General features: G+C 38.6%; 5 protein-coding genes, 1 non-coding gene and 2 pseudogenes across 12 annotated transcripts in view; 5 read left to right on the top strand and 3 right to left on the bottom strand.

Moving 5' to 3' along the window:
- The window catches only part of MICU2 (mitochondrial calcium uptake 2), a 105,029-nt gene extending 25,606 nt beyond the window's left edge, over window positions 1-79,423 (top strand). The window contains exons 2-12 of one of the 2 annotated variants that reach the window (XM_045844869.1): window positions 12,823-12,967; window positions 31,228-31,259; window positions 31,359-31,434; window positions 47,322-47,369; window positions 48,211-48,293; window positions 62,264-62,326; window positions 63,198-63,295; window positions 73,335-73,506; window positions 76,216-76,324; window positions 76,931-77,085; window positions 78,769-79,423. In XM_045844869.1, the coding sequence (XP_045700825.1) occupies window positions 12,823-12,967; window positions 31,228-31,259; window positions 31,359-31,434; window positions 47,322-47,369; window positions 48,211-48,293; window positions 62,264-62,326; window positions 63,198-63,295; window positions 73,335-73,506; window positions 76,216-76,324; window positions 76,931-77,085; window positions 78,769-78,873 (1,086 nt within the window). In that variant the 3' untranslated portion in view covers window positions 78,874-79,423. Of the gene's footprint in view, window positions 1-12,822; window positions 12,968-31,227; window positions 31,260-31,358; window positions 31,435-47,321; window positions 47,370-48,210; window positions 48,294-62,263; window positions 62,327-63,197; window positions 63,296-73,334; window positions 73,507-76,215; window positions 76,325-76,927; window positions 77,086-78,768 lie in introns of both variants that reach the window. The other variant, XM_045844868.1, reaches the window with a different exon arrangement.
- A 31,022-nt stretch (window positions 79,424-110,445) lies between these two features.
- On the top strand, window positions 110,446-183,022 carry ZDHHC20 (zinc finger DHHC-type palmitoyltransferase 20). 5 transcript variants are annotated; one of them, XM_045844941.1, is made up of 13 exons: window positions 110,446-110,639; window positions 127,027-127,053; window positions 132,307-132,410; window positions 144,608-144,728; window positions 147,668-147,737; window positions 148,876-148,908; window positions 149,527-149,647; window positions 160,500-160,632; window positions 165,697-165,823; window positions 173,249-173,338; window positions 174,771-174,886; window positions 180,148-180,222; window positions 181,681-183,022. In XM_045844941.1, the coding sequence occupies exons 1-12, from the start codon at window positions 110,522-110,524 to the stop codon at window positions 180,183-180,185; spliced, it is 1,098 nt and encodes a 365-aa protein (XP_045700897.1). In that variant the 5' UTR covers window positions 110,446-110,521; the 3' UTR covers window positions 180,186-180,222; window positions 181,681-183,022. The 5 variants fall into 5 exon arrangements, with proteins under 5 accessions (XP_045700897.1, XP_045700898.1, XP_045700899.1 ...); XM_045844942.1 differs by having other exon boundaries at window positions 110,503-110,639; window positions 132,276-132,410; XM_045844943.1 differs by having other exon boundaries at window positions 110,508-110,616; window positions 132,276-132,410.
- An 18,519-nt stretch (window positions 183,023-201,541) lies between these two features.
- Window positions 201,542-202,368, bottom strand: MRPL57 (mitochondrial ribosomal protein L57). Its single transcript, XM_045844882.1, has 2 exons — window positions 202,279-202,368; window positions 201,542-202,161 (listed from the first exon to the last, which is right to left on the bottom strand). Exon 2 carries the CDS (start codon window positions 202,151-202,153, stop codon window positions 201,845-201,847), a length of 309 nt encoding a protein of 102 aa, XP_045700838.1. The 5' UTR covers window positions 202,154-202,161; window positions 202,279-202,368; the 3' UTR covers window positions 201,542-201,844.
- On the top strand, window positions 202,350-218,510 carry SKA3 (spindle and kinetochore associated complex subunit 3). 2 transcript variants are annotated; one of them, XM_045844881.1, is made up of 9 exons: window positions 202,350-202,587; window positions 206,258-206,319; window positions 206,431-206,596; window positions 209,031-209,109; window positions 210,759-210,838; window positions 212,753-212,838; window positions 214,443-214,646; window positions 215,858-215,989; window positions 216,462-218,510. In XM_045844881.1, exons 1-8 carry the CDS (start codon window positions 202,485-202,487, stop codon window positions 215,960-215,962), a joined length of 885 nt encoding a protein of 294 aa, XP_045700837.1. In that variant the 5' UTR covers window positions 202,350-202,484; the 3' UTR covers window positions 215,963-215,989; window positions 216,462-218,510. The 2 variants fall into 2 exon arrangements, with proteins under 2 accessions (XP_045700837.1, XP_045700835.1); XM_045844879.1 differs by having other exon boundaries at window positions 208,686-209,109.
- Window positions 218,511-224,518: 6,008 nt separating this feature from the next.
- SAP18 (Sin3A associated protein 18) lies at window positions 224,519-230,837 on the bottom strand. The gene is made up of 4 exons (XM_045844806.1): window positions 230,683-230,837; window positions 230,457-230,566; window positions 225,285-225,407; window positions 224,519-224,919 (listed from the first exon to the last, which is right to left on the bottom strand). The coding sequence occupies exons 1-4, from the start codon at window positions 230,752-230,754 to the stop codon at window positions 224,763-224,765; spliced, it is 462 nt and encodes a 153-aa protein (XP_045700762.1). The 5' UTR covers window positions 230,755-230,837; the 3' UTR covers window positions 224,519-224,762.
- Window positions 230,838-240,237: 9,400 nt separating this feature from the next.
- Window positions 240,238-241,047, top strand: LOC123822697 (annotated as a pseudogene).
- A 497-nt stretch (window positions 241,048-241,544) lies between these two features.
- Window positions 241,545-241,647, top strand: LOC123822798. The gene has a single exon (XR_006786421.1). It is a non-coding gene; the product is annotated as a U6 spliceosomal RNA (small nuclear RNA).
- Window positions 241,648-255,477: 13,830 nt separating this feature from the next.
- On the bottom strand, window positions 255,478-256,370 carry LOC123822726 (annotated as a pseudogene).
- Between the last annotated feature and the right edge of the window lie 31,988 nt (window positions 256,371-288,358).

Here is a 288,358-nt window from a genome sequence, read left to right as displayed (position 1 = left end):
CTTGGCTGCACTTCTCTTACTGTTATTGCCAGAAGAAGAGAGACCACAATATAGACAAACTTGTGCCAGACCTGTTACCAGGGTTCTAGTTAAATTTAATTAATATAAACTTAAAAAATATATTCATCTTGAAAAAATAAGTCAAAATGTCACAGCTGATAAATAACATTTAAAAATAATTAGTTTGGCCCTGGTTGGCGTAGCTCAGTGGATTGAGTGCCTGCGGAACCAAAGGGTCATCAGTTTGATTCCCAGTCGGGCACATGCCTGGGTTGCCGGCCAGGCCCCCAGTAGTGGGCGTGTAAGAGGCAACCATACATTGATGTTTCTCCCTGTCTCTCTCTTTCCTTTCTCCTCTATCTAAAAATAAATAAAATCTTTCTAAAAATAAAATAAATCACTTTGAAATTTATTATAGTGGGACACATGTTTGCTGAATGCTGGGTGCTCCTTTCATACTTTTATCTAGCACTGACCACCTTCTGTTGTGTTTACCCAACTGGAAAGAGAGGATCTATCCATTTGTCATTTTATCTCTATGCAGTGCTTGGTCATAGTAGACATGTAATATTTATTCAATAGGTTGATGTTGAATAGCAGTAAGAATGAGTGCACAAAGTAGTATTTACCTTCTCCTATGTAGAAAAATAAAGTAACTCAGTCATTTCTTAAGAAAAACATTATTTAGTTATGATTGCAAAAAATGATTTTGATCAAACTTTAAGAGGGTATTGAGATTTTTTTTCAAAGATTTTATTTATTTATTTTTAGAGAGGGAAGGGAGGGAGATAGATAGATAGATAGATAGATAGATAGATAGATAGATAGAGAAACATCAATGTGTGGTTGCTGGGTGTTATGGCCTGCAACCCAGGCATGTACCCTGGCTGGGAATCGAACCTGGGACACTTTGGTTCTCAGCCCGCGCTCAATCCACTGAGCTACGCCAGCCAGGGCTGGTATTGAGATTTTAAGTTAAGGCTCTAGTCTCTTTTTAATCACTTGAAACTTAATTTAAACTTTCTATTTATAGCATAAACAAAAAGTTATGTAATTATGATGTAACCCCTAAAGGGTAATTTTGGAAGGATCAATGAGTGTTCTGCCCAGTGACCTCAGCAGGAAAGAGAAAGCAGTTACTAGAGAAGATGTTGTTGCTTTACTCATCCACTTTTGACAGTGGCCACCCTTCCTCAGACAGAATACAAGAGTATTTTTTAAGAATTATTATATATAAGCCCTGGCTGGCGTAGCTCAGTGGATTGAGGGTGGACTGCGAACCAAAACATCGCAGGTTCGGTTCCCAGTCAGGGCTCATGCCTGGGTTGCAGGCCACGGCCCCCAGCAACTGCGCATTGATGTTTCTCTCTCTCTTTCTCCCTCCCTTCCCTCTCTAAAAATAAATAAATAAAAAATTTTTTAAAAAAAGATGAACCATCTTAAAAAATTTCTCAGTTAAAAAAAGAATTAGTATATATAACCAGATACCATTTCTTTCTGCCCATGTAAGGGGAGCCATACCACTTTCCTTCTACTCTCTGGAAAGCAGTCCAGATGGTGTCATTACTAGATGACGTCATCTTTAGAAGCTGGAGAGCATATCCCAGGGTTTCCCACATTCTCAGGAATTACTTGTGGCCTTGGCTAATATGCTGTCTTTTTGTAGAATTTATCAGGAACATAGCTTATGCAGTAAATATTTCTAACTTAGTCTGGCAGTATTTTGTTTCATGCACAGTCATATCTCCATGACCCAGAACAAAATGGAAAAGTTCTGTATAATGACTGAAAATTTTCAGTTGTAAAGTTTTCTTTAAGAAGAAAAGATACTCTTTGAGTTATACCACAGAAAGTTCAAAGGCAGCAAAGCAATTACATTTTACCCAGAGTTTTACAAATTCCAAAATAAAGACCCCAAATGAATAAGGTTTTACACATTTTTGTCTAATGCAATGTATATAGGACATATTGGAAGAATTGTAAGAAAGGCCCTTTCTTTTTCCACTTTCTTCCTGAGAACTGTAGAGACAAAGAATGTTCAAGAAAAAACAGTGAACTAACTTTTTCCAATTTGTTATTTCATGGATAAAAAGTAGAGACAGAATGGTGAAGCACCTGTTGCTGTAATGGCAATAAACTAGTGAAATGTTTTAACAGAAGTCATCAGCTTTCAAAGATCTCTTTTATCCAGTTCACATCACTCATTGCTCTTAATTCCTTTGTCACAAATTCCACTGCATTACATGTAATCCTGGAAATCCACTGAGCATTTTACATATAAGCAGAGCCATGTGAATGATTGTCACATGCTCAGTATAGCACAATCCCAGCAGTTCTCCTGCCCCTCCTTTCCCATGTATTTAACTGTAGATGCAGGGTTGAGAAGCACATAGTTGTAGTAATAGGAATTTGTGCACTCCCATCACTTTCCATCTATAGGACCTCCCATTCAGTGTGTCTGGTTATTCAGGATAAAGCTACCAGCAGGCCCCAAGCAGGCCTTTGATCTCCACCACTGAATTCTTATCCTTTATCCTTAGGAGCTGGTTTGCAGGCAGCTGTTCTCTCCTGCCAGCCCATCCATTATTTATATGTGACAATGTATGTTGGTCCACAGAGTAGCTTTTTGGAATCTCATCATTCAGGTAAAGGTGGACTATTATTCAGTCCACTTCCACATGAATAGTTCTCTTAAACTGCAGTGAGCAAGTTGGGTATTGGGGTGAGGAGGGACAAAAAATTACTCTTCAGCCTTTCCAGTTGAGTAGCTCAGATGTCCTGTCCCCTATACTGCTTTCATCTCCACATACTGTAGAAGGGTGGCGCGTGTCCTGAGAATAGTCTTAGAAATCAGTCATATTTCATCCTTTCCTGTGTCATTTTTTTGTATTAACTCCTTAGAGAACAGCTTTTAGGTTGAATCCAGCAATAAGGGCATCATGATTCTAACCTTATTTAGGTTTTCTGAAAGAGACTAAAATTGATATCTTTCCTGGGGTTTTCTAGAATTAGTAAAACCTAGAGTACACACAAACATAGGGCAGTGGCAAATGGAGTAAGCAAACACAAATTTTTGTGCATTTCAGTAAATGTTTTTCCCACTATATTTTTGAAATGGATGTTGATTTGCTCTTTCTCTTCCTGAAGCACGTCAGTTATTCCTGTGTTGACTCCTTGATGTCTGTCATATGCATGGACATTCTTTTTCCAAATTGGTTTTTCTGATGCTTTTCTTCTGCCTTCTATATGTTTTTTCCTTATAACACTGTCCATATTTTCATCCTCTTGTACCTTATCTTTATTGTCTAATATTATAAAGGCCATTGCCTCTTTAGATTTTTTCTGTCGTCTTTCATAATGTGATTTTTATTTTTACTTGTTCCCTATTGCTCTTGCATTCATTATTCCTACAGAATTGGCATAGACTCAACATTAGTTTTTAAACAGATTTTCTAGCCAGATGTGTTATTTACCAAAAATAGTGTGAATATATATCTTTATCTCCTTTCCATCTTGATCTAAGCACTCTTTATGGTATTAGTTTTGAGGGGTTGGAGAAAGAGCTACACCAAAATCTTCTGCAGTTGGGAAAGTGTCCATGTCCCAGTTCTACTCCAGAAGACCTGCCTGTTCTGTGATATCGGATTTATCCCATTCTACGGGATGACCTTTGGGTTTCACTTTTCCCCCCATTTTGGGGTACCTGCCATTTTGGGGAAATGCCCTCCTACTTAGTTGATAGGTTTTAGGGTAGTATGATCATGAATACAGTATATTTCTCTGCCCAGCTAAGCTGTAATTTGCCAATGCTGGTACCACCTACCTCTGAAAGGACACAGGTGGGAAAAATGGTTGGTGTTGGGCCTGTAGTGAATGTAGCATGTGATGGGAGCTTCCAGTGAACATTCTGTACTCTTCTCTCCTTGCACTATATGTGCAGATTGGGAGATATCAGTGACAGCATTACCAAAACATATGAGACCTTTGTGGAAATTAGGAAAAAGGTACCCCCTCCTCAGTGCACTGGACTGCCATTTGTTAGACAGTTGTGTGGTGACCACAGTGTGAAAGATGCTCCTTATAGAGTTCTGATCAGTGAGATAGTTCATAGTTTCATCCTTTTATTCCAGTATATGACAGAAGAAACTGGTTTTCAATCATAGTGTTGTCTTAGTTTGAGCCAACTTACCAGTATCCAGAAGGTCCTTCTAGAACGAGTTCAAAGTGGTAGGTTAGGAGCCAGCATCAGGATGGATATGTGGGCTTCTTTTTGGTTTTGTGTTTTGTCAGGTGGTAAGAAGGTTTGAAGAACTTTTCTGTACTACTTTCTCATCAGTTTAGGGTTTTCTTATGACCCTATGATTTTATTAAGAGTTAACTGTCTCAGGAAGGTACATTTATACCTTTGGGTGGGGAGAGGAGTTAACATTGAGAAAAGAAGTTCCCAGATTTCTTTTAAATGGGTTATGATATAGATTGAGACTAAAAATCAAAAATGCAAAAGAAAAAAAGAAAATTCGGTTTATGCAACAGATCCTATAATACCTGGAGATTCCAACTTTCTCCAGTACTGATATCTTTTCCATTGCCTTGAAACAGTCGTTGGTACTTACAAGGGTTTTAGACATTAACACTAACATTTATAGTGAAATATATGATGTTAATAAATGGCTTAAAATTATGGTTTGCCTTAATGGTACTTTTTATTTTTCAAAGGAATTGATTTAGCCTTGGGAGATAATAGTCATATTTCTCCTTATATACCGAATCCTCCAACCTATGTGTCAGCATACCAAATTATTATTTGTATAGATGTTTTCCCTGTAATTGATACCTCATTATGACTAAGAGTATACACTAGAGGTGGGTTCTCTTAAAAGTGTATGTTAACAGATTCCAAGGTGGCTGCAGAGTAGGTGGAAGGTACGCCGATTTGTTCCTAGCCCCAAACCAGATTTGCAGCTAAATTGCAAAGCAATCAACCTAAAAAAATCAATGGAAGGCTAGCTCTTACAGAAGCAGCTATATAGAGACTGGTAAGAATGGCAGAGTGGTGGAAAGGGATAGCCCATGCACACAGGTACTGTGGTGGCTGAGAAGCTGGACAGATATGGCTGTAGAACTCCCTCACCCTAGGAGTGTGGGGTCTTAACACCAAGCAGGGATTCCCAACCCAGAGCAAGAGAGATGGAAAGTAGGGCCCGATAGCATCTGGCAGTGAAAATCAGTAACAATTCAAGCCACCTAGGAGACTTAGACCGAACTCTCCAAGGATTGAGCACTCTTTATTGTTACACACTAGCCTGGGCAGTTCAGAGTCCAGACTCCCAACTTCTGGTGAGGCCATGCTACTGTACTTGGGTCTTATGGAGGGATCTGCTAGTTGCACTCAGCAATAACTTTGAGAGGCTCTCTATTTTCTGGAGTGGCTTTGAACACAGACCCAGACAGTGACTAAACTATATAATTTAGGAAAGAGGACCAGTCTCCCCCACCTCAAGTACACAGTGATACCCCTCCCTCCACCTGTTGAGCCACTCAGCCAGCCATGTTTTGTAGAGTTCTGCCCCACAGAGGAGCTTCACAGGGCTGGAACTTTTGGCCCCATCCTGCTAGGAACAACTCCACCTCAGTGGGCAGCCCCTGTACAGTGTCTCATACATGGTGATCAAGGTTTACCCTTATAGTCACCCACCTTAAAGGGTTAACTCTTCCCATTAAAGGGCCAACAGCATTCAAGCCTTGACTACAGCAGGGGGTGCACGTAACCTACAGGAAACATTCCTGGAGCACGGAGCTCAAGTGATCTGAAAGATTGTGCAGCTGAACCCAGCAAGACACCTACATCATAAAACCATCATAACAACTTTGGGTGTTGTACTAGATCTACTTAATATGCAAATAGGGAGACAAAGAAAAATGCTCCCCCCCCCCAAAAAAAAGAATTAAGTAAAATTGATTAAATGGAAGCAACCAAAAGAACAGGTGCAGAGTTTAAAATAACAAGGATGCTCAAGAACCTTAAGGGAAGAATGGATGATCTGAGTGAGAATTTAAAGAGATAGTAAACATTGAAAAGGACATAGAAACCATAAAAAAAGAATCAGTCTGAAATAAAGAACACAATATCTGAAATGAAAAATACACTAGAAGGAATCAACAGCAGGTCAAATGAAGCAGAGGATCAAATCAGCAACTTGAGGACAAGATAAAAACATGCAAGCAGAGCAACAAAAAGAAAAGAATTTTAAGAAATAAAAAAGTCTGAGGTACCTCTGGGACTACATTAAGCATAACAACATCTGTATCATAGGGATATCAGAAGGAGAAGAGAGTGAACAATGGAAAGAGAACCTGTTTGAAGAAATAATGGCAGAAAATTTCCCTCACCTGGTGAAGGAAAAAGTCACCCCCCAAGTTCAGGAAACAAAGAGAGTTCCAATCAATATGAGCCCAGAAACCCACATGAAGACACATTATAATTAAAATGGCAAAGGTTAAAGACAAACAGACAATCTTGGAGGCAGCAAGGAAGAGATAGTTAATTACCTGCAAGGGAGCTTTCAGAAGGCTGCCAAGTGATTTGTCAACAGAAAACACTTAAGACCAAAAAGGATTGGCATGAAGTATTCAAAGTGATGAAAAACAGGGACATGTAACCAAGACTATCTACCCAGCAAAGCTATCATTTAAAATTGAAGGTCAAATAAAGATCTTCCCAGACAAAGGCTAAAGAGTCCATTACCACCAACCCAGTACTGCAAGAAATGTTAAAGAAATTGCTTTAAAAATAAAGAAAAGAGTAACATAGTATAAAGAAAAAACTGGCAATAAATAAGTGCCTCTCAATAATAACCTTAAATGTAAATGGAGTAAATACTGCAATCAAAGGACATAATTATCAATGAAATCAAGGAATAAATCAAAAAGTACCTGGAAACAAGTGAAAATTAATACACAGCAACCCAAAATGGATGGGACATAGTGAAAGCAGCCCACAGGGGTAAGTTTATAACATTACAGACTTACCTAAGAAGCAATAAAAATCTCAAATTAACAACCTAACCTAAAAGGAGTAGAAAAAAGAACAACAAATAAAACCCAGAGTAAGTAGAAAGAAGGAAATAATCAAGATCAGAGCAGAAATAAGTGATACAGAGACTAAAAGAACAACACAAAAGATCAGTAGAACCAAGAGCTTGTTCTTTGAAAAGATAAACACGATTGATGAACCTTTAACCAGACTCATCAAGAAAAATAGAGGACCCAAATACATAAAATCAGAAATGAAAGAAGCAACTGACATCACAAAAAGACAAAGGATTGTAAGAAAATACTATGAACAACTATATACCCAAATAAAACTGAAAACCTGGGAAAAATGGATAAATTTCTACAAATATATACTCTTCTAAAAACTGAATCAGGAAGAATCAGAAAACCTGAATAGATTGGTTACAATTAATGAAATTGAAGCAGTAAGCAAAAAAACAACAACAAAAATAAAACAACTCCCAGCACAGAAAAGTCCTGCACTAGGTGGTGTCATAGTCAAATTTTACCAAACATTAAAAGAACTAACATCTAGCTTTCTCAAACTGTTTCAGAAAACTGAAGAGGAGGGAAGACTTCCAAACTCATTTTATGAGGCCAGCATTATCTGAATTCCAAAACCAGATAAAGACACTACAGAGAAAGAAAATTATCCAATATAGTCCAATATCCTTGAACATAGATGCTAAAATCCTCAAAAAATATTAACAAACCAGGTCCAGCAGTACATTAAACGGAGCATACACCATGATCAAGTGGGATTTATCCCAGGGATGCAAGGTTGGTACATTATTTGCAAATCAACAAATGTGATACATCACATAAACAAAATGAAACACAAAAGTCAATTATCGTATCAGTAGATGCAGAAAAAGCATTTGATAAAATCCAGCACCCATTTATGATTTAAAAAATAACTATCAGCAAAATGGGACTAGAAGGATCATACCTCAACATAATAAAGGCCATGAAAAACCTATAGCCAACATCATAGTCAATGAGCAAAAACTAAAAGTATTTCTCTTAAGCACAGAAATAAGACAGCAGTGTCCATTTTTACCACTCTTTTCAACATAGACTGGGAAGTCCTAGCCACAGCAATCAGACAAGAAGAAGAAATAAAAGGCATCCAAATTGGAAAGGAGGGAGTAGATTATCATTACTCCCAGATGACATGGGATTGTACATGGAAAACCCTAAAGACTCCACCAAAAAGCTACATCTAATAAATGAATTTGGCAAGTAGCAGGGTATATAATTGATATTTAGAAATTGGTGGTATTTTCATACACCAATAATGAATTATCAGAAACTAAGAAAACAATTTCATTTACTATGAACAACAAAAAAAGTAAGGTACCTAGGAATAAATTTAACCAAGGAGGTAAAAGATCTGTCTCAGAAAACTATAGGGCATTGAAAACAGAAATTGAGGAGGATACAAATAAGTGGAAGCATATGCCATGTTCATTGATTGGAAGAATTAACATCATTAAAATATCCATACTACCCAAAACAATATATAGATTCAGTGCAACTCCTATTACTAACGTATTTCACAGATCTCAAACAGGTATTCCAAAAAGGTATATGGAATCAAAAACAATGCCAAATAGCTTCAGCAATCTTGAGAAAGAACAAAGTTTGAGATATCACAACATCTGATATCATACTATACTACAAGGCCATTGTAATCAAAACAGCATGGTACTGGCATAAGAACAGGCATATAGATCAATGGAACAAAATAGAGATCCCAGAAATAAATCCATGCCTTTGTGGTCAATTAATATTTAACAAAGGAAGAAAGACCATACAATAGAGTAAATGCAGTCTTTTCAATAAATGGTGTTGGGAAAATTAAACAGGCACATGCAAAAACACTGCAAATGAACCATTAGCAATATGAAAACAGAACCAGCTGTGTGGGAGAACATATATTTGCTATTGATATATCTGATAAGAGGTTAATATCCAACAACAGGAAGAAAAACTATCCAATTTAAAAAATGGGCAAAAGACCTGAATAGACACTCTTAAAGAAGACATACAAATGGCCAATACACATGTAAAAAATGCTCAAGGCCCCTCATCATCAGATAGATGCAAATTAAAACCACAATTAAATACCACCTCAGGCCTTTCAGATGGCTGTTATCATCAATAAATCAACAAACATCAAGTGCTGGTGAGGATATGGAGAAAAGGGAATCCTAGTACATTGAAGGTGGGAATGCATAGTGGTGCAGCCATTGTGGAAAACATATAGTTTCCTCAAAAAAATTAAAAATGGAAATACCTTTTGACTCAGTATTCCCACTTTTGGGACTATATCCTAAGAATCCCAAAACGCCAATTCAAAAGAATATATGCACCCCACATTCATAGCAGTTTTTTCAATAGCCAAGATCTGGAAACAGCTCAAAAATATTCATCAGTAAATCAATGATTTAAAAAGTTGTGATACATTCACACAATGCACTATTTTTTTTTAAGGTGGGGGAAAACCTTACCTTTTGCAACAGCATTGATGGACCTCGTCTAGGGTTATATGCTATGTGAAATAAGCCAGTCAGTGAAAGATAAATAGCATATGATCTCACTTATATGTGGAATTTAATGAACAAAATAACTGAGGAGCAAAATAGAAACAGACATAAATACATAGAACAGACTAACAGCTGTCAGAGGGGAAGGGACTGTGGGGGCTGGATGAAAGAATGTGAAAGGGTTAGCCAAAGAACATATATGCATAATCTGTAAGCACAGACAACCATGTGGTGATGGACAAAGAGAAGGGGTTTGAGGGCAGAAGGGAGGTGGGCAAATGGGTGCAACTGGGGACATCTATAATTATATAAACAATAAAAATAAGTATGTTAACCATATTGGAATGAATAAAAGATTTGTATCTTATGGTCTAACTTTATTTGACATGTAATAGTATTTATGAAAAGCCCAATCTATGTCTATAGTTGACCCATGAATAACACAGGTTTGAACTGCATGAGTCTACTTATATGCAATTTTTTTCTATAAATAAATTGGAAAACTTTTTGGAGATTTGCAACAATTTGAAAAAACTTACATACAAACCTTATGTTCTAGCTTACTTTATTATAAGATTACAGTGTATAATATAACACACAAAATGCATGTTAATCAACTTGTTATGACACCAGTTGAGAATGACAAATGAGTAATGGACCCCTTTTAGTTAAACTTTGAAAAGAAAAGTTTATTTATTTATACAAAAAGGATTAAAATGTTGGTAAAGGCATTTTTTAATCAGTCATGAAAAACTTAGACATTAGGAAATATAAAAGCATTTGGAAATATACTGTATTTCTGTGTAGATTATTTACTTATTAACAAATCTCAATAAATTATATATTAACAATTATATAGTAAATAAAAATATTCTCTGAGCTAATATATTGTCCATGTTCACCTTCTTTCAGTCCTTCAAATGTACTGTGCTGTCCTTCATATCTAGGACTTTGCCAGGGCTATGACATTTTCTGAGAAGATTCTTAGTCACCCTCCTTCCCTGTCCCATATTATACTTTCTGCAAATTAATTGCCAAAGTACTTAGGACATTCAGGTATGAATTAATGTTCATCTTATTACTGTTTTCCTATAGTCACTTGTATTGTTTTGTTTAAAAGTGATACTATATCTTCCTCATGTATAAAATGTTCAGAAATTATTACTAAAATTCAGTTTTCTGATGACTAGGATGGGTATGGACTCGTGTAATTAAAATACACCCCTCAAGTAATTTTTGTTAGTAATTTAAGGGGAAAGAAAATGAAAGACATAAATAGACAAGTTCTAGAGAAGACAGGGGTACAGATCATTGTAGTATTAGTGAGTGTCCCATGTATATCCAGTATTCTGGTAGGCGCAGCACAAAACACAAAAGAGTTATAAAGCTAGCTGCTCAAGAAACTCACTGTCAAATCAGGAGAGAGAACTGAGATTAGCCAAAAAGGAGCTTTGAATCTAGAGAGGTTTAAGCCACTATAATTTATTTTTCTCCATTTCAGTTCCAGTGTGCACTCACTGAGCATCATTTGTGTGAATAACACATCAATAGTGAGTGTGAAAGGGGAGTGGTGTGTCCAAGGAAGGATTTTACCCAAGTCAGAGCAGTACCTTAAGGAAAGCTACAAGGTCTGTCTGAAAAAAGTCCAACCATTATTAATATAACAACAGTTTGCATGATATCATTGTAACCTGGCAGCCAAGGAGAGTGGACTGGAATTCCCATGCGTGAACAATGATGACTTCACTGTACTAGTCAGTGGGGACAGTAGACGCTGTTCAGTGAGCATGTTTACTGTGTGGCCATTGCATTCAAAATGATTGAGCAAGTAGAGGGACGAATCTGCATCCAATTTTGTATTAAGCTTGAACATTCCTCTGCTGAAGCTATTCAGATGATTCAGAACGTCACAGCTATGGGCAACTGGTGATTGGCAACTTCATCACTACAGTGTGCCTGTTTGTGCATTGCATCTCGTGCAGAGATTTTTGGTGAAACGTCAAATTACCCAGGTGACTCAGCACTCCCTACAGCTCAGATCTGGCACCCTGTGACTTCTGGCTTTTTCCAAAACTAAAATCACCTTTGAAAGGGAAGAGATTTCAGATCATTGGTGAGATTCAAGAACATATGACCAGACAGCTGATAGCAATTGAGAGAACTGTGTGAAGTCCCAAGATACCTACTCTGAAGGAGACTGAGGCATCATTGTCTTATGTACAATGTTTCTTGTTTCCTGTATCTTCTTCAATAAATATCTGTAATTTTCATATTACATGGCTAGATACCTTCTGGATGGATCTCATATCTAAGATGAGAGTGTGGTTTTGCATTTCACAGCTGACACATTCTGTGTCAAGGTTACTATATTGACCTTGGTATCTGTGTTAACTAGTATGTCATCTTCATCCATTCTGCTTGGGACACAATGCCAGCCATGAGTAGGAGAATATATGCTAGTTAAGAGATCTATCCTGATTCTGCCATTTACTTTAGAGCTTTCATATCTAATGTAGTGTCTATTCTTCAGTTATTGTGAGTAATAACTAAATAATCCATGTAAAATGATTAATTAGTACAGTGCCTTGCAAATAATAACTTTTCAGTGAAAGGTTAGCAATAAGTATTTCAACATTGTCTTTATCAGCATTTGGGTTAAGATCTAGATCCTTTTGGTTGGGCTGCAGACTCCTACACATAGCAATATTTTATCCATTTTTGTTCTTTTTGCACTTTCACCCATAATATAAATATATTTCTCAAAGCAGAACTATTTACTAGATATGCTATATTTTGTCTTTATGAAAGCACAGCTTTACATGATCTTTTGCCCACCTGTCTCTGATCTTAGCTTCTGCCATAATGCTCCTTGAACACACAAAGCTTATTCTCATCTTTACCACTTGCTTAGCATACTCTTTCTCCTGAGAGCTCCATGGCTTGGTAGCTGTACTTCATTTAGTTTCCTTAATGTCACCTCTTTATAAAGGCCTTTCCTGACTGTCCTGTCTAAAACATTACTCTGTCTCAGTTTCTTGTCCTACTTTGTCTGGAGTCAGATGTGCTACCATTATGCCACAAGATCTGTTATCCTACTTTGTATTTCTTCTTGTCACTTCTCACTCTCTTACATTATTTTACACATTTATTCATTAATTACAAAATTATTCTAGAGGAGCTAAGTTGGGGCATAATACATTGCTGTTGTTTTTTCTGTTAGGAAAATGCTCCCGGTGGAAAGATGATGGAGAAATTATCTCTTCGTAAACAACGCTTCATGCAGTTTTCTTCACTGGAACATGAAGGAGAATATTACATGACACCACGAGACTTCCTCTTTTCAATAATGTTTGAGCACATAGAACGTGAGTTTTTCTTTTTAATTTAAAAAAACAAATATTGGGGCTGAAAAAACTCTGTTTTTCATAATTGGTACACAGGTTTCCTTCATTTTAATTATCATTCCTCATGCCGTGCATTTTCTTATTTAGATGTTTCAATCATTGTGACACAAGTACAGTTAAACTTTTACACATGTATTTATCTAAGAAATAGTTGTTTTGTATATGGGTTTTTCTAAAGAGAAAAAGGAAAAATAGTTAAGTTTTTAATGTCACCAGATAATTTATTAATAGAATGATTATTTTATCTGGCATATTAGTGTTTGGTGGTATTAATGTTTTAAATTGGGCAAAAAAAAAATGAAACGAGCAATTAAGAGGTTCACATAATGGAGTCATGAGGCCATCAGTTAAAAAAAGAAACAAGAAAAAATAAATAGAATAAGAAGGAAAAATCCAAAAGCTGTAATAATATAAACTTCCAACTCTCTGTTACTTCAAATGATATCAGAAATTCTTCATTTTATTATCTAAACTAGTCTCTTTTACTTTTCAGAGAGTCGATACAACCCCATCCTCTGGGTCTTATATTGCAGGAATGTTCTATGACAATTTCTTGGCTTCCTGACACTTTTTGAAGTGTGGTATAAGTACTGCCCTATGAGTAGCTATGTATGGGACAGGGGAAATGGGCTAAATCAAGGTACTCAGATCCCAAGAGCAATTTATGCCCCAGGGCATTCTTGACAATAACAAACAGCCAACTGGCAGTTAATGGAGCTTAACACCTTGATGTGGGCAAGGAAGGAGACCAAGAGAACACCAATCTAGTCTCAACCCCATGATTGGGCGTTTCCAAAGCTTTGCTTCCCTGAGAAACATCAGAAGAAATGATTATAGCCAAACACTAAACAAGTGATCAAGCAAATAGAAAGTCCTGTGGTAAGGGGGAAGCTAGTTCCCAAAGTTGCTACTATATATTATCTCAAATGTCCAGTTTCCAAAAACAATGAGACATGAAAAGAAACAGCAAAGTATTGCTCCACTAGACAAAACAGTCAACAGAAACTGCCTGTGAGTACATCCAGAACTCAGACTAAGCAGAAAAAAAAATTTTAAATACCATTATATATATATCCTCAGAGAACTAAATAATTATTGATGTAAAATAAATTATAATGATAATGTCATATCAAATAAATAATATCAAATAAAAGATAGAAATTATTTTAAAAGAACCAAATAGAAATTCTAGAATAACTGAAATGAAAATTTCACTAAAGGAGCTCAACAGTAGATTAGAAATGTCAGAAAAGAGTGCCAGTGAATGTAAAGACATATTGATAAAGATTATGCAATCTGAAGAACAGAGAAGAAAAAGACTGAAGAAAAATGAAGTCTCAGAAAATGTGGGACACCATTAAATACGATATACCAACATATGCTTAATAGGAGTACTAGGAGAGGAGAGAGAGAAGAGAGCAGGAAAAAAAACATTAAAAGAAATAACAGCTGAAAACTTCGAAAATTCGTTAACAAACACTGATTTATATATATATCAATAAGGTCACCAGTTTCCAAGTATGACAAACATAAAGAGATCTACTAATAGACACATCCTAGTAAAACTACTGAAATCAAAGACAAGGAGAAATCTTGACAGCAGCCAAAAGAAAAGAAATGACTTGCCACTTACTAGGGACCCACTTAACAAAATGGCTGACTCAGCAGAAACAATGGAGGACAGAAGGTAGTGGAATAGCATACTTCAATGGCTCAAAGAGAAGACTTCTGGCCAAGATGGAGGTGTCTGGCCAAGATGGAGGTGTAGATAGATATACTTGCCTCCTCACACAACCAAAAGAAGGACCACAACAAATTTAAAAACAAAAAACAATAACTGCCAGAAAATCAAACTGGATGGAAGTCTGACAGCCAAGGAGTTAAAGAAGAAACACTGATCCAGACTGGTAGAAAAGACAGAGATGGGCAGCCGGGCAGGGAGGAGGCGTGCCAAGACAGCAGCTAGAGGACCAGGCAGGTGAGATGGCAGATGGCAGACCAGGCAGTGCCACATTCACATGCAGATAAACTGGGAGGGATAACTGGGGAGCAAGACAGACCATGCAACCCAGGGTTCCAGCATGGGAAAAGAAAGCTTGAAAAACTCTTACTATAAAAACCTGTGGGGGTTGTGGCAGCAGGAGAAACTGCCAAATTCACAGGAGAGTTCAATGGAGAGACCCACAGGGTCCTAGAATGTTCACAAACCCACCCATCCAGAAATGAGCACCAGAAGGGCCCAATTTGCTTGTTGGTAGCAGGGGCAGGGACTGACAGCCAGCAAAGAGACGAGAAAGCAGCATTGTTTCCTCCTGACCTCTCCTCCACATACAGCACCACAACAAAGTGAAGTTGGTTACCTCACCCTAATACCTAAGACTCCACCTCTTACAACATAACAGATGCGCCAAGGCAAAGAAATATGGCCCAAATTAACAGATCAGCCCTGGCTTGTGTAGCTCAGTGGATTGAGCGCAGGTCTGCTAAACAGAGGGTCACTAATTCAATTCCCAGTGGGGGCACTTGCCTGGGTTGCCAGCCATATTCCCAGTAGAGGAAGCACGAGGGGCAACCACACATCAATGTTACTCACCCTCTCTTTCTCTCTCCCTTCCCCTTTCTAAAAATAAATAAGTAAAATAGAAAGGGGGGAGGGAAGGAGGGAGGGAGGAAGGGAGGGAGAGAGAAAGGGAGGGAGGGAGGGAGGAAGGAAGGAAAAGAGAGAAGGAAGGAAGGAAGGAAGGAGGGAAGGAGAAAAGATAAGATCAAAACTCCAGAAGAACTAAGCAATGAAGAGAGAGCCACCTGTCTGATGCAGAGTTCAAAACACTGGTAATCACGATATTCCCAGACATGGTTGAGCATGGTCAGAAAATAGAGGAAAGAGTGAAGGCTATTAAAAGTAAAATAAAGAAAACTTTACAGGGAATAAACAGTGAAGGGAAGGAAACCAAGATTCAAATCAATAATTTGAGGCAGAAGGAAGAAATAAACATTCAACCAGAACAGAATGAAGAAACAAGAATTCAAAAAAATGAGAAGAGGCTTAGGACCCTCCAGGACATCTTTAAATGTTCCAACATCTGAATTATAGGGGTACCAGAAGGGGGAAGAGGAAGAGCAACAAGTGGAAAAGTTATTTGAACAAATAATAAAGGAGAACTTCCGCAGTCTGCCAAAGGAAATAGACTTCCAGGAAGTCCAGGAATCTCAGAGAGTCCCAAAGGAGTTGGGCCCAAAAAGGAACACACCAAGGCACATCATAATTACATTAGCCAAGGTAAAAATGAAGGAGAGGATCCTAGAAGCAGCAAGAGATAAGGGGACAGTAACCTACAAAGGAGTTCCCATCAGACTGTCAGCTGATTTCTCAAAGAGACCTTGCAGGCAAGAAGGGGCTGGAAAGAAGTACTCAAAGTCATGAAAGGCAAGGACCTACATCCAAGATTACTCTATCCAGCAAAGCTTTCATTTAGAATGGAAGGGCAGATAAGGGGTGCTTCTCAGATAAGGTCAAGTTAAAGGAGTTCATCATCACCAAGCCCTTATTATATGAAATGTTAAAGGGACTTATCTAAGAAAAAGATGAAAAACATGTATAGTAAAATGTCAGCAAACTCACAATTATTAACAACCACACCTAAAACAAAAACAAACTAAGCAATCAACTAGAACAGGAACAGAACCACAGAAATGGAGATCACATGGAGGGTTAGCAATAGGGGAGTGGAAGGAGGAGAGAGGTGGAGAAGGAACAGAAAATAAATAACATAGATGGTAGATAGAAAATAGACAGGGGGAGGGCAAGAATAGTATGGGAAATGTAGAAGCTAAAGAACTTATGACACATGGACATGAACTAAAGCGGGGAATGTGGGTGGGAGAAGGTGTACAGGGTGGAGAGGAATAAAGGGAAATTGGACAACTGTAATAGCATAATCAATAAAATATATTTTTAAAAAATATGAATGAATCAATCTAGTCAAAAGGCAGAAAATGTCACACTAGATTAAAAAAACAGGATCAAACTTACACTCTACTAACAGGAGATACAGTTTAGATGCAAAGATACAAATAGAAGATAAAAAGATGGTAAAATATATATTGTACAAACAGCAACCACAAGAAAACTGAAGTGGCTATACTGGCACTTTAAAACACAAAAAAATTTACTAGAGATAAGTAGACACATTTTGTCATGAGAAAAAGATCTGTTCATTAGCAAGATACATATTTATATTCATCTCATAATAGAGTCCTAAAATACAAGAAGCAAAAACTGATAGAAATGAAGGGGAAAATAAGTAATTTTGTAATTATAGTGGGAGACTTCAGTTCCACTTTAATAAATAGAAAAACTAAGTAGGTGACCAAAAAATAAATAAAAGACTTAAGCAGCACTGTAAATGAACTAGACCTTACAGGCAGCTTTAGAACACACATCGCTGATGCATAGAAATAAAATTCGTTTTTGTATGTCAATGCTGTGTCCTGTAACTTTGATTGATTTATTAACTATAAGGTTGTGAATTTCTTAAGATTTTCTACTTATAAAATTATGTCTTCTATGAATGGAAATAAGTTTACTTTTATGCCCTGGCTGGGTGGCTCACTTGGTTGGAGAGTCAACCCATATACCAGAAAAGATTGTGGGTTCAATCCCTGGGCAGGGATCATACGTTCCCTTGTGGCAACCAATTTAGTTTTCTTTCACATCAGTTTCTCTCTCTGTCCCTGCATCTCTGCCTCTGCTTGCTCTCTCTCAAATCAATAAACATATCCTTAGATGATGATTTTAAAGAAAGAAATAATTCTACTTTTCTATTTAGATGCCTTTTAGATTTTTTAACCTTTTACATCTTTTGTGTGTTGATTTCATATTCTTTAACTTCAATTAATTTTTTTAATTCTAACAGTTTTTTTTTTAATTTCTTAAGATCTACATATTAGATCTTATCTTTTACAAATAGAAATAATTGTTCCTTTTCTATATGGATGCATTTTATATCTTTTTCTCACCTAATTGCTATAGCTAGAATTTCTGGTCACTTGTTGAACAGAAGTAGCAGATACAGTCACCCTTTTCTTGTTCTTAATCTCACAGTAGAAGCTTTCAGTCTTTACCATTGAGCATGATGTTAGGTTCTTCTTTTACATACAACCCTTAATAATGGAAAGGAAGGTCTCTTCTATTCTGAGTTTGTTTTTATCATGAAAGGGTATAGAATTTTGTCATATGCTTCCTTCTCCATTGAGATGACTATGTGGGTTTTTTCCTTCATTCTAGTAATGTGCTGTATTGCATTGATTGATTTTCACATCTTACCCACCCTTGCATTCCAGGTCTGAATCCCATCTGGTCATGATATATAATCCTTTTATTGGACTTTCAACTTCTGCTTACTAGAAATTTGTTGAGATTTTTACACCAAAATTGGTAGGGAATATTAGCTTGTGGTTTTCTTCTCCTTTAATGTCTTTGTCTAGTTTTGGTGTCAGGGTAATGCTGGTGTCTTAGTATGAGTTGAGACATGTTTCCTCCTCCACTTCAGTTTTTGGAAGACTTTGAGGAAAATGAGTAAAATTTACTAGTAAGTCCACCTGGTCCTGGAATTTTCTTTGTTGGAAAGTTTTTGATTTACAGATTCATTCTCATACTTATTCGTGTCTATTCATATTTTCTATTTCTTACTAAATTTGATTCCCTACTGTGTTTGTATCTATTTATTTATTTGGATTTTTTTCTGTCTTCTTTTTTTAGTATTTTTTTCTTTTCTCTTTTTTCTATTGTTCAAGTATAGTTGTCTACATTTTCCCATCACCACTTGCCTCCCCCAGCCTTCCCCACATTTTCTTCTTTTTTTTAAATTGTTGTTCAAGTACACTTCTCTACATTTCCCCCCCACCACTTGCCCCCACGACAGACATCCCCACCTTCCACCCTTGATCCTACCCCTATTTGGCTTTCTCCATGTGTCCTTTATACATGTTCCTTGATGACACTAACCCACTTTCCCTCCATTATCCCCTCCCACCTCCCCTTTGGTTACTGTCACTTCATTCTTTATTTCAGTGTTTCTGGTTATATTTTGCTTGCTTGCTTCTTTTGTTGATTACGTTCCACCTGTAGGTGAGATCATATGGTATTTGTCTTCATCGCCTGGCTTCACTACTCATAATGCTCTCCAAATCCATCCATACTATCACAAAGGGTAGGAGCTCCTTCTTTCTGCTATATAGTATTCTATTGTGTAAATGTACCATAGCTGGGTTTTTTTAAAGATTTTATTTATTCGTTTTTAGACAACTGGGTAGAGGAGGAGAGAAATATCAGTGTATGGTTGCCTCCCATGCGCCCTGTAATGGGGACTAGGCCCGCAACCCAGACATGTGCCCTGACTGGGAATCGAATTGGAAACCCTTTGGTTCACAGCCCACACTCAATCTACTGAACTACACCAGCTGGGAAATGTACCATAGTTGTTTGATCCACTCATTTACTGCTGGTCACTTAGCTTGCTTCAAAAATTTGGCTATTATAAATTGTGCTGCTCTGCACACTGGTGTGCATAGGTTCATTTGATTTGGTGTTTCAGAATTCTGAGGGTATAATACCAGCAGTGGAATTGTCTGGTCAAAAGGCAGTTCCATTTTTAGTTTTCTGAGGAAATTCCATACTGTTAATCCATAGTAGTTGCACCAGTCTGCAGTCCCACCAACAGTGCACTAGGGTTCCCTTTTCTCCACATCCGTTCCAACACTTGTTTGTTGATTTGCTTATGATGGCCATTCTAACTAGTGTGAGGTGGTATCTCATTGTGGTTTTCATTTGCCTCTCTCTGATGGTTAGTGATGCTGAGCATCTTTTCATGTGTCTCTGGGCCCTCTGTATGTCCTCGTTGGAGAAGTGTCTGTTAGGTCTTTGGCCCAATTTTTAGTTGGGTTGTTTGTCTTCCCAGAGTGGACTCGTGTGAGTTCTTTATATATTTTGGAGATCAAACCGTTTTCTGAGGTATCATTTGCAAATATATTTTCCCATACAGTCGGTTCCGTTTCCATTTTGCTGATGTTTTCTTTAGCCATGCAGAATCTTTTTAATCTTCTGATGAAGTCTCATTTCTTTATTCTTTCCTTTATCTCTCTTGCTCTAGGGGACACACCAGTGAAAATATTGCTGCTTGGAATATCTGAGATTTTTCCAACCTATGTTCTCCTCTAGGACTTTTATGTTATCGTGACTTATATTTAAGTCTTTTATCCATCTTGACTTTATTTTTGTGTATGGTGTAAGTTGGTGGTCGAGTTTCATTTTTTTTGCATGTAGCTGTCTAGATCTCCCAACACCATTTGTTGGACAGGCATTTTGCCTCCATTTATGTTTTTGTCCCCTTTGTCAAACACTAATCAGCCATAGAGACATGGGCTTATTTCTGGGCTCTCTATTCTGTTCCACTGATTTATGGCTCTGATTTTCTTTTAATATATTTTATTGATTATGCTATTACATTTGTCCCACTTTTTCTCCCCTTTATTTCCCTCCACCCTGTACCCCACATCCCACCATCATTGCCTCACCTTAGCTCATGTCCACAGGTCATACATATAAGTTCTTTGGCTTCTCCATTTCCCATACTACTCTTAACCTACCCCTGTTTGGTTTATACCTACCATTTATGCTTCTTATTTCCTGTACCTTTTCCCCCATTCTCTCCCCTCCATGTGATGTCCATTTCTCTGATTCTGTTCCTGTTCTAGTTGTTTGCTTAGTTTGCTTTTGTTTTTGTTTTATTCTAAGGTTCAGTTGTTGATAGTTGTGAGTTTGTTCTCATTTTACTGTTCCTATTTTTGATCATCTTCTTTTTCTTAAGTAAGTCTCTTTAACATTTCACATAATAAGGGCTTGGTGATGATGAACTCCTTTAACTTGACCTTATCTGAGAAGCACCCCTTATCTGCCCTTCCATTCTAAATGAAAGCTTTGCTGGATAGAGTAATCTTGGATGTAGGTCCTTGCCTTTCATGACTTTGAGTACTTCTTTCCAGCCCCTTCTTGCCTGCAAGGTCTCTTTGAGAAATCAGCTGACAGTCTGATGGGAACTCCTTTGTAGGTTACTGTCCCCTTATCTCTTGCTGCTTCTAGGATCCTCTCCTTCATTTTTACCTTGGCTAATGTAATTATGATGTGCCTTGGTGTGTTCCTTTTTGGGGCCCAACTCCTTTGGGACTCTCTGAGATTCCTGGACTTCCTGGAAGTCTATTTCCTTTGGCAGACTGCGGAAGTTCTCCTTTATTATTTGTTCAAATAACTTTTCCACTTGTTGCTCTTCCTCTTCCCCTTCTGGTACCCCTATAATTCAGATGTTGGAACATTTAAAGATGTCCTGGAGGGTCCTAAGCCTCTTCTCATTTTTTTGAATTCTTGTTTCTTCATTCTGTTCTGGTTGAATGTTTATTTCTTCCTTCTGGTCCACTCCATTGATTTGAGTCCCAGTTTTCTTCCCATCATTATTGGTTCCCTGTGCATTTTCCTTCATTTCCCTAAGCATAGCCTTCATTTTTTCATCTAATTTGTGACCAAATTCAACCAATTCTGTGAGCATCCTGATCACCAGTGCTTTGAACTGTGGATCTGATAGGTTGGCTATCTCTTCATCACTTAGTTGTATTTTCTGTGGAGCTTTGATCTGTTCTTCCATTTGGGCCATTTTTTTTTTTTGGTCTTGTCGTGCCTGTTATGTATGGGGGGCAAAGCCTTGGTTGTTCACCAGGGTGGGGCAACCCACTTGCTGGATTGTGAGGCTGTATGTGAGGGAGGGCCCCAAGAGGGAACAATGGTGCTTGCTCTGCTCTCTGTTGGACTTCAGTCCCTTCCATCACTTCCCCTAAAGAAACTGGGTCTTACTGGTGCTAATTCCCAAGTGGGTGGGCTTATGCATGTTCTAGGACCCTATGGGTCTCTCCAGTGAACTCTCCTGGGAGCCTGGGAGTCTCTCCCTGGGCCTCAGCCCCCATGGGTGTTTTCAATCGGTGTTTTGAGGCTCCCTGTCCAGGTGCTGGGACCCTGTGTTGCGTGCAGTGCCTTGCTTAACAATCGATACCTTGCTGGGTCTGCCAGTTGCCACCCTGCGCCCAGGGTCTGTCAGCTGCCACCTGCGCCCCCAGGGTCTGCCCACTGCTGTTTTGTGTGCCCGGGATGCCTTACGCGCCTGGTTTCACCCCTCTTTTTGTGGTGACCCCTCTCCACCCAGCTGCCTAACTCCACCCATCCTACTGGTCTGGATGAATGTGTCTATTTTAACTCCCTGGTTGTCCAACTTCCATACAGTTCAGTTTTCTGTAAGTTCTGGTTGTTATTCTGTTTCTGAATTATTGTTTTCCCTATCTCAGTTGTGCAAGGAGGCACAGAGTATCTATCTACCCTTCCATCTTGGCCGGAAGTCCAAATGATTTTCATTCATAATTTTTTTTAAAGAAACCTTTTTTAGGACCCATGGACAAATCCAAAGTGGGTAGGATTGAGGGTAGAAGCTGGTGCGGGGGGGGGGAGGTGTGGGGGAAAATGGAGACAACTATACTTGAACAACAATAAAAAACAAAGAAACCTGTTTTAAAAATTTTTATTTGCTGATTTTAGAGAGAGAGGGAGAGGGGTGTGGGGGGGAAGAGAGACATCAATTTGTTGTTCCACTTATTTATGCATTCATTGGTTGATTCTTATATATGCCCTGACCAGGGATTGAACCTGCAACCTTGGCATATAGGGACAATGCTCTGACTAACTGAGCTATCTGTCAAAAATTTTAACAAAAGATTAGCCTAAAAAACTTGTTCACAGTTGAAGAATTCTCTTCCAAGATTCATTCCATCACTTGTTTATGAAGCAAAGGCTGCTGCAAGAGTGACAAGCTCTAATTCCTGGTTATGAGACCCAGTTTTAATGGGGATTTGTAATCCTGGATACATAAAGCAACTCAGATCAGTCTGATATTTAATGCTAAATAAGTGTTTCATACTATAACAAATATCCTGGAGGACATAGGCAATTAGTAAGATATGGACCCTCAAAAAGTCTTCAATCTCCTGGTAGGGACTAAATAAGGCCTATCTTAAAAAGTTATTTTGTAAGGTTCTATCTTCTTCAAGCTGTCTCCTCTCCTCATTTTTACCTTCTTGCTTAATGATGTTATTCAATTGGTGATTTAGCTGTTTCCTAAACACTGATTTCCATATGTGTTTCTCCAGACTAGACGTCTCACCTGAATACCAGACCCATGAATACCAGACCTGTCTTTGGACATCTCCACTAAGAAATACCAGATATAATACCTAAATGTGTATGTGTGGCAGATGCTCTGCTCTCCCACCCCCACTCCCACACATACCCCCAAGCCTACCTTATCTTCTAGTCCCTCTGCTAATCAATAACAGCATCAAGGTCCCTATTCTTTGAAACTATTCCTTACCTAGCACAGTGCCTGGCACAAATATTTTATTGACTAGATTAATAAATAAGTAATACCAATCCAAACAAATTACTATATAACAAAATGATGACTCATAATTCATTTATTAAAATTTTTGTTGGATTCACCTCCTGTAACAGGCACTGTGTTAGGCCTTGAGGGTATAGGTGAATGAAAAGAGATAATGTTACTGTATTCGTGGAATTCACAATCTAGTATGAGTCTGGATAATAAACTGTCTTCAGAGCTGTGGATGAGGACTGGAGTAATCAGGATTTCATAAAGGGTAGAGAAGAACTGATAAAATTTCGTAAGTGAAAAGGTAGAATGCTCCATTGAGAAGATAAATTGGTTAAGGTGCTGACTCAGATTGTACTTCCAAAAATGTCTGCAATAATGTTTCTGATACCATAAACTCTTCTAGACTTTACCATCAAGAGGTGAAGTCTGTGTCCCCTCCCCTTCAACCTTTGTGGCTGCCTCAATTCATGCAGCATCCATTATGGCATTTTTGAAGTTAGGTCCTAAAAGGCCATAGGACTATGAAGCCACTTATTGATCTCATTCTCAATGGTGGAAGATTGAAAACTTTGCTTCTGAGATCAAGAACTAGCAAGGCTGTCCATTCTCAGCACTTGCTTTCAACATTGTACTGGAAATCCTAGCCAGTGAAAAAAGCAAGAAAACTAAATCAACCTGTAGATTTAAAAAGATCCGTCCTTTTCAGAGCCATGATTACCTATGTAGAAAACCCTAAAGCATCTAAAAATAATAAAACTACTAGAATTAACAATGAGTCGTCAGGGTCACACAGGATAAAGGATCTCTATGCAAAAATCCATTGTATTTCTTTATACTAGCAACCTCCAATGCAGCCTACTAAGTGTCTCCAAGCCCCAGCCTCCCACTTTGACCTACATGCCCTAGCAAATTACCTGATCATCAACTCAGAAAATACAAGTCATTAGATAGTAATTAACTCAGCTTCCTGCCACCAAAACTTGCACAGATGCTCAACTTCTCCTTCCTTCTCACCACAAGAGAAGAGGCTGACAGGGCCTCCTCTCTTCCCATCCCAGAATTGATGTATATGCTATTCCCAGAATGCCATTAACCCCACTTCTCTGAGCTCATATTAGAGCCTTGCCCTTATCTACATGTGGATGCATTTCAAGATCCCCAGTGGTTGCCTGAAACTGGAGATAGCACCAAATCCTGTATATACTGTTTTTTCCTATACATGCATAAACCCATGATGAAGTTTAAACTGCTCTTGTGCTTTGGGGCCCTTGTTAAGGAAACCAAAGGACTTGAACACAAGCCCTGTAATCCCATGACAGTTAGTATAACAGAGATGGCTGCTGTGTGACCAACAAGCTGGTAGAGTCTACAGCATGGAGACACTGGATAAAGGGATGTTGCATGTCCCCGACAGGACAGAGTGGGACAGTGTTAGATTTCAACACACTGCTCTGAACGACATACAATGTGAAATGTAGGAATTGTTTACCTCTGAAATTTTTTACTTAATAATTTCAGGGCATGATGGATGGCAGATAACAAACTGCAGAAAGAGAAATTGCAGGGGATGGGGAGGGATACTCTTAGTTCTTCAGATCTTAAGTATTTCTTATTTAGAGATGCTTTTCCTTATCTTCCCCTCTCCCCATTATTTAGTTCTTTGCTGATGTATTTACTCCTTTATATCAGTTTTCAAACTAATTAAATAATTTATTGTTTATAGCATTCTTACTATTTCACAGTGCTTAATGTTGGAAAAAAAAAAGACATTTCTTTTTTTTGTCTCCCTTTCAAAAACAATTGAAATGTGTCTCAAGCAAAGTTGACAAGAAGCCAGTTTCAGGCATTTTAGGGGATCACCATTTGTCTTCCTCTAGAACAAGTACCAACAAGATATTTCTTAATATTCAGATATTCCAGCACAAGTAAACAAGCCAAGCCATATGCTTTGTTGAAGAAAATAACACCATTATATTTGTACCTTTTTCCTCTGGTTATCACTTTTATTAGTAATATTAGTTCAGTGTCATTTTCTGCTTTGGTTTTCATAATAGTGAAAACTAAGCAGAAAATGCTTAGTTTTGAATTCAACTAAGTATTAGAGTAATCACCTTTGTCTTACACTAATTCTAATATTGATGCCAAGTTTTATATTTTTATGCAAAAGCTACGGCATGATGGAAATGTCTCTGTTGTCTAATTTTTTTGTGTCATAAGTCCACTTGTCTCCAGTAAAATGGAATAGAATTAGATACCATAAATAATGGTTTTATAGTTAGGATTATCAAATAATTTGGCTAAAGGCAAATATTTATTTGACCCATAATAATACTTAATATGTATTAATGCAGTTTTGCTTATTTTACATATTGAAATGGCTGTTTGCCTATAACAAAATATGCTTGTTCCTGGTTTTACTTACAAAGTCTCTGTAAACAGTAAAGAAAAAAAATCGCATGGTAGAATCTTTAGATAGAGACCTTTAAAAATGCCCTCAGCCAAGGACTTCCAGCCATGATGGAGGCATAGGTAGACACACTGCTCCTCCTCAAACAACCAAAAGAACGACAACAACAATTTAAAAAGAAAAAACAACCAGAACTGACAGAAAATTGAACTGGATGGAAGTCCGACAACCACAGAGTTAAAGAAGAAACATTCATCCAGACCCATAGGAGGGGGCAGAGACGGGCAGCTGGGTGGACAGGACTCTCAGCAAAGCAGCGGTAGAGTACCAGGGCAGGCGAAGCAGCTGCTGGCAGAGGAAGTGGTCCCACATTCGTGTCTGGATAAACCAAGAAGAACAACTGGGAAGCGAGACAGACCTTGCAACCCGGAGTGCCAGGGCAGGGAGACAAAGCCTCAAACCACTGATTAAAAACACCTGTGGTGGTTGAGGTGGCAATGGGAGAAACTCATTGGAGAGACCCACAGGGTCCTACAGTGTACACAAGCTAACATAACACACCCGGGAATCAGCACCAGAAGGGCCCACTTTGCTTGTGGGTAGCGGGGAAAGTGACTGAAATCCAGCAGAGAGTGGAGCAAGTACCACTGTTCCCTCCCAGACCCTTTCCCCACATACAGCATCACAAAGCAGCAATGTGGGTTGTCCCGCCCTGGTGAACACCTAAGGCTCCACCCCTTGTATATAGCAGGCACGCCAAGACAAAATAAAATGGCCCAAATGAAAGAACAGATTCAGAGCTCCAGAAAAAATACAATTAAGTGACAGAGATAGCCAACCTATCAGATGAAGAGTTCAAAACACTGATAATCAGGGTGCTCACAGAATTGGTGAATTTGGTCACAAATTAGATGGGAAAAATGAAGGCTACGCTAAGTGAAATGAAGGAAAATGCACAGGGAGCCAATAGTGATGGAATGAAAGCCGGGTCTCACATCAATGGAGTGGACCAGAAGGAAGAAAGAAATATTCGATCAGAACAGAATGAAAAAACAAGAATTCAAAAAAAATGAGAGGTTTAGGAACCTCTGGGACAACTTTAAACATTCCAACATCTGAATTATAAGGGTACCAGAAGGACAAGAGGAAGAGCAAGAAACTGAAAACTTAGTTGAACAAATAATAAAAGAGAACTTCCCCAATCTGGCAAAGGAAATAGACTTCCAGGAAGTCCAGGAATCTCAGAGAGTCCCAAAGGAGTTGGGCCCAAAAGGAACACACCAAGGCACATAATTACATTACACAAGATGAAAAATAAAGCGAGAATCTTAGAAGCAGCAAGAGAAAAGGAGATAGTTACCTACAAAGGATGCCCCATCAGACTTTCAGCTAATTTCTCAAAAGAGACCTTACAGGCAAGAAGGGGCTGGAAAGAAGTATTCCAAGTCATGAAAGGCAAGGACCTACATCCAAGATTACACTATCCAGCAAAGCTATCATTTAGAATGGAAGGGCAGATCAAGTGCTTCTCAGATAAGGTCAAGTTAAAGGAGTTCATCATCACCAAGCCCTTATTACATGAAATGTTAAAGGGGTTTACCTAAGAAAAAGTAGAAGATCAAAAATATGAACAGTAAAGTGACAGCAAACTCACAGTTATTAACAACCACACCTAAAACTAAAACAAAAGCAAACGAAGCAAACAACTAGAACAGGAACAGAATCACAGAAATGGAGATCACATGGAGGTTTATCAACAGGGGAGTGGGAGGGGGCGAGAGGGAGAAAAGGTACAGAGAATAAGTAGCATAAATGGTAGATAGAAGATAGGGGGAGGTTAAGAATAGTATAGGAGATGTAGAAACCGAAGAACTTACATGTATGACCCATGAACATGAACTAAAGTGGGGGGGAATGTGGGTGGGAAAGGGTGTACAGGGTGGAGGGGAATAAAGAGGGGGAAATGGGACAACTGTAATAGCATAATCAATAAAATACATTTTTTTAAAAAAAGAACATAAAAAAAATCTCAGCCAAAATTCTACCCTGGTGCTGGGAGATCTGTACTTACCCTACCAAGAAAAGCCTCAGTGTGTGAAAACCATGCTTTCATATTGTAGAGTGAAACCTTACAGCCTCAACTGTAAATGTACTGTTTTTGCTAAGTTTTTCCCCTTTTTGTTATTTCCATGTATGAGTGTGTGATATATGAAATAGCTATGAAAATAATAAGACTGAACTTTCTATGCATGTGTAACTAGAAATAGCCAAAAAAAAAAAAAGAGAGAGAGCGAGAGAGAAAAGAGTCCACTTTCCCCCACAGAAAAGAGAAAAAAAAAAAACAAAACAAAACAGTACAGGAAAAGAAAAGGGAAAACCTGAAGGGAAAACTAGCTTACTTACGAATGGGTTTTACCCCTAAATAGAAAAATGTGAACAAAAATATTTAGGTCTGTTTACTATGTCCTATGTTGTTACTGCTCCTCATGTAGCAGATGTGACCATGGGCCTCTGATTTGGTGCTGTGGCCTCTCTCCTGGTACAGCCCAAGAACAAGTGGTATAAGACTGAGCACACCTGGGTGAGACAACTACCTGCTGGAAAATCCTGCTAACCCCTTTTCTTACTCAGGGTAAAGTTTATTAACTTAGAAGAGAGAGGAAGTACAAGAGAATAGGTGTTCACTTCTGGTAGCTCTGCCTTATTATTTTTTAATCTAAAAATGAATTTTATATAAGACAATACCCCCACATTTTTATCAGCATAGATAACTTCTTTATCCATTTTCCAAGTATTGATTTTATTTTGAAAATGTGTTTTTACAAGAGAAGCTTATTTTAAGTACATGGTTTTTCTATTTTGAGAATCAAATATATAGAGAAGTACCAAGTTATAATCAAAAGAAAAAAGAAAAAAACGCTATGATCATACATGCTTAGCAGTCAGTTCTGTGAAGCTTTCTTAAGTGTTGAAACTAGTCCACAGGTTCCCGCTTTAATGGAACTCAAGAAATCCAACACCTGTTTTTGAAGATCTGTGTGACAAAGAAAACCCTGCAATGCTTGTGTCATGACCTAATTCCTCTTGCCCTTTGCTGGGCCCTGGGCCCTGTCTGTTTTATTTGTAAAATGGGGATAAAAATTTATTAGCCATGTAAAGGCAGGGATCTCACTAAGGAGACATTCTGAAATCTTTTCTAATTTTTAATCAAGTATTCACTCAACAAATATTTAAATGCTAAGCCCTGAGCTACATCAAGGTACAAGAGATACGGAGTATCTGCCTCAGTACGGTTTTACAAATTAGTTCTTAGCTGTGACTCTGGTATTATGTTATTTGATTAGCTCATACCTTTACGTTTTATTTCATTCACATATTATTGAATTGTATTGGCTCAGTCATTTGGCATCAAGGCTACCAACTACAGGGAATCAAAATTTACCTTCCTTCCTCAGTTTCAAGTAGAAGGGCTTTTTTTAAGCACAAAGATTCCTAAAAGGCCAGAAAGGAATCTAGCTATGAAGTAGATATAAGATCCCTTAGAAATTATCTCATTTCTCAGAAATCATCCAAACTGTCATCTCAAGATGTCACCTTCTAGGTGTCAGTTTTACTTCCTAGAACACTTCTTCCATTAGGAACAAGGATCCAGTTTTTCTTTAAAAAAACTGATAAGACTAACCTTAAATGTCTAAAAATGAAAGTGCATATGGTAATGAATAATTTGTTACACAACTTTAAGAAAAATGGTATAAAGCATGTGAATCATTGTTCCTTTTTTTAAGTTAGAAGAATATGCAAAGATAGAAAAACATGTACTACACAGTTTTCTGGGGTTTGTATCAACATCATTTAACTACAATTCTACATACACATTCACATGGACTCTTAGATTTGTAAAATAATTGGTAAGGTTTTTCTATGTGACGATCTCATAGGATGGTACTTAACAGTATAGTCTAGGGTTCTTTGTCATTTGGTGACGTGGAATAATGTATCAAGGAATAAAAGTTAGCCCAAACTGGAATACCTAAGTTTACAAACATGTTCATAAATGTTTTTAAAAGTTATTATATTCACAATATTATGATTAATAATACAAAAATAAAATCTTGACAGTTTATAGCATCAAATAATAGAATTTATCCCCACTAGGTTTATAGTCCTAATTAAGCATCCAAACTACAAAAAGGCTTAATATGAAAATATTCATTTTTTTAACTTGTCACATGAATTTCAGTGTACTGAAGGAACTTCACAGATGTTTTGAGAGCAATTGGAAGTCTGTGATGCACGTGGCTTATATAAAAAACAAAACAAGACCTTCTCCAGCATTGTTCTAGCTGTGTAAAATGGCAGACACTATCAGAATAAGTTCCAACAAAAGAAACAATGTGATAGCTTTAGAATTACAGTGGGTAAGAGGAAAGTAATGTAATCAGTAGAGAAAATGGCTAAAACCTGAAAGAATTTAAATCCAGTAGAAAAGTATTAAAAGTGACATCATCTTAGAGTGCACAGTCATGTTAGCTAGCCTTTTAAATCTAACAAGAGTTCTAAGCTTAAGAGAACTTTTCAGGGTTCAAAAAGATAGCTTTCTAAAACATGAAGCTGTATTTTTTAATCAGTAAAGCACAAAGACACAGACTTTTAATAATTAATGTAAACACAACCGTATTTGGCAAGAATTTATGATGCAGACAACTAAGGTAAAGATACTTACAAGATTTCATGTCAATGGATGGACCTGAAAGATGTTATGCTGTGTGAAACAAGACAAAGACAAATGTATGATTTCACTTATATGTATAATCTAAAACAAAACAAAACAGAAACAAATTCATAGATACAGGAAACAAACTGGTGGTTTCCAGAGGGGGGAGGTTAAGGGGCAACCAAAATAAGTGAAGGGGATTAGGAGGCAAAAGTCATGTAAAATAGAGCATAAGGAATGTGGTCAATAATATTATAAAAACTTTGTATGGTGACAGAAAATAACTAATTGTGGTGATCACTTGTATATAAGTGTCAAATCACTATGAGGCACACTTGAAATTAATAGGATATTGTATGCAAACTGTACTTCATGTGTCTGAGATGGGGTGAATGAAATTGAAAACAGGTATTAGGAAGAGCCTGCAGTGTCTTTTTGTTCAGATATAGAATTCTCTGGCTCATAATTTTCATTTAAAAATTTTAGCTAAAATTGCCAAACTTTTTTTAAATAAGTATTTGATTGTTTGTTGTGTCTTTTAAATGATTTCTTTCTTAATGGAAGTCAAGTTTGACCAAGGAATATAGGTAGTAAGTAATGTTTTTCTTTACTTTAGGTAAAACTTCAGTCAAGAAGCTGACAAAAAAGGTAAGCAATGTGTGGGGTTCTTTTTCTAAATTTTTCTTATGATAGAAAATGAACTTTTATAAATTAAATTAAAATATTTTAATATGTGTATATTCGAAGGATATCGAGGATGTACTGGCAGCAATCCAAAGAACTCATTGTGGATCAACCTTTTTTAGAGACCTTGGTGATAAAGGTAATTGTGATTTGTTAAGTTTCTTCTTAAGTGTTTTAATTAACCAAAGTATTATTAATAAATTATGGTATGAGGTTTGCAGCCGTGTGTTAGAAAATATACAGTAGGGACTATACATAGAGAATGTTACAACACCACGTTATTTAATATATGTTTTAAGTCATAATAAAATACTCATTAAATAAGAAATAATTTTGTCAAACTCTTAGCAATTACAGATAAATTATTCAAGCATCAATTTTCATTAAGGCCAGGATAGAGGAATAAGGCAGACAGACTATCTAATATAACAAGAAGGCCTCACAGAATCCACATAAAAGAATTATCAACATTTCCACGATCTCATATAACTAGCTAATGGTACTATATTATATACTTTTTTTTTTTAAGATTTTATTTATTTATTTTTTAGAGAGGGAAGGGATGGGGAGAGAGAGAGAGAGAAACATCAATGTGTGGTTGCTGGGGGTCATGGCCTGCAACCCAGGTGTGTACCCTGACTGGGAATGGAACCTGCGACACTTTGGTTCACAGCCCTCACTCAATCCACTGAGCTATGTCAGCCAGGTATATTATATTCTTGAAATAAAAAAAATTTACCCACCATGCATTATAAAAAAGGAAATTGTAAGTCATAATTATTTTGTGTTTTTTAAACCCAAGCAGAATTCTCAGTGTAATACCACCCTTAAAAATATACTAAATATAGTCCTGACTGGTATGGCTCAATAGGTTGGGTGGTGTCCCACAAAGCAAGAGGTCGCATGTTCAGTACCTGGACAGTGCACATGCCTAGGTTCTGGGTTCAGTCCCAGGTGAGGGTGCATGTGAGAGGCAGACAACTAAGGATTCAATCAATGTTGCTCTCTCACATCGATGTTTCTCTCCCTTTCTTTCTCCCTCCCTTCCCCTCTCTCTAAATAAATAAGTAAATATTTTGTTTAAATGTACTGAATATAAGTTATAAGACATGTTTTAAGATATAAATATATTTTTATGACAGATGTGGTAATTTCTCTTTAGGGAATGGGGTTCTCGAAATTGTATTCAGTGGCAAGTCATATTTTACAATGACTCCAGTTTTTAAATATTTCCAGGGAAGCATAGTAAGAGAATTTAATCATCTCTTCAGGTGGCTCCTAAAGATTTTTTAACAAATTTTTAAATATAATTATTTGAAATATTTCTCTATTTCACCTGCAGTTTTTAAACATTGCCATTTAGTAGCATTTGTTTTATAATTAGATGTAACAAGTATGTATTAAATTATTTCTCCTCTAAATATTCTGAAGTGTCGTGGTTTTTTGGAAAGTATTTTCAGAGGGCAGATGCCTAGAATGCTCTTGTACAAATATCTTGTCTGTGATCTATCTTGAGAGTGTAGGATGCTATTTTCATACTGCCTCAACTGTGTTTATTCAAGCTTGTTGGGGAACACTCTATGTGGTTTCAGAGAATGCAGCCCCATGAGACCAGGCTCTGAAAGGGGCTATAGTAAGTCTCCCTGGTAAACCAGGTAACACAGGTGGCAGACGTGACCCAACTCTTAACACCAAGGGTTCCCGTGGGAATCAGGCCTGATAAATACATTGCATCCTTTGAAGTTTGCTCTGCTTTGCTTTGTATGGCTATGTTGATATAAACCGGATGTTTTAAGTTCAAGGCATAAGGAGTAAACTCCTTATCTCATAAAACACATCTCAAAGACCATCTGGCGTCAGTATGATTAACAGACCCTGACCTATGACAAATTTCTGTGTTCCTTCGATTGTTATCTATAGATAATACCTGTTTTTGTGTGACTATAGCTTTTTGACATTGATTGATGAGCTATGCATGTATACTGTATATATCTACACGTACCATTACTAATAAAAGCCATTTGGGAGAAGGGCTTAAGGAATTCTCCACTAGAGGGAATCACCACCCCCTTTCCCACCAGAACAGCAAGATTGTGTACAGGACGACTTATTTCTCATCCAAGGTAGATGGGAGGAATTCTGTGGGATGGAGTTCCTCCCACACAAGTTTTTTATTTACATCAGTATTTCAAAGAAGGATAAGAATTTTCTTTTATAAACAGCTTCCCTGTGTAAAAGACATGGACTTATGTCTAGAGAAAGGAAACATGAGGTCTTTTTTTGGCACCAAGCCCAGTTCAATCTAACACATTGGCCATTTCTTCACATTGCCATATTCCTTTGAAAATTAGAAAAAAACTATTGACTTTTTTTGTGATAGTCAAGGGATGAAATACTTTGTTCCCTCAACTATTAATATTGGAGTGCCTTCACATGAACACTGGATGTTTTAAAGAAAAAAAATCTGAAGACTTACTATAGGCTTTTTTATGAAAGAGAAGTACTCCTGCCCCCAAAATATAAAAACAACAGAAAAGTTGGTGATGCAAAAAAAAAAAGTAAGTCATTAAGAACATTTAAAATATACCTGAAGTTAGTTACAGCTAAAACACAGAAAGCCTGGATGTAAAATCCTTACCTGCCTTGCTCTGAATGACTGTGGTCCCACATCTCTGCCTTACGGGATTGGGAGCCGTTTGGGTGTGGTCTTACTCCTCTGCCATCACTTCTCCATCACTTCTTTCTGTACTACCACATTAGCTTTACTTCCCATTGTTCTTCCAACAATCTCTTTTTAATTTTTAACTTTTTTAATTTTAATTATCATGCAAGGACACTTTATTCATTGCTCTGAAAGAGTTTCAGAGAAACATTGACATGAGAGAGAAATATCGATTGTCCACCTCCTGTACATGCCTGACCAGGGGCCAAATTTGCAACCCAGCCATGTGCCCTAACCAGAATCAAAGCCACAACCGTTTAGTCCATGGGACAAAACTCCAAGCAACTGAGCCACAGAGGCCAGGACTCTCTTTTTAATTTTTATATTAATCTTTATTTATCTTACATGGCTTTCCCACTTATACCTGCTTACTTAAAATTTTCACCCATCTAAAGGATGGGTAAAAATTATGCCTCTGATCATCCAAATTTGGGAAATAATTTCACATTTTTCTGAAGTCCTGTAACTCTTACTATCAATATCTCTCAGTGATATGTAGCATTCCCTATAAACATTTGCATTTCAGCCTCCTGGTATACACAGCAACATCTATTAATTTTTGTCGTAGCCCTGGCTGGGTGGCTCAGTTGGTTGGAGCCTTGTCCCATACACCAAAAGGTTGCAGGTTCGATCCCCAGTCAGGATACATACCTAGTTTGTGGGTTCGATCCCCACATCTGAGCACAGCTCTGGATCTAAGTACCTACATCTAATGTAGTCTAAGTACTACATTAGAAAATGTAGAAGTTAGAGGAACATAAAATGACACCAAGAAGATGCAATCATCAAAATTTTCTAGGCTATAATAACCTTTACAGGACAAATAACCAGGTTTCTTCAACAAATTAATTGAAAGGAGGAAAAAAGAGAAGGGAGAACCTATATATCAAAAGAGATTTAAGACATAAGGAATGAAAAAGTCATGAATCGAGTACACTATCAGTAGTGAAAAGGCAACCCACTGGATGGGAGAAAATATTTGCAGATTATATATAGGGGGCTAATATCAAGGATATGTAAAGAACTACAACTCAACGATAAAAATTAATTTAGAAGTGGGGAAGCTGGAATAGATATTTCTCCAAAGATACACAAATAGCTAATTCTCACATGAAAAGATCCTCAGCATGACTATTAGGGAAATGCAAATCAAAACCACAGTGAGATGCCACTTCACACCCATTACTGTCAGGGGGATAAAAAGAAATTAATTATTGGCAAGGATGTAGACAAATTGTAATACTTTCACATTGCTAGTAGGGATGTAAAATGGTATGGCCACTGTGGGAAATAGTATGGATGTTCCTCAAAACATTAAACATAATATTACCATTTGATCCAGCAATTCCACTTTGGATATATACCCAAAAAAAATTAAAAGCAGAGACTCAGGCTCTGGCCAGTGTGTCTCAGTTGGTTGGATTGTCATCTTATAAACCAAAAGGTTGTAAGTTCAATTCCTGATCAGGGCCCTCACCCAGGTTGTGGGTTTGATCTCCAGTCAGGGTACATATGAGAATGCAACTAATTGATGTGTCTCTTCCTCAACCTCTTCCTTCCTCTCCAGAAGCAATGAAAGAATGTCTTTGGGTAAGGATTAAAAAAAAAGAGATTCAAACAGCTGTTATATTATTACACCATTATAAGCAGCATTAGTCACAGTAGCTAAAAGGTGGAAACAGATGATAGATAAATGAACTGTGGTCTATCCATAAAATGGAATATTATTCCAACTTAAAAAGGAATAAAATTCCAATAAATGATACAATATGGAAAAGTCTTAGAGACATTATGCTAAGTGCATAAAGCCAGTCAGGAAGGGACACACTGTATGATTCCATGTATATGTGGTCCCTAAAACAGAGACAGAATGTAGACTAGACCAGCAATTTTCAACTGGTATGCTGCAGCAAACACACAGGTGTGCTCCTCGAATTTTTAAAACATGCAATACCTGACTATTTAGTCAGGGGCACTGACCTCTTTTCCCTTCCATTATCAGGTAAAAAAATGACAACAGCCAACCCAATAGTCATCCAGTGTGAGTGAATCAAAATTATATGTATGTTTTTGTCAGGTCGTTAAAAAATATATTTTTTGGTGTGTCACAAAATTTTAGTAATTAGTTCATATGTGTCATGACATGAAAAAGATTGGAAATCACTGGATTAGAGGTTACAGGGGTTGGGAGCAGAAAAGAATGGGGAATTCATGTTTATGGGGTTTCTGTTTATGATGATGAAAACATCCTGATGATAATGGTTACAAAACAGTGTGAACTTACTTAATGCCTGGACTATACATTTAAAAATGACAGACCTGGCTGGTGTAGCCACGTGGATTGAGCATGGGCCTGCAAACCAAAGGTTGTTGGTTCCATTCCCAGTCAGGGCACATGCCTGGGTTGTAGGCCAGCATGGTATGCAAGCCACCCCAGTAGGTGGTATGCAAGAGGTAACCACACATTGATGTTTCTCTCATCTTTCTCCCTAACCCTCTTTCTAAAAATAAATCAATAAAATCTTTTTTTAAAAAGTCCAAAATGGTAAATGTTGTGTATATTTTACCACAAAAAAGTGACAAGACCTGTCAACCAAATGCAATGCAAGAACTTCCTTTGAATTCTGATTTGAGCACACTTAAAAACATTTTCTCTGGGCTTCTGATCAAGAAGGCGGCATAGGCAGACATGATTCGCCTCTTTGCACAACCACATCAAAATTACAACTAAAATATAGAACAACCATCACTCAGGAACATCAGAAATCAAGTTGAATGAAAGGTCTGACAACTATGAAATTGTGTTGAATAGACGTCTGACAATTAATGTAATTGAAGAAACCACATCCATCTGGACTGGTAGAAGGGGTGTGGATGGAGAATGCACTGGCCCTACACCCACTTAGATAAAAGTTCGGGAGGGCTATCTAGGGAGTGAGGAGTCCCAGATCCACACCAGGTCTCCCACCTAGCTCAGGATTCTAGTGCTAGGAAGATAAGTCCTCACAATGTCTAGCTACGAAGGCCAATGGAGACTGAGTCAGTGGAAGAGGCTGCTGGAGCCCTAAGCAGTTCCTTTCAGGGAACCCACACACAGACTCATCTACTCGGACTAGCTCCTTCTGAGCTCCAGCACCAGGGTGGCAACTTGAAGGGTACCAGTAGTATACAGGGAGAGACTGAAGTATCTCGCATCAGGGCAAGCAGAGGCCATTGCCCCTCGACTGAGCCTTCCCCCAAGAGAGCCAGTAGGCTGGTGCCATACCTGAGACTCTATCAACCTGGCTAACTGTGTGAACCACCTTGGAGATCCACAGAGGCTCTAACCCACCTAACTTACACTCCCACCCAAGCTGCTTTTCCAAAACAATGGCTGGTCTTGGTTCCTAAATCCTATCAAACAAGCAACAATGGCCTTCACTGAGCCCTTACAGCAGCCAGATTAGAGTCACAGTTTGGCTTCACCTGGGAATCTCCAAGCCCAGCAGAAGTAGTACCCATCTCAGATTGTTTTACAGCTCAAGCCAGGTGCCCCTGGCAAAACACAGGTGGGGGCCTACCTTGGCCTGCACTACTTGGGGGAGCCCCAGGGCCAACACACCCAGTGGACAGCTATAGACTACATGGGAACACTACCGCCCTGCACCTGCAGAGCTGATCCTCCATGGAGAGTGGAGGTTGGTGGTCAGTGGTCACAACCAGTCCTTGCAGCTGACTGGCCTGGGGAAATCCATCCCAATGGTCTGCCAACAGCTACAAAAAGTCCTCTACAACAGGAGGGTGTACTCAGCCCATACACAGGGCACATCTCAAGTACCCAGCTTGGGTGATAGGGGAGGCTATGTCACTGGACCCTATAGGACACCTACTACATTAGGCCACACTACCAAGACACAGTCAAAGCAGCTCTACCTTAATACAGAGAGACAAACACAGGGAGGCTGCCAAAATAAGACAAAGATGGCCCAAATGAAAGAACAGATAGATTAACACTCCAGAAAGAGGTGAACGTAACGGAGATAAGCAATCTATCAGATGCAGAGTTCGAAACACTGCTTGTAAGGATGGTCAAGGAAATTAGTGAGGACTCACCAGCATAAAAAGACCCAGTGAGAAATAAAGGATACAATAATTTAATAAAGAACAATTTATAGGGAAACAACAGTAAAGTGGATGAAGTAAAGAATCAAATCTATGATTTGGAACATAAGGAAGCAAAAAATAACCATGCAGAAACACAAGAAGAAAAAAGAATACCAAAAAAAAAAAAGTAAGGATAGTATAAACAGCCTCTGGGGAAACTTTAAGAGGTCCAACATTTGCCTCATAGGGGTGCCAGAAGGAGAAGAGAAAGAGCAAGAAATTGGAAATCTATCTGAAAAAAAATAGTGAAAGCACAATTCTCTAATTTGGTAAAAGAAATAGACATGCAATTCCAGGAAGCACCGAGGCCCAATTATGATGGGTGCAAAGAGGCCCAATCCAAGACACATCATTATTAAAAGGCCAAAATTAAAGACAGAGCCTTTGAAAAGCAAGAGCAAAGAAGTTACCAGAAGGTTGCCAGATAGGAGGTAGATGGGGGAGAATGGATGAAGCAGTGAGGGAATTAAGAAGTACAAATGGATGGTTACAGAATAGCCATGAGGATGGGAAGTACAGTATAGGAAATAGAGTAGCAAAAAAACTTACATGAATAAACCATAGACATGAATAATGGTGGGGTGATTGTCCGAGGGAGTGGGGTGTGCTGGGTGGAGCGGGGCAAAGGGAGAAAAATCAGGACAACTGTAATAGCGTAATCAATAAAATAGAATTTTTTTTCTGAAACAGATGTTTGTAACATTGATTTTTAATTTGATGATATTAAGGAATTATTAATATTTTAGATGTGGTAGATATATTTGTGAAAAGGGGGTAGTCTTTTTAAAGATACAGCCTCCCCTGGCTGGTGTAGCTCAGTGGATTGAATGTGGGCTGTGAATCAGTGTCGCAGGTTTGATTCCCAGTCAGGGTACATGCCTGGGTTGCAGGCCGTGACCCCCAGCAACCGCACATTGATGTTTTTCTCTCTCTCTCTTTCTCCCTCCCTTCCCTCTCTAAAAAAAAAAAATAATAATAAAATCTAAAAAAAAAAAAAGATACAGCCTGAATTTCCCACTATGAAATAATATCATCTGTGGGCTTTGTTCGAAATTAATCCAGTAGGAGGTGAGGAAAAGGGGGTGAAGACATACAGGTAAAACAAGATCCTCCATGAATTGATCATTGATATAATCAGGTAACTGAATCTGATATATATAATTACTCATTATTAGCTATGTTTGTATATAGTTGACGTTTTCCATGATAAAGTGTTTTGTGTAGCTTATGATCCAGAGGGAAATTCTTTTTAGCTTATCAAGAAGCTGTGATTTATAAGATATGTTTTCTGTGTATAGTAATTCTTTTCATGGCAAGCACATAACATCTGACACCATTTACTTGAGCAGGAAAGGATGCTGATTCTGTGACCAAACAGCTAGCTTCAGTGATGCACAGCTTAATTCAGGGCTCAGGCATCACCAGTGTCCTTCCTTCACACCTGCCAGTTAAAGAATGTCTTGGTTCTTAAACTCTGAACACTGATCTCTAGCAGTTCCCAGACTCTGTCCATGATCTCACATCCTAAGTGAAACATTCTCACATCATCAAAGCCCAGGGGGAAAGATGAATTGTATGGCCCGGTCTTCTCTGTAGGAATCCCACTCTGCTTGACCTAGAGCAGGTCACAGCTCATCCCTGAACAAGCCCCAGCAGTAAGACGAACACAAACTGTTAATTAGCATGGTCAGCCCTGTGCCATCCTAGCACCAACTCTGCAGAGCACCATGACTGCCTACACCAGTAAACCTATGATTCGAAAGGGAGACATCATGGACCATCCCACCCAAACCACTTGTTGGAGAGTGGGGAAGGAGTGTTTGCCCAAAGAAAACTCAGTATGCGACAGGGATTTAATTATTTCACTTTAAATAATACAGTTTGACCCTTGTGTGTCCAAATCTGTTATTCTACTAAATTTGTAATTTTGCTTTACTTGAGATGTTATGAGTAGTAAAATTTAAACAGAAATTACATAGAGTGCCATGCATATAAAACATCTAGTGGATACAAGTTGTTGCCTAAACAGCATCCGTTATCCCCTTTTTACTAGTAATAATAATCTGATAAAACCTAGTACCTTTTTTTAAGTGATAGTACTGTACTTAGCTCTATTAAAGAAGTTTCCACAGTACCAAACAGATGTAACTTAAAGTGAAAATCTGGGGTGTGGGGTTTTGTTTTTGTGGTTTTTTTTTTTTTCATTTTTTTAAATTTTATTATTCAAGTATACTTCTCTGCCTTTTCTCCCCACCTCTGCCCCCTGCCCCAGCCATCCCCACCTACCTCCCCTGATTCTACCCCCCTTGGTTTTGTCCATGTGTTCTTTATACTTGTTCCTGAAAACCCTTCACCCTTTTCACCCCATTATCCCCTTCCATCTCCCCTCTGATTACTGTCAGATTGTTCTTAATTTCAATGTCTCTGGTTAGATTTTGCTTGCTCGTTTGTTGTGTTGATTAGGTTACGCTTAAAGGTGACATCGTATGGTATTGGTCTTTCACTGCCTGGCTTATTTCACTTAGCATAATGCTCTCCAGTTCCATCCATGCTGTTGAAAGGGGTAGGTCTCCTTCTTTCTTTCTGCTGCATAGTAGTCCATCATGTAGATGTACAATAGTGTTTTAATCCATTCATTTACTGATGGGCACTAATGTTGCTTCCAGCACTTGACTGTTGGTAAATTGTGCTGCTATGCACATTGGGGTACATAGCTTCTTATGAATAGGTGTTTCAGGGTTCTTAGGATATAATACCAGCAGTGGAATTGCCTGGTCAAAAGGCAGTTCCATTTTTAGATTTCTGAGGAAATTCCTTACTATTTTCTATAGTGGCTGCACCAGTCTATAATCCCACCAAGAGTGCACTAGAGTTTCCTTTTCTTCACATCCTCTCCAACACTTGTTTGTTGCTTTCTTTATGATTGTCATTCTCACATGTGTGAAGTGGTATCACATTGTGGTTTTAACTTGCATCTCTCTGATGGCTAGCAATGCTGAGCATCTTTTCATGTCTCTGGGCCCTCTGTATGTCCTCCTTGGAGAAGTGTCTATTCAGTTCTTTTGCACATTTTTTTGTTGGGTTTTTTGTCTTCCTGGAGTGGACTCGTGTGAGTTCTTTATATATTTTGGAAATCAAACCCTTGTCCAGGGCATCATTGGCAAATATGTTTTCCCATACTGTTGATTCTCTTTTCATTTTAATGCTGTTTTCTTTAGCCATGCAGGAGCTTTTCATTTTGATGAGATCCCATTTATTTATTGTTTCCTTTAGGTCCCTTGCTCTAGAGGACATATTGGTGAAAATATTGCTGCATGGAATATCTGAGATTTTCCTGCCTATGTTCTCCTTCAGGACTTATATGGTGTCATGGTTTATATTTAATTCTTTTATCCACCTTGAATTTACTTTCGTATATGGTGTAAGTTGGTGATCAAGTTCTATTTTTTGGCTTGTAGCTGTTCAGATCTCCCAACACCATTTGTTGAAGAGGCTGTTTTTACTCCATTTTATGCTTCTGCCCTCTTTGTCGAATATTGATTGGCCATAGAGACTTGGGTTTATTTCTGGGCTCTCTATTCTGTTCCATTGGTCTCTGTGTCTATTCTTATGCCAGTACCAGGCTGCTTTGATTACAGCAGCCTTGTAATACAGTTGATATCAGCTATTGTGATCCTTCCTACTTTGTTCTTCTTTCTCAAAATTGCTTCAGCTATTTGGGGTCATTTATGGTTCCATTTAATTTTTGAAATGTTTTTTTCTATATCTGTGAAATACATCATTGGTACTTTAATAGGGATTGTGTTGAATGTATACATTTCTTTGGGTACTATGGGCATTTTGATTATGTTAATTCTTCCAATCCATGAATATGGTACAGGCTTCCATTTGTTTGTGTCTTCCTTAATTTCTTTCTTTAGTGTTTGTAGTTTTCTGCATACAGGCCTTTTACCTCCTTGGTTTAGTTTATTCAGGTACTTTATTTTTCTTGTGCTATGTCAAATAAAATTTTTCCTGATATCTGTTTCTGATATTTCAATGTTGGTGTACACAAATGCCTTTGATTTCTGAATATTGACTTTGTATCTTGTTGCTTTGCGAAATTCACTTATTAGGTCAAGCAGTTTTTGGTGGAATTTACAGGATTTTTCTATGTACAATATTATGTTGTCTGCAAAAAATGACAGTTTTGCTTCCTCCTTTCCAATTTGGATGCATGTATTTCATTTTCTTGTCTGATTGCTGTGTCTAGGACTTCCAATATTATGTTGAATAGGAGTAGTGAAAGCAGACCTCCTTGTCTTCTTCCTGATCTTAGTGGGAAAGCTTTTAGTTTTTGCCCATTGAGTACAATGTTGGCTGTAGGTCTCTCTTATATGGCCTTTATTATGTTGAGGAATGCTCCCTCTGTTCCCACTTTGCTGAGTGTTTTAATCATAAGTGGGTGCCATACCTTATCAAATACTTTTTCCGCATCTATTAATATGATCATGTGATTTTTGTCTTTTGTTTATGTGATGTATTATGTTTACTGATTTGCGAATATTTTACCATCCTTACATCCGTGGGATGAATCACACTTGATTTTGCTGTATGATCCTTTTAATGTATTGCTGGGTACAGTTTGCCAACATTTTGTTGAGGTACTTAGCATCTATGTTCATCAGCAATATTGGCCTGAAGTTTTCTTTCTTTGTTGTGTCTTTATCTGGGTTTGGGATCAGGATGATGCTGGCTTCATAAAAAGAGTTTGGGAGTCTTCAGTCTTCTTGGATTTTTTTGGCATACTCTGAAGAAAAGGGGTTAGCTCTCCCTTAAATGCTTTGTAGAATTGTCCTGGGAAACCATCTAGTTCATACCCTTTGTGTGTCGGGAGTTTTTTGATTACTGCTTTATTTTCATCAGTAGTTACTAGTCTGTCCAGGCTTTCTGCTTCTCCTTCATTCAATTTTGGAAGATTATGTTTTTCTAGAAATTTGTCCACTTCACCTAGGTTTTCAAATTTATTGGCATATAGTTCTTCGTTGTAATTTCTTACAATCCTTTGTATTTCTGTGGTATGAGTTGTAGTCTCTCCTCTTTCACTTCTGATTGTGTTTATTTGTGTGGTCTTTTTTTCCTGATGAGTCTGCTTTAAGGCTTGTCGATTTTCTCATCTTTTCAAGGAACCAGCTCCTGGATTTATTGATCATTAGGATTCTACTTTTAGTCCCTATGTCGTTTAATTCTGCTCTGATCTTGGTTATTTCCTTCCTTCTACTTACTCTCGGCTGTCTTTGTTGTTCCTCCAGTTCTTATAGGTATAGGGCTAGGTCGTTTATTTGAAATGTTTCTATCTTTTTTAAGTAGGTCTCTATTGCTATGAAATTCCCTCTCAGGACTGGCTTTGCTGTATCCCATAAGTTCTGGATTGTTGTGAGTTCATTTTCTTTGTCTCCAGAAACTTTTTTATTTCTTCCTTGATCTCATTCTTGACCCATTCATTGTTTAATAGCATGCTATTCAATCTCCATGAGTTTGAGTGTTTTTGAGTTTTTTCCTTGAGGTTGGTTTCTAGTTTTAATCCCTTGTGGTCAGAGAAAATTCTTGATATGATTTCAATTTTCTTGAATTTGTTGAGGCTTGTTTTGTGTCCTATCATATGGTCTATCTTTGAAAATGTTCCATGTACATTTGAAAAGAATGTATTTTTTTCCTTTGGGATGAAAGGTTCTATATATCTATTAAGTCCATTTGATCTAGGACATTGTTCAGTGCTGCAATATCTTTGTTGATATTTTGTTTGGAAGATCTATCCATTTTTGACAGTGAGATGTTAAAATCCCTCACTATAATTGTGTTGCTGTCAATATCTTTCTTGAAGTCCTCCAAGATTTTCCTAATGTGTTTGGTTGCTCCTATGTTGGGTGCATATATATTTACAATGTTTATGTCTTCTTTGATGGATTCTTCCCTTGAGTATTATGAAGTGACCTTCTCTTTTTATGACCCTTGTTTTGACGTCTATTTTGTCATGATACAAGTATTGTTACCCCGGCTTTTTTTTCCTGTGCATTTGCCTGGAATATTTTTTTCCAGCCCTTCACCTTCAGTCTGTGTAGGTCTTTTGTTCTGAGATGGGTCTCTTGTAGGCAGCATATGTGTGGGTCATGTTTTCTTATCCATTCAGCTATTCTGTGTGTTTTGATTGGAATATTTAATCCATTTATGTTTAAGGTTATTGATAGGTACTTATTTGTTGCCATTTTACTTCCTTTGTACCTGTGTTCCTCTGCCTCTCACTCTTTTTCTTCCTTTTCTTAAAGCAGACCCTTTAGTAACTCTTGCAGAGCTGGTTTGGAGGAGTATTCTTTGAGGCTTCTTTTGTCTGGGAGGCCCCTTATTTTGCCTTCCATTTCAATTGAGAGCCTTGCTGTACAGAATAATCTTGGTTGCAGGCCTTTGTTTTTCATTACTTGGAATACTTCTTGCTGTTGTTTTCTGGCTTGTAGTGTTTCTGTTGAGAAAACAGCTGCTAGCCTTATCAGGGCCCTTTGTGTGTTACTTCTTGTTTCTCCCATTCTGCTTTTAAGATTCTCTCTTTGTCTTTAATACTTGGCATTTTAATACGATATGTCTTGGAGTTGGTCTCTTTGGGTTCAACTTGATGGGACTCTCTGCACTTCCTGAACTTGCATGGTTTTCCCCTCTCCCAGTTCAAAAAGTTTTCTGTCATTATTTTTTCCAACAGGGTTTCTATCCTTTGTTCCTTTTGTTCTCCTTTTGGTACTCCTGTGATCTGCATGTTTTTGCATTTCATGTTATCTTGGGGTTCCCTTAAGCCATCTTCATATTTTTTAGTCTTTTTTCATGCAGCTGCTCTACCTGGTGTTTCTTTCCACCTTGTCTTTCAGCTCACTAATTTAGTCCTCGGCTTCATCCCGCCTGCTTGTAATTCCTTCTAGTGTTTTTTTTATTTCAGAAATTGTATTCTTCATTTCTTCTTTTGAAATGAAATTTTGTTCCCTTCTTCATACGGTTGTAGTTCTCACTCATTTCCTTATAGTTGTCTGTGTGTTCCTTGAGCATCTTTATAACCATTATTTTGAATTCTGTACCTGATATTTTGCTTACCTCCATTTCATTTAGCTCTTTTAGTTGGGAGTCTTCCATTCCTTTTGATTGCAGGTTCTTTTTTTGTCTCCCCATTTTAGGTGACTCTTTTTGTTTGTTTCTGCCCTTCCTGATGTTTCACTTTGCTAGCTCTCTTTGTACAGTGAACTTCTGTGGTAGGAATTCTGTGGGGTTCAGTGGTGTGGTCTCTTTGATCTCCTTGTCTGGATGCTCCAGGTTTGCCCTTTCTTCTGTTTGTGTGGACTCTCTTGTTGTGCTTGGGTTTTTACTCTTTGGTGGTTCCTTTGTTGGTGCATTCTCTCCCCCAGCGGGTATACTGATATTCACAGCTCCCACTTATTCTTTTATGGGATCAGTGGCAAGGGGTAGGTATAATGGATTAAGACAGCAGGAGAGTATTCTATGGGATTTAAAGTACCAGCAAGTAGAGAAGAGATAGGAGATTCTTTAGATAAGTATAGCATTAACTGTGATATTTCACCCAACTAGCCACTTTTTATAAAGGTAAAAGAGAGATAAGGGCTCTTGTTAGAGGGAAGGAGGATTGTGAGCAAAAGTAGAAATAATGAAAAAATACTAATAATACAAATAAAGAAAATGCTGATTCTATGGAGTAGCAAAATGAAACATGTCACAGTTTCTCAGTTTGTGGGGTTAGCCTTGTGTTCCCCCTTTGGATCTGTCTCTGGACCTTTCACAACTCCAGATCTTATTGTCTTGCTTGGGGGAAGAAAATAAGAGAGGAAGATTAAAAAAATAAATAATAAGCCTCCTGCTAACTTTAAACCCATTGAGCGAGTTCTGCTGGTCTTCCTGGATGCCACAGGAAGAGGGGCGTGGGCTTTGCTTCTCTCCCTTCCTATGATTTTGCTAGGATGGGGACCAGGTTTGGGCAGCAATATTCACAGTTGCCGAGCCTCCAACCCAGGTCTTCCATGAGCTGCCGGCCCCCACAGTCCATCTGCACAAGGCTTGCACCATTAATCCACCAATTGCACCAAGGTCCATGGGGTGTGCCTCCTTGATCTTTATGAGCCCTCCACGGCCAGAACCCACCGCCAGGCAAGCAGCTCCAGGCATGTGGCGCCACTCAGTCTCTGGGCGAGTAGCACGAATCAAGCTCTGGCCAGTGGGTCAAATCAGCTGTAAGGCAAGTGGTGCTGGGATCATCCAGTATCAGCAGTAGGGTGAGCAGGAAAAATCAGCTGCCTGGCAAACTGCCCAAGTCCCTGAGGACCCTCAGCCGGATTCCACTGTCCTGTGATGGCCCAAGCCAAGTGCTGACACACAGCTCAAATCACCAGCTATGAGCCTTTTTATTTTATGTTTATTTATTTGTTTGTTTGTTTATTTGTTTTTAGTAAAAGCCTCTAGTTTAAGCCTGCCTTTCTTAACAAGTGCCCAGCTTTACACACAGCCCAGCTTTCTAACCAGACTAGAGACTATCTGGGTCAGAGTCCAAAATAGCCCAACTCTTCTGCTTCTCTAGGTGTCGCCCAGCTCCCCAATTTCTCTGGCAATGACCTACCCGGTGTCTACAGCCCCAGCGGGTGTACACCGCCTCTGTGTGTCTCCCACTCATCTCTATTTCCCTCAGTGACTTCAAGCAACCAGGTCCCTCCTGGTGCCTGGCTGCCCTCCCTGATCTGTTAAAGGAGGGAGCTGGTGATCTAACTCTTCTTCAAGTATCCCATGGCAGGTGCCCAGCTGAGGGCCACAGCAGCTTAGGTCCCTGCTCAGATAACAGGGACCTTACTGTCCCAACTAAATCTCCTTACAGTCTGTTTTTCAATGTCCTCTACAATTTTTGGCCTCCAAACTTCATATAAGCTGGGGTTCCATTAACTGTTCACTCTGTTCCTCAGAAGATCGGCTAGATGTTCCAGCTGGGCACAGGGAGAACTGGGCTCTGCTCCCACCTACCTCACCACCATCTTCTATCTCTGAGAAAATGTATTTTTGATGAATTTTCCATTTATTGTATGTATATGATTACTTCTGAACCATCTCAACCTTATTTTCCAATGTTTTTATTTTATGTCTTCCAGGGTTAATTTCATATACTGAGTATCTCTTCTTGCTTACAATCCTCACTAGTAAGTATCCACTTTTTTCCCTCAACTATCATGTGGAATTCTCTATTTCTTAAGAAACAGTGTTTTGGAGGTTTAGTATTTTATGTCTCTATCATTGTAAATATTATTGGTACCTTAGTTTCTATATTTAAAAACTTTTCATTGACAATCTACAGAATTCCTGACCAGTACTCTTCACATTGTCAATGTCATGAAAATCAAGGAGAAATAGAGAAACTTCTACAGCTTGGAAGAGACAGGGAGACAACTAAATACAACATGGTTTTTTATATTTGATCCTAGAATAGGAAAAAGAGCATTGGTGAAAAAACTTGAAACCAAAATAAAGTCTGTAATTAAGTTAAAAATGCCATACCAGTATTAATTTCTTAGCTTTGAAAAAGGTACTGTGGTTATTAAGATGTTGGCAGGGGAAGTATTAGAGGAAGCTGTATTAGAGGAAGTTGGATGAAGAATATATGGAAACCCACTATACTATCTTTACAACATTTCTGTAAGTCTAAAATTATTTCAAAATAAGTTTTTTAAAAACTCTGAGAAAGGAAAATAAAGAGAAAGGGAAATCAATATGATAATAGCCATGGTCTTATAAGAGTATAAGAAAGCCAAAAAAAATAAAGTTCTCAAATTACAGTTTCTTTGAAGGGCAGCACACTTAATAGCAGAATAGCACATCCATGGAAATGTGTCAGCCTTTGAAAATCATTAACATAAGAGATCATTTTTTTCTGTGTTTAGGCACTTAGTCATGTAGGTTCTGATGGCTGATTTCAAATTTGAAAATCTATTAAATATGCACTTAATTTGCATTTCAAAATATTCATTTTTGTCTTGATTATAGAACCCCATACTGGCTTTCATGTTGCTTTTAAAATGCTGGATGCAGATGGTGATGAGATGGTTGAAAAAAAAGAATTTTTTAAGGTAAGTAGATTCTAGTTATTTTTGGTTTATCAACACCTAGAAATTTGTGTAATAATTTTACATTTTCATACAATTCAAACCTATATCCACTGCTTATAAGTCAAATATCAAGAAATCAATTATATACATTAAAAATACTAAATTTTTTGTATTACAACCTTGAAGAAACAGTTAAGGAACAGAGCATAAGACTTTAAAATGAAATTAGCTGAATCATCTACATTTTTTAGGGTTTAATTTTAATTTTTTTTAAATATGTTTATTGATTATGCTATTACAGTTGTCCCATTTCCCCCCCTTTATTCCCCTCCACCCTGCATACCCCTTCCCACCCACATTCCCCCCCACATTCCCCCCCACTTTAGTTCATGTTCATGGGTCATACATGTAAGTTCTTTGGCTTCTACATCTCCTATACTATTCTTAACCTCCCCCTATCTTCTGTCTACCATTTATGCTACTTATTCTCTGTACCTTTTCTCCCTCTCTCCCCCTCCCACTCCCCTGTTGATAAACCTCCATGTGATCTCCATTTCTGTGATTCTGTTCCTGTTCTAGTTGCTTGCTTCGTTTGCTTTTGTTTTAGTTTTAGGTGTGGTTGTTAATAACTGTGAGTTTGCTGTCACTTTACTGTTCATATTTTTGATCTTCTACTTTTTCTTAGGTAAATCCCTTTAACATTTCATGTAATAAAGGCTTGGTGATGATGAACTCCTTTAACTTGACGCTATCTGGGAAGCACCCTTTATCTGCCCTTCCATTCTAAATGATGGCTCTGCTGGATAGAGTAATCTTGGGTATAAGTCCTTGATTTTCATGACTTCAGACACTTCTTTCCAGCCCCTTCTTGTCTGAGGTTTCTTTTGAGAAATCAGCTGACAGTCTGATGGGAACTCCTTTGTAGGTAACTATCTACTTGTCTCTTTTTGCTTTTAAGATTCTCTCCTTATCTTTAATCTTGGGTAATATAATGATGATGTGCCTTGGTGTGTTCCTCTTTAAGTCCAACTTCTTTGGGACCCTCTGAGCTTCCTGGACTTCCTGGAAGTCTATTTCCTTTGCCAGATAGGGGAAGTTCTCCTTTGTTATTTGTTCAAATAAATTTTCAATTTCTTTCCCTTCCTCTTCTCCTTCTGGCATCCTTATGATTCAGATGTTGGAACGTTTAAAGATGTCTGAGAGATTACTAAGCCTCTCTTTTTTTTTTTTTTTTTGAATTCTTGTTTCTTCATTCTGTTCTAGTTGAATGTTTCTTTCTTCCTTCTGGTCCACACTGTTGATTAGAGTCCTGTTTCCTTCCTGTCCCTGTTGGTTCCCTGTACATTTTCCTTTATTTCATTTAGCATTGCCTTCATTTTTTCATCTAATTTGTGAACATATTCAACCAATTCTGTGAGCATCCTGATTACCAGTGTTTTGAACTATGCATCTGATAGGTTGGCTATCTCTTTGTCACTTATTTGTATTTTTCCTGAGGCTCTGATCTGTTCTTTCATTTGGGTCATTTTTTTTGTCTGGGCACACCTGTTACATAGTAAGGGGCAGAGCCTTAGGTGTTCACTAGGGCGGGGCAACCCATGTCGTGGTGTTGTCACACAGTTCATGTGGGAGGGGTTTGAGAGGGAACAATGCCACTTGCTCCACTCTCTGCTGGTTTTCAGTCACTTCCCTCACTACCCACAGTCAAATCGGGCCCTTCTGGTGCTGATTCCCAGGTGGGTGGGTTTGTGTACTATGTAGAACCCTGTGGGTCTCTCCAACGAACTCTCCTGAGAGGCTGGGAATTTCTCCTGCTGCATCCTCAACCCCCACAGGTGTTTTCAGTCAGTGATTTGAGGCTTTATTTCCCCTTGCTGGAACCCTAGGTTGCATGGTCTGTGTCACCCCCCAGTTGTTCGTCTGGGTTTATCTGCACGCAAATGTGGAACTGCCTGGTATGCAATATGCCACCTCACCGGGTCCGTCAGCCGCCACCTTGCCCGGAGCCCTCTCCACCTAGCTGCCCATCTTCGCCCCTCCTACAGGCCTGGATGAATGTTTCTTCTTTAACTCCTTGGTTGTCAGACTTCCATAGAGTTCAATTTTCTGTTGATTCTTGTTTTTTCCTTTTAAATATGTTGTTGTCCTTCTTTTGGTTGTGTGAGGAGGTACAGTGTGTCTACCTACACTTCTATCTTGGCTGGAGGTCTGGGTTTTATTTTTATGATTTCAGCTAATGATAATACAGTAGAAAGGGCTTCATAGGCAATTTAAAAATTATTATTACACCCCCTCCCAAAGAAAGGGATAAGAAAAACAAAAACTTAGATTTTGATGAAAAATAGTGGAAAATGGAAAAGCCACAGTAGGTATAAATTTGGTGCATATTTTCCAGGAATTTGCTAAGGCTAATATTTGAGAGGCTGAAAATATGTTTAAATGAATTTTCCCCAAGACATAACTCCAGGATACCCAACCAGTAAATTTCAGTTCATTCCAGGAAAGTTGATGGCAATATTAAAAATACCTCTGCATATAAACCGTTGGTTAGGGGTCAGTTTTTTAATCTGCTAGAGTGTTTCATAGAAAAAAAGTATGTCAGTTCTAGTCACCTATTTTTTTCTTCCAGTCTCCAGTGTACTGGGAAGACAGACAGTAAATCTTGTTAAAATTATGTATAAGATAGAGTCTCTCCTTTGCTGTTCAGTAAAGTAGCCAACAGCCATATCTGGCTATAGAGCTCTTGAATTACAGCTGTGATTAAGAAACTAGAATTTTATTTTAATTAATTTAAATTTAGAAATTGACATTGACTTCAGGTGTTGGGAAATTTTTTAAATAATTTTTTATTTTTCAGTTACAGTTAACATACAATATATTAGTTTCAGGTGTACAACACAGTGATTAGATATTTTGATAACTTAAAAACTGATAACCCCAATAAATCTAGTACCCATCCAACAATACACAGTTATTTCAATATCATTGACCATATTCCCTATGCTGTACTTCTACATCCCATGACTTTCTGTAATTACCAATTTGTAGTTTTAATCCCTCCACCTTTTTCACCCAACACCCCTCCCATCTAGCAACCTCAAAATGTTCTCTGTATCTATGAGTGTGTTTCTCTTCCACTTGTTCATTCATTTTGTTTTTTAGATTCCACATATAGGTGAAGTATGGCATTTTTCTTTTTTTGTCTGACTTATTTCACCCAGCATAATACCCTCTAGGTTCATCCATATTGTTGCAGATGGCAAGATTTTCATTTTTTTAATAACTGAGTCATATTTCATTGTATATACTCGCTACTTCTTCATTTCATCTATTGATGGACACTTAGGTGCATCCATAACTTGTGTATTGTAAATAATGTTGTGAACACATAGATGTATATATCTTTTTGATTTAGTGTTTTGAGTTTCTTCAGATTAATACCCAGAAGTGGAATTACTGGGTCCTTCTTTGTCTTTTGTTATAGCTTTTATTTTAAAGTCTGTTTTGTCTGGTATAAGTATTGCTAGCACACATTTCTTTTTGTTTCCATTTTCACAAAATATCTTTTTCCATTTCTTTACTTTCATTCTGTATGTCTTTTGATCTGAAGTGAGTCTGTTATAGACAGCATATGTAAGGGTCTTGTTCTGTTATCCATTCAGCCACCATATGTCTTTTGATTGGAGCATTTAATTCATTTGCAATTAAAGTAATGGGTAGATAAGTATTTATTGCCATTTTATTATTAATATTTTTATCTTCTTTTCTTCTTCTTAAAGAAAAACTGTTAACAGTGCTTATAATCCTGATTTGTTGGTGATGAACTCCTTTAGCTTTTTCTTGTCTGGGAAACTTTTCTGTCTTTGATTCTAAATGATATCCTTGCTGGGTCAAGTAATATTGGTTATAGGTCCTTGCTTTTCATCACTTTGAATATTTCATGCCAGTCACTTCTGGCCTACAAAGTTTCTCTTGAGAAATGAGCTGACAGTCTATGGGAGCTCTCTTGTAGGTAACTAACTGCTTTTCTCTTGCTGCTTTTAAGATTCTCTCTTTGTTATTAACCTTTAGCATTTTAATTATGATATGTCTTGGTGTGGGCCTCTTTGGGTTCATGTTTTTGGGGGGACTCTCTGTGCTTCCTGGACTTGAGTGCCTATTTTCTTCATCAGGTTTGGGAAGTAGTCCATCATTATTTTTTCAAATAGGTTTTCAATTCCTTGCTCTTCTTTTCCTTCCCACACCCCTATGATGAGAACATTGGTATGTTTGAAATTGAACCAGAGGCTCCTTATATTAGCCTCATTTTTTTCATTCTTTTTTCTTTTTGCTGTTCTGATTGGGTGTTTTCTGCTTCCTTATCTTCCAAATCTCTGACTTAACCCTATATTTCATCTCCTCCATTGTTGATTCCCTGTAATGTATTCTTTATTTTAGTTATTATATTCTTCATTTCTGACTAGTTCTTTTTTATATTTTCTATCTCTATTTTTTTTTTGAGTTTTCTCTTTGTTGAAGTTCTAAGTTCCTCTGCTCTACCTCTTGAGATCACTGAGTGTCCTTATAAACAGTGTATTGAACTCTGCATTCAATAGATTCATTTGCATCCAGTAGATTGCTTCTCTCCATTTTGTTTAGTTCTTTTTATGGAGTTTTCTTCTGTTTTCATTTGGGGCATTTTTCTTGTCTCCTCATTTTGACAGCCTCCCTTTGCTTGTTTCTATGTACTAGGTAAAGCTGCTATGTCTCCTGGTGTTGGTAGGGTGGCCTTATATAGTAAGTGTTCTGTGGGGCACAGCCTTCTGTGTCACCATAGCTGGGCACTCAGGTGAGCCTCCATGTGGGCTCACCTTCCTGTTGTAGCTGAGCCTTGTTTACCACATCAATGAGAGGGATTTACCCCCTAGCCCATCCTCTACTAGGTCTGGCTGCAACCATTATGGAGGACCTGCTGTACAGAAACCAGCCCACAGAGCAAGACTCACTTCACCAGTGCTCTGGTGTCCACTGAGTCCTCCTTTGAATATGTACTTCTTGAAAATGGTTAAGTGGTACTTCTGCATGTTCCAAAGTTGTCCAGTAGGTACACTAGCTCTGGGGCCTCCCAGGAAGTTCAGGCCAAGGTTAACCACTATCTGTATCCTGCCTGGGGCCTCCCAGCATGAGCTACAAAGCATTCTGTAGATGGCTGCTACTTGTATTGGGCTTGGAAATGCCTGGGAGAGGCCAGGCTGTGAACCATTGCTAACTGCCACTAGTGCCAGTTCTGGGGCCACTTAGCAAGAGGTATAAGACATGCTGAAGCCAGATGCTGCTCATTTGAGAGATTTTAGAGAAGTCTGCAATATCATCCAGGATAAGCTGTTTGAATGGAAAAGCCACTGGAAACGGTTTGAGTGGGCTCACAATTTTGGTGGTACAGTGTCTCAGGAAATTACCAGGACAGTGAACAATGTTAGCAGGTTGATGGAAACTCAGATATGGTGCCCACTTGCTGGCTGTGTGGGGAGAGGGCTCAGAAAAGGACCAGTGGTCTCTGCCAGAACTTTTGTCTGGGAGAAAGCTCCCCTTCCAGTCCTTACTCTGATACCAGGCACTTCATTTCCTTCCCATATGTCCCTGGTACTTTTCAAACTGTTGCCCCAGCATTGGAGCTCAGAGAGAATGAGTCTAAGTCCGTTGGGCCCTTCAAGTGGAACACCTGGGACTCCAGAAGCCCTCCATCTCACTCAGCCATAATTACTTCTGGTTTTCACAGCCAGAAGTTATGGGGACTTCATGGCACTGGAACCCTGGGGTGGGGGCTGGGTGGGGAGCTGGGACCCCTCGCTCTTCAGGGGTACCTTCACAGCTGAGATAACCCTCCCAGTTTTTAACTGCCACACATGGGCAGTTAAAAGACCAGACCTTTCTGCTTCTCTGCCACTCCTACCAGTCTCAAAGTGGCTTCTTCTGTGTATCCATAGTTATAGGACTTCTGTTAGCTAGATTCAGGCCATTCCCAATGATGGTTCTGTAATTTAGTTGTAACTTTTATGTGGTTGTGAGAGGATGTGAGTGCTGTGTTTATCTACTCTACCATCTTGACTGGAAACCCAGGTATCAGGAAATTAAGTATGTTTGAAACAACTTATGTGAGTTTACTTTTATAATTGTAAATTTTATGAAATCTAAATAGAGATCAAGTATTTCCAGTGAAATCTGAGTTCAGATGTCCTATAAGTTTAAAATATACACAGGATTTTGAAGAAAAAAGAAAAGACTGTGAAATACCTCAATTTTTATGTGGCATACATGATGAAGTAATAATTTGGGGATATGAATTAATTTCACCTTTTTCATACACTTTGCTGCACTTTAAAGAAAATGAAACTGGAAACCACAAGTGATGAATTATGTAGGCGACAAGGACAATAACAAATTATTTCAGTCTAATGGGCAGTTGTTATGGAGATAATTGCACTTCACTGTTCCAAAAATCCATCTCTGGCCACAGTATGATAGGTGAATTAAAGAGGAAAGGCTGGGCTCTTTACTACTTCTACTTCAAGGATAAAGACCACTCTCAGCAGTTATACTGTCAACATCTTTCTGAAGGGGCACACAGTTATTGTAAAGGGCCCCGGAGCCACTCTGCAGAGGGACTTCAACCACATCAATGAGAACTCAGTCTCCTTGGAAAGAAAAAGAAGAGGCACCGGGTTGACAAATGGTGGGAAAATAGAAAGGAACTGGCCACCATTTGCATTATCTGCAGTCACGTACAGAACATGATCAAAGGCGTTACACTGGGCTTCCAAGATGAGGTCTGTGTACACTCACTTCCCCATCAACATTGTTATTCAGGAGAATGGTTCCCTTTTTGAAATCAGAAATATCCTGGGCAAAAAATATATTCACAGGGTTCGGATGAGATCAGGTGTTGCTTGTTCAGTATCTCAGGCCCAGAAAGATGAGTTGATTCTGGAAGGAAATGACATTGAACTTGAATCAAATTTAGCTGCTTTGATTCAGCAAGCCACAAGTTAATAAAAGGATATCAGAAAATTTTTGGATGGTATCTGTGTTTCTGCAAAAGGAACAGTTCAGCAGGCTGATGAATAAGATCTAAGTTGTCCAGCTATAGAAGCAGCAAGATGCCAAATGATTCCTCACATTTACTTGCAATATTCCTTACATGTATTTGTATAATTTTAAAGATGCAATAAAAGTTGTGCATTGATTTGGGACTTTTTTCTTAAAGTGATCATTCTTTCCAGCTACTTGGCAAACAGTTAAAAAAATAAAAATAAAAAAATAAAGAGGAGAAGCTGGAGGCAAGGAGGCTCCTTAGGCTACACCTGAGACCTAGTTTCCAAGGGCTTAAGGAAGTGAGGGAGAGAAGTCAGCCTGACTAGGAATGTTGACAGTACTAATTAACAAGGCTAGTTCCTACTGAGGATTGGCACATCCAACATAGGTTACATTATTGAATCTTTACAGCAACCTACAAAATAAGTAGGGGTGTCCCCAGTTTAAAGATGATGGCCTGATTTGTTTCCAAATCAACCCATTTCTGCAGCCTACTCTTGCTTCAATATCAGCCTGCCCATTTGAAGGAGAATTCAAAGGAATGGGCTGAAAATGATCGTAACTCTAACCTTGGAGTCACTGACCTGACAAACTGATAGGCCATTCCTGTAGGGATGACAAATGTAGCAAGAAGCTGTCTAGAAAATAATAGTGTAGCCAGGAACAGGGAGCATTCTGATCATTAATCAAATAAAGTGATTTAAGGCATGAGGGTATGTGACCTCACAGGGGAGAATGTCAAGTGACCAGGGATAAGACCAGCTTCTTGAAATAGTTTCATTTAAGAGGCCAAGCTGAGCCTGAGAAGCCCAAAGATGAAGTTGGGGAAAGGAAAGTAGTAAGCCAAGTACCAAAGAAGGGAGAGGACTGCCCAGAGGGTGTGGATAGTGGAATCTCAGAAAAAGAGCACAGTGAGGTGATGTTTCACGTCACCCTTTTAAAGAACAGTCATTAGGATAGAGACTGAGTAGAGAGCCCCTTAAGCTTTGTGGGTCATTGGGAGCCATTACAGAAGCTATTTCAAAAGAGTGGTAGGGATCAAGTCAAAAAGGCTGAAGAGGAGTGAGCAGGAAGTACAAAATTAATGGCAGTGGATAAGAATTATTCTTCTGAGGTGTTTGGTGATTAAGGGAGGCAATTACTTAGATTAGTTTCAGGAAGGAAACATGACTGCATAAGTAGAACCTGAGATTCCAGTGTCATAAATCACAAGGTACCAGTACGCTCCATCTTAGTCCACCTCAGCTACAAGAACAGGAGATATTTAAGGTTGCTGTTATTAAGGTTGACTAGGGCTCTAACCCCAGTAGAGGTTAATAAGTATGAAAAGGCTGTGAATTCTCTTTGGGTTAATTAGCTGCTAGAATTGGTTCACTCACTCAAACCTGGATAAATGTCCTGCTTTTTTTTCTGGAAGTCACAGGGCATCAGAGCCTGCTATCCACACATCCCTGGAATCGGAAAGTTGGAGGTCGTGTCATGAAGCAGACACAGTAACATCACAGGGGCCTTGGTAACATCACAGGGGCCTTGTTCTCCAGGACCAGAGTTGTAGTGCACTGTCCTAATGTATGATGGTAGCCCAGGGCCAAGTGACAGCCTGCAGAGAAAGACCATACCAAATGTGAAACTGAAAAAGGCAAGAGGTCTCCTATTGTGGTGGACACAGAGCTTCCTCCTGCCTTCCATAGCCTCTGCTCCTGAAACTGTGAGGCACACCTACTTTAAAAGTTTCTCAGATACTTTTTTTAACAGAATAGTTTAAAATGCTGTATTTATGGAATGCATTCTGAAATCTACAATTTTTTCCTTAAATGTCTGAAAAAATCTTGGATGATCAAACCCCATGAATCAAGAAAACAAGAAAAAGAATATGTTGGCATACATCACTGATTTTTTTTTAAGTTTAAGGTTCTAAAGGTCAACCATCTAAGCCTATAAGAGGTTCTCTGTGCTGCCCTTTGTGGTTCAATTGGTTGGATATTGTCCTGCAAAGCAAAGGGTCACCAGTTCAATTCCCAATCAGGACACATGCCTAGGTTGCAGGTTCAGTGCCCCAGCAGGACACATATGAGAGGCAACTGATGGATGTTTCTGTCACATTAATGTTTCTCTCCCTCTCTTTCTCCCTTCCTTCCCCCTCTCTAAAATAAATAAATCTTAAAAAAAAAACAAAAGGTATCTGTGCTGATCTTAGAAACAACCCTAAAAATGATAACCCATGGACCCTGTCAATTTAAAATAGCAGCATAGAGGAGAAAAAAACAATATTCGAATTAGTTATTTAAATCATTATTTCACACTCATGGTCTTATATTAGAAAACCCAAGTATGTAGCATGTTGTATTTGAAATTTTATTGGAGGAACCAAACAGTTTTTTTCAGATCAGAAAGAAAAACATATTTAAAAGGCAGTGGGGTGGGGGGTTGTAGGGGCTTATCTGAATGTTTCTCCAGTAAATTTTATTCATTGTTCTTCCTGCCATAATTGCTAGAAAAGCAATAAGAATTACTTTAATACTGAAAACATAGAACAAAGTGATTTGAACAGCAAACACAAAAGTCATGATAAAATATATTAAAATAAATTCCTATGAAACTGTCCTAAAACCTAAATTGCTTGAGTTTGTTGCTTTGGTGTTTTGTGATACATTTGTGTTTTATTCATATCCAGATCTAGAAACTGTGTTGGTAAGTGTATTGCTTACTTCTTTACCACAAGAATAAGTGAATTAGCAACTATCTGTATATGCTGTTCCCTGCCAGATAATAATAACCAACACCAGCAGTGATCAGAGTCTATAACAGTTGACCGATTTATATTTACTTTTATATATGGCACACCTGCTTCTTTGGCATAAGTGCCAGGGTTTTAGTATAATTTCTTTAAACAATAGACTGATGAAAGGTCTGTCTACCAGTGCAGATTTCTTGGCAGTCCTTTATTTCACATTGTTCCATACTGGTGGTAAGGACTGTACTTTTCATACAGCAGTGTTAAATTCTGCCATTCGAATACACTTCCTGGAGCTATTATTAAATAAATAGAACAGCCTTCCAGTAGAATTTTTTCTTCTTGATTTTGAAGTACTGTTTTTTTGTCAGAATTTAAACTTCATGATCTGCAAACAAAAATAAGTTGAATCAACCCTACATACTTTTCTCCATTTTCAACCTGAAATTGAAAACATGGATCCATGTAAACATAGGCAGTACTTTTTTAGATATTCAGAATTTGTATTTGGTGAATGTGTCCTCCTGCTTCTTTTACCATTTGTGTCTAACCAGTTTACCTTCTTGCTGTTTGTCTAACAGAGCACCCCTGTTTCTACCAGAAACTTAGCTTTCCTCTCTACCTAAAATATTTTCCCATTTGGTAGCTTTCAGTCATTCAGATCTCAGCCCAAATGCATGTCCACAAAGAGAACTACCCAGAATAAGCCTGGTGGGGTTTTTTTTTTAAGATTTTATTTCTTTATTTTTAGAGAGAGGGGAAGGGAGTAAGAAAGGAAGAGAAACATGAATGTGCAAGAGAAACCAATTGGTTGCTTCCCACACACCTCCAGCTGGGCACCTGGCCCACAACCCAGGCCTGTGCCCTGACCGGGACTCAAACAGGTGATTTCCTTCCTATTTGTGGGACAATGCTCAACCCACTGAGCCACACCACCCAGGGCCAGAACAAGCCTATCTTAACAGCAACCTTTCCCCAGCAATCCTGAACCCTGTTACTCTTGCTTTCTTTTATTGTAGTTACAGCACTTAATACTACCTAAAATTTCTAATTTGTTCACTTGTTTGTTATCTGTAGTCCATTAGAAAATATAAGTGCAATGAAAGCAAGGCCATTGTCTGTCCTTAACCACTGTATTCCCAACACTTAAAACAGAACTTTGGTCACAAAATGGGTACCTAGTATGTTGCTATCATGAATCCATATCATATACAGCTACTTTAGAAAGCGTCTTAGTAGACCAGAAAGACCTTTTGACATGAATGCATACCTGGTCACAAAGTGTTTATGATCTTTCAGATTTATCTGTTACTGCAGAACTAACTATACAGTACTGTAATCTTCATAGTACACTAGAACCTGCTATAACCAACTCCCTGAATCCAAACTGAAATGTTTTAGGAAAGACTCTGACATGACAAGCTTTATCTGGCACTAAACCCACTGGATAGATTCAGGGCCAGCCCTTGTTCTAAATTCCACACCATGTTAGAATAAGCCTCCTAAAAAATTCTTATTTCAGTAGACTCATCCTATTTGCTATCTTTGTTTTACTTATTTGTAACTATTTGACAATGACCATGTAAAAATGATAACTATGTTAAATATAACTTAAAAGAAAAGAAAAATGAGTTTTGAATTTTCTATAAAAATTTATAATCATTTTATGGATAACATCTATTAATTTTATTTCTTTAATTGTTATACACATGATAAATTGAACCCCTGTGAACTGTTGATGGGATTGTAAATTGGTGTAGCAATTTTGGAAAACAGTATGGAGGTACTTCCAAAAATTAAAAATAGAATAAAAAACATGTTACAACCCAACAACTTTTGGGTACTTATCTGAAGAAATCCAAAACACTAATTGAAAAAAGACATATGCATCATCCCTGTGTTCACTGCAGCATTATTTTTTTAATGATTTTATTTTTCAATTACAGTTGTAATTGTATTTTCTCCCCGCCACTGCAGCATTATTTACAGTAGTTAAAATATGGAAGCAACCTAAGTGTCCATCAATAGATGATTGTTTCAAAAACATATGGGTCCTGACTTAGTGGGTTGAGCATCATCCTGCAAACCAAAAGGTCACTGGTTTGATTCCATCTCGGCATATGCCTGGGTTTGCAGGCCAGGTCCCTGGTTGGGAACGTGTGAGAGGCAACCCAATCAGTTGTTTCTCTCGCACATCAATGCCTCTCTCCCTGTTTCTCCCTCCCTTCCCCTCTTTCTAAAAATACATTAAAAAATAAAATTTAAAAAAAGATATGTATACTCTGGCTTCTCTTCAGATTATATAAATCTTTTGCCCTAAAAAGATATATAGATATATATAGATAGATAGATAGATAGATAGATAGATATACACACACACATACACACACAGTGGGTTATTTTTAAATATTCAGCCATAAAAAAGAATGAAATCTTGCCATTTTCAACAACATGGATAGACCTGAAGGGTATTTTGCTAAATGAAATAAATCTGACAGAGAAAGACAAATATTGTATGATTTCACTTATAAATAGAATCTAAAATAATAAAACAAATGAGCAGATAAACAAAACAGAGCCAACTCATCGATGCAGAGAACAAATGTGGTTACCAGAAGGACAAGAGTAGGGAGATGGGCAAAATATATAAAGGGAATCAAGGAATACAAACTTCCTGTTACAAAATAAGTAAGTTATGAGTAAGTAACAAACAGCATAGAGAATGTAGTCAGCAATGTTGTAATAACTTTCTATGGTGACAGAAGGTACTTAGACTTATCACAGTGGTCACTTTGTCATATGTATAACTATTAAGTCACAGTGTCATACACTTGAAACTAATACAAACAATATTGTAACTCAATTGTACTTCAGTTTAAAAAAAAAGGATCCATATTACCAATATGAGGAATGAAAAAGATATAGCACCATTAAGGAGAAATGTTTGATTTCCATTAGGGAGAAACTTGGCATTATATAATTTGATTGTCACCTTGAAAAATAAAAGATAAAACAAATATAAAGCTTTTCAACTTTTTTCCCTAAAGTAAGAAGGGTTATATTGAAAAGTTTGAGGGATTTAGAGAAATAAATAATTTCCTAAATAAACATAGTAGAAGCAACTAAGTTTGAGGTAATTATTTTGGTATTTAGCTACAGCAATTTTTAAATTTTTAACAAAGAAATAACCCAGAAAAAATGGGTGAAGCTTTATTTCCTAATTGATTTAAATTTATAGTTTGAGATTTTCTCTACATTTAATTTTTTAAAAACTTTCTTTTAATTTGCTTTCCACCTGAGGACTGGTACAGATGACTCCAAAAGGTAGGTTTTTTTAATGTACTCAGTCTCAATTTTCTATTACTAATATATAATTGGTAGAAATGTAGGTCTTTAAATTACTTTAATGCTTTATAAATGCATAAAGGGAAAAGGAACAACACTTATATAAGTAGCTTTTTAAGAATTATTCACTTGAAAATGTGGCCATAAAGTCTCAGTGATAGAGAAAATTATGAATAAAATCTCTTTTTTTAAAAAAGATTGTATTTATTTTTAGAGAGGGATGGGAGGGAGAAAGAGAGAGAGAGAAACATCAATGTGTGGTTGCTGGGGGTCATGGCCTGCCACCCAGGCATGTACCCTGACTGGGAATCTCACCTGTGACACTTCGGTTCGCAGCCCGCGCTCAATCCACTGAGCTATGCCAGCCAGGGCCTGAATAAAATTTCTCTTGAAGAATGAGAGTACTCATGAAGTTTCTATAGAATGATGCCCTTAGAATATGTATATACTGAGGGGGGCAAAGATGGGTTTACAGTTGTTACTATGCAAAACACAGAGTTTATTCTTGTATTATTATTTATCAATTATTGTATTATGTATCTGTCACAACTGTAAACCTACTTTTGCCCTATATTAAGTAAGCTGGCTTTCTTTATGAGAAAAAAGTGATCGATTGTAATAATAATAATAATAATAATGTTAATACTACTTGCGTATCTATTTTGATTCTTACATGACCTGGGGAAAAAAACATAACATTAGGAGTTACAGTATAAGAATTTCAGTTAATATTTTTAAAATATCTATTATATATTTTATAACAAAAACATAGCATCTTTTTTTTAGGTTGTTTTGAAAAATCCAGTAGACATACATCTAAATCATGTTTGCCATCTTTTAGCTGCAGAAAATCATAAGCAAACAGGATGACTTGAAGACAATAACTAATGAAACAGAATGTCAGGTATGTGCAAAGTAAACATTTCCAAACAGATGATACTATATTAGTTTCTCAGTTGTGTTTGTTCAAATAAATATTCCCAAACAATTGGGAAAATTATCAGTAGCTTATTTTTTCTGAATATTTTAAGTAAATGTGCTCCATTCATATGGTATAGACTTCAAAATGTTAACAAGAGTATGTATATAGGGTAGAATTTTCCTCCCAGTTAGCACTTTTCCCTGAGCGATGTGTGCTTGTCAGTTTCCTATGTAATCTTCCAGAGCTATTTTATCCATATACAAGCATATATATAAATAACTAGATATATCTATATATCTTTTCCCACTTTTATACAAGCACTAGCATACATACTACACATTGTTCCACACTCCTGTTTTTTCTTAATATTAGTATCTTATTCTTTTTTAATGGCTCCATAGTACTTTGTTGTATGGGTGTAACAATTTATGTAACTATTCCCCTTTTGAAAGATGTTTAAAAATATCTAGTGTTTGAATATTACAAATAAAGCTACAGTTAGTAATTCTGTGATTATATCATTTTATTTATATATATATATGTGAATATATATGAGGGGTAACTTCTCAGAAATTCAGTTGCTGGATCAAAAGGTATGAACATTTCTAAAATTTTGTTTACTGCTTAGGTCCACCTTAAGTATTTTGAGTATTGCAGCCCTCCTTTTTTTCTCCTGCTTAAGCAAAGATGATTATAGAATATTGTTATGCAAACTGATAGGCAGAATGACTGCCTCTCTCTTTTCCACCTTTGTTGTTGTTACAAGAGTCTTTTGTGGATATTGTCCTGGGCTACAGGATCTATTTTTGTTCTTGGTTATAATTACTTGAAATTACTGTAACATTTTTTATAGGAACCAGAAGTGAAAGAACCTGAAATTAACACAACCCTTCAGATACGTTTCTTTGGAAAAAGAGGAGAAAGAAAACTTCATTATAGAGAATTTCGAAGGTAAATGCAAGTATTTATATTCATGTCAGGAAATTTTATAGGTAAGAACTGAAGAAAACACCTGAGTATGGTTGACCCTTAAACAATGCAAGTTTGAACTGCATGGACTCAAACATTGTTCAAGGGTCAACTGTACCTTCTTTTAGTCTTTAAAAATTTACATGGTGATACTTGTCCTGTTCTGCCTACTTTATAGAATTGAGTAAATGTAAAAGTAAACTATAAAACTAGAAATCCTGATGATCAACTTTATAATAACCTACTAACAGAAAAGAGACAATCTCTAATTCATGCAAATATTTTCCTTTCTAATCTGTTCTTTCCCCTTTGATTCACATTACTATTCTTTCCCCCAAATGAAGAAGCTGAGGTGGACTTGGGCTCGGCTACTCAAATTCCAGAGGTTGTTGACTGTCCCCCTAGTGGAAGAAATAGCCCAACCAAGTTTAGGGAAAAATAGCACACGACAAACCCATTGGGCACCTTCCTTCCTTGGCCCTCAGACTCACTGCTACATTTTCAAGCTCTTGCTGTAGGCCAGACCTGGCTTGGTGGAGGCTTCAGAGACTACAGATGATTGACATGGGTCCTGGAAGTCTTCAGTTCCAACTGCAGTGCTGGGCACAAGGGCACAACCTGCCCATGTCAGCCTCTGGGCTCCTCCTTTCTACCTATGATGAGGTAGAAGGCCCTCTGCTAAATTCCAGGCCACAGTTGGGATTGGTTGGGTTTCTAGCTCCAGGAATCTAAGTGATTAGCTGTAGCTGGTCTGCTCACAAGCCAGTGCTTGAAAGCTTCTAGCAGCCCAACACACAGCCATGCTTCCCAGCTTGCTGACCTGGTATCAAAGCTTGACAGGGTTTGCAGACAGGAAGATAACAGCCCATTCACTCTGCCATCCTGTCCCACCCCCTAGCCAGTGAACCTTCATACTTATCCTGTCACAAGGGCCAAAGGCCTAAGTTTCCACCCCGTTCCCAGCATCAGACTGGCTAAGACAGGGTTCAGATCCTGGCACCCTTACTTGATCTCTGACCTAAGGCAGTATACTTTACCTTTTGGGGGCTCAGTTTCTTCATAATATGTGTATATCACCCTAATAGTTTAATAACAGTGTGTCCAAGGACAGTACTGGCTTAGATAAATAAACCCTCACTCCTGGAGATTCCAAGCCACTTAAGAAGTCTACATCCTGAGCAAGAAAAAGGAGTCTGGTTCACTGATCCTATTGACACCAGCTCTACCAATTGTTCATGCAAGTTTTTATTTGACTGTATATACAATTGAAGCTATTAAAATTTGTACAATATAGCCCTGGCTGGTGTGGTCAGTGGACTGAGTGCTAGCCTTTGAACCAAAGGGTCACTGGTTCGATTCCCAGTCAGGGCACATGCCTGGGTTGCAGGCCAGGTCCCCAGTGCGGGGCATATGAGAGGCAACCACACATTGATGTTTCTCTCCCTCTCTTTCTCTCTCCCTTCCCCTCTCTCTAAAAATAAATTAATAAAATCTTTTTAAAAATTGTACAATATATACAATTTTTTTTTTAAAAATCTGAGGTGTACCTGAGAGTTGGATGAGAGTGTATCTGAAACACAAAGAACATAACATGTGGTCAGCACTCAGAATGCATACTGAGCTCATGTCAATTTGATATCTGTCAAAGACCTCTCACAGCTTGTTGCCCAGATGCCAGAAGCTTCCTGAAGGCTTCTTTCAGTTTGCATTTCCTCAGCTCTCTCTCTCAGGTAGCTTCTTCAACATGGAGTATCCACAGTCTCTTTCCCAAAGAAAACTAATCAAAACTAAATTTAAAGTATAACTTTCTCGGTGTCTTTTTCTCCTTGAAATGACTACTTAAAATTCAAAGAAAAGGGTTTTGGAGTTTGTTTTAAGTTAGAACAGGACACAACTTTTATTTTTTTTATCACAGATGGCCAATTTTTTTTATTTTGTTAACCAGTTTTTTAATTTGAAAATTCAGTAGTTTTTAATCATCATTTAAGACAAAATTTTGAGGCCCTGGCCAGGTATCTTAGTTGGCTTAGAGCATCATCCCCATACACCAAGGTTGTGGATTCAGTCCCTGGTCAGGGCACATAGAAGAATCAACTAATGAATGTGTGAATGGGTAGAACAACAAATCAATGTTTCTCTCTCCCTTCCTCTTTGAAATCAATAAAACATTAAAAAATTAAAATATTGAGAATGTATATGAATTGTATGCAGGATCCCTAGTCTTTATGAAGCCTTCTGAAAATAATGCTAGCAATGGGATTAAATTTGTCAAAAAAACTGCAGTTACAGAACAATAATAGTATACAGAGCAAAAGATACTGATGTCAAGCTTAACAAACAGTATGCCAAATTTCTTGTCATGCCTTATTATTGTAGAAACTTAAATTTAAATTCTTTGTTCATACAAAAGAATGTAGAAATTGCTTGGGCAAAACATTTCTTAGTTAAGTGTAGACTTTTCACTTAGAAAAAAGCAATTATTTTAAAAGTCTGGCCCTCATCGGGTGGCTTGGGTGGTTGGAGTATATCATCCCGTACACCGAAAGGTTGCAGGTTCAATCCCCAGGCAGGGCACATGTAGGAGGCAGTTGATTGACATTTTTCTCACACATTAATGTTTCTCTCTCTCTCTATCTCTCCTCCCCCCCCTTCCCTGCCCCCACTTCCTCTCTCTGGGATCAATAAACATATCATCAGGTGAGGATTTAAAAAAAAATTTTTAGTCTGTTTTACATTCCAATAAATCAATAATTTTATTTAAATCTGCAAGTCAAATTTTACTTTACAAAATATTGATGTTTTTATCTAATCTTTGGCCCTGGCAAAAATTATCCCCCATCAAAGGACATGAGAAGAAACACCATCTCACCATCTACTTTTCCACCCTAAATTTTGATATATACTAACTGATAATTTATAGAATATTCAGTACTAAATGAGCTTATTCTGTGGTGCTGCTAATACACAATGAATTTAATCTAAGAAAAAAATTCTCAGGAATATTTTGTTTGCTGTCATTCTTCAGAATAGTTTAATCAATGTAATGATACACTGTTGCTCTCTATAGGTAGTTAGTTTTCTCAATTTTCCAGTCAAGAAAAGCATTCATATTTGCAAAATTGGTAAGAATTATCAACCCAATGTTGTCTGAACTCAATGATTACTAAATAGATAAAATAATATGTGTTACAAGAAAAAAACATGGCAATGGGAAAATTAGCAAGAAAAGAGGGTAAAAAGGTAAACAGGCAAAATTGTGAAGGTTTTTTAATCCATGGTGAGAAGGGCAGAGAACCACAAGAGTGCAGTGATGTCAGATTGAATAGGTAGCTAAGGAAATCAAAGGAAAGCAGGGAGGTCAGTTAACAGCTGACTGGCTGATAGAGGAAATGGGAGTGGTGATTAGACTGAGGTGGTGGGAGTGGGAATAGAAACGAGTGGAGGAATCTAAGAGGTTATTTCAGGGAAAGAATTAATAGTAGTTGGAGACAGGAGAGCGTGAGTGGGGCAGAAGTCAGGTAATGCTGGTTTCTGAGAGGAACCAATGAATGAATGGGAGGAGGCCTATTCACTGAGCTGGAGAACACAAGAAGCATGTGAGGAAAAAATATGAGTGTAGCTCAGATATTGTCAAGGGGAGTAGATACTAGATTGCAGGGGGTAAGGAAAGAAATAAATAGTCTTCTAAGAAGGTTGACTACAAAAAAAAAGAAGAGAAAGCAGGCACTAACAGATTGGAAGTATATGAAAGTTTTTCCCCACCTGTTAGATGATCATGTAAAGAGGAAACAATATAGGAATGAATCAGAATGACCAGAAGAAAAAGTTCCCTGCAGAAGAGGAAACATGGGAATAAAGGTGGAGTTTAGTGACCAGTAGATAAGTTAGCCATCCTTTTTTTCTGAGTGCTATCATATTTCTGTAGTGATAGCAAGAAAATGAGAGAATTTCCTAAATAATGATTTCTAACTCCTCAAGGAAGTTGGGGCAGGGTCATCTACCAAAGACAAACAAAGTCAATGGTATAGATTTGTAGAGGATATGGAGGGCTTGAAATAGCCACTGTGTAAACTAAAAAAGACCTTTCCATGTTGGCAGAGGCTGTTTGAAGGGTTGAGGGCCCAGTAAAGGTATAGGCAGTGAATTTTTGTTGGTACCACTGTGTGCAGCTATGGTATAGTTTTCAAGTTACACTTAAAGAAGGCCATCAAAGCCCAAGGGGCTATGAACTTCCCTCTCAGGACTGCTTTCATTGTGTCCCATAGAACTCTTACCTTTTGCAACAGCATGGATGGACCTGGAGAAAAAGAAATACCAGTCAGAGAAAAATAAGTAAAATAAGCCAGTCAGAGAAAAAGAAATACCACATGATCTCACTTATATGTAGAATGTACTGAACAAAATAAATTAACAAGCAAAATAGAAACAGAGGCATGGATACATGGAACAGACTAGCATCTGTCAAAGGTGAGAGGGGAGATGGGGATTGGTTGAAAGAAGGTAAAGGGATTAGTCAAAGAACATATATGCATAACCCATGGACGTGAACAGTGAGAGGTGTGGGGATTGCCTGAGGGAGTACGGGCCTGGGTGGAGGAGGGCAAAGAAGGCAAATATGGGACAACTGTAGTAGCATAAAAATAAAATATAATTTAAATTTTTAAAAAACACTAGACATGCTTGGAAAGTAGTAGATCATCATGTTTGAGGTTAGACACACTTGCATCTAAATTCTGTTTTCATCTACATGACCTTGAAAATACTATCTAAACCACTCTAGTCAAGTATCCTACTATACAACACTAGTACAAAATCTATATAGTATATGACTCTGAAAATTATGATTTACATTAAAAAAAAAAAAGCCCAAGGAACAAGAGAGCAGCCAAAGCAGTGAAAATCTGAGTCTGGACTTGAGTAGAATGAAAAGAGAAAGATAGTTGCAAACATGCTCAGTGCCTTACCAAGCTACTGTCTGTCAAGTACTTACTTACTATGTGCCTGGCAAGTGTTTAAGTGTTTCACATGTATTGTTTTACCTATCCTGAAAACTTGGCACAGGTAGTCTTCCCTTTGATGACTGGACTTGATGAAGTTAAGGGCACTTGGTCCAGGGTCATAGACTTCAGAAACTGAAAAGGAGATATTTATACCCATGTTTGTCTTAAAAGGTGTAAGAGGTCATAAAGTTTCTAATATACTCCCACAGGTCCTTGGTGGGTGAGTAGGTGCACCACAGAGACAGGCACATTAAGTAGATACTAGCACATCAAGAGAAATTTAGCAGTTAATGAGGGAGCATTTGGATAAATTTGTGATTTGGGAGTTGTTTTTAGCTTTGTTTTTTGTTTTGTTGTTGTTTTACTTTTACAACTAGTCATGGGATTTCCCAATGGAAATACCACTTAGCCATTTAAATAAAAACTAAAGTATAAGTTAAGTTCTGTCTCCTGGGATTTTGTTGTTTATTTATTGTTATGAAATCAACATAACTTAAATGTGAAAATTTGGTTCTTATCAGGATATGTATTGTTCAGGGATGCTCAGTCTACATAGGCAGCTATTGATGATGTTTACCCCTCTGTAACAGTGCCTCTGTTTTGTTTTTCCTGATTCCTTTTCCCTTTTCTCTCCTACTTTATTTAGGGCCTTTTCTTGTTGTTCTGCTTTTCATTCTTTTAAACTCTAATGATGGTTAGCCTTAGAAATAATGACCAGAAGTAATCCCTGAGTTTATTTCTGGTATGGTACATTTGACCTCTTTTTTTTTCCAATAAATTTTTAAAGCTGAAAATAATTCTATGACTTACCAGATATATTAGGGAAGTAGTTACAAAGGAAAGAAAAATGGTCTCAAGTTTTGATACCGGTGTACTTTTTAGGACTGGGATTATTTTAGCTTCTGAAATACAACTTATTAATAGAGGGTGTTCCAAACTCATGAAGTTTTTTCATAAATGCCAAGGTAGTAGTGTGCTGGTAAGTACATCTTATGCTCAGCTCTTAGGGAGAACCACCTAGACTGGTAACACTTAAGATTAGTGGTGTGAATATTCCAGCAAACTCATCTCAAGCTGCCTCACACTAAGCAGAGGTGGACAACACATGCACAGTACACACCCACAGCTCTAGTACACAGGGCCTAAAACACTATCCAAGGAGAGGCAAAGTTTCCCAGGGCTTCCAGTTAGTCCACTAACTTATAAATTATTTAAATGTATTCAGAGTGCATCTGGTGGCCTTATGTATTACAGATTATTCAATTCATATATTATGTTCAGTATCATATTCCAGATTTTCATGTCATAACAATATATATTAGACTTAGATAGATTATCATATAATATACTTATGTTCTTCAAAAGTAGTATAATTAGTTAAAATGAAAGTAGCTTAAACCAGACACTGTATAGTTTAACAGCAATTATGTTTATAACATTTCAGCCTTAGAACCTAAAGAAAAAGGGAAGGAACCAGTTATTCATGTTCCTTTTTTATAAATATATTTTATTGATTATGCTATTATACTTGTCCCATTTTTTTCTCCCTTTTATTCTGCTCTGCCCTATACCCCATCTCACACCATTATTCCCCAACCTTAGTTCATATCCATGGGTCATACATATAAGTTCTTTGGTGTATGACCACCCCCTGTCTATTTTGTACCTACCATTTATGCTTCTTATTCCAGGTACCTTTTCCCCTATTCTCCCTCCTCCCACTCCCCACTGATAACCCTCCATGTGATCTCTATTTCTGTGAATCTGTTCCTGTTCTAGTTGTTTCCTTAGTTCATTTTTTATTTTGTTTTCTAAGGTTTTGTTGTTGATAGTTGTGAGTTAGTTGTCATTTTACTGTTCATAGTTTTGATCTTCTTTTTCTTAGGTAAGTCTCTTTAACATTTCACATAATAAGGTCTTGGTGATGATGGACTCCTTTAACTTGACCTTATCTGGGAAGTACTTTATCTGCCCTTCTACTATAAATGATAGCTTTGCTGGGTAGAGCAATCTTGGATGTAGGTCCTTGCCTTTCATGACTTGGAATACTTCTTTCCAGCCCCTTCTTGCCTGTAAGGTTTCTTTTGAAAAATCAACTGATAGACTAATGGGAACTCCTTTGTAGGTAACTCCCTTTCTCTTTGCTTTTAAGATTTTCTCCTCTTTCATCTTGGTTAATGTAATGATGATGTGCCTTGGTGTGTGCTTCCTTGAGTCCAACTTCTTTGGGATTCTCTAAGCTTGTTGGACTTCCTGGAAGTCTATTTCCTTTGCCAGACTGGGGAAGTTCTCCGTCATTATTTTTTCAAATAAGTTTTCAGTTTCTTGCTCTTCCTCTTCTTCTGGCACCCCTGTGATTCAGGTGTTGGAACATTTAAAGTTGTCCCAGAGGTTCTGAAGCCTCTCCTCATTTGTTTGTTTGTTTTTGTTTGTTTGTTTGTTTATTTAATTCTTGTTTCTTCATTCTGTTCTGATTGAATGTTTATTTCTTCCTTCTGCTCCAAACTGTTGATTTGAGTCCTGGTTTCCTTCCCTTCACTTTGATTCCCTATACATTTTCCTGTATTTCACTTTTCATAGCCTTCACTTTTTCCTCCATTTTGTGACCATACTCAACCATGTCTGTGAGCATCCTGATTACCAGTGCTTTGAATTCTTCATCCAATAGGTTGTCTGTCTATTTGTTGCCTAGTTGTATTTTTTCTGGAACATTGACCTGTTCTTTACTTCGGGACATATTTTTTTGTCTTGAGACACAGGTTACTTTGTAAGGGGTAGAGCTTTAGGAATTCACCAGGGCAGGGCAACCCTGGTTACTGCTTTGTGGCGCTGTATGTTGGGGAAGGGTCTAAGAGGGAATAATGCCATTTGCTCAGCTCTCAGCTGGCTTTCAGTCACTTCCTCCACTACCCACAAGCAAATTGGGCACTTCTGGTACTGATTCCCAGGTGAGTGGGTTTGTATATGTTCTAGGACCCTCTGGGTCTCTCCAATGAACTTACCTGTGAGGCTGGACATTTCTCCTGCCACCTCATCCCCCACAGGTTTTTTTCAGTTAGAGGTTTTGAGGCTTTATTTCCCCTTGCTGGAACCCTGGGTTGTGTGGTCTGTCCCACTCCCCAGTTGTTCCCCCTGATTTATCTGCTCACAAATGTTGGACCGCCTGCTCTGCCAGCTGCTGCCTCACCCACCCAGGTCCTCCAGCCACTGCCTTGTCATGAGTCCCCTCTGCCCCTGGCTGCCTGTTGCCACCCCTCTTACCAGTCTGGATGAATATTTCTTATTTAGCTCCTTGGTTGTCGGACTTCCATACAGTTTGATTTTCTGGCAGTTCTGGTTATTTTTTTTGTTTTTAAATTTGTAGTTGTCCTTTTGGTTGTGCACAGAGGCGAAGTGTATCTACCTACGCCTCCATCTGGGTCAGAAGTCTATTCCTGTTCTTATACCATATTTTCTACTTTCCTGTTTCATTATACATTTATTTGCAAATAAAGCATTTTTTAAACAATCCTAATAAGAAGAAAATGAATGTCACCACAGTACACAGTACAACAAAGGATGAAGTGTGTCACTAGATTTTGTTCAGTCCAAATTTGAAATGCTTCAAGTTTTAGATAAAACTCTAAACCCTAACGGACACATAACACTGATAAATATGTACTGAATACATTCAGACTCTGACCTACCACAGATAGAAGCCTAAAATTAAACTCCCTTCATGCTTCTAAGGTGTGGGGGACAAGTGGCAGCTCTCCTCCCACTGAACTGGACTGGACCTCTTTTCACCCCATGTGTATTCCCACTAAATTGTGACATGACACAGAGTACAGATCATTGACCATGTGGAAAGGTGAGTAAGGAATCTGCAGTGTGTTAAAACTCATGGAGACAGTCATGCTTTTCACATGATTTAGGTTATAAGTAAATCAGCATTTCTGTGTTCTTGTTCAAAGTAGGTATATCTTTAACCTGATAATCTTTCAGCTTGTACATTTCTCAGGAAACTGTTGATGACAGTTTGATCCAAGTACTATGTGTTTCCTTTTTTTTTTTTTATTGTTGACAGTGTTACATATGTCCCCATCCCCCCTCCACCTGCCTCCACCCAGGCCCCTCCCCGCTTCCCTCCAACCATCACCACACAGTTATCTGCGTCTGCGAGTCCTGCATGTACTTCTTTGGCTAATCCCTTTACCGTCTTTCATCCAGTCCCCCCACCCCCTCCCTTCTGAGAGCTGTCAGCATGTTCCATGTGTCCATGCAATAAGTGGATAACAAAGCTGTGGTACATTTACAAAATGGAACACTACATAGATGTAAAAAGGAAAGAAATCTTAACTTTTGTGACAACATGGATGGACTGGAGATTATTATGCTAAGTGAAATAAGTCAGAGAAAGACATATACCATATGATCTCACTTATATGTATAATCTAATGAACAAAATAAACTGACAAAACAGAAACAGAGTCATGGACCATTTGTTTTGTGTTTTTTTTTTTAAAGGACTTTTAAATCACATAGACGTATGTTATTATCCAAAAGATTATAAATACTTTCTGGTAAATCTGTGCTTTTGATGCAAAGCCGTTAATTATATTGATCAAATTTGGTATCTGAAAAATATGAGGAACTATCAGTTATAATTAACGTTCTAAAAACAGTATCCCAACTGAATTTTAAGTTTCTCTGATTATAGACAACTTATCTATATTGGAAAAATACTGTTTTCTGTGTATTTTCATTTTCTATGGTTGTATCAGACCAATATTTTACTAATTTGTTAAGTCTAAGTTTGTCAGAATGTAGGTTGCCAAGTGGAATTTGCACAAACTAGGTATAAGGAGTCAGATTGAAGCAGGTATTGGACTTACCCAGCTGCTGGACACTCCGGTTCTTGCAGGCTTTGCCATGACATTTATGCTTTGTGCAGCTCACAGAGGTGCTCACACAGCTCCATTGATGATGTGACAGGTGGAAGCCACTGGCCACTTCTGTCAGCTCTATACTTTAACATTTAGGTTTATGGAGAATCTACAGACGGAGGTCCAAGAAATGGAGTTCCTTCAATTCTCTAAAGGTTTGAGTTTCATGAGAAAAGAAGACTTTGCAGAGTGGCTCCTTTTTTTCACTAACACTGAAAATAAAGACATTTATTGGAAAAATGTGAGAGAGAAGTTGTCAGCTGGAGAGGTTGGTATGTCTTTTTGTTATGTTTATGATGAACATGAACTAATATGTTAGGCATATTTACATAATTAAATAAAGTGACTTCCAAACTAACCAAGACTGAGCTGCTCTCTATTGTTTAAGTATAAAAATAAGTACAAAAAAGTGCGAGTTCTGTATATACTATTTTCTTACTAATAAACTGTTAACTAAGTATAGCAGCCATGAGTTTGGCATTTCCAGTGAAGTCAAGATAAGACAGGAATGTCCATTGTCAATGCCATCACTTCCTGTTGTTCTGGAAATCTTAGCTAGGGCAAATCAACAAGATTAAAAAGTATGAAAATGTGAAAGGAGGTGACAGTTATCTTTGCATATGATGTGATTATATGCCTAGAGAACCCAAGAGAATCAGATGGAAAAAAAATTAGAAACAATAAAAACTAAATTAAATGCCCGTTACAATGCTAGTGCTGTATCAGAAGTAGCTGCCCTGTATAAAAATTCCAGATCAGAAAGTGTAGTACCATATGTGTGTGTTTATGTATGTGAAATGCATGAAATGATCATTGCCAAACAGTTAATGTACAGTAGTGAGCTTTCAAGGGATTTTTACTTTATGTATTGTTTTTACTACATTATTCCAAAAAAATTTTTTTTGAAATGGGCATGTATTTTCATATAATTTTAAAGCTATTTGTATAGTGAGCAAAAAGATAATAAAACATTATGAAGATCGCATCTATAATTGCAATAGAAGTATATAACAATTATAAATTAACTACAGATATGTGGAAACACACTAAAGTTTTGATGGATATGAAATAAAATTTATCTGATTGTAGAGACATTCTCTGTGATTGAATAGAAAGTCATAGCATTATAAATACAGTAGTTCTCCTTTAAATTAATCTGTAAATGGGATAATCATACCAATCAGAACAGCCTGTTTACTGCAGTTACAAACAACCCTGAAATCACTGTGGTTGACACAAGGATGGCTTCTTTCTTGACCATGACACATCTCCTGAATGGCAGGTAGGAGACCACCCATGTGGTGCTCAGAGACCTAGACTTTTTGAGGCTCTGCCATCTTGGAGCTCCATCACCTGAAAAAAACACCACTTTCAGAGGTTGGTGTAGGAAAAGAAAGGAGTGAATCATGTTCTGGCAATTAAATGTTTTGTTCTGGAAACATGACCACCCTTGGTTACTGCCTAGACTGATCACATGGCTCAACCTAACTTCAACAAGGCACCAAAGTGTGATCCTTCTTCTGTGCAGGAATTACAAGAGAATGAGCTACTGCTGAATACTACGGGTTTCAATAAAAAAATGCCATGAAGTTTTATATGAAAAGAAAGTCTGAGGAGGCAGGGAAGTATGATTTCCTCAGTTTTACTGTCAACCTAAAACTACTCTAAAAAAGTGGTCTTTAAGAGAAAATGCAAAGATACTAAAATATATCATCAACTATTTGTAATTAAATCAGTTACAATGATTTTGATAGACATTATCAGTTGACTAGAATATAAAGTCCAGAGATAGACCCAAATACACATACAAAATTTAGTATATGTAAGCTATTATTACAAATTAGTTGGGTAAAGAAGAATTATTAAATGGCATTAGTACAATTCACTGGCCATCTGAGAAAGAAAATAAAGGTTAAGCCTCTACTTCACTCATTACTTTAAAGTAAATTCCAGATGGATCAAAGAATTAAATGTTAAAGAGAAAAAGGAAACTGAGTAAGAATAGAAGAAAACTTGGAAACAGTCATCTTAGAGCGGGGTATACCTGTCTTTCTAAGCAAACCCAGAAGCTTTAAAGAAAAAAATTTATGAAATTACTACCTAAAATTAAAAGTGTATGGACTACCCTCATCCTCCCCAAAATTATAATCAAAGTCAAAATTAAAAATTAACAAAATGGGGGGAAACATTGGGATCACATGTAACGTGATTTAAGACCCCCTAATTTATAATGGGGTCTTAAAAAATCAAGAACTATGAAGTGTCTGACATTTTACCCTATTAAATATATAATGCCATAATACATGGCACAACAGGAATTTCAACATAGGTCCATCTAACTCCAAAACTCAGTGCTATGTCCACTGATAAAATTAAGAAAAGCTAGGAGGTAGGCCACTTAACAGTATATATTAGTATTCTCAAGCTGCCATTAATACCACAGACTGGGTGGCTTAAACCACAAACTAATTTTCTCACAATTTTGGCAAGTGGGAGTCAAAGATCAGGGTGCTGGCAAGTTTGGTGTCCACTGAAGCCTCTCCTCCCCACATACAGAATGAGAGCAGTCTGGTGTCTTTTATCAGGACAGCAGCCCTATCGAATTAGACCTCCCTTCTCAAAATCAAGTCACATTGGGGGTTATTCAACACATGAATATTGAAAAGACAGAATCAGTCCATAACACAGGACAATCCCAAGTCTTGCATTGCACAACTCCGTTCACACACTATACAGTCTGCAATCACACCCAGTGCCCTGGTAATAAAAAAAAACAAAAAACATTTATCTCTTAGGGTTCATTCTAATCTCTAAAATCTATAATTTTGTTATTCTGCATCTCAAACTTTTTAATAGACTTACTTGGAAAGGTAGTAATTCATAAGCTTTATGATAGAAAAGAGGACTCACACTTATTTCATAACATTATTTAAAGTAACTACAAAATTGTAATAAAAACTCCCTTTTGTTTTATTAGAGTATTAGTCTGGATGAGTTCAAGTCATTTTGTTATTTTACAACCCACTTGGAAGACTTTGCTATTGCCATGCAGATGTTTAATTTAGCTCATCGCCCTGTCAAACTAGGTAAGTTCAGTGCATCATTTAATTTTTATTATCTCTTAAACTAGATACCAACCAAGGTGCCAGTTAGCAGTAAAAACAGTGGACTGGCCTTTACTTAATTAATCAAGGTTATTCCAGATTTACAGCACAATACTTACATTTACTCACAATTACTCTGCTTGCTTTTACTTTCTTACTTTTCCCTGAGAGGGAAAAGGAAATGTTTAAATACTTGTGTTTGAAACATTGGTTAAATTAAAATAGCCACTTGCAGTTAACCATATTTTGCCATGTGTAATGTGCACTTTTTTGCCCAAACTTTTGAGGGAATAATGAAGATACACATTATACATGGGTATAATGAGCCTATGAATAATGAGCACAAAAATGTGGGTTTGCATTATTCATAGGAGCGCATTATGCACGGCAAATACAGTACTTTCGTACCACTTGTCAGCTACATTTATATATGAATATATTTTTATATATGTTTTTGTTTCTGTTTTACTGCCCATATAGTTAATAGTTAGATTTATTTTTAATTCTCAAATTATGAAAAATTAGATTAATTTTACTTAGACTGTTTCACATGGTGGGTGAGTTGGTTTGTGTTTTCTTTTTTAGCAGAGTTTAAGAGAGCTGTGAAAGTAGCTACAGGACAGGAGCTCTCAAACAACATTTTGGACACTGTCTTCAAGATCTTTGATTTAGATGGCGATGAATGTCTTAGTCATGGAGAGTTCCTTGGAGTGTTAAAAAACAGGATGCATCGAGGTTTATGGGTAACAGACTTTGAGTTTTTAAATAACATGTTTACATGTAATTAAATGGTGTTAAACCTAGAATTGGAGGAAATGTGTCATCTTAAGTAGAGTTTTCATAATGTATAAAGAGATACCCCTGCAGATGTGATCTAACATTTTTCTTTGCATTTTTTTAATACGAATCTAATCAGAAACCATTACTCAGAAATCATAGCATAGAATTTACTTTGGGCTTTGCAGTTAGGCACACCTAGTTTCTTTTTTTAAGATGTTATTTCTTTATTTTTAGAGGAAAGGGAAGGGATGGCGAAAGAGAGGGAGAGAAAAATCAGTGTGAGAAACATTAATGGTTGTTTCTCGTATGTGCCTTAACTGGGGACCAAACCAGTGACTTTTTGCTCTGCAGGACGTCGCCCAACCAAGCCACACCAGTCAGGGCAAACACACCTAGTTTGAAATCCCAGCTCTATCACCTGTTAACTACCAAATCTTACAAAGCCACTTAATTTTTCTGAGTCTCAGATTTCTCTTCTATACAATGAGGAAACTAATAGGATCTACCAGAAAGAATTATTATGAGAATTAAGTGTAAAATAGTATAGTGGTTGAGACACTTGCAATTGGTGTTAGCTATTACCATTATTCACTCAAATTCATATATTGGCCTATAACTGGGACAGATCAAACCCAAAATTTATTTTAGATGAGAATCTGCTAGAAGCCCTGTCAGGAAGGTAGTGTGCAGGTTGGAAACCTGGGTCTGGACAGGACCACGTAGTAAGTAGGCAGTTGAGTTAGAACGGAGGATGAGAGAGAGAAAATACGGTGAGTTTACAAAAATAAATCTATTTATAACTTAGAGAAGCACATTCACGTCCTGCTACAAATATTACTTACAGAAAATGAACAAATATGATTTCCACTAACAAACATGTCTTACAAGCTTTGTAGTCATCCAACACCCCATAGTTAATAATCATATTACTGGAAATTAAACCAGCCTTTGCAGTTAACAGTTTAATATACCTAGAGCCTCTACCATTTCTCAGAAAGCGTTAAAGAGAAGACCTGAAAATCAACAGTAGGAAACGGACATACACACAACCTGAAGTAGACTCTGCTTCAGTGTGGCAGGTTTCCAGCAATGCTGTGCCTCTGTGCTCACCAGAGTCGCAGTTTTGTCGAACTTCCACTTTCTTGATTAGTTGAGAGAAATAATAACCACACAATACTTTCTAACTCAGCACTTAAATTAATTATATTCTTAAGGTTTCCCTTCATATATATTGTGACTTGTAGTTTCTTTTTAATTTTATCTAAGGTTAAATCAAACTGTTAGGCTTATTTTTATTCCACATATATTATAAAAGGAAAAATTATCAAATAATTATATTTTAAAGCCAATATGTAAAAGAAGATCAACCAAAGTCTTCCTATTCTTATGAGGAAGGAATCTCCAATCACGTATCCATTCCTTGGTTACCCTGTGGATATTCTTACATCACATTCACTTTTATCTTACATCACATTCACTTTTATCTTTTACCCTTATTGTACAGTTCTGTTGTAATCACCTTTACAACATAATCCACCTCAAATATGTTTTGGAGGAGTGTGGGAAATAAACAGTAACAATGCACACATGAAATCATGTTTAGCCTTCAATAAAATAGCCCCTTAAGTTTTACTTTTGGTTAACAGGTAACACAACAACAAAGTATTCAAGAATACTGGAAATGTGTGAAAAAAGAAAGCATCAGAGGAGTAAAAGAAGTCTGGAAAAAAGCTGGAAAAGGTCTTTTTTAGGAAAACATCATGTGGGAATATTGCTCCAAATGTCAGAATTTGAGATTTTTTTAAACTACCAGATGTTTATCTTCTTAAGTCTTCACTGATTTCCTTTGTAATACAAAGATGCCTTGTATTACTTTCTGCTTCAGTAATTTCTTAACAAGATTTCATGAACAAACTTAGTAAAAAGAAAGTGCACTTTTATGAAAACAGATCCTGGATCCTGTGAGAAGGCCTAGGAATAAAGTAATGCTTTGTACTATGATCCAGTGAAAAACCTAACTAATTTCTTAGATACAATAGCACAATATGCTCTCTGGAAGGATCCATAATAACTTATAGAAACAAGTAATTGATATAAAGGCCAGTATCAATTCTATAAATCCTGATGTTCCTAGAAGAGCAAATTAAGTTAACATTTAAGGTTTTCTCATGTGTATCTTATATCACCTAAACTTCTTGTACATTTCATTTCAGTGAGCAGTATATTAGTTGTCTTTAAAATAACATGTAAATTTCAAAATTGGCCTACAAACAGAATAAAGTATTTACAAAAATGCAAAAATTACTGAGGTGTGTTTCATTTTATTTTGTTATTTGAAAACCACATTGTTTTTAAATGTGAATAATACTCTCATCCCTTGCCAGCCTAATTAGTTCATATTCTTAAAAACTATTGTAATTGGAAGAATCGTGATCACAAGATCAGGATCTCTTGGGATTTATTGGGTTTAAATATGTTTTTATATATATTTGTATATATTATATATATTTATATAAATATATGTATTTGTATATCTATAACAATTTTTGTACCCTTTATATGGGCAAACTATATGGTGTATGAAATACATCTTAATGAAGCTATTTTTTAAAAGTGTGTAAGACTTCCCGCCAAGATGGAGGCATAGGTAGACACAGTGTGCCTCCTCAAACAACCAAGAGAAGGACAACAACAAATTTAAAAACAAAAAAATAACCAGAACTGCCAGAAAATCAAACTGCATGGAAGTCCAACAACCAAGAAGTTAAAGATGAAACATTCATCCAGACTGGTAGGAGGGGTGGAGATGGGCAGCAGGAGCAGAGAGGACTCATGGCAGTGGCTGGAGGACCAGGGCAGGCGAGGCAGCTGCTGGCAGAGTGGTCCCACATTTGTGAGCAGATAAATCAGGAGGAACAACTGGGGAACAAGACAGACCATGCAACCCAGGGTTCCAGCAAGGGGAAATAAAGCCTCAAAACCTCTGACTGAAAAAAACCTATGGGGGATGAGGCAGCAAGAGAAATTCCCAGCCTCACAGGAAGGTTCATTGGAGAGACCCACAGAGCCCTAGAACATACACAAACCCAGTCACCCAGGAATCGGCATCAGAAGGGCCCAATTTGCTTGTGGGTAGTGGAGGAAGTGACTAAAAGCCAGCTGAGAGCAGAGGGAAATAAAGGGGAGAAAAAAATGGGACAACTGTAATAGCATAATAAAAATGTACTTAAAAATAAATAAAAATTTTAAATGTATAATATAGGTGAGGTTAACCAGTGGGTGATAGGTTAAGAAAAAAGTATTTTAGAAATGTCAAAAGCCAACCATGTGAAATTCAATATTCTCCCCTCCACCTACAGTATTTTTAAAGAAATATTTTACATTGTCATTTTTACTTTTGAAATGAAATTCATAGCTTTACACACATTTTTAAAAATAACCTAAAGCATTAACTTATAAATTAAATATGTTATAATAAAGTAGCATGTAATCAGTATGTGTATGTTTGGTCCTATACTAGAAGATCAAAAAAAGTCCCTATATATTTCTAAAATACTTCCTAAAGTCAGTGCCATCTAGGATATACATGAAAATAAAGCAAGTAAAATCAGAAAACTAAGCAGTTAACAGGGAATTTGTAATTCACCAAGGGAAAATGAGGTAGTGAGTGAGGAGGAGATGGATCTAAGTAGCTAAAGAAAACATTTGCTCACTAGTAACCAAAGAAATGCAAATTTAAATGATGCCAATCTTTGTGTAACAAACTGGCAAAAAGTAGAAATTTGATGATACTGAATGTTCAAGTAGACAGAGATGGAATCTGTCATGCACTGCTGGTTAGCAAACAGTCTGGCCGTCTTTAGTGAAATTAGGTCCACGTTCACCCTGTGACTCAGAAACTCACTCTGCAATATATGCCCCCAAATAAGCACAAATCTACATGAGGGTATGTACAAAGATGTTCATCCCAGTATTGTTGTAAATGTACATTGCAAATTCTAGGGCAACCACTACAAAAGTTAAAAATTTAGTTTACTTTCAAAGGCTTCCCATAACTTTCAAATATGAAGCCTTAACATGGTCTCGAGGTCTGCAACTGCATCTGACTTCCCAACCTCAAGAAGTTTGCCCTTGCCATTCACTTGACCTTTAATGATGTGACCATGGGTCTTCCATAGGACTCATTCTTCCATGTAATCCAGCTCTCTGCTCAGTTACCTTTCTTAAAGAGACCATCACAGACCAATCCCATCCTCTTGTGATCTCTAGTCACTCTCATCATCTTACTCTATTTTGTTATTCTTCATAGAACTTTACCACCCCCTAACATGGTATGTATGCATATAAATATAAATATAAATATAAATATAAATATAAATATATATATATATATATATATATATATAGCCTTTAAAGCTTTATTAAAAAACTTTAAAGAAGACCAAACTAAGTGGAACAAAATGCCATTCTGTGTCTCCAAATTAATGTAAATGTAGAAACTATTCAATATTGCCAGTAAAAATTCTAGCAAGATTTTACTGTGGAATTTGAAAAACTGATTCTAAAAATATATATTAAAGGTCAACAATTCACAAATAACTAAGAAATTTTTAAAAAACTATTGTATTAAATAAGGCACTACAATGGTATGTTAATTAAGAGTATAGCATTAACACAGAAACAAATAGACAAATAGAATGTATTCCACAAATCCTTTTATATATGAGAATTTGGTCTGTAGTTGAACTGGCATAAAAAAATCGGTGGTTGCAGGGTGTGGTGGAGGTGGAAGAGAGTATAAAGGAGATAAATTGTAATGGAAAAAATACAATGAAAAAGAAAAACGTAAATGATAGCCCTGTCACAGTAGTTCAGTTGGTTAGAGCATCGTCCTGATACTTCAAGGTTGCAGGTTTGATTCCAGGTCAAGGCACATACAAAAATCAACCAATGAATGCATAAAGAAGTGGAACAACAATTTGATGTTTCTTTCCTGCTCTAATGTCAATTTAAGTTTTTTTTTTAGATTTTATTCATTTTATTTTTAGAGAGGGAAGGGAGGGAGAGAGAGAGAGAAACATCAATGTGCAGTTGCTGGGGGTCATGGCCTGCAACCCAGGCATGTACCCTGACTGGGAATCGAACCTGCGACACTTTGGTTCGCAGCCCGAGTTCAGTCCACTGAGCTATGCCAGCCAGGTCAATTTAATTTTTTTAATCAATGAAAAGAATAGAATGTTTGTTATATTCGTAAAATTGATGCACTATAGAGAAAGATAACTGAGCTTACATCATATTACAAAATGAACTCTAAATGGTCTATAAAGCTAAATATTAAAAACAAATCTATAATGCTCAAAAGAACATATGCCTTCATATCAATTTTTGTAAAAAGACTTCTAAAAATGTCATTGACCAACTAATTTCACAAACTAGTTGCAAGGTCTGAACCGCAACTTTTATTCTATCTCTTGGTATATTTACATCCAAGAGCAGGATCAAGTTTCAAAGTGAGGGTGTCCAACCCTGTAAAAATAAAATAGATGTAGAAGAGGCTATTAGATTTGGTATACATAACAGTGTCAACCAATGGTCATTGGTGCTACTTTAATGCCAAGTAGAATCTCCAATTTCAGAGTTCAGAGAAGGAAACTTTATTCAGTGCAAAACAGCTCAATTGTGATATAGCACAGCTGTGAGGAAACCCAGGGGCCAGGCCCCTTTCTGGCTAGAGAGCTCTGCTCAGCTCTGCCCTGTGCTACTGCACTCTGCTCTGTTCTGCTCCATTCTATGTCAGCCTGCTCTGGCCTATGCTGGTCCACTCCACTCTGCTCTAGTGAGACATCTTTGGTGTTTCAGCTCAGCCAGAGAGACGTATTTTTCAATCTCCAGTGGAAAGAGAAAGTGTTTTCCAAGCCAGAGGGGAGTTGGCTTTTATAGACATAAGTCCCTGCTCCTGGTCCCCAATTGTTCTATCATAATGCAAAAAATGACTCCAAATCCTCACAGTTTGATTCATCTAAAGGCAGGTCCCGATTGGTCAAAATAGAGCCAAACTAGTTGGTTGGAGTTTTGCAGCTCCATCTCAATCCTATTGGCTAAAATATGATTCCAGGATCTTTAAAAGGGTTTGCTCAGATGGCAGTAACAGCTCAGGCAGGCAGTCGAGTGCAGAGGTGGGTAGTTCAGTGCAGGCTTCTCCCTGAAGCGCATTTTACATGAGAGGCCTCTGTGTAGAAACAGTTGCTGGCTCTGTTCTTTGAAATTTAAGCCCAGTTAGTCAGCAGGAGTCCATCTTAGATGTCTTCTTTGTCGAGGTTCACAACAGTATATATATTTTAATTGGGTTATTATATAAGAGAGAATCTTACTAGGATTTCCCTTCCATGAAAGCCAGGCATTTTTCTTTTTTTTTAAGGTGTACAACATGATAATTTAATATAAGTATATATTGTGAAATTACTACATTAAGTTTAAAATCCATCACCTCACATGTTTACAATTTTTTTCCTGATGAGAACTTTTTTCTCTTTATTGTTGTTAAAGTACGGTTGTCTCCATTTTCCCCCCACAACTCCTCCCCACACCAGCTGTCCCCACCTACCACCCTCGATCCTACCCCACTTTGGTTTTGTCGATGTGTACTTTATACATCTTCCTGACAAACATTCCTGCTACTCCCCATTAACCCCTCACACCTCCCCTCTGGTTACTGTCAGATTGTTCTTAATTTCAATGTATCTGGTTAGATTTTGCTTGCTTGTTTTGTTGATTAGGTTCTACTTAAAGGTGAGATCATATGGTATTTGTCTTTCACTGCCTGACTTATTTCACCTAGCATAATGCTCTCCAGATCCATCCATACTGACAGGAAGGGTAGGAACTCCTTCTTTCTGCTGCATAGTATTCCATTGTGTAAATGTACCACAGTTTTTTGATCCACTCATTTATGATGGGTACTTAGGTCGCTTCCAACACTTGGCTACTGTAAATTGTGCTGCTATGACCATTAGGGTACATAAGTTCTTTTGAATTGGTGTTTCAGGATTCTTAGGGTATAATCCCAGCAGTGGAATTGCTGGGTTAAAAGGCAGTTTCATTTTTAGTTTTCTGAGGGAATGCCATACTGTTTTCCACAGTGGCTGCACCAGTCTGCTCTCCCACCAATATAATTTTAGGATTTTATAAATATAACTACTCCTTAACTTTAAAGGAGTTGAAATTATATTCGACCCTTTGAAGGCAACTGCGAGGCTGATGTGGACCCCATTGAAAATGAGTTTGACACCCCTATTCTAATCATATGGTTGTTAATTCCCTTTGTTGTGATTTTCTGCTCACCAAGCAATCTTCTTCCTTTTTAAAAATATGTATTTATTATTAGAGAGGAAGAGATAAAAAGAGGAAGCAAAAATCAATGTGTCAGAGAAACAGTAATTGGTTGCCTCCCGTGTGCCACCAACTGCACCCCCAACAGCAGACCTGCTGAAACCCAGGCATGTGCCCTAGAACCGGCAACCTTTCATTTTGCAAAACAATGCCACACCTGCCAAGCCACACCATTTAGGGCAAGCAGTCTTCTGATAGTCTAGTTCCATATCATCTGTTTCCAGGGAAGGAATACTCTGGCCCAGCCTACCTTTCCTGACCATACTGTGACCTTCACATGGACTTTCCTACATGTATTCATTAGGACTATTGGACATAAGCAATAGAAAGCCATTCTCAAATAGTTTAGACAAAAGAATTTATTAGAAGAACATAAAGGTGTGTCACATATTTAAACCCTGGGAGGGTCAGAGTAGCACTTGGGACTTAGGAAAACTCCAAAGAAGTACTTAAAATCTTGCAACTTCTGGCCAAGAGGGAGGCATAGGTAAACACACTCTGCCTCCTCACACAACCAAGATAGGGACAACAACAATTTAGAAACAGAATAACAACCAGAACTGACAGAAAATTGAACTGTATGGAAGTCAGACAACCAAGGAGTTAAAATAGACATGTTCATCCAGACCAGTAGGAGGGTTGGAGTCAGGCAGCGGGGCACAGGTTGCAGGGCAGAGAGCAGAGAGCATTGGGACCAGGCGCGTAAGGCATCCGGGACGCGCTAGACCGCAGTGGGCGGGCCCTGGGTGCGCAAGCGGCAGCTGACAGACCCCGGCCAAAGGGTGGCAACCAGCAGACCCAGCAAAGCAGCAATTGTGTAGCAAGGCACAACCCAGGATCCCAGCACTGGGAAATAGAGCCTTGGGGCACTGATTGAAAACACCTGTGGGGTTTGAGGCACAGGGAAAGACTCCCAGCCTCACGGGAGAGGTCGTTGGAAAGTCCCAGGGGGTACACAAGCCCACCCACAAGGGAATTAGCACCAGAGAGGCCCACTTTGCTTGGGGGAAGTGGCAGAAGGGGCTGAGGTCTGACAGAGGGTGGAGCAAGCGCCATTGTTCCCTCTCGGACCCCGCCCCCCACATATAGCATCACAACCCAGTGACTGGGTTGCCCCACACTGGTGAACACCTAAGGTTACACCCCTCATACATAACAGGCTTGACCAGACCAAAGGAAAAAAAAGATGGCTCAAACAGAAGAACAAATAAAAGCCTTAGAACTAGTACTTTTAAGCAACTGAGAGATAGCCAACCTATCAGATGCACAGTTCCAAGCACTGGTGATCAGGATGCTCACAAAATTGATTGATTTTGGTTGCAAATCAGATGGAAAAGTGAAGGCTACAATGAGTGAAATGAAGAAAAATGCACAGAGAACCAATAGTGATGGAATGAAAGCTGGGTCTCACATCAATGGAGTGGACCAGAAGGAAGAAAAAAACATACAACCAGAAAAGAATTCAAAATATACAACCATAAGAATTCAGAAAAAAATAAGGAGAGGCTGAGGAACCTCCAGGACATCTTTAAATGTTCCAACATCTGAATTATAGGGGTACCAGAAGGAGAAGAGGAAGAGCAACACATGGAAAACTTATTTGAACAAATAATAAAGGAAAACTTCCACAATCTGCCAAAGGAAATAGACTTCCAGGAAATCCAGGAAGCTCAGAGAGTCCCAAAGAAGTTGGACCCAAGAAGGAACACACCAAAGCACATCATAATTACATTAGCCAAGATAAAAATGAAGGAGAGGATCCTAGAAGCAGCAAGAAATAAGGGGACAGTAACCTACAAAGGAGTTCCCATCAGACTGTCAGCTGATTTCTCAAAAGAGACCTTGCAGGCAAGAAGGGGCTAGAAAGAAGTATTCCAAGTCATGAAAGGCAAGAACCTACATCCAAGATTGCTCTATCCAGCAAAGCTTTCATTTAGAATGGAAGGGCAGATCAAGTGCTTCTCAGATAAGGTCAAGTTAAAGGAGTTCATCATCACCAAGCCCTTATTTTATGAAATGTTAAAGGAACTTATCTAAGATAAAGAACATAAAAATCATGTATAGTAAAATGACAGCAAACTCGCAATTATTAACAACCACACCTAAAACAAAAACAAACAAAAAAGAAACTAAGCAAACAACTAGAACAGGAACAGAACCACAGAAATGGAGATCACATGGAGGGTTAGCAACAGGGGAGTGGGAGGAGGAGGGAGGAGGGCAAGGTACAGAGAAGAAGTAGCATAGATGGTAGGTAGAAAATAGGGGAAGGGCAAGAATAGTATGGGAAATGTAGAAGCTAAAGAACTTATGACACATGGACATGAACTAAAGGGGAGAATGTGGATGGGAGAGGGTATGCAGGGTGGAGGGGAATGAAGGGGGGTAATGGGACAACTGTAATAGCATAATCAATAAAATATATTTTTTAAAAACTTGCACATGTACCGAAAAAGGATTAACTGTGCTCTCTTTGAAGTTCAAAACTCCTGACCAAGATGGAGGCATTGGTAAATATGCTTAACTTCCTTGCTCAACAAAAAGAAGGATAACAACCAATTTAAAACAAAAAACAACCAGAACTGACATAAAATTAACTATATGAATTCCAAAACCAAGAAGCTAAAGAAGAAACATTCATTGAGACTGGTAGGATGGGTGGAGACAGGCAGTGAGGGTGGTGAGGACACCCAGCATGGTTGCAGCAGGCAGACTAGGTGGTCCCATTCACATGTGGATAAACTAGGAGGAATAACTGATGAGGGAGACAGACAGCAAAACCCAGGGTTCCATCACTGGGAAAGAAAGCTTCAAAATCTCTGGCTGTAAAAAGCTGTGGGGGTTGCAGCAGCGGGAGAAATTGCCAGTATCACAGAAAAGTTCATTGGAGGGGCCCATAAGATCCTAGAATGTACACAAGCCCACCCACCTAGGAATCAACACCAGAAGAGCGCAGTCACTTGTGGGTAATGGGGAAAGTGACTGTAAGCCAGCAGAGAGCCGAGCAAACAGCATTGTTCCCTCTCTGACCCCTCCTCCACATACAGCACCACAACAAAGTGAAGTGTTACCCTGGTGAATACCTAAGGCTCTGCCCCTTGCAAAGTAACAGGTGTACCAAGACAAAGACATATGGCCAAAATGGAAAAAAAAAAACAAAACACCAGGTCAAAACTCCAGAAAAAGAACTAAGCAACAAGGAGATAGCCTACCTATCAAATGCAGAGCTCAAAACACTGGTAATCAGGATGCTCACAGAAATGATTGAGTATGGTCGCAAAATAAAGGAAGAAATGAAGACTATACAAAGTGAAATAAAGAAAAATATACACAGAACCAACAATGAAGGGAAGGAAACAGGGACTCAAATCAATGATTTGGAACAAAAGGAAGAAATAAACATGCAGCTGGAACAGAATGAAGAAACAAGAATTCCGAAAAATGAGGAGAGGCTTAGGAAGTTCTGGGACAACTTTAAACATTCCAACATCCAAATTATAGGGGTGCCAGAAGGAGAAGAGGAAGAGCAAATAATAAGAGCAACTTGAAAAAAATAATGAAAGAAAATATCCCCTATTTGATGAAGGAAATAGAAACACAAGTCCGGGAAGCTCAGAGAGTCCCAAACAAGTTGAACCCAAAGAGAAACACACCAAGACATATCATAATTAAATTACCCAATATTAAAGCTAAGGAAAGAATCTTAAAAGCAGCAACAGAAAGAAAAGAGTTACCTACAGAGGAATTCCCATAAGACTATCAGCTGAAATGTTAAAGGGACTTATCTAAGAAATAGAAGATCAAAACTACTAGCAGTAAAATGACAAGTTCACAATTATCGATAACTGAACCAAAAATGAAAACGAAGGAAACAACTAGAACAGGAACAGAATCACAGAAATGGAGATCACATGGAGGGTTATCAGCAAGCTCGGGGAGGGGTACGAATGGGGGGAAAGGTACAGAGAATAAGAAGCATAATTGGTAGGTAGAAAATAGACAGAGGGATGTTAAGAATAGTATAGAAAATGGAGAAGCCAAAGAACTTATAAGTATGGCCCATGGACATGAATTAAGGTATGGGAATGCTGGAGGGAAGGCGGGTACAGGACAGAGGAGGAGAAAAGGGAGAAAAAAATGCAACAACTGTAATAGCATAATCAATAAAATATACTTTAAAAAACATAAAATCACAGTAAGGTACCACTACTTCACTCCTACTAGGATGGCTAAAATTAAAAAGGGTGAGTGTTGATGAGGATGTGGAGAACTCGGAAGCATCATTACATTGCTGGTGGGAATGTAAAATAGTAGAGCTGCTTTGGAGGAGTTTGATGATCCCATAAAATGTTAAATGTGGAATTATCATATGACCTAGCAATTCCACTCCTAGTTATATACCCCTAGTTATACTCCTAGTTATACTTCAAGAGAAATGAAAACATTAAAAAAAAATCAAAACTCTTATGAAAGGTGCTGATTGTTTGGCCATCTGGATCACTTTTTATCCCAGTCCAATCAAGTGTGATCAGAAGGGTCAGGTCATGGCAGTTTCCATGACCCTGCATAGTTGGATATGGCAGAAAAGGATCCTTTTCTAAAAGAGGAAGGTTACTTCTCCCAGAAGAATGTGCAGGTGCAGGACAGACACACAGCAGATTCATCCTCCCTATATTGAACTGCTGTAGGCTAAGACCAGTTTAGGGATGTTCAGGGTTGTGCAGGGCAAACTCTTACTCAGCACCAGAGAGTCACAAGTAAGTTTCAGGAGAACTTTCAGGAAGTTGGCTGCCTGACTCAGAGAAGGATACTGCTGAGCAAGTTGCTCCAAGAATTCTATATATGGAACTTTTTTTTTTACCAATACATTTGAGAGCATTCAATAAATTAACAGCTATGTAAAAGACTTTGATTTGACTTGTATGTTTTATTTTCCCTCCTTTTACTACAGCACAGTTTAGACTTTTATTTGGAGCCAAGAGATGGATTTGGGTAATCAGAAAGTGTAACTGAATTAAGCTCCTACTGCTCACCCCATGACAGCCAATAAATCAAGTAACAGGGTGTTGGGGCAAGAAAAGCAACTTTATTTGGAAAGGCCACAAACCTAGAAGATGGGGAACTAGCATCATAAAGAACCATATTAAGAAAGTACAGAATTCAGGCTTCTCTTATATCAAGGGAAGGGGGAAATGGGAGGGGCAAGAGGTAACTATGACAGATATCTGGGTGCCATCAAGGGTTCAAGGAGGCTTTGTTTTTAGTCTGTTGATGTGAGCCTGGTCAAGAGGTTAAACAGCACATACTTTTCTTATTTCCTTAGAAGGGGCAATTTTCTGGTAAGGGGCTGTTTTTGTAAAACTGTGCAAGAGGAATTCCTCTAATGCTGCATGCAAGACTAAGTAGATGCTATTAACCAAAAGGCCATAGGAACAAAGCATGTTTGAACAAGATGGAGTCAAAGTAACTGAGCATTTTATTCTATTGCAAGAGCAGCCAGCTAGACACTCTGCTTCCAGCACTTTGAGGGCTAGTTCTTACTTTTCTAAGCCCCAAGATGTCCCATATTCCTGCCATTCCTCACCTCTGCCCATGTGATGATAATCAGGGAGACCAGAAGAAAGACCTACTGTGGATACTAGTACCCTGAATCCTTCTAATGGTGTGAAACCTCTCTCCAGGTTTCAAGCTCTCCGCCAACATTGTATGGAAGAAGAGCAGAACCAATGTGTAATGTACACGTGCTGAGCAGATTAGCCAAAATCCAGGCAACTGGAGAGAGAAGTTTCATGCTCACAAGGAGGCATGCCTGACCTTTGTTCAACTCCATATTCTATGTCCTCTCCTCTAAATTATAGTGGTTAAGTGGATTTTAAAAGAAATGTCCTGGTATTCTCCATGGAAGTACAGGCAACCTGCAAAATCAGAGTTTGATGCAAATTGTGAAAATTAGGAGACAAATAGACAAAAGCAGCACATGACAGACAATGTATTAAGTTTTATTTGATGGAGATTGCATGTCCGCAAAAGCACGTATGTAAATTGAAACCAATACCACATCAATACCATAGAATAAATGAAATAAAAAGATGAGATGCAGTGAGAAAGCCCATATTGAGAAAAATTGAGAGAATCCTACAACTCAATGGTAATAGCACAACAGTTTATATAAATTAAAAGAACTAGTGCTCATTTTGGAAGCACATGTATTTTTTTATGACATTTTTATTATTTTATTTTTTAACATTTTTTATTGTTGTTCAAGTACAGTTTTCTGACTTTTCTCACCACCCCTCCCCACCAACCCAGCCCTCCCCACCTCCCTCCCTTATTTCCACCCCCCTCCCTTGTTATTGTCTATGCATACTTTATAAATGTTCCTTTTCCCCTATAATCCTCTCCTCTCTCCTCTCTGGTCACCATCAGCCTGTTCTCAATTTCAATGTCTTTGGTTATATTTTGCTTGCTTGTTTTGTTGATTAGGTTCCTGTTAAAGGTGAGATCATATGGTATTCATCTTTCACCACCTGGCTTATTTCACTTAGTGTATTGCTCTCCAGTTCCATATGCTGTCACAAAGGTTAGGAGCTCCTTCTTTCCTTCTGCTGCATAGAATTACAGTGTAAATGACAGCACATGTATTAAAATAAAAGAATAAATGCTGCTCAAATACTCCACAAGATGGCGATCTTGTTTTTCTAAAATGTTTTATCTTCCTTGAGTACCACTCATGATCTTTAACAGAAAAATCAAGCAAATATACAGAAATTTACAGAACACTTCAAAACTGACTTCCTGCCCTGGCTGGCATAGCTCAGTGGATTGAGCACGGGCTGCGAACCAATGTGTCGCAGGTTCGATTCCCAGTCAGGGTACATGCCTGTGTTGCAGGCCATGACCCCGAGCAACTGCACATTGATGTTTCTCTCTCTCTCTCTCTTTCTCCTTCCCTTCCCTCTCTAAAAAAATTAAATAAATAAAGTCTTTAAAAACAAAAGAAAACAAAGAAAAAAAACTGACTTCCTTACTGAAGTGGTATACTTTGGCCTGACATCCCTGGGCTATTCACCAGCTCCTAGGAAAGCGAATACAGAGAACTACCACATTTACCATTAAAATGTGCAATTTGTGAGCATTTCATTACTACATTCAGTGAGAAATGAAATGAGTATTTGGACTTTCCCAGCAACACATTGTAATTGGGGCAGGTAATAACCTACTTCAGCAGCATCAGAATCGCACTTTATCAGAACCTGTATTATTCAGTAGAAGGAATCAAAACCAGGCTAGATGAAGCAGGGAATTGAATAAGTGAGCTGTATGACAAGATAGAAAAAAAAACACCCAGAAAGAGCAAGAAAAGGAAAAGAGACTCAGAAGGAATGAAGGGAACTGTGGGACAACATGAAACATAGTAATATCCTTATAGTAGGGATACCAGAAGGAGAAGAAGAGCAACAGATGGAAACTCTGTTTGAAAAGGTAATGATGGAAAACTTTCCTAACTTGAGAGAAAAAGTCACACAAATCCAGGAAACACAAAGAGTCCTAATTAAGAGGAACCCAAAGAGGCCCACTCCAAGACATATCATAATTAAAATGTCAAAATTCCAAGACAAAGAGAGAAGCTTAAAGGCAGCAAAGGAGAAAGAGGAAATAACATACAAGGGAGCCCCAATAACACTCGCCCCTGACTTGTCAGTGGAAACACTCCAAGCCAGAAGGGAATGGCTAGAAGCATTCCAAATAATGAAAAACAAAGCCCTGCAAACCAAAACTACTCTATACAGCAAGGCTCTCAATTAAAATGGAAGGTAAAATAAAGAGTTTCCCAGACAACAGAAGACTCAAAGAATATACCTCCTCTTAACCAGATCGCAACAGATGGTAACAGGTCTGCTTTAAGAAAAGGAAGAAAAATAGTGAGAGAGAGAGGAACACAGGTACAAAGGAAGTAAAATGGCAATAAGTAAGTACCTATCAATAATAACCTTAAACATAAATGGACTAAATGCTCCAATCAAAAGACATGGAATACCTGAATGGATAAGAAATCATGACCCACATATATGCTGTTTACAAGAGACCCACCTCATTACAAAAGACCTACACAGACTGAAGGTGAAGGACTGGAAAAAAATATTCCAAACTAATGGACAGGGAAAAAAGCCAGGGTAGCAATATTCGTATCAGACAAAACAGATTTCACAACAAGGGTCATAAAAAGAGGTCACTTCATAATACTCCAAGGAAGAATCCATCAAGAAGACATAAACATTGTAAATATATATGCACCCAGCATAGGAGCACCCAAACACAGAAGGAAAATTTTGGAGGACTTCAAGAAAGATATTGATAGCAACACAATTATAGTAGGGGATTTTAACACCCCACTGTCAAAAATGGATAGATCTTCCAAATAAAATATCAATTACGATATTGTGGCACTGAACAATGTCCTAGATCAAATGGACTTAATAGATATATAGAACCTTTCATCCCAAAGGAAAAAAATACGCATTCTTTTCAAAGGCACATGGAATATTTTCAAAGATAGACCATATGATAGGACACAAAACAAGCCTCAACAAATTCAAGAAAATTGAAATCATATCAAGCATTTTCTCTAACCACAAGGGACTGAAACTAGAAACCAACCTCAAGGAAAAAGCTCAAAAACACTTAAACTCATGGAGATTGAATAGCATGCTATTGAACAATGAATGGGTCAAGAATGAGATCAAGGAAGAAATAAAAAAAGATTTTGGAAACAAATGAAAATGAATTCACAACAATCCAAAATTTATGGGACACAGTGAAGCCAGTCTTGAGAGGGTACTTCATAGTGATACAGACCTACCTAAAAAAGATAGAAATATTTCAAATAAACAACCTAACTCTACACCTACAAGAACTGGAGGAAAAACAAAGACAGCCAAGAGCAAGTAGAAGGAAGGAAATAACCAAGATCAGAGAAGAACTGAATGATATAGAGAATAAAAGCACAATCAATCCAGGAGCTGTTTGTTTGAAAACATAAACAAAATCAATAAGCCCTTAAACAGATTCATCAAGAAAAAAAGAGAGAGGACCCAAATAAACACAATCAGAAATGAAAAAGGAGAGATGACAACTGACACCACAGAAATACAAAGGATGGTAAGTACTATGAAAAACTACATGCCAAGAAATTTGAAAATGTAGGTGAAATGGACAAATTTCTACAAAACTATAATCTCCCAAAATTGAATGAAGCAAAAGCAGAAAGCCTGAACAGACCAATAACAGCTGATGAAATTGAAGCAGTAAAAAGCCCTCCTAACACACAAAAGCCCTGGATGGGACAGTTTCACAAAAGAATTTTACAAACCATTTAAGGAAGAGCTAACACCTATCCTTCACAGACTATTCCAAAAAATCCAAGAAGACAGAAGACTCCCAAACTCTTTTTTTATGAAGCCAGCATCACCCTGATACCAAAACCAGTTAAAGACACAACAAAGAAAGAAAACTTCAGTCCAATATCGCTAGTGAACAAAGGTGCTAAAATGTTCAACAAAACATTGGCAAACTGTACCCAGCGACAGGATCATACATCAAAATCAAGTGGGATTCATCCCAGGGATGTAAGGATGGTACGATATTCACAAATCAATACACATAATACATCACATAAACAAAAGGAAAGATAAAAATCACATGATCATATTAATAGATGTGGAAAAATATTTGATAAGGTACAGCACCCATTTATGATTAAAACACTCAGCAAAGTGGGAATAGAGGGAGCATTCTCTAACCTAATAAGGGCCATATATGACAGACCTACAGCCAACATCATACTCAATGGGCATAAACTAAAAGCTTTCCCACTAAGATCAGGAACAAGACAAGGAGGTCAGCTTTTACCATTCTTATTTAACATAATATTGGAAGTCCTAGACACAGCAATCAGACAAGAAAATGAAATAAATGCATCCAAATTGGAAAGGAGGAAGCTAAACTGTCATTGTTTGCAGATGACATGATAGCATACATAAAAAATCCTACAGACTCCACCAAAAAATTTCTTGACCTAATAAGTGAATTTGGCAAAACAACAGGATACAAAGTCAATATTCAAAAATCAAAGGCATTTTTGTACACCAACAATAAAATATCAGAAGCACAAATCAGGAAGCAAATCCCATTTGCTATAGCAACAAGAAAAATAAAGTACCTAGGAATAAACCTAACCAAGGAGGTAAAAGACCTGTACTCAGAAAACTACACAACACTGAAGAAAGAAATTAAGGAAGACACAAACAAATGGAAGCACATGCCATGTTCATGAATTGGAAGAATTAACATAATCAAAATGTCCATAGTACCCAAAGAAATTTATACAATCAACATAATCCCTATAAAGTACCAATGATATATTTTACAGATAGAGAACAAACATTTCAAGAATTATATGGAACCATAAACAACCCCAAATAGCTGAAGCAATTTTGAGAAAGAAGAACAAAGTAGGAGGGATCACAATAGCTGATATCAAACTGTATTACAAGGCTGCTGTAATCAAAGCAGCCTGCTACTGGCATAAGAACAGACACATAGACCAATGGAACAGAATAGAGAGCCCAGAAATAAACCCAAGTCTCTATGGCCAATTAATATTCGACAAACGGGGCAGAAGTATAAAATGGAGTAAAAATAGCCTCTTCAACAAATGGTGTTGGGAGATCTGGAGAGATATATGCAAAAGAATAAAATGCTATCATCAACTTACACCATATACAAAAATAAATTCAAGGTGGATTAAAAACTTAAATATAAATTGTGATACCATAAAAGTCCTAGAGGAAAGCATAGGCAGGAAAATCTCAGATATTCCACGCAGCAATATTTTCACCAATATGTTTACTAGAGCAAGGGACCTAAAGGAGAGATTATAAACAAATGAGATCCCATCAAAATAAAAAGCTTCTGCATTGCTAGAGAAAACAGCATTAAAATGAAAAAAAAAGAACCAACTGTATGGGAAAACATATTTGCCAATGATGCCCTGGACAAGGGTTTGATATTCAAAATATATAAAGAACTCACATGAGTCCACTTCAGAAAGACAAACAACCCAATTAAAAAATGGGCAAAAGATCTGAACAGACACTTCTCCAAGGAGGACATACAGAGGGCCCAGAGATATATGAAAAGATGCTCAGCATCGCTAGCCATCAGAGAGATGCAAATTAAAACCACAGAGTAATATCACTTCACACCAGTCAGAATGGCCATCATAAACAAATCAACAAACAAGTGTTGGACAGTATGTGAAGAAAAGGGAACCCCAGTACACTGTTGGTGGAGATGCAGACTGGTGCAGCACGGTGGAAAACAGTATGGCATTTTCTCAGAAAACTAAAAATGGAACTACCTTTTGACCAGGCAATTCCACTGCTGGTATTATATCCTACGAACCCTGAAACACCAACCCAAAAGAACCTATGCACCCCAATGTGCATAGCAGCACAATTCACAATAGCCAAGTGCTGGAAGCAACCTAAGTGCCCATCAGTAAATGAACGGATCAAAAAACTATTGTACGTCTACATGATGGAATACTACACAGCAGAAAGTAAGAAGGAGCTCTTACCCTTTTCAACAGCATAGATGGATCTGGAGAACATTATGCTAAGTGAAATAAGCCAGGCAGTGAAAGACAAATACCATATGATCTCACCTTTAAGTGTAACCTAACAACAAAACAAACAAACAAGCAAAATCTAACCAGAGACATTGAAATTAAGAACAATCTGACAGTGACCAGAGGGGAGGTAGGAAGAGATATTGGGGGGGGGGGGGGTTGAAGGGTTTTCAGCAACAACTATATAGGACACATGGACAAAACCAAGGGGGTGAAATCAGTGGAGGCAGGGTTGGCTCGTGGGGGGCATATGGGGGGGAACTGCAGACAAGTGTACTTGAACAACAATAAAATAAAAACAACACAATAAATATATTCAGAATTGTGAAAAAAAGAAAACAAACTCTGTTATTCTGTGCACTCTGCTAGGTGCTTGTCTTCTTTCTCTAACAGTCTTCCTTCCAAGAGGATAAAATAAGAGAAAATATTTTTCTATAATATGTATAAATACCTGATTTTATATAGTATTTAGACATTCAGTGTTGGAAGAAGAAAGTATTAATTAATAACTCCTTTATGGCTAGGAGAATATTATACAAGGTCTCCCCAACTACAATCCAAGGAAAATTAAAGGAATGCTCATTGCAGCATCATTTCAAATAATAAAAGTGGATAACTACATTGTGCTATGGTTGTACAATGGAATTAGCTGTTAAAATATTGAATAAATCAAGTCAGTTTCCACAGTTGCCACACTATTGTTTCTCATTTCCACTCCCTTCATACATATGTGCTTTGTGATGCCAGGACAGGCCCCTGCCCATTTTTCCTTGACTGAGGGCATGAGGTCCTGTCAACATCCCTAGTCACAGCCTCTCTCCAGCAGCAGTTGGTACCAGTCTCCACTTTAGTTGTTGTTGTTGTTAATGTTTTGACACTGCCAGTGCCAACTCACTGTGTCCTCCTGCAAAACCAGCACCAACTGACAGGTGCCTTCCCTGAGCAAGCCAGGCCTTTCCTCCAAGTTTCTAGATCCTGATACTCCCAACCTCTCCCTGTGCCACTGGCACTGATCGGGTGGTACCTCTTCCAGCAGGTGCTTCCTCTTCATTATCTGTGTCCCCTTGATTTTTCAGTTCTCTAAAACCTGCTTAACCAATTCCTTGTATTAAATTTTCTTTGCTGAAATATGGACACTTGATGCGGATCCCGGGTCCTGGGACCTGCAGCATTATGGATGAAATGAGGCAAATTCACATGGACTACCAAGTCCTGTGGAGGAAAAGGGATGGCATGGCCACTCTCTCAAGGGGAGAGTGCCTCGACCCTTGCCTTGATAAGCTTTTATTGGGTTCAATTTGCACAGGAATACAGGGTGTATAGGTAAAGCTCATCAATCATTGTCTAGCAAAAATAATTAAACAATAGATAATATTCAAAGAACTCTGAGGGCTTATTCTGAGTCAGGATCAGATAGTTAAAGGGACATAAAACTTTGAGGAACAAACTCACTTCCTGCTTGGACCCTTATCATTTAAATTGAGGGTATTAGCAAAGTAAGTTTCATAGGATTTTATGCATTCTTTCTTAGGCCTGATCCCCTAGGGAACCCACCCTTTCTAGCACAGGGCTGCACCCACCTCCACCATTGTTTCAGGCTTAAGTCAGGCAGAGGAAGTAAGGCAGCCAAGAGATTAGGAGACTTCTTGCAGACAGAATGAGGACTCAGGCTATGTTAAAGCCGAGGAGTGAGCGTCCATCACCCCCTTTTTCTAAAACCCCCCAAGTCCTTCCCTGAGGGCCCCTTTGTGACCATGCCTGTCTTAAGTTGTCCCTCTTTTGAGGAATCTTACCCCTCATTGGCTAACCAGTCATCTACCTGGGGCAAAGCAGGGTGAAGAGAAAGGGGTCAGAGGTGGTGCCCTTCCAAGGAAGATAAGCTTTGTCTCCTAAATGGCTTATGGTCCCAAGGTCCTTTACTCAGCCTTAGCCATGGGGGATTATAGCTTCTGAAACCAGGCAGGGCAGTTCCCAACAGACCCTGATTAATACAATAATTATATGCCAGAAACTGTAGATACACAGTACAGATGGATAGATGAGAGCTAGACAGTTATACATATACCTTAGAATATACATACACATACACATGTATGTATAGGTGCATATACATATACAAGTACATATGTACACATTTATACATGCATACCTGTATATACATACATTCTGTATAAAATTTCAGCTAACCTTCACAACAAATGCTATGTTATACAGAAGAAGTCACTGAGTAACTAGGAGCTTGATGATGTATTCCACAATGTTACATAGCCGATAAGTGATAAAGCTGAGATTTGAGTCCATATATCACTGATACCACAACCTATCTTTTTTCCACTATGCCCAAAGTCAATTTATCCCTAATAGTGTTTATATCATAGTTCAATATTTCATAATATAAGTAAACTGTAACACTATCCTCACCACCACATACAAGAGAATATAACCACCATACACAAGACTGCTTCCATGACTGAAGTTATGGAAAGTTTGAGAAACTGTGGGAAAGCATGGACATCCCTAACTCTAGGTTATTTGTCATCTGTCAATTCAATTAATATGATTTAGTGCCTTCTATGTGCCTTCCAATATGCTAGGCTCACAATGGTCAGCAAAGCAGATTTAGCCTGTCCTTCAAAAAACTTACAGTCTAGGGGAAGTGACTATCTTTAATTAAATATCATGTATAGGAGAGGTACCTGAGTATACAGGGATTTTAGACAAGCTGCATGACTACAGGGTAGTTCCAAATGCTGAACCCTCTCCCCCACCCCCCACCCCCACACACAAACATACAAACACACTCACACTCAAGAGTTTAACATTTGCTCCTCTCCTGTCTGGAATGGCATGTACACTCTGCCTCTGTTGGCCAGGAACTTGTTAGTTTTCAATCCTGATCACAGGGAGAGATCACAGCAATAGAGAGCAATGTCAATCAATGTTTCCATGGTAGCAGCCACATTTACACTTTTCCTGCAGCCTAAATGCAGTCAGTAACAGATGACCTACATTGACCAATGGACAAGCGGCCAGGAAGCTTACTCCGGGGAAGACATCCAGATGTGCAAACACAAATCTCACCAAACTCTTACTGTAATCAGAATCAGGAATCTCTGTTACCCTGCTGTGACAGCTGAATCTCTAAACTCTCTTTGTGGCTGTATTTCATTAGTCAAGAAATAGTTCATTAGTCAATTGCACAGCAAAAGAAAAGAAAGAGACCTTGCAGTAGCCAAGACCATGATGAGTGTTAAACTTAGTGGGAGAAACTTTACAGAGACGGGATATTTGCATGGCCTCAGAGCACCTTTCCTTAGATACTACTTCCTAATTACTACAATTGTTTGAACAGATGTCCACAATTTCTTGACAATCTTCTCTCCAATTTAATTTGTCTCCCTTTGTATGTGGCTGTACTTAATTACTATTTTCTAATGACTAGTATAGGGAAAAGAGAAATTGTGACTTCACAGTGGAGACAACCCCTTACTCAAGTGATCAAGGCTGATATATCACCAGGAAGAAGGCATGTTGTATCATGTCCACCATGGCAGGACATGAGAAGGGGGGCATAGTCTCTGTGGTTTTCTTGTCCCAAATCCATACCTTGGTCTACTCACAGGAAAATATTAGACAAATGCAAATTAAGGGACATTCTACAAAATACATGACTAGTCCTTTTCAAAACTGTTTTTCCGTGCAGAGCAAAAAAAAGACAGAGTAATAGCCAAGAGATTGGGGGAGACTAAAAAGATGTGTCAAGTAAATACCATGTGAGATCCTGGAATGGAAAAGAACATTACTGGAAAAACTGGTAAAAATCAGTCTGAAGTTTAGTTAAAAGTATGTCACAATGTTAATTTCTTAGTTTTGATAAATGTGTTGTACCATAGTTATGTAAGATGTTAACATTAGGGGAAAGCTGGGTGAAGGGTTCCTAAGAATCCTCTGTAACTCTCAATGACTCTTTTGCAAATTTAAAATTATTTCAAAATAAAAGATTTAAAAAGAAAAGTGGGGAAAGCCACCATAAACTGGAACCCATCTCTGCTCATGCATATAGCATTTGTGCTGTTTAAGCAATAGGGAATGTTGGGGGACTTTGTCCCAAGTCCCAAATCTGGAGGGAAGGTCAGACTTGTAAGATTTGGACCCAATTCCTTAGCAGCCAGGACACATGGGATTCAGAGAAGGCTCCCTTGAGGCAGAGATGAGCCAGGTCTGAAGGCCCACACACCCCTCCGGAAATACCAGGGGCAAGAAGACACTCTGAGCAAGGAAGCCTGTGCTGGGGTTCAAGAAGAAAGAAGCCATTGGGGGTTGGGAGGGACATGAGTAAGGGCAGCAAGCCTAGAGTAAGCCAGGAAGAAAGAGTTAAGGAGATGGGGCGGAGGGTAGGAAGGCTATAGGGCTGCAGAGCCTTTGAAGCCCTCTGGCTGCATTCACATCATTCAAGTGTGTCAGGCAGATTTAATTTTCCAAAAGCTCACTCTGACCATGGTGCACAGTTGAACAAAATACCAGAAAGAACAAAGGAGGTATTGGAACCAGGATTTTGTCTCTATTGCCCATGTTTATAACAGTGCCTGGCACAAAGTGGGCCATCAGGAAATGTTCACTGGAGGAGTGACTAAAGAAGAAACAGATTTGTAGGATGGTTGGAGGAAAGCACTGTCAGTGTGGGGAGAGCCGGCAGCAGGCTAGTGAGGGGGACTCACAGGACACGTTACCGGAGTGCAGGACATGGACCTCCAATCTTAGTGATGCCTCTGCTTCTCCAAACAGCTCACCACTCTCCTCTTTTCCTCACCCCGCCCTATGCCTGCTCCCTCTCCTTCTCTCTCTTCTAAGCCCATCATTAAAGAATGGAGACTTGCAACTTCCCGTGGCTCATGTGTTTCTAAACTAAGACACAGCACTCTGAAGTTCTCAAAGACTATTTTTATCAATAGAAATTAAAAGCAGGGTTTTATGGGATTATTTTGTGTGTGTTTCAGCTTACCCCCCCTACACTCTGACTTATTCAGAATAGAGATTCTGAATAAGAAGGAGGAATAGATTCCTCCCCACTGCAGCATAGAGCCAAGACAGAGGTTTGTCTCAGCACTTAAAAAAAAAAAAGATTTTATTTATTTTTAGAGAAAGGAGAAAGGAAAGAAAAAGAGGGAGAGAAACAGCAATTTGTGGTTGCTTCTCGTGCACCTCCTACTGGGACCTGACCTTGCAACCCAGGCATGTGCCCTGATTGGGAATTGAACTGGTGACCCTTTGGTTTGCAGGCTAGCACTCAATCAACTGAGTCGTACCAACCAGGGGTGTCTTGGCACTTTTAATGATGATGTTAATTGTCACCTGTTACTGTATGCCAGTCATTGTCTTCTTCTTAAAAGTGATTGTAAAAGTATCATGTTTTTGAAGAACTATGGAAAATACAACAGCAGCTGCTGCTGCTAACATTTAGCTTCCAATTTTTCCCCATTCATCTTCGTCAAAAACAAAAAAAAAAATGTAGTGCCCTGGCCGGTGTGGCTCAGATGGTTGGAGCATTGTCCCCATACAACTGGGGGTTAGAGGTTTGATTCCCAGTCAGGGTACATGCCTGGGTTCCGGGTTCAATCTCTAGTTGGAGCACTATTCTGTATATATTTACTGTACTTTTAACCCATCAAAGGTCTAGCTGCACACCACTTCAAAAGCTGGAACTCAAGAGGCAGGTACTGATGTAAAGGAAAGTGGTTTTATTCAGGTGCTAGCATCCTGGAAGATGTGGGACTCTCATCTCAATGCCCATCTTAGCATATCAGGCATCCTAGTCTAGTTTATACAGGGAAACTGTGGGAAGAGGGGAATTAAGGAATTGCTGGGGATGTGCAGTTTCTCAGCTCTGCTCTTGAGTAGTTTCAGTGCTAACTCCTGCATATGCCATCATGTAGTTTCATGTTCCATCTGCAGTTTTAACTGGTGATACCTAGAAATAAAATGTGCAAGCAGCGTTTCTGCTGGTTCTGATATAAGACGCTGATGCTTGACCAAATTCTTGTAGTCAGGGTCATTCCTTCATTAAGAAGGAGTAGCAACTACTGATGTCTATAAAATACTTATAAAGAAACTTTTAATACATGAATCTCCTATGAGTTGTTAGTATAGCCTATTCTATAATCACCACCTAATTAGTATATTATGTTTACTTTAATCACTGTTTCAATTTCCTACTATCAATTCTCTCTCCGTATCTATGGAGCTACTGTATCCTCTGAATCTTCTGGGGGGGGGGGATAAAAAAATTTAGCCTATTGTAAAGTAAAAATTCATGAGTGAAAAGCAGATATATTGTTTAGTAGCACCTATTGAACAGACACAATTTTTCCAATGTGGGAAAAATAAGTCATAAGGAGTTTTAAAACAATAAAGACAAGCATTATAAAGAAAAGAGTGGTTAAACCTAAGTTAAAATTCCTCTTAATAGGTACCTGCGTCCTTGTGGTATCTATACAATAGAATTGCAAACCAATCTCCAATTCCTTCAAAGAGAGAGGCCTGATGGTCCATTGTCTGTTGAAGCCAGGTAGCCTGTTGCCTGATTTTGGTGATGCTGGTTTCCACCTGAGCTGAGGTATTAATGTAAGTACAAGAGGAGTTAATGGTCATGCAAACTCTTCCTTGTTCTGCTAGTGTGTAGACTAGGGCAATTTGATGATCTAAGACAACTTTAGCTAGAAAGTCCAGACATTTCTGAATACTAATTGATCTGAATTTGGCTTCTTATTGCAGAGGAGCTAGAAAATGAATTTGGACCTGTTAATAAATATATCCTGTACTTTATTTGAAGTATGTCTCCTGAAAATGTGAATGTGTTTGCCAATGATAAAACCTGTTTCTAAAAGTTATAAAATGTATTCATAAAAGTATCAATGTAAATAATGCTAATTACTTGTTTTAGATGTCACTACAAATTAAGCTTTCTAAGAATTAAAAATTCTGATTAGGTTAGAAAGAAATTGTATGGTTTGATAAGATAAGATATGAAGACACTTGTTAAAGAAGTAAATAATTTGTTCTAAAGTTGGTTACTTCTGAATGAATTTCTTAAAAATCAAACTAAAAGGGACTGTGTAAATTACAGAAAGACTGTGTACATTCCAGAGAGTATATGCAAATTGAAGAAGGTTTGTAAAGAAAAATCTTGAGAACAAATTATATAGTTAAGCTGCATAATGAATTTAATTAGGTAAATGAATCTAAATATCAAAAGTAAGCTAATACAGAATTTGTTTGGTTTCTTCAGACTGTTAAAAGGAAAAAAGTTTTTCTTGTATCTGCCTAGACAGCAAAGGTTCTATATATATATTTTTTTTTTTAAATAGCTATGTGTTACATTGTATTAATTAGGTACTTGATTACTTAAAAATCTGTATTATTTTTCATAAGAACTAAAGTGTTGCTGTCCTGTATTTATGTTTAATACCTTTGTCATCACTTGGGTAAATAAATAATTTAATATTGTTTAATAATGAGATATAATCTTTTGGTCAAATATGTTTGGACAACCTTCCCAGGGTTTAAATTTTAAGAGACTTTTTCTTAACCTAAAATTGCTTTGGGTCATTCCCGTGGGTCCCTGGAATGCCACAGGGATTTCTTCTTTTTCTTTATGAAGAAGAAATTCTGAACTAATTAGGACCATTTGATATGCTTAAAGAACTTGGGAATCTTTGTCAAATAAAGAAATAATAACTGTCTTCTATTTGTATAAACATATTTTTATTATTAAAATGGATATTCTAAAAATTATATAAAAATCTCCAAGTCTATATAGTTCTGATCAACTTTAATTTGTAATTCTAGTTATCTTAAAATTTTATTACAGAAAAACAAATTCCTTTGTCAACTGCATTATAATCAGATCTATAGCCATTTCATTTTAAGTATTTTTGTCATTTAGAGACAGTCTTTGTTTTATTTTGATGCATTTATAAATAATGTTGTATCTTCAAAAAGGTCCATGGAAAGGATTCTGACTTATTCTAAATTATGTATTTCTGAGAATAAATTTTCAGGTCATATTTTAAACTGCATGAAGATTACTGAAACTCTGTGGAATGACTGGAATTATAGAAATACTGGCAAATAATCAACATAAGACATATTGATTTTGGGACAGAATGAACTGAAGATTATTGCAGTTTTGTAACTTTTTGTTGAAAATATTGCTTATTTTTTGCACTGACCCATGTGTCTCAGTTGGTTGAGCACTGTTCCACAAAGCAAAAGGTTACTGGTTTAATCCCTGGTCAGGGAATATGCCTGAGCTGTGGCTTCAGTCCCTGGTTGAAGCACCTATGAGAGATAACCAACTGATGTTTCTCCCTCCCATCCTCATTCTCTAAAATAAATAAATAAAAATCCTTTTTAAAAAAGAAAACCTATTGCTGATTTTAATCTTTTTGTTTTTCAGACATAAGGAAACATTTTTTCCTTAAAACAAGTTGGTAAATTATACTTTCATAAGCAATATTGAGGCACTTATATTTTTCCCCCCTGTCTGATCCCTCCAGAATTTGAAAACTCTTAATGAGTAAATAATATTATTTCCCTGACAAATGTTTGTTTGCATAAATCCAATAGGAATATGATTCCTTCATAATAAGACACATAAAGCCAGTTTCCAATTGTGGTTTTATTAACCAAGACTTTGACTGGAATATCATGTCTGAAAGAGACATGCTTAGACTTTGGTTGTCATCAGAAAACTTTAAGGTATGAAGATTGACTATGAAGCTGATAAAAGCCCCTTGCTTATTCATAGGGTTCATGGCAGTCTTTCCAGGTAAGGAGCAAATGTTGCTTTCCTGGGAGATGGCAAGGAAGGACCTCAAGACATTTTGGAGACTTCAAGAATTTGAGGAATGTGGAGGAGCTTTGTCCAGCAGAGCTCTCCCGGTCACCATGGATGAAAATAAGTCTACCAAGAGATGATCTGCTTAGGGAGGAAAGACTGACCAGTCTATCAGAGGAGAAATGTCTTGAGCCTCTTTCTCAATGGGCTTTTATTGAGTTTAGCTTGCAGAGGGAAGCATATCAAAGAAAGGAGGTATGATTTACAGATAACATTTCTGAGATCAACCAGGGTCCTTTTGAGTCAGGGTCTGGTAGACAGGGTGCTGCCAATTGACCATAAAACCTGGGGAAACAAGCTTATTTTGTGCTTGCACCCTTAACATTTAAGTTGAGGACATTCTTAGAAAAGCAGGTTTCACAGGATTTAATGCATTTTTTCTCAGGCCTGATGCCTACCCCCTCCAACCCCCCGCTGGGAACCAGTGGTTCTGGCACAGGGCTGCAGCCCCCTTCGGCATTGTTTCAGGCCTGAATCAGGTAAGGGAAGCAAAGCAGCCAAGAGATTAGGAGACTTTTTACAGATAGAATGAGGACCCAGGCTATGATAAAGCCAGTCTTTTGTCCCTCCTCCATAATCCCCTAAATCCTTCTCTGATGGCCCTTCACAACTATGCCCATCTTAGGTTGTTCCTTCCTTGAGGAATCATACCTGTCACTGACTATCCAGCTATCCTCCAGGGGCCAAGCAGGGTGAAGTAAAAGGGGGCAGAGGCTGCTCCCCTGCCAGGAAGATAAGTTTTGTCTCCTTAGTAGCTTATGGTCCCAAGGTTCCCTAGCCATGGGACCTTTTCTCCTGTCAGTGGGGTTACAGCTTCTGAAACCAGGCAGGATGGTTCCCAACAGAGGAACTAATCCAAAGTTATAGGTATTGCAGACAAAGCCTAATAGCAACTGACTGGCTTGGCTTCTTTGCCCTGTGGGGCTAATTAAAGCTCTATATGGAAATTTTTTATAAGATTCCAGAAAAGCACATTTAAGAGAGCCTATATGAACCCTGGCTATTGTGGCTCAGTGGCTTGAGTACCCGACTATGGACCAAATAGTCACTGGTTCAATTCCCAGTCAGGGCACATACCTGGGTTGCAGGCCAGGACCCCAGTTCAGGGTGTGTGAGAGACAACCAAGTGATGCTTTTCTCCCTCCTTTCCTCTCCCTGTGAAATAAATAAATAAAACCTTTTTTAAAAGAGAGAGAGTACAGCCCTGGCTGGCGTAGCTCAGTAGATTGAGCACGGGCTGGGAACCAAAGTGTCCCAGGTTCGATTCCCAGCCAGGGTACATTCCTGGGTTGCAGGCCATAACCCCCAGCAACCACACATTGATGTTTCTCTCTCTCTCTTTCTCTATCTCCCTCCCTTCCCTCTCTAAAAATAAATAAATAAAATTATTTAAAAAAAAAGAGAGAGTATACGATCTATTGCTATTTCTGTTGTGTTTATGCAAATAATGAAGCACAATTGAAATGGAATTAATACAATAAATAACTTATTCTTAATCGATAAAAGGCTCTTTGATAAAAATGAGGGTGATTATAGAAGGAGACATTATTTCAATAGAGTCTGTAATACACAGTTATGGACATTAAACTCTAGTTCGATTGTCTTCAAAGTTATATTTTCACTTATGCATAGACAAGATTGGAACAAGAATAGACCAGGTGCAGAAGGTCACCAAAGTGGAAAGCTCAGGTGCCTGGTAACAGGCATGGGAAAGATAAATGAAATATAAAAAGACACACAGGCAGATGATGAAATGGAATGATGACTCAGATAATAAACGAGGAAGTTCAAAGCTCCTCTACACACCTCCCAACCCATTATTATTTCCCCACAAGAGCCCCAGATACAATGCAGAACAAGTTGATTGACTTTTAGTAGACATGGGAGCCACATATTCTGCATTGAACACCAAATTGACTAACAACAACAACAGCAAAAACCCACAAGAGCCTCAGTTGTAAGGGTAACAAGACAAATGCAGCAACAAGCCTCCCTCCAGTCATTAGAATGCCAACCCAGAGCTCTTAAGTTTCACAAAGCTTCCTCAGCTTCCTGTATTTGCCTGAACAACCCAGCAGAGTGATGGGGACTTGCTCTGTAAAGTGCCGCCCCTAAGTAACCTTTTCTCCTGAAAGACAGCAGCTCCACCTGCAGGTCCCACCAGAACATGCACTCCAACTCCAGATGCTTTTAACCTGTTTAGGTGGACCCAGAGGAGAACTGTTCTTTCCTGAGGTCTACAAGCAAATAAATTAAACTCTCTGGGATGATAAAACTCCAGGGCAAGCAATCAATGTTCAACCACATGGCCTGAGATCTCCCTGGAGAAATCCCAGACAATGATGAATATATCTTTAGATGTACTCTGTTACCCTGTGGAGAATAGCTGCTCATCAACATGTACGTTGGAATCTCTCCAAGAGTTTAATCACCATAGCCAATAAAACTGCCACTTTACTTGCTAATATTAAAAAGTCTCTGGACTTCCTAGCTAAAGTTGTCTTAGATAATTGAATTGCCTTAGTCTACATACTAGCAGAACAAGGAGTTTGCACAACCATCAACTCCTCTTGTACTTACATTGACACCTCAACTTAGGTGGAAACAAGCATTACCAAAGTCAGGCAACAGGGTACCTTGGCTTCAACAAACACTGGACCATCCAGTTCCCTCTTTGACATTGGGTTGTAAGTCTATTTTCATGGATACTACTAGGACTCAGGTCCACATTAGGAGGAACTTTTAATTTAGGTCTAACCATTCTTTTTAAAAAAAATATTTTATTGATTGTGCTGTTACACAGTCATCCCAATTTTCACTCCTTTGCCCCCTCAGCAACTCCTACTCCCCTCAGGCAATCCCCCACCTTTGTTTATGTCCATGGGTATTCTTTATAATGCTTGTCTTTATTGTTTTAAACTTCCTTATGACCTATTTTTCCCACACCAGAAAAATTATATCTGCTCAACAGGCACCTCTAAAAAATATATCTGCTTTTAACTCATGAGATTTTGCTTTACAACAGACTCAGGTTTTTCATTTCCCCAGAAGATTCAGAGTACATCAATTGCTCCATAGATATGGAGGAAAAATTAACAATGAAGAATTATAACAGGGAATAAAAACTTTATACTACTCTGATTTACCATGAAATGGAACTAGAATAAAATCTAGAAACAAACTGATGGAAAGAACTCACATACTGACAGTTTCTTTGTAAGCATATTGCAGGTGCCAGCAGTTCCAGTTCCTGCTTGTACATGAAACAGCCTTTACCATTTCAGTTGATGCAGATCTCCCAACTGCAGGAATCTGGCTGGCACTGATCTGCTCCAGGATGCTGACATTAAAGATATATATCAGGACCAGCAAGAATACTGCCTGCATGCCTCTCCCCCTGATCTCTTTGTTCTCTTCGGTGTCCCTCTCTCTCCCATAAAAACTCCTGCCTGTACTGAGGTGTTGAGATGGGCTTTGAGATGAGAGTCCCTCATCTTCCAGGTTGTCGACACCTGAATAAAACCACTTTCTTTTACATGAACACCTCCCTCTCAAATATTGGCTTTCCAGTAGATGGGCTGCTGGAACTGCATTTGGTTACATCATCTCATGTGTGTTTCTGTTTCTAATTTTTTGTTGTTCTTGTTGCTTCCCCCCTCCCTTTCATTTCCTATCTTCTTTTGGACTGAAGAAGTTTTCTCTATTTTCTTGACTGCTATGTGGTTTCTATAAACCCTGCCTAATAGTTTCATAGCTGTCTCTAGTTGCCCTTATTTTACCCCAGCTCTAAGTTCAGAAGTAGAACTTAAAATGGCATTTTGAAGTTCCTGGCTTCATTAAGGGGACACCATATATCTAGTCACCAGGCTAGCTGGAAGCTTGGTTCCAGGTCGAGGAGCTTCAGTGTGTCCTCCAGCCTCTGTTAGAAGTCACGATTCTGAGGGTTGATCAGTATATACATTTTTCTTTCTCATTTGTTGGGGTCTGGGTACCCCAACAAATGGAACCTTGCGCCTGAGTTTATCTGTTGGTTTTCTATTTTTAGATTTACATCTACTATTGGTATGTTTTCGGAGCAAAGAGGTCCACCAAAGTTGAAGTCTTAAATAGCTTCCTTATCACCTTCTCCTCTGCTACACTGCAGGCCACCGTCACAATAAATTTTTGTTGTGTTAAGCCACCCAGTGTGTGGTACTCCAGGAAGCTAATAGATGTGTTGCAAGCAAAACAGCACAAAAGAAAGAAATCATTGCCACCGATGTGATCAAGAAGGACTTCTGCAGGATGTGACATTTGTGCTGAGTTTTAGAGATGGCAGATTTAAGTTATCGTGTTTCTGTCAATAATTCAAATTCCATTTGAAAGCCTGATCCTTTTAAGCAGGATCTCTAGAAAACAAGCTGAATTTTTTCACTTTAATGCCTTGAAGCTACTGTCAGCTTTGACACCATCATGACTTTCAAGGTATAAAATCTGGGAGAACAGAATATTTACACACCTTTTAGTATTTCTAGCGCTAGAAATATTATTTGCCTTTATAACCTTCACGTCACACTATAAAAGGGGGAAATATGCTTCATGGAGACCTTACTGAAAAATAGACATGAAGTATCAGGAAATGCAGTTTGGAATTACTTGTATTACATCTTCATAGTGCTGGTTTTATGTTCTATTAAGATTAACAAGTATTGTTTAGAAGAATACTGTAGTCGTAAATAAATTCTCGAAATTTCAGTAGTACCTTGGGGATCAGGGAAAGGGCTGTTGCTCTCCTTTTTCCAATTCAGATTTCAGTTTGTGTTTAAAATCAAATTGACGACTCTACAAGCTTCCATGCTAAATCACAGGCATCTACTGGTTCCATTCCTCGAAAAATGGAGGGGTTAGGCCTGAAACGCGGAGCAAGGGATTTCAAAGTTCAGGGTTTTTAATCAGAGGTGCACATTGGCCTCCCTAAAGGAGCCTTACAATACCGGACAACCCTTGCCTTCAGTTGCTGGGGCACAGCCTCACCCTACTTGAAAATGGGCCCCGAGAGAGCAGTTTGTGCTAACAGAGCAGTCCCTGATCCGGCTCTGCTATCCAGGAAGTGCTTTCCAACTCAGCGCACACGAGGCAGGCACCGCCCCCCCCCAATCCCGAGTCCCGGAGTAGCCTCCACGTTAGGCTCCGGCAGCCCAGCCCCCGGCGGTCGGGAGCCGAGGGCCCGCCCTAAGAGCCGGCCTTCCCGTTTTGGTCAAAGGAGCCCTGCCCCAAGGTGAGGCGACCGCTGGCGCGGGGGCGGGGCCTGGAGCGGGGGCGGGGCCTGGCGCTGCGGCTGGGGGCCTCGGGGGCGGTTCCGCGGGACCAGCCGTCATCTGATTTGCGGCGTAGATACCTTAGGCTCTGTACTCCTTGGGCCTTGGTGCTGCAGCCACCCCGGAACATGGCGCCGGGACGGTCCTGGCGCTGCTGCCAGCGCGGCGTAGGCTGGGTGCCGGTGCTGTTCATCGCCTTTGTGGTGGCCTGGTCCTACTACGCGTACGTGGTGGAGTTGTGTGTGTGTGAGTACCAGGAGGGCGCGCCCCGCCGCGGAGCCCGAAGGGGTTTCCCGGGGCGAGCGGTTGCGGAAGTGTGTGGCGGTTCCAGGGTTTGTACCTTTCACGGTGAAGACTCAGGCCTGTAGAGTGGGGACCGCGGAGCGAAGCCAGCTGGGCGGCGGCTGGCCCTAGGGAAGTTCCTTCTTCCCAGAGTCAGTAACTCGTTCTCAGTGCAGCTTTTGGTCAAAGAATGAGTGAGACAATTGATCCTTTCAGCAGCTGTTTTCTTCCGGAGATTTCTAGTCCGCTCCTCCTTACTGTCGTTTCCCTCAGTAGTTCTCACCCGATCCCCTGAAAAACGGGAGGAACAGCCTAGTACACTTAAAGGATTTAGGGTACCGGTTTACTTGGGTTGTTCTTAAGAGGGGAGGAAATGGCCTGTCAAAACATTGATTGGTGATTGATTGATTGATTGATTGATTAAAGGAGTAGTTGATGGGCTTTGAGCAGGTGTTTCAGGTTTACGTTGGCCTCTAGGTTCTGGTCAGCTGCTTGCCTCCGTTCTTCCTGAGAACTTGGGGCCACGTGGTGAGTGCCGTTTATGGACACAGTCCCTCGGTATCCCTAGTCTTTGTGTCCGGACTGAGTCCACATTATCAAAAGAGAGTCCATAAAATAGATAGGGATTGTAGGAATGGAAAGCTGTACCAGGCACTCCACTTGAAGGTGGCACAAACAGGACTCCCTGTTGTGGGTCCGGGTTTGCACATCTCTCAGGGAAGTGGCAAAAACCGAGTTCTGCGCATGGAAGAGAATGCTTTGACTCAGAAAGTTTGGAGATAGGTTTTTAAATGAAAATACCTACCTTTAAAAAAATTATTTTGTATTATAGAATATTTAATTCCTAGAAAAGCTCCCTGCGAGTAGGCCCAGAATAAATTAGTTGTGGAATACATTTCCAAATAATAATAATCCGTTGAATATTATTTAGTCTCATTCTTTTGGATACCAGAATATTTGCCAAAAATGTTTGAATGAATTAAAATTGTCTAGAGTTGGGTATTTCTTGAAGCTACTTCCAGGAAGTGATGGTGATCATAGGATTCTCACCACCTTATGATGATGCTTTATCTTAATTACTCTGAAGTGGGCATTTATTACAAAAGTTGTACCAATCTTATTTAATTACATCAGAAGATTATTCCCACCCTATTTTAATTGCATAGTGGTTTTGAAGTAAAGCTTCCGAAGGATCACTAAAAATGTGTATTTATGTTGCAATTACACATTTAATCAACAGGTGACATCAAACATGAAGGAAAAGAAACATGAATTGAGAAGTGTTGTGTGGAGGAGGCATTTCATTGTTCTCCCCTCAGTATGCCACAGATGTAGGAAATGAGATTGAGTAAATAGGACCCTTGGTTAGGTCACACAATTATTGAGTGGCTGTTAGAATGTGACCCACATCTTTCTATTCAGCATGCAACTTTTAGTGGGCCATGAGGGTATTTTAAAATATTGAAGGTGAAAGGTCTTACATAGAACCTGCATTTAATACTTCTAAATTATCCAAGTTTAGGGAGAATTTGGGAGGTCTGCGGTGCCACTGCATTACATAGTTGAACACAAAAGCTCCTTTGGTCTCATTTTAAAACTGTTCTTTAAGCTACTTATGTATATTTATGTTTTCATGATTATAGATCCACTTAAATACATCAACATATAATTTAATAGGAGCTTAAATTTGAGAGAAGTGTAAGTTTTCTTAATGCGTTATTTCAAAAATTTTTATAAAATTTTCATAGCTTCTGATATTCTTTATCAAACTAGATGGGAGAGGAAGATAATAAATAATACCTTTACATGTGCTGATTTATTTAATACTCATAATAATCTCCATAAAGTTAAATAATTTGTACAATAACTAGTAAATGGCATAATCAGAATTAGAACTCAAATGATATGGCTCTGGAGTCCGTGCTTTTAAAATTGACAACTATGCAAGACTAGTTGTTTATCCAGACCCAGACACTCAGGGCAGATTTCAATATTAGTTATGGTATATTTGCATCAGGTAATATTCTCCTAAAAGGTGGCAGCAGAAGTTTTCTAAATATCAGACGATAAAAATGCCTGGTCCTCAGTAGGACATTTGAACAAATAAATTGTTTATGAGAGGCCCTCATTTCATTCCGGCTTCTCTAACTTCATTTTGTAGTTTCATGCACACATATACACACACTATCCAGAAAGTATCCAGTCATGTAATACAAAAAATAGGGAGAAACATTGTACAAAGGACAATAATACCCCAGTCCCCTTCAAAGTAAGCACCTCTGACCTTACACAATTCTCCCAATCACTGTCAGCAGCCCCATCGTACTTTACTGAATCTCATCAATGGTCTGAAATCTCTTCCCTTTCAAAGGTGATTTTAGTTTTGGGAAAAGCCAGAAGTTGCAGGGCTCCAAATCTGGGCTGTAGGGGGACTGAGTCACCTGGGTGATTTGATGTTTTGCCAAAACCTCTGCAGGAGATGTGATGCATGAATGGCATGTTGTCGATGTGAAGCTGCCAATCACCCCTGACCCATAGCTGTGGCCTTCTGATTCATCCAAATAGTTTCCACCAGGGAATGTTCAAGCTTAAAGCAAAATTGAGTGCAGATTTGTTGCTCTACTAGCTCAGTCATTTTGAATGCGAAGGCCACATGGTACACATGCTCACTAAATGGGTCTACTGCCCCCACTGACTAGTACAGTGAAGTGGTCAGTGTTCACACATCTGCATTCCAGTCCACTCTCCTTGCCAGGTTACATCATTGCCAAGTTACATTGGTATCACGCAATCCATTCTCATTTTATTAACAGTGGTTGGACTTTTTCTGGACATACCTCCTATTAGTCAGGAATTCATATTACTGGAAGGAGTATGATTGAGGACAAAAATTGAGTAAGTAGTAACACATCTAACATGGCTTTCTCACAGGGGTAATGAGTGGAGAAGTGACAATTAAGTTAATTAGTAATATTGGCCTTTGATTTTAAATTGAACTGAAATTCTCCTTTCATTTCCCCCAAGGCTGATATTTAAACACATGAATTTAGTTACGGGCAGATTGACCAACTTCTCCCTAGTTTCCCAGGGTTTTATCAGAGCATCTTGTATAGGTCATTTATAGCTGTTAGTAGTATACATATACCTTTTATTTGGCATGTTTAAAGAGATTTTAAGAGATTTTCTAATTCAGTCCCTTTATTTTATTTCCAAGAAAACTGTTGTTTGTTTGGAAGAGCTATGTGGTTTGTCTAGGGATCAATATGCCTTTTATATTTTTCAGAGAAAAATAGGTAGATTAGAACTGTAACCTCTGAGTCTATATATCTAATACTTCGTTGTGTCTCAATAATTTCTTCAGTGTAACAAGATAATGTAACAATGTAATTTCTTAGAATGTAACAAGATAAATAGCTTAAATATCAACAATGAGCACACTGTTGATTCTCAACATTGTTGATTCCTATGTGTTTTATTGATTTCAAAAGAACCAGCTTTTGATTTGATTTTTCTTTGTTTTTCTGTTTTCAGTTTCATCAATTTGTAATTTGATATATATTATTCTCTTTCTTTTACTTTGTGTTTAATTTGCTCCTTTTTCTAGTTTCTTAATGTGAAAACTAAAGTTATTGAGTCCAATCTTAGGTGTTTAGTCCTATAGATTTATCCTTAAACACTGATTTATTTGCACCCCATCAGTTTTGATATGTTGTATTTTTATTCAATTCAAATTATTTTCATATTTCACTTTTGTTTTTATCTTTGAACCATGGGTTAGTTTAGAGGTATGTTGTGTAGTTTGGAGTTTCAGTATTTGGGGATTTTCCTAGTATCTTTTTGTTACTGATTTCAAATTTAATTTCATGTAGTTAAAAAACATACCTTCTGTGACTTAAGTTCTTTAAAATGTATTCAGTCTTGTTTTATGGCCCAAAATGTAGCCTGTCTTAGAAATGTTCTATGTGCATTTGAGAAAAATGTATTCTATTCCAGCAGTATATTTTGCTGTTTATTGTTGGGTAGAGTATTCTATTATGTCATAATGCTCCATAAATGTCAATTAAGGAAAGTTGGTAATGTTGTTCAAGTCTTCTCTGTACTTGTTGACTTTCTATTCTGTCAATTAATTATTGAGAGAGGTGGGACTATAAGTGTCGACCTGTCTATTTCTCCTTCCAGTTCTATCGGGGGTTTTTTTCATGTCTTTTGTAGTATTGTAATTAGGTACATAGAATGTTTAGAATTGTACTGTCCTCTTGATGAATTGACCCTTTATCATCATAAAGTGACTTTCTTGTCCCTGGTGATATTGTTTACTTTGAAATTTACTTTGGCAAATACTAACACATCCATTATTCTTTCTTTTAGTTAGTATTAGTGTAGTGTTAGTGTGTATAGTGTAGTGCAGTGTTAGTGTGGTATGTTACCACAGTTAGTGTTAGTGTAGTGTAATGTAGTGTAGTGTAGTGTTAGTGTGGTATGTCTTTCCCTGTCCTTTTACTCTAACCTGTTTATATTTTCATATTTAAAATGCATTACTTGGCCCTCCCTGGTGTGGCTCAGCGGTATGAGCCTTCTACTACAAACCAAAACATCACTGGTTAAATTCCCAATCAGGACCTGTGCCTGGGTTGCTAGCTAAGTCCTTGTTTGGGGGTGTGCAAGAGGCAACTGATTGATGTTTCTGTAGCACATCCATGTTTCTTTCCCTCTCTTTCTCCCTCCCTTCCCCTCTCTCTAAAAAATGAATAAAATCTCTAAAAAACTAAAATGCATTTCTCATAAGCACCATACAGTTAGATCTTGTTTTTTAAATCCATTCTGAAAACCTCTGCCTTTTTATTGTATTTTTAATGTATTTTAACTTTTTAAAAAAAAATTTATTTATTTTTTTTTAGAGAGAGGGGAAATAAGGCAGAAAGAGGGAAAGAAATATCGGCGTGTGACACACACCCCAACTGGGGATCTGGCTTGCAACCCAGGCATGTGCCCTGATAGGGAATTGAACCAGCAACCCTTTGGTTTGCAGACCAGCAGTCAACCCACTGAGCCACACCAGCCAGGCAAATCTCTGCCTTTTAAAAAAATTAACATGTAACATTATATTAGTGTTAGGTCTAAAACATAATATTCATATGTATCTACATTGAAAAATCATCAACAAAATCTTGTTAATATTCATCACCACAAATAGTTACAAAATTTTTTCCTTGTGATGGTGGACTTTTAAGATTTACTCTCTTAACAAGTTTCAAATATACAGTACAGAATTAACTATAGACATCATGCTGTACAATCTCTGTCTTTCAATTGGGGAGTTTTGACCCATTCCACTCAATGTGATTATTAATATAGTCAAGTTTAAGCCTTATCATTTGCTGTATTTAAATCTATCCTCTGTGTTTTTTGTTTCCTTTTCCTCTTTTTTCAGCCTTCTTTGAATTAATCAACTTTCAAATGATTTAAAATTTTTTAATTGCCCTGGCCAGGTAGCTCAGTTGCTTGTAGTGTCATCCCAGTGTGCCAGGGTTGCAGGTACAATCTCTGGTTGGAGCACATACAGAAATCAATCATTGAATACATAGATGGGTGGAACAGCAAATCAGAGTCTCTCCTCCTTATTTTCCTCCCTCCCTCCTTCCTTCTCTCTCTTTCTCTAAAACCAATAAAGTAAAATTTTTTTCAATTATTTTTATGATCATTTTTGTTTGTTGACTTATTAGGTATAATTGTTATTTTAGTGATTTATTTAGGGTTTAAATATTTATGTTTTTTTTAGAGAGGGGAAGGGAGGGAGAAAGAGAGAGAGAAACAGTGATGTGAAAGAGAAACATCACACTCCAACCAGTGACCAAACCCGCAACCTAGGCATGTGCCCTGATGGGGAGCTGATTGAACAGCAACTTTTTGTGTTGCAGGACAGCACCCAACCAACTGAGCCATACTGCTGAGGGCTGTTTTAGGATTTAGAGTATACATTTTTAACTTATAACTTACCTTCAGGTGATATACCTCTTCACATGTAGTAGCTTATAAAATCATTCCTTCATTTCTTCCCTCCTAGCCTTTATGCTATTGTTGTCATGCATTTTATATGTTATAAAACTCACACTATATTGCTATTATTTTGTTTAAACAGTTTATCTTTTTAAAAGATTTAAATAATATGAAAACAAATGTTATGTATTTACCTATGTAGTTACCATTTTCAGTACTCTCCATTCCTTTTTTTTTATGATTTAAGGGAGAGAAACATCAAATTGTTGTTCCTTGTTATTTAGTTATTTTTATTATTCTTGTTTATTTCATTACAGTTGTCCCAATTTTTCCCCCTTTGCCCTCCCTTGCACCCACATCAATCCCCACACCATTGTCCAAGTCTGTGGGTCATTCATACATGTTCTTTGACTAATTCCTTCCCCTCCTTTCCACAATTCCCCCCACTCCCTCTCCCCTCTAGCACCTGTCAGTCTGTTCCATGTTTCCATGTCTCTGGTTCTATTTTGCTAGTTGGATTATTTTGCTCATAAGATACCTCTTATAATGACATCATATAGTATTTCTCTTTCATTGCTTGGCTTGTTTCACTTAGCATAATAGCCTCCAGTTCCATTCATGCTGTCACAAAAGGTAGGAATTCTTTTGCTGCATGATACTCCATTGTGTAAATGTACCACAGTTTTTTAATCCATTCACCTACTGATGGGTACTTAAGTTGCTTCTAGCACTTGACTATTGTAAATAGTGCTGCAATGAATATAGGGGTGTATAAGTTGTTTTGAATTGGTGTTTTGGGATTCTTAGGATATATTCCCAGCAGTCAAATCACTGGGTCAATAGGCAGTTCCATTTCTAGTTTTTTTGAGGAAATTCCATTCTGTTTTCCACAGTGGCTGCACCAGTCTGCATTCCTACCAATAGTGCTCTAGGGTTCCCTTTTCTCCATATCTTTGCCAGCACTTTTTTGTTGATTTATTAATGATGGCCATTCTGACTGGTATGAGGTGGAATCTCATTGTGATTTTATTTATTTATTTATTATATTTTTAAAATATATTTTATTGATTATGCTATTACAATTGTCCCATTCCCCCCCCCCCTTTATTCCCCTCCACCCTGCATACCACCTCCCACCCACATTCCCCACCTTTAGTTCATGTCCATGGGTCATACATATAAGGTACGACCCCCCTTTGGCTTCTACATTTCCTATGCTATTCTTGACCTCCCCTTGTCTATTTTCTACCTACCATTTATGCTACTTATTCTCTCTACCTTTTCCCCCTCTCTCCCCCTCCCAATCTCCTGTTGATAAACCTCCATGTGATCTCCATTTCTGTGATTCTGTTCCTGTTCTGGTTGTTTGCATAGTTTGCATTTGTTTTAGTTTTAGGTGTGGTTGTTAATAACTGTGAGTTTGCTGTTACCTTACTGTTCATATTTTTGCTCTTCTACTTTTTCTTAGGTAAATCCCTTTAACATTTCATATAATAAGGGCTTGGTGATGATGAACTCCTTTAACTTGACCCTATCTGGGAAGCACCCTTTATCTGCCCTTCCATTCTAAATGATGGCTCTGCTGGATAGAGTAATCTTGGGTATAAGTCCTTGATTTTCATGACTTCAGACACTTCTTTCCAGCCCTTTCTTGTCTGTAAGGTTTCTTTTGAGAAATCAGCTGACAGTCTGATGGGAACTCCTTTGTAGGTAACTGTCTACTTGTCTCTTTTTGCTTTTAAGATTCTCTCCTTATCTTTAATCTTGGGTAATATAATGATGATGTGCCTTGGTGTATTCCTCTTTAGGTCCAACTTCTTTGGGACCCTCTGAGCTTCCTGGACTTCCTGGAAGTCTATTTCCTTTGTCAGATAGGGGAAGTTCTCCTTTGTTATTTGTTCAAATAAGTTTTCAATTTCTTGCTCTTCCTCTTCTCCTTCTGGCACCCCATGATTCAGATGTTGGAATGTTTAAAGTTGTCATGAAGGTTCCTAAGCCTCTCCTCATTTTTTTGAATTCTTGTTTTTTCGTTTTGTTCTAGTTGAATGTTTCTTTCTTCTGCTCCAAACCATTGATTTGAGTCCTGGTTTCCTTCCCATCACTGTTGGTTCCTTATAGATTTTTCTTTGTATCACATCATGCAACCTTCATTGCTGTCTGGGTCTTTTTTATGCTGTTGAAGTACCCAGTGAGTTCCTGGAGCGTCCTGAGAACCAGTGTTTTGAACTGTGTATCTGATAGGTTGGCTGTCTCTTCATTGCTTAGTTGTGTTTTTTCTGGAGCTTTGAACTGTTCTTTCATTTGGGTCATTTTTTTTTTCCTCTGGGCTCGCCTGTTACATAGTAAGGGGCGGAGCCTTAGGTGTTCACCAGGGTGGGGCAACCCACTTCGCTGTGTTGTGACACTATGTGGGGGGAGGGCTCTAAGAGGGAAAGTGCTGCTTGCTCTGCTCCCTGCTGGTTTTCAGTCATTTCCCTGGCTACCCACAATCAAATTGGGCCTTTGTGGTGCTGATTCCCAGGTGGGTGATTTGTGTACATTCTAGGATCCTGTGGGTCTCTCCAACAAACTCTCCTGGGAGTTTCTCCTGCTGCCACCTCAACCCCCACAGGTGTTTTCAGTCAGAGGCTTTGAGGCTTTATTTCCCAGTACTGGAACCCTGGGTTGTGTGCAGTCTGTCTTGCTCCCTAGTTATCCCTTCCAGTTTATCTGCATGTAAATGTGGGACTGCCCAGTCTGCAAGCGACTGCTTCGCCCATCCTCTAGCCGCTGCCAGCCTGGCCCTGTCCTCCAGCCACAGCCTTGCTGCAAGTCCTCTTTACCTGGCTGCCAGTCTCCACCCCTCCTACCAATCTGGATGAATGTTTCTTAACTCCTTGGTTGTCGGACTTCCATACAGTTTGATTTTCTGTGAGTTCTGGTTGCTTTTTTGGTTTTTAAATTTGTTGTTGTCCTTGTTTTGGTTGTGCAAGAAGACACATTGTGTCTGCCTATACCTCCATCTTGGCCAGAAGTCCTTCAATGTGATTTTAATTCACATCTCTTTGATGGCTAGTGATACTGAGCTTCCTTTCATATGTCTCTGGGCCCTCTGTATGCCCTCCTTGGAGAAGTGTCTGTTCAGGTACTTTGCCCAGTATTAAATTGGATTGTTTGTCTTCCTGGTGTTGAATCATATGACTTCTTTATATATTTTGGAGATGAAACCCTTGTCCAATGTATCATTGGCAAATATGTTCTCTCATACAGTCATTTCTCTTTTCATTTTGATGATGGTTTCTTTAACCACACGGAAGATTTTTAATTTTCTGTAGTCCCATTTGTAATTTCTTTATCCTGAGAGAGATATCAGCAAAAATACTGCTACATGATATATCTGAAATTTTACTGCCTGTGTTTTCTGCTAGGTCTTTTAGAGTATCACAACATATTTAAGTCTTTTTCCATTTTGAGTTTATTCTAGTGTATACGGTAAGGTGATGGTCTAGTTTCACTTTTTTGCATGTACCAGACCATTTCTTTCAACACCACTTATCGAAGAGGCTATTTTTACTCCATTGTATGCTCATGGCCCCTCTGTCAAATATTAATTGATCATAGAGATACAGGTTTATTTCTGGGCTCTCTATTCCATTCCATTGATCTGTGTGTCTGTTCTTATGCCAATACCAGACTGTTTTGATTATGGTGGCCTTGGAATATAGTTTGATATCAGGTATTATGATCCCTCCAACTTTATTCTTCTCTCTCAAGATGCTGAGGCTTTTCAGGGTGTCTTTTTGGTTCCATATAAATTTTTGGAATATTTGTTATAGGTCTGTGAAATATGCCATTGGTATTTTAATAAGAATTGAGTTGAACCTATAGATTCCTTTGATTAGTATGGACATTTTAATGATGTTAAGCCTTCCAATACATGAAAGGAATATCCTTCCATTTACTTGCACCTTTCTCAATTTTTTTCATTTTTATGTAGTTTTCCAAGTATAGGTCTTTTACCTGCTTAGTTAAATTTATTCCTAGGTACTTTATTTTTTTGTTGTTGTTGCCATTGTAAATGAGACTTTTTTCTTAGTTTTGCTTTCTGATTGTGCCATCGATTTCTGATATTGACTTTGTATCCCACTAATTTGCCATATTCACTAGTAAGTTCATGCAGTTTTTTGGTGGAGCCTATAAGGTTTTCTATGTACACTATCATTTCGTCTGCAAATAATGATAGTTTTACTTCCTCCTTTTCAATTTAGATGTCTTTTATTTCTTTTTCTTGTCTGATTGCTGTGGCTAGGACTTCCAGTACTATATTAAATAAGAGTAGTGAAAGTGACACCCTTGTCTTCTTCCTGATCTTAAGGGAAATGCTTTTAGCTTTTGCCCATTGAGTATGAGGTCGGCAGGCAGTAGGTTTTTCATATATGGCCTTTATTATGTTGAGGTATGCTCCCTCTATTCCCAGTATGTTGAGTGTTTTTATCATAAATGGGTATTGGATTTTATCAAATGCTCTTTCTGCATTTATTGACATGATTGTGTGATTTTTGCCTTTTTTTAATGTGATGTAATTTTCTAATATTGTAACAAATTTGCATCCCTGGAATAAATCCTACTTGATTATGGTGTATGATCTGTGTAATATATTGCTGGATCCAGTTTGCTAGTATTTTGTTGAGGATTTTAACATCTGTGTTCATCAGAGATATTGACTTGTGATTTTCTTTCTTTGTTGTGTCTTCACCTGGCTTTGGGATTAGGATGATACTGGACTTATGAAAAGAGTTTGGTAGTCTTGAATTTTTTGGAATAGTTTGAGGATAGGTGTTAGTTCTTCTTTGAATGTTTGGTAAAATTTACCTGTGAAGCCATCTGGTCCAGGGTGTTTGTGTGCCAGGAGTTTTATGATAACTGCTTCAATTTCACTAATTGTTATGGTCTATTCAGGTTTTCTGCTTCTTCCTGATTTAGTTTTGGAAGATTTTATGTTTCTAAAAATTTGCTCATTTTGCCCAAGTTGTCCATTTTTTTTTTTTTTTGGCATGTTCATAGTAATTTCTTACTATCCTTTGTATTTCTGTGGTATTAGTTGTTACCTCTCTTTCATGTCTGATTTTGTTTATTTGGATCCTCTCTCTTTTCTTCTTGGTGAATCTGGTTAACAGTTTATCAGCTTTGTTTATCTTTTCTATAAACCAGTTCCTGGATTCATTGTTCCTTTGAATTGCTTTTGTTGTTGTTGTTGTTGTTGTTGTTTTTCTCTGTCATTTAATTCTGCTCTGATTTTGATTATTTCCTTTCTTCTGCTGTTCTGGGCTTCATTGTTCTTCTGGTTCTTTTAGATGTAGGGTTAGGTTGTTGGAGATTTATTTTGTCCCACTTTATGCATTTATTGGTTGATTCTTGCATATACTCTGACTAGATATGGAACCCCTAACTAGGCTATCTAGCCAGAGCCTCATTATTCTTTTTTATGATTAGTACTCCTCTTTCTGCTCCTCCTGCCCCAGAATGCCTGTGCATGAACAATGATAATTTCACTGTAGTAGTCAGTGGGGGCAATAGACACCATTTAGTGAGCATGTGTACTGTGTGGCCAACACATTCAAAATGACTGAGCAGAAAGAAAAATGAAAGAAAAATGAATCTGCATTCAATTTTAAGCTTGAACATTCCTTTGTGGAAACTATTCAGATGATTCAGAAGGCTGCAACTATGGGCCATGGGTGACTGGCAGCTTCACCACAATAACATGCCCACTCATGCAGCACATCTCCTGCAGAGGTTTTGGCAAAACATCGAATCACCTAGGTGACTCAGCCCACCTACAGCCCATATTTCGATTCCCATGCTAACTTTCATAGTCTAATACCTGCTTTCTTGACATTTCTGCTTGGATATTTAGTTGATATCTCACTTACCAGGTCCAAAATAAAACTTGAGATTTTTGTTTTCTCTCTCTTTCCTGAACCTGCTCCTTTTACTCTAGCTCAGTAAATGAATTTCATCATTCCAGTTTGTTGGTTGAAAAATCATTCCACATCTAACTAATCAGTAAATGCTGTCATTAAAAGTACTGAAATCTGGCTGCTTCTCACCACTGCTGCTGCAACTGTATTCATTCCAGCCACCATAGTCTCTGTCTTGTGCACTAGATTGGAAAAGATGCCCATAGTAATTTGTACTTCCTCCTATGAAGAGTTGGTGTCTGTCTACCCACCCAGTGAATCTGGGCTGGCCTTGTACTTGCTTTGATCAATAGAATGTAGTGGAAGTGATATGTGAGGTTTGGAGCCTAGGCTTCAAGACAGCATGCATCTTCACTTTAGCTCTTTTGGAATGTTCTGGTCACCATGTAAGGAAGTCTAGGCTAGACGCAGAGGTGTCCAACCTTTTGGTGTCTCTGGGCCACCCTGAAAGAAGCCTTGTTTTGGGTGACACATTAAATACAGTGCAACACGTGATCACAAAAAAAATCTCATGATGTTTTAAGTAAATTTATGATTTTGTGTTGGGCCACATTCACAGCCATCCTGGGCTGCATGAGACCAGAGGGCAACAGGTTGGTCACCCCTGAGCTAGAGAGAGAGGTCTGGCCAAGGTGAGCGAAGCGCCAAAGCCCCTAATATGAATGAGGCCATCTTAGACTTTTCTGCCCCAGTCAAGCTACCAATTGACTACGTCTAGTAGAAAAAACAGTTACCTGATTTTAGCCAGAACTGCTGACACACAATTAATAGGAAATAATAAACGGTGGTTGTTTAAAGTCACTGAGTTTTGAGTGGTGTGTTATACAGCATTGTCACCTGTAACACTGTAGTACCCTTATATCTTGTCTCTCCCTTCTTGCTCCAACACCATCCTTACACTATACCTTGCCTATTTTCTATGAAGCAGCTAGAATGATTCCTTTAAAATTAATACCAGATTCATCACTCCTCTTCTGAAAACCTTGTTCAGTGGAACACTGTAAGTCTTTACCATGTTGTCTTCCCCTCATTACTTCTCTGCCATAATTTCTTTTCTATTCTTCCTTTAATTTGTTCTATGGCTGCCATGCTGGCCTCTTTGTATATTTTAGTGTTTGTTGAATGAGCTCTCTGAACTTGTTCCCATGCTATAAAATTAGATAATACCTGTCTTACAAAATAATGTAAATTCTTAGCAGAGTAGGTTTTCAAATGTTATTGGGAGTGGGGAGAAAATTTAAGTAGCCACTAGCATATTTTCTCTTGTTTCCCCTCTTTTGGCAGGTTAGAGTTGTGTTGTTCTCTCCCCCCACCCCATACATACTTTAGTGAGTGAAGGAGCATGTTCTTACACAGTTTTATATATATATTTATATATATATAAAATATATACATGTTTTATATATATGTATATACACACACATGCATATATATATATAAAGAATATACATTCTTTTTTTAATTAGCTGTATTTGAAGATCATATTGCATGTGCCTATTTTGCTATGAGCTGCTGGTAGTGTCAGAGTATATTGCCAAAGGGAGGGAGCCAGGACTATTAACTTTTTAAAAAAAAAATAAGGAATTGGCCTGGCTGGTGTGGCTCAGTGGATTGAGTGGGGGCCTCTGAACCATAGGGTTGCTGGTTCGATTCCCAGTCAGCTCACATGCCTGGGTTGCACGCCAGGACCCCAGCTTGGTGCACACAAGAGACAATCACACATTGACGATTCTCTCCCTCTCTTTCTCCCTCCCTTTCCCTCTCTCTGAAAATAAATAAAATCTTTTTAAAAAATCAGGAATTGATACTGGATTTTTCAAATGCCTTTTTGGCATCTGTAGAAATAAAGATTTTTCTTTATTTGTTGATCCTAAGTAAACATTTTGTACCTCACACTCTGTTTCAGCACCTGATTCCAGAGAAACTCAAACAATATCTTTGTGGGGAAATCTATTCCTGATTTCTTGCACTTACAGTGTTTAGCATCTCTGCAGATTCTTGCTTGAAACAGTTATTGTACTGGTTGTCAGATGGTGATTTTTCTAATTCCATGATTACTTCTACATAAGAATTCTACTGTAAGGAAGAGGTTTCCCTCCTTCTCATTTTTAGTTATTCATTTAAAAATCTTATTTATTTATTTACAAAAAGAGGGGAAGGGAGAGAGAAACATTGACATGAGAGTGGAACATTGATCTGTTACCTCTTGTACACACCCCCACCCAGGACTGAAGCTGCAACCCAGCCGTGTGCCCTGACTGGGAATCCAACTGGTGACCTTTAACGTTGCAGAATGATACCCTACAGACTGAGCCACACCAGTCACGGTCATTTACTCATTTATATGTGCATGGTCTCATGGATTCTTCTTTTATGGGTTATGATCTTACCTTTTTTTATTATTGTTGTTGTTGTTCTGATTCTCCCAGACTTGGCCAATAGGATCTCTTTCAATTTGGTTTCTCTGTCTTTCTGACATGTCCCCATCGTTTATTTCTTCCTTACTTTTTGGCAACAGGATTTTTAAAGCTTATCTGATACTTTTCCTGCCCCTGGAATCCATCATTTCAAAGTGGAACAAATCTGAACGTAAAAAATAAAAGCATTCAAGTACTAGAACAAAATGTGAGTGGATGGTCTTATAACCAGAGATTAAGGAAAGCCCCATGGGGAAAAAAAAAAAGGATAGGTGATGTAAATAGATAGTTCACAGTAAAAAAAAAAAAAAGAAAGAAAATGGCTTATAAACTTATGAACAGATGCTTACTCTCATTTATAAGATAAATGCAAAGTGAAACTACCCTACAGTACCAAAATTTGAAAACACTTTATTGGGTATACTGTAGAGAAACAGGCAGTTTCATACATTGCTGGTAGGAGTGTAAAATGGTACAACCCCTATAATGAGGATTTGGGGGATAAGCGGGCAGATTTACTTTTGTCCAGTAATCCCACTATTGGCATCTACACTGAAAATAAACTTTCACAAATAACACATGCATAACATTATTCATTGCCACATTGTGGCATCAGTAAACTGGAGACTACCCAGATGTCTATCAATAGAGGCCTGATTGTATTAATGGAACCCCCACACAATGGAGGCTTGTGCAGTGCTGTACAAACAAGCCATGGTTGTGTCTATGTACTCACATGTAATGATAAAAAAAAAAAAAAAGCAAAGTGTGGAATGATTTATAAATGGAGAGATTGGAAATAACAGGGCAGGTAAAAGTAGCTTTACAATTGTGAGTATGTGAAACAGGGTTTATTCTTGTATTATTAATTATTGTATTATCATCCATACAAACACCTGTAAACCTACTTTTGCCCCACCATGTATATACTTACATGCTTATTTTGCTAAAAGAAAATATAAGAAGGATAAAACAAATACTAATAAAAATGATTACTTGGAATGAGGAATGAAAGCCAGGCCTTTCTGAGTACGTTTTTATATTACTTTGACTTTTAAACCATTGACATTTTATGCATATTGAAAAAATAAAATTAAAACAAAGAGAGAAAAAAGCAAACTGTAAAATCTGAAATCATGATAAATGAACTTAGTTTATTAAATTATTTCTTGTTTTCTTCTTTTGTTTTTTCTTTTGTTTGTTTTTTTATTTGCTAATCTGAGAGAGAAGAGGAAGAGAGAGAGACAGAAGCAACGATTTGTTGTTCTACTCATTTATACACTCATTGGTTGCTTCCTGTATATGCCCTCACTGGGCATCGAACCAGCAACCTTGGTGCATCAGGATGATGCTGTAACCAACTGAGCTACCTGGCCTGGGCCTCAAGTGACTTTTGAACATAGTACTCCTTAGTGGGATGTAGTTTAAAGCCAAAACCAAATGAAATGAAAAAGCTGCAAAGAAATACACTAGTATGCAGTTTTAAAACTATTTTATTTACATTTTAGGATAAGCCAAATTAAGTAAATTAATTGGGAACTAAGATCTTCATTGTAAAAGCAAAGAGATGCAAATATTATGCCAAAGAAATTGAGGAAAAACTCTATAGAGGTACATGATAGACTAATTAAGTAACTATGAGTGTCACAGAGGAGTCCTGTTCAAGGTAGCACCAAGGAAACAGCTAAAGAAACAGCACAACTATAACCGTATGGATACACCTAAAATGAACAAAGTTGTGAAAGAAATGTTTAATGTAATTGCAGTGTCAATGATGAAGAAGAATCTGAGTTTTAGCAATTTAGTGTTTTTAGTATGTTTTAGAGTATGTAATTCTGAAGTTGCATTAGTGTTTACATTTTATAACTAAACTTTATTTTTATGAAAATGATATTAAGATGAATAGTCAACCTGTGATAAAATTTATGTACAAGATGTTTAAAGTACATTAATTCACTATTTTTTCTTCTGTTCTAGTTACTCTTTCTGGAAATGGAGAAAATGGTAAGGTACTTTTAGTCTCAATTTAAGTAGACTACTTAAGGTATCATAATTACAACCCACATTCTTTTTATTTAGTGATGACTATGTGTTTTTGTTTTCAGAAAGACAATATATATTTTTTAAGTTTAGGTAGTTAAAATGAGATGTCATACTGTGTTCATTTCTATATATTCAATATTTTCTTCTTTGCATTATTTATATAAATTAAAATAGTTGTTATTTTGTAAGGCATCTGGTACCCAAACTTTGTTGATGTACATATTTCTGCCTTGTGTGTTCTTTAGAACTCTATAATAATAGTTCAAGGATATTAACTATTTAGGGCGGAAGAAGGGATTTTATTTTCTATTGTTTATACATTTGTTAAAAATTGTACTTTAGTACTCACAGACATTTAGTTAAATAGACTGTAAATTTGTAAATTGTATTACTGGTTCATTTTGAAAGGGAATTAAAAGTTTTTATCATGACTAGTCAAAGACAGTGACTAGAGGGAAAAATATTTGCTCAGAGTTCACTGAGATAAAATAAAATTTTAGGTATAGTGAGACAGATTTCAGGAATAAAATTTGATGATTTAAGATACAGAAAAGGCATGAACTATGTAAATCTCAAGATGGCTTTGAATCTCATTTCTCAGTAACAGAATAAACAGACTCAATCTTGGTAGATTTGTTTTTCTTCCTTTAAATCAAAACTGTGTCCCATATATTGAATGAGCACATACAGAAAGCAAAGAATTTCTGAAGTTCTTACAACAGAACTTTTAATTTGTATCTTGATTTCTTGGGACTGTTTTCCCCATGTCTTCCAAAGAGTCTTTTGATGAAGTTGTTTGCTTGCTTGGTTTGTCTTTAATTCAGTTACAGGTAATTTATGAATCAGGCTTTTTGATTTATAGGTTCCTTTTTTCTTTCAGCTTTGATTTAATTTGCTTAGTTAACTTACTTTATATATTTCTTCCAGCACATATGTGTGCACAGAAGTTTGTTATGGGCAATCACATTAATTCAAGCTTGTTTAAAAGCAGTATTTTCTATTTTTTACATCATAATTTTGATGCCAGAGTGGGGAGTCCCACATGGGAACTCCATACCCAAGCCAAGAAGAATTTAAGATTCAAGTCAGATAAGAGGTTAAAGTGGAAAAGCAGGTTGGTTTTATTGAGAAGAGGGAACAAGCAAGAAAACCCATTCCATAGACAGAGTAGTGGACTCTTCTCACTAAAGAAGGAAGAGAGGCCTCAACTGTATCTGGAGGTTGAGCTTATATCTGTTTGTAGTTTCTGTGGAAAATTGCTGGTATGGGAAAATAGAAAGTAGAAAGAGGTTGAGATTAATTTTGACCTTTACAAGGTATATTTTGTGGTGTTGTGTTCTCCCTTTATGGTATGGGTAAACAATAAGGTATGAGTGAGTAGCTATTAATCAATCTTAGGCAGGAATTTTCTTTGTCAAGAGGCTCCTCATGGTCTGCTTGCATTTCTAGTCAGGCAGGTTCTGTGTCAGGCAGCATGTAGCAGGCCCCTGACTTACATGGGCTGTGAAAGAACTCACAAAGTGAAGATACAGAGAGCAAAGTTTTTATTTTTACTTTCCCAAGGAAGGGAAAGGGCTAGGTGTGGAGAAATGCACCAGCCCCAGGAGGTTAGGGCTTTGGGCACTTATTAGGTAATGGGGTGGTCGTAGAGCAGGAGGTTTCAGTTGGGCTGCAACTTGTTTCGAAGGCAGAGGGTCCTGTTTAGATGGTTGTAGTCTGGTATATCCTGTTTCATAAGTTCCTAGAGTTTCTGCACCTTTAGGGGGCTTCTAGTAATTTTCTAGTTCTGAGGATAAAGTCTCTAAAACAGTTAGGGTCAGTCATGCTTTATAGGGTCCAGCTAGCTCTGGGAAAGAAGATCTGAAAAAGGGGCTTGTGTCCTATTAAGTACTTACTATATTTCAGGCATTATGCTGAGAGATGTACCTAGGTTTTGTAAGTGAGAGTTACGGGTTCTTAAAGCAAAAGCCATTTTGTTTTTGTTCTTATGGAGAGCAGAAATATTCTAAAATTGTGTTAAATGTTTTTAGGCTATATTGTTTTACATTCTAGCTTTAATTGTAAGTAACTAAATGGTCAAGAGGTTTACGGTAACTATAGGCTACCATTTATTTCAAAGCTATACAATAGTGTATAGATGAGGATTGACAAACTTGACTGAATGTCAGGCCAGGCACAAATAAAGTACAGTGAGTTAGGTGAAGATGACAGTTGGTTGTAACATTAGGAGACTGAGCTCCAGCATGCTTTTCCAAAGGAAGAACAAAGAATGGTATTGAATCTACTGAGTGGACCATGGGATTCAACGTGGAGGGAGCTGAGATGATACAAAATGCAATTTGAAAAAACAGTATTTTTAGTGAGGATGACAATCAATTTTAATGGAAGTGAAAAGAAAGCAAATTTGAAAATAGAAGGAGGTTGTAGTTAGGACTTTATCTTGGCATCAAATGTTGGCTTTAAAGTAGGCTGTGATCACTGTTGTTGCCTGAGGTAAACCAGTGTGGAAATAGGTTCTTGCTAAGTTGCAGGAAATGAATTTTGGGGACTCACACATAGGAGGATTTGAACAGTAGTAGTAGCAAGATTTAGTGGAAGGGCACACAGGACATAGATGCCCCTGAAGAGGGTGCTATACTGTGTCTTCCACAACCTGGTGGCTCAGTGCTGTGTTACTTCAGAAGTCCAGGCTCTGGGGTCACAGTCCCAAACTTGTCCCCACTGAGTCCAGGAGGAAAGTCAGGGCTCAGAGCTGCAGTGCCATTAACCCGGGATCCAAGACTCCAGTAGTCCAGCATAGTCTCTGTTCCCATCTGGTCCCCAAGGCTGCTGCAGAAAGAGAGTGTGTATGTGAGACTTGGGCCTTGTTAAGCTTTGATTATATTTCCGTGAGTTTGGGAAGGAGTAAATTTTCTTTCAAACTACACAATCTCTTTCCTGGATCTTCCCGGGCCTCTGCTGGTACCTCCTGCTATCCAACCCATTTCCTAGGTTTTTCTCTTCCCCTTTATGGTCGCTATTTTTGCTCCTATTGCACATACCTCAGCAAAGGAATTTTCCCTGTTTATTCTCCTCCTCCCCAGTCCCTGCAAACTGATGGATTGTTCTCCCAGGGAGACTGGAAAGCTGGTCTTTCCTGTCTGCTCCAAAATTAACATCCCTTTGGTGGAGGATAGGGCTCTCATGTGGGGTGTCTGTGAAGCATTAGCCTCCTGACTTAGACAGGCTTAGCCAGTTTTGCTTCTCTTTGGTTAATACCTAACTAGCTGCCTATGCTAACACTATGATGATGGTTCAAGAAGTGAAGGAAAATGCAACTTTAAGTATGTCATAGTGAAAAGAACCTTGGATTTTTATCAAGCAGATACGGGTTTGAAATCTGGGTTTCTCATTTAGTAGCTAAATGAAACTGGGCAAGAGATTAAATACCTGACACTTAGTTTTTACCTTTGTAAACTGAAAGAATATCTTACCAGACTGTTGTAAGGGTTAGAAATAAGGTCTTATTATATGCCATCTCTTAGACTTTCAGTGGCAAAAGTGATGATTTGAATAACTATGGTCAGATATGGTTACTAGGAAGTCCCAGAGTTTTAGAATGAATTCACTAGTTACATAGATGGAGTTAACTTCCCCGGAATTTCACTGCCAAGGGGTGGGGGAATAAGCAACACATTTTATACTGCCAACTGAGATGGGTTGGAAGTGAGAGAGACTGGACTTGGGAGACCAATTGACTTTTGCATTAATCCAAGTGAAATAAGCAACAGTTTATGAACTATTGCACTGGCAGTGAAAGTAATGAAAAGTTTACTTTGAAAGAGATTTTAGGAGCTAGAATTTGAAGTATTTTTTACTGATAAGCTTTAGGATGTGAGGAGCCATTGAGTCCTGGCTTCCTGTAGGCTTCTTTCCTGTCTCCTGGACCAGGATAATTGCAATAGAAAATGCTGGGGTCCAAGAAGTTGTCACTTTTTAATTGAAAAAGAACATTTTTAAAACCAAAAACATAAGGAAAAATAACCTCAGACCATAGGAAGAACAGTACTTTGAACTGAAAACATGTTAGCTCTATAAAAGCTTTACCATGTTATTGCTAGTATTTTTCATTTCACTGTAGATCAATGAAAACTTTTATTAGTCTTTCATTTTGGGAAATGCTGACAAAGAGAATACAAACAAGAACCACCTTTTGAAAAGGAATTAAGATGCCTGGAAAGTAATAATAACCAGTATTTATTGAGGATTTATTATGTGCCAGGCACTGTCCTAAGTGTTTTGCATTTATTAGTTCATCAATATTAAGCAACTAACTTTAATGTATCGAGTGAAGTGGTTTAATTAAAGTCTGAGTAAATTAATTGGAGAGTAGAGTATGAGGGTGTAATGAATTCTAGAGGTAATGGAGAAGGCTTTTGTGGAAAAAATAGTGTATTTGACCTGAACTTTAAAACACTTTTAAAACTTACACTTTGTTTTTCAGTGGGTTTGTGGTATTAAGTTTCAAACTTAGAAATTAAGCACCTGGTAGATAGTTTTTGCTTCTTGTGGAAACTAGTCCCATTTCTTCCAAATAGAAAAACTACAGAACCCAACATAAAGCTTTAAGTTATTTCAGTGAGTTTAATATTTGGAGATAAAGATGGTGGAGTGTTACCCTAATCCACATGGGAAACAGTTATGGCAGAAATTCAAAGTGGCTAAAAATTTTTTATCCTGTGTTGAAAAGGACAATAAAATTTTTAATACCTTTTCTGAACAATCCAGGGATTGAGTTTTTCTGATGTACTGATTATTTGCTGTGATAGGAACTTCTTTTATTTATTTTTACTTCATAGTTTATTGGATTTAGTGTTCATTGTAATGGAATCTGTTTCAAGTCATTTAAAGTCTAACTCTTAGGAAAAGCTTTGAAATGCCATCAGTTAAAGAGGTGTTTTCAACTTAATCTTCAGCAGCTTAATAAAATCAAGTCTCATCTCAGACCAGTCTTATACTACTTATAAACTAGAATGATAACCCTTAAAAACAAAACGTTCCTTCATACCTGTAACTTTACCTCATGCAGGTAAAGGACCTAATGTATTTGATGTCTTTAGTATGTTTTAATTTTTTTTGTTAGATTAAACCTCTTGACCCTAAATATTGTGTTTTAATGTCGTGCTTTTTCCTGTTTTCACCAGGATTCAATGAAATGTTGTTTTTATTTACCAGGAAAGGCCGTTGTTTACCTTGTGGCTTTCCATCTGTTCTTTGTTATGTTTGTATGGTCCTATTGGATGACAATTTTCACCTCTCACGCTTCCCCCTCCAAAGAGGTAAATTTAATGTTGGTAAATTGCCAAATGTTATAATTAATTATGGAATTATTTTCCCTATGTTATCTTTGTTAAAACTTTATTACATGATTACATTTGTTCTGTCTCCATTCATTAAAGTGCTTGTTAATTCTGCATTGTAGATGTGATCATCAGCCTTTTCTCAGATAGAGCCCCATGAACATAGCATAAAGATTAATGATCTGTTAAAGTTTAGCTGTACTAATATTCCTCTGCCATGTTACATTTTCTTAAATTAAAGATATACTTTATTATCACTGGAGTAAAAAATTTTAAGGGACAGAATAGAGTTAAGAAAATGGGGTTTGGTTTTAGAAACCTTTTAACATTTATATTTTCTCAGGCCTGAACAAATATGCTATAACTAAAGAGAGTGATTTGATTATGAGAACAAATTGTCTAGGCTGTTGCTTGTTACACCTTAATTTGGCCAGTTGAAGGTTCCACCTGGAAAATAAGGTGACTGAACACTCATGTGGGGCAAGTTTCAAGACCAGTGTCTCTCTCTTGCCTTGACATCACCTGAATTCTCCTTTACGTACAATTTAGTATAGCTAGATGGTTAAGAATATATTCCCTAGGGTTAGGGTCATCCGAGTTTGGTTTTTCCTCTGTAACACATTGCGTAATGACTCTGAGCCTCAGTTTCTCATCGGAAAATCAAGTTAATAATGGTGCCTGTCTCTATAGGATATTTGTGAATTAAGTGAGATTCACTGATGTAAGACTTTTAATATAGTACCTGCTACATGGTTAGCACTCAGATATTAGTGATGATGATAATGTACTTATTTCTGTTAATATTAAATTCATTAAAAATTATAGACTAGATATTTAAAAATACCAACTTCCATTTAACTTTTTATAGAAGAACATATATGCAGAAAAGTCTGTGTACCATTAAGTGTACACTTGATGAATTTTCACAGATTGAACATACTTGAGTATCTACCACCCAGGTCAGGAGCAGAACATTATCAGCTTCCCATAGCCTCATACTCCCTTCCACTCACCCACTTCATGGGAAGCCACTCCAGTAGCACTGATTGGTTTTGTTTGCCTGGTTTTATACTTCACATAAATGGAGTCATACAGGACACATGCTTGTGTGTGTGGCTTCTTTTAGTAACATCCTATTTGTGAGATTTGTCCATGTTGTATACAGCTGTGAATCACTCATTCTCATTGCTTATATTTAGTTGAGGTCTGTAACATAGTTAATGTGCCTCGTGTGATATTTGGTGGGCACAGACACCTGGGTAGCTTCCAGGTTAAGGTCACTACAAATAGGGCTGCTGTGAACCTACTAGTACACAGACAAATACACGCACACATGCCTATGTGCATACATATATAGTTCTTTTGGGTAGATGGCTAGGGGTAGAATCTCTGGATCATAAGTTGTAAATACATTGATCATTAGTAGATAATGTGAAACATTTTTGCCCATTTTTTCTTATTCTTTGCTTTTGTTTTAAGGGGTTTTATAAACTTTCAATAAATCTTAGTGTTTCTTCAAATATATTCTTCAGGCATTTGATAATAATCAACCCTTAGAGTTATGCCATCCATATCTTAATGCTTTAAGTTGAAAAGGACCTGATTTTATTTAATCAATTATGGTCTTGATGGCTATTGAAAACATAGCATGCATGAGAGTTTAGTTCTCATTACAGGAAATAAAAAATAGAATAGGAAAAGCAATTGATAATACTTTTGAAAAGCAGTATAGTATAGAGGCTAACAACTCAGACTAGCTCCAGACTGTCGGGTTCAACTCTTATCTCTACCACTGAGCAGCTGTGTGATGGCAGAGACTTTGCTTAGCTGTCTGTAGCTCAGACCTCTTCTCTGTAAAATGAGGATGACAATAGTACATATCTGTGGGATTGTTGTAAGGCTTGAGTCAACTAATAATATATGTGATTAATAAATTGATAATAATACATAATTAATATTGTATATAAAGTGCTTTAAAGAATGCCTAGCACACAGTAAATGCCATCTAAATGTCATTGTCTTTTGTGGTAGTTGGTTTTTGGCACATTGTACCCATTTAGCCTTCTGCCTAGGGCTTAAGCCTTTGTAGCCACTGCTTCCCTATTTCTGCAAGTTTAGCTGCCTGCCCAGTTCTACATCTGGGGACCCTGCTGGGCATGGCTTACCTTCCTTGTCATGGCTCTATTATAGAGTATTGAAATTGCCTGTTTTACTTGTATGTATCACCCTATTAAACTTTCAGCTTTTTGAGGGAAGGGATCATTTCTATAATGTTCTCCACTGTATTCCTCTCCCCACTTTTTAGCACATAGTTGGTATTCAGTAATTACTGAATGAATGAATTATTAAGTCATTAAGGGCTAGCTAAACTAAGCTGCCTTGACAAACAAGAACAGGATTTTAAGTTTCTCTTTCTAAGCATACAGTGTGCTCACTGAGATACTCTGTAAGTAATTACAAATCTGTATTTAATTATGTAATCTTGTAATTACAAATAATTACATAATCATAAATTGTGATAAATTTAGAAAAAGAACTTCATGTGGTAGAGCATAACAGTAGAAGCTATTATTTTAAAAATCTATTTTAGATAGTGTGATCAAAGAAGTCTTCTCTGAAGAAGTGACAATTAAACAGAGAGCTTTGTTTTGTTTTTTTGAGATTTTACTTATTTATTTTTGAATAAAGGGGAAGGGAGGGAAAAAGTGAGGGAGAGAAACATTGATGTGAGAAAGAAACACCAATTGGCTGTCTCTTGCACTTGCCCCAACTGGGGACTGAACCCGCAACCAAGGTAGGTACCCTGACTGGAAGTTGAACCAGAGGCCTTTCACTCTGCAGGACGATGCCCAACCAACTGAATCACACCAGTCAGGGTGAGACCTTTTTTGTTTATTGCTGTGTCCTCATTACCTGAAATCAGACCTAGTGTATAATGGACAGATTGCTAAATACATGAATGAATGAATGAATGGTAAGGAGGAGACAGCATATGAAAAGCTGGTAGGCATCTTCCATCACAAAGTATCATCTTTCCAAAAAGAAAATATGTTTCTATCATTTTTCTGGCAACCCTTCAGAGGTTCTCAATCAGCTACAAGATGAATGACCTGCTCATTTACATGGTACACAAGACGCTTCATGAACTAACTTCATCTGCATTCCTTTTTCCTGAAATCCAGCACTTAAGTAATGTAGTATTGCTTTGAACATACTGTTTTTGTGTCTTTGTGCTTCCTATACCATATTCTTTTTGGCAAGATTCTCTTTCCCTTTCTGTCTTCCTGAAAGATTCCTGTTATCTCTCAAAACCCAGCTTAGATACCAGTTCTTTCAGGTAACTGTCATTAACAAACACCTACCCTCCAAAGGAGCTTTTGTCTTACCTTGTAAAGTTAATGTATTTGTTTGCTGATTTGTAATTTGCAGTTCTTTGTTTACATGGCTTAACCTTTCTACTAGACTGCATGAATATACTTTTGAAGGCAAGGTCTATATTTTTATTGGTCTTTAGGTCCCTGAACCTGGGACGGTACAAACTCTTAATTGGTTTTTAATATATATTTAAGAAAATGTTTTAAAGATTTTATTTATTTATTTATTTATTTATTTATTTTTAGAGAGAAGGGCAGGGAGGGAGAAAAGAGGGAGAGAAACATCAATGTGTGATTGCCTCTCACATGCCCCCAAATGGGGACCTGGCCTGCCACCCAGTCATGTGCCCTGACTGGGAATTGAACCAGCGACCCTTTGACTCACAGGCCAGCACTAAATTTGCTGAGCCACACTAGCCATGGCTTAATTAAGGAACTTATTTAAAAATTGAATCTAAAGAGAGAAAGAGGGGAAAGAGAGAAAACCATTGATTTGTTTTTTTGTTTTGTTTTTTTTTTTTAATTTTTGAAGATTAAAAGATTAAAAGATTGACTTTTTTAAAGATTTTATTTATTTATTTTTAGAGAGGGAAGGGAGGGAGAAAGAGAGAGAGAGAGAGAAACATCAATGTGCGGTTGCTGGAGGTCATGGCCTACAACCCAGGCATGTACCCTGACTGGGAATCGAACTTGCGACACTTTGGTTGGCAGCCCACACTCAATCCACTGAGCTACGGCAGCCAGGGCTAACCATTGATTTGTTGTTCCACTTACTTATGCATTCCTTGGTTGACTCGTGTGTGTCCTGACCAGGCATTAGACCTGCAGCTTTGGCGTATTGGAACGACACTCTAACCAACTGACTACCCAGCCAAGGCAATATATATTTAAATCGAATTGTCTGAACACTGAATTTAAAATGACATTTTATAGTTTGAATTCTGTTTGGTAGCTTTTAATGGAAAACAGAATTCTAGTAATAATTTCAAAATTCTAATTCATTTTAAACTTTGTTTTATTCCATGCTTCATTTAAAATTCTGGCATCTCTTTAAATTTTCATTTGATTTAAGCTTTTCATAATTTATGACCTTAGTTCTAAAGGAAAAATAATGATGTTGAGGCCTGGAATACTATGGCAGGTTACAAATAGGACAGCCCATAAAAATTTGTTCAGATTTTACAAGGAAATCAAAATTTGGTTACAACATCTCCTATCCAGATATGTATTTAATGTCATGTTACTGGCATTGGGGTTCTTAGGTTCCCCAAGATAGAAATCAAGAGGAAACCCCAGGAAAATTTCCAGACAGAAATATTTTTTTATTGATTGATTTTTAGGGCAAGAGAGGGAGAGAGGAAGGGGAAGAGGGAGGGGGGGAGAGAGAGAGAGAACAAGAGAAACATCAATTTGTTACTGTACTTATTAATACATTCATTGGTGGCTTCTTGTATGTGCCTTGACTAGAGGTGAACCTGCAACCTTGACATATCAGGACAATGCTCTAACCAACTGAGTTACTTAGCCAGGGTCACACAGATTTTTTTTTTAATTACTTTTTAAATTTTTAGTACCGTATCATATTAGTTTAAGGTGTACAACCTAGTGATTAGATATTTATAAGATGATTACCCTGATAAATCTAGTACCCACCTGGCACCATACATAGTTATTAAAATATTATTGACCATATTCCCTATGTTGTACTTTACATCCCCATGACTGTTCTGTAACTACCAATTTGTACTTCTTAATCCCTTCACCATTTTTTGCCCATCACCCCCAACCCACCTTCAACTGGCAACCATCAAAATGTTCTCTGTATCTGTGAGTCTGTTTCTATTCTGCTTGTTTGTGTATTTTGTTTCTCAGATTCCACATACAAGTTTATATTTGTCTTCTTCTGTCTGACTTATTTCACTCAGCACAATTTCTTCTAGGTCTATCCATGTTGTTACAGATGGCAGGATTTCATTCTTTTTATGGCTGAGTCATATTCCATTGTATACGTGCACCACTTCTTTTTTATCCAGTCAACTATTAATGGACACTTAGGTTGCTTCTACATCTTGGTTACAAAATAATGCTGCAATGAGTATATAGATGTATATGCCTTTTTGATATAGTATTTGGGTTTTGTTAGATAAATACCCAGAAGTGGAATTTCTGGGTCCTTCTTTGTCTCTTGTTATAGCCTTTGTTTTAAAGTCTATTTTGTCTGGTATAAGTATTGCTACCACACATTTCTTTTTGTTTCCATTTTCACAAAATATTTTTTTCCATCCCTTTACTTTCAGTCTGTGAGTATCTTTCAATCCGAAGTGAGTCTCTTCTAGACAGCATAGGCGTCTTGTTATCCATTCATCCACCATATGTCTTTTGATTGGAGCATTTATCCATTTGCATTTAAAGTAATTGTTGAAAGATATGTGTTTATTGCCATTTTGTTATTTATATATTTAACCTTTTTTCTTCTTCTTAAAGAAGACCCTTTATCATTTCTTATAATACTGCTTTGGTGGTAATGAACTAACTCCTTTAGCTTTTTCTTTTCTGGGAAGCTCTCTAAATGTCCTTTGATTTCAAATGATAGCTTTGCTAGGTCTAGAAATCTTGGTTGGAGGTCCTTGCTTTTCATCACTTTGAGTATTTCTTGCCAGTCCCTTCTGGCCCGCAAAGTTTCTGTTGAGAAATGAGTCTTATGAGAGCTCCCTTATAGGTAACTAACTGTCCTTCTCTCACTGCTTTTAAGATTCATTCTCTCTGTCTTTAACCTTTGACTTTTTAATTATGATGTGTCTTGGTGTCAACCTCTTTGTGTTCATCTTGTTTGGGACTTTCTGTGATTCCTTAGACTATATGTCTCCTTTACCAAGTTAGGGAAATTTTTCTGTCATTGCATTTTCTAATAGGTTTTTAATTCCTTGCCCTCTCTCTTCTCCTTCCATGACCCACAATAATGCAAAATTTTTGGTTATCCTTGAAGTTTTCCCAGAGGCTCCTTATACTATCCTCACTTTTTTGGATTTTTTTTCTTTTTCTGTTCTGATAAAGTGTTTTTTTGCTTCCTTGTGTTCCATATGGATGATTTGTTCTTGGCATCATACACTCTACTGTTGAATCCCTATAAATTATTCTTCATTTTAGTGTATCCGTTATTTCTGACTGGTTCTATTTTATGCTGTTGAAGTTCTCACTAAGTTCATTGAGCATTCTTATGACCAGTGTTTTGAGCTCTGCATCTCCATTTTGTTTAGTTCTTTTTTCTTGAGTTTTATTGTGTTCTTTCTTTGGGCCATGTTTCTTTGTCTCCTCATTTTGGTTTCCTCCTTGTGTTTGAATCAGGTACAGCTGCTGGTGGGGTGGTAGGTAGGGTGGCCTTATGTATTAAGTAGGGTGGCCTTATGTATTATAGTTGTGTCCTTTGGGGCCTAGTGCAGGGGTGTCAAGCTCATTTTCACCAGGGGCCACATTAGCCTCATGGTTGCCTTCAAAGGGCCAAATATAATTTTAGGACTGTATAAATATAACTACTCCTTAACAGTTAATCAGGAGCTCAGTGCTGCTGTCAGGTAGAAACAAGGTGCTGGGCTGGATAAAAAAAGGTGGAGGGCTGGATTCAGCCCTTGGGCCTTGTGTTTGCCACCTGTGGCTTAGTGGCACTGCTTTCCTGTTTATCAGAGCTGGGTGCTCATGTGAGCTGTATGCACCCTCCTTTTGGAGTTGAACCTTGATTGCTGTTGGCATGTCAATGAGAAGGATTTATTTCCAGGCCAATTGGCTTCCAGGACTGGCTGTGGATGATTGTTGAGGATCTGCTGTGTAGCAGTCAACCCCATGGACCAGGACTCTCTTCAGGGGGCTCTGGTGCCCACTGAGTCAGACCCTTGCATATGTTGCTTGTGGAGGTGGTTGTATGGTGCTTTGACATGGTCTAAAGCTGTCCAGCAGGTGCACTAACTCTGGATCATCTTGAGAGGTGGAGGCCCAGTTCAGCTGCCTAAGTCCTGCTCAGGGCCAGTGGATATGACCTACAAAGCTATCTATTGGCTGCTACTTATGCTGGGATTGGCAGCTGCTGCTACTGCCAGGCCCGGGGTCACAGCAACAGGTATGGAGTACACAGGGACTAGATGCTGCGTGCTTGAGAGATATTAGGAAAATCTGAAGCATGAGCCAAGATAGGCTGTGTGTGTGAAAAAGCCACAGGAAATGACGTAGGTGGGCCCACAATTTGAGTGGGGCGGGGTCTCTGGGAATCAGCAGGGTGGGGAGAACAGTGTGAGCTAGGTTGATGGAGGCTCAGATATGGTGTCCACCTGCTGCTTCTATGTGGGGAGGGCTCAGCAAAAGAACAGTGGCTTCTGTCAGCACTTCTGGGAGAAAGTTGCCCCTCTAGCCCTCATACTGATGTCAGACAATTCAGTTCCTCCTCCTGTGTACCCATATGAAACTTTTTTAAAAAGATTTTATTAATTTATTTTTAGAGAGAGGGGAAGGGAAGGAGAAAAAAGGAGAAAAACATCAGTGTGTGATTGCCTCTCACATGCCCCCTACTAGGGACCTGGCCTGAAACTCAGGCATGTACCCTGACTGGGAATAGAACTAGCAACTCTTTGGTTTGCAAGCTGGCACTCAATCCACTGAACCACACCACCCATGGCCCCATATGAAACTTTTTGAGTGTTGCCTTAATGCTGGACCTCAGAGCGAGTGAGATCATCAGCAAGTTTATGCACAGGCCCTTTAAGAGGAACACCTGGGACATCAGGAGTCCTCAGCCTCACTCAACCACAATCTTTGTTTTATACAGCCAGAAGTTATGGGAAGTGCTCTTCCCAGCAGTGGAACCCTATTCTGGGGAGATGCATAATGTGGGGCTGGGACACCTCACTCCTCAGGGTGTGACAAAGTAAGTAGTCAGTACAAGTTGCTGGAGAAGGCAGGGGACAGGGAGAAAAAACCCCAAGGTGGAATTGAAGATTAAAAGCAGTTAACGCTCCAGAGGGAGATTCTCCAAGGCAGACAAGCAGCTCGTGACTCAGCAGAAGGAAGCTTGTACCGAGTATGCATGGCTTAAGACTTTGCCCCCTTGCTAATAAACATGTCAGCTGGAAGAGGGGAAAAGGCAAATATGGCTGACACTGGGCCTTATTGGTTGAAAAGCTGGATATTCCCACTGGTTTTCAGTGTATATGGGATTTGGGGAGAGGCCTTTTAAACAGAAGGTGGGCAGAAGCTTGGCTCTTGGCCTCTGGGCCTCTTGTCCTTTTGTCTTCTTGGGCCCTCTTGCTTTCCTCACACCCCTGGTTGGAGAGTGCTCAGGGCTTATGCCTTGCGTGTTTGGAAGCCAGCTCCGGGAGGCATGGTCCCTTGCTGGGATGTGTCCTTCACTGGACTCTAGCCCTTGGGATGCTACAACCCATTGCAGCATGGCATATGGGTCCTGGGCTACTTCTACTCTTTCTCACCCTGAGATTAGCTCACAGAGGCCTAAGCTGGGAAATTCCTTGTGGATGGAGCTTCCCCTGCACGACTGTCTGGAGTGTTCTGGCAGCACACCCTAGACCCTGAGAGAGATCAAGCTGCTATGCAGTGATGGCCATCCTGGCTCCAGAGAGAGAGAGAGAGCCCAGAGCTGTAGAGATGGAGACCCATTTGAGTAATAACCTTGGGCTACAGATAAGCAATAATGGGGAACTTCTGGACATGGATTTAGACATTAATCTTCCTGAAGGTGGTTGGTTTTCTGTGCTTTACGGGAAAGGTTGGCTTGGTGAGCTCAGAGCAGGAATGGCCCCCTCAAATTGGGAACCCTGTTAATAAAAACCTATTTCTTTACTAACAAATCTTTGTTCCCTGCTTATACATGGAGACAACAAGTGGCTGGAGCCCATGTTGCCCAGTTACAAGGGGAGACCTCCACAGACAACCTATCCTTTGTGACCTTTAACTGCCATACATGGGCATGTGACCAGTCTGTTCTGCATCTTTACCTTTTTTACCAGTTTTGTAGTGGCTTCTTCATCATATCCATAGTTGTAGGACTTCTGTTTAGCTAGGTTTCAGGAGGTTCTGAATGACGGTTGTTTTGTATTTTAGTTATGGTTTTGATGTGTTTGTGGGAGGAGGTGAGTACATCAATTACCTACTCTGCCATCTTGACCAGAAGCCTCCCTGGCCAGATTTTATTAGGTTTATGCTTGAGCACAAGAGAGACAGTAAGTTTCTTTTCTTTTCTTTTTTTCTTTTCTTTTCTTTTCTTTTCTTTTCTTCTTTCCCTCCCTCCCTCCCTCCCTTCCTTCCTGGTTTCTGGTTTTCTTTCTTTTCTTTTTAAGATTTTATTTATTTATTTTTAGAGAGGGGAAGGCAGGGAGAAAGAGAGGGAGAGAAACATCAATGTGTGGTTGCCTCTCATGTGCCCCCAACTGGGGACCAGGCCAGCAACCTAGGCATGTACCCTGACTAGGAATCCAACTGGCGACTATTTGGTTCATAAGTCACTACTCAATCCACTGAGCCACACCAGCCAGGGCAGGAAAGGTCCTTTAAACTGGGCTCTGCTTGGCTGCTTTTATAAGCTGGGGACAGAGTGGACTTGTATGAAAAGACAAACTTTTTGAAAAAGGTGGGCTTGTGGAATTTTCTGTTTCAGAGTCTATCTACTTCCTCCTCTGTCAGATTGCTTAACATCCGTCTTTGCCCCCTGGGCTGTGAGGGCCAAAATATCGAACTGTTTGTTACCACCATCCCAGGAAGGTGGAATAGCAGTCAACACTTCATCAGCCAGCTGCACATGAGAATGCTAGTTATTGCATCTGCAGTTAGAAGGGAAATAAAAGTAGGTACCTCTGTATTTCTGAGTAGGGAGTAAAAGATGGTATTTTACAGTCTGGATTTCTTTCTGGCCACCTGGTGTCCTTGTGGTCCCAAACCTAGGTCCTTTTCTCTCAGTCATACTATAAGATTTTTATTCTCTACTTATAAATGTTTCAAAGACATGGACTTGCAGGGAAGAACTTTTTAACAAGTTATAATTCCTTTTAAGATAATGGGCCATCTTGCAAAATAGGTAAGTATTTCTGTACCTGAAAAATTCAAGAGGGCCTAGATCTTGGAAAGGTGGTCTGAAGATTCCTGCCTACCTAGGTTAAAGTGACCTTAAGTCTCAAGTGTATGATCAGGGGAAATGTCTCTGACTTCTTTCTGTCCTCTCTATGTAACTTATTATTTTTTATAAGTAATTTGGGATTGCTTGTACCATCAAGATTGGATTGAGGGAGCCAGACCCAGTAACCTAAATAGACACTTCCATTTTGTGGTGTTTCAGTCTAGTTAGAGCAATAGTCTGTGAAAAGCAACAGCATGTATTTTACATCAGCAGTACTGGAGGAAACATGCTAGAGCTCGAACTCAAAAGACTTGAATTTAATTACCAGCTCTGCCAGTAATTGTGCAGTCTCAGACAGTAACCTGAGCCTATTGGGATCAGTTTCCTCGACCACAGCTCGCTCTTCTATGCCAAACTAATGCCTTATTTATAATAGAATAGGCTACATTGATAAGCTAATACTGTTGTTGATGATAAGGCATCAAGAATATATGGAATTTAACCCCCCCATGTGGTTCAGCTGAAGCATTGTCCTGTAAACTGGAAGTTGTGAATTCAATTCCTAGTTATGGCAAATACTTAGGTAGCAGGTTCGATTCCCAGTTGAGGCATGTATGAGAGGCAACCAATCGATGTTTCTGTTTTACATTGATGTTTCTTGCTCTCTCCCTCACTTCATCTCTCTTTAAAATCAATGGGCATGTCCTCAGGTGAAGATCAAAAAAAATTTTTTTTAAAGTGTGGGGAGTTTTGGTATTTGAGCTAACAGGCAGACCAAAATATGTAAATATAAAAAGATAAAATTCCAGACATTATTCCTTAGGTGTTTTTGAGCAAAACTGTATAGGTAAATAAAAATTGAGGAATAGTATTGTTAACATATAAAGCATAATCAAAAGCAAGTCTCAAGCCATTTTTAGTTATAAAAAAACTTTTGTGAAATAAACACTGATAGAAACATAAAGCTCCTGGTTACATGGAATAGAATCATAAAACTGGAGTTCCTTAAGGTACTAGGATGACATCAAAAGAAGAATAACGGAAGTCCTTTGTAGGGAAAATGCTATTTAAGAGATGCATATAGTTATATGCAAGTTATATTATGGGAATAAAAACTTAAATGAAAACTAGAAACAACTCCATAAAGGAGTCTTTGCTTGAGAAAAAGAGACTCCTATTGTTGCCTTGACTGTCCTTAATAATTCTGGAGACAGTAGTCCTATTTGGCTAGCTTTTTAAAAGCTAAAACAGAGTAGTAAAAGAATGACTTTTACTCATTGGGACATTTGGCCAGAAAAGAGTAGGACCCCAAGGTTTGTGATTTAGTCTTGTAGTCAAAGCAAATGAATCCATAGACATTTTTTCAAAAATTAAAAATCTTGACACTTAACTTTCAAACACCAAAATTTTCATTACCTTTTTGATGGAGGAATTTTTCTCTTTAAAAAAAAACAAGATGCAAAATATTTAGTTCATGTTCTTTGTTGTTATTATTAAATAGAAAACATTTTTAATATGTCAGGTATAAATTTTATTAAAATGTACTTATCTTAAAGAAATTCAAAGAAAAGTTTTGCCTTTGTAAAGAAAATTTTGGCTTTTTTTTCTATTATGAATAAACTTTGTTTTTATGAATGTAATAGTTCATAATTATGGGATTAAAAAATTAATAATTATTTCTGCTTTTATAGTTCTACTTGTCCAATTCTGAAAGGGAACATTATGAAAAAGAATTCAGCCAAGAACGACAACAAGAAATTTTGAGAAGAACAGCCAGGGGTTTACCTATCTATACCACGTCAGGCTCAAGGAGTAAGAAAAATTAATCTTAACCTTTCCTGCTCAAATAATTTTTATAATATGGTCATTCCTGCCAAGATATATTTATGTGATTTGACTGTTAAATGGATATTGTAATTCCACAAATAACATGGGCAGGAACAAGATTTCCCCGTGTTTGTATCTTCTGTGGTATTGTAGATATAGATGTGTACATATATTGATAGATTTTTTTAAGAGGCTCTCCTTAATGTGAGTCTCTTTTCTTTGCATGTTCTTTCTTTTCCAACTTAATCTTTATGACTAAAAGCTTCAGTTATTATTCTTAGTAAACTATCATTTGGAAATTTGGGTTTGAATTTTAATATTGTGTGTCCTCACCAAGTAACTTTTTAAAAATCAAGAATGTGCTAACTTGAAAAGGAGAGAAGTAAGACACAAAGGGATAAAAAACTTGTTCAGAGTTATAAAGCTAATATCAGAGAGCCAGAATTTGAACTTAGGTTTTTGTGGTCCCGAAGTTGTTGGTATGTCTACTGTCCCACTGCCTCCATTGAGAGATATGTGAGTACAGTAGCAGCTTCCTTTTCTCAAGGGTAGTCTTATGATAGGGGTGAAACTATGAATCAACAAAGTGTTCATTTAAATACAGGAAGTTGTTTTAATTATGTATTATATAACTCATTAATTCATTCAAATGCTAGATAATAGTAATAACTAACAATTATTCTGTTCTAAGTGCTTTATGTGCATGAACTCATTTAAACTTCACAACAGTCCTGTGAGGGTGATACTGTTGTATACACTTTATAGAATAGGAAACAGAAATGCTGAAGGGCTTAAGTACTCAATAACTATTTCAAGGTCAGACAGATATATGGGAGAAAACAGGTTTAGATTGAAGAACTCTGGCTTCAGAACCCACCATGCTTGTCAATTCCAAGGGAAAATAAAAGTACTTCTTTTTTGTATAGTTATATACACATTGTGAGTTTTTAAAAGTATAAAGTTTGCACAAGATTTTGGAGGGTATATTTGACCAAGTTTTTAATTTTTTTATGCACTTATTGCTGTCCTTTCTGCATAACTGGTATATTGCTATATGAAATGAAAACATGGATTTCAGATCAAACCTCAACTTTCCATTACTAATACAGTGAAAGTCACTTAAACTTTCTAAGCCCTAGTTTCCTCACTTTAAAATTAGGATAATAATATCTACCTCTCTGGGTTAGTGGAAGTATTAAATGAGATTCATAAATGAGATAAGCACTTAGTATGGATCTTTGTACGTAATAAATTGTCAGTAAATGATATCTAATTTAAAATAATCCTTTTTTATATTTAATTATGAAAGGTCTGGTTTACAATAATTGTTAGTAATTATAGTTCTGCAGATTAGATATTTTTAACCCAGGGTCTAAGAGTTCAGAGAATTTATGAAGCCCTGAGATTATACACAAAATTTTGGGTCATTTTTCAAGTAACCTATTCATAGCAAGAGCATCTGATTTTAATTGCAGTATATGTGCCCCAAAGAGTTAGGAGGCATGATGTAAAACTTTTACCCTTAAAGCTTTACTACTTTTCATTATTGCTAATGTCTGTCCTCTAATCTGAACAATACCCTTTATGTATTGAACACTACACTAGAAATCATTCTAAGCACTTTATTGGTGATTGTTTAATCCTCAGAACAACTCTGGGTGAAATGGGTGCTGCACTTGTCCCCATTTCATAGTTGAAGACATAGGGTGTAGTGAGGTATCCAGCATCCCCAATGGCCAGGTCTGGGACTTGTGCCTTATGTTCTCACTACTGGCAAATCCTGCTCTGGGGAAGCATTTTATACTGGATTTCAACTGCTTAGAATCTCAAATGCTGGAGCTTTTTGTTTCTTTTTTCTTATTATAGAAGCACTACACATTCATCTTTAAATAACAAAACTACAGAATACATGTTACAGAAAATCGACCCTTTATAGACTAGAGATCATTGAAAGTAATGGAGCTGCCTTCACAGAGAGGATTTGGGGGCCCAAGTACCAGGGTGGGACCTTCTCACTGAATTCTTCTTTGTGCTTTTTCAAGCCATGTGGACATACCATTATCTATTCAGGAAACATAATGTATCTTTATAAACCTTCTCCCCTCCAGTCTTGATTCAACCAGCAGTTATCTCTAGCTTTGTCCCATACTGTTTCTCTCTGTCAGCTCCACTAACGCATTGTCCTTATCCACTTTTCTTTTTTGTCTTTTTCTCTGCCTGGAATGATTATTTTCTCCTCTCTAAATCCAGTTTAAAGTTTTAATTCACTATGCACCTCTGTTAAGCTTCTATTCATTTTTAACGAGAAGTGATTTAGAAAGTCTTCTTGGAACATCTCAAATTTCTACCTGGTAGACTACAAGTCACTGCCTTTTAGTTAACAATGTCCATCTCACCTCATTAACTTTATCTAAGCGTCTGGCAGCCAAGAGTTCCCCCAGGTCTCTAACACAGTGTTTCACTAACCAGGCATCAGGAGATATCTGTGGAGTAAATCTGTTCCTGGGTGTTCTCCATTATGGCTGTTTGTACACTTTTTAATCTCTCTGGTTTTCTCTCCCTCACTATCTTTTCCCATCATAGAGTCTAACTTTATATTTTATTAGAAATAATAATTTTATTATACTTACTGCTTAATTGAGAATCTGATATATTCTAGAAGGTTTCATTTTAATCTGAAAAGTAGTTCATTACACTTGGTATATTTTGCACTTACAGAAGAGGGAAGTGAGGCTTTTAGAAAGTGAATTGCTACCCCAAGGTCACCAGCTAGTCAGTGGGAGAATTAGTATCAAACCTGATGACAAAATAACTACTTGTCAATTTTCCCAGAGTTATTTATAAAAGAAATGAAAGAAAATTTTATAGTCAAATTCACTGACCTTGTACATTCTCAACAACTTCCTTTTAATTCTTAAATGTAGCCATCAGGTACTGTGAAAGATGTCAGTTGATTAAACCTGACCGTGCGCATCATTGCTCAGCATGTGACATGTAAGTGTTACCCTCATTTGCTTCCCTTTACCCCCAGCATTGGAAATTGGTGACAGGAGAAAAAGGAAAGAAACATTTTATATGCTTTATACTTAGCAAAAAACACTTCATCCTCTCCCATTATTTGCTACACACGTGGGCTAACATAAATATTTCCATAAGCTAGAATGTGCTTTGGAGTAGTCTTTGATAATAGTTCCTATAGTAGTCAGTGGAATTTTCTTTAAATGTATTTTTTATGTTCACGCTTAACATAATATTGATGAACAAGTAATAACCCCCTTAAGAATATTTTTTCCTAGATTAAAAAGACCAAAATGACAATTTTCTTGTTTTTTATTATTGTTGTTGATATTAAAACCTAACAAACCACACACAAAAATGTTTTTTCGATTTCCACCTGTAACATTGTTCCCAGAAAAACTTGAAAGATTTTATTCCTTGTGTGCTTGTAAGAAGGTAGTGTGTGGAAGGAAAGATCCCTTGTTTGGGAATCCCAGTTAATCCTTCAACTTGAGCTAGACAAGCTATTTAACCTTCTGGGTATTAGTTCACTCATTTGTTATGTTATTTGAGATGATCTGTGGTTTGACTTTATAAATATATAGGTTACATATACTGGTGGGGAGGCAAATTTTGGGATTTTTTTTCTGATTATAAAAGTATAGTAGTGCTTATCTATGGTGTAGAATTCTATAAAATATATGGGAAAAATAACCATTTATAAACCTGTCAAAGTTAATATTTTAACACAGTTGCTTCTAAAGTTTTATTTTTATGATTTGCATATGTTTAAAATAAAGATTGTCTGTATTTCACTTTATTTCCTTCAACTGATTTGTGAGTTGGACTAGCTAACGTACCAAGTGCTCTATGTATCATATCTGTATATTAAAATGTCACTTGATACAGTCCAAGGCAACTATCTATGCTCTGCTGAATTCTCAGTATAAAAAAATTGTTATGTCTTACCTATGAAAATGTTAGTGGAAATATCAGAAATTTTCTCTAATCTAGTGTTTACTGGGTTGGTTTTTCCAGGATGTATTTGTAAAAAGAAAAAATTGAGGAAAATTATCTGCAGTTAGAATTAGGATAATACTCTGCATGAATTTTCTTATGCTTATTTGTTTTTTAGATGTATTCTTAAGATGGATCATCACTGTCCTTGGTATGTATAAAAATACAGGAAGTCACATATTGGGGTGGGGAGGCAGGAAGGAGAGAATTTAGAGTGATTTATAAACCTCATCATTCCTAAATTTTCAAGGGCAATTTAGTTATTTGTATACAACAAGACTGATATATATATATAGATATATACACATATATGTATGTACATGTTTACATTAAATATTTTCCTTTAAAAATAGTGTCTGATGTTATTTACCCAAATAATTATATATTAAGAATTAAGATTAAAATTCCAGGTTCCTTATAGGATTTATTAAAAACACATACCCACAATTAAGACATACTCCCTACTTCCCAAATGACCCATTTCCAAATAATAATTAAGGTTTTTGAAATGTCTTATTTATTATTATTGATGTGGTAATAAAGAAAAACATACAGTTTACCACCTTAACCATTTGTAGTGTTCAGTAGTGTTAAGTATGTTCACATTGTGCAAATAGTCTTCAGAACTTTTTCATCTTGCAAAACTGTGTCCACATTAAACAACTTCTCATTTCCCCTCCCTGAACCCTGGCAAACGTTCTAGTTTTTGTTTTTGTGAGTTTATGGATTTGTCTTTATTTTTACAGTGTGACCTTCTGTATTCTTCTAGGGTGAATAACTGTGTGGGATTTTCTAATTACAAATTCTTCCTGCTGTTTTTATTGTATTCCTTATTATATTGCCTTTTCGTGGCTACAACAGTTTTACAGTACTTTATAAAATTTTGGATGGTAAGTCTTTTTCTATCTTAAAACATGTATTTAAGACTTTTTAAGATCTCTATACATAAAGAATTTATTATCTGTTACAAGTAGATATACTTTATTTTAATTTTATGAGTTAGAATTTATAATGGATCAGAGATCAGAGTTAATATTTCATTCATATATATGTGTTTATTTGCAAATAAATGAATACTTTTTTAAGATTAACCAACATTTTTTAAATTATTTTATTGTTGCTCAATTACAGTCATCTGTATTTTCTCCTCACCCCCTCCAAACCCATCTAACCTCCCTTGCTTCCACCCTCCCCCTTGGTTTTGTCCATGTGTCCTTTATAGTAGTTCCTGAAAACCCTTCTCCCCACAGTCTCCTCCCCCCTCCCCTCTGTATTTGCAAATAAATGAATATTAAACAGGTTATTGTGAGCTGCTTTTTAATGATCCAAACTGTTTTCAACCACACTGTAATAATAGACATACCAATTTTAGGGAAGTAATTGCTTTTATTTGAGTTGATGAGACTTACTGCAGTTTTATAGTAATCAAAGTGATATTGCCAGGCCTAGATAATCTCTAATCTCTTTCCTGTCTCTACAGACATTAATCTTCTTTCTGTTATGAGTTGGAAGTGTTTTTTCCATATTTCCAAGTTTTATCTTATAATCCTGTTTTACTTTTATCAAATCAAAATTTTATATTTTAAAGCAGTACTTTTATAACTTCTGGTTTATGGTTTTTTAAAATTTGAAAGCTGTACATTTAAATTATGATTTCTGGCTTTAATCTGTTTGCTATAAATTTATGCAAATATTTTCCTATGTTTTTCTTCTGGAATTTTTTTTTAAAGATTTTATTTATTTATTTTTTAGAGAGGGAAGGGAGGGAGAGAGAGAGAGAGAAACATCAGTGTGTGGTTGCTGTGTGTCATGGTCCGCAACCCAAACATGTACCCTGACTGGGAATTGAACCTGCGACACTTTGGTTCGCAGCCCGTGCTCAGTCCACTGAGCTACACCAGCCAGGGTGGAATTGTTTTTATTTCACATTTAAACCTTTGATTTAAAATTTTTTTTTAATTAATTTATTTTTAGAGCGAGGAGAAAGGATGGAGAAAGAGAGGTAGAGAGACATCAATATGTGAGAAATATATTGATCATTTCCCTATCAGATTCCCCCAACTAGACATCTGGCCCACAACTCAGGCATGTGCCTTAACTGGGAATCAAACTGTCAGCCTTCGGTTCACAGGCTGGCACTCAATCCACTGAGCCACACCAGCCAGGGCTGATTTTTTTTTTTAATCGAGAGAGAGAGAGAAAAAAACTCTTTCATTGATGTGAGAGAGAAACAGTGATCAATCACCTTCTCGTATACGCTCCAACTGGGGACTGAACCCACAACGTGGGTATGTGCCCCAACCAGGAATCAAACCAGCAACCTTTCAGTCTAGAGGACGATGCTCCAGCCAACTGAGCCACAAAAGCCAGGGCAAAACACAATTATTTTTTTCAGGAAATATCTAATACATTTTGGAAGGGTTTATTTAAAACATTATTAAATTTTTAAAGTTTGATTATTTAAAACCAGTGGGTACTGGCATTGCCTTTGTGCATATTAGAAAGACTACCCCATTTCTTTGTGGTCTTAGCCTAATGAATTTTGGCCTCTCTTGTTTCCCTACCTGGTATCTCTGTTCAGTTTACAACCAACTTAACCATATTCAGTGGCCCTGTTTAAAGGAAGAGGATTCGGTGCCTGATGAATGAAGTCCAAATTTTAGAATTTCACATTTCTTTATCAGAAACTTCAGCACTGTTTGCACGCAATGATTTATTAATTAAAGAAGAGTTGTTTCTTAACTTTTTTAGATTAATTATGTTAAAGAAATACTAGTAAACTTAACTCTACCCTTTTCTCTATTTATTCAACAATATTTACTTAGCACCTATAATGTTCCAGGCAGTATTCTAGGCAGTTGGGATATATTAGTGGACAAAACAAACAGTCATATTTTTGGAATTTACTTTTGAGAAGAGGAAGTCAAATAATAAACATTGTAAATAAGTAAATTATGTATTAGTAAGTAAATGCTATGGAAAAAATAAACTAAGGTAAGGGAATTTGACAAATGTGTGGGAGTAGGTAGGTTAGGGGCAGGTTGCAGCGTTTAAAGAGAGTGATCAGGTAGACCTCAGTGAGAAGTTTTGAGCGAAGACTTGAAGGAAGTTAATGGATATCTGAGAGAAGAACATTTATGTACCCAAAGCAGGAGCACCTAAATATATAAAGTAAATATTAACAGACATAAAGGGGGGATATAGACAACAATACAATAATAGTTGGGGACTTTAATACCCAACTTTCATCAGTGGATAGATAATCCAAACAAAAGCAAAGTTAGTAAAGAAACATCTGCCTCAAATGACGTGTTAGTCTATATGTACTTAACAGATGTGTATAGAACACTTCATCAAAAAGTCACAGAATACACATTCTTCTTAAGCACACTTGGAACATTCTCATCTCAGAATACAGTCATCCCTTGCTATATTGTGGTTCACTTATTGCGGCTTCACTGTATCACAGGTTTAAATATATATATATATATATATATATATATATATATATATAATTCTGTATTGCAGAGTTTTCACTATATTGCAGGATTTTGTGGTATATAGGTAGTTATATAATATTTATTATTTTAACTATTTTTGCCTTAAAATTTAAAATATAAAAAATGTTAATTCAAACGTATTAAAAGAATATTACATCAAAATAAAATACAGTATGTATTTCATCAGTGGATGAATACTGTACTGTACAAAATGGAAATGCAGTACGCCACTACCACTTGCACAAGTTTGCCAACGTGAGAGTGTACACAGCACACTGTTGGCTGATGGAATGGAAGGCAACCAACCACAGCACTGTGTTCTGTATCCTGGGTGCTGATTGGCTCAGCGACCGTAGCATCAGCCTGTTTGCTCTCCTGCACTGTACCCATATGATCAGCATCTCTCCTTATCCACTTCACATCGATATCTGATTGCTGCGTGTAGTGTTGCTTGGCAGTGTTGTGTTTTTGTGAAGTTTTTGTAAAAGTTTGAATTTATTTCAAGCCCTACAATGCCACCCAAACATTCTGCACCTCTTAAGGCTTCTGGCAGTGAACCCAAGCACCAGAGGAATATGCTTACCATCAAAGAAAAGGTGGAACTTCTCGACATGTTAAAGGAAGGCAAAAGGTACGCGGCTATAGGCTGCCATTACAGGATCAACGAATCTATTGTTCACTACATAAAGAAAGACAAGAAGAATATTAGGTCTACAGCAACAATGACTTTTAACAAGACTGCAAAGAGGGTGGTCACTTCCCACAATAAGGCCATTGTGAGAATGGAGTCCACATTGGCCCTGTGGATAAATGACTACAGGAAGAATATCTCACTGGATACCAACACCATCAGACAAAGGCAAGAAACTTTATGATAGTTTTGCAGAAAGCATGGATGTTTATGACAGTGACAAGGATGAAGACAAGGACAATGACGTAGAAGCGGGACCATCGAGTGTTTCTCCCACCGGACCAACCCCATTCAGTGCCAGCAAGAGCTGGTTTGACAAATTTCAGAGATTCTTTGGACTCAAGAGCATTTCTCTACATGGAGAAGCTGCCTCTGTGGATAAAAAGCAGCACCAGCAACTCCCCATAACTACATTCATCACTCAGATGAAGAGATCAGTTACACCTACACCTTCAGAGGAAATAGAAGTTACGGCCCAGGGTGAAGATATTGCATCACTTGATGAAGCACCTGATGAAGTGGTGCCTTCAGAAGAGCTGTAGTGCTCTTCTTGGCTGTGTAGTACATTCATCTCATTGTCATCACCTTCATCGCCATCAGTACTGCACAGCTACATAATTCATGATCTTCATCATTCAAGTTATAGTATACCTGAGCCCCGGCTGGCGTAGCTCAGTGGATTGAGCGCGGGCTGCGAACCAGTGTCGCAGGTTTGATTCCCAGCCAGGGTATATGCCTGGGTTGCAGGCCATGACCCCCAGCAACCACACACTGATGTTTCTTTCTCTCTCTCTCTCTCTCTCTCTCATTCCCTCCCTTCCCTCTCTAAAAATAAATAAATAAAATCTTAAAAAAAAAAAGTTATATATACTTCACTGGTGAGTACCCATATAGAATTTTATATGTTAAAATTATGTAGGTTTAAGAGTGTAGAAACTGCTTAAGAGCATATGAAATGTTTATAAGAGTGTGGGAAAGGTTAATAGGAGAGTGGGAAAGGTTTATAGGAGTGTGGGAAGGGTTTATAAGGCCTTAAAATATATATAAATAATAAAATAAATATAATGCCACTACTTTGAGGATTTTCACCTATCGCGGGGGTCTCTGGAATGTAACTCCCATGATAGGTGAGAGGTCACTGTAGATCTTTTGTTAGTTCACAAAACAAGTCTTACTAAATTTAAGAAGATTGAGCTACAAAACATCTTTTCTAACCACAATGGTTTGAAACTAGAAGTCAATTACAAGAACAAAAGTGGGATATTCACAAATAAGCAGACATAACATGGTACTAACCAAACCAGTGGATAAAGGAAGATGTAAAAAAATACCTCGAGACAATTGAAAATACAGGTACAACACACCAAAACTCATGGAATGCAACAAAAACAGTTCACAGAAGGAAGTTCATAGCAATAAATGCCTATCAAGAAATAAGAAAGAGCCTTTGCCAGATAGCTAAATTGGTTAGAACATTGTCCCAATACTGAGATTGAGGGTTCAATCCCCACTCAGGCACATGCAAGAATTAACCAATGAATGCATAAGTAAATGGAACAACAAATTAATGTTTCTCCCTCTTCCTCTCCCTCTTACTCTTCCTTTCTCTTTCAAATCAATAAATAAAAGTAAGATCTCAACCCAACTTTACACCTCAAAGAACTCAAAAAAGAAGACAAAAGGAAGGAAATAATGAAGATCAGAACAGAGATAAATGAAATAGACTTTAAAAAGACAACAGAAAGATCAGTGAAGGTAAGAGCTGGATTTTTATAACGAGAAACAAAATAGACAAATTTTTACCTAGACTCATCAAGAAAAAAGAGTACTCGAATACAATAAAAAGTGAAAGAGGAGACATTACACCTGATGTCACAGAAATACAGAGGATTATAAGAAACTACAATGAACAACTATATGCCAAAAATTAGACAGCCTAGAAGAGATAGATACATTCCTAGAAACATACAACCTTCCAAGACTAAATCATGATGAAATAGAAAATCTGAACTGACTGATTACTAAGGAGATTGAATCAGTCATCAAAAGCCTCCCAACAAAAGTCCAAGACTAGATAACTTCACTGATGAATTTTACCAAACATTTAAAGAGCTAATACCAGTCTTTCTTAAACTTTTTCAATGAATAGAAGGAAGAACACGTCCAAACTCACTTTATGAGTCCAGCATTACCCTGATACAGAAACCAGAGAAGTTACTACAAGAAAAGAAAATTACATGCTAAAATCCCTGAGGAACACAGACATAAAAATCTTCAACAGAATATAAGCAAATGGATTTCAGCAATGCTTTAATAAGAATCATACACCATGATCAAGTGGGTTCATTCCAGCTATGCGAGGATGCTTCGCTGTCTGCAAATTGATCGATGTGTTACACCACATTAACAAAATGAAGGCTAAAAATCATATCTCAATAGATGCAGAAAAGTATTTGACAAAATTCAACATGATAAAACTCAACAAAGTGGGTATAGAAGGAATGTACCACACCATAGTAAAGGCTGTATATTCCAATATGCCAAATGTACAGCTAACACCATATTCAACTCTGAAAAGCTGAGAGCTTTTCCTCTAAGGTTAGGAACAAGACAAAGATGCTCACTTTTTTACTCAACATTATATTGAAAGTCATAGCTAGAGCTATTTTGCATGGTTAAGAAATAAAGATATGATATTGAGAAGAGTAAAACTCTTTTTGTAGATGACATGATAGTATATAGAGGAAACCATAAAGACTCTCAAAAAATTTTAGAACTCATAAATTCATTAAAGCTACAGGATATAAAAATCAGCAGCATTCTCTGCACTAATAAATTATCAGAAAGAGTACTTCAGAAAACAATCCCACTTAAAATTACATCACAAAGAATAAAATACCCATGACTAAATTTAACCAAGTAGGTGAAAGACCTGTTACATTGAAAACTATAAGACACTGAGCCCTGACCATTGTGGCTTTTAGTTGGTTGGGCATCTCCCACAACGTGAAAGGTTGCCAGTTTGATTCCTGGTCAGGGCACATGCTTGTGTTGGGGGCTCAGTCTCCAGCTGAGGTGCATGCAACAAGCCACAAATCAATGTTTCTCTCTAACATCAGTGTTTCTCCCCCTTTAAATTAAAATCTTTTTTAAAAAAAAAACTGTAAGACATTGACTATCTGAAGAGGACACAAATGGAAAGATAGTTCGTGCTTATAGATAGGAAGAATTCATATTGTTAAAATAGTCGTACTACCAAAAGCAATCTGCAGATTGACTTCAATTCCTATCAAAATTCTAATGTCATTTTCCACATAAATAAACAGTACTAAAATCTGTGTGGAACCAGAAAAGAGTCCAAATAGTCAAAGGAATCGAGAAAAAAAAAAAAGAAAGCTGGAGACATTATGATTTCTGATTTCAAACTATGTTACAAGGCTGTAGCAATTGCCCTGACTGGTGTGGCTCACTGGGTTGGACGTTGTCACACAAACTAAAAGGTCTCAGGTTCAATTCCCAGTTAAGACACATGCCTGGGTTACAGGTCAGGTCCTAGGTTGGGGTGTGCAAGAGGGAACCTACTGATGTTTTTCTCTCTCCCTAGCCCTCTCTCTAAAAATAAATAAGTATCTTTAAAAAATAAAGGTGTAGCAATCAAAACAGCAGGATACTGGCATAAAAACAGACACATAGATCAGTGGAACAGAATAGAGAGCCCAGAAGTAAACTCTTCTTTGTATGGTCAATTAATCTTTGACAGAGGAGGCAGTAATATACAATGGGGTAAAGACAGTCAATAAATAGTGCTGGGGAAACTGGACAACCGCATCCAAAAGAATGAAACTGAAACCCTATACTACACACACACATACACACACACCACAGCTCTAAATGGATTAAAAACTTCAGTGTAAACCTGAAACCATAAATCTCCTAGAAGAAAACATAAGCAGTAATGTCTTTGACAGTTCTTAGCAGTGATTTTTTTGGATTTGACAACAAAAGCAAAAATTAACAAGTTTGACTATATCAAAATAAGAGACTTCTACACAGTAAAGGAAACCATCAACAACATGAAAAGACACCTTATTGAATGAGAGAAAATATTTGCAAACCATATATTTGGTAAGAGATTAAGATCCAAAATATATAAAGGACTCATATAACTCAATGGCAAAAAAAATTTAGATTTTTGCAAATAGGCAGAAGTCCTGAATAGACATCTTTTGATACAAGACATGGAGGTACCCGGCAGGTATATGAAAAAATGCTCACCATCACTAATCAGTAGGGAAATGCAAATCAAAACCACAATGAGATATTACCTCACACCTGTTAGAATGACTATTATCAAAAAGACAAATAATGAGTGTTGGTGAGGATGTGGAAAAAAGGAATGCTCATGCACTGTTGGTGGGAATATAAACTGGTGCATCCACTATGGGAAAAATATGGAGTTTCCTCAAAAAGTTAAAATTGAACTACCATAGAACCTGGCAATTCCACTTCTAGAAATATAGTGAAAGGAAATGAAAATATTACCTCAGAGATATCTGTACCTCAATGTTCACAGCAGCATTATTGACAATAGTCAAGACATGGAAACAACCTAAGTGTCCATCAACAGATAAATAAAGTATCAACATACAGTAGAATATTATTTAGTCAAAAGAAAGGAAATCCTGCTATTTGGGACAACACAGATGGACCTTGAAGGCAATTTTATAAGTGAAATAATTCAGATAAAAACAAATAGTGTGTGATCTCACTTACATATAAACATAAAAAAAGCCCAGCTCATCGATATAGAGATTGGTGGTTGTTAGAGGTAGGGTGTCAGGAGTGTGTGAAGTGGGCAAAGGCAGTCAAAGTAAGTCCTAGGGATGTACCATATACCATGGTGACTGTAGTTAATAAGGATATTTGAAAGTAGCTGAGAGTATATCGTAACAAGTTCTCATTATAAGAAAAAGAGTTGTAACTATGTGAGGTGACGTATGTTAACTAGACTTACGGTGGTGATCATTCACATTTGACATAAATATCAAATTATATTGTATACCTGACACTAATATTTTGTTAATATGTCAGTTATATCTCAACTAAAGAAAAGAAAAGGGTGATCAGGGTAGACCTTAGTAATGAGGTAATATTTGAGCAAGAACTTGTTGGAAGTTAGGGGGTATCTGAGAGAATAACATTTCAGACAGAAGAAACAGAGGAAAAGACTCAAAATTAGGAGCTTCCCTGCCATGTTTGAGAAGCAGGAGGGAGGCTAGTGTGGCTGAAGGGGGTGAGCAAGAGTGAGACTAATGGGAAGTCCTGGAGATGGGCCCAAAAAGTAAAGAACCTTGAAAAGTGTTGTAAGGACCACAGTTTCTACTCGGTGAAGTGGGAACAGAGCAGTGATATGTTCTGACTTGTAAAGGATCACTGATTGCTCTGCTGACACTAGAACAGAGAAGGGCAAGTGACAGCCTTTTAGAAGGATATTGCAATAGTGATTAAAGTGGTAAGAAATTGTCACATCTGGTTCTTAAAAACGGCTAATCAGAAGTTTTTTTCAAAACTATTTGCTAAAAAAATTAATTTTATTCTATGCTAGATACAGACCTCTGTTTTAAAAACTGAGTGGATAATGCTCTCCAGTTCCATCCATGCTGTCGCAAAGGGTATAGTCTCCTTCTTTCTGCTGTGTAGAATTCCACTGTGTAAATGTACCATAGTTTTTTGATCCACTCATTTGCTGATGGTTGCTTCCAGCACTTGGCTATTGTAAATTGTGCTGCTGTGAACATTGGGGTGCTATGAACACTGGGGTCATAGAAAAAGAATCTATGAACATAGATTCTTTTGGATTGGTGTTTCAGGGCTCTTAGGGTATAATCCCAGCAGTGGAATTGCTGTTCCACTTTTAGTTTTCTGAGGAAATCCCAGCAGTGGAATTCCAGTTCCATTTTTAGTTTTCTGAGGAAATTCCATAAGTGAAATAAGCCAGGTGGTGAGGGACAAATACTATATGATCTCACCTTTAACTAGAACATAATCAACAAAAGAAAAAAGTAAACAAATTATAACCAGACTCATTGAAATTAAGGACAATCTAACAACAGCCAGAGGGGAGAGGGGAGGGGACAGTGGGGAGAAGGGTTTTCAGAAACTACTATGAAGGACACATGGACAAAACCAAGGGGGAAGCAAGGGAGGGAGGTGGGTTTAGAGGTGGTGGGGCCGGGGGGGGGGTTGGAGAAAATACAGACAACTGTAATTGAACAACAATAAAATAATTTTTAAAAAACTTAGTGGAAAAGTATGTATTTAAAGTGTACCTGAAATGTGCTTGAAGAGCTAAATGTTCTCGTCTGTTTTCTGTTTTTTGAGAAAATGTTGTTGATGACCTTTAGAGAGCAACATCTTACTGTTCCTTCAAAGCAGAAGTTTGCTAAGACTAGTGTTCAGGAAAATTTTGTATAAAACATGGTTTCTTAATACATTGTCTCTATTTGTACAAGCTTTGCCGCAGGATATCTACAGAGAGTTGTCCAGAGGTAAAATACATTACTGCCATGACATTCTTTTCATCTCTTTTATGATGTTTATAGTGAATATATGTGTGTGTTTATATATATATATATAAAATACTCATTTGTTTCACTAGATGAAGAGATAGGAGAATCACTTGATGTATTTAAAAGGTATCATGGTTACTCGGAGAGAAGAGAAAAAGATAAATAGCAGAATTATGTAATGCTAAAAAACTTCCTTTTAGCCTGTAAACAGTGTTTAAATCTCTAAGGACCACTGTGTTCTAGCAGCTCCTGTGATTTCATTATAAGAGCTAACACTTTAAAACCTTCATCCTTCTCTTATTAATAGATACTGATGTGTTCTAGGTTAAATAAGACTTTGCTTCTGTTGAAGTGAACCTAGCCATAAAAATGGATAACTGAGAAACTGTTTTCATTCATTCATACCTTGTGTTAAATTCATTTACCAAAATTGCTAATTACCAAAAAGGAAAGGCTCTGTAAGAATGGAGCAACGATTAAAAAGGTAGGAATTGAAGCAGCTCAGGGGATAGGCATATTTGCAGTGGTGTTCCAAGAAAAGAGATTAGAAAAGTACAAAAATAAATCTGTCACAATTAATTTCTGATTAGCAGCATATATAATTAAAATAAGCAGATACTTTAGCATTGACGGGGAAACCCTCCTATATCCTGGATGTTGAGGGGAAGGCTTGCATGTGTGCAGAAAGTACAAAAGAAAAATGTTGAGTAGAGTCCATATTTTTATTTTATTACTGAAAGTATTGCTAAATTTTTTAGTTTAGTAGTTTTTTTAAATGGCTCTGATTTTATGTAAGCAAACTCCTTTGATGATGCCAGTTTTCTGCTTTCAAAATGTTTTTTTGGATATATTATTTAATTTATTTTATTACTCTTCATATCTGGCAAGTTTTGGGGAGATTCAATAATTTTTAGGAAAACCAAATAGTACATTTTAGAGATTGACTGTCTCTAAAATTAACACTTCTTTTTTCTTTCCTCAGAATGAACTCACAGATACACGTGCCAAATTCCATGTACTATTTCTTTTCTTTGTGTCAACAATGTTCTTCATCAGTGTCCTGTCACTTTTTAGCTACCACTGCTGGTTAGTTGGGAAAAACAGAACAACAATAGGTAAGGAGATCAAAATAAATCATAATTATTTACTAAAATGACCACTCATGAATATGAAATCTAGAGAAGGACAGTAGATAATAAAGAAGTATAAAATAATTGTGTGTGAAAATTCACTGTGACTGGACAGGAACAGTCAGTATATGTAAATATAAAGGTTCATTATTTTAAAGAAGGTTAAGGAAGTAAGATTGGCTTTTATGTATTTTTTTCAGTAGTGCATTGTATATAGAGAACAAACCATATTATAAATGTTAATAGAAGTTGTTTCTTGTGTATATACAGTGTCTTTAAAAATTAATCTATGAAAGATGAATAGATTTATGTGTTAATAAGGTAATTCTCAGATTTCTAAAAAAAATTAAATTCTTAATTACAGCTTATCATTTAGTTCTTTACTTTTTTCCCAAATGTTTCATGATTGAGACAGGAATAGTGTTTTGACATGGGGAATCCTTTCCATCTTTATGTCAGTCAACAGTGAAACTTATGAATTGTATCACTAATATCAACATTTATGTCTTATTTTGCTTTTTTTAAGGAACTGATGCTATAATTTATTTCATCTGCATAATTTCATTACAGAGCAGGGTGGGTAAACAAGACAAATAAAGCAAACTCCTTTCTCCCCCTATTTAACCAGATACAATATTTTTGCATTTTCATGCAAAATTACTTAAGTCATTTCATGACTTAATTAATTCATTGACTAAGGTTGAAAGTTGGCAACAGCAAATTTTTGCAATTTAGGATCTTCATCCATAGCATACTCCAAGGATCTTAATGATTGACTGCACTATGAGTTCTGAAATGGTGCTCATTCTTAACATTCTTGAGGCTTTCATGTCTTAACCTGAAAGGCAAGGAACTGTTTAAAAGCTTCCTCTTGGCTAACCCTGTCCACCAAAAATCTTTAAGAGTTAAGTTACTATATAAAAATAAAACTGCTCCCAAGTATTGATTGAAACTGTTGTGCTAGGATCCCTTTTCAGAGCATTAGCTTCCTGAGAGAAAAGAGGTCCTAACCAGTTGCTTCTATGAACAATAACTCTAGCATGGTATGCCTAATGTCCTTTGAAGCATAACTCAAGAGGTCGGCAACCATGATCATCTGACAAGTTTATCAGTGTTTACTGTACATACAAGGTATATTTAAAGCTGATCCCAGGTGAAATAAGGTAACCATAATCCCAACAAATCATTCAGTTTTAGCACAGTGAGTTCCTGCAAGATTCCAGAGCAAGTGAGAAATCGCCCCAAAGTGAAATGGTTCATCATCTTTTACAAGTGAGAGGAAAACATCTAGAAGGAGGAAATGCCCCACCCCAAACTCCTCATTAAATTGATGGCTATCTTCACAGCTTTAATTGACAAAGTCTAGAGTGACTAATTTCCTTATGTAAGTAGTCCATTTCCAAGGTCAAGGTCAAGAAGACTTTTCAAGCTTTTCTCTACTATGGTCCTTCAATGGGAATGTCTTTTCCTTTTATTGCTTTCTGAACACACTGCTGGTAGTACTTGAAGAGGTCAGTGCATGGGTCCCCAGACACGTGTCCCTTTGCGGAACTTCTCAGCAAATCAGCGATTAAAGCACTGACTTACTCATGCTTTATGTCAGTGCATCTCTCCCCTATGCTATTTATGGGAGCGGCAGTGACGGCGCACTTTGTTGTCTTATTTTCCTCATTTTTAAAAGTGGAAGAATAGGGGAAGAATTCAATAAAGTATTAAAATAATTGGACAAACATTTCAAAAACAAGGTGATGCGGCATTGCTCAAACTGAGTTGTTGGCAAGTAAGAAGCACCACTGTGGTATCATTGAAATATTCAGGTATCAGCTAATATACCATGTTTTATAAGAAAGTTAAAGCCTGCTCTGCTATCTAAAGCCATGTGTCTGTCAGATGAATTAGAAGGGGACAGATTTTAATAAAGATGAAGACATTTTATGGAGGCTTTTAGATACTTTTATTGTTGGATCATTTTAAACTCATCCAGCTGAGGCACGTAAGGGATGATGGGTCTCCAGAATAAAGGATTTCTGTGCTATTCCTACCTCAGCTCACTCTTCACTGTTGAGCTCTCCAGTTCCATCCAGTCTTCATCCCTTTTCCATGTAAATAAACTCTATTATATCTGTCAACTTGTTATCCTCGTCATAGAATCTCCTGCCATTTTCTTATCTTTAATCAGAGATGAAAAAGTACAGCCTACGTGCATAGTCTAGCCTTTAAGATCTTTCACTACAGCTAAAAACTTAGAGATTTTATGTAGAAAAGTAGATTTCTTCTTAACTGATTAGTCTGATATTGTGGGCCCTTTTTTCCACCCAGCATCATTTAGTTACAGCTAAGTGGCAGCTGACTCCTTTAAATGGGGCATGAACACTAATTGGCCATAGTTCCCACCCAATCCATGGTGGGTATTTGAGAGACCAGTGCTTCCTGGGAAACTTATTGTTCCTTTTAAACAGTGTTTTCCAAACTTTTTGCCAGTGACTACAGTAAGAAATGCATCATTTTTTAATAACCTAATGCGTGCACAAATATTTGTAAAGTTATATAAATAAGCAAAAATTTCACACAATATTATTCAGCTCTCTTATGTGCAGTGTACGTTAAACCACTGAATTAATTTTGCAGCCTATTAAGGTATTTTAACCCACACTTTGAAAATACGTGCCTGGCCAGTTGGTTGGGCATCATCCCTCAAATCAAAAGGTCGCCAGTTTGATTCCTGGTCGATTCACATGCCTATATTGCGCATTTGATCCTCTGGGGAACATACAGAAGGTGGCCAACCGATCTTTCTCTCTCATATCGATGTTTCTCACCCTCTCTTTCTCCCTCCTTTCTACTCTCTCTGGAAAAAAAAAAGTATTTAAAAGACAAAGCATTACCCTAGCACAGCACTTGCCCTTAAAGCCTTCCCTTCCACACCCCTGGGCTTTGGCTGGTTGTCCACTGCTGCTTCCAAATTGTTGTCTTTCTGTTCTTTGAAGGTATCTTATTCTGTCATTAGAGGTATCACCTCTACCCTTCTTCATAACTGTCATCTACATACCTTGAGATAATTTCCTCATATTAAGAGTTTCTGTTGTCACACTACTGTCATCTAAAACAGGCAGTGTAGTCCCTTTGATTCTAGTGGCCAGTCATTTCCATAACTAAACACTGAACCTTTTCATTGCTTGAAATTGCAGAGTCCCTGAAATTTTCTACTTCAGTTTCCATTCTGTGAGCATAGTCTTTGTCCTTTCAGCCTTTTTTCCCCTGTACTCTAATTCCTTTTTTTTTAGATTGCTGAATTCTCTGTTTTCCAACACTTTTCTTCCAAGTGTTTTCTTTCCCTTCTGGTTTCATTTCCCACCCTTTTCCATTCAAGATCTTGTAATATTGAATAAATGCCTTTAACAGTTCTTAACGGCACCCTTGTGTTACACCTGGCCCCTAAGCTTTCAGCTGTAATGCATTTGCTAATCCATGACCTCGATTACTATAGCTGTCCATTTTATCTACATGTGCCTCTGAGCTGTAGAAAGCTGATAAAGACAGTCTCACTCCCATTGAGATTGTTAAAACTACAGATTTAATTAAAGTATCAGCCCTCACCTCTATGTGGCAGTAATGTGATGTTTCTGATCAGGTTGGTCACTCGTTACCTACAAGTTATTCCAGACTTTCACCATTCTCTCTAATTTTCTTACCCATTTTGAGTCCTACATAGAAGAATTAGAAGTTGTCACAGTAAATTCTAACCTTCTTAACTTTATAACCTCACACAAACATTTCTCCTTTGAGATGCATCACTGTTTCCCTTCCTCTAACTTCTAAAGAAGTCTTTTCTAAAATCTAAGCAAGGCTAATCTTTAGAACTCTTCTAGAGCCCATCCCATTTCTTCTAGAATTTTCTTCCATCAATTTTTACATTACTTTTCTATGTTACCAGCCTTTCCCAATCAGTCTCTCCATGGCTTCTTATCCTTAGTTTATAAAACATGCTGAAATGAGGTCTATTTTTAAAGTCAAAACAAAGCAAAAATAAAACTGTTTTTTGGTGAAACTTAAGTCTTTCCCTAACCCTCACTCTGCATAATTTTACAACCAAGTTTAAAAGAATGGTGTTTAGCCCTGGGTGGTATGGCTCAGTGGATTGAGTTCAGGCCTGCAAACTAAAGGGTCGCTGGTTTGATTCCCATTCAGGGCACATGCCTGGGTTGTGGGCCAGATGCCCAGTAGGGGGCATGGGAAAGGCAACCACACATTGATGTTTCTCTCCCTTCCCCTCTGTCTAAAAATAAATAAATAAAATCTTTAAAGAAAAAAGAATGGTCTGCTTTCTCACTTATTCAGGATCATTCTCAAGTATTACCTCCTCCATGTTTCATCTTACTCTACCACCACCCCCAAAACACACATATTTCTATCACATTGTAATTTTGTTAGACTTTGGTTTTTGGTAAGAATTTCATCCAATTTATCTTTGGATCTCAAACACCTGATAACACCAGATCATCAGGCACATAGTAGGAAGTGTGTAAATAATGAATGAGTAAAGTTGAAGAGTAAGAATATTAAGAAACCTGGCTGGCATAGCTCAGTGGATTGAGCGCAGGCTGCAAGCCAAAGCATTGCAGGTTCGATTCCCAGTCAGGGCACATTCCTGGGATGCTGGCCATGGCCCCCAGCAACCACATATTGATGTTTCTCTCTCTCTTTCTCCCTCCTTTCCCTCTCTAAAAATAAATAAATAAAATCTTAAAAAAAAAGAATATTAAGAAAGTAAAATAAGATATATTAGGTACACTTTAGTAAATTTTCAGTAATATTAGTACTTATTTTGACATTTTCATTTTATAAGGGTGATGAAATATTTACAGGTGATTTTTTTTCTGCAGTAAGTTTCAGAAGTTAATCTTTTAATTGTTATACATATACTATTTATTTTTAAATTATATTTACAACTTTTCATAGTAAAGATATAAAATAAGAAAGTTGGTACTTTCATTTCTTATATAATTTTAAATAGAATAACTTATTTTTTTTTATGTACACACATAACAGAATCATTCCGTGCACCCACATTTTCATATGGACCTGATGGAAATGGTTTCTCTCTTGGATACAGTAAAAATTGGAGACAAGTTTTTGGCGATGAAAAGAAATACTGGCTACTTCCAGTATTTTCAAGGTAATTTATAAATTGCAGGTGTCAGAAATTATGGATATTATAGTTAAGTGTCTTCATAATCAGAGGATACCTGATTATATTAAATTTTTTTTTTTATTGGTGAGGGTAAAGGAGAGTTTGGGCATATATTTGAATGGAAAGTTGAAAAAAGATGATTCATAAAAAATAAGAATCACTCTTTTTCCTTCAAAATGAAAATAAATTGTTTGAAGTAGAGAATCATAAGAATTTAATACTTATTGAGCTTCCAACCAAGATGAAGGTGTAGGTAGATATGCTTTGGTCCCTTGCACAACCAAAAGAAGGGTAACAACCAATTGAAAAACAAAAAACAACCAGAAGTGCCAGAAATCTGAACTGTATGGAAGTCCAGGAACCAAGGAGCTAAAGAAGAAACGTTCATCCAGACTGGTAGGAGGGAGCAGAGACGGGAAGCCAGGGTGGAGAGAACACACAGCAACGGGGCAGCTGACTGATGGGGCAGTCAAACATTCTCATGCGGATAAACCAGGAGGAACAACTGGGGAGCAAGACAGTCTGCCGAACCCAGGGTTCCAGCTCTGGGAAAGAAAGCTTCAAAACCTCTGGATGCAAAAAACCTGTGGGGGTTGCAGCAGCAGGAGAAACTACCAGTCTCACAGGAGAGTTCGGTGGAGGGGCCCATGGCATCCTAGAACATACACAAGCCCTCCCACCTGGGAATTGGCACCAGGGAAACACCTGAAAGAGCACAATTCACTTGTGGGTAGTAGGGTGGTAGGGGAAGTGACTGAAAGTGGGGCAAGAGCCAAGCAAGCGGTACTGGTCCTTCTCTGACCCCATCCCCACATACAGCACCACAACAAAGTGAAGTGGGTTGCCCCACCCTGGCAAATACCTAAGGCTCTGTCCCTTGCAAAGTAACAGGTGTGCCAAGACAAAGACATATGCCCCAAATGAAAGAACAGATCAAAATTCCAGAAAAAGAACTAAGCAGCAAGGAGATAGCCAATCTATCAGGTGCACAGTTCAAAACACTGATAATAAGAATACTCACAAATGATTGAGTATAGCCCCAAGATAAAGGAAGAAATGAAGGCTATACAAAGTGAAATAAAAATACATAGGGAGCCAACAGTTAAGGGAAAGAAACAGGGACTCAACAATATCAAACAGAAGGAAGAAATAAACATTCAACTGGAACAAAATGGAGAAACACGAATTAAAAAAACTGAGAGGCTTAGGAACCTCTGAACATTCCAACATCCAAATTATAAGGGTGCCAGAAGGAGAAGAGGTAGAGCAAGAAATTGAAAAGTTATTTTCAATAACTTGAAAATATAATGAAGGAGAACTTCTCCAATCTGGCAAAGAAAATAGACCTCCAGGAAGCCAGAGAGTCCCAAAGAAGTTGGACCCAAAGAGGAACACACCAAGACACATCATAATTAAATTACCCAAGATTAAAGATGAAGAGAAAATCTTCAAAGCACCCAGAGAAAAGGAGACAGTGCTACAAAGGAGTGCCCATAAGACTGTCAACTGATTTCTCAAAAGAAATCTTGCAGGCAAGAAGGGACTGGAAAGAAGTATTCCAAGCCATGAAAAGCAAGAACCTACATCCAAGCTTACTCTATTCATCAAAGCCATCATTGACAATGGAAGGGCATATAAAGTGCTTCCCAGATAAAGTCAAGTTAAAGGAGTTGATCATCACCAAGCCTTTATTATATGAAATGTTAGAGGGACTTGCCTAAAAAAAAAGAAAAAGATCAAAACTACGAACAGTAAAATGACAGCAAACTCACAACTATGAACAACCAAACATTAAAAAAAAAAAAAAACTAAGCAAACAAACCAGAACAGGAACAGAATCACAGAAATAGAGATCACATGGAGGGTTGTCAATGGGGAAAGGGAGGAGAGAGAAAGTGGGTAAACTTACAGGAAATAAGCAATAATTGATAGGTACAAAATAGACAGGGGGAGATAAAGACTAGTATAGGAAATGGAGAAACCAAAGAATTTATATATATAACCCATGGACATTAAGGAGTGGGATAGAATGCTGGAGAGGGGGCTGGTATGGGGCATAGGGGGTAAAGGAGAGGAAAAAAATGAGACAACTGTAATAGCATAATCAATAATATTTTTAAAGGAATTTATTAGCCATATCTTTCAAAATTCCATCACAGATTACATATTTTGTTTTGTCTTAAATCAAAGACCCTACACAAAATGTAACTTTTACTCAAATCTAAAGACTATACCTGTATTTTTTGGACCTGGGTTTTAGAGGAGGAAAATAGGGAAAAAAATTTGAAGCAATATGGTAAAATATTTAATAACATAAATAACATAATATTTCACTAATGTAAATGTAAAACTACATTTGGACTATAAGACACACCCCCCTTCCCCTCCCAAATTTGGGGGGTGTATCTTGTAGTCCAAAAAATACGGTATGCTCAAGATCTTGCATAATTTACTTTCTATCCAAATTTGTAGCTGTCCTAGGCTACCTAATACAAAAGTCATTGTAGAAGAGGAAAAAATATTTGAAATTCAAGTGACATATTTGTGAGTGTTATGGGTTTCTTAATTAACTGCATTGCCTATTGTGTGAAAGTGAGTTATTTTGCCTTCATTTTTGAAAGATATTTTTCCTTGGTGTAGAATTCTACATATTTCTTCACTGTCTTCTAGCTTACATATTTTTCTGATGAGAAGTTTGAGGTAACTGTTATCTTTTTTACTGTATCTTTTATATGTCTTTTTTCTCTGGTTGCTCTGAAGATTTTGTTTGTAAGTAGATTCATGAAATTTGATTTTGATGTGCCTTGTTATAATTTTCTTTGTGTTCTTGTGCTCAGTAAGGGTTGAGCTTCCTCGATCTGTGATTTTATAACTTTCATAAGATTTGGAAAATATTTCAACCATTATTTCTTCAACTGTTTCTTCTTTCATGCCCCTCTCCTCAAATAACATGTATCTACTCAAAGAAGTTCTAACCACAGATCATTGATGCAATGTCCATTTTTTTTGTTGTCCTTTTCCTGTGTGTCATTGGATAGATCCTATTGCTATATCTTCAAAAGCCAATCTCTTCTGTGTACTATATCTCTTGTCTTCTGCATTGCAAGGTTTTTCCATTCTGGACTCCGGATCTAACACAGACCTTTTTTTTTTTTGAAGGTTTTGTTCTCTACATGGAGATGTCAACATTATGGGGTTTTTTTTTCCTTTCCTTTAAAGATGAAGTTCCATTATCTTCCCGTTTGTGAAAGAAATGAGCCTCACTCTTATCTTTATTACAATGTTTGTAAATTTTCCTCTGGCTACCCTGAAGATTTTATCTTTCTCAGCTGGTTTTAGGCAGTTTGATGATAATGTTCCTTGTTATGGTTTTCTTTGTGTTTGTTCTTCTGGAATCTTAAATCTGACTATAGGTTTCATTAGATTTGAATAATTTTCATCATATGTCTTCAGTTGTTTTTGCTGCCTGCTTCTACTCTTCTTATGTCCTTCCCACACGAGCTTTTCAGATACTGATGTTGATAACTGTACATATGTTAAATTGCTTGATTGTCACTCACAGGCCATTGCTATTCTGTCTTGCCCTCTCTTTCCCTCCCCATCTTTTTTCTTTGCTTTAGTTTGGATAGTTTCTACTGCTATGTTTATAAATTCTTGGTCTTTTCTTCTATAATGTCTACTCTACTGTTAAGCTAATCCAGTTAATTTTTCATTTCAGGTATTATTTTTTTCAGCTGTAGAAGTTCAGTTTGGTTCTTTTTTCTCTTATAGTTCTCTTTTCTCTATATCTGCTTTTTCCTGTTAACTCAGAGACATTTGCAGTCACTATTTCAAAGTCCTTATGTCTAATTTTTCTATTGACTGTTTTGTTTTCCTTAATTGTGTATCACATTTCCCTGCTACTTTTCATGCTAGTAATTTTGTATTGGATGGTAGACATTTTGAATTCTGAGTGTTTAAATTTTGTGTCCTTTTAGAGAATGTTCAATTTCATTGTGGCAGACGGTTTAATTTTGTGCTTCAGCTTCTGCATATCTCCCTCGTCCTCAGCTCTGTCTGATAGATTCAAGCTGCCTTAAATTCTCAAAATTCCTCTGTTACCTCAGTTCAGTGAGACCACCTTGCTCTGTGTGTCCTTTCTTTGCCTGGCAGAGGCTGGAACTCACTTAGTCATTTCTCTTCTATCACAGACCACAGTTCTGTGCTGTATTGAAAGCAGTATTGAATATACTGTTCAATTTTCCAGCTGTTTAAGACTGGAGGTCAGATTTCCTGGTTAATCCAGATTTTTTTTTTAAATGTGAAAAAAAAAACATAGCTTTACTTTTTGGATTGTAAATGTTTTGAAGACACAGCTTTCCTGCTCTTTTGTTAATTGCTAGACCCTTAGGACTTAAATTAGTACCTGGAATATCATAGGCATTCAGTAAATATTTGTTTAATGAATGTTGTTGAATGAATATGTGTGGGGCTTCTATCTTGAATTCCAACATGAGCTTTTATGATGTCTTAAATAATTGTATCAGGTCAGTTACCCAAATATTTGAATACTGTGTTTGAGGTATCATAATATTCACAGGCATCATAATCTTAAGTCATGGAAGATATTTTTTGTATTAAAGAATAGTTGGCATACAATATTATAAAAGATACTGTTTTTAAATATACATAATTATAAAAAAAAGTTATTTAGGTTTTTTTAATCTTTACCCAAGGATATGTTTATTGATTTTAAGAGAGAGAGAAAGACAGAGAGAAACATTCATGTGAGAGGGAAAAATCGATTGGTTACCTCGTGGATTGGTTACCTCCCCACTGTGTTCCAAACTGGGATTGAACACTCAGCCAGGTGGGTGCCCTGACCGATGATTGGACCCGCAACCTTTTGGTGTACAGGATGATGTTCCAACCAAATGACCCACCCAGCCAGGGCAATAAAAGAAAAAGATTTTCAATAACAAACTAACAGAAAGGGAAATTAAGAAAACAATCCCATTCATAGTTCATACAAAAAGAATAAAATACATACAATTAAGTCTAACCAAGGATGTAAAAGACCTGTACTTGGAAATTATATGACACTGAAGAAAGAAATTGAGTAAGATAAAAATAAATAGAAGCATATAACATGTTCATGGATAGGAAGAATTAACATGATTAAAATATCCATGTTACCGAAAGCAACCTATAAATTCAATGCAATTCCTATCAAGATCCCAGTGATGCATTTCATAGAACTAGAACAAATATTTCAAAAATGTATATGGAACCACAAAACACCCTGCAAAGCAACGGCCATCCTGAGAAAGGAGAACAAAGCTGGAGGAATCACACTACCTAATATCAAACTGTACTATAAACTCATAATAATCAAAACAGAATAGTACTGCCATAAAAACAAACACATAAAGAATAAATAAATTTAAAGAATAAATTCAAAATGGATCAGACTTAAATGTTAGACCCAAAACCACAAAAATTGCAGAAGTAAACAAGCAGCAAAATCTTGGACGTTGCTTGTAGCAGTATTTCATCAGATATACCTCCCTAGGCAAGGGAAACAAAAGAAAAAAAAAACTAATGGGACTACATCAAACTAAAGTTTTTGCACAGCAAAGGAAATCATGAACAAAATTAAAAGACAACCTACAGAATGGGAGAACATATTGGCCAGTAAATCTGATAAGGGGTTAATATAAAAAAAATTTATAATGTACTTACAAAATTCAACACCAAAAAAACAACCCAATTAAGAAATGGCAAAAGACTGAAGAGACACTTCTCCAAAAAGGATGTACAGATGGCCTATAGACCTGAAAAGATGCTCCATGTCACTCATCAGAGAAGTGCAAATTAAAACCACAGTGAGATACCATCTCACACCTGTCAGGATGGCTATAATCAAACAACAAACAACGAAGTGCTAGCAAGGATATGGAGAAAGGGGAACCCTTTTGCACTGTTGGTGGGAATGCAGACTGGTGTAGCCACTGTGGAAAGCAGTATGGACATAACTCAAAAAATTAAAAATGTATCTGCCTTTTGACCCAGCATTCCCACTTCTGTGAATATATCCTAAGGAACCTAAAACACTAATTCAAAAGAACATAAGCACCCCTGTGTTCACTGAAGCATTATGTACAATCGCAAAGGTATGGAAGCAACCCAAGTGTCCATTAATAGATGAGTGCATAAAACAACTATTGGGCATTTACACAGTGGAATAGTAGTTGACTGTAAAGAAGAGGAAAATTTTACCCTTTGCGACAGCATGGATGGACCTAGAGAACATTATGCTAACTGAAATAAGCCAGTCAGAGGAAGATAAATACCATTTGATTTCACTCATATGTTGGAATCTAATGAACAAATTGAACTAACAAGGGCAATGGCGACAGACTCATAGATGGAGAGCCAGATGACGGCTGGTTGTGGGGGTGGTGCAGGTTAAGGGGTGGAAGGATTGAGCTAAAAGGAAGAAGGACTCATGGCATGGACAACAGTGTGGTGATTGCTGGGGGAGGGGGTGTAAGGGGACTAAATGGTATTGGAAAAAATACAATAAAGATTAAATTTTTAATAAATCAATACATGAAAAAATTTTAAAAACTACAGCCAATTACCCACACAGAAGAAAATAAAGTTAGATCATACAACATTAATATATAAAGCAAACTAAATCAGAGACATGAGAAAAAACTAAAAATTCTAGAGGAAACTTTCTAAGAGTATGTGTATAACTTGGGAACTGAGGAAACTATTTTAATAAAAATGCAGAACCAAAAAGCTATAAATATAAAATTCTACATATCCTACTATATAAAAAAAGTTACTTTTGTATGTGGAAAAGGATGCCAAAACAATACAAAGTAGACAAAATAGATTGGGTAAAATTATTTGTAATGTGGATGACAGGTAAAGAATTAATATCTGTAATATACAAAGAGCATTTACAAAGTTATATTTTAAAAACTCAAGTTGTTCGCTCCTATCTCCATGGACATTATATATTTAATGTATCCAAAGATACTTTCAGGATTGACAGTATGCTTTTTTTTGGTTATTTAAATATCCTGAAATATGTTTATTTTGTTTTGTTTTTATTGTGATATAATTGATGTATAATATTACACTAGTTTCAGGTGTACAATGCAATGTAATGTTTCAATATATGTATATACTATGAAATGATCATCACAATAAATCTAAATGTCCATGAAAAAGAAAAAAGAAAAATGTTTTCTCATGGAAAATAATCACATTCCATTAGAAATCTTAGGAAATTTGCTCTGAAATGACAAGTTATGATAATTTCTTTATACCATGTCTCTGAAAATTGGGAGTTAAATTTGACAACTTCAATTTAATATAATATAAATTAAATTATTACTGATATTTTTTATTACGCAGTTTGGGTGATGGTTGCAGTTTTCCAACTCGCCTTGTGGGAATGGATCCAGAACAAGCTTCTGTTACAAACCAAAATGAATATGCCAGAAGGTGTGCTTCTTTTCATTCAGTTTTTCAGTATTCATTATAAAATAAACTTTATATGTGTGTGATACGTACATATATTACAGATAAATACAGTAGTAATTAGCAAAGAGAAATACCATTTAAATTTTTTTAACTGAGGTTTAATGTATAATGTGTCTACTTATAAATTATGTTGTTATACATTGCTTGGGTATATATACTTAACATGCTTAGGATAATGATACTTTTTATCATCCAAACCATAACAATTTTCTGAGTAAGAAAGAGAATGCTTGCTCTTACCAGATGAACCAGAACAATCACATAAAACTGGATATGTGTGGGCAAACAAGGAAGCATCACTGCTCTGAATATACTACATCTTCCTAGAAATTAAGACATTCCTTCCTTCAAGGCTTGATTGAATTTGCTTATATGCTATATTTTTTTCACAGAAATTAGTGGTTGTTCTACTCACCATTGTATTTTGATAAACATATTTTAACTGTAGTGTGAAAATAGTATTAAGGATTCAAAAATACAAATATAAAATTTTCTCTCATTCATTCATCTTAGAGGATGTTTTCTCCTTATTTGCATGACAAGAAAACTGATTCACACATTCAGTGTTCATTTTAAGTGATGTTTTAAAGAAGATAGAGATACTTCTGTCAAAGTGATAAAGTTGGAACTTATTTACTACAGAAATTGTGAGGGAGAAGGGATTATTAAGTACAAGCTAACATATTAACATCAGGAGTATGTAGACCTTAGACTAAGGTTTTAAGACCTTAGGGCTCCAACATTTATTGTGGGTCTAAACAAGTCATTTAAACTACCAGAGCCTCAGTTTCCAGGTATATCTACCTGCAAAGTTTTTTTTGCAAAGGTTGAGATAATGGGTATACAGCACCTCGCACAGTGTCTGGCCCAAAGTAGGTACACAATAAATATTAGTTCCCTTTTCCTCCTCTTTTCATTCCTCTGTTTCCTCCCTCCCTGGATCTCTTAACTAGAAAAATAAGCCTGTGTTAAATCACTTAATCACTTTTTCCCCTTAGATCTAATCTGCTGAGGTAGAAAGCAGAAAACTTGGGAAATGACAGGTAATTTTTTTTGTCCTGGCCACAGACATTAGATCCTCACCTGCCCTTGTGCTACCTATGGCTCTTGATTAACACATGTTAAAAATGTTTCAGGCTGGCCTCTGAAGCTTTTTTCATTGCCTAATTGTTTTCATTGGCAGTGTTGGAGCACATATTCCTGGATCTGGAGAGCCATTTAATGGGGAATTGGGGCATATTTTTGTTTTAAGATAGAGTTTTTTTCAGAGTGGTGAGATATTTTAAGTTGCCCTCACATGTTTAGGAGAAGGAGTACCAATTTGAAGCTTATTAATTAAATATTCTTAATGGAGCATTAAACTGTTTACTAAATTATTTGCTCTTCTTTTCAGTATTGGCTTAAATCAACCTTTTCCTATCAAACCACTTAGTGAATCAAAAAACCGACTGCTAGACAGTGAATCTCAATGGACAGAGAATGGCTCTGAAGAAGGCACTGTCAGATCAGGTAATACTTGTCATCTGAAAATATTGTTTCATGTGGTTAAAGTAAAACTCAAACTAATGTGATATTTTAAAATGCTACAGTATGCTCTGCTTGGTGTGTCTCTGTTGGTTGGAGCACTGTCCCGTAACCAAAGGATGTGAGTTAAATTCCCAGTCAGGGTACATGCCTAGATTGCAAGTTCTGGCCCCAGTTGCAGGTGTGGGATTGTACAGTTTCTGGTCCAGTCACGTGTGATCCCCATTCCTGGTACGTATGGAAGGCAACCAGTCAATGCCTCTCTCTTGCATTGATGTTTCCCTCTCTCCCTTCCTCTCTCTTTAAAAAGCAATGGAAAAATAAAAGTCCTCGGGTGACGATTAAAAATACTAAAATATGTGAAACTTTTAAATAATGTCATATATATGGGGTGTTAGTGTTTATTGGTAGCTTTTATGGAGAAGAGAGTTGAGTGAGGAAGTATAATGGCTACTGTTGTGTCTTGTTTGGTTCACTGTTGGATTTTTTTGTTGTTGTTGTTGTTACCCAGCTATATATTTCTTTACTGCACACATAGAAAGTTCTTTCGGCATAATATTCTGAATGAAACTTAAACAAGGTGAGTGCTGGTCAAGATGGTGGTGTAGGTAAACATGAGGTACTCCGAACCTCCCACAACCACATCAAAATTAAAACTAAAATACAGAAGAGCCCTCATTCAGAATGTCTGAAATCTAGCTGTACAGAAGTCCTGCAAATAAGGATATGAAGAAGTCACCACATTAAGACTGGTAGAAGGGATGGAGACATGGAACAGGCTAGTTCCACACCAATGGATAGTGGTTAAAAATTGTGAGGGATATCTCAACTGTAGAGGTCTCCACTAAGTAGTGAAGGTATTGGCCCCACATCAGAACTCCCGGCCTGGGGTTCTACTGCCAGGAAGAGAAGACCCCATAAGTCCTGGCTGGATTGTGACTGAGACAGGGTTTATGGAGTCCCAGGCATTCCTTTCAAAGGCCCACATGAACTTACTCTGACTCACTCCCTTCGAGCTCCAAGAGTGGGCCAGCAACTCGATAGGTGCCAGGGACATTTGGGGAAGAACTGAATTGTTTGGCTTTAGGGTCAGGGCTGGAGAGGCAGCTTTCTACCAGACAGAAGTGCTAGCAGAGGCCATTTTTCCTTTTTAGAGCCCTCCCACACACAGAGCCCGAGGCAGGTACCATATCTGAGTTTCAACAACCTGGCTAATTCTATTAGCCCTACCTACTGATTCTCTGAGATACTCCATTACCCCCCACCATTTGCAAGCCCACCCAAGCCCTTTCCACACAAATAGCCTACCCTGGATTATGTTTTGTACTTCTGAAAATGTCTCAAATAAGTAGCTTCTGCTTACCCCATACCTCTTGCTAAGTGGCTCCAGACCTGGCACTAGTGGCAGCCAGCCTTGGTTTGCAGCTTGGCCTTTCCCGGATAATTCCAAGTAAGCACAGGTAGCAACAAACTACAGATCACTCTGAAGCTCATGCTGGGTGGCCCTGGGTGGGGCACAGGTGGCAGGTGACTTTGCATCTCTTGGGAGGTCCCAGAGCCAGCACACCCAGTGGGCAGCTTCACACCATCCTGGATTACAACTCAGTCTCCTCCATAGAAGACACACTCCAAGGCTAGACTTGGCAGGCAACAAAGCCCCACTGAAGTGAGTCTTGCTCCATGGGGTTGGCTGCTGCACAGCAGCTCCTCTAATGCAGTCAAAGCCAATCCTCACAGCTGATCAGCCCAGGGGTCAGTCTGTCCCAGTGGCTTGCCAACATCAGTCAAGGCTCAACCAATGGGTTAGCCAAAACGTTCATTTAGTTTTTTCCATAAAATAAAGGACACATTTTTCATTTCTACCAGTAACTTTATTGATTTGGACCTAGTCATGAATGTAGGATTATAAAGATGCTCAATGAATTTAGGGGAAGAGTATATGAACTTAGTGAAAACTTCAACAAGCAGGAAACAGAAAAAATTCAGAAAACATAAAGAGCCAGTCAGAAATGAAGAATACAATAACTGAAATGAAGAATAGTTTAAGGGAATCAAAAGTAAAGTTAATGAAACAGAGGATCAAATCAGCAATTTTGAAGATAAGGAAGCAGGAGGCAATCAGAACAGCAAAAAGAAAATTCAAAGAATGAGGATAGTTTAGGAGCCTCTGGTTCAATTTCACACATATCAATGTTTGTATCATAGGGGTGCAGGAAGAAAAAGAGCAAGGAATTGGAAACCTATTTGAAAAAATAATGATGGACTGTTTTCCTAACTTGGTAAGGAAAATAGGCATACTTGCCTTGGCTGCTGTGGCTCAGTGGATTGAACACTGGCCTGTGAACCAAAGGGTTGCTGGTTCAATTCCCAGTCAAGGCACATGCCTATGTTGCAGGCCAGGTCCCCATTAGGGGGCATACGAGAAGCAACCACACATTGATGTCTCTCCCTCTCTTTCTTCCTCCCTTTCCCTCTCTAAAAATAAAATCTTTTTTTAAAAAAGGCATACAAGTCCAGGGAGTCCCCACTGGGTCCCAAAGAGACCCACACCAAGACACATCATAATTAAAATGCCAAAGGTTAAAGACAGAATCTTAAAAGCAGCAAGAAAAAAAGCAGTTAGTTACTTACAAAGGCGCTTCCATAAGACTGTCAACTGACTTCTCAACAGAAACTTTCCAGGCCAGAAGTGATTGGCATGAAATATTCAAAGCGATGAAAACCAAGGACCTACAACCAAGATTACTTGATCCAACAAAGCTATCATCTAGAATCAAAGGATGCATAAAGAGCTTCCCAGACAAGAAGAAACCACTTCCACCATTAAACCATTATTAGAAGAAATGATAATGGGTCTTATTTAAGAAGAAAAAAAAGATTAAATAAATGAATAATGAAATGGCAATAAATACATAGCTTTCAACAATTACTCTAAGTACAAACAGATGAAATGCCACAAAGTACATGCCACAAATTACTCTAAGTACAAACAGATGAAATGCCATCAAAAGACATGATGACTGAATGGATAACAAAACAAGACCCTTATACATGCTATATCTACAAGAGACTCACTTCAGATTGAAAAATATACAGAGACTGAAAGTAAAGGGATGGAGAAAGATATTTCATGACATGTGGGAACAAAACAAAGTTGGGGTAGCAACACTTAATACCAGACAAAATAGACTTTAAAATAAGAATCAAAGACAGACCCAGCATCTTCACGTCCTGGTATTTATCTGAAGAAACCCAAAACACTAAATCAAAAAGATATACATCCATATGTTCATTGCAGCATTATTTACTGTGGATGAGCTATGGATGTACCTAAGGGTCTATCAATAGATGAGTGGATAAAGAAGTAGTGCATATATACAATGGAATGTATATATGTGACTGAGGCATAAAAAATAATGAAATATTGCCATTTACAACAACATGAATGGACCTAAAGGGAATATTGCTGAGTGAAATAAGTCAAAGAAAGATCAATGCCATATGATTTTACTTATATGTGGAATCCAAAAAACAAACAAGCAGAATAGAAACAGACTCATAGATAACAGAATATTTTGATGGTTGCCAGATAGGAAAAGGGTGGGTGAAAAAGGTGAAGGGATTATGATGTACAGATTGGTAGTTACAGAATAGTCACAGGAATATAAAGTAGGGTATGGGGAATATAGTCAATAATCTAATAACTGTGATGTCAGATGGATCAGGATGATCATATTGCAAGTTATATAAATATTTAATCACAAGGTTGTACAACTGAAACTACATAAACAAGGTTATTTTTTAGGGTCCTAGTTTTTGCTTATTAGAAAGTAACCTTTTCAAAAAGCATTATACTCTCACAGCCTTGTTATAAAAAGAGTGCACTTCAGTGTATTTTAACCTTTTTTTTAAAAAAGGTTTTATTTATTTTTAGAGAGGGGCGGGGAGAGAGAACTAGAGAAACATTGATTGGTTGCCTCTTGCATGCCCCCAGCTGAGGACCTGGCCCACAACCCAGGCATATGCCCTGACCGAGAATCAAACCAGTGACTTTTCATTTCGCAGGCGAGTGCTCAAGCCACTGAGCCATACCAGACAATGGTATTTTAACCTTTTCTTGATGACACAATCATTTCATGAATTATGGATGCATTATAGAACAGTTGATAGGATAAAAGTAGGCTTTTGGGCCCTGGCTGGATAGCTCAGTTGGTTAGAGCATCATCCTAGTTTTGCCATGGTTGTGGGTTCAATCCCCAGTAAGGGCAATACCAGAAGCAACCAATTAATGCATAATTAAATGGAACAACAAATCAGTCTCTCTCTCTCTCTTTCTCTCTCTCTCTTTCCCCTTTCCCTCCCTCCTCCCTCCCTCTCTTTCTCTCTAAAAATCAATCAATAAATAAATTAATATTTTAAAAAGAAGTGGGCTTTTGGATCGGGCCTAGGTCTATAATATAGTCTGGCCATTTACTAGTGTTATAGCCTAAAATATATCTATGGTTGTCCTTAATAATAATACCAACATTGGCATTGTCTTCTTTAACTGTATAAAAATAATTTGGACATTCAGGTCAATTTGTACTACAGGAAATAACCTAAAATTTCAAAAGTTGCTGTCACATTTTCTGATATTTTTTTGTCTTTTTGAAATTTTACAGCATTTAAATTATTCTCTAAAATTAGTATAGCTGGAATCATTAGATTCCTTGTATAGGATAAAGAGAAATACTCAGTTTTTTAAATCTTCACCAAGGATATGTTTATTGATTTTAGAGCAAGAAAGGAGGGAGGGAAGGAAGAAGGGGGAGGGACACACACACACACACACACACACACACACACACACACACACATTGATGTGAGAGAGAAACACTGGTTGCCTCTCGTACATGCCCCAACCGGCAGTGAACCCACAACCTAGGCATGTACCCTGCAAGGGTATTGAGCCTGCAACCTTTTGATTTATGGGACAATGCTCCCACCAACTGAACCACACCAGCCAGGGCTCTGGTGAATTCTTTAAAGCCAAATGACATTTTTACCAAAATAAAAAGAAAACCAGACTTCTAGCTCTTAGCACTGCTTTTCTTATTTCTGGTTCCACAAGATGACACATGGTTGGCACTATATGCCTATTTAGTGTGTACATAAGAGTCGCTTTTACTTTAATCATCAATTTTGCTATTTAACCAGGAACTTAATGCATTTTTTTGGTCATGTCATCTGTAATTTTGCACTTACAGGGACAAAGAACCATGTCACAGTGGCAATAGAAAATTGAGTACCATGTGGTCATAACTATCTAACTGAATAAGAAGGTAAGACAATACAGTGGTAATTTCCTTGAACAAATGCAGTTTATTTGCACATTTTTCATAATCTTAAAACAACTTGTAATTCAAATTTTTACTTTTTCAATTATATCAGCAGAATTATGTAGTTCAGGAGAAATCAGAAGAAAGCTGCCTAAATCTTATTTTCCATGCCCACCCTAGCACAATTTTAGTAAATATTTATTGGTAGATTAATGGAAAAACTAGTAAAAATTGTTTAGGATTGGTATACAAACAAACAACCTTTTTAGTAAATAGTCCCGTATTAATTGGTTTAAAGGAAAAAGGTGACATTTGCCCACTATTGAAAAAATTTGGCCCAGAGAAGTGACTAACAAAGGCTGAAAAAAAAAAAAGACTTAAGAGGTTCATTGATGTTATTTACTTTGTAAAAGAAACAACAAAAGAGCAATTTACATTAGACCAAGTACATGGATGAGTCATTCTTTACTGTATGTCCAGGGTCAGGAGCTGTAGAGAGGGTATCAGTCTGAGTCAGTAGTCTGAGCAATGAGGGTAATGGCTAACCTTAAGTTGAACTGCAGGGAGGTAATGAAGTGTCTCCTGACACTAAAGTCAAGGATACAGCTGTCTGTACTCAATCAGGAGCTGAGCTCAGTGGCATCCTGTGAAGATGTTCAATTTTCGATAAACCTACTTAGACTGTTTTGGTTACCTGTTGCCCTGTAATGAATTCTCACAAGTCGAGCAGCTTCAGACAATATGCATTCATTACCGTGGTTCCTGTTGTCATGAGTTTTTTAAAAGGTTGTCATCCTCAGTCTCAGGGAAGCTTCTGCTTTCTTGCATGGCATTTGTCACAAGCATTCAATTCTGTACAAAGGACCTAGTTCCCTGTCCAGAGTTATGCCAGAGCCAGAGACCCAGACAAAATCAGAACACAGGCACTCAGGCTGGGCTCTCAGGATGAGCAACAGGAGAGTGCTTGTCGTGGTCACCGTCCTAGTCAGTGCCACTGACAACTGGGGCTGTGGTACAGCATGTGGGCTTCAGATGGGGGTCCTCAGTCCTGGCTTTGTTTCTTCTTACTGTAGGGATAGTGGCTGCTGCCAGTGGTGGTGGAAAATCCCCAGCTGAAGTTCCTAGAACTGTTGCCGAGGGTCTTTCCTAAAATCCACAGCAATCTTTGGAAGGTGGATAAGATGTCTCCTCAGATCATGTCCCACTTAACAGTAAGAAAGAACCCTGAGAGTCTGGCTGTTATAAAATGCTCTCCTGATGCTCCAGGGGAAGAAGACAGATATCCCTATTTACTGCTTATAAAAATCCTTACTATTATTATAGTATAAGAGCATTAAAGCATTTCTTTCCTATTTTGTTAGTAGGTTTATACCTTAGCCCACAGAACCACTTAGTAAATTTTATATTCAGAAATGTAAAATCAAGTTTTAACCAATAAATCACTTTTTTCTGGTTTTACAGGTTTATGAAAATATATTATGGACTGATATTTTCAGTATTATTTGCAAGAAAATCATCAATGGGATGAAATAATTGAAGTATAGCAGAAGATATATTTTTTCAAAAGAAACGTTTGTACAGATTGCTGGATCCACAGAAGCGCTACTTGAAGGCAGAGCAGGAAGATGCCTTAATCTTAAGTAATTTCAACATTGACTTACAGCTACAAGAGTGACTTAATTTTACTTTGCAAATAACACCTGTTATGAGATGTTATGTTAGATCACATGTTAACATGGCATATGTACTTTTTGATACCTTAGTTACACTATCAGAGTTGTTTTTCAGTGTCCATGTGAATTGTCACTCCAGAAACACAAGCTAAAAACTGGTCTTAACTGAAGTACATTTAAGGGCAGTTTGGTGGCTGAAAGTGAATAATAATACCCAAATCACTGTTGCTTATACTATGTAAGGAAAAGAAAAGAACTTTTTAAAAATTGGGCGTTTGATAATTTATAATTACTATTTTATACTTTTCAACATTTTTAATAAAAGTTTTTTATTATTGGCTGCACAATAACACTCAGAAGGATTAAGATATCTAAATGTAATGATTTAAAACATGGCACATTTGAATAATTCATTGAAGGCTTAGTTCTAAGCATTAATACAACCATGTTGTATAATGTGCTCAAAGCTCAAAGGAAACTTGGCAGTATAAGGAATATTTTTGTTTCTGTTTTAAAATTACTTTCTGCTAAATTTTTATTAGTATACATGCATGCAACAGAAAGGTACATATGTTGTAGAAATATTGGACAAAGAAGGAATAGGTAGAAGTGGCTAGAAGAAAAGTAAAGAGAAAGACAGGCTGTTGTAAGCTGTTAAAAATATCTTCAGTCCTAAGGTATGTAGAATGCAACATGTTATTAAATTGATTTTCAAATTTCAGTTTAGTTAATGAAAAATTACTTTGGAACTTTTTACAGTAATCCTATAACAGCATAAACAGTGACTTAAAATGCAGTTTCAACAGAGTGAAATTTTAGCATAAGACTGCTCTCAGGAAAGAAATTTTACTTGAGTAGTCATTTGAAACTTCCTTTCTCCAATAGGTAGATTCCACTCTTAAATGCAAAAATACTAAGCCTGAACGCTTGCTGCCTAGACATGTGCCCTCTTTCCCTTTTAAAATCCAGTCAAAGTGGCAAGAATTGTTGTATTACTTATAAAGAAAAATACAGTATCTTTTAAATGTTAATCCTTCTTTATACTGTTCAGTCAAATATACACACACAAACCAAAATAATTGATTGCATCCAGGAATGGATAAAAATAAATCTTGTGTGTGTGTTGGCAATTTTGTGAATTATTTGAGAACCTAGTAAGTATCCAGCACTGTGCTGCATGTTTAAAAACAAGTACCACTAAGTCTCTAAGTCTTCCAAAGAACCATGCAAGATAAATACCACAATCTCCATTTTACAAATGAAAGCTGAGTCATAAAGATTTTAAGTGTCTTCTCAAAGTCACACAGTGAGTAAATGACCAAGTTTGACTTCAAATTCAGATCAGTGATCACTAATTTCATGCTTTGCTTGAGATACCTACCACATTGCTTCCCTGAGATAGTTTTGAAATGTATTTTTATAGAGGGGTGAAGATTAAAGAACTCCTTTGCTAGCCATGTAAGAAATGTTGTGAGACTGCCTGTTGATGTCTGCTTAAAGCTTTGAAGGTAGAGAAGGAGTGAATGAGAGAGCCTTGGGCACCTTTTCTCAATTACAAAATCCAACTGCATCATTTTTTATAGACCCTGAGAAATTAAATGACTTGCTAGATATGGCAGTTTGACCTAAAGATGGAAGAAAAGTGGGTAAGAAAAATCTGACATGCTCTTTCATGCCTGTGTCTTTGCAAAATGGGTTTTCTGTTTGGATTTCTCCTCCCCATCCACCTGGTGACTCAGCTACAGCATCAGGTCCTCTACAAAATTTCCCATTACTTTTCTTTTTCTTTATTTTAAATTGTTAAAATCTTTATTGTAGTTTTTCCATTACCATTTAGTACCCTTATACTTCTCTCCCCTCAGCAATCACCACACTGTTTTCCATGTCCATGAGTCCTTTTTCCTTTTTGCTCAATCCTTCCACTGTCTCACCTCCAGCCCACCCCTACCGGCTGTCATCCTCTCTCTGTCTATGAGTCTGTCCCCATTTTCCTTGTTAGTTTAGTTTGTTCATTAGATTCCACATATGAGTGAAATCAAATGGTATTTATCTTTCTCTGACTGGCTTATTTCAGTTAGCATAATGTTCTCCAGGTCCATCCTATTCCATTGTGTAAATGTCCCACAGTTGTTTTATCCACCCATCTATTAATGGGCACTTAGACTGCTTTCAGATCTTGGTGATTGTAAATAACTCTGCAATGAACATATGGGTGTTTATGTCCTTTCGAATTAGTGTTTTAGGTTCCTTAGGATGTATTCCCAAAAGTGGGATTGCTGGGTCCAAAGGCAGATCCATTTTTAGATTTTTGAGTTATGTCCATATTGCTTTCCACAACAGCTGCACCAGTCTGCATTCCCACCAACAGTGCAAAAGGGCCCCCGTTTCTCCGCATCCCCACCAGCGCTTGTTGATTTATTGATGATAGCCATTCTGACAGGTGTGAGATGATATCTCATTGTGGTTTTAATTTGCATTTCTCTGATGATGAGTGACAAGCATCTGTTCATGTCTGTTGGCCATCTATATGTCCTCTTTGGAGAAGTGTCTCTTCAGGTCCTTTGCCCCTTTTTAAATGAGTTGTTTTTTGTTTTGTTTTGTCTTGGTGTTGAGTTTTGTAAGTTCTTTAAATTTTGGATATTAACCTCTTATCAGATGTATCAGGAATATGGGTTGTCTGTGGGTTGTCTTTTAATTTTGTTGAAGATTTCCTTTGCTGTGCAAAAACTTTTTAGTTTGATGTAGTCCCATTTGTTTTTGTATTTTCTTTTGTTTCCCTTGCCTGGGGAGATATATCTGATAAAATATTCCTACAAGCAGTGTCAGATTTTTGCTGCCTGTTTTCTGCTATGATTTTTATGGTTTTGGGTCTAACATTTAACTCTTTGACCCATTTTGAATTTATTATTGTGTATGGTGTAAGGAGGTGGTCTAGGTTCATTTTTCTGTATGTATCTGTGCAATTTCCCCAACACTATTTATTGAATAAACTTCTTAGCCTATTGTATGCACTTGCTTCCTCTGTCAAATATTGACTGTAAAGTTGTGGGTTTATTTCTGAGCTCTATTTTCTATTACATTGATCTTTGTGTTTGTTTTTATGCCAGTACCATGCTGTTTTGATTACTATGGCCTTATACTACAGTTTGATATTAGGTAGCGTGATTTCTCCAACTTTGTTCTTTCTCAGGATGGCTGTTGCTATGCGGGGCCTTTTGTGGTTCCATATAAATTTTTGAAATATTTGCTCCATTTAAATTTAAATATGCCATTGGAAATACAACATTGGGATCTTGGTAGGAATTTCGTTGAATCTGTAGACTGCTTTGGATTGTAAGGACATTTTAATGATGTTAATTCTTCCTATCCGTGAACACATTATATGCCTCCACATATTCATATTTTATTTAGTTTCTTTGTTAGTTCATTATTGGCATATAAAAATGCAACTGATTTCTAGATATTAAATTTGTATTGTGCTGAATTCATTTATTCTAGTAGCTTCTCAGAATCTCTGGTGTTCTCTATATATAGTATCATGTCATTTGCAAATAATGCCAGTTTTACTTCTCCCTTTTCAGTTTGGATGTCTTTTATTTCTTCTTCTTGCCTGATTGCCATGGCTAGGACTCTCAGTACCGTGTTAAATAAGAGCAGTAAAAGCAGACATTCCTGTCTTGATCTTAAGGGGAACACTTGTAGTTTATGCCCATTGAGTATAATGCTGGCAGTGGGTTTGTCATATATGGCCTTATTATGTTTGTGTATGTTCCCTGTAATCCCACTTTGTTGAGAGTTTTTATCGTAAATTGGTGCTGGATTTTATCAAACGCTTTTTCTGCATCTATTGATATGATCATGTGGTTTTTATCCTTCGTTTGTTTATGTGGTGAATCACATTTATTGATTTGCAAATATTTTACCAACCTTGCATTCCCAGAATACATCCCACATGATCATGATGTGTGATCTTTTTGATGCATTGCTGTATTTGGTTTGCCACTATTTTGTTGAGAATTTTAGCCCCTGGGTTCTTCAGGGATATTGGCCTGTAATTCTCTTCCTTTGTATTGTCTTTATCTAATTTTGCAATTAGGATAATGCTGGTCTCATAAAATGAGTTTGGGATCCTTCACTCCTCTTGAATTTCAAGAAATAATTTGAGTAGGAGAGGGGTTAGTTCTTCTTGGAATATTTGGTAAAATTCTCCTATGAAGCCATCTAGTCCAGGGCTTTTGTTTGTTGAGAGTTTTTTGATTACTGCTTCAATTTCAGTAGGTGTGAAACATCTCTTCAGATTCTCTGATTCTTCCTGATTTAGTTTTGGAAGAGTTTGAAAGATTTTTATATTTCTAAGAATTAATCCATTTCATCCAGTTTATCCAGCTTCTTGGCGTACAGTTGTTCATAATATTTTCTTATTATCCTTTGTGTTTCTTTGGTGTCAGTTGTTATTGCCCCTCTTTCATTTCTAATTTTATTTATTTGGGTCCTTTCTCTTTTTTTCTTAATGATCTGGTCAAATGTTTGTCAATCCTGTTTATCTTTTCAAAGAACCAGCCCTGGGCTTGATTGATCTTTGTATGTTTTTTTTTTTTTTTTTAAAGACACTATTTTGTTTATTTCTGTTCTGATTTTTATTATTTCCTTCCTTGTACTCACATTGGGCTTGTTTGCTATTCTTTTTCAAGTTCTTTTAGTGTAAAGTTAGATTGTTTATTTGAGCTTTTTTCTTGTTTTTTGAGATAGGCCTGTAATGCTGTGAATTTCCATTAGGATTGCTTTACCAGTGTTCCACAGATTTTAGATTGTTGGGTCCTCATTTTCATTTGTTTCAGGGTATCTTTTGATTTCTTCCTTGATCTCATTGTTGACCCATTCATTGTTTAATAACATATTATTTAGCTTTCATGTCTTTGTGTGTTTTTCATTGTTCTTCTTGTGATTGATTTCTTGTTTCATAGCATTGTGATCAGAGAAGATGCTTGATTTGATTTCAGTCTTCCTAAATTTACTAAGACTTGTTTTGTGTCCTAACATGTGGTCTGTCCTAGAAAATGTCCCATGTGCACTTGAAACGTATGTATATTCTGCTGCTTTGGGATGAAATTTTCTGAGGATATCAGTAATCTTCATTTGATCCACTGTGTCATTTAAGGCCGCTGTGTTCTTGTTGGGAGTGGAGTACTCTACCTGAGAAAGATGGCTCCTGCAGATTTTCTGTCCGGAATGCCTATCCACTGAAGTCAATGTGGTGTTAAAATCCCCTACTATGACTGTATTTCTGTCAGTCTCTCCCTTTATGTTCATCAAGATTTGCTTCACACAATTAAGTGTTCCTATATTAGGTGTGTAAGTGTTTACTAGGGTTATATTCTCTTGTTGGATTTTTCCCTTTATCTTTATGTATTATCCTTGTCTCTTACTATAGCCTTGGTTTTAAAGTCTTTTTTGATGTAATTACTACTCACCCAGCATTTTTTCCTTTCCATTTGCACAAAGTATGTTTTTTTATCCCTTTGATTGTATATATGTGTCTTGTTTTCTTATCCATTCAGTTATGCTATGTCTTTTGGTTCCAGCATTTAAACCATTTACATTTAAGGTGATTGATTATTGATAGATTCATATTTAGTGCCATTTTATTGTTAGATTTTTCCTCTTTTTCTTCCTTCTCCTCCTCCCCCTCCTCCACCTTCTTCCTCTTCTCCCCATCTTCTCCCCCACTGCTCCTCTGCCTTTTTCTTTTCTTTCTGGCAAGTCCTTTAACATTTGTTGCAGAACTGGTTTGGTGTTAACAAGCTACTTTAGCTTTTCCTTGTCTGGGAAGCTCCTATTTCTCCTTCAGTTTTAAATAATACCCTTGCTGGGTAACGTAGCCTTAGTTGTACATCCTTGCTTTTCATCACCTTGACTATCTCACACCACTTCTGTCTGGCCTGAAAAGTTTCTGTTGAGAAATCAGATGACAGTCTAATTAGTGCTCCCTTGTATATAACTACCTGTTTTTCTCTTGTGGCTTTTAGGATTCTCTCGTTGTCTTTAAGCCTTGTCATTTTAATGAAGATATGTCTTGGTGTAGGTCTTTTTGGGGACTCTCTGAGCTTCCTGGACTTGAGTTTCTTTTTCCTTCACAAGATTAGGGAAATTTTCAGTTGTGATTTCTTCAAATAGGTTCTTGATCCCTTGTTTCCTCTCTTTTCCTTCTAGTATTCCCATGATGTGGATGTTGTTGTTCTTCATACTATCCAAAATGTTTAAGAAACATTAAGAACTTAAGAAGCTCTCCTCATTTTTTCAAATTCTTTTTTCATTTTGCTGCTCTGCCTGGGTGTTTTCTTTCTACCTTGTCTTCCAGATCACTAAGTTGATCCTCTGCTTCATCTAACCTACTGTTTATTCCTTCCAGTGTATTATTTATTTCAGATACTGCTTTTTTTATTTCTGTTTTTTTTTTATGGTTTCTATGTCTTTTTTCATGCTGTTGTGTATCCTAATAATCATTACTCTAAATTATCTGATAAATTGCTTGCCTCCATTTCATCTAGTTTTTCTTCTGGAGAATTCTCTTTTCTTTTATTTGGGATCTGCTTCTTTACTTTTCCATTTTGGTTGCTTCTTTGTATTTTCTGTTTTAGTTGTTAGACTGATCAATGATATAGCCTCAAGCTGTAATCAGCAGCCTGGATTAAGCTCTACAGGGTAGAGCAGAGTAATTCTTGTGGATGGGGCTATTGCTTCTCCTCAGGCTGTTGCCATTTGGAGAGGAGTGCTGTACTTGAGAAAGATGGCTCCTGCAGTATGAGGAATGACTCAGCACAGGAATCCTGGCATCTCTTCCTTCACTTCTCTCCCCAGAGCCAGCAACCCCAGAATCTCTTCAAGTGTCTCTAGTCAACTCTTATCTCTGTCTGCCAGAGCCCAGTGTAAATGACTGCAAACAATTTTTTTATGTGTTGACCCTTTAATAGGCTCTCTGCATCTCCAGCTATCTCACCCTGGCAAAAAGAAACCCTGCTGCTTTTCACAGGTAGATATTTTCTGGGATCCTTTCCAGTTCTGGTGCTGTAGGCTAGCAGCCCAGCTTGGATTTTAGACCCCACATTTCTCTGTGAGAAGCCACCTGTCCCTTTAATATTTCTCCAGAACTTCAGTTACCACCTATGGGAGTCCAGCCAGCCCTCTTGTGCCTCCTCCACACCCCCTACCATTCTTTTTTGCAGTGAAGTGGTTTTACAATTTAGTTGTAATTCCAGCTTGGTACTGGGAGGAGGTTAGTGTATCTTCTACTTACTCCTCTGCCATCTTGGATCTCACTAAAAATAAATCTTAGCCAGCATCTATAATTTAGATAATCTAGAGTTATTGTTTTCTTATCTGTAACATCGGATTTAGGGGAGGGGATGTTACCAATGAGTTGGACTGGGTGAACTCTCACAATCTTAGATTTCTGATTTTGCAACTAACCTTACTTTTTATTCATCCAACAAATACTTTTGGGAGCACTTTCTGTATGTCAAACAGTATACTAGGCATAGCTCTATAATTTCCTAATGTCACATAAATTTTATAGTCAACTATTTCAGGTTTACAATTTATAGGATTTGTCTAATTCCACTAATACTAATATTACATTTTAAAAGAATATAACTTTTTCCCCTTTGGATGTGCTAGCTTTAAAAATATAATCTGGGATCCTATAATGTAACATGAATTATTCCATCTTTATTTCAAGTCTTAATAATACTGATTCTAGAAAAGTTTTAAATAATGAGAGCTAAGGGGTATCAGTTACCAACCAAAATCATCACTTTATTTTGATGTTTGCATATTATAAGGAAATACTAAATGTTTTAAACTTACTACTTTCAGAAAGTATCTGGCACTTCTTATGAGTATTTCTACATTTAGATAAAAGGATTTGCATGTACCTGATTAACAAGTGAGGAAACAATTTTCCCCTTTTACGTATTCAGGCACTTTTGTAATATTGTAGTCTTTCTCAGTTCTTTTAAGTTATGTTATTTAACATCGTCTTTAATAGCAAATACCTTTTCAGACATTTTCATTTAAAACTTTTTACTTTATTTTTGGCTTAATTCATGGCCAACATTTTGCCACATTCTGAATAATATTTGGCTGAGTTTATTCATACACATTAATGACCCTTCAGCAGGGGCCTACAGGTGCAGTATGGTATCAGAGAATGTCTGCCTTTTTGGTATTTCATCTGGTATTGATTAATGCTGTCACTCTTTGGGTTGAAATGTCAAAATGGAGCCCTGTGAAAACAGATTAATACTGCTTTATTGTCCTTCCAAACATTTGAACAAATGTGATATTTAAGGAAAATTAAGTTGAATTTAAGATCTTGCCACTGCCATTTTAAAAAATGTAGACAAGAGACTTGGTTTTACCTGGGTACAAACTTACTTTAATACTCAGTCCCTGAGGCATCTGACCAGTAAGTTATCACTTTGCCAAACCAAAGAGCAGCTGCAGTAAAGCAGTTATGAAATAGGAACATGTTTACAGAGTTTAGTTTCATCTTTACATGTGGATGATTTTAAAATCATTTTACATATTTAGTGGTTATGATTCAATGTATCATAAGTTAATATGACTACAAGATTAATTAAATCAAATACACAATGTTTACTTGAATTTTATTTCTATTAGAAAGCAGAGTTTGACTTTGTTTACAGGAATGTTTAAATTCAAGATTATCAGACATTCAGTAAACTACAGCAAATGTATGTTAAGTGGTTGGTGTTTGGATCTGCATATTTGGGGCACTGAACAGACAGTGACAAATATGTTGAGCTTCCACTTTGTTCTAGGACTACCACTGTTGTCAATAGAAAGTACTTTTAATCTGTTACAAAGCAATTAATCATTTTTGCATTTCAGCTAACAGAAAGACCATATCTAATATGTAAGACACAGGTAATATGTAAACCTGAAATCCCCATGTTTCATATAATCTGAACTATATTTTCAAATTTAAATTTAAAATGCAATATAGATTCAGAAAGGTCCATATTTTTCTAACGTGTTCACTTTGTATTATTTTGTTGGCTTGCATAAAGAAGCAAGAATTGTATTGGGTTGGCCAAAAAGTTCGTTTGTTCTTTTCCATAAGATGGCTCTAGTAGCGCTTAGTTGTCTTTAACTTCATTTGAAACAGTTTTGTTAGATTGTAGTAAGACAGCTGTTATGTCAGCAGGCATTTTTAAAGAGTTGGTGAATTTTTGTGTAGCCATTTTAATATTGAAGATAGAGGAAAATGTGCAACATTTTCAGCATACTATGCTTTATTATTTCAAGAAAGGTAAAAACATAACTGAAATGCCAAAAAAGATATGTGCAGTTTATAGAAAAGGTGCTGTGACTGATTGAACCTGTCAGAAGTGGTTTGCAAAGTTTCATGCTGGACATTTCTTGTTGGATAATACTTCACAGTTGGGTAGAACAGCTGAAGTTGACAGAGATCAAATCGAGACATTAATTGACGACAGTCAACGTTATACCACGTGGGAAATACCTGACATACTTAAAATAACCAAATCAATAAAGTTACTGGTGAAAATTAAAAATGTGTCTTTTATTTTATGGAAAAAAACACATGGACTTTTTGGCCAACCCATTATTTCTATTAAAAGTTTGAGAAAGCTAGTGGTCAAGTTATTATATTTGTACATGATTGCAGATAAGTCTATGTCCATTTAAAAGAAAAGATGGACACTTTTAAAGTGAACTTTAATGTTTTTATATAAACATATTTGAAATAACAGTTTCCTTTGGTTAGCTTTACTTATTAAGTCCAGTAAGCCTTGTATTTGTTCCCCATAAATATAACCCTGAACCATGACTTAATGTTAATTCTTTGCTTTGCCTTTTGGATGGCCTAACCTACATTAACATAAAGGTTGAACATTTTAAACTTTTTAAAATAAATCATAATTTACTTTATTAATAAATAACAAAGTCCTGTATTTGAACAGTTCATTGTTGTGATAAAGTAGCATTTACCAAGTGAGGGAATAATTATTATTTTGGTAAAAAATCTGGTAAAATAGTGTCAGAGATTTGGATAATAATTAGGGGTGATCACATCTAAGACAGGTATTTGAATGCACATTATTGTAGTTTACCTAGGCCAAGGGTATAGATAGTTTTATTAAAAAAGGTTATGTTAGCTTTTCCTGAATGTAATTTTCAATTCAGAAGTCAATTTTGGATGATAAGCACTTTGATGTGGGGGGACTCCGCCCACAGAGCTTCCCCTGTCTGCCATGGATGAGAATAAGTCTACCAAGACATGATCTGCCTAGAGAGAAAAGGTTATCAATCTCTCAAAGAAGAAGGGCCTTGAGCCTGTTCTGCAATGGGCTTTTATTGGGTTTAATTTGCACAGGAATACAAGTAAAGCTCATCAATCAGTCAGGCAGTAATGATCAAACAGTAGATACCATTCAAAGAACTATGAGGACTTATTCTGATTCAGGGTCAGATAGCTAAAAGGCCATAAAGCTTTGGAGAAACAAACTCATTTTATGCTTGGACTCTTATCGTTTAAATTGAGGTTATTCTTAGCAAAGGAGGTTTCACAGGATCTTATCCATTCTTTCTTAGGCCTGATTGTCCTGGAGAACCACCCTTCCCAGAACAGGGCTGCACCCACCTCTGGCATTGTTTTAGGCTTAGGTCACATAGGGGATGTGGGCAGCCAAGAGATTAGAAGACTTTTTACAGATAGAATGAGGACTCAGGCTATGTCAAAGCCTAGGGGTGAGGGTCCATCACCCCCTTTTTCTATCGTCCCCCAAGTCCTTCCTTGATGGCCCCATTGCAACATGCCTGTCCTAGGTCACCCCTCCCTTGAGGAAGCTTACCTGTCATTGGCTAACTAGTGAACTGCTGGGGCCAAGAAGGGTGAGGTAAAGGGGGCAGAGGCTGCACCCCTGCCAGGGAGATAAGCTTTATCTCCTTAGTGGCTTATGGTCCCAAGGTCTTTTTACTCAGCCATAGCCATGCGGGGGTAACAGTTTCTGAAACCCGGCAGAGCAGTTCCCAACACTTTGAAAACACTAGAAGTCATTGAGTTGTGGTTGTCAAAGTGGTGAATAGTAGATTTTATTAATAGAATTCCTTTGTGGCATTTGTGTTACAATTCCCCTCCAAAGGGACAAATAGTTCAGGCTGTTGAATGAAACAAGAAGGATCTGAGATGGAGTTGAATCCCAGGAATCCTCTGAGGCCAGTAGAGACAAGGCAACCTTTGCAAAGGGGGAGGGGGGGAGGAGTGGGAATGCTGGATGCTAATTCAGCACTGTTTGGGGTAGGGCAGAGGATTAACTACTAAATGACCAAGTTTTAACTCTTTTTTTAAAGAAAACTAATGACATCATCTTGGCCTTACTTTTCTCCTTTCTCATAAAGCTAGCTTTTTGGAACTACTCTGGGAAAGTTGAGTGATGTTGGCCTCACGTACTTGTTTTACTCATTATAGTACCTAAAGGAATGAGAACATTTAGTTTCTTCTGTGTAACAGTTTTTTATGTGTGAGCTTAACCATCTTTTTGGTTAACCAAAGGATGGTTAAGCTCACCAAAGGAGTCACTGCCCTTGTCATTGTCTTCAACCCTTCAGTGCCTTCCTTCTTGTGCAAAGGACTGAAGTGCTGCTTCTACTCCTTAATTCAGGGCACCCTGTTTTCAACCAAGAATAGGCTGATTTCAGGGGAAAACTGAAACTCAGAGCTGACTGTGGGCTACACCTGGGGTTGCAACCGTGGAAGATACTCCCAGTCTCACAAGAAAGTTAGATGAAAAGTGTGCCAGAGACCAGCAGGCAAGCTGCACTGTTCCCTGTCTGGCCCCTCCCCCACAGGCAGTGGCAAAGCGCAGCAAAGAGGGTCGCCCTGCCTAGGTGAATATCTAAGGCCCCGCCCCCGCACAACATATCAGCTGCGCCAAGACAAAGAAATATGGCCTAAATGAAAGAACAGAGCAAAGCCTCAGAAAGAGAACTAAGCAAAGAGGAGATCGCCAACCTATCTGATGGAGAATTTAAAGCCCTGGTAATCAAAATGCTCACAGATCTGATTGAGCTTGGTCGAAAAATGAAAAGAGAAATGAAGGATACCCAAAGTGAAATAAAGCAAAATATTCAGGGAACCAACAGTGACAGGAAGGAAACCAGGACTCAAAGCAGTGATTTGGAACCAAAGGAAGAAATAAACATCCATCCAGAAGAAAAGGAAGAAACAAGAATTCTGAAAAATGACCTGGCTGGTGTAGCTCAGTGGATTGAGCGCGGGCTGGGAACCAAAGTGTCCCAAGTTCGATTCCCAGTCAGGGCACATTCCTGGGTTGCAGGCCATAACCCCCAGCAGCCGCACATTGAAGTTTCTCTGTCTCTCTCTATCTCCCTCCCTTCCCTCTCTAAAAATAAATAAATAAAATCTTTTAAAAAAAAAAGAATTCTAAAAAATGAAGAGAGACTTAGGAACCTCTGGGACACCTTGAAACATTCCAATATCCGAATTATAGGGGTGCTAGAAGAAGAACAACAACAACAGCAAGAAATTGAAAACTTACTTGAAAACATAATGAAGGCAAACTTCCCCAATCTGGCAAGTTCAGGAAGCCCAGAAAGTCTCAAAGTTGGACCCAAAGAGGAACACACCAAGGCACATCATCAAGTTACCCAAGATTAAAGATAAGGAGGGAATCCTAAAATAAGTCAGAGAAAAGGAGAGAGTTACCTACAAAGGAGTACCATTAGGCTATCAGATGATTTCTCAAAAGAAACCTTGCAGGCAAGAAGGGGCTGCAAAGAAGTATTTGAAGTCATGAAAGGCAAGGACCTACATGCAAGATTACTCTATCCAGCAAAGCTTTCATTTAGAATGGAAGGACAGATAAAGTCCTTCCCAGATAAGGTCAAGTTAAAGGAGTTCATCATCACTAAGCCCTTATTATATGAAACATTAAAGGGACTTATCTAAGAAAAGGATAAAAAATATGAACAGTAAAATGACAACAAATTCACAACTATCACCAAATGAACCTAAAAGAAAAGAAAAACAATGAAAACAAAAACTAAGCAAACAACCAGAACAGGAACAGAATCAGAAAAATAGACATCACATGGAGGGATTTCAGTGGGGAGAGGGAAAGGAAGAATAGGGGGGAAAGGTACAGGGAAGAAGCAGCATAATTACTAGGCATAAAATATATGGGGAGAGAAAAATGGTATAGGAAAAGGACTCAAAGAACTTATATGTACAACCCATGGACATGAGCTAAGGTGGGGGATGCTGGAGAGTTGGGGGGGAGAGCAGGGTAGTGGGGGTTTGATACCCTGGATGTAAGGATGGAAAAACTAATAGCATAATCATTAAAAAAAAATACTTTAAAAAAATGTATCCTCCTTGCCCATTCCCCTCGTAATGTAATTATCCAGGCTTTCCTACTCCAGTAGCATTCTTCCATCACACTCTCCCTAGCCTTCAAACCAAGTTTACATTTCTCTGCTGCCTGGAATCCTATACTTCTATCTAGTACTAATTTCATTTAGCCACATATTGGTTATAAATACTTGCAAGTCAACTCACTAGATTATAAATTCTTGAAGAGGTTTTCTTTGTAATGACTACCCACAAAATGAACACTGAAATTTAGAAAACAATTTCAGTGAATTTAATGTCCATTAGACTTGTTAGCTGTTGTGCTAAGTTTTCAAAGGAAAATGGGCACCAGAGGCAATAAAATTATCCCAAACTTGAAAAATATTAAACTGTCTTTGACACATTTTAGTGGAAGTATAAATTTATGATGCAGTATCTCTGGAGAGCAATTTGACAACATCAGGTTTTCAAATGCCCATATTCTTTGACCTATCAGGTTCTACTTTTAGAAGTTCTACAGATTTACTGATGCATTATGAGCAATAGTTACAAGGATGTTTGTTGCAGTTCTGTCTGAAGCAACAACAGACTAAAAACAACATAAATGGTTTAGTTTCTTAGGCAGAATATCTGAAAGGAGACAACATTTAATGGGGTTGCCTCCAAAGGAAAATGAAAGGTCAGCAATAGGTTACAGTTCACTGTGTGTTCTTTTATGCTATTTCATTTTCATACCATGTGCATATATTGCAAAAAAGAAAAATGGTGTCTTAGATGATCCATAGATCCATGGGGAAGAGAAGTTATTTGACATAATGCTGGACCAATGTGCTAGTCATTTGGAAAAAGGTAATGATGCTTCTATGGTTTGCCTCACAGCAGTAAATTCCCGATATCTCATGGACTTTATCAGACAATTAAAGCAGAAAGGTACAGCAAGAAAAGATGAGTAAAGTGTTTTATAATAGGATAGGAAGGTTATTCCTGTGCAGGTATACTGCTGATTATCATAAAAACAGATTTGAGTACATGACAATTTGAGAGAAAAACTAGCACTAATAGGAAAAAGTTTTAAGACAAGATGAGATTCACAAAAGAAATAGGGCTGATGAGTAACAGCATGGAGCAAAGATGCTCTGGTTCATTAAGGAAATGCGAGTGAAGTCAGTAATAAGCAAATCACCAGTGTTGCTGAGGATGAGGGCAACGAAGCATTTTTGGTGGGAGTGTAAAATGGCTTAACTGCAAAAAAATAAAAAGGTAATTTGGCAATACGTGTCAAAGTTGCACTGTGTAATCAATCTCTCTACAGGCAACCCCACTCTTAAGAATTCATATAGAGCCCTGGCTGGTGTGGCTCAGTGGATTGAGTGCAGACCTGCAAACCAAAAGGTTGCTGGTTCAATTCCTGGTCAGGGCACATGTCTGGATGCACACCAGGTCCCCAGCTCGGGGAGTACAACAGGCAACCGATTTATAAATGTATCTCTTGCACATTGATCTATGTTCCTCTCCCTCACTCTCTCAAAAAAGAATTTTTTTTAAGAATTCAGATAGGGATATGTATATAAGGTGTGAAGTAAAGAAAAAATATATATTGGTCTCTGCCCCCAGTTCCTGGCAGAGTTCCTGAAGCCCTTGTAATTTCCTAAATAAGAGCACTATAAGCATCTCTTGTTCTAAAGAGGTGACTAGGTGGGCTCTTCGATGGGGGTTGGTCATCAGAAAGACTAGAAAAATAAGCTTGATTTTACACCTCATCTTTCAGAGAGGGGAGAGGGGCTGGACACGGAGTTACTTGGCAATGTGAGGGAGCCTCCATAAAAATTCCAATTGTAGGGTTTCTGGAGAGCTTTCAGGCTGGCACCCTAACTCCATGGGGACATTAGTTCCTGTGTTTGGGACCCTCCCAGACTTCTCCCTATGTATGCATCTCTTCATGTGGCTATTCGTCTGTGTCCTTTATCATATCCTTTAATAAACTGCTGACGTGTTTCCCCGAGTTCTGTGAGCTACATAGCAAAATGATCAAAACTGAGAAAGGGGTTGTGGAAACCTTCGATTCGTGGGTAACCTGGGTACCTACTACTTGCAAGTCATCTGAAGTGGGGTGGGGGACAGTTTTGTGGGACTGAGTCAACCTTTGGGATCTGATCTATGTCCAGCTGGATAGCATCAGAATTGAGTTAAATTGTAGGATATCCATCTGGTGGTGCAGAGGAATTACTTGGTAGGGAGGCTGGGGAAACCTCCATATTTGGTGACCATAAGTAAAGTGTTTCATGTGAATAGTAAAGGAGACACACTGGAAAGAAACAGAAGGGAAGAATTAGGTTTTTCTCTACATGGAAAGAAAAAAAATTGTTTCCTAAATGTAAGGCTAGATATTTTATCATCCTCACCAAAGGACACTTTTTCATTGCTTTTATTGAGAGAGAAATACATCTATGAACTACCTTCTCTTTTGCAATGCCACTGGGGATCAAACCTGCCACCTGGGTATTGTGCCCTGACAGGGAATGGAACTTGTGATGGAATGACACTCAAATCTGAGCCACACCAGCCAGGGACGTAAGGCTAGTTATTTGAGAGTTTTTAAAAAATCAGTAAATAAGGGAAAACAATGTCAATTGGAAATTGGCTAAATTGTTACTGTATTGAGATTACAATGAAGCCTTTTAAAGGTTTTTGGTTTTTGTGGGGGTTTTTTTTAGATTTTATTTAGACAGAAAGGGAGGGAGAGGGAGACAAACATCAATGTGCGGTTGCCTCTTGCACACACCCCACCAGGAACCTGGCCCTTAGCCCAGGCATGTGCCCTGACTGGGAATCAAACCAGTGACCCTTTGGTTCACAGGCCAGTGCTCAATCCACTGAGCCACACCAGCCAGGGCTAAAGATCTTGAATTTTTACATTCATAAAAATTGAAGTAACTCCATGGCAAAGATCTTAAAGACATTATGGGTAAGTGAAAAAATTGCAGAAATTAACACTTCCAGCTAAGATGGAGGCGAGGCATAGGCTAGTACACTTTGCTTCCTTGCACAACCAAAAGAAGGACAACAAGTTTAAAAACAAAAAACAACCACAACTGATAGAAAACTGAACTGTGTGGAAGTTCAACAACCGAGGAGTTAAAGAAGAAACATTCATCACGACTGGTCAGAGGGGAGGAGACAAGAAGCCAGGCAGAGAAGACTCCTGGCAAGGCAGCAGCTGGAGGATGGGGTAGGCAGTCCCATGTTTGCGTGTGGACAAACTGGGGGAACAACTGGGGAACAAGACAGACCACACAACCCAGGGTTTCAGCCCAGGGAAATAAAGCCTCGAAACCTCAGACTGAAAAAACCTGTGACCGCTGAAGCAGTGGGAGAAACCCCCAGCTTCACAGGAGAGTTCATTGGAGACCCACAGGGTCCTAGATCATACACAAAACCACCCACCCGGGAATCAGCACCAGAAAGGCCCACTTTGCTTGTGGGTAGCGGCGGGAGTAACTGAAAGACGGCAGAGAGCTGAACAAGCAGCATTGTTCCCTCTCAGACCTCTCCCCCATGTACAGTGCCACAGCACAGGATGGGGATTGACCCGCCCTAGTGAATACCTAAGGCTCTGCCCCTTGCTATGTAACAGGGATGCCGAGACCAAAAAAACAAACAAACAAACAAAAAAAAACCCCAACACACAACGATCCAAATGAAAGAACACACCAAAGCTACAGAAAAAATACAACTAAGCAATGAAGATAGCCAATCTATCAGATGCACAGTTCAAAACAGTGGTAATCAGGATGCTCACAGAACTGGTTAAATATGGTCACAAATTAGATGAAAAAAATGAAGGCTATGCTACGTGAAGTAAAGGAAAATGTACAGGAAACCAACAGTGAAGGGAAGGAAACTGGGACTCAAATCAACGATTTGGAGCAGAAGGAATAAACGTTCAACCAGAACAGAATGAAGGAACAAGAATTTTTTAAAAATGAGGAGAGGCTTAGGAACCTCCAGGACAAGTTTAAACGTTCCAACATTCCAAATCATAGGGGTGCCAGCAGGAGAAAAAGTAGAACAAGAAATTGAAAACTTATCTGAAAACATAATGAAGGCAATCTGGCAAAGGAAATAGACTTCCAGGAAGACCCGAGTGTCCGAAAGAAGTTGGACCCAAGAAAGCACACACCAAGGCACATCATAATTAAATTACCCAAGATTAAAGGAGAGAATCTTAAAAGCAGCAAGAGGAAAGTTACCTACAAGGAGTTCCCATAAGACTGTTAGCTGATTTCTCAAAAGAAACCCTGCAGGAAAGAAGGGACTGGAAAAAAGTATTCAAAGTCATGAAAGGCAAGGACCTACATCCAAGATTAATCTATCTAGCCAAGCTATCAGACAATGGAAGGGCAGATAAAGTGCTTCCCAGATAAGGTCCAGTTAAAGGAGTTCATCATCATGAAGCCCTTATTATATGAAATATTAAAGGGACTTATCTAAGAAAATAAAAAACATGAACAGTAAAATGATAATAAACTCACAACTATTAACATCCAAACCTAAAAAAATACAAAAACTAAGCGAACAACTAGAACAGGAACAGAATCACAGAAATGGAGATCACATGGAGGGTTATCAGCTGGGGAGTGGGATGTTGGAGAGAGAAAAGGTACAGGAAATAAGCAGCATAAATGGTAGGTAGAAAATAGACAGGGAGGTTAACAATAGTACAGGCAATGTAGAAGCCAAAGAACTTATCTGTATGACCCATGGACATGAACTAAAGCAGGGGAAACCAGGTGGGAGGCAGTGTGCAGGGTGAAGGGGAATAAAAGGGGGGGAAATGGGACAACTGTAATGCATAATCAATAAAATATCTGAAAATTGCAGAAATCAACATGTACTGTCTGATTCCACCTAGAGGTCTGAAAGTTCATGTGTGTACCTGTGTGTACTTTCGTTCACGTTTCCAGAGTTGGGTGCAGGAAACAGAGGGCAAGTAAAATTTTTCTATTAAACAGACACAGTAGCTTAGATTTCTGAGTAATACAGCAATTCAAGTCTAAGTCACTGTCATTACTGGGAGCGTAATTTTGTAGTTCCTTAAATGTTTCTTCACAGGTAAAATTATCCCAGACAATAGTGTTACTGGAGGGCTTCCACCCCTAGGGGCTGGACCTGCCACTGCCTGGCAGGGTCCAGAACCTTTCATACATCAGGCGACCTTGGGGTTCTTGATACATACAGGAAAACACAAGAGGCCAGGTGAAAGTAAGTTTATGAAGGCTTGGGACAGTGATGCAAAGGAAGGGCCCTTTGAGATAGGATCAGGGGTATGCCTGGTACAGCTGTCATTGCCATGGCTCCCCTGGGTGCAGATCTTGCCCAGAGCCTTAGAGTTTAATATAGAAGCAAAGTACATGCCAGAGGAAAGAGGAGTGTGCTCAAAGAGCCAAGGTGGTGTCCCTAGTCCTGAGGATTTTATCTATTTTCTATAGGCAGGAATTTCAGAGGATGTCCCAGGGGAGGACCTCAACAGGATCATTAAACTGAATGGAGTTTGGGGTCATATTCTGGTTAGTTTCACGTCTATCTTGGGTCAATCTGGCTCTAATTGTGGTAGGGTTGTTTTTTTTTTTCACCTATTCCCTAAAGCGATTTTAAACCCCCTGCTCTTAGATACCTTTGCTTAAGAAGGATTGAATGTTGTGATTTATCAGTTCGCTGTTACTTGCTGTGGGGACTTTCTGTCTCGGTTTTCCTCATCATTCCACTTGCCAGGGAATCCTAGTTTTTGTGTTTTTTTTGAAATATTTTATTTATTTATTTTTAGAGAGGGAAGGGAGGGAGACAGAGAGAGAAGGAACATCAATGTGTGGTTGCTGGGGGTCATGGCCTGCAACCCAGGCATGTGCCCTGACTGGGAATCGAACCTGCCACACTTTCGGTTCACAGCCCGCGCTCAATCCACTGAGCTATGCCAGCCAGGGGAATCCTAGTTTCTTACTAACATGCCTCAATAGATTATTTTCTCTGGTGACACCAGTAAAGCCCCTATTTTTATTCAGAAAAGGGTTATTTGAAATCAAGTATCTACAACTGATATATTGTGTAGTATGTTAATTTTATCCCAATCACGTTTTTAAAAAAATGCTCCATGTAGCAGTTCTGATAAGCACATTTCACTTCATGTAAATGTCCACTGTTGTTGGCAAGTTCCAGAAGAAAATGCTATTTTTAGGAATATGTTTGACTGACAAAGCTTGTTTTCATTTGCATGAAATGCAAGTATTCGGTGTCATACACAGGCCTCAAACCACACTTTGTATATTTATCACAGCAGTCACCCAGAATACATCTTACAACACCATGACCCCTGGGAAAGAGTCACACGCACTTTTAGAAACAGAAACACGTACACAACAGACAGGAAGCTGGAGCCTGAAGCCCAGGTGTTCTGCTCGCGGTTTTCTGCTCATAGATCTAGTCCAAAGGTCCTATCTTTCTAGCTGTTCCGGTTCCCGCGATGAGGGGCAGCAACTCCGTGTTAGGGCCACTTCTTGGTAACACTGAGGTGGCTGAGCTGGTCGACCAGCAGCCTGTGCTGCGGGAACTTGGCCTCGCCAGCCGCCTTTAAGGCCTGGAAGGCAGCTGCTCTACGGGCCGCAGCGTGCCCGAACTCCTGTGCCGCAGTAAGGAAGGGTGTGCTCAGCCAATAGTGGTTCTCTGCCTCCATCTCCAGGCGGCGGATTGTGTTCTGCTTCCCGTTGAAGGACACGGAACGCGGGCGCCGGTGCTTCCCGATCCACTGCCGGCCGGGAATGCGGTTGCGGCGCAACAGCGCGGTCAGGAACATGACGTCCGCTGCGAACAGAGACCGAGAACGGACTGGCTACGGGCCCAGCCGCGGGACAGCGGCGTACCCGTAAAAGTGGAAGCCCACTCACTATCCGGAGTGCACACTAAGGACAGCAAACTCACCACAGCCGCGACTCTGGAGCCCCGGCTCCTCACACGAAGGCTGGGGCACCGCCGGAAGTGCTTTCTCTTTTCGCGGCGCCCTCCTCCTTCGCGTGAGACCTCGGCTCCCGCGAGAGTTGACTCGTCAGCCAACCACGGCACTTAAAACGCTTCCGGGAACCGGAGATTCAAATGAGTGGCGGGCTCTGTGTTGCGTTTTGGTCACCATGGACCCGATCCGGAGCTTGTGTACTAAGCTGCGGTCTGTGGCGGTCACCTTGGACCGCGAGACGATGCGGCTGCAGCGTGCGTTGGAGGGGAAAGACAGCGGTGAGTGGGACGGACGCCCGTAGAAACGGGCATCCGTTTCTGATTGGGAAGGCTCTTTTTCCGCTGTGGGAGGGGGTCCGCGGTGGAAATGCAGCGCCCAGGGGCCGCCGGGCTACCCTCCCTAATTCCCTCATTTGTCCCCACGGGCGCCGTGAACTCAGCGTCCTCGGGAAAGAAAACAGCGCTGTACTGTGTAGCCGTGAGAAACGGGGGCAGTGGGAGTAAAACCTAAGTTGAGCTCAGCATGCGCACCTGATTTACACTTCATATGCTTGCTAGTTGCACAGAATCTGTGCTTATCAGTAACATACAATAGGAACAAAATTAGTGCAGCTGTTCAGCACTGTCCTCCACATGTATAGTAAGTGACTTTTCTCACCCAAATGGCCCACAGTTGCAGTAAGCATCTATTTTTCCCAACAAACCTTGTGGCCAACACAGACATCAGGACTCAGTACGGCTCTTCTTTTCTAGGTAAAGCAAAATTCTTCATCACTAACCTTTGTATTGATTTTTAAAAGTTGCAAGAGTAGTTCAGGCTTCATAAATGTCATCGTAATGTGCCTTAAAATATTGCACCCTGTAGACACAGAGTCCTTTTACTTCAATTATTTTATGAATGGTTATCCAGCCATTTAAAAATATTCTTGTGACTGTAAGAACAGTACAGGGTGGGGTAAAAGTAAGTTTACAGTTGTACGTGAAACATAGATTATTTTTGTATTATTATTTATTAATTATTGTTTTTTCCATATAAACAACTGTAAACCTACTTTTGCCCCACCCTGTATGTGTACATGGCAAAATGTTGACATACAGAAAAGTGAGATACGTCCTGTAACTGCACCATCAGAAGACATCACTCAATGTTTTAGTAGCTTTTCTACCATTCTTATTTTTAGAGTTTCTTTGTTTTTCTTTGATTTTGCTTACATAGTTGAGATAATGCTATAAGATAGAAAACTTTATTAGCATTTTGAATTCTTGATGTGTAGCTGAATTGCTTTCCGCAAAGCTTGTGCAAGTTTACCTTCTTACCAAATTATTACCTATGTACAAGAATTCTGTATTTTCTTTTGGTTTTACAAGAAAAAGTTGGATTAATTTTTCAAATTCAGGTCCATATGTATTACCGAAAATACAAAACTGTGAAAATTAGAGAAAATGATCACAAAAAAATTTTACCTTTTATGATCTCAGTGATGAGACATTAATTGGTTGACTTTTAAACATCTTTATTGAGATGTAAAATATTCACATACCATAACTGGCCATTTAAAGGATGCAATACAGTGGCTTTTAGTGTATTCAGAGTTGTACAACCACCACCACAATATATTTAGATTTTTATCACCCCCAAAAGAAACCCCTGTGACAGTTAGCGGTTCGTAGTCCCACCTCTACCTACCACACTAGCCTTATGCAAACACTAATCTACCTTCTGTCTTTATAGATATGCCTATATACTAGACATTTCATATAAATGGAATCATATATAGTCTTTTGTGGCTGACTTATTTCACTTAGCATAATGTTGCAAGGGTCCTCCATATCAGTGTGTATTAGTAATTCATTTTATATGAAAGTTTTTGTGTGAATATGTTTTCAATTCTGTAGGTACACACTTGGAAGTGAACTGCCGGATAAGCCTATGTCTAACTTTTTAAGGAACTGACAAATTTATTTATTTTTTTAATGAGCTGCTTATTTTATTCTGCCATGTAAGGACTGGTATCTTTTTCAAAATAATATTGCTAGCAACAAGGTTAATTGAAGAGTACTGATGGCTTAAGTTTGCCAAATGCTTATCTCTGAGAAGGTATAAATATGGATTATTAAAGTTGTCTACTCAAGTATGAAATCTATGCAAAACCCTCATAATAGAAGCAAAATGTTCAAAGGCCAAGAAAAAAAATTTTCTTTTACAAGAAAGTGCACTGCAGGGTCTTTTGAAAGATCTTCTAGATGGTTCTGCAGAAAACTTTAGCTCAGAAAGTAGAGTTCCTCATGAGGAATTCAAGTTCTTCCTAGAAGAATACAAAGCAAAATTTCAGGCAGCTTTCTGAAAATAAACATTAATTTGTGGACCACAATGAGACAAACAGGAACCTATAATAAGGAAGGTGTTCATACTTGCTGTGATTTACACAGGAACTTGGCAGAGCTTTTCTCTCTGACCTCAGGCCCTCAGGCCATCTCATAACCTATCTGTGGTAGTTACAGTGCTTGGCCCAGCACTGACAGTGGGCATGAAGCCAATCAGATTAAGAGAAAATCAGAAGTGTTTTCATGTGTGTTTCAGTGTTTTTCAGGTCATATCTCAATACTTTCAAATAAATCATTAAGATATACCATTCTTTGTTATTCTCAGTATTTTACATAGGTAGTGGATATTCATGGTCACAGAGCTCTGTATCAGTCCTCAGCAATACATTCAGACATCTGGTCAGATTTTCAGCATTTGTTTGGCTGCAGCTAGACGGGGTAAAGAAAGTTTTTCTGTCACTGGTGGAAATTGTCTTTGCTTTAGTGCCTCCAAATTGAGAACTAGCTTTTCTTTATCACCCAAAACTTCTGAAAATGGTGCCAGGTTGGCAAAGATTTTATTTGTTTTCAGGGAAATATCCTGTATAACTTGGCTTGGATTTCTCTAGATCTTCTGCATACTTAACAGTTAGCTGGCCAACTTCTTTGTGCAGTTTGTGCAGAGGTGCTGGATCGATTCCCATTCAGGGCACGTGCCTGGGTTGTAGGCCAGGTTCCCAGTAGGGGGTGCAAGAGAGGCAACCACACATTGATGTTTCTCTCCCTCTCTTTCTCTCTCCCTTCCCCTCTAAATACATAAATAAATAAGATATATTTATTTTTTAGGCCTGCTCTTATGTATATATGACCATCTGATTAATAAGAAAGGTGATAGAACAGTACAGTGTGTAAAAGATGTCTTTTCAGTAAATGGTGCTAGGTCAATTGTACACACATGGAAAAAAAGAATGGATCTTGATCCTTGCACAAAAATCAATTCCAGGTGGATATCTTCTCTAAATGTGAAAGAGAGCCGTAAACTTCTAGAAGAACGTGTAAGTGTTGTCACTGGCGAAGATTTTTAGAATAGGAATCAAAAAGTGCTCCCTGTCAGTGAAAAAGTCTCTTGGTTGGACCATATTGCCATCTCCTCTTCTCCTTCCCTTCCTGATCTGATTGCTGATTATGTCAGTGTTTGCTTTGAAAGGTTGCTTTGAAATCTCAAACTATGTACTTGAGATTTCTGTATTACTCTGTGTGTATGTTACAGATTAGTAAAAATTTTAAAGAAAGGCCTTAGGCCCTGGCTGGCATAGCTCAGTGGATTGAGCGCGGGCTGCTAACCAAAGTGTCGCAGGTTCGATTCCCAGTCAGGGTACATGCCTGGGTTGCAGGCCATGACCCCCAGCAACTGCACATTGATGTTTTTCTCTCTCTATCTCCCTCCCTTCTTTCTCTAAAAATAAATAAATAAAATCTTTTTTAAAAAAGGCCTTAATATTAAGGCCTTTATGATTAACAGGATATTAATTATAATAAATATCTACAAGGATTTTATCATTCTAAGAAAATATACTAAATCATATTTTGTATTTTTCTCTCCTTTTCCTTATTGAACTTTTTCCTTTCAATATTCATATTGAAGACTTTGAAGATTATGCAGTGAGAATTCTAAATGACCTTCATTCAGAAGTTCGGACTCTAAAGGTACCACTGCTACAATATTAATTTATCATTTTTATGTGGTAATTTTAAAAATCTGAATAAACTTAGCCAAAAGTTGGAGAAATTTTAATATCCCTTCTTTCTTCCTAAAAGGATAGTGTCAATATTCTTCTTGATAAAGCAAGTTTGGAAAGACAAGAAAGCATTGGTTTCATTAAGGCAACAAAAGTACTGATGGAGAAAAATTCAGCGGATATCATGAAAATAAGAGAGTTTTTCCAGAAGTATGGATATAATCAATGTGCCAAGAAAAATTCAGGTGTGAATAACTTGCATTATAGAGCATTTGTTTTAGTATCAAAGAGAAAGGGCGACACAATTCAATAAGACTATTTTTCGCCTGGTTGTGGTTTGTAGTTCTTGCTCTGCCATTATATCACCATCATTTGATCATTTATTCAGCAACCACTGTGCTGGATGCAGTGCTGATCAATGGTGCAGTATATGGTTCTTGCTGTCCTTTCCAAAATGCTGGACGAGAACTAACAATGCTAGATGCAAGAACAGTACAAGATATAAGTATCTATGTTATTTCAGTATAGTTGGTTTCTAGTTGGCTCTGCTAGTAAATGAGAGTGACCCTCAGGCATGTTTTATTTTTCTTATTCTCAAGTTCTTCTTCTGTAGAATGAGATTATTTTTGCCTATATAAATTGAGAATATCATTGTCAGTTTTAAAATTCTAGTGGAGTACGGCATAGTGGTTTTAAATTCAGAGCCAAACTGCCTGAGTTCAAATTTCTGATTCCACTTTACTAGATGCATTGTCTTTGACCAGCTACTTAGGCTTGTACCTCAGTTTTTCATTTGTCAAGTGGAGATGTAATAGTCTCTACCTCTGAAGTTGTATTAGGATTAAGTAAGATAAAATTTATTGAGAACAGTACCTGGCATATTAATCAGCAGGTGTTAACTATTGCTAATGTTGTTCCCTTACCTTTTGGTTGACCAATTTCAATGAGCTTCAGTATCATTTTTATTATGAGAGTAATCTTTTACATGAGTAAAACAATTTCAACAGATATGTACTGAGGATGTGTATGGAAGTTATGTAAACAGTCCACATAGTGTATGTGAGCAATTCAGCTAACTTTGGTTAGCTGAGCCATGAGCCATGGATTCAAACACTGGCTCCACCGTCTACATACTCTATACTTGTGTGATTTGGACAGTTTCTCTAAATTGCTTTCCCCCACTTATGAAATGGGGGTGATTGTGGTGATGATTTTATTTTATTAATCTCATCAATGACAGCCTTGTGATAAGTACAGGAGGTTTTTGGTAGTTGTAACATTTCAGAATTAGCAGAAAGCACAGTGTCAGGACAGAATTCAGTGAATCAGCAGCCTCTTACAAGGGCCAAAAACCATGAAATCAAAGTTTATTATAACTTTTTTAAATGTGTTTTGGTTTATGCACAGAAATAGTACCTTATCCTGCTTAACTTCCAGTTGCTGATCAAAATAAAGTGTGTATCTCCTCACTCCCTCCAGTCTGTTAGATATCTTAGTTGGTCAAATAAATGTACAGCCTAAATTTACCCCATTTCTCTTCTTTTGGACCCATAAGACTCTGACAGGGATCTCCACCAGTATCTCATAGACCCTATTTCATCTGTAGACCTTTCTTTAAAAGATGGAGAAAACAGAAACAAAAAAGGACTTGGCATTGAAGGTGCTATTCTGGATCATCTAACTGCAACTTCAGTTCCATACCAAATTCATTCATCAGTAATGTACCCAGGAAATTACACAGCACTGTGGGGAAAAGTAGAGTTGTTAGTCAATTACTTAATCTGAAGTGCTCAGTGTAGTGGTTAAGCATTAGGGTTTAGAGCCAGATATAACTCTATTAAAGGTTGAGGAAATACGTATCTTTCTAATGTTGTTATTTCTCACTAGGCTTTTGATACTTGTGTTCTAGACTGACAGGATTAAAATTTATCTATGTATATAACAGTATTTCCTTCATAGGCATCTATGAGTTAAATATCTAAAATAATATTTTTATACTTAATGTTAAATCTAGATTGTGTTAAGAACAATTGCTAAATTACATTAACTGGGGAAGTAATGAAATCAGACGTATTTGTGGGTATTGATTTTTTATCTTTTAACACTTTAGTTGACTTCCTTTCTCTAATGTCATCAAAATGGGATGTGGGTGGACAAGAAGTATATGTCAGAAATTTACTAAAGGTAGAAATAAAACAAAGTTTTAGAGACTAAGGACAGAATCAGGACTTTTGCTGATTTTGGACATTTCAAATGAAACTGTTTTATGTGCTTTTAGTACTTGAGATTTCCTGGTTTAATGTTTAAACAGAATATGACCTTCTTTTCTCCCAGAGGATGAGCAAGAAGTTGTTGACTCTAAACCAGAGTCCATTAGGGATGAAAATCTTCAAAAGTCTGATGTGCAGGATGATGTATCTAACAACAGGGACAACAGTTGTGTTGTTCCAAGCAGCTCTGTTTCTGAGAAGATTCCTTGTAGTCCACAACTTTCAGATTTTGGACTTGAGCGATACCTGATTTCTCAAGTTCCACAGAACCCTCCACAGGCAGTAAACAACCAAAAGGAAGAGCCAAAAATGTTAACTCCATCTTCCAAACAATCATTAGTTAAAATACTAAAAACTCCAAAATGTGCACTAAATATGGATGATTTTGCGTGTCTGACTCCTAAATTAGAGCATTTTGGTGTCTCTGAATATACTATGTGTTTGAATGAAGATTACACAATGGAACTTAAAAATGTGAAGAATAAAAGGTAAGGGGCTTTCTTAAAAGGCACATTTTATCTAACTTTCTGTTTCTTTTCTATTCATTGATTTTTCCTAGAAAAAATAGGATGTTTCAGACTATGGAGTTTTCAGATACTTCTTATTTCAAACTTCCCTGAATCACTAATTCTATCAGTAAAGTGTGAGCTATTGTGTTTTTGTGATTTGTTTGTTTTTTAAGGTAAGACACTACAGAAGGAGTGACACAGGCCTGAAAAAAATGGTATTTGGTGAGATAGAGAAGCAAGGGTAAAATTAGTAAGAATTTGTGTTATTTTGGTATGGAGACTTGGGAAGAAAAGGGGATCAGGGGTCAATCCCAGATTTCTGATTTGTTGCCTGGATGGCACTAGAAAAAAACTAAGGAATACCTGAACCTTGGAGGGACAGGAGATTTGGTACATGTTGATTCTGTGGTGCCTGTAGTGGTGCTCTTAAATTTAAGTATTTTAATATGAATTTGAAATTCAGTGATTAATTTCATGCTAAAGAGATTTAGAGTTATTAGTAAGATTTTTAGAAAGGTAGAATTGATCAATCTAAGAACTGGTTCTTATTTAAACATAAGTGCAAATGAACTAAGGGCTATGTTTTTTTATTTTTTAAGCTAATAGAGTTAGTATAGAGTATAGTACTGGGAAATTGGGGAAATTCAGATAAGTGAAAAATAACCACTTAATACGCTTTCCTATATTTTATTAATAACTAGTTGGAAAATATAGTGGGAAAAATCCATTCAGATTTGCAACAAAAAAAGTAGAATACCTATGCCACTTGTAGGTGAAAGGCCTGTGTGATTCAAATCATAAAGCATGTCTGAGTTGTATACAGGGAAAATTAGGATGAAGAGAGATATTATATTCCTAAATCAAATGCCTGAATATTATTATGTTTAATCATATCAAATTAATTTATAGGTGTCATGCAGTTACAACAAAGTCTCCATAAGATGTTTTTTAAGGAGAAAGAGGGATATTTGACAAAATGATCCTAAAATTTGTTTGGAAGAATAAAAAGGATAGCTAAAAAAATAATGAAAAATAAGAGTAATAAGAGAACTTGATCTATTAGATCAGGAGTGTCAAACTCATTTTCATTGGGGGCCACATCTGCTTCACAGTTGCCTTCAAAGGGCCGAATATAATTTTAGAACTGTATAAATGCAACTACTCCTTAACAGTTAAGCAAGATCTCAGCATTGCCACCAGGTAGAAACAAGGTAGAGGACTGGATTTGGCCCACGAGTCTTGTGTTTGCCACCTGTGTACTAGACATTAAAATATATAAAGCCAGAGTAAGTAAAACAGTATAAAACTTAAGAGAATGGATCTATAACTGGAACAAAATAGCCCATAAACAGACTAGTTTATAATGAGTTGAACTTAAAGCTTTCCTTGTATGTCAGAGCTTCTTAATCTACTTGTAAGTCAAAACTGTCAGTACAAAATGGTTCTTAACCTTTTTTGAGCCATGTTTATACGTTTAAAAAAAAAACGTTCCATGGGCCTTCTGTTCCATAAAATAAGACTGAACGTTTGTCCAGACTTGATGATTTATAATAAATAAGATTAAATTTTCCAAGAGGTTTAATAATACCTTTTTTATAACCCTGTAATTTCCCTATTAATCATGCCAGCGAGGAAACCATAAAAATGGAACCAATGTCCAATGATAGTGCCACTTCTAGTGTAATGAACAACCAATTGGAAAAAAATGGTAAGTGTGAAAATCAAGTTACTTCTCAGCTATGCTCTTTGCAGATGATCTTTGTACAGAAATGGTTCTCTCACCATAGGTATTCTAATAGCCTCTCAGTTGGTGACCTCGAGTTCCATTAAGAACCATTCCATTCACATTCAGCATGATATCATACGAGAAAGTTATATAATTTTCTGACTTGCTTTTCATAATCTTGTTATATTCAGCATTTACCAGGGGTTTTTTTTTTTGAACATTTTAAGTTAAAGCATACAAACATATTTATTCACCACTTTGTAAATATATTTTATTGATTATGCTATTACAGTTGTCCCATTTTCCCCCCTTTATTCCCCTCTGCACTGCACCTCCCCTTCCACCCACATTCCCTGCCCCCTTAGTTCATGTCCATAGGTCATACATATAAGTTCTTTGGCTTCTACATTTCCTACATTATTCTTAACCTCCCCCCGTCTTTTTTTTACCTAACAATTATGCCTCTTATTCCCTGTACCCTTTTCCCCATTCCCCTCCCTGCTGATAACCCTGCATGTGATCTTCATTTCTGTGGTTCTGTTCCTGTTCTAATTGTTTGCTTAGTTTGTTTTAATTTTTGTTTTAGGTGTGATTGTTAATAATTGTGACTTTGCTGTCATTTTACTATACATGTTTTTTATCTTTTTCTTAGATGAATCCCTTTAACATTTCATATCATAAGGGGTTGGTGATGATGAACTCCTTTAACTTGACCTTATCTGAGAAGCACTTTATAATGCCCTTCCATTCTAAATGATAGTTTTGCTGGATCGAGTAATCTTGGATGTAGGTCCTTGACTTTCATGACTTGGAATACTTCTTTCCAGGCCCTTCTTGCCTGCAAGGTTTCTTTGGAGAAGGCAGCTGATAGTCTAATGGAAACTCCTTTTTAGGTAACTCTCCTTTTCTCTTGCTGCTTTTAATACTCTCCTCTTTAATCTTGGTTAATGTAGCTAAGATGTGCCTTGGTGTGTGCTTTCTTAGGTCCAACTTCTTTGGGACTCCCTGAGCTTCCTGGGCATCCTGTGTACGTACGTGTATGTACGTATACACACCCATATACAATAGTTCTCTATTATCCACTGGAAGAGCAGCCTGGAAGTCTATTTCCTTTGCCAGATAAAGGAAGTTCTCCATTATTTTTTTCAAATAAGTTTTCCATTTCTTGCTCTACCTCTTCTCCTGCTGGCGCCCCTATGATTTGGATGTTGGAACTCTTAAAGTTGTCCTTGAGGTTCCTAAGCCTCTCCTCCCTTTTTTGAATTCTTGTTTCTTCATTCTGTTCTGGTTGAATGTTTATTTCTTCCTTCTGCTCCAAACCATTAATTTGAGTCCTGGTTTCCTTCCTGTCACTGTTGGTTCCCTGTACATTTTCCTTTATTTCACTTTTCATAGCCTTCACCATTTCCTCTATTTTGTGAGCACATTCAGCCAATTCTGTGAGCATCCTGATTACCAGTGTTTTGAACTCTGCATCTGATAGGTTGGCTGTCTTTTCATCACTTAGTTCTGTTTTTGGAGCTTTGATCTGCTCTTTCATTTGAGCCCTTTTTTTTTCTTTTGGTTTCCCCACCTGCTACATAGTAAGGGGTGGAGCCTTAGGTATTCGCCAAGGTGGGGCAACCCATGTCCATGCTTTGTGGGGGAGGGGTCCGATAGGGAACAATGCCACTTGTATGTGGGGGAGCGGTCTGAGGGAACAATGCTTTATGATTATGCTGTATCTCTCCCTCTCTTTCTCCCTCACTTCCACTCTCTAAAAGTAAATAAATAAAATCTTTAAAAAACAAAAATTAAAATGAAACACACAAATTTTATTGGCAGGAATTATAACTTAGAAGTTGAAATCTGTGTTTCAAATATTTATTTTCATGCAGTTGTTTGTCTGTCTTTTAGATACCAAATATACAAAGTCTCCCTTGCCTCCTACGTTCTCTACTCCAGGTTTGAAAATTCCTTCTACAGAGAGCAATGCAGCCTTGGTAAATTTTCATAAAATTAAAAGCTCTAATATTGTTCCTAATAACTCAGATACACTACTGTTTCTGAACTCAGTCTGTTTAAAAACTTAGAATAATGCATACTTTAATTGTATATTTACTGTATACTTATGGAAGGTAATTTAGCAGCACTTACCAAGAGCTTTAAATTTTTTCATACCTTTTAACCATGTCTTGGAATTTATTCCTAAGGCTCACTGTGACATACTTACTATAACAAGTATGTTATTTTTCAGAGCAAAACAGAAAAGTCTAAATGTCAAATGTTAGAGAGGAAGTGAGATAAATAAAGTATGTCAGTAAAAATCCAGTTACCTATCATGTTTTTGAAAAACAGGTAAGTTTTTAAGAAGTATTTAATTATATGGAAAATGACATATATGTACGTATACACACCCATATACAATAGTTCTCTATTATCCACTGTTTTGTTTTCTGTGGTTTCACTTACCTGTGGTAAACCACCATCTGAAAATATTAAATGGGATATTCCAGAAATAAACAGGTCATAAGTTTTCAACTGTGCTCCTTTGAGTAAAGTGATATAATCTCTCACCCTCTCACTCCATCTCATCTGGGATATGAATCATTCCTTTTTCTAGCATGTCCACACGGTAGATACTACCCTCCTGTTTTAGTCACTTAGTAGCTATCTCAGTTATCAGATCAACAGTCAAGGTATCACAGTGCTTGTGCAAGTCACATAACCTTTATTACAGTATATTGTTAAAATTGCTCTATTTTATTAGTAGTTATTATCTTACTGTGCCTAATTTATAAATTAAACTTTATTATAGGTTTATATAGGGAAAAACATAGTACATACAGGATTCAGTTCTATCTGGGGTTCCATGCATCTACTGAGGATCTTGGAACATATTCCCTGTGGATAAGGGGGGACTATTATATTTTAAGGAAAAAGAATAAATAGCAACAAACCAAAATGCAGTTATTTATGGGCCAATTTTATGCTTTTACCCCCAAAATTTTCCTTAGTGAACAAAGTGTAATCAAAAACCTCATCCCTTTTTAATTTTGATATGGACAATTAAGACAGCCCATGTGGTAGACCAAGCCATCTGACAGAACTTTTTCTAGTGATAGAGATGTGCTATATTCCATGTGCACAGTAGGGTAGCTACTAATCACAGCTAGCTATTGAGCATGTAAAGTGTGGCAAGTGCATCTGTGGAACTAATTTTTTAAAATTTTTTATAATTTTAAACCACCTCAGGTGGCTGTGGCTCCTGTGTTGGACACTAGCTGTAGAGAAATAAAATCCTAGGCTTCCCTGAGATAAGCTTTCTTCATCTTTGTGCCGTAACTGTCATCTGGCCCAGTTAGGGGGGTGAATCATCTGAACACAGGGTTCAGTTCATCTTTCATATTAGGCTCTAGGTCAGCTTTTATTGGTAATGGAGATAGTACTTTGTTTTCCATATGCCATTTCTTTGTTTTCTTGATTTTATTTAGTACTCAATCAGGGAAGAGGGAGTTGTTTATGGCCTATTTTGCAACCTCAACAGAACCAGTAATTTTTATTTACTTTATACTACCATAATTTAATGATTTTTTTTATTCATTAGGTATCCACAGGTTATCAATTATCAGAAACAAATAGTTCATCAGATGATTTGAAAATGAAAGACTGTACATTGTTAATTTTAAATTCAGACAAGTGCTTTGAGAATTGTGCTGCTCCTTCTTCCCCTGTGATTTCTTCTTATGAGAATCTGCTCAGAACACCCACACCTCCAAAAGTAACTGCAATTCCAGAAGATGTTCTCCAGGTTATTTTCCAGGCTGTTTTTTTTATGATATATTTATTTCAAAGTTATTTATATAATCTCTAGTGTAAACTATGACTTATCATTGGGCTATGTACTGGTTTGGGTATTGAAAATATCTAAATTCTGTGCTGCTAGGCCTTTCTTATACTATCTGGCTAAGATTCTTCTGAACTGAGCAAAACCTAGTGCTATCCTCATACTTGTATGCTACCAGGGCATATTCTCTTTAACTTCATATTCAGAAATGTATTCTTAAAATATTTTCTAATAGTTGTTCAGCTGTGGTGGCCATGTTGACCATTGTTTCCATGGGAGGTGTTGCTGGCCAAATCAGGAATGTCATTTATCTTACAGTTCTCCAGAGGGAGGGGGGGTATTATGAGTAACTTACATTAGTGTTTCTTGAACTTCAGATGTCTTAGACCTCGGTTTGAAAAACACTGATTTAAATATGTTAGAATCTCCAACTCTTTAGTATAACATCATTTACTACTAGTCAACTACTGACTTATAACAACTGACAAATCTAAATAATCACCATTCTGATTCTTTGAGCTTTCTCCTCCCCCCCTAAGAGTTATAGTGTTGAACAATTATAATAACCATTCTAGCAACGTTCCTAGCTTATGGAAAGCTATCAGAGATAAAACCACTTAGCAAAATATCCAAATGCAGTTAGAACAGACTCATCCTAAGATATTAGTAGAGGGTTTATTACCCTCCTTTTTCTATCTTTTCTTTTTTTTCTGAGCGTTGTAACAAACTGAGTAAGGAGTAGCTTCTGTCTATAAGGCATTATATACAGTTCCATTTCCTTTTTTATTTCCATGTTAAAAGAGGGGAACCTTGTCAATCATAGCTGGTATTTCAGACTTTTGTAATCTATGTAACTAGCGATCTTTCTTTTGAACATTTATTTTGCCTCAATCCTGTATGTTTTCCCTAATATCTTTGTAAAGGCTTAATTTGTTCACACACACTGCTGCTTATTTCTATTACCCCCAGTGTACATTTTAGAAGGCTTTGTCAAGCCTCCACAAGCAAGTTAAATTTCTAATATTGCCATCATTTGAGCTATGCTGATAATAGATTCTTACTGTTTCAAACAACCCACACCTTCAAACTTCCTTGGGTTTCTTGAATGTTTTGTAATACCTTCCAAATTTATGTTGTTCAGATGACTTAATAAAAACTACTTTGCTTGGTTTTAGATTTTATCAAAATACAACACAAACCTAGCTACTACTCCAGTAGCAGTTAAGGCCATGCCTCCCAACAAAGCATTCCTCACTAGATGCGAAGGACAAAACAGCTGAGATGTTGGCAACAAAAAACGAATGAAAGTGAGTATGTTTACCATTCTAAAGAAAATATATTTTGCCGTGTATAATGCGCACTCTTTGCCCAAAATTTTCAGGGAAAAATAAGGGTGTGCATCATCCGTGGTTATAATGGTTACGATGTCATGGGTATAATAATCCCATGTATAATATACCTAAAAATGTGGATGTGCATTATATACAGCAAAATATGGTACTTGTCATTTGAGCAGAACATCTGAAAATTAGCATTTGAATGGTTGTAAAGATAATTTTTAACTGACATTTGGCAGCTTGGGTTAGCAGCCTGTGTCTATGTGTAAAACTTGTGATCTCTAAATCTGACTCCCACAGTAGCTAGTTTGATTGATAATATCATTGGGAATTTATCCCTAATTTCTTTATAGAAAGTATAAAACTGTATAACCACAGTGTTGTATCATTTGTTGATGGTTATTAATTATACCTGATGTTTTTTATTTGTGTCCTTTTGCAGGAATTCTAGTGGATCCATCCATCTATCATAGAAACTGAAGAGAATGAGATGAAAGCAAAGCTGGACTTACTTTGTTTTTTACATTCCCGTGTCTCCTAGTTTAAAAACCAACCCATATCAAAAATGGGCATGGACATTGATGTCATAATACATTTTGTATTAAGTTTTGATTTAGTTTAACCTCAGTATTGTTGAGATACAGCTCAGTAATCTAGTTTTTAAATAACATTATTTCAATGATTTCAGATTTACCATATCTAATCTAACAATGGATTAAGTAATACTACTAGGAAGCAGGACCGGTAATTTTTCAAATTTAACTGTTGTTCACAGCTCAAATAAAGTCATCTCCACTCTTCTCTAAGCTGGTTAGTTACTATTGTCTGCTAGACACCGCTTCTCCCTTAACCCTAATTCTGCCCTTCCCCCGTCCCTCCATAACTGTCCCAGAGTCTCTTACACCTTTCATTTCAACATTTCTCTTTTAAAACACAATTGTTTTACAAATGACAGCTTAATTTAGGAAAAGAATTTACAGGCCAGGATAACTGCACTGTAGCAGGTCTCAGGTATTGGAATCAGGAACTCACTTGCTGTCAGGATATATTTCTTTTTACTCCCAAATGTTTTACTTGGTGTCCATTTCATCAGGTCAACTCAGCTCTTTCCACACATGGTGCTGGCCTCTCGAAGTTCCTCTCCAGTGGCTACCCAGACCCTGAGGCCACCTCTGATTCCTCTTCCTGGGCCAAGTGCCCTTCTCCAGACTGTCGGCTGTGGCCACAGGAACCAAAAGACTGCATCTAGAACCATCTGATAGCTTCACACCTTCCAATATAAGTACAACTGAATAGTAGTTTTATCTAAGTTCATGCAAGTACTTCAGCAAGTGTCTCAGATTATAGCCAGTGGGAAAATAAGAACCTAGCATATTGTGAAGACCATTTTAGAATTTGAGAAAAAACAACTGACAAGTAACATGACAAGATGCTTCACAGGCTTAGCTATGGGAAATTTGATGCAGTTGAGTACCCTCTTCTATAACTATGCCTTCAAAGTCTCTTCATTTTGTCAGAAAATTGTCATTAAAACCTGATTTTTTCTGTGTTCCAGGAATTACTGTGTAGTTGTAATTTTTGTTAAATTTCTATCAACCTTTTCACCATTTACTACAGCTTGCATGAACAGAAATGCACAGGATGGGTGGACTGGAGGGAGGGTCCAGTGTCCTAGGACTGAACATGGTAGACAATCAAGCGAACAAGTCTGAAATCAGTAAGTAGGAAGAAAGGATTTCAAGGTCAGTATTGCTGAGAATCCAAGTAAGGAGACAGAGTTGACCATTGGACTTGGTGGCAAGATGAATATTGATGGCACTGATTTTGATTGTGTACTGGGGGACTAAAGAGGGAATAGGGTGAGGAAAACGGACTGAGATCCCTTTACATGAGAAGTGGTGCAGCGGTTAGAGGGTGATAAGGAGAAAATGTATCTAAGATAGCCCCTCAAATTTAATTTGTCCAAAGTTTCTCTTTCCCTGATCCTCCTGTGATCACAGTTTCTGTTACTTAGAATTAATGATGCTTCCAGCTTATCAAGCTTCAAATGTGAGCATCTTTAAAGCTTACCTCTCTGCTGAAGATTGTCTTTCCATTCCTGTAAAAATTAAACTCAAGTTTGACCCTATATGAACTTCTCCCTCTCCTATAAGTATGCTATCTGCCCAGAATGTGTATGGGCAGGTGGAATCTGTGACTTTGTCTTCATAGATGCCTGGTCATGACTAATCCTTTCTAACAGAATAAACATTCCTCTTTCAAGCTTGTTCCATTGCAGACTCCAAGTAATTCCACCTGTTGGCAAAACTACCTGTATCTAAGCAATAAAATACAAGAACATGGACCTCACTTGGCTGCTCAAACTGGGAACTATGACCATATTTCTTTAAAAGAAGTGTGTTCAATTCCATCAGGGCACATACAAGAAGCAAACAATGAATGCATAAATAAGGGGAACAACCAATTGATGTTTCTCTCTAAAAATCAATTTTTAGGAGACTTCCGGCAAGATGGAGGAATAGGTGGACGCACTGTACCTCCTCACACAACCAAGATTAGAATAATAATTTACAGACAGAATAACACCCAGAACTGACAGAAGATTTATCTGAATGGAAGTCGGACAGCCAAGAAGTTGAAGTAGACCCCTACATCCAGACTGGTAGAAGACGAGCCTGGCGGCCGCGCGTTGGCGGCACGTGGAGGTCGGGGAAAATTTGGCGTGAAATCAGCGCAACAGCCATCCTGGGCACAAGAACGCAGCAGTGATCCCTGAGTACGCAAGCTGCGGCTGGCGGACCCAGTGAGGTGGCGATTGTGGACCGGGGCAGAGCTCGCAGCCCAGGATCCCAGAGAAGGGTCTGAGATCCCAGGAGAATGGAACTACCGCCATTGTTCCCTCCTGTCCTTGCTCCCGCCCCCGCCCCACATATAACGTCACAATCTAGCAACTGGGGTGCCCAGCCCCGGTGAACACCTAAGGCTCCACCCCCCACTGTAACGAGAGCTACCAGACCAGGGGAAAAAAAGAAGAAAAAACAAAAGGAGAGACAGGGAGAGACATGTTTCCAACAGAACAGATCAGTCCCCCAGGACTCATCCTTTTGAGTGACCAAGAAATAGCCAATCTATCGGATGCACAGTTCAAAACACTGGTGATCAGAAAGCTCACAGAATTGGTTGATTTTGGGTGCAAATTAGATGAAAAGATGCAGGTTACCATAAAAGAGATGCAGGAAGATACACAGAGGAGAGCCAATAGTGAATGGAAGGAAACTGAGTCTCAAAACAATACAGTGGACCAGAAGGAAGATAGAATCAACCAAGCAGGAAAGCACAATGAAATAAGAATTCAAAAAAACGAGGAGAAGCTTAAGAGCATCCAGGACATCTTTAAACGTTCCAACATCCGAATTATAGGGGTACCAGAAGGGGAAGGGGAAAAACAACAAATTGAGCACGTATTTGAACAAATAATAAAGGAGAACTTCCCCAATCTGGCAAAGAAAATAGTCTTCCAAGAAATCCAAGAAGCTCAGAGAGCCCCAAAGAAGTTGGACCCAAGAAGAAACACACCCAGGCACATCATAATTACATTAGCCAAGGTAAAAACGAAGGAGAGAATCCTAGAAGCAGCAAGAGATAAGGGGACAGTAACCTACAAAGGAGTTCTCTTCAGATTGTCAGCTGATTTCTCAAAAGAGACCTTACAAGCAAGAAGGGGCTGGAAAGAAATATTCTAAGTCATGAAAGACAAGGACCTACATCCCAGATTGCTCTATCCAGCAAAGCTCTCATTTAGAATGGAAGGGCAGATAAAGTGCTTCACAGAGAAGGTCAAGTTAAAGGAGTTCATCATCACCAAGCCCTTATTTTATGAAATGCTAAAGGGACTTATCTAAGAAAAGAAGATAAAGAAAAAACATGTATAGTAAAAGGACAGCAAACTCACAATTACGAACAACCACACCTAAAGCAAAACCAAAAGAAACTAAGCAAACAACTAGAACATGAACAGAACCACAGAAATGGAGGTCACATGGAGGGTTAGCAACAGGCAGGTGGGAGGAGGAGAGAGGGGGGAAAAGGTATAGAGAATAAGTAGCATAGAATGTAGGTTGAAGATAGATAGGGGGAGGGCAATAGTACAGGAAATGTAGAAGCTAAAGAACTCCTAAGTATGACACATGGACATGAACTAAAGGGGGGGAATGTGGGTGGGAGAGGGGGTACAGGGTGGAGGGGACAGAAGGGGGAAAATGGGACAACTGTAATAGCATAATCAAGAAAATATTTTTTAAAAAAATCAATTTTTAAAAAAAGATGTTCTGCTTTGTGTAAAAACTGAAACAGGTCCACAACTCCTGGTGACTGCCTCAGCAGCAATTCACAATGCAGAGGATAACTTCCCAACAGAAGCAGTATCACTGCAGTGGGACATATGGAATTCATATTGTGCAATGAATTGAGATCAGAGAAACTATGAAACAACACTTTGCAAATATAGTTCCAACTAGTTTATTGTTGGCCTGTTACTTAAAGCAGGTCTTAATTTCATCTGCAGGTGGAAACTAGTCATTGTAGCTCAGTGAAGACAAATGAGATAATGCAGTGTAAGTTCCTTAGCACAGAATCTGACACAATGAAGCACTCATACCATATTTTCCTGTGTCTAATGTGCACTTTTTTGCCCAAATTTTCTGAAATATCTTGCATCTACTGTTGTGTTTTCTAATTGTTACGTAGAATTTCTTGTACCATACATTCAAAAATTCAGGAGGGGTTATCTCAGGAGTGAGGAGTCCCACACCATGGTTCCACTACTAGGAAGTCCCCACAACTTCTGGTTGCAAAAACCAGTGGGGATTGCATCAGTAAAGAAGCTGCTACAGTCCCAAGCAATTCCTCTTTAAAAAACCACACACTGACTCACCTACACAGATGCACTCCATCAGCGCTCTAGTGCCAAGGTGGCAACTCAAAAGGCACCAGCAGCATATTAGGAAAGGGTGAAGTGTCTGGCATTGGGATGAGCAGAAATCACTGTCCCCTTTTCTGAGGCCTCCCCCAACAGCCACAGAACATGCACACCAGTGCCATATTTGAGACTCCATCCACCTGGCTAACATTTTGACCTGCCTTGGAGATCCCCAGAGACTCCCCCACCCAATTTACAGGCACACCCAAGCTGCTTTTCCATATGAATTGTGTCTTGGCTCATGCTTCACAACTTCCTAAATCCTAGTAAAAACCCAACAGCTGGCCTCAGTGAGCTCCAGGCCCCACACTAGCAGCAACCAGATTAGTTTCACAGTTTGGCTTTGACTGGGAATCTCCAAACCCAGATTAAGTAGCAGCCATCTCAGATTGCTTTACAGCTCAGGCAGGGTGCCCTGCGAGAAACAGGTGGGGGCTGACCTTGGACCTGCACCACCTAGGAAACCCCAAGGCCAGCACACCCAGTGGACCACTACAGACCATTTTGAAACACCAACACCACCACCCTGGCCCTGCACAACTGACCCTCCACGGATGGCAGAGGTTGGTAGTAACTGGTCAAAGCCAATTCCTGCAGCTGACTGACCTGAGTAAATCCCTCACACTGATCTGCCAAAAGCAACCAAAGCTCTACGATAAGAGGGTGTGTTCAGCCCACACAAAAGGTGTACTTCAAATACCCAGTTTGGGTGATAGGAGAGGTGGTGCCACTGGACCTTACAGGACATCTACTACATTAGGCCACACTACCAAGACAGAGTCAAAGCAGCTCCACCTACTAATATACAGAGGAAAACTCAGGAAGGCTACCAAAATGAGACAGAAATGGCCCAAATGAAAGAACAGATCAAAACTCCAGAAAAAGAGCTAAACAAAATGAAGGTAAGCAATCTATCAGATGCAGAGTTCAAAACACTGCTTATAAGGATGCTTAAGGAACTTAGTGAGGACCTCAACAGCATAAAGACCCAGTCAGAAATTAAGGATTCACTAACTGAAATGAACAAGTTATAGGGAAACAAGAGTAGAGTGGATGGAGCCAAGAATCAAATCAATGATTTGGAACATAGGAAGCAAAAAACCACCAATCAGAACAAGAATAAAAAGTTCCAAAAAATGAGGGTAGTATAAGCAGCCTCTGGGACAACTTCAAGAGATCCAATTTTCGCATCATAAGAGTGCCAAAAGGAGAACAGAAAGAGCAAGTAATTGAAAATCTACTTGAAAAAATAATGAAAGAAAAACCCTAATTTGGCAAAGGAAATAGATATGCGAGTCCAGGAAGCACAGCAAGTCCCAATCAAGTTGGACCCAAAAAGGATCACATCAAGACACATCCTAAGATGCTAAGGGTTAAAGATAAAATCTTACAAGCAGTAGGAGAAAAGCAGAGTTGCCTACAAAGGAGTCCCCATAAGACTGTCAGCTGATTTCTCAAAAGAAACTTTGCAGGCTAGAAGGGGCTGGAAAGAAGTATTCAAAGTGATAAAAAGCAAGGACATACAAGCAAAGGACATATTCAGCAAAGCTATCATTAAGATTGGGAAGGGAAGATAAAATGCTTCCCAGACAAGGTAAAGCTAAAGGAGTTCATCACCACCAAGCCATTATTAAAATAAAATGTTAAAGGGACTTATTTAAGAAAACAGTGATCAAAATTATGAACCTTAAAATAACAAACAACTATCAACAACTGAATCTAAAAAATAAAAACTAAGGAAACCTCCAGAACAGAAACAATAACAGGCATGGGGATCATCTGGAGGGTTATCAGCTGGAAGGGGGAAGAGGGAGAACGAGGGAAATGGCGTAGGCATCAAGAAGCGTAATTGGTAGGAATGAAATAGACAGGAGGTTGTTAATAATAATGTAAGAAAGGGAGAAGCTAAAGACCTTACCTGCCTGACCCACAGACATGAACTGAGATGGTGGTGGGATTTCTGTAGGGAAGAGGGTACCGGGAAGAGAGGGGCAAAGGGAAAAAAAATTGGGACAACTGTAACAGCATAATCAATAAAATATACTTTAAAAAAAGAATTGAAGTTTAGAGAATTTTAAACCTTGCCTAGCAGTTTAATAGCTTTCTCTTCCCCTCACACCTGCTTCTCATATGCACACACATACACGAACACTAAAGCACTAAGCAAGCTGCACTCACAGTGACCATTAATTTCCTACATTACATTTGAGGAAACAGTTCAGTTCCTCAAAGCCATATGCTTACCAAAGCCAGAGATAAACAAGGACTAAACACAAGTCTGGATTTTGGCATTATATTCAATTAATTTCACTAGGTGTTAACTGTACTTTTAGTAGATTGAAATCTTTGAAGGGAAAATTCCTTATTGGATCCAAGGAAACAGCCCATATTATTTTAAGCTAGTGAGAGAATAACCAAGAATTAAAAGGAAGCCCTCATTGTTAGAAGCTCATAACACTGAAAATCTGGCCTGCAAATGTCTTAGTTCCTGCCTTCATCTGCATAGTAAATCATTTTCTTCCCCACAAACAGGAAGCAATCATGGCTCTTCTCCAAAAAGTTAGGTTGAAATTAAATGTGTGGCTCATAGTACTCAAATCTATCTAGTGTGAACGAATCAAGATTCAGCATTTGGGGTAAACTAGAAGAGGCACTAGATCTAGTTCTTGGCTTGCCTCTGCCACCTGTTGACTGACTTTGCAATAGATACACTAATTCCATGTAATAACCAGATTTTAAAAGGCTGCCCTTTGTCCAGGGTATCCACACTTTATGCTACCCACCTGCCAGTTTATAGCCCTCTCAGTTGTTATAATTCTATTTATTAGTTATGGCTGTTAATCTCTTACTGTCCCTAGTTCATGAATTAAACATTATCCCAAGTACAAATGAATAGGAAGACAGTGTACATCAGGTTCAGTACTATCTACTATTTTAAGGAGTCTTGGAAAGTATCCTCCACAGAGAAGGGGGTATAACTGTAGTCACACAAGGATGTGTAAATACCCTCACTCAATTTGACCTTATCCCAGGCTCTTCTCTCTTGGCCTTGATTCCTCTTCTATCCCTCCGGCCATTTTCAAATATTCTTCAAGGAAAACCTTTCCTTCCTTAAGTTCTAGTCCTTGTTTCATCTATACTGCCTCCTGTCCTTCCCATCTTTAAAACACAAAAAGCCTTCACTATGGCACCAGTTTTCCTTTCCTCTAACTTTTTGAAGAGTTGTATTTTGATTGTTCTATGATTCAGGCAGGCCAATTTCTTCCATCACTGATAGGTTCTTCAAGTTGCCTTAGCTCAAACTACTCCAAAATGCCTCTGTTGCCATGCTCAGTCACGTAGGTCCTTTTTCTAAGTCCACACCACTGTCTACGCCACAAACTCATGCTGTTTAATTAATATAATCTCATGGCTTTCTTGTTCTGCCTACTTGGCATTAAATACACCAACCTCCACTCCTCAAAATGAATCCCAAATACTTAAACCCAGTTCCCATGCATCCATTAACTTTCACACTCAGGTTGATTGCACACGTATATTTAACAACAGTTTTACACAGAATGCTAAGAGCACTTCTTATTTTATAGGACTTGAAATGTGGGCTATCTGTTAAAATTCATACCATAGCACAGCCAAACCTAACTTCTAAATAAATGCATTAAAATTTGTTCAGAGCTTAAAGGCTTAATGGCAATAATGAAGGGAAGGAAAGCATAAATTTATTTTACATAAATGAGTGAAAAGTAAAGAAATAGTCAACAAAATTTAATATGGCCTCATACGGCCTGAAGGAGGTGGTGCCCGATTCGGAGGGGTGATTGCTATGTCCAGATAATCTCCTATCTGAAATTTCTGCGACTGCAGGGTCATGGAATCATCAGTCCCCTTTCTCCCAGACATGGTGCTGCCAATCTCCTTTACTCTGCAGAAGAAAACCGACTGTTAATATAGCACAAATCATGCAGCTCCATACATACTACAGCGAACACAGGACTTGATCTGCTCCATTATCTTACAGAATAAACTAGATGTTAACATAGTACAAATCTATATCCCCCCACCATGAGATTCACTAAAGGTGTTACCCCTATCAGTTTAAAACATCAAAACCAATGCAGATTCAATCTCTGGTCAAGGCACATACAGAAGTCAACTAACAAATGCATAAATAGGTGAAAACAACAAAATCAATGTTTCTCTCTCTAAAATAAATTGAAAGTAAAAAGTTTTAAAAATATGTCAAAACCAAAAAGACATTATAGAAAATAAAAACAAAATGTTACCTACCGATAGCCAGGTCTTTTAATATCCGTAAAAACAATCGCAAAATTGAAGTGTGTGCCCTTCTTCCTGGCTTCTGGGTAGACTTCTTTTACTAAACTAGTCAGCTCTTTCAAGGTGGCATCCATCCTGAATTAAAAAAAAAAAAAAAAAAGACATTGTGTTTGATTAATCAGCAACAATATAACAAGGATATGAACATAAAAAGAGTTAATTAAATGTGTCTGAATTGTGATGTCAAAAACAAAGTTTTATAAATGTTAGTTTTAAAGCCTCTAATAATACTATCTGCCCCCCAAACACTCCCCTTACCAGCCTCAATGTTTGAAATTTTGATGAATTAAAGCCTGACTATCAGTGCTAATAGAGTTATTATATATGCTATCTTTTACTACTATGTAATACGTTACTGGCCTAGTGCTTTACCCCCTTTAAAGGTAACTAGTCCAAATTAATCCAAACATTTAAAACGATTATGTTTTACTATTTCTAAGATACAAACTTTCCCACATTTAGCATCTCTGGAATTGGAATGCACCTTGGAACAAATGTGAAAGGAAAGAATTTTCATAAATATGCGCAGTGTTTTTTCCTAAGGAATCTTATGGCATGTTTTACAACAGATAGAGTCCAAAAGCAAATGAAACATGAAAACTTCACAACAAAGCACAGGCTCCTTTCACAATGTATATTCTTGTCCTGAACATATTTTTTTGAAACTCAGAATTTAAAATGGCACAATCTTTTAAAATATAGGCATCTTGGAAACAGTAACAATTCAGTATAAAATTTAATAGTTTTCTTTCATGACAACTGGGAAAATGAAATAAACAACCTGAAACTTCAAACAGCATTGCCATAAGGTGCAAAAAAATGACACAAGAATACCAGGCGTTGATGAAGAATAAGAACTCTAAAATATATCATCAAGCAGGGAGTCATATGCCCAAGAGGTCATTTGGTTTTAACTGCACCCTATTTACAAATCTCCATACTACATCACACTCAAGTAAAACCATGGCTCTCAAAATATCCAGGGTGACAGCATCTCCATTCTCTACTGAGGCTGACTCTTTCTCATATGTCCATAACAGAACAAAACAGCACCCCCCCCCCCCACAAAACATGCCCTTCCTCTCATATTACCATCAAAACCACCATTACCTACTTGGTTGCCCAGGTCATAAACATAAGAACTGTTCAATTCCTCCCATCTCTATTCTGTTGTATCTACCTCCTAAATACAGATCAAATCTATTTTTTTCTCCTTGACTACCATTACTGTTTTACTTCAACCTCTCATTAGTTAACTCTGGTGACTTCAAATCCTTTCTCTCAGTTTTCTGAAGTTTGTTTTTGTATAGTATGTATGTCAAGCAAGCAACTCCTGTTCCCATCTTTGGGGAGGAATCCCATTATTGGGAGGGCAGCAAAGAGTATTACATCTACCACCAGAAGCAGCATCCGAAGATAGCACCCCACACCGTGGTTTGCAGGTGCCAGGTTGGCAAAAAAAAAAAAAACATGGACAATACATTATGCACACAAAGACAAGCAAGATTAACTTCAATAGTGAGTGCATGTGGGTACCCCACTGCCAGCAGGTCTCAATCTGTAACTGATGCAACAGAGGTGGTCTGCATGCATCCGTATTGTGCTGCAGGTGGAGGATCCTGCGTACAGCAGCAGGGTTGATCTAGTGTTATATGACACTTAACCAGAACAAAGAACACATCAAGCCCAGAAAAGGAAAAGAAACTCCCAAAGAGAAATGCCCAGCACAGGCTGTGAGAGGTCAGGCTGTGAAAGCTCTTCATTTCTATCCAAGGAAATACTCTGGGCCCAAGGCTACTTTTCTGCAGCCTCTGCAAAGGGTAAAAAGCTGGACAAGACTGCCTTTTCCAACTTGCTATATGTTCATTATTGAAGAAGGGGGGGGGGGGGGCACATGCAAGAATACAATAAATTATAGCCCAAACTCACCAACCAGAAATAGTGGATTAGCATCATTCTAGGAAGGCATCTTTTTTTATGCCTTCCTAGAGCATATACACAATGCTACAGAAGAATTTAATATTATCAAGCATATTATACACGCTGAGGTAATAACACAAATAAAACGCATGAGATACTATAAATATTTTTGAGCAAATTAAGTTTAACTTGAAATTAACAGAAAGAAATGAAGTCAAATTAAATGAACTGTAAAACTTCAGAGATTTTGTTACTCCCCTTCCTCTCTCTCAAATCAATAAACATATCCACATATCCTCAGGTGACGATTTAAAAAACAAAACTGTTCTTTCAAATAAATAAACAGATAGATGGATAAGTAAGTACATAAATAAAAAGCTTGAATACAGGGGTGAAGAATACAAGAGCCCCCTTGGGGCTTTAGTCTTTGCTAGGTGACTTTGAGGATCACTTTCACATGTCAATGTGATAAAGTTGAAGCTCAGTTATTCAAACACGAATGCCTGTGCTATGTAAGGCAGGGATGGTCCCAGACTCACAAGCTGTGACCACAAGGGTAAACAACCAATACTTTACAGTGTAATTAAGTTAAATGTATTTTCAACTTATGATATTTCCACCTTATAATGGGCTTATTGGGACATAATATCACGATAGGTCAAGGAGCATCTATATTTTGTAGATGGAATTAAAGCATATCCTCAGTTGGATTTTAAAGAGATTATTCTAGATAATCTGATTATACCTGATTCAATCAGTTAGAAGGGCCTTATCAGGCAGCAACTATAGCTTTTTAGCTCCTGTTTGAGAGTTCCAGCTGGCTCTCCCAGATAACCTATTCCACAGATTAGGAATTGAAGAACCTAGGCACAATTTAAGCCAATTTGCAATAAATCTCCTAATAATATATAGCTCCTACTGGTTCTGTTTTCCTGGTTGAACCCTGATACAGTGATGTAATTCTCTTTCAGTAACCTGTTTGAAGAACACCCAAGTACAGGAGAGATACCACTCTTGTGGCATCTGGCTTGTTCCCCCAACTCCACAAAAGGACTTGGACTTTGGCAAGCTTTGCTTCTAGACTTCCACTCCTTTTCCTTGACTTGTCTTAGGGCTGCCTACTTTACAGTTCTTCAGTCCACTTCTACAAGTTGAGAATTCCAAAGCTTTGTTAACTAATCTCCCTCATTACTGCTCTGGAAATGGGGGCAGAGCTTTGTGCTACCCCCACACTAACCATCAAGGCTATCTGTCTTACTTGGACACCATTTTCAGGTATAAGATAAAGATGTCTTTCCTCGTTTGATTGCATTTTATGGACAGGATAGCTTAGGACAGAATTTTTTTGAAATCTTTTTTCTCGATTGGGAATCAAGGGTCTGTTAAACAATCTCACCCTGTCATCTTCACTCTGAATTCTTAAGTGTTCTCATGTGCTCTTGTAAACTTGCTAGACTGAACTCTCCATACACTTTAAACTATATGGAGATTGAGTTTACTTACTACACCTTCTTTAATTTACATCCTCAAGGTCTAAGCACAGCACCTGGTAAATTGGAAATCTTATTTGTTGGAGAAAATATACACTTTAATCTCTAAACAGAAGTTTTCATCAACCCATTAATAACAGTTCTTCCCTGTAAGTTAAATCAAACTTCCCAGAACTTTATTCTGGAATGAAACTAAACTGGAATAATACTATTACATAAATTTAACAAAGACAAGACCCCAATTTTTAAAGAGCTGAGTTCTAGTACCTTGGTTTTACAGTGTAAAATTGGGGAACATAAGCTACTGTGTGAAATAGTTTGGCAGTTCCTCAAAAAGTTAAACATAGAATGACCACATGATCCAGCAACCCCACTTCTGGATATATACCCAAAAGAACTGTAAGCAAGGACTCAGAGACTTGTACTCCCATGCTAATAGCAGCAGCATTCACAATGGCTAAAAGGTAGAAAGAGTCCCCCAAATGCCCATTAATAAACAGACAGACAAAATGTGGTGTATCCATACAATAAAATATTAAATCAGCCATAAAGAGGAATGAAGTGGTTATATGCTACAACACAGATGAATATAAAAAACATTATGGTATATGAAGTAAGCCAGACGTAAAACAACAAATATTACATATGTCCGCTTATATGAAATGCCTAAAATAGGCAAATTCATATACACAAAGTACATTAGTGTCTACTGGGGGCTAGGAGAAGGGAAGAATGGGTAGGTATTGCTTAATGGCTACAGAATTCATGTTGGAGGAAATAAAGTTAGGGAAACAGATAAAAGTAACTGATGCACAATGTGACTATATTTAATGCCACCAAATTGAACCCTTAAAAAGAGTTAAAATGGCAAATATTCGCATAACACCAATTTTAAATAATTATACGTCCTTTATTGTCACTACAAAGCCACTACGGGCCCTGGCCGGGTGCCTCAATCGGTTGGAGAGTCACCCGCGTGCACCAAAATGTCTCGGGTTCTATTCCCGGTTGGGGCACATACCTGGATTGTAAGTTTGATCCCCAGTTGGCGCGAACACGGAGGCAATCAAGGGATGTTTCTCAAATCGATTTCTCTGCCCCCCCACCCCTAAAATCAATAAACATATCCTCAAAGGAGGATTTTTTTAAAAGGCCACTATGACACCAAACCAAGGAATTCAGACAGTCTGAAGAATGTGATTCGGAAGTAGATAAGGTACATAAGGGATCAACATTGGGCGGTAGATAGTTCTACACTGAACATGTGTCAGGGGCTTTTCCCTTCGGCATCAAATCAATTATTCCGTTTATGTTGATTTTTTCAGGATGCCAGGGCAGCTAAGATTCAACATCACGTAAAATGCTCCTTGAGGATGATATCCCTGGACAGCATGGCTCCCCTGACCCTGCTACCCAACCTGACCCTGCTACCCAACCTGACCCTGTTATCCCAGCACCATTTACTCCACAGTGAGCCCCTTCAAGGTGTCTACCGCGCTTTAAAGGTTTACACACCATTTTCGTGCGGAGCAGCCGCCAAGTGTTTACAACGCAAAAGGTTCACCATTAAGCGCAGAAGCGTTACAAGACAGGCCAATCCTTTCGCTCACCAGCCCCCTCACTGCGCGAGACGGCGCCCGCAGGCCCAGTGGCGGCGGCTTCCCAAACCCTCTCCGCGGAAACCGGCCTCCGCCGCCCGCACGCGCCCGCTCACCAGGTGTAGATCTGCAACTCGCTAGAAGGCACGTTCCCGCGAGAGAACTCATCCATGCGGTGGTGGCGACCGTTGTTGGTGGTGAAGACGCGGAGCAGCAGAGGGCACGTCTGAGGGTGGGAAGAAAGCACGAAGTGAAGCAGGGCAGCCAGCGCGGGGTTTGTGCCTCCTGCCGACTCCGCTCTGCGCTCTGCCAGCCTTTCGCCACCTCGTCCCAACCACTTACCTTCTCCCGGTCGATTGGCTTCTCTGGTTCTTTCTTAATTTCCTCCTGGGTGACGCGCGACTCCACCGCCATCTTCCTCCGGTGGCCCGCAAGACGTTAGCTCCAACTTCCTACTTACTCAGCAAGCAGAACTGGAAGACGAGCGTCTCGCGACACGATCCGGCTTTAAAGCGAACTGGAGGTGGGGAAGGGGCGGGGCGTTTCTCCGCACAGGCGCACTTAGTTGTGCAGTGCGCAAGCCTGCGCAGTCCTCTCCTGTGGGTTGCGTAGTCCAGTGGGAGGGGGCATTTGGCGCCCTCCCGCGGGACGTCTACAGTATTGGCTAAGGAAGCTCCCAAAGGCATTTTCGCTCGAAATGATAAAACCTTAACACAGAACTCTTAAGGGCAGCACGTAAGTAAAAAACATGCTTGAACTTAGCAAAATATGGAGCTCTTCTTTTTTGGTGGAGGATGGATAGCATGCTGTGAAAAGTACTCGAACCCCAGTTGCTTAGCTGCCCTAGCTACTGGGACATGGGGGTTCGTGCCCAGGAAAGCACTCAAAGCTGAGGGGACGATATGCGTCATCTGTACCGAGGGAAAGGACTCTTTCCCCGCCAGCACACTCATAATTTCTGGTGAATCAAAGACCTGAGCGGGAAATACAAACCCAAGAGTTTCGGAAATAACACAATAGACCATCTTCATGGTAGGGATAGATGACAACAAAAAGCACTAACCAGAGAGATTGACAGATTTGATTACATTAAAAAACTTTTTTAAAAAGAACACCCAACCTGACCTTCAAAATATATCATAATGGATGCATATGACTAACAACAGTAGTGTCCAGGATATTTAAGAACTAAAGCAAAAGACACATCCCAATAGAAACGTGGGTAAAACTATGGAATGTTTGCTTTTAAAATAGAGAAATCCAAATGGCCAATAAATGCATATGGCGCTCAAGTTCATTGCTAATCAGGAAATGCATTAAAATCACAGTGATTGGCGTTCATTGATTGGTTTTAAAGCAATTACACGCAATAGCTTAGTAAAAATTAAATTCTGACAGTTGAGTTAGAAATTTCAATAACTCTCTCTAGTGGGGTGGTGAGAATGTCAACTGGTATGCCCCTTTGGAATGTAGTTTAGAATTATTTGGTAAATTTGGAGATACACTTTAGATCTAACAATTTCACTGGTATTCATCCCCAGAGAAAATCTTGCTCAGCTGTATCCAGAGACATTACAAGAATGTTCATAGCAGCATTGTTTATAAGAACAAAAAGTTTGAATAACCAAGTGTGTATCAACATTATAAAAGTTCAAAGAACTGTGATATAGATACAGCACAAACTATTAAACATCATTGGAAAATAGAACATAATACATGAATAGCAATGAACAAACAATAGTTACATGAATTTCATAAGCATAATTGTGGGTCTAAAAAGCCAAAGACAAAAGAATATATACTATTGGGATCTGTTTTAATAACATTTAAAAGCAGGCAATACTGTATTGTTCAGGATGCATCCCCAAGTGATAAAACAATAAAAAGAAAAGCAATGATTATGACAAAGTCAGAATGGTAATTACCTCTGAGGAAAAAAATTACCACTTGGGGGGAGAGGGGATTGTGATCAGGGAGGGGCAAAGGAAGCACTTCCAGAGTGCTGGCAATATTCAGTTTTTTGTAACTAGGTGATGACTACATAGTTTTTTATTTTAAATTGGTCATTAAACAGTACATTTATGTTTTACATTCTCTTCTGTATGAATGCTATATGTTTCTATTTTTAAAAAAAAGCCCCCCAAAGAAAAACTGAATGCCTGTAAATAGATAAGAAAAAGACAAACCATCCAACAGAAAAATGAGCAAAAGGCATATAAGCCTCTCAAAACAAATCACATGTAAATATGAAAAAATGCCCAACTTCATGAATAATCATAGAAATGCACATTTAAATCCCATGAGCTAACAGTTCACTCTACTAGACTAGCCAAAATACAAAAGTCTGACAACCCAGTGCTGGCAAGGAGATGAAGAATGGAGAATTTTTATAGGCTTCTTTCATCCACTTTGTAAAAATCGGTGTCACCTAAGAAAGATTGGATGGGTGTACACGATAAGACCCAACTATTCCATTTCTATTTGTTTACCCCAGAGAAACTGTTAAACATGAGTGCCAGGCAACATGTTGAATAATGTTTGAATAACTAGAAAGGATCTGAATGTCTACCAAGTGTATAATTATAAAATGGAATACCATACTTGAAAGTAAATGAATGAGTCAATATGCTTTTTTTAAGGATAGAATAAAAGAAGCAAGTGACAGAAAAATACATACAATAGGATTCAACTTATGCAGAGTTCGAACATAGAAACACACTCCCCCACAACTAAAAATACTGTTTAGGGAAGAAACAACAGGTAAAACTATAAAAAGAAGCAAGAGGATGATTAACACAAAATTCAAGATGATGTTACCTTTGAGAGTAAGCTGGGGTGATAAAATTGATGAAGGGCATCCAGGGAGCTTCTCAAATACTACTAATGTATTTCTCAGTAGAGGGGAGTGGGTTTTTATTCTCTGCTTTTAGCTATACGTGTTAGATACTCGTGTGTGTGTGTGTGTGTGTGTGTGTGTGACTCAGATCAATGTTAAAAAAAATTGTTTAACCTCTTAGGAATGAATGGGACCTTGAATACAGTCAATATTCAGTTGTTTTTTTAAAAGATGTTTAAATGCCCTGCCCAGTTCTATTATTCTATTATTAAATCCTTTTCAAAACCTCCATAGTATATAAAATAAAAATAAACAAAACAAAAAATCTCCATAATATAAAAATACAGATACATGTCGGCACTCTAATCAATTAAAGGGAAAATCTTGGAACTGTACAAATGAAGAATCTAATAACCTTTCACTGGTGTTATTGGGAAGTTTAGTTGCTTAGATATAAGCTCTTATTTTGGACCTTTTCAAATAACAAGGTCTTATCAAAATGGAATTTCCCAAATTTTTGTGGCAGTGAAACTGCAGCTGTATTTCAGAATACTTAAGGTAGCTTTTCAGCATCCAGCAATCCACGTACCTGATGTTCTAGGCCCTGCTCTGAACACAAAGTATAGTATATAAGTATATGCATCCTTCTTTCTCTTTACAACTCACACATATGAGTATTATACTTCTCGGGTTGTTCCAAGAGCCATCTCAAGCCAGTAGAACAGAATGAGGGGTTACATTTGCTTGTCACAGAGTTGAAATATCTCACTTTACCCCCTATTTTAAGCATTTGAATGATTAGATTAAATATTTTTTAAACACATCCTTTTCCTCAAGAGTCTGCAGAGTGTCAACAACACTAGAAGTGCGTTATAGAGGTCAACCAAAAGGATTAATTAGTGGTTAAAAAAGTTTACTCTGTAGAGTTAAGTAGACCTTAAATTTAAACTTTAGCTTAGTCATTTGCTAGCTGGTTAATCTTGAATCATTTAACTGCTCTGAGTCACAGATTCCTGATCCATAAATTATCATAATAAAATACCAAATAGCATCTTATGAGAAATAAATGCATCCAACAAAGACAAAAAAAGAAATAAATGCATCTAAAGTAGTTGACTTAGTGTCTGCCACAACCTAGGCACTCAGCAACTGTGAGCCATCTTAATCATTATCGCCATGGAGATTCGACATCATTTTGCCCTTAGGCAAGGGGGGCAAATTCAGAGGTTAATTGTCCATGGGTTGCTAATCCCATGAAAACTTTATTTAAAAAAATAAAATAGCTGTCATAATTATTTAATTATAAATCTTTCTTAATTCCTAATGCACATTTATATAAAGATGTGCTAACCTTCAGTCACTGCAAGATACTGACAGCATGTTTTATCAGTTTCTTAAAAAGCAGCTATGGGAATTATTTGGGTAGGTATTTAACCATCAAATCTCTATGGAGTACTTTTTTAAAATTATGCTCTGTTGATTATGCTATTACAGTTGTCCCAATTTTCCCCCCTTTGCCCTCCTCCACCCAACCCCACCCCCCCTCCACACACACACACTCCCTTGGCAATTCCTGCACTGTTGTTCATGTCCATAGAACATGCATATATATTCTTTGGCTACTATATTTCCTATGCCATATTTTACATCCCCATAACTATTCTGTAACTACCAACTTGTACTTCTTAATCCCTTCATCTCTTTTGGCCCATCCCCCTGATTCCTCCCACCTGGCAACCATCAAAACATTCTTAGTATCTGTTTCTGTGTCTATGATTCTGTTTCCATTCTGTTTGTTTGTCTATTTTGTTTCTTAGATTCAATTGTTGATAGATATGTGTTTATTGCCATTTTATTGTTATTTTTAATCTCCCTTTTCTTCTTAAAGAAGACCATTTAACATTTCATATAATACTGGTTTGCTGGTGATGAACTCCTTTAGCTTTTTCTTGTCTGGAAGCTCTTTAACTGCCCTTCAATTCTAAATGATAGCTTCACTGGGTAGAATAATCTACATTGCAGGTCCTTGCTTTTCATCACATTGAATACTTCTTGACAGTCCCTTCTTACCCACAAAGTTTCTTTTGAGAAATCAGCTGGCAGTCTTATGGGAACTCCCCATGTACGTAACTAACTGCCTTACTCTTACAGCTTTTAAGATTCTCTCTTTGTCTTTAACCTTTGGCATTTTAATTATGATGTGTCTTGGTGTGGGCCACTTCAGGTTCATCTTGTTTGGAACTCTGCACATCTTGGACTTGTATGTCTATATCCTTCACCAAGTTTGGAAGTTTTCTGTCATTATTTTTTCAAATAAATTTCTAATTCTTTGCTCTTCCTCTTTTCCTTCTGGTTCCCTCATGATGCAAATGTTGGTATGCTTAAAGTTGTCCCAGAGGCTTCTTACACTATCCTCATTTTTTTGTATTATTTTATTTTTCTTCTTGCTGTTCTCAATTGGTTGTTTTTTCCTTCCTTATATTCCAAATCACTGATTTGATTCTCAGCTTCATCCACTCTACTGTTGATTCCCTATAAATTGTTTCTTTAAGTAGTGTATCCTTCTTTCTGACTTGATCTTTATGTTGTTGAGGGTCTCACCAAGTCCCTTGAGTATCCTTATAACCAATGTTTTTAACTCTACATCTAGTAGCTTACTTATCTCCATTTTGTTTAGCTTTTTTTTTTTCCTGGAGATTTGTTCTGTTCTTTCATTTGGGCCATGTTTCTTTGTTTCCTAATTTTGGCAACCTCCTTGTGTTTGTTTCTATGTATTAGGTAGAACTACTGTGTCTCCCAGACTTGGTGGAGTTGCCTAATATCAGGGTCCAGTGGCACAGCCTGCCATGTCAGGTAATGCTGGGTACTCAAGGTGTGCCCACCATGTGGACTGTATACACCCTCCTGTTTTAGTTGAGCCTTGATTGCTTTTGGTATGTCTTAGGTCAGCCACCACCTGTGTTCTGCCCAGGGTCACACAGTATAAGCTACAAAGTGATCTGCAGATGGTTGCAACTTGTGCTGGGCATGGAAATGCCCAGGCAAGGCCAAGCTGTGAACCAAGGCCAGCGGCTCCTAGTGCTGGGCCTGGGTTAACTTAGCAAGATGTATGGTGCTTGCTGAAGCTAGATGCTGCCTATTTGAAAGAATTTAGGAAAATCTGAAGCATGGGCCAAGACAAGTCATTCGTATGGAAAAGCCACTGGAAACAGCTTGGGTTGGGCCCAAAAGTTGGGCAGAGCCGGACCTCAGGAAATCCCCAGGGTGAGGCAAACAATGTAAGCCAGGTTGAAGGAGTCTCAGATATGGTTCCTGCCTACAGGCTCTGTGGCTCTGTGGTGGAAGGGCGCAGAATAGGGACAATGACCTCTGCCAGCACTTCTGTCTGGGAGAAAGCTACCCCCCAGTTCTTGTGCTGATGCCAGACAATTCAGTTCCTCCCCGTATTTTTCTGGTGCCTTTCAACCTGCTGCCCCCATGCTGGAGCACAGAAGGAGTAAGTTTGAGTAAGTCTGTGTGTGAGCCCTTTAAGAGGAACTGCCAGGGAGTCCAGAAGTTTCTGTTTTCTACAGTCTCAATTCTCACTAGGTTTTATAGCCAGAAGTTAGGGGGACTTCTCTTCCTGACACTGGAACCCTGGGCTGTGGGGCTGGGACCCTTTGCTCCTGAGATATCCCTCTTGATTTTTATCTGCCACACTTGGGTGTGAGACCAGCCCATTCTGTGCCTACACCCCTGCTACCAGTCTTGATGTGGTTTCTTCTTTAATTCATAGTTATAGGACTTAATTCAGCCCAATTTCTGATGGTTCTGATTGACAGTTGTTCTATAGTTTAGTTGTAATTTGATGTTGTGGGAGGATGATCATGTTTACCCTATGCAACCATCTTGACTGGAAATCCTGTACAGAGTACTTTTTTGGAAGACCTGGGGCGGCTCTTCTGGCCCTGATTCTAAGGTTCCATATGAAGGAAAATCTTCAATAATTTATTAGTTCTTTGGGATTAGGAAATGTGAATAGATGACTTTGTAGTTTTTTAAAGTATATTTTATTGATTATGCTATTACAATGGTCCCAATTTTTTTCTCCCCTTTATCCCCCCTTAGCCCTGCACCCCCCACCTGCCTTCATTCCACCTTAGTTTAAGTCTGTAGGTTGAACATGTAAGTTCTTTGGCTTCTCTATTGCTTATACTATTCTTAACCTCCCCCTGTCTATTTTGTGCCTACCAATTATGCTTATTATTCCCTGTACCTTTTCCCCCCAATTCTCTCCATCCCCCTCCCCACTGTAACCCTCCATATGATCTTTATTTCTGTGATTCTGTCCCTGTTCTAGTTGTTTGCTTAGTTTTTGTCTTTGTTTTTTAGGTTCAGTTGTTGATAATTATGAATTTGTTGTTATTTTATTGTCCATAGTTTTTGATCTTCTTCTGTTTCTTAGATAGGTCCCTTTAACATTTCATATAATAAGATCTTGGTGATGCTGAACTCTTTTAACTTGACCTTATCTGGGAAGCACTTTATATGACCTTCCATTCTAAATGACAGCTTTGCTGGATAGAGTATTCCTGGATGTAGATCCTTGTCTTTGACTTGGAATACTTCTTTCCAGCCCTTTCTAGCCTCCAAGGTTTCTTTTGAGAAATCAACTGACAGTCTTATGGGTACTCCTTTGTAGGTAACTGTCTCCTTTTCTCTTGTTGCTTTTAAGTTTCCTTATCTTTAATCTTGGGTAACTTACTTATGATGTACCTTAGTGTGTTCCTCCTTGGGTCCAATTTTTTGGGGCCTGCTTTGGGACTCTGGGTTTCCTGGACTTCCTGGAAGTATATTTCCTTCTCCAGATTGGGGAAGTTTTCCTTTATTATTTGTTCAAATAAGTTTTCAACTTTTTGCTCTTGTTGTTCTCCTTCTGGGGCCCCTATGATTCAGATGTTGGAGCACTTAAAATTATCCCAGAGGTTCCAAAGCCTCTCCTCATTTTTTTTGAATTCTTGTTTCTTCATTCTGTTCCAGTTGGATGTTTATTTCTTCCTTTTGTTACAAATTGTTGATCTGAGTCCTGATTTCCCTCCTTTCATTGTTGGTTCCCTGTATATTTTCCTTCATTTCACTTTGGGTAACCTTCCTTTCTTCCTTTATTTGCAACCAAGCTCAGTCATTTCTGTGAGCATCCTGATTACCAGTGTTTTGAACTCCATCTGATAGGTTGTCTGTCTCCTCATTGCTTAGCCCTTTTTCTGGAGTTTTGATCTGTTCTTTCATTTGAGCCATATTCCTTTGTCTTGCACACCTGTTAAGTTGTAAGGGGGCAGAAACTTAGGTATTCACCAGGGCAGAGCAACCCTCTTGGCTGGGTTGTGGTGCTGCCTATGGAGAGGGAACAATGCTGCTTGCTCGCTCAGCTCTAGCCCAACTTTCCAACAAACTCTCCTGTGAGTTTGGGAGTTTCTCCCGCCTTCTCAGCCCCCACAGTATTTTACCGCTAGAGGTTTTGAATCTGTAGTTTCCCAGTAGCCAGCCCCTCCTTGCCTGTGAGGTTCCTCTCTGCCTTCCCTGCTGCCTATCTCTTCCCCCTCCTACCAGTCTGGATGAATGTTTCTTTAACTCCTTTGTTGTCAGAGTTCCATGCAGTTTGATTTTTCTGGCAGTTCTGGTTGTTCATTGTTTTTAAATTGGTTGTTATCCTTCTTTTGGTTGTGTGAGGAAGTGAAGCATTTCTACCTATGCTTCCATCTTGGCTGGACTGGGACTTTGTGGTTTTGATATCCACTGTGGCATCAAAATTAAAGGCCCTCCTTTATATATACCTGACACTAAAATATATGTTAAGTGATTAACATTTTAAAGTGTTTAGGAAAAGCCCTGGTCAGGTGGTTAGAGCATAGTCCCCATATGTCAAGGTTGCAGTTTTTAACTTCCATCAGGGCATGTACCAGAAGCAACTGATGAATGCATAAATAAGTGGAGCAACAAATTGATTCTCTCGCTCTCTCTCTCTCTCTTTCCCTTTCTCTCATTAAAATCAATAATAAATTTAAAATATTCAAGTGCTTAAAACAATCTCAGTGTCATGTTCTCTCTTTTCAAATTTACATGGTAATGAGTTAATATTTATTGATTGCTGTATTGGTTATTTTTTATTGCTGCACAACAAACACCTAGAAAACAGAAGCTTAAGACATTTCTTTATTTTTGCTGGCCTCAACTAGGCAGTTCTGGTCTCTACAGGCTTTTGTCCTGTATCTATACTTACCTCTAAGTTCACTTTGGGGGTTGGGATTAAATGGTCTAAGATAACTTCACCTGCCTATCTAGTGATGTTGCTGGCTCTTGGCTAGGCCATTTGTCTTTTAACAGGCCAATCCAGTCTTCTTCAAATTGCAGTCTCAGAGTTCTAAAAGAACAAAAGCAGAAGCTGCAAGGCATCTTTAAAACTTGGCTCATTTGCTACATAACTTCATTTTGCCACTTTTGATTGCTCAAAACAAGTCAGCAAGCTGTGGAAAGAATCAAGGAAGTGAAGAAATGGGCTTCAATTTTGGTCAGAATGGCAGCTAAAGCATACTACAAAAGACGTGCACAGGGATGAGGGAAATTTATGCCTATTATTTTTCAGTCCACATACTGGGCACTGCTACATTATCTCATTTAATTTACATAACCTTCCTGACATATGTATACTATTTAACCTATTAGTCAAATAAGTATACAGAAACACAGAAAATTTTAAAAAATTATTTTTATATTTTTAAGAATAAATTTTTTAGAAAGAGGGGAAGGGAAGGAGAAAGAGAAACATCAATGTGTGGTTGCCTCTTGTATTCATCCCCACTGGGGAGCTGACCCAGAACCAAACTGGCGACCCTTTGATTCATTGGCCAGTGCTCAGTTCACTGAACCACACCAGCCAGGGCCACAGAGATGTTTTGTAATTCAACATTTCTAATGAGGGAAATGTTTATTAAGCTATTTTAATGAGTAAACTATACTAATGCAATATTAAATTTCAAAAAAGATAAAGTATAAATAAAGGAATTCAATTATGTTATCAAAACATGCACACACAACGACAGTGGCCACGGGTCCCCTTCGAGGGGGGACTGGAGCGAGAACTCGCAGAGCAGAGCCAGGATCGTGCACCGGCTCTCTTCCCCGACCCTGCCACAAAAGATCTTGCTGGTGCCGAAACTCCGCGCCAAATTTCAGCAAGGGTGTGGACCCAAACCCGTGGTCCCCAGAGCTCCCAAGACTCCTCAGCTTGCGGTTGGCTGGGGACGTCGAGCTGCTCAAGATAAGGAGGCGAGCAGAGCTGGGGCGGAGCAGTCACGTCCCTAGGGTCTGAACACCCACCACCACCACCACCGAGACCAGGAGGGACTCGCCCGTGCAGCTACGCCTGGCTAGTAACCAGGCTCGTGGGGAACCCTGGACCTGGGACTTTGGGAGGGAGTACAGGCTTGGTTGTGAGTGAGTTTGAAGCGAGTGGAAGAAACCTCAAAATAGAGGAATTTTTCTACCAGAACCTAAGGCACTAGTGGTCTGGACAACTTTTGTTTGTTGTCCAGACAACAAAACTGCTGCCAAGGATTGAATTATCAATTTAGATGTTGGCAGCTTAACATCCTTACTGATTCTAGTAATGCTGATTAGTGCTTGTGTCTCCCCTCAACCACCTCTAAAACCATTAAATATATTTTTTTGTTGTCTGAATCTCTTTGAGTAGTATTACTGCCTACGTACTTATCTACTGGTATTGACAAGGAAACTTAGAACTGAAATTTAAAAATCTAATTTACTATATTTTATTGTCTATCATCATGTTATGTGTATGTGTGAAACTGTACTTCCATAATGTGGGAAAGTGAGACTACAAAGAGAAAATACCACATCTCTTCAAAACTATATTAGCACTATGAATAAAAGCTGGATAAGGTATGTTGAAAAATTGACTGCAGAAGTCTGATATATGATTTTCATGTTAATTGTACATCTAAATTCTCTCTTGCATGAGAAGACATATTATGGATCACTTTGTTTTTCTTTTTAAGGAGCTGATATGGCATTTAAACATTCTAACCCTTAAAGTTTAAATAGCACAAATAATTTTCACTTTTGAAATTGAAATTTTTTATAACGTAATTGCATGGCAAAAGGCTAGGTAACAATCTTCCATTTTAAGACAAATATTCTCTTATTTCTGTTAAACTGAATGTACAATTATTGTTCCCTAGGCAACAGATTTCCTTATAACTACAATTTCATTTCATGTTAACAAAACACAGATGGTGAAAAGACAACTTTAATTGCGAAGATCTAATTACAATAATAAAATAATTTATATGTTAAAAAATGTATGCATTGCCTGTTTTAGCAGCACATATACTGCAACTAGAATGATACAGAGAAGATTAGCATGGGAGCTGCACAAGGATGATATGAAAATTCATGAAGTGTTTCATTTAAAAAAGTATGTACACATACACTCATGAATATGCTGGAATGAAATATTCAAATATATTCACAGTTTCCTCTGTCGAAAGTTAATAAAAAATTGTTATTTACATCTTTTTGTATTTTCCACATTTTCTTGACTACATGTTTACTCTTAGAAATTAGAAAGTAAAAGTAATGTTTTAAAAAGTAAATTTCACCCTGGCTAGTGTGGCTCAGTGGATTGAGTGCCAGCCTGCAAACCAAAGGGCTGCCAGTTCAATTCCCAGTCAGGGCACATGCCTGGGTTGCAGGCCAGATCCCCAGCAGGGAACATGGGAGAGGCAACCATGCACTGATGTTCCTCTCCCTTTCTCTCCATCCCCTCTCCGTAAAAATAAATAAGTGAAATCTTAAAAAAAAAGTAACTCAACAAAACACACAAGAAGAAATTGATGGAATAACCCTTTTAAAGTACTACTACCACAACCACAACAAAATTATAACTACACTACAGAAAAACCATCATGCAGACCATCTGAAATGTGGCTGAACAGAAGTCCTATAACTAACAACATAAAGAAGAAGCCACTTCAAGGCTGATAGGAGGGGCAGAGACGGGGAATGGGCTAGTTCCACACCCACATGTGGTGGTTAAAAATTGGTAGGAGTATGTCAGCTACTTACCACATTAGAAGTCCCCTCTAATGAACGATAGTCCCAGCCCCACTTCAGAACCCCCAGTCCACATTTCCAGTGCTGGAAAGATAAGTCCCCATAACTTCTGGCTGTGGAAACAGATGGGGATTGTGGCTAAGTGAGACCAAGGGCTCCCAGTATTCAGGTTTTCCTCTTAAAGAGCCTGCACACAGACTTACTAGGACTCACTCCCTCTGAGCTCCAACACTGGCACAGCAGCTTGAAAGGTGCCATACAGGGACATGCAGGGAGGGAATGAATTGTTTGGCTTCAGTGTGAAGACTGGAGAGGCAGCTTTCTCCCAGACAGGAATGCTGGCAGAGGCCATTGTTTCTTTACTGAGCCCTGTCCCCACCAGAATTGGCAGGCAGGCACCATGTCTGAGTGTCCATCAACCTGGTAAACAGGGTTCATCCCATCCTGCTGATTCCAAAGACCCTACAGCCCCACCCAACTTGTCAGCCCATCCAAACCCTTTCCAGTAGGTTTTTCATACAAACAGCTCTCTTGGCTCATGCTGTGAACTTTCCTAAAGCTCTCAAAAGTTCACAAACCCTGAAAAAATAGCATCTGGCCACAGCATGCCCTGTACTCCTTGCTAAGTGGCCCAAGGTCCGGCACTAGTGACAACCAGCCTTTGTTTGAAGCTTAGCCTCTCCTGGGTACCTCCTAGCCCAGCACAAATAGCACCATCTGCAGTTCAGATTGTAGCTCCTGTTGGTGACCCTGGGCAGGGCACAGGTGGTAGCTGACCTTGGCCTGAACCTTCCGGGAGGCCCCAGAGCCAAGACACCCAGTGGACAGTGCAGACCATGCTGGAGTGTCACCCAACCACCTCCAGAAAGGGTGCACTCAAGGGGCAGACTTATCAGGTACCAGAAACCTATAGAAGCAAGTTCTGCTCTGTGGGGTCAGCCCCTGCACAGCAGATTCTTCACTGTGATCATGGCCAGTCCTCATAGCATGTTGGCCTGGGGGTAAATCCTACCCATTGACATGTCAACAGCAATCAAGGCTCAACTTAACGGGAGAGTGCACACAGCCCACACAGGTACACCTGAGTGTCCAGCTTTGGTGATTCAGAAGGCTGTACCACTGGGCCCTTCAGGACACCTGCTACATAAGGCCATTCTACCAAGTATGGGAGACATAGCAGCTCTACCTAATACATAGAAACAAACACAGGAACAGCCAAAATGAGGAGACAAACATCCCAAATGAAAGAACAGAACAAAACTCCAGAAAAAGAATGAAACAAAATGGAGACAAGCAACTTACCAGATGCAGAGTTCAAAACAGTAGTGATAAGTATGCTGAATGACCTTAGTGGAAGAGTAGATGAATATAGAGAGAACTTCAACAAAAAGTTAGAAAACACAACAATACAGAAAGAAAACATAAAAAGGAGCCAGTCATAAAGAATACATTAACTGAAATGAAGAATACATTACAGGGAATCAACAATGAAGTAGATGAAGTAGAGAATCAATCAGCACTTTGCAGGATAAGGAAGTAGAAAACACCCAGTCAGAACAGCAAAACAACAACAACAACAATAACAACAACAAAACAAAAACAAACATCCAGCCTGGCTATTATGGCTCAGTGGATTGAGCACCAGGCTGCAAGCCAAAGGGTCACAGGTTCAATTCCCCTCAGGGCACATGCCTGGGTTGCAGGCCAGATCCTTAGTAAGAAGCACACAAAGGGCAACCACACACTGATGTTTCTCTCCCATTCTTTCTCTTTCCCTTCCCCTCTCTCTAAAAAGAAATAAAATCTTTTAAAAAATAGAATCCAAAATGAGGATAGTTTAAGGAGCCTCTGGGACTACTTCAAGTGTACCAATGCTCACATTATTGGGGTGCCAGAAGGAGAAGACAAAGAACAAGGAATTGAAAACCTATATGAAAAAAATAATGATGGACTACTTCCCTAACCTGGTAATGAAAATAGGCATACAAGCCCAGCAAGTGCAGAGAGTCCCAAACAACACAACCAAAAAAGGCCCATACCAAGATGCTGGGGACCACCCTGCCTGGTTTCAGGAAGCTGTAACCCCCTGTGATTTAGGCTGAGTGAAAGAGCTCCAGACCAGAAGCCACTAAGGAGACAAAACTTATTTACCTGGCATGAACGCCGCCTGTTCTAATGCCTGGCTCCCTTGCATGATCGGCAGTCAAAGACAGGTAACAATTCTCTAAGAAAAAGAATGAATCTAAGACAGACTCGATCACATGGCAATGCCCTAAGGGAAGAGACTCACGGGGCTATGGAAATGAAGGGGTGATCAACATCAACCCCTGCCCCCTCAGCTTTGTCAAAGCCTGAGTCCTTGTGAGAAATCCAAGTCTCCTTGCTGCCTTTGCCTTCTCTATTAACTCAGGCCTGCAGGGGCGGCCCAGACCAGAAATGGCAGACCCCCGGGGTAATCAGGCCTGGGACATAGAATATGCAAGATCCTGTGAGATCTGTTTGCTGGAGGATGTTATTAAGTTAATAACAGACAGGACAGGCACAGACAGGAAACCTTTGGAACCTGTAGTCCTTTCATATGATAAAACTCCAATTTCTGCCCAGAATCACAGCAGGAGTTCTGTCTGCACCTTTGTAAGTCACCTACTTCTTTTGATCTTTTCTGCCAGACTGTGAATCCACAAACTAAGCCTGTATTCTCAATAAAAATCTGCTTGGGAATAGATACGGCATTCTCTCCACTAGAGAGAGTGGCCCTTCTGTTCCTATTTCCCCACAGGACCTAGTTGTCGCTGTGTATGTTTTTTCTCATGTTTTGACGAGCCATCTGCAGCGTTCCATGCTCACTGCGGGCAGGTGAGCACACTTCACCAAGACACATCATAATTATAATGGTAAACCTTAAACACAGAGAATCTTTTTTAAAATTGATTTTATAGACAGAAAAGAGGGAAAAAGAGAGAAACAGCAATCTGTTGTTCCACTTATTTATGCATTCATTGGTTGATTCTCACATGTGCCCTGACTGGGGATTGGATTCACAACCTTGGTATATCAGGACAAAGCTCTACCAACTGAGCTACCTGGCCAGGGCAAGGGTCTTGAAGAAGAAGAGGGGGAGGGGGGTAAGAGGGAGAGGAGAATAAAAATATGAATAATAATATGACAGTATGTAGACATCCATCCACAATTACTTTAAATGCAAATGAATTAAATGCTCCAATCAAAAGACCTATGGTGGCTGAATGGTAATAAAACAAAATACTTATATATGCTGTCTACAAGAGACTCATTTCAGATTAAAAAAACACAGGCTGAAAGTAAAGGGATGGAAAAAGATATTTCATGAAAATGGAAATGAAAAAAGGTGGGGTAGCAATACTTATACCAGACAAAATAGACTTTAGAACAAAAACTTAATAAGAGACAAAGAAGGACCCAGACATTCTACTCTTGGTATTTATCCAAAGAAGCCTAAAACACTAAATTGAAAAGACATATGCACTCATATGTTCATTTCAGCATTATTTACAATAGCCAAGGTATGGAAGCCACCTAAGTGTCCATCAATAGATGAATGGATAAAGAAGAAGTGGTGTATATATACAATGGAATATGACTCAGCCATAAAGCAGAATGAAGTCTTGCCATCTGCAAAAACATGCATGAACCTAGAAGGAACTGTGCTGAATGAAACAGGCCAAACAGAGAAAGACAAATACCATATGATTTCACTTATATGAGGAATCTAAAAATCAAAATAAATGAACAAGCAGAACAGAAACAGTCTTCTTATGCTATCCTCATTTTTTGAATTCTTGTTTCTTCTTTCTGTTCTGGTTGAATGTTTCTTTCTTCTTTATGTTCCAAATCATTGATGTAAATCCTGGATTTCCTCCCTTGACTGTCAGTTCCTTGTTAAGAAAATAAATTTTTCATTAATTCACTTTGTGTAACCTTAATTTCTTCCTTTATGTTGTTGCCATACACAATTCTTTGAGCATCCTGATCACCAGTGTTTTGAACTCTGCATCTAACAGATTGGCTATCTCCATTTTGTTTAATTCGTTTTCTGGGCTCTTGTTATGTTCTTTCATTTGTGCCATATTTCTTTGTCTCCTCAATTTTTCAGCCTCCTGTGTTTGTTTCTGTGTATTAGGTAAAGCTGGTTTGACTCTCTGTAAATTGAGTGGGTTGGAGACTTAGGTAATCTCCAGGGTGAGGCAACCTGCTTCACTGCTTTGTGGCTCTGTTTGGGGTGATGGCTTGGAGAGGGGACTGTGCCACTGCCTGGCTTCTGGGGATTTTCCCAGCACTTGCCCCATTTCCAGTCACTGCACCTACTCCCTGTATGTGGCTGACCCTTCCATCTGTTTCCTTAGTGCTGTATTTCAGAGTGGGTGGGTTTGTGTACATTTTAAGACCATGTGGGCCCTTTAAAGGCAGTTTCCTGAAAATCTGGCAGTTTCTTCTGCCACCCCAACCTCCACTGATTTTTGCAGCCAGATGTTATGGGGATTTATCTTCCCTGCACTGGAACCCTGTGTTATGCAGTCTGACCTAGGGCTGGGTTCACTTGCTCCGAAGGTATCCCTCCCAATTTTTATCTACCACACATGAATGTGGGACTGCCTGTGCCCAATCCGCCGCAGCTGCCATCTCTGTGTCTCTGCCCCTCCTAACCATCTGGATTAATGTGGCTTCTTTAAATCTTGGTTGTCAGACTCCCACACAGTTCAATTTTCTGACAGTTCTGGTGTTATTAGTTTTGAGATTTAGTTGTAATTATCTGTGTGGTTGTGCGAGGAGGTGAAGCATGTCTACCTACACCTGTATCTTGACTAGTAGTCCTGGAATTCCCTACCTTTAAGCATGATGAGGCTCATCCAGTAGGAAAAAGCTGTTCTGTGGAAGGGGCATTGTGCCCCAAACAGGAAGTTCAGTGACATGGCAGTTACAGAAAATGCTGAGCATGGCATTTTTCAGATCCTTAGTCTACGAATTCCCTGTCTAAATCCAGATAATACAAAAATGAGATTTGACAAAGCACCACACCCTTTTCCATAGTGGCTGTACCATTTTGCATTCCCATTAATCATGCACAAGGGTTTCAAGTTCCCCAGATTCTCACCAACGCTGTTTTTTTTTTTTTTTGCATGTGTTTGTTTGTAGAATGATTGGATCTTTTACCTGCAAGTGTTTGTGTGTGTGTGTGTGTGCGTATTCAAATATGCATATATGCATATTAATTGAACATTAATACTTAACTAAATTGTGGGCATAATTATTATTTTTAATTATCCTTTGCTGTCCTTCTTCCATTTCTCATCTCTGGCAACCACCAATCTGTTCTCTGTATGTATGAGCTTGTAGCATTTTTTTTTTCTTTTTTAGATTCCACATATAAGAAGGATTATACAAAAAAGAAGGATCATACAATATTATTTTCCTAAGATTTTATTTATTTACTTTTTTTAGAGAGGAGGAAGGGAAGGAAAAAGAGAGAGAGAGAAACATTAATGTCTGAGAGATACATTGATAGGTTGCCTCTCACAGGTCCCTAATGGGGGACCTGGTTGTGACCCACACATGTGCCCTGACTGGGAATCGAACTGGTGACCTTTCAGTTCAAAGTCCATCACTCAGTCCACTGAGCCACACCAACCAGGGCAGGATCATATAATAGTTTTCATTCTCTACAGCTTATTTCACTTAGTATAATGCCTATAAGGTCCATTCATGCTGTAAAAAAGGACAAAATTCATTCATTTTTTTTTCATAGCAGCCCAGTTTACAATAGCTAAGTGCTGGAAGCAACCTAAGTGCCCATCAGTAAGTGAATGGATCAAAAAAGTATGGTACATTGACACAATGGAATTCTACGCAGCAGAAAGAAAGAAGGAGCTCCTACCCTTTGTAACAGCATAGGTGGATCTGAAGAGCATTATGTCAAGTGAAATAAACTAGGCAGTGAAAGACAAATACCATATGATCTCACCTTTAAGTGGAACCTAATGAACAAAACAAAAAATCCATTCATTTTTAATGGCTGAATAATATTCTAATGTATTTGTACACTACATTTTCTTTATCCATTCATCCATTGATGAACACTTAGGTTGCTTCCATAGCCTCACTATTGTAAATAATGCTACAGTGAAATGAGGGCACAGATACCTTTTCAAATTAGTGTTTTTGTTTCTTTTTAAAAATATATCTTATTGATTATGCTATTACAGTTGTCCCATTTTTCCCCCTTCATTCCCCTCCACCCTGAACACCGTCTCCCACCTACATTTTCCCCATTTACTTCATGTCCATGTTTCATAAGTTCTTCAGCTTCTACGTTTCCCATACTATTCTTGCCCTCCTCCCTGTCTATTTTCTACCTACCATCTATGCTACTTATTCTCTGTACCTTTTCCCCCTCTCTCCTCCTCCCATTCCCCTGTTGCTAACCCTCCATGTGATCTCCATTTCTGTGGTTCTGTTCCTGTTGTAGTCGTTTGCTTAGTTTGTTTTTATTTTAGGTGTGGTTGTTAATAATTGTGAGTTTGCTGTCCTTCTACTATACATATTTTTTATGTTCTTTTTCTTAGATAAGTCCCTTTAACATTTCATATAATAAGGGCTTGGTGATGATGAACTCCTTTAACTTGACCTTATCTGAGAAGCACTTGATCTGCCCTTCCATTCTAAATGAAAATTTTGCTGGATAGAGTAATCTTGGATGTAGGTCCTTGACTTTCATGACTTGGAATACTTCTTTCCAGCCCCTTCTTGCCTGCAAAATCTCTTTTGAGAAATCAGCTGACAGTCTAATGGGAACTCCTTTGTAGGTTATTGTCTCATCTCTTGCTGCTTCTAGGATTCTCTCCTTCATTTTGACCTTGCCTAGTGTAATTATGATGTGCCTTGGTGTGTTCTTCCTTGCATCCAACTTCTTTGGGACTCTCTGAGCTTCCTGGACTTCCTGGAAGTCTATTTCCTTTGCCAGATTGGGAAAGTTCTCTTTTATTATTCATTCAAATAACTTTTCCACTTGTTGCTCTTCCTCTTCTCATTCTGATACCCCGATAATTTGGATGTTGGAATGTTTAAAGATGTCCTTGAGGTTCCTAAGCCTCTCCTCATTTTTTTCGAACTCTTATTTCTCCATTCTTTTCTGTTTGTTGTTTCTTTCTTCCTTCTGGTGCACTCCATTGATTGGAGTCCCAGTTTTCTTCCCATCACTATTGGTTCCCTGTGCATTTTCCTTAATTTCACTTAGCTTAGCCTTCATTTTTCCATCTAATTTGTGACCAAGTTCAACCAATTCTGTGAACATCCTGATCACCAGTGCTGTGAACGGTGCATCTGATAGGTTGGCTATCTCTTCATGGCTTAAGTTGTATTTGTTCCGGAGCTTTGATCTGTTCTTCCATTTAGGCCATTTTTCTTTTTTTTGTCTTGACACACCTGTTACATAGTGAGTGGCGGAGCCTTAGGTGTTCACCAGGGTGGGTCAACCCAGTTGCTTGGTTGTGATGCTATATGTGGGGGTGGGGTCCAAGAGGGAACAATGGTGCTTGCTCCACTCTCTCTTGGATTTTAGTCCCTTCTGCCACTTCCCCCAAGCGGACTGGGCCTTTCTGGTGCTGATTCCCATGTGGGTGGGCTTGTGTATGTTCTAGGACCCTGTGGGTCTCTCCAACGAACTGTCCTGTGAGTCTAGGAGTCTCTCCTTGAGCCTCAATCCCCACAGGTGTTTTCAATCAGTGTTTGAGGCTTTATTTCCCAGCGCTGGGACCCTGGGTTGCAAGGTCTGTCTCGCTCCCCCAGTTTCACCTGGATTATCTGCATGCAAATGTGGGACCTCCTGGTTAGCCAGCCGCCTTGTGCACAGTGCCTCACTTCACAGTTGCCAACTCGCTGGGTTTCACCATTGCCACCCCATGCCTGGGGTCTGCCAGCTGCCACCTGCGTGCCCAGGGTCCACTCATTGCCATCTTGTGCGCCTGGGGTGCCTTGCATGCCCAGTGCCACCGCTTTTGGTTCCACAACCTTTTTCCACCCAGTCGCCCAACTCTGTCCTTTCTACCAGTCTGGATGAATGTGTCTATTTTAACTCCTTGGTTGTCATACTTCCATACAGTTCAGTTTTCTGTCAGTCCTGGTTGTTATTTTGTTTCTAAATTGTTGTCCTTATTTTGGTTGTGCGAGGAGGCACAGTGTTCTACCTATGCCTCCATCTTGGCCAGAAGTCATTTTTTTTTTCTTTCTGTTATATAAATACCCAGAAGAAGGATTACTAGGTCATATGATAGATCTATTCTTAATTTTATGAGGATCTTTCATACTATTTTCCTTAGTGGCTGTGCCAGTGCAAATTTTAACCAACAGTCCACAAGGCTGAACTTTTCTCCACAACCTCCTCAACACTTGTCATTTCATGTCTTTTGGATAATAGCCATTCTGATTGGTGTGAGGTATTGTCTCATATAGGCATAAAGGGTGTGATTTGCATTTCCCTCACCACTAATGATGTTCAGCATTTTTTCACATACCTGTTGGCCATCTGTATATCTTCTTTGGAAAATTGTCTTTTCAGATCTTATCCATGTTTTAGTTTGATTGTTTGACTTTTTTTGCTATTGAGTTGTAAGAATTCTTATTTTTTGATATTATGGCTGAATATTATGGGAAAATTTCAGTGTTTTCTGAGTCTTTCTGGCCCCCTTCTCTCCACCACTTCCATCACTCAGGACTGCATGAGGTTGTGCTTATGCCACCTTCCCAGGAGACTTACCCAGACAGCCTGCCATACAACTCTTGCCTTGCAGGGCTCAGGGCTCTTCAGAGGTCCTTTTGTATCCTTGAGCTATTTGATTCCTCAGTTTTTTCCAGGCCGAGCCAGGTTAGTTTTCAGAGATACCATCAGTTTACAATTCCATGGCTCTCATTCTACCCTGAAGTTCTTGTTTATTTTTAAAGATTTAATTTATTTTTAGAGAGAGGGGAAAGGAGGGAGAAAGGAAGGGAGACAAACATCAATGTATGGTTGCCTCTCATACGTCCCCTACTGGGACCTGGCCCACAACCCAGGCATGTGCCCTAACTGGGAATAGAACTGGCAACCCTTTGCTTCATAGTCCATCACTCAATCCACTGAGCCACATCAGCCAGGGCTCCTTGAAATTCTTCATCCTTCCCAGTGACTTTAAATCTCCTCTTGGGTAGAACAATGTGCTCTTAGAGCATCATAATGATGCTCTTCATCATCATGAAATTTTCTTGAATCAATTGTTTATGGTATAAAATTTGACAGTTTGGTATTCAGTCTAGGTTTTGGTAACTCAAAAAGTATTTCCTGCCCTAGCTGGTGTGGCTCAGTGGATTGAGAGCTGGCCTGCGAACCAAAGGGTTGCTGGTTCGATTCCCAGTCAAGGCACATGCCTGGGTTGTGGGCCAAATCCCCAGTGGTGGGGTGTGCGAGAGGCGACCACACATTGATATTTCTCTGCCTCTCTTTCTCCCTCCATTCCCCTCTGTCTAAAAATAAATAAAATCTTTAAAAAAATGTATTTCCTCTCAAAGCTTCTGTCTCTGTCATGAGAATCAAGATTCTATTTTTTATGACTCATTTCTTACTCTGTGTTGTAGCCCTCTGGAGGGTGGTAAGCACGTCTCAGGGTCCAGATTTTATGGTGGAAAGGATGTGAGGTAAAAAGGAACTAGAAAGAATGAGTTTATACTCATTTGTCAAAATACTATCCACATACATACACACAGAACACACATACACATCTTTACAATAACATGGGGTTGTATCACAGTATTCCATTTCTAGGAATGTATCCTATAAATATGTTTTACAACATTTTTAAAAGTAGCAAAAGTCAAAGATCACCTAAGTATCCATTATTAGGAACTAGTTTAAAATGTTATATCCATGAATGAAATTGTGTACAGTTGTTAAAAAGAATAAGATAACTTTAACTGATGTGGAAAAGTGTCCATACATTGTTAAGTTGCAAGCAGTAATATCTAAACATTTATATGAGACCAGAAAATGCCTATGAAAAATACACAAGAAGGAGGAATTGAGAGAGAAGGAGAGTATACTTTACTCTCTTATGTATTATTACATTTTAAATAATGGACATGTAAATAACTTTGTAATGTTTTAACTGAACTAAAAGTTACATTTTTCATATAAAACAAATTTGTAGCAGGGGTATATTCCAGAGTGTACCAAAAATATTAGTTTACTTGCATTTCAGTTGCCTCTATTTTTTTTTAAAGATCTTATTTATTTACTTCTAGAGAGAGGGGAAGGGAGGGAGGGAGAAAGAGAGAGAGAGAAACATCAATGTGTGGTTGCCTCTCACATGGCCTCCACTGGGGACCTGGCCCACAACCCAGGCATGTGCCCTGACTGGGAATCCAACTGGCGACCCCTTTGGTTTACAGCCCACACTCAATCTAATGAGCTACACCAACCAGGGCTCTAATTTTTTTTTAATTTTAATTTTAATTTTAATTTTAATTTTAATTTTTAAATATATTTTATTGATTATGCTATTACAGTTGTCCCATTCCCCCCTTCACTCCCCTCCACCCTGTACACCCTCTCCCACCCATATCCCCCCTTTAGTTCATGTCCATGTGTCATACTTATGAGTTCCTTAGCTTCTACATTACCCATACTATTCTTACCCTCCCCCTATCTATTTCCAATCTACATTCTATGCTACTTATTCTCTGTACCTTTTCCCCCCTCTCTCCTCCTCCCACTCCCCTGTTGCTAACCCTCCATGTGATCTCCATTTCTGTGGTTCTGTTCCTGTTCTAGTTGTTTGCTTAGTTTCTTTTGGATTTGCTTTAGGTGTGGTTGTTCATAATTGTGAGTTTGCTGTCCTTTTACTATACATGTTTTTTCTTTATCTTCTTTTCTTAGATAAGTCCCTTTAGCATTTCATAAAATAAGGGCTTGGTGATGATGAACTCCTTTAACTTGACCTTCTCTGTGAAGCACTTTATCTGCCCTTCCATTCTAAATGAGAGCTTTGCTGGATAGAGCAATCTGGGATGTAGGTCCTTGTCTTTCATGACTTGGAATATTTCTTTCCAGCCCCTTCTTGCCTGTAAGGTCTCTTTTGAGAAATCAGCTGACAGTCTAATGGGAACTCCTTTGTAGATTACTGTCCCCTTATCTCTTGCTGCTTCTAGGATTTTCTCTTTCATTTTTACCTTGGCTAATGTAATTATGATGTGCCTTGGTGTGTTTCTTCTTGGGTCCAACTTCTTTGGGATTCTCTGTGCTTCCTGGATTTTTTTGAAGTCTATTTCCTTTGCCATATTAGGGAAGTTCTCCTTTATTATTTGTTCAAATAACTCTTCCACTTGTTGCTCTTCCTCTTATCCTTCTGGTACCCCTATAATTCGGATGTTGGAATGTTTAAAGATGTTCTGGAGGCTCCCAAGCTTCTCCTCATTTTTTTGAATTCTTATTTCATCATGTTTTCCTGCTTGGTTGTTTTTTGCTTCCTTCTGGTCCACTCTATTGTTTTGAGACCCAGTTTCCTTCCCATCACTATTGGCTCTCCGTGCATCTTCCTTCATCTCTTTTATGGTAACCTGCATTTTTTCATCTAATTTGCACCCAAAATCAACCAATTCTGTGAGCTTCCTGATAACCAGTGTTTTGAACTGTGCATCTGATAGATTGGCTATTTCTTGGTCGCTCAAAAGGATGAGTCCTGGGGGACTGATCTGTTCTTCTGTTGGAGACATGTCTCTGTCTCTCCTTTTTTTCCCCCCTGTCTGGTCACTCTTGTTATGGTGAGGGGTGGAGCCTTAGGTGTTTACCTGGGCTGGGCACCCCAGTCACTAGATTGTGACATTGTATGTGGGGGCAGGTGCAGGGGCGGGAGGGAACAATGGCGGTAGTTCCGTTCTCTTGGAATCACAGTTCCTTCTCTGGGATCCTGGTTTGTGCACTCTGCCCTGGTCCACAATCGCTGCTTCACTGGGTCCGCCAGCTGCTGCTTGCGCACTCAGGGTCCACCGCTGCGATCTTGCGCACCCCGATGGCTTATGCGCTGAGTTCGCGCCGAGTTCACGCTGAGTTCTCCCCAATCACCAAGAACCGCTGCCAACCCACGCCGGCCTGGCTCCGCTCCTCCTACCAGTCTGGATGAACGGGTCTACTTCAACTTCTTGGCTGTCCGACTTCCATTCAGTTAAATTCTCTATCAGTTCTGGGTGTTATTCTAGCTCTAAATTGTTGTTGTTCTAATCTTGGTTGTGCGTGGAGGTACGATGTGTCCACCTATGCCTCCATCTTGCCGGAAGTTGACGGGCTCTAATTTTTTAAATCTGCACCCGAGGATATGTTTTGTTTTTTTTAGGGAGCGAGGAAGGGAGAGAGAGAGAGAAACATCGATGTGAGACAGAAACTTTGATTGCTTGCTTCCCATACATGCCCTGACTGGGAATCAAACCTGCAACTCCTTGGTGCAGAAGTTGACGTTTCAACCATCTTAGTCACCTGTCCAGGACTCAGTTGTTCTAATTTTTTAAAAAACATCTTAAACTATGTTGAATAAATGATCAGTGTTCTTTTACCTACTTAATATTTAAATACTTATTTTTAGAAAGTTTTTATCATGGGAATTTTTGAATATATGCAAAAGTAGACAGAATAGTGCTATGACTCCCCCAGGATCCCATCCAGCTTCAATAGTGCTCAACTAGGAGCAGGTCTTGTTCTGTTTATGCCCCACCTACTCTTCCATCCCAGATGGTTTGAAGCAAATTCCAAAAATAATATCATTCCATCCATACATTTTTCAGTATTCCTAAAACAAGATTTTTTAAAAAATATAATGACAATACCATTATTACACCTACATTTAAAAAACGTTACATTCTTAATATTAAATGGGCAGCATTCAGATTTTTAATTATCTCATAAAACTTTCATTTTTTAAAACATCAGGACCTAAAGAGCTCCTGGTTGGTATGTTTCTTAATTAGTTTTTTTCCTTCACAATGTCTTACTTTGAAACATGAGGGGAAAATCTAATAGGTATACATAAAAAAGACAGACATGATCACAGGTAAAAGCAAAGAAAATCTAACCAGAAAGAAGCTGTTGAACCTGAAGTTCTGAGTATGACATGTTGCAGGGCTGAAAGGAATGGTAACTAGTATTCCTCTCCTTCTTCCTCATCCTCTCTTAGAAGAGAATCCACACCAACTTCCTCATAATCTTTCTCAAGGGCAGCCATGTCCTCAGGGGCTTCTGAAAACTCTCTTTCCTCCATGCCATCATCCATGTACCAGTAGACAAAGGTATGCTTGGCATATACAAGGCCAGGTGAGCCCAGGCCTCAGCAATAGCTGTGGTGTTGCTCAGTACATACATCACTTGCTGTACTTTGGCCAGTTCTCCACCAGGTACCGCAGTGGAAGGCTGGTAATTCATGACAACTTTGAAGCCATGATTACTACACTTAGTACTACACTTAGATACTACACTTAGTCTTAATGGTGGCAATGGCAGCATCCTTGGGAACCATGTCACAATGGTACAACAGGCAGCAAGCCATGATGTATCTAGTTACCATGGCAAGAGTCACATTTCACCATCTGGTTGGCTGATCTCTGCTACAGAAAGCAGATGGTGGGCTTTCTCAGCAGAGATGAAAATGGAATATGTGGCCAGAGGGAAGTGGATGCAGGGATAGGGCACCAGGTTGGTCTGGAATTCAATTAGATCAATATTCAGGGCTCCATCAAACCTGAGGGAAGCAGTGATAAAGGACACAATCTGGCTTATTAGGCAGTGAAGGGTAGTGTAGGTTGGACTGTCAGTATCGAGGTTTCTTCGAGAAATGTTGTAGATGGCCTCATTGTCAACCATGAAGGCACAATCAGAGTACTCCTGGGTGGTGTGGGTGGTGAGGATGGAGTTGTAGGGCTCCACTACAGCTGTGGAAACCTGGGGTGCTGGGTAAATGGAGAACTCCAGCTTGGACTTTTTGCCATCACTGACAGAGAGACATTCCATCACAAGAGAGATGGACCCAGAACCAGTTCCTCCACGTGCTTGCCAGAGGCTGTCTCACTGAAGAAAGTGTTGAAGGAGTCATCTCCTCTACCAATGGTCTTGTCACTTGTCATTTGGCCATCAAGCTGGATGACATGGATGGAGATGAACTCACATATGGTTGTAGGTTAGCAGGCTCAGGCAACGGGACTAGGCACTGAGTTCCAGTTACTCTTCCTAACAAGCTAAGAGTCAATGCACAAAATAAACAAACAAATAAAATGACCAAAAAAAAAGGCAGTTTAATTGGAAAAAGCACTAGAACAGGAGTCAGAATATAGGTTAAGTCCTTACTTCGTCACCTGCTGAGTATTTTATTTTAGATAATTGGTAAACTTTGATTCTCTGTGTTACTTTAATTTTTTTCCCATTTGTGTTTTGAGGATAAAAATAGCAGGAAAAATCCTGACCAGTGTGGCAAAGAGAAAGGCTGCCAGTTTGATTTCAGTCAGGGCTCATGTGAGAGACAACCAATCAATGTTTCTCTTTCACATCAATATTTCTCTTCCTCTCTTTCTCCCTCCCTTGCCTTCTCCTTAAAATAAATAAATAAAATCTTTTAAAAATAGCAGGAACAACAATAGTAATAATAAGGATAATGACGCCAGCTTCAGTGTGTAAAGGCACTTTGTGAACTTCAACAAAACAATCGACTATCACTGTCAGTCCTTCAACCTGGGAGTGACTACACCAGTGCCCATGTTCATTTCTCTTCCTTAACCTGCCTGGGAGTCTCTTTCCCAAATGTTCCCAAACCCCCTTTATAAAATACATTGACTTGGCTCTGACTGGTGTGGCTCAGTTGGTTGGGCATCTTCCTACAAAGTGAAGATGGCTGGTTCATTTCTCTGTCAGAGTGTTACAGGGTGCAGCCAAGAGGGGGGACCCCAAATGGACATTTGAAATGGGGTCCAGAACTTAAGGTGTCCAGATTTTAAGATGTCTCCAACCCCCGCCCCAGGGTGTGGGTTGGGGGAAGGGACAAATGGAGCAGGGCCATTGAGAGCTGTTTTGCATAGCAACAGCCTTGGGGCTAGGCTCTGGCGAGGTCGTTTAGCATATCTATAGCCTTTGGCTGGTTGCATAGATATGTTAAATAGCTGTGATCATCTCTGAGCCAGGGGCATGGAAGTAACTTCCCCACCAAGATGTGACTGGGGACAGATCCCCCAAGCTACAGCGCCTGCGTGGGAGCTCAGAGAAGATTGGCTCCAGGACGTGAGGCCACGCCTGCCCAGACTCAAGATGGCAGCCCAGTAAAGCTGGAAGGATATGAATTCTGGCAAGTGAAGCCAAGTGTGGGAGGAGCCGGAAATGAGGCTGCAGAGGAAGATTGGCCGCAGGGATTTAAAACCCAGACTTGGCGGCCATTGAAAAAGAGAGAACCACGCGGCTTTGGCAGAGTGGGGACTCTCTCCTTCCCGCAGCCCTGAGAGGGAGAACCACAAGGCCTGGACAGAGTGGGGACCCCCGCAGCTTTAGAAGGGGGAACCACCACCTGGTTTTAGCAGAGATCCCGGCAACTAAGCCGAGGGTGCCAGGAACCCAGGGAGGTCTCCCAGTCGAGATGGAGTATTAACTGGGAAGAACCAGAGGACTGTCTGAGCCATGGACTCCGTTTTCCTTTCCTGAGATACGGTACTCTGGACTGGGCAAAGGGGAAAGGAAGGAAGGACTGCATGTTTGTGGGTGTTTTTAAGGGACTTTAGGATTTTTGATGAAGACATTAGGTCACTACTTGAAGTCTGTATAGCATTGAATAAACATTTCCTTCCCTTTTCACGAATCTCTGGCATTGAGAGACGTCTTTCTTTCCTAGGGCGGCGGACAAAACGGACCCGGGGCCTTCTTTCAATAATAGTATATTGTCCCAGGCCCCCCTTGTTGTGTTCTGTAACAAGAGCATATGCCTGGGTTGTGGAGTTGGTCCCCAATTGATTGATGTTTTTCTCTCTCTCTTTCTCCCTCCCTTTCCCTCTCCCTAAAAAATAAGTAAATATTTTTAAAATAAATATCTTTAAAAATAAATGTATTTATAAACATTTATTTTAGTTAAAATATTTAAAAAACAAATATTCCCAAAGTGTCACAGGTTCGATTCCTAGCCAGGGTACATGCCTGGGTTGTAGGCCATAACCCCCAGCAACCGCACATTGATGTTTCTCTCTCTCTCTCTATTTCCCTCCCTTCACTCTCTAAAAATAAATAAATAAAATCTTTAAACAATAAAAAAGCAAATATTCTTTAAAAGTAAATAATTGTTTAAAAAATAAAATAAAAATCATTGACCTGTACCACAGAAAATAAGACTAGTATATATAGATGGACTTCTGGACCTCATGCTGGCACAGGTATGGGGAAGTGGGCACAAGCATAGAAAGCTATCAGGAAGGTGAATCCAGATGACCTTTCTGAGAAGTAATTAGGCAGTATGTTGCAGACTTTTAAAAAAACTATACATTCTCTTGATTCAACAACCCTACCTCATAAAGTGAATAATTGGACAAATAGATAAGATATATCTATAACAACAGCCACTACAGGGTTATTTATAAACTCTAAAAACTGGAAAGGATTTATGCATGACACTAGTTTAAAATGTTGTGGAACATTCATAAAATGGAATGGAATACAGTACAAAAATATAAATAATTTTGTAGATCTACATTGCTTGACATGGGGAAACATTTATGACATATTTCTAAGTTCAAGCTGTTATTTTAAAAAAAAAGAAAGAAAGAAAGAAAGAAACAACCAACCAAAATGAGGTCATGTGTTCAGCCAAATCACCAAAACAAGACTCCCTGCCTAATGTAATGCAGTTTCGGCCCCTCCCAGGAGTGGAATTTTAAGCCAGTTTGGAATTCCCTGGTCAGTACTAGTGAGGTCTGCCTGATAAAGACCCTTGCCCTCTACTATGAAAAGGTGATCTTGCCTGAAATAATCCACTCTTAACTTCTTAGTCCCACTCTTTCTACCTATGAAAACCTTCCATTTTGTACAATTCCTAGGAGTACCTTTCTAGTTACTAGATGAAGTTCTCCCTAGTTCATGAATCCTTTAATCAGGAAACCATGTAACATAATTGTACATATAGTAGAAACCCATTTTTATTTTTAAAAAAGACATTTAAAAATATACACTTCTGGAAGACTGTTTAGAAACATTAAGGTATTAAGGGTGTCACCTCCCCTCCACTAAACGTGTCACACTCTGTGTGTTTGTGAGCACTGTGGGCATCTGACCTGGATTGCCACAGGAGCTTTCTGGCACATCTTGGAGCCTCCCTTGGCCCCTCCAGCCTTGTTATCCACTAGCAGCCAGAGGGAACCTTGGCAGCTTGGACCCCTCAATCCCTTTCTCACCCTCTAATTATGTCCCATCACATACAGAATAATATGTGACCTCACCTACCTCTCTCACTTTTCCTCTGTTATTCCTGGGGCAACAGCCTCTTGCTGTTCCTTGAACACAACAGGCAGATGTTTTTCTCACAAATGTTCACATGGCTCATCCTCTCCTTTCCTTCAAGTTTCTTCCTTCAAGTATTACCTCCTCAGAGAAACCCTTCCCAACTTCCCTAAACCCTACTAACCTTATCCAGACACTTGTTCCCTCACCTGCTCCATTGTCTTCCCAGTTGTTACCTCTTCCTGAGTTTTTACTGCTTGCCTATTAAGAAGGGCCAAGTCTTTGCTGTCTGCTCCTCGCCCTTCCCCTGGGTTCAGCACAGCACCTGCTGTATCAGTGATGATGTCCTGAATGAGTAAATGTAAGAAGATGGGGGGAAAAATCTCTGGTCACAGGCTCACTGGTAACATTAATTTTTCTCCCTTTACTTTTTTACATTTTCTGACATGCCTTACAATGGACATATAATACCATTACAACAAGAAAATTAAACTAAGTTTGTATTAGTTTCCTAAAGCTGCAGTAACAAAGTAGCACCATCACAGACTGAGTAAACAGCAGAAATTTCTCTTCTCATGGTCCTGAAGGCTGGAAATCTGATGAAGGTGTCCACAGGGTTGATTCCTTCTGAGGCTATGAGGAGAATCTGTTCCAGCCTCTCCCCAAGTGTCTGGTGGTTTTCAGCAATCTTTGATGTTTCTTAGCTTGTAGCAACATCACCCCAATCTCTGTCTTCATATTCACACAACATTCTCCATGCATGCGTGTCTGTGTCCAAATTTCCCCTTTTATAAGGAGCGTTAGCCATCTTGAATTAGGGCCCACCCTAGTGACTTCATTGTAACTGCACCCACTCTGTAAAGACCTCATGATGAGACGTCGGAGCACAGTGTCCACCGAGTTACGGATGAGACGAGACAAATTCACATGGACCACTGAAGTCCTGTGGAGAAAAAGGGATGGCAGAGCCACTCTCTCAAGGGGAGAGTGCCTCGACCCTTGCCTTGACAAGCTTTTATTGGGTTCAATTTGCACAGGAATACAGGGTGTATAGGTAAAGCTCATTAATCATTGTCTGGCAAAAATGATTAAACAATAGATAACATTCAAAGAACTCTGAAGGCTTATTCTGAGTCAGGGTCAGATAGTCAAAGGACCATAAAACTTTGGGGAACAAACTCATTTCATGCTTGGATCCTTATCATTTAAATTGAGGGTATTAGCAAAGCAGGTTTCATAGGATCTGCATTCTTTCTTAGGCCTGATCACCCTAGGGAACCTGCCCTTTCCAGTGCAGGGCCGCACCCATCTCTAGCATTGTTTCAGGCTTAAGTCAGAGAGGGGAAGTAAGGCAGCCAAGAGATTAGGAGACTTCTTGCAGACAGAATGAGGACTCAGGCTATGTCAAAGCCAAGGGGTGAGCGTCCATCACCCCCTATTTCTATAGCCCCCCAAGTCCAACCCTGAGGGCCCCTTCATGACCATGCCTGTCTTAGGTTGTTCCTCTTTTGAGGAACCTTACCCCTCACTGGCTAACCAGTCATCTGCCCAGGGCCAAGCAGGGTGAAGAGAAAGAAGGCAGAGGCGGTACCCCTACAAGGAAGATAAGCTTTGTCTCCTAAATGGCTTAGGGTCCCAAGGTCCTTTACACAGCCTTAGCCATGGGGGATTACAGCCTCTGAAACCAGGCAGGGCAGTTCCCAACAACCCTGTTTTCTTATTTAGTCATATTCTGAGGTCCTGGGGGTTAGGTTTCCAACAGATCTTTTTGGGGAGACAAGTAACCCATAACAAAAGTATTTCCTTAAACAAAGAAAAAATTATGAATTTCTGAAATACAATGTCAGAAACATGTGGAATTTTAAACCTCCTCTCTTGTGCTGATGCCTTGGTGTCCCACATACAGAATCTACCTCAGCCACTGCCTCCCAGCACTGCAGGAGTGTCACAGGTGTGCACAGGTGTGCACAGGTAACCAGGTTCTTAGTGATCGAGGACAAAGAATTGAACCGAACACACAAAGTTTATAGCATAAAGAAAGAGGGGAGGTTTATTAAGTGATAGTACACACCACAGGACACAGGAGTGAGCCAGCTCTGAGCAGAGGAAAAAAAAAGGGCACGTGGGCTGGGGGGATTCTATTCTTATAGAGGCAGAAGCCCCCTGCTAGTCTTTGGCGGGCTTTTTCCTGCGCAGGTACAAGGAGTTGGATTTCAAAGCTACTGCGCATGTGTGGTTTCCCATGACTTTCTTGATTGGCTACTGGAGAAGGGAGTCCCACAATGTTATTTCATTATAATGATATTATAATGAATCAGGGGTAGCGCGCAGGCGCATTCTATGATTCAGAGTTGTCCCAGAAAACAGGAACAACCCGTCTTAGGGGGTCTTTGTCATGTATAGGTGTTTTCTGCCTCAGCCCTGCGGGGCCTCGGGAGCTTCCTTCCTGACTACCTCCTGCCTCAGGAGGAGGGGCTTCTTTTGGAAGTGTTCTCAGCCTCATTATTAGTTCTGGGGTGTCTTTTTTCTTCTTTAAAATTTACTTTTGTATCCTGTTGTTAAATTAAGTGTACCCCCATCCCCCATGAAGAGTAGAAGGAATAGTTTATGTGGGGTTTTTATCAGAAAAGCTAGAATTTTGGCCTGTTCTCTTTCACATCACATCTCTTGTGTTTTTTTATGCTTGCTTGTGCTGTGCTAATTCTGGGACTTGGTTTTTGTGAGATGCACTGTGGGCTCTGCCAGGTCTCCCCCTGTGGCAGGAGAGTGGGAGTGCCTCATCCTGTGTGCCCAGCACTGTTGGCATGCACACATCCTACTTGTCCACACTGCCTGCCAGACAGACCTTAATGCTGCCTGTAGTCATCCAAGCCCTCTGCCCATAATCTTTGATCCTGATCTACAGGCAAATCCTTCCCAGGAGGTGTGTGTGAGGGTGGGAATGGGACACAAATTAAAATAAAAGGGGAGAAAAGCTAAACTTAGGGTGGGTGCCAGAGCCTGCTGGTGAGATTGGCAGAATAAGCGAGGTTTTCTGGGAGAGACTCAGAGGAGATGTAAGTGGGATATTTCAGGGAACCAACTGGGAGATGTGGGCTACCTGCTCACATACTTTCCCCTCCCTATCCTGGCAGAGTCCTTTGTCCAAACATCTAAATTTTATTTATTTATTCACTGATAACAGTCAATTTTTCTACAGCAGCAGCACCATTCCCACAACAGTGAGTTTTCTTGAAGCCAGGTGTCATATCAGCATATTACATGGATTATTTCGTGGAAGGCTCACAAAAGCCTTACTAAGTACATGCCACTATTTTTTAGGATTGGAGGCTCGCTGCGCTCCTCCCTGGGGCACAGTGCAGAGAGCAGGGCCTGGCAGTGTGTCCAGGACACAGCTCCTTTTAGAACCCTTGCAAACGCTTTACCAGGCAAGCTGGGCTTGTTACAGGGTGCAGCCAAGAGGGGGGACCCCAAATGGACATTTGAAATGGGGTCCAGAACTTAAGGTGTCCAGGAGATTTAAGATGTCTCCAACCCCCCCACCCAGGGTGTGGGTTGAGGGAAGGGACAAATGGAGCAGGGCCACTGAGAGCTGTTTTGCATAGCAACAGCCTTGCAGCTACCCTCTGGCGTGGTCATTTAACATATCTATAGCTTTTGGCTGGTCGCTTAGATATGTTAAATAGCTGTGATCATCTCTGAGCCAGGGGAATGGAAGTAACTTCCCCCACCAAGATGTGACTGGGGACAGATCCCCCAAGCTACAGCGCCTGCGTGGGAGCTCGGAGAAGATTGGCTCCAGGACATGGGGCCACGCCTGCCCAGACTCAAGATGGCAGCCCAGTAAAGCTGGAAGGATATGAATTCTGGCAAGTGAAGCCAAGTGTGGGAGGAGCCGGAAATGAGGCTGCAGAGGAAGATTGGCCGCAGGGATTTAAAACCCAGACTTGGTGGCCATTGGGAAAGAGAACCACGCGCAGCCCTGAGAAGAGAACCATGCACAGCCCTGAGAAGGAGAGCCATGCACAGCCCTGAGAGAAGAGAACCGTGCTGCTTGAGGAGCGAGAACTATGTGTCTTTAGCGGAGTGGAGACTCCTGCATCCCAGAGAGAACCGTGCTGCTTTAGGAGAGAGAACCACGCGGCTTTGGCAGAGTGGGGACTCTCCCCTTCCCGCAGCCCTGAGAGGGAGAACTACAAGGCCTGGACAGAGTGGGGACCCCCGCAGCTTTAGAAGGGGGAACCACCACCTGGTTTTAGCAGAGATCCCGGCGACTCAGCCGAGGGTGCCGGGAACCCAGGGAGGTCTCCCAGTCGAGAAGGAGGACTAACTAAGAACCAGAGGACTGTCTGAGCCATGGACTTCGTTTTCCTTCCCTGAGATACGGTACTCTGGACTGGGCAAAGGGGGGAAGGAAGGAAGGACTGTGTCTGTTTGTGGGTGTTTTAAGGGACTTTGGGATTTTTGATAAAGACATTAGGTCACTACTTTAAGTTTGTATAGCATTAAATAAACATTTCCTTTCCTTTTCACGAATCTCTGGCATTGAGAGACGTCTTTCCTAGGGCGGCGGCCATAACGGACCCGGGGCCTTCTTTCAATAATAGTATATTGTCTCAGGCTCCCCTTGTTCTGTTCTGTAACAGGCTCAGCAGCTTGCCAGATGGCCAGAGTTGGTCTCTCATCTAGCCCTGATGCAGGCTCTCCCCAGGCATCAGGGCTCCCCAGGCCAGGCTTCAGGAGAAATGCTTAGCAAGAGAAGTCTTGCTCACCTAAAGGTGTGTGTATCAGGTACTAGCCAGAGCCCCAGGACTGCCCTGAAACACACTTTTTTCTTACACCTTTAAAAGATTCTTTCACTTTCTAGAAAATATACTGTATATGTTACTGAACTCTGGTTCATGTTCCCAATGCTTTGAAAAGCCAACACGTAAAAGTGTCAGAGTTTGGAGTAAGGAAGGGTTTATGATTGAGAAGGTGCTGACCCATAAGATGGGAAGAACTAATGGGCCTCAAACCCATTTTGCCCTCTGGTCCAGGCCAAGGGTTTGTAAGGGGTTAGGGAAACACGTGGGCAGAAGTGCTGGTGGTAAAGTGGCAGTAGCAGCAGATCTTTCTGGACAACAGATCCTTGGCTTCTGAAAGAACTCTGGTGTTCAAGTTCTGGTCATGTTTGGTTCTTTGGGTCTGTAGGGGGTGGGGTGAGGCTTTGGTTCCAGGTACAGCTCAAGGTCAAAATTCTTTCCAATGAGCATGCTTCTGCTGCATGACTTGTAACTTTGGTCTGTTGTCTCTGAAAAACAACTCAGTACCTTGTCAAACAGAATAGAACCATTTAGAGCTGGTTCTGCAGGGACACACACACACACACACACACACACACACATACACACATTTAGATGTCTTCCTTGAAATTGCCCATACCTGAACATTAACATTGTCTATCTTAAGCAGAGAAAACTGGGGTCTGGCACAGATCCACATGTTAGTCACCCCCCTAAGCAGGTTTTAAATCTGCTTAGAGCCACAGGATGCTCTAGGCACCCTTGGGTTTTGATGTCAGATAAACTAGAGATAGCCACTTACTCCCTCACCTCTGATCCCTGAAGCCTCAGAGCCTCTCTCACAAGTTATGGCATCAAGATGCAAAGTGCCTGGCATCTAGTCAGTGCCCAACAAACAGAGAATCCTTAAAGGAGCATCCAGCCTAGAAGAGGACATGACAAATACAACTTTCCCTTTTACAGTGATTATGCTTGTGTACTGAGTGCAAATGGTATTCATTTATACCTCAAATGAGAAAACATGAATTTTTAAAAAAATACCAAATGTCATATTTTCCTAAGACCTCATGTATAGAATAATTACTAGTTGGGCTTATTTTTTAAGCCCTTTCTTTATAAGTATTTCTTTAATTGTGTTCTTATTTCTTATTAAACTAGCACTTAATAATTGTAGAAAATTCAAGAAAAAGACCTGGCTGGTGTGGCTCAGGGGGCTGAGTGCCAGCATGCAAATCAAAGGGTTGCCAGTTCAATTGCCAGTCAGGGCACATGCCTGGGTTGCATGCCAGGTCCCCAGAAGGGGGCATGCAAGAGGCAACAACACACTGATGCTTCTCTCCTTCTCTTTCTCCTTCCCTTCCCCTCTCTGAAAATAAAATAAATAAAATCTTTAAAAAAAGAGAAAAATGAGAGAAAACATCAGAGTGAGAGGAGAAAAATTTTAAATGATCTATTACCCCATCTGGCACTGATTACCACTGTCACTATTTGGGTGTTTTTTATTCACTTTAATGTAAATATCTGTGTATATATCTATCTATCTATATACAGATATAGATAGATAGATAGATAGATAGATATGGAATAACACTGTAACATTTGTTTGGTAATCTCCTTTCTAAAAACTTTTCAACAACTATAACATACTACAGAAAAATATACAAATCTAGTAACCTCCTTTTTCACACAATATATAACAAACATCCTAACATAACATTGTCTTCTATGTCATAATGATTCGTATTTTTTCAGTATTCCATTTTGCTCTATGATTGCCTGAGGTCAGACAACTTTCACATTAATTTCAGTTTCTAAGTGGGACTCTTATTTCAAGGTCCTACACATTCTTCTAGGCCATCTATGGAAACTCCTAGGCCATAGGATCACCTATATCAGTATCCTGGGACTCTTGATAAAAATACTTGAGTTCCAACCTCAATTGTCCCGAATAAGAATGTCAGGATTTGGGGGCCAGGTATCTTATTTTTTTAATGTATTAATTTTTAGAGTAAGAGAAGAAGAGAGAGAGGGAGGGAGAGAGACAGACAGACAGACAGATCGACACCAATTTTTGTTCCACTTATTTATGCATTTATTGGTTGATTCTTGTGTGTGCCCTGACCAAGGATTGAACCTACAACCTTGGTGTATGAGGATGATGTTCTAACCAAGTGAGTTCCTGGACATTTACCTGCATTTTAAATAATCCTATCCCAGGAGTTTTTATGAGAGTTACAGCCCTTTTACCATTTTAACCTTCTCCCCTGGGGATTCATTGTTAGGAATGAGTAAGGAAGTAACCCTTCTTGCTTTCATGGTTCTCAGTGAGACTGAGATTGCAGGGTTTCTGCTTCCTGGGAGGTCCTGTGGGAATAAGTCATTTTAGGGGAGAAAGACCAGGCACTGTCATATACTCACTGAGTATTGCTGGGCAAGTCATATTACTTCAAAGAGACTTCCTTTTCTCATTTAAAAATTATGATAGTGAAAGTAATTATTCATAGTGTTGATATAGGGCCATATGAGATGATGTTTGTGAAACTCTTTGCACACCAAAACCTGCTCTCATCAACATCAACATCAACAGCTCGACCCTTTCCCTTCTCAGCCACAGGGTCCTAGTTAATGGTTACTTCTATACCTATGATGTTCAACACAGTAGCCACTAGCCACATAAGTGGATGAATGGATATATGGATGGATGGGTATGTGATAAAATGAATGTAGGAAAATATTAATGGTAGAACCGAGGTCTGTGGTTTTACTTTTTATCTCTTTTTTAAAAAATATATATTTTATTGGTTATACTATTACAGTTGTCCCATTTTCCCCCCTTTGTTCCCCTCTGCCCTGCACAGACCCTCCCACCCACACCCCCCCCCTTTAGTTCATGTCCATGGGTTGTACATATAAGTTCTTTGGCTTCTCCATTTCCTATACTATTCTTGCCCTCCCCCTGTCTATTTTCTACCTACCATTTATGCTACTTATTCTCTCTACCTTTTCCTCCTCTCTTTCCCTCCCATTCCCTTGCTGATAACCCTCCATATGATCTCCATTTCTGTGATTCTGTTCCTGTTCTAGTTGTTTGCTTAGTCTGTTTTTGTTTTTTTCTAAGTTTCAGTTGTTGATAGTTGTGAGTTTGTTGTCATTTTACAGTTCATAGTTTTTTATCTTCTTTTTTCTTACATAAATCCCTTTAATATTTCATATAATAAGGGCTGGGTGATGATGAACTCCTTTAACTTGACCTTCTCTGGGAAGCACTTTATCTGCCCTTCCATTCTAAATGAGAGCTTTGCTGGATAGAGCAATCTTGGATGTAGGTCCTTGCCTTTCATGCTTGGAATACTTCTTTCCAGCCCCTTCTTACCTGCAAGGTTTCTTTTGAGAAATCAGCTGACAGTCTAATGGACACTCCTTTATAGGTAACTGTCTCCTTTTCTGTTACTGCTTCTAGGATTCTCTCCTTATCCTTAATCTTGGTTTATGTAATTAAGATGTGCCTTGGTGTGTTCTTCCTTGGGTCCAACTTCTTTGGGACTCTTTGAGCTTCCTGGACTTCCTGAAAGTCTATATCCTTTGCCAAATTGGGGAAGTTCCCCTTCATTATGTTTTCAAATAAGTTTTCAATTTCTTGCTCTTCCTCTTCTCCTTCTGGCACCCCTATGATTTAGATGTTGGAATGTTTAAAGATGTCCTGGAGGTTCTTAAGCCTTTCCTCATTTTTTTGAGTTCTGGTTTCTTCATTCTGTTCTGGTTGACTGTTTATTTCTTCCTTCTGGTCCAAACCATTGATTCAAGTCCTGGTTTCCTTCCCTTTACTGTTGGTTTCCTGTACATTTTCCTTTATTTCAGTTAGCATAACCCTCATTTTTTCATCTAATTTGTGACCATACTCAGCCAATTCTGTGAGTATCCTAATTACCAGTGTTTCAAAATGTGCATCTGATAAGTTGGCTATCTCTTCATCACTTAGTTGTATTTTTTTCTGGAGCTTTGATCTGTTCTTTCATTGGCCATTTTTTTTTTCCTATTTTGCCTCTGTGGCCTGTTACATAGTAATGGGCAGAGCCTTCAGTGTTCACCAGGGTGAGGCAACCCATGTCACTGTGTTGTAATGCTGTATGTGGAGGAGGTGTCCAAGAGGGAACAGTGCTGCTTGCTCTACTCTCTGCTGGTTTTCAGTCACTTCCCCTGCTACCCACAATCAAATTGGGCCCTTCTGGTGCTGATTCCCATGTGGGTGGATTTGTGTACATTCTAAGACCCTATAGGTCTCTTCAGTGAACTCTCCTGTGAGGCTGGGAGTTTCTCCCACTGCTGTCTCAACCCTCACAGGTGTTTTCAGTCAGAGGCTTTGAGGTTTCATTTCCCAGTGCTGGGACCCTGGGTTGTAGGGTCTATCTCGCTCCCTAGTTGTTCCTCCTGGTTTATCTGCATGCGAATATGGGACTACGCAGTCCACAGGCCACTGCCTCACCTGCTCCTCCAGCCACTGCCTTGCTGCAAGTCTTCTCCACCTGGCTGCTCATCCCCAACCCTCTTTCTACCAGTCTGGATGAATGTTGTTTCTTTAACTCCTTGGTTGTTGGGTTCCATACAGTTCGATTTTCTGTCAGTTCTGGTTATTTTTGTTTTTAAATTTGTTGTTGTCCTTTTTTTGGTTGTGTGAGGAGATACAGTGTGTCTACCTACACCTCCATCTTGGCCAGAAGTTGATCTGTGGTTTTAAAGTGATGTGCAGAAACCAGCAGAGTCAGCACCACCTAGAAACTTGTTAGAAATGCAGATTTTCAGGCCAGACACCTGGAATCAGAAATTAGGAGAGTGAAGCCCATCCATGTGTGTTTAAACAAGCCCTGGAGGAGATTCTGATGCGCACAGATATTTGGAGTCATTGATAGAGATGGTGATATATGAGTGTTCATTGTAAAATTCTCTGAAGTTTTCTGTATGTTTGAACATTTTCATAACAAAATGTTGCAGTGGAGAGTCTAGGAGTGGTCAGCAAGCATTGTATCAGGATGGTTATTGCTGGCCCTTCTGCTATTTCTGTCTCTATCAGCAACCTAGGCTTTTCTAATCATACTGGCTGGTGAAAATGGGTAAAAATGGGGTCTTGTTATTTAACATGACAAATTCCCAAAATGGGCTCCTGTTGGTAAAACTAAAGGTACTCAAGTATGGATTGGTTAAAATAATTTAGGCATTTTTCACCCTTGCAAGACCAAGTTTTAAGAATTTGGAGAACTCTAGCCTGTGACCTTAAGGTTGGGCCTGAAGTTTGATGGCCTCTCTGCCCTTTCAGTCCTTGGCATCTCAGGAATGTTGCATCTGTGGTGTCTGGGCAGAGAGGTGGAACTTCTCTGAGCTTCCAGAATAGGTTGTACGAACTGTTTTGTGCTTGCTCTGCTAATAAACGTCTAATAAATGCTCATGTGTGTTTGAATTCAGTTTGAGGCTTCCTTTCTTAAAAAAATATTTTGTACTTAAAAAAAAGATTTTATTTATTTATTTTTAGAGAGAGGGGAAGGGAACAAGAAAGAGAGGGAGAGAAACATCCATGTGTGGTTGTCTCTCGTGCACCCCTCACTGGGGGGCCAGCCTGCAACCTAGGCATGTGCCTGACTGGAAATTGAACCAGTGAACCTTTAGTTTGCAGGACAGTGCTCAATCCACTTAGCCACACCAGCCAGGGCAAGGCTTGCTTTCATTATAAACCCAGTGGTGGGACATGGGAAGGTAGCTAAACCTAACCAGTTCCAAATTCTGTGGCAGCTACCATGACCTGACAGAGTCAACTGAAGAGCTGTGCATGATCAAATTAACTCAGGTCTCTTATACAGCAGAGGGTAGAGGATTAGGAACCCAACTTGTTTAGGAAGATTTGTGAGGTCACCTCGCCAGAAGCCCAGCTGTTTACAACCAGGACTTTGAAATTCCCCTTCATTACTCATTGTAGTGAAGAAATGCATAGCTTTTAGACCTTTTCTGATTTCTGGTTAGGCCTCCTTACAACCTTCTTTTGTTAGCTAGATTTCTTTTTCCCCAAATTTGAAAATATGTACTGGCTGAAAGACATTTACTGACTACTCCAGAAAATATATTCCATGGAGAAGGAAAGTTAAAGATGTGATGTATTGAATTCTATACTAAGCCTCTGACCAGGCTGCCCTTGACAGTAGGGAATACTAGTCCAGGGTGCATCACTTGAGGATCAGAGATCCCCACACAAATCTGTGGATAGACCTCAAGGGGCTTGTGAACTTGGGTGGGGAAAGTTACCTCTTCACTTTTCTTAACTTATAACTGAAATTAACATTTCCTTTCATTTTAAACATAGGCAGCAATCCCTATGACACTGTCTCCAAGAGAAATCACAGATATTTTTATATCGCTCTACGATTGTTGTAGTTAATTTTGAAACATGATTTATGGGTGCCCCTACTTTAAAACTATGGAAGTTGTTAGGTCTGCCATTAGATCTTTTTAAAAAATCCTCACCTGAATTATATGTATTGATTTTAGAGAGAGAGGGGCCAGATGGGGCAGAGGAGATAGGGAGAGAAAGAGAGAGGGAGGGAGAGAGAAAAACATCAATGTGAAAGAGAAACACCCATTGGTTGCCTCCCTATACCTGGAATCGAACCCACAACCCAGGTATGTGCCCTGCCGGGATGAAACCAGCAAACTTTAGATGCATGGGACAATGTTCCAACCGACTGAGGAAACTGACAGGGCTGCCATTAGATCTTAATACACAAATAAAGCAACATACTATATTACTATAGCAGCAGATTTTCAAAATAACATATATAACTGTATTTTAATAAAACTGTATAATACAGTTTAACTGCACTTGAATCATTTTAGCTATTTTCATAGAAAAAAGTTGAGTGGCTACAATGCTTTTTGTAATGAATGTACTAAGTAAGAATCAGTAATGATCACGATACTGGAGTTTAAGAACTGTGAGGTTCCTCTACTCAGGAATGGTCTGATGGGGGAGGTCATCATCTTTCAGGAAAACCAAGGTACTGTCTTCCCTTCTTATGAAGAGGCTGAACCACATCAAAATGAACCACATCATTGCACAACCACATCAAAATTACAACTAAAATATAGAACAACTATCACTCAGGAAAGTCAGGAATTGATCTAAATGGAAGTCTGACAACTATGGAATTAAAGAAATCACATCCATCCAGACTGGTAGGAGGGGTGCAGACATGGAACAGGCTGATCCCACATCTACGTGTGATGGATAAAAATTCAGGAGGGGTATCTTGGGAGCAAGGCCCCACACCCGGCCCCCCAGCCCAGGGTTCCATTGGTAGGAAGATAAGTCCCCACAACTTCTGGCTGCAACCAGCAGAGACTGAGTTGGTGGGAGAAACTGCTGGAGCCCCAAGCAGTTGCTCTTAAAGAACCCACACACGGACTCACCTACTCAGACTCCCTCTGGGCTCTAGCAATTCAGTGGCAGCTTGAGGTGCACCAGTGGCATGCAGAGAAAGGCTGAGGTGTCTGGCATCAAGCTGAGCAGAAGCCACTGTCCTTTTTCTAGGCCCTCCCCCCACAGAACTGGTAGACTGGTGCCACATCTGAGATTCCATCAACCTAGCTAATACTGACACACCTCAAAGATCCCCAGAGACTCCACTCTACCCAACTAATGTGTCCATCCAAGCTGTTTTTCCATAAGAATGGGTGATTGTAGCTCCTAAATCCTGTCAAACAAGCAACAGCTGGCCTCAGTGAGTCCTTGCAGCAGCCAGATTAGAGTCACAGTTTGTCTTCACCTGGGCATCTCTAATCGCAGCATAAGTAGTAGCCATCTGAGATTGCTTTAAATCTCAGGCAGTGTATCCCAGGCAAAACACAGGTGGTAACTGACCTTGGCCTGCACCAGCCAGGAAACCCAAGGAACAGTCTACACAGTGGACAGCTACAGACCACAGTGGAACACCACCACCCTGCCCCTGCACAACTGATCCTCCATGGAGGGTGGAGGTTGGTGGTCTGTGGTCATAGCCAGTCTTTGCAGCTCATTGGCCTGAGTAAATCCCTCCCATTGATCTGCCAACAGCAACCAAGGCTCAAACTACAACAGGAGGGTTTACTCAGCCCACACAAACAGCATACCTTGAGTATTCAGCTTGGGTGATAGGGGAGGTTGTGCCACGGACCCTACAGGACACCTACTACATTAGGCCAAACTACCAAGACAGGGAGTCATAGCAGCTCTACTTAATACATAGAAACAAACACAGGGAGGCTGCCAAAATGAGGAGACAAAGAAACATGGCCCAAATGAAAGAACAGATCAAAAATCCAGAAAATGAGCTAAATGAAATGGAGATAAGCAATCTATCAGATACAGAATTCAAAACACTCATTATAAGGATGCTCGAGGAACTTAGTGAGGACCTCAGCAGCATAAAAGAGACTCAGTAATAAATGAAGGATGCACTAATTGAAATAAAGAACAATTTACAGAAAAACAATAGTAGAGTGGATGAAGTCAAGAACCAAATCAATGATTTGAAACATAAGGAAGCAAAAAACAACCACTCAGAACAATGAGAGGAAAAAAGAATCCCAAAAAGTGAGGGTAGTATAAACAGCCTCTGGGGCAACTTCAAGAGGTCCAACATTTGCATCATAGGGGTGCCCAAAGGAGAAGAAAAAGAACAAGAAAGTGGAAATCTGTCTGAAAAAATAATGAAAGAAATCTCCCCTAATTTGGTGAAGGAAATAGATGTGCAAGTCCAGGAAGCAGAGAGTCCTAATTATGATGGATGCCAAGAGGCCCACTCCAAGACACATCATAATTAAAAGGCCAAAGGTTAAAGATAAAGAGAGACTCCTAAAATTAGCAAGAGAAAAGAAGTTGGTTGCCAGATGAAAAGGGGGGAGGGGATAAGAGGTGAGGGGATTAAGAAGTACAAATAGGTAGTTATAGAATAGCCATGGGGCTGTAAAGTATAGTATAGGAAATGAAGTAGCCAAAGAACTTATACACATGACCCATGGACATGGACAATGGTGAGATCATTGCCTGAGGGAGTTGTGGGGCTAGGTGGACAGGGGCAAAGGGGGAAAAATCAGGACAACTGCAATAGCCTAATCAATAAAATATAATTAAAAATTTTTTTAAATACAATTGATTTTTGTATATTGCCCTGTATCCTTTTACTTTGCTAACAAATTTATTAGACCTAATAGTTTTGTGTGTGTATATATTTTTTAAAGTCTTCTACATATAAAGTCATGTCATCCACAAATAGAGATTCTACTTCTTCCTTTCTAAGCTAATGCACTTATTTTTTTTATCTGTTTTTAAAAATTATTGTTTGGTTACAGTTTGTCCCCATGTTCCCCCCTGTTGCTCTCCTCTGCCCCATCCAATTTGTCCCCCCCCCATTGTCCTTGTTCATGGGTCCTTTATACAGGTTCCCCCTACTTTCCCCCATTATTTTTTTTAATCCTCACCTGAGGATATTTTATTATTGATTTTAGTCAGAGAGGAAGGGAGAAAGAAAGAGAGAAACACCAATGTAAGAGACATATTGATTGGTTGCCTTCTGTACTCACCCTGACCAGGAATCGAACCCACAACCTAGGTATGTGCCCTGATTGGGGATTGAAGCCACAACTTGTTAGTATATGGGGCAACGCTCCAATCAGCTGAGCCATCCAGCCAGGGCATTTTTTAAAAATGTCTTTATCTTTTGGAGTTCAATACAAAAATATTTACAGAAAAGAATGATGTCTGGGATTTGTTTCATAATAACATGGACATGGAGAGCAAGGGGTGTAGACAAAACAACATAGGCCATGAGCAGAAGCTGAGTGATGGGTACATGGGTATTCATTATACTAATCTCTTTACTTTTGTAAATATTTTAAAATTTCCATAATAGGCCCTGGCTTGTGTGGCTCAGTGGATTGAATGCCAGCCTGCAAACCAAAAGGTTGTCAGTTTGTTTCCTGGTCAAGGGCACATGCCTGCAAGGTCTCTGGTTGGGGGTGTGTGAGAATCAACTGCTTGATATTTCTATCACACATCGATGTTTCTCTCTTTCTCTTTCTCTTTCTCCCTTCCTTCTCCTCTCTCTAAAAAATAAATAAATAAATAAATAAATAAATAAATAAATAAATAAATAAAATCTTAAAATTTCCATAATAGAACCAAAATGATTGTGCCTAGAACCATCATAGACTTTAAGACTCAGAATCTGTGGGATAAATGAGTAAGGAATGTACTTTTTAATTAAATTTATTTATTTAAAATTTTTATTTTTATTGTTGTTCAATTACAGTTGTTCCCATTTTTCCCCCATTCCCTTCCCTGGCCTTGCCCACCCCCCACCTCCCACATTCAATCCTCCCTAGCATTGTCCTTGTCCAGGGTCCTTTTCATGTGTTCCTTGACTTGACTCTTCCCCTTCTTCCCCCATTATCCCCCTCCCCCCTCCCCTCTGGTCACTGCCGGTTTGTTCTTTATTTCCATTTCTCTGGTTCTATTTTGCTCATTTGTCTGTTTTGTTGATTAGGTTCCACTTACTGGTGAAATCATATGGTATTTGTCTTTCACCACCTGGCTTATTTCACTTGCCATAATATTCTCCAGTTCCATCCATGCTGTCCTGAAGAGTTTCTTCTTTCTGCTGCATAGTATTCCATTGTGTAAATATACCACAGTTTTAATACTGATGGGCACTTAGGCTGTTTCCAGCACTTGGCTATTGTAAATAACACTGATATGAACATTGGGGTGCATAAGTTCTTTTGAACTGGTGTTTTAGGATTCTCAGGGTATAATCTGAGCAGTGGAATTGCCAGGTCAAAAGGCAGATCCATTTTTAGTTTTTTGAGGAAATTCCATACTGTTTCCCACAGTGGCTGCACCAGTCTGCATTCCCACCAACAGTATACTAGGGTTCCCATTTCTCCACAACCTTGCCAGCACTTGTTGTTTGTTGATTTGTTTATGATGGCCATTCCGACCAGTGTGAGGTAATATCTGATTATGGTTTTAATTTGCATCTCTGTGATGGCTAGTGATGCTGAGCATCCTTTCATATGTCTCTGGGCCCTCTGTATATCCTCCTTGAAGAAGTCTGTTCAGGTCCTTTGCCCATTTTTCAATTGGATTTTTTGTCTTCCTGGTGTGAAGTCGAGTAAAGTACTTTGTAAAACAAATTCCCTGGATTGTCTGCACAGACAACACCATTGAAGTGTTTCTGCTCCAGTCTGTGAATCACAAATAAACAGAGCTTCTGTCACCCTAGCCCAGGGTCCTGTCCAAGTTTCCACCACCCTGGTGCTTTGCCAATCGTAGGTCTGTGTTTGAGAACCTTTAAGAAGGATGCCCTATCACCTTCACAAAATTCTGTGACTTAGTACATGGTCTTTCATATATTGGCAGTGTATATTTTGGCTGCTTGAGAATGCTAAATTTCATTAATTTACCTACCACTTAGCTAGACCACTTACACTAAAGAAAGGCTGTAAAGGCAAGCATAAATGGTGGAACACAAGTTTTAAAATTCCTATTCCACTGGTCTACACCTTTTGTCACTGTCAAGTACCACCAGTTTAAAAATAAATTATCTTCAAACCAAATGTCAATTAACTGTGCATAGTCACACAAACCAATTTTCTGTTTTTTCATATGAAAATGACTTAGCACTTCAATAAAAACACACAGTTATATAGTTTTTTAGAATACAATAAAATTATAACTTTGCCTTATAGATTTTGTGGGTGAAATTATAGTTTTATTTATTAATCTTAGAGAGAGAGGAAGGAGAGAGAGTGAGGGGAAAGAGAAACATTGGAGAGTTCCAACCAAGATGGAGGCATAGCTAGAAATGCTTCACTTCCTCGCACAACCAAAAAAAGGATAACAACAAATCTAAAAACAATAAATAATCAGAAATGCCAGAAAAGCAAACTGCATGCAACTCTGAAACCAAGAAATTAATGAAACATTCACCCAGACCAGTTGGAGACGGGCAGCTGAGCAGAGAGGACTTGTGGCAAGGCCGTGGACTGCAAGGGTGAGGCAGGGCTGGCTGAATGGGAAAATAAAGACTCAAAGCTAGCTGTAAACTACTGGGGGCATTTCCCCAGTGGGAGAAACTTCCAGTCTCCCAGTCTCACATAAGTGAGTTTGTTGGAAAGTGGGGCTAGGGCAGAGCAAGCTAGCAGCATTTGTTTCCCCTCTGACCCCTCCCCCACAGACAGTGCTGCAATGCAGCAGGAGCTTGCCTCACTGGGGTGAATACCTAAGGTCCCGCCCCCTTATAACATAACAAGTGCACTGAGACAAAGAAATATGGCCCAAATAAAAGAACAGATCAAAACTCCAGAAAAAGGGCTAAGCCATGAGGAGACAGACAACCTATCTGATGCAGAGTTCAAAGCACTGCTAATCAGGATGTTCACAGAACAGACTGAGCTCAGTGGCAAAATGAAGGCTACCCAAAATGAAATAAAGCAAAGTATACAGGGAACCAACAGTGAAGGGAAGGAAACCAGGACTCAAATCAACGGTTTGGACCAGAAGGAAGAAATAAACAGTCAACCAGAACAGGATGATGAAACAAGAATTCAAAAAAATGAGGAGAGGCTTAGGAACCTCCGGGACAACTTTAAACACTCTAACATCAGAATCATAGGGGTGCCAGAAGGAGAAGAGGAGGAGCAAGAAGTTGAAAACTTATTTGAACAAATAATGAAGGAGAATTTCCCCAATCTGGTGAAGGAAATAGACTTCCAGGAAGTCCAGAGAGTCCCAAAGAAATTAGACACAAGGAGTAACACACCAAGGCACATCATAATTAAGTTACCCAAAATTAAAGATAAGGAGAGAATCTTAAAAGCAGCAAGAGGAAAGGAGAGAGTTACCTACAAAGGAGTGCCCATTAGACTGTCAGTTGATTTCTCAAAAGAAACCTTGTAGGCAAGAAGGGGCTGGAAAGAAGTGTTCAAAGTCATGAAAGGCAAGGACCTACATCCAGGATTACTCTCTATCCAGCAAAGCTATCATTTAGATTGGAAGGACATATAAAGTGCTTCCCAGATAAAGGCAAGTTAAAGGAATTAATCATCACCCAGCCATTATTATATGAAATGTTAAAGGGACTTATCTAAGAAATAGAAGATAATCAAAAACTATGAACAATAAAATGACAACAAATTCATAACTATCAACAACTGAACCTAAAAAACAAAAATAAAAACGAAGCAAACAGCTAGAACAGGAATAGAATCAGAGAAATGGACATCACATGGAGGGTTTTCAGTGGGGAAGGGGAGGGGAAGAATGGGGGGGGGAAGTTACAGGGAATAAGAAGCATAATTGGTAGGCATAAAATAGATGGGGAGAGGTTAAGAATGGTACAGGAAATAGAGAAGTCAAAGAAGTTATATGTACAAACCATGGATATGCACTAAGTGGGGGGAATACTGGAGGGTTGGAGGGGTGTAGGGCAGGGGGGATAAAGGAAAAAATTGCTAAAACTGTAATAACATAACCAATAAAGTATACTTACAAAAAAAACCCACATCGATTTGTTGTATCATTTAGTTACGCATTCATTAGTTGATTCTTGTTATGTGCCCTGACCAGGGATCCACAACCTTGGTATATCTGGAAAACACTCTAACCAAGTGAGCTACTTGTCCAGGACTTGAGGTACTATTCTAAAACCATGTTTCCAAGCCCATAGACCTGTGTTTAAACCAAACAGGCTATCCCCAGAGTTGCCCGCCTAAAGTGGCTCTGCGTTAATCCACAGCTGGCAGTTATGATATTCAACTATGGCATTTTTTCTCCAAGGTCTGGGAAATTCCATTCAAAGTCCCCAAATTCTGTTAGTGTTTTCAGCATGTACAATTTAATATAGCTAAATAATTTTATTTTTAAAAATTCAATATTTACAGGACACTAGTCACAGCTATGCCTCACTTAGGAATAATCATAAATGCCTTTTTTAGATTTCTGTTCATGATTTCTAAGAATACACAGCTGTTATTTTCTGTAGAAATGTATTTCTCTCCCCAAATTTATTTTTAATAATTTGATTCATTATATGGAGAACTCACAGGAAAATGACTGACTTTATCCTCCCTTCTAGGATGTTCAGTTCACTGTTTTGGTATTTCATAAGCTCTGCTCTTCAAAATGTCTCCTTAGATAAAACATTTATTTATTCAACGAACACCTGCCATATGCCAGAAATTTCATATACCTGGTCTAATTTGATCCTCATGATACTACCAGACATATTAATCCCTGCTTTGTAAATGAGGAAACCCAGGATTCTGAAAAGTTTTAAGAAACTTGGTCACAATCTTACAACTACCCAGATATGTTAGCTCCAAAGGCTGGGTCTTTCTAGTACACCGGGCTGGCTTTGCAACCAGAGGTCATATGCTGGCTGCCCAGGATCAGGGAAGTCTTCTTGTAGGTGGTGGCAAGATGGGGAGCTGTTTTAAGATCAGAGTGATGGAAGCTTTTAGAGTAATCAGTGGTAAAAAGTACTAAGGATCAAAACCTTATGGAAAATACATAGAAACACAATACACCTACAGCATTCCTGGGCACCTGAAATCATAACTTTAGAAAGCAATCCATTTCAATCATTCTTTCACAGCTTGTGATCACTTTCTATGTGTCCATCCCTGTTCTAGGTGCTGAGGATGGAACTAGGATTAAAATAATCCCTGTCATAACACTGTTGACAGCAGTGAGATAAGGCTTCTCCTTTCTTCCCATATTTACTTATATGTCCCTCTCCCTGGAACCTCAGAAGAGCCTCTGGGAGACAAAACTCAAGCCTGGGGGCAGATTCTGGCCAATGGGAAACCATGGGCAGGAAAGCTGTGTGGAAGTCGGGGCCAACAGAGTCTGTCTCAGGCCGGTGGGAGGCACTAGCTGGCAGGCAGTTTCAGGGAGGTTTTTGGGAAGTAGCCCACTTTCATTTGCAGGCTTCAGCCTATTGTTGGAGCCTTCGTTCAGAGACCAGCTGTGGTCCTGATCTCAGGCCTCCCTCACACACCTGCAACTGCCCGCACTTCGCCTGGGTACAAGCCAGCTTCCATGCTGTCTCCCTATGGAGAGAGCTCTTCAAAAAGAGGCTGCTTAGTCCTCCCTTCCTAGGCTCACACAGGCAGGGTGCAGTAAGGCTCAGTCCTAGGATGGAGGCAGAAGTGGGCCTGGGAGCAAACAGGCTCAGAGAGGATGGGGAAAGGAAGCTCCTAGGTAAGTGCTGAGGGCCTTCTGGAGTGAAAACTGGTGAGGCACCTGGTGTTGTTGGAACCAGGTGTACAGGCAACAGGGATTTCACTAACAGGGGCTTCATATTTCTCCCTTTAATCCTGACCAGCCTCCACGCACCAGCCTTCTAAGTCAGTGGGATTTGTGAACCAGCCAGTCAGCCTGAATTTGGTTTCCAGGTTTGTGCTGTTTCACCAGCAAAGTGTTTTCACAAAAACGGACTCTGAAAACTTTTAGGCAAGTCATGATTTCCTCCCCAGGCCCTGGTGATTTTTTCTTCTTACACAGCTCCAAATACAGGTTCATCTTACTCACCCAGTTGGTGTTCAGAGGCATTTGCACATCCTTGGCTTTATAATATTGGGATGGGAGAGTTGCCAAAAGCAGTAGTCACTGGCATCTCCCTCTTTGCCAGCCCCTATCTAACCCAATGTTCTGCTCTGCTGTGGTTCAAGAGTGAGTGTTGACAAAATTTTCCTATAAAAAGCGAGAAAGCATTTAGCTTTGCAGGCCATGTGGTCTGTTCTAACCCACTGAGCTCTTAGGTGGGGCAAAAGGAACCCTAGACACTGAGTCAGTGAAGGAGGCCAACTGGGTTCCAATAAAGCTTTATTCACAGACACTGACATATAGATGCATGTGACTGTCATGAGTCATAAAATACTAATCTTTTTCTGATTTTTTCCCCAACCATTTAAAAATAGAAAGATCATTTTAGCTCACGAACTATATAAAAACAGGTGGTAGGCTAGATATGACTCATGAGCCACAGTTTGCTGACCCCTTGCTATGGGTTGAGTTGTGTTTGTATGTTGAAGTATTAATGCCCAGCACCTTAGAGTGTGGCTTGACTTGGAGATGGGATCTCTGTAGAGGGAATCAAGTTGAAATTAGGTCATTAGGGTGGGCCCTAACCCAATACAGTTATGTTTCCTTATGGCTGAAGTGTGAGCACAGACAAGGACAGAGGAAGATGGTGTGAAGACACTTGGAGAGGATGGCTACCAACAGGCCAAGGAACATCTGAGGCCACCTGAGGCGAGGAAAGAAGCCTAGAACATAGTCTCCCTTACATCCTTCAGAGAGAGCCAACCCTGCTGAACTTGATGTCAGATTTCTACCCTCCAGATCTGTGAGACAATAAATTTCTGTTTGTGGTACTTTGCTAGGCAGTCCTAGCAAACACCACCCTGGCCTGACAAAGCTTCATCATCTCTTCTCTTACCTCAGTGAGGCCCTAATCACTTGATGGCTTATATCACTTCTGCTTCTGTCCATTCCCCACCAGTCCCACCATCCACTTTCCACACAATGGCCAGAGTGGTCTTTTTAAAGTCAGGTCCCTCTTTGGCTTAGGCCATCTGAGTGATTTCCCATTAAGCTTAGGTCAATAAAGTCCCACTAACTCCCCCCTCAAGACCTCCTGCCACAAGCACTGCTTAGGCTGCATGTAAAATATTTATGACTGTGTCTTTGAGCAGTGGCAGTTTCATAACCAGTGAGGTTTAGCTGAGCCTCAATTATTGCTAATTGAAAAAATATGACTGTGTATGAAGGCAAATATAATCCAGGCTGGACTTATTATTATATATCCATTGTTATTACATTCACTTTTTTCTTCTGATTTTAAAAGAAATTAAATTACACTGTTTTTGTGAGCTGCAGGCCTGATGGGAGGTGCCCTGTCAGTCCCCTGTCTCAAGGTGAGGCTGGAAGGGGACAAGAGAGGGACTTAAGTCACCAACCCCTCCTTCACCACTTCAATGAAACACAGTCAGGTTAAAACAGGGCTTCTAGATCTGCAAAGCAGTTAGGGGACAGGTTTCTACCCCTCCTCTAATCCAATTATGCCCCTTGGGTCACTCCTAGCAGTGCCACCAAAGGGGAATTGTTTGGTTAAAAAAATGGGGGTCCATCCAGCAAGAGCAAACAGGCTAAAACCTTCACATAGCATTTGTAGGTAAGTGCAGACCCAGTTCCTCCTACCCCGTACAGAAATTCTCCAGTCGAAGGACTGGATGGCTGCTGCCACCTTGTCTCACTGCTTCCTGGTTCACTTCCACTGCCTGTCAGCTCTCACAGATCATTCCCTCCAGAAGGCCAGCCCTGACTGCTTCTCATGCCAAGTAGGTTAAGGAATTAGATTATATGACACTTCATACTGTTTCTAATTACACAATTGTTTTAATGAGTATTTGATTGACAACGCCTTGTCCTCCAGGCTGTAAATTCTATGATGACAGATTCTGTCTCAATTTGCTCACCAGTATAATCCCAGTGCCTGAGATTCAATACACATGTGGTGAATAGATGAATGAAGAATATTTATAATTCCTGAAATTCTACTTAAAGAGATTCAGTCCCTTGAATCTTAAAGGCTTTCCATCTGCTTGAAATTTAATTATACAGTGGTTATCAGTTAACAGAAGAAATGCACTCAGAATGGGCTCAGACATGGTTTTCTGGGAACAGCAACCACACCTGGGACCAGCCCTGGACTCATACATGGCGACACAGCATTACCTTCATGAGGATTAGGCCAGGACTACAAAGAGTATTTTTAAAGACTCTCCTCTTGTTTCGACCTCCTTGTAGGGCCTGCTAATAAAAAGGACCTGGGCTTGGGAGCCTATACTATTTTTAATATATTTAGTAATTCAAAATTATTCTGGGCAAGAAAATTGAGAAATTTGCCAAGAATACTTCTACACTGACAGGGTGGGCACCACAATCTGATAGCTCTGTTGTAGGAGCACCAATGCTCATTTTTATTTTATTTTATTTTATTTTAATTGTTCAAATATATTTTCTGCTTTTTACTCCCAGCCCAGCCCACTCCCCAAGTCCTCCCCACCTCCCTCCCATTTCCATCCCCCCTTGTTTTTGTCCATGTGTCCTTTATACTTGTTCCTGCAAACCCTTCCCCTTTTCCCCTGAAATTCCCTCCCCTCTTCCCTCTGGTCACTGTCAGCATAGCCAAATGCTAGAAGCAACCTAGGTGCCCATCAGTAAATGAATGGATCAAAAAGCTATGGTACACTTACACAATGGAATTCTATGCAGCAGAAAGAAAGAAGGAGCTCCTACCCTATGCAACAGCATGGATGGAGCTGGAAAGCATTATGCTAAGTGAAATAAGCCAGGCAGTGAAAGACAAATACCATATGATCTTGCCTTTAACAGAAACCAATGCTCATTTATTATTTCCCACTGGGAGCTCAACTCCCACTCATATCTTTTTCTGTCTTCCAAGTGTTCCTTCTATAAGCTAATGCTCCAATTGCACTTCTAGGCTTCCCCCTCTAATTTCCTGACACTTCTTCCCTTCCTCACCAGATTTTACCTAAATTTTCTGTAGATTTCTGTAGCTAACTACATTTAATATTTGAGTAGTTTGTACATTTGTCAGAAAGATCTTCAGCTCATATTCTTAGCTAGCTGTAAGGTATACTGGGAGGGGATCATGGAAGATTAGGAACCAGCAAGAGCCTTGGAAAAACAAAATCCATCATTCTAACCACTCAATATAAAATTAATTCATTAGTTCAGCTCTGAGTGTGGTTTTTAGTGTAGTTTCAACTGCTTAAAATATATTTTTCTTGTGAGTTGACTTCTTAAATGTCTAGTTCTGGGATCTGTGAAATTCATGCATCTGTCATCAACGGAGTAATGATGTCTAGAATTTGAATCTTGCCGTATGCTTTCACATTGGTATATGAACAGTATAGCTTCATTTTTCTGGGTTTCATTAGTGTATAATTGTACTGTCCCTCTTGTTATTATCATCATGATATTCATTCAGTATAGATGGGCATGCCTCTTGATCAGGTAGAAATCATTTTCCCCACTTTCTAAGTCTAAGTACAACTTATAGTCACCATTCTATTTTTTTTCTTTATCAGAATTCCACCCTGAAAAGAAGCATTCAAATGCAGACTCAGTCCTGCGAGTGAAGACCCCATTTGTTGTAAATGTAAAGCAAGTGAAGCCCCATTGGTTGTAAATGTAACTTATTATCAGCAGCATTAAGAAAAATAATACCTTGGTTGTCAGCAGCCATTTATAAATAAATTAATCATTTATTATTAATCCCTTAAAGTATCAAGGTCTTGTTCTGAGGAAAGGCACAAAAATCTAACTAATTAAAATTAACTATGTGACAAGAATAGTATTTCCTGCAAATAATAATATTTAATTTATTTTGGAGCCACTGATGACAGAGAAGGAATGACTTCTAATTTCAAAGTTAAGACAATAATATCTAACCTGAGGGAAAACAGAAAGGACACACTTACTTTGGGTGTTTTGTTTCTGCCACCTTTATGGGGATTTCCATTTGTTCACTTATTATGTAAAAAAAATCACCGTTGAGTGACTTCCATGTGTTAGGCAAGGGGCTAGATACTGTAGCAGCTTCTATCCCCACCTAAATCCTAGGAGCTAAGGTCTAATAGGAGAATGAGGACAAGTCTACAGGTCACCATAATACCAGACCACTTCTCATGCAAGCTGTGCTGCTGGGAGTGCAAAGGAAAGTAGTTGTTTCTGAAATCATCAAGGAGATGTTGAATTAGAACCAGGCCATGAAAGAGGGTATAGTAGTCTCCTATTGCTGCCCTAACAAATTCCACAAAGCTAGTGGCTTGAAGCAACATACATTTATTAAGTTATAGTTCTGGAGGCCAGAAGTCCAATACAGATCTCACTGGGCTAAAACCAAGGATGCATTCCTTTCCAGAGACTCTAGGGGAGACTCTGTTTCCTTTCCATTTGGGTCGGTAAAGGAATTCAGTATTTTGTGGTTGTAGGATGATCCCTGTTTTCTTGCTGGTTATAAGTTGAGGGCTTTTCAAACCTTCAAGAGGCCACTGCATTTCTTGGAATGTAGCCCCTTCGTCCATTTTCAAAGTCGGCAGAAGGTAAAGTCCTTCTTACATTGTCATCTCTCTAACTTTTTCTTCTGCCTTCTTCTTCCACTTTTAAGGACCCTTTTGATTACATTGAATAATACAAAATAATCTCCCCATCTCAATGTCTGTAACCTTAATCACAATTGCAATGTACCTTTTGCCATTTAAGGTGCATATTCACAGGTTCCAGGCACTAAGGTGTGGACCTCTTTGGGGGCATTTTTCTGACTACTACAAATGGGTAGGATTTCAATCAGGAGTCGAGTTGGGGAGAATACATCCATGTGTGGAGAGGTATGAGCAGGATGTGGGGACAAATCTAATGCAGGAAATGGCCGTCTTGTTCGCCTAAAGTCTAGGATATATACACCTATATAAAGAAGAGAATGCCAGAAATACTTTTCCCCACTTTATCATGGAGGTGTGTCGTCCATCAGAGAGTCTCAGCTTTACTCAGAGGCACTGGGGAACTCCTGAAGATTTTGCACAGACTGTATTTAGGAAAACTAGTCTGACTTAGAGTTGTGTAGAAAGGGTGGGGAAAAAGGGAAAATGAAAGTGGGGGCCCTTTAGGCCATTGTATTACTCTAAAAATGAAAGGGAATGGCGATGCTGTGATCTCCTCTTCAAGATCAACTCTTCCCTGTGCTGTAGAGGGTATCTTCTGGCCTATGGATGATAAAGTAATAGATGTATGTGTTCTTAAATCACAAATTTTGTGGTAATTTGTTACAATAGCATTAGAACTATCCCATTAAAAATAAGTTCCTTTGAGCCCTCATTCTTCTCTAGCTATGACTTTATCATTTCCTCCCCTTTCCAATTATATGTCTGAGTCTTGTTATTTACTACCTTACTCATCACGACTCTCTCCCATTTAGCTTCTACTCTCACCAGTCTACCAGCAGAGCTCTTTGCTAAGGTTCCAGTGACTGTCATGTCTTTAAATCCAACTGACAATTTCCAGCTATCATTTGGCTTGACTTTTTAGCACCCTATATCTTTGTTGATCCTTCCCTCCTTGAAGCACTCTTCTCTTTGTTTCTATGTAACCACATTTCCCTCTAGCTCTCTGGAAGGTTCTCTGGCTCCTGTGCAGGCACACCTTCTACTTCACCGTTAAATGCATTTCCTCAGCATTGAAGTCCACTCCCTTACTCCCTGTGTACTGTCATCTAGGCAAATTCCTCCATGCCTTCCACCTCAGTGACCACATGGAGGACATGTAGACAACTCAAAGTACATCTCCTGATCACATTTCTCCTGAGCTACAAATTACTGCCTACAATGGTCTTCATAGCATTTCCATTCATTCACTCTATTTCATCTCAAAGGGCAACTTCAAAAACAAATTTGTCATCTCAGTTCAGAGAAAGCACCCTCATACACCTGTTATAGACTAGAGAGTACTCTCATGCACTCATTGTAAACTTGTCAGCACCCTTACACACCCATTGTAGACTAAAGGTCCAGGAGTCATGCCCTTGTCCCTTGATTCATGTAGCCAGTGTATCACTGAGATCAGAAAGTTTTACCATTGCTATTTTCCCATGTCTGCTGCTACCATCCTGCTCAAACTGTACCATTTCTCTCAACCAGTACAATGTTCTGGTCACCGTCTTCCCTCCTTCCTCTCAGCTCCCACTCATTCTGCACATAGCAGCCTAAGTGATCTTTTTGGAGACACATTAGATCATGTTATTCCTCCATTTGTGACCCTTTTTTGACTTCCCATTGTTCTGAGCAGAAAGTCTAAAATACCTAATCAGCAAGCTTTCTTTCTCCTATTCTGCTGTTTCTCATCCTCTTCTACATTCAAAACTCCTCAATCTCTTTTAGTGTCTGAAATGCTACATCTGGTTCCTGTCCCTAAAGGCATTTGTAACTGTGCTCCTCGCTACTGGAATATTCCCTCTTCATCTTGTTAATTTCTTCTCCTCTTTTGAATCTCAGCTAAAGTGCTTCCTGATTTCTTAGACCAGGTCACGTGGCTTCTAATATAAACTCTCACAAGAAGTTGTGTTTTTCCTTACAGTATTAATTACAATCCAAATTTTCCATTGGTTTGTGACATTATCTGGTTATTGCTCACCACTCCCACTAGCCCTCATATCTTGTCCCTACTTGAGCTCAGTTTAATTTTCTCTCACTCTGTGATATCTCTCAAGTACTTTCTAGCTCCTCACTTCTCCCAATTATTAATGGGACAATACACAATCCCAGAGCTATGCCATTTGATCTCCCCTACTTCTGTTTACTCATGGGCCTATTTCTCTAACATTCCCATTGTATGCCTTAAATACCAGGCTTCTCCATGACTTGTTTCTGCCCTTTCCCCTTCCAAATATCTGTACCTCAAACTGTAGTTCTTCCTCTCACCTCATCTTTCGGGAGGGTATTACCTCTGGGGTATTTTTCGAGTTCCAGCCCCAAACACAGAAACTCTTCTTGCCTGGGGTTACTGGCTTTCAAATACAATCTTCATGACTGCTTCCTGATATTTAAGACTTGTCTTTCCTCTTTGGACTTTGGCGGCCTGTCTGCCCCTGGCCTCCTTCCACTTCTACAGTGAAATCGCCACATAACCTCATCATGACTTTCCTTATCAAAACCCACTTATCAAACAACTGAAGATAACACTCAGTTTCTCTTTTCAGATCTAGTTGATAAAGGAAAATACATGGTCTGAAAAGCAACTGTGCAGTAACAACCAAAACAACATTTAGTTGTACATTTTATTTTATTTTTAAAGATTTTATTTATTTATTTCTAAAGAGAGGGGAAGGGAGGGAGAAAGAGAGGGAGAGAAACACCAACATATGGTAGCCTCTCATACACCCCCAACTGGGGACCTGGCCTGCAGCCCAGGCATGTACCCTGACTGGGAATCGAACCAGTGATCCTTTGGTTCACAGGCTGGCACTCTATTCACTGAGCCACACTAGCCAGGTGATTTTGAATTTTATCTACAATCATTTACCCTTTGAAAAATATCGACCTATTTTATGTGTTTCATTTGAATATCTACCTTTTACTTTCCTACTATTGCCTACTGTTGGACATTTAGGTTCATCCTGTTTTATTTTTTACAATTGCAAACAGTGCTATAATGCTCACTGCCATTACAATATTTTATTAGGTGTTTTACATATACATTTTAAAGTCCATTAAATTCTTTTTATTTACAATACTTCATTTGACAATTAAAAAAGTTATGTTTACATCTTTGATGACAGAACAGGGCAGGACCTGTAAACACACACAAGGGAAGAGTGGCAGCAGGTCCTGTGGCTGGGAGTGGGGAGGGAGAGTAGAGTGGAGTGGAGAAAGCACTTAGTGTGTGAGGGGTAGGTACACAGGTGGGTGCAAGGCAGCTTGTTTTACTCCCAACACCATGCAGGATGCTTGGGTATAGTACAAGATCAGACTGAAATATGAAATTCAAATCTATACTGCACTATAATGATGTAATAATCCAAGCTCAAAGAAGAGAGGAAACAGAAGGGAAGTGCCAAGAGGTGCCCTAGAAAAGCAAGGGCTGAGGCAGAGCTGATAATCTAGGTGGGCTTTAGGGAG

The sequence above is a fragment of the Phyllostomus hastatus genome, unplaced genomic scaffold, assembly GCF_019186645.2.
Source record: "Phyllostomus hastatus isolate PE091 unplaced genomic scaffold, TTU_PhHast_1.1 phas_contig_41, whole genome shotgun sequence".
Classification (NCBI taxonomy): Eukaryota; Metazoa; Chordata; class Mammalia; order Chiroptera; family Phyllostomidae; genus Phyllostomus; species Phyllostomus hastatus.
This window is presented reverse-complemented; position numbering and strand designations above follow the sequence as displayed.

Coding starts and splice junctions, on each gene's coding strand:
- ZDHHC20 (XM_045844941.1), top strand. CDS start 110,522: ATGGCGCCGGGACGGTCCTGGCGCTGCTGCCAGCGCGGCGTAGGCTGG. Junction 165,824..173,248: donor CTACTTCCAGTATTTTCAAG/GTAATTTATAAA, acceptor TTTATTACGCAG/TTTGGGTGATGGTTGCAGTT. Junction 174,887..180,147: donor AGAAGGCACTGTCAGATCAG/GTAATACTTGTC, acceptor TTGCACTTACAG/GGACAAAGAACCATGTCACA.
- MRPL57 (XM_045844882.1), bottom strand. CDS start 202,153: ATGTTCCTGACCGCGCTGTTGCGCCGCAACCGCATTCCCGGCCGGCAG.
- SKA3 (XM_045844879.1), top strand. CDS start 202,485: ATGGACCCGATCCGGAGCTTGTGTACTAAGCTGCGGTCTGTGGCGGTC. Junction 210,839..212,752: donor CAACCAATTGGAAAAAAATG/GTAAGTGTGAAA, acceptor TCTGTCTTTTAG/ATACCAAATATACAAAGTCT. Junction 214,647..215,857: donor TTCCAGAAGATGTTCTCCAG/GTTATTTTCCAG, acceptor GCTTGGTTTTAG/ATTTTATCAAAATACAACAC.
- SAP18 (XM_045844806.1), bottom strand. CDS start 230,754: ATGGCGGTGGAGTCGCGCGTCACCCAGGAGGAAATTAAGAAAGAACCA. Junction 230,567..230,682: donor AGCCAATCGACCGGGAGAAG/GTAAGTGGTTGG, acceptor TCCCACCCTCAG/ACGTGCCCTCTGCTGCTCCG. Junction 224,920..225,284: donor ATTAAAAGACCTGGCTATCG/GTAGGTAACATT, acceptor TTTCTTCTGCAG/AGTAAAGGAGATTGGCAGCA.